Source organism: Pleurodeles waltl, chromosome 2_1 (genome assembly GCF_031143425.1).
Source record: "Pleurodeles waltl isolate 20211129_DDA chromosome 2_1, aPleWal1.hap1.20221129, whole genome shotgun sequence".
Taxonomy (NCBI): domain Eukaryota; kingdom Metazoa; phylum Chordata; class Amphibia; order Caudata; family Salamandridae; genus Pleurodeles; species Pleurodeles waltl.
Window position 1 is genome coordinate 97212850 of NC_090438.1, and position 288358 is coordinate 97501207.

Below are 288358 nucleotides of genomic sequence, written 5' to 3' on the forward strand. Positions count from 1 at the left end.
AGTGATAGTGTAGTGTAAGTGAATACAAGTATATGTTGGAATGTGAAGTGAAAATAAATTAATTACATGCCTTATATATGTACTTACCTGGTATCCTTTCAAAGTACGCAGACCTGGACTTGGGGACCCCTTCCTCCATGGATAAGTGACAATCCTGGACTTTCCCTTGGAAACATTACACAATGTCACATAGCCTTGCTGCAGAGGATGACGGAATCATAGGTGCCATGGTCCCATGTTGGTCAAAGGGTCCTACACCTTGACAGGGACATGTGTGGGCCCACTATTAGTAGAGTGGAAGTAAAGAAACAGACATATTCCAGTGTGTAAAGTGATTTCCGCTGGTCAGATCACTATTGGAAAGCCAATGCGTCATTATTACGCTTAAGTTAAGTAGGTGTAGAAATTTTGATGCATTTTAGACATTTGCCCACAATACGTCACTTTCCTAAAAACTAGTAAATATGGATTTGTCAGTTCTGTGTGGGATTTTAAGAGGGAATGCCTACCTTGCATATGATTAACTTAACCTGACGCAGCCAGTTGTAGTGCAGGTAAAAAATGACGCACAGTTGAGAAAAGTGATGCATTTCACTGAATGCATCACTTTGTAAATATAGAGCAAAAAAGCGCTGCTGCTGCTGCATCATAAAAAGTGACGCTGGGGTGGCGCAAGCTCCTTATAAATGTGTGCCTAAGAGTGCAGGTGCCGGGGGAATATCTGCCACATAGAGATGACTGACATGTGAAGAACAAATTACTTACCTTCTGTAACGCATTATCTGGTAGAGACTTTGGGGGTCATTCCAACATTGGCGGTAAAAGGTGCATACCGCTGTCAGAAGACCGCCAACATACCGCCGCGGTAAACCGCCACGGTCATTCTGACCCACAACACGCAACCCGACAAAATACAGACACCCACAAAAGTCCACCACACCAAAGGCCAGCGAGAAACTGGCGATAACCAAACCGACACCGTCACGCCAACACTATCACGACACACGAATCCACGCGGCGGTCTTTCAAACGCGGTGTTCCATTGGCGGTACACACCGCTGCGCTCAAAATACACACACACATACAAAACACAGCCACATTGGACAATTCCAAATACACACACCTGATACACATACGCACACCACTCCCACACACCCAATTAAATATAAAACACACACCTACATCACCCACAAACCCCCACTCCTAAAAAATCGGGACCACGCACAGAGAAATAGAGAACCGAGCACTCAGACGCGCATATTACCATCACCCAGCAATATTACCACGCACTTCACACAACACACCAATACACATCACCACACTTAGCACCACACAATCCACCCCACACATCACCTACACCACCCCATGGCACCGCAAAGACACCCCAGGTTTTCTGAGGATGAACTCAGGGTCATGGTGGAGGAAATCGTACGGGTAGAGCCACAGCTATTCGGAACACAGGTGCAGCAGACGTCCATTGCCAGGAAGATGGAGCTATGGAGCACAATAGTCGACAGGGTCAACGCTGTGGGACAGCACCCAAGAAATAGGGATGACATCAGGAGCGGTGGAACGACCTACGGGGGAAGGTGCGTTCCCTGGTATCCAGACACCGCCGTGCAGTGCAGAGGACTGGCGGCGGACCCCCATCTCCTCCCCCAGAATTTACAACATGGGAGGAGCAGGTCTTGGCGTTCCTGCATCCTGAGGGCCTCGGCGGAGTATCTGGAGGAATGGACTCTGGTAAGTCTCATCTTCATTACTTCATCCCCCCCACCCCACCAGCATGCCAACTCATACCCCCACCCTCAACCTCACCCCCATCACTCCTACTCCTTGCAAATGTCTCACCATCACAACCCACCCATCCCAACAACAAGCCCTGCATGCGACCACAAAGCATGGACACCCATCACCAAAGCATGGCCACTACACATACCCATCACCCCCCCAAACCACTGTCACAAAAGCCCCCACACAGAAATGCAAGCACTGGGGTACACGGGCACCCACCCATTGCACACCATGGCACACACAGATGCAATAATCATGGTTTTATACCCCTGCAGGACCCGAACGCCACGTCACCGCGCAGGAGGGTCCACAAATGTCCACTCCACCCCCAGAAGAGGCCCACAGTGATGACAGCAGCTCTGTCGACCTGGATCTAGATGACCAGCCCGGCCCATCGGGGACCTCGGGACAGTCGGTTCCCCTCAGACAGCCACAGGCCACAGCAGACCTTCCCCCCTCTGGGAACACCAGCACAGCACCCACCCAGCGGGCCCATACCTCTGTCCCCAGGACACGTCAATCAGCGGTGTGTCCACCACTACAGGGCACCCAAGTTAACCCACCACCCCAACAACAACAGGGACCTGGGGGCAGTGGCAGTGGGCACACGGTCCAGGGGACAGAGGCCCAGGGAAACAGGGGAACTGGGAGGGCTGCTGTGCGACAGGGGGGGGACAGGCCCAGGGAACCAACTCTCCATGAGGCCCTCTCCAACATCATGGGAGCGTACCATCATTCCCAGGAGACGATGGCGACGGTACTGGCCAGGTTTCAGGAGACCCAGCTCCTGCAGGAGGAGCAGTATTTGGGGTTCAGGGAGGAACTACGAACCATCAGTTCCGCCCTGGGCACCATCGTAGGGGTTCTGAATCTGGTAGTCACCACATTGCGGGACACTGTGGCACCACAAAGGGCCCCTGACACTAGCATGGACCAAGAACTGCCTACCACCTCCGCCGGCGCTAGTGGACAGGAGGCCCCGCCACAGGACCAACAGGCCACCAGCACCCCACCCCCTGCAGAAGGAGAACCACCCCGCAAGCGGTCCCCGAGATCCAGGAAGAAGACAGAGTAAGATGCCAAGACCCCCGCCAGGAAAAGATACCTCCCTGATTGTCATCCCACTGTCCCACATTGTCACCCTGTCCATCCTTAAACTGCCCCAGCTCCACTTTCCACAGGCATTTGGACAATGCACCTGTGAGTCTAATAGACTGGACTCTGCCATGGACATTCCTCCACCATCACCCCTCACCAATTTGCAACCACCCACCAATATAGAGCACTGTAATAAACACAGTTATTGCACAAAACAATCAGGAGTCTGGCTGTGATTTTGAACAAATGTATTAGACATTACCGTGCCAAAATGCTTATTTAAATTGTGATGCCAACATACCAATGTCACACAGCTGTAGTCCATGGGGAAACAAAGCAGATGTCACACAGTGGGGCCCACATCTCTGAAATCGGAAGGGAAAGTCACAACTCAGTTACCATACACTGGGTGAAAAGGACAGACAGTAGAGAGGTAGTAGTGTTTAAGTACATGTAGTATGCCGGTGTCTATTCTTACCTGTGTGTCATTGGAAATATTGCTGTATTACTGTGTTCCTGTTGTCTATGTTGTCTTCTTCGGCTTCCTCGTCTTCACTCTCCACAGGCTCCACAGCTGCTACAACACCACCATCTGGACCATCCTCCTGCTGAAAAGGCACCTGTCGTCGCAAAGCCAGGTTGTGAAGCATACAGCAGGCCACAATGATCTGGCACACCTTCTTTGGTGAGTAGAATAGGGATCCACCTGTCATATGGAGGCAGCGGAACCTGGCCTTCAGGAGGCCGAAGGTCCGCTCGATCACCCTCCTAGTTCGCCCATGGGCCTCATTGTAGCGTTCCTCTGCCCTTGTCCTGGGATTCCTCACTGGGGTCAGTAGCCATGACAGGTTGGGGTAACCAGAGTCACCAATTAGCCACACACGGTGCCTCTGGAGTTGCCCCATCACGTAAGGGATGCTGCTATTCCGCATGATGTACGCGTCATGCACTGAGCCAGGGAACTTGGCATTAACATGGGAGATGTACTGGTCTGCCAAACATACCATCTGGACATTCATGGAATGATAACTCTTCCTGTTTCTGTACACCTGTTCACTCCTGTGGTGGGGGACCAAAGCCACATGGGTCCCATCAATGGCACCTATGATGTTGGGGATATGTCCAAGGGCATAGAAATCACCCTTCACTGTAGGCAAATCCCCCACCTCAGGGAAAACGATGTAGCTCCGCATGTGTTTCAGCAGGGCAGACAACACTCTGGACAACACCTTGGTAAACATAGGCTGGGACATCCCTGATGATATGGCCACTGTTGTTTGAAATGACCCACTTGCTAGGAAATGGAGCACTGACAGCACCTGCACTTGAGGGGGAATTCCTGTGGGTTGGCGGATAGCTGACATCAGGTCTGGCTCCAGCTGGGCACACAGTTCCTGAATAGTGGCACGGTCAAGCCTGTATGTCAGTATGACATGTCTCTCCTCCATTGTCGACAGGTCCACCAGCGGTCTGTACACCGGAGGATGCCTCCATCTCCTCGCATGTCCCAGCGGACGGTGCCTATGAGGGACAACAGCGAGCACAGAGTCAATCAACCCACAGGTACGTAACCACAGCTTGCACAGAACACGATTCTTAATCCATAGAATGGCTTGTATGAGTGTTGATGCAAGGCCTAGGTATGTGTGACGCAGTAAAAAGTACGCCATGTGGGCCCCTGAAATGGCGGCTGCCTGACCTGTAAAGTGCGACAATGGGATGTGAGGTAACTGTGCTGGCGTTGCACACCGTGGCGGTAGGCGGTCGAAGACCGCGGCGCAATGCAGCATTGGTTAACATTGAACCCTATGGGTCTCAGGAGCCAATGACGATGTGCGCCGGCGGTCGCGGTACGCACCGCCGCGGCCGTGACCGCCATTTTCTATCTGCTTAATCACTCGATACCTGATCTTCGACAGGAGAGGACCTACACTGCAAGTGCTGCTGTGGCCTCGGTTTGGAAGAGACAATGGCTCATGCGACTGGGGAAAGGGCCCCTGCCTTCACTGTGGAGGATTTGGATAAACTTGGGGATGGGGTCCTCCCCTAGTACGCGCTACTCTACAGTCCTCCAGACAAACAGGTAAATACACTGGGAGCATGCTTTATGGGCTATGCCTGTGGCGAGTGGGGTGGATGAAAGATGGGGGGGAGGGGAGCGATTGAGGCATGCATCAAACGACGGGGAGAGCATGTGCCACATGGCAAGGGTAGGGATGGGGGGCCACTCACATTGAGGGTGCAGAAGGTAATGACTATTCTTCTCCCCCTGTACATTTCATATAGGTCAGCACTCACCAGAAGATCGATATTTGGCGTGCCATCGCCAAGGACGTCCGGACCCTGGGGGTCCACCACAGACGGGGCACCCACTGCCGGAAGAGATGGGAGGACATCCGCCGCTGGAGCAGGAAGACGGCAGAGGCTCAGCTGGGGATGGCCTCCCAACGTGGGAGGGGTGCCAGTCGGACTTTGACCCCCCTGATGTCCCGGATCCTGGCGGTGGCCTACCCCGATTTGGATGGGCGTGTGAGGGCATCACAGCAGACACAAGGGGGTGAGTACACTCTCATTCTGCTGACTTTGCGCGCAGTGGAGGTGTCTGGGTGGGGGAGGAGGGCTGTGGGTATCCCTAGGCCAGGCCGATTTCTGTAGGCTGGGCCCCTCCATAAGGCATGGCCCTGTGCCCCCGCCCCCCACCTCTGTAGGGTGCCAAGTACAGCTATTCATGGCCCTGTGTCATCTATGTGTGCAGATGTCGTCCATAGGCTTGTAGGCCATGTCCCAGGGATTGGGTAGTCGACCCCAAGTGCGCGGCGTAGTGCAGGGGGCTTCTGTGTCTGTCCTGTCTGCCAACGGTGTCGCCAATGCATGCACTCAACATGTCTATATTCTGTTCCCCCCCCCTTTTTAGTGGTCTTCCTGTTCATGTGTGCATTAGCATCATCAGGCGGAGGAGAAGTGGCATCGGAGCACGAGGGAGCTGCATCCCACATGGCCATGGAGGGCCACGCAACGGACTCCGAATTCACCAGTGGGACGGAGGGCGAGAGGAGCTCCACAGCGGGGACTCGGGCAGACATCAGTGACACCGACTCGTCCTCTGAAGGGAGCTCCCTTGTGGTGGTGGCAACATCTGTGCCCCCCGCAACAACAGGTACAGCCGCCACCCACCGCACCAGCACCGCCTTCCCAGCAGCCCCTCAGCGTTTGGCCCGTGCCCGCTCACCCAGGAAGGTGGGCATCTCCTTCACCCCAGGCACCTCAGGCCCTGCCCCAGTCACCCCTGCTGCCCTCAGTGAGGAGGTCATTGACCTCCTGAGGACGCTCACTGTTGGGCAGTCTACCATTTTGAATGCCATCCAGGGTGTAGAAAGGGAGGTGCACCAGAGTAATGCATACCTGAAGGGCATTCATTCTGGTCAGGTGGCCCTTCAGCGATCGTTCCAGACTCTGGCCTCTGCACTGATGGCAGCCATTGTCCCTGTCTCTAGCCTCCCCCCTCCAACTTCCTCCACCCATACCCTATCACCTGTACCTCTGCCTATCCCAGACACACCATCAGACCAGCCTGCACACACCTCAACACCCAAGGGAAGCTCAGCCAGACATAAGCACCACACATCCCACAGGCAGTCAGACAAGCAACATCCACATACAGACATACCAACACCCACTGCCTCCACTGTGTCCCCCTCCTCCACGTCTCCCTCCTCCCTCCCTGTCACCTCTCCCTTCACACCTGCATGCACAACATCTTCAGCCACTACGTCCCTCAGCAGCACACACACCAGAACCCCCCGCACACGTGCAGTCACCACCCCCACTGCCATTTACACGTCCCCTGTGTCCTCTCCCAGTGTGTCTGTGACCCCCTCTTCCAAGATACACAAACGCAGGAAGCCACCCACCCAATAGCCATCCACATCACGACAGCCTCCAGCCCAAGCACCTGCACCCAAAGCCACCAGACTTACAACTCCTACAACCACAACCTCTTCCTCCACTCCCATACCCACTACACCTACCCGTCCCACTGCTCCAAAAAAGTTTTTCCTTTCTAAACTCAACCTCTTTCCACCAACTCCCCCACCCCGTCCATGTCATAGGACTACAGTCAGCACTTCAGCCACGACAAAACCGGCCCGTCATCACAGTCTGCCATGGACAGTGGAGTGCCCCACCCACCAGGGCAGCCAGTTTGGTGCGAAGCCAAGGCACGGGCAGCCCAACCCCGGAGAAACATCCCAAGATAGGCAGTGGCCGGCGGGAGAGGGTGAAAACACCAGGGACTAAAACCCCTACCAGGGCTCCGGCAGGGAGTGTGGAGACAGCTGGCACACCGCCCAAGGTGGGGAAGGGCCACAGGCGATCAGGGAAGGCTGGGAAGGGCAGCACGCCCGACAACACCGCCATCAGCCCAGCTGGCCAGGAGGGCCCCGCCAGCCCCATCCCAGGTGGGCAGGAGGCCACCAACAGGACCGGCACAGCTGCCCAGGAGGGCCCCATCAGCCACAGGACAGATGGGCAGGAGGGCCCCGCCAGCCACAGGACAGATGGGCAGGAGGGCCCCGCCAGCCACAGGACAGATGGCGAATGACCTCCCCGCCATGGCCGGAACCGCTGAACTGGGCACCGCTGTCTCAAGCACCTCTGAACTGGGCCCTTCATCTCAAGCACCGCTACACTGGGCACCGCCGTCTCAAGCACCGCTGAACAGGGCACCGCCGTCTCAAGCACCACTGCACTGGCCACTCCATCGCAGGCACCGCTGGCCCATGAGCGGCAGGGGCTGGGCCGCATCTGTGTCGGGAAGGGCTGCGCGAGGCACTCTGGGCACCAGGCCCCCTCCAGAACCAGAACTCTCAAGCACCGCTGCACTGGGCCCTTTATCTCAAGCACCGCTGAACTGGGCACCGCCATCTCAAGCACCGCTGAACTGGGCCCTTCATCTCAAGCACCGCTACACTGGGCCCTTCATCTCAAGCACCGCTACACTGGGCACCGCCGTCTCAAGCACCGCTGAACTGGGCCCTTCATCTCAAGCACTGCTACACTGGGCACCGCCGTCTCAAACACCGCTAAACTGGGCACCGCCGTCTCAAGCACCACTGAACTGGTCCCTTCATCTCAAGCACCGCTACACTGGGCACCGACGTCTCAAGCACCGCTGAACCGGGCCCTTCATCTCAAGCACCGCTACACTGGGCCCTTCATCTCAAGCACCGCTACACTGGGCCCTTCATCTCAAGCACCGCTACACTGGGCACCGCCGTCTCAAGCACCGCTGAACTGGGCCCTTCATCTCAAGCACCGCTACACTGGGCACCGCCGTCTCAAGCACCGCTGAACTGGGCCCTTCATCTCAAGCACTGCTACACTGGGCACCGCCGTCTCAAGCACCGCTGAACTGGGCACCGCTGTCTCAAGCACCGCTACACTGGGCCCTTCATCTCAAGCACCGCTACACTGGGCACCGCCGTCTCAAGCACCGCTGAACTGGGCCCTTCATCTCAAGCACCGCTACACTGGGCCCTTCATCTCAAGCACCGCTACACTGGGCACCGCCGTCTCAAGCACCGCTGAACTGGGCCCTTCATCTCAAGCACTGCTACACTGGGCACCGCTGTCTCAAGCACCGCTGAACTGGGCACCGCCGTCTCAAGCACCGCTACACTGGGCACCGACGTCTCAAGCACCGCTGAACTGGGCCCTTCATCATAAGCACCTCTACACTGGGCCATTCATCTCAAGCACCGCTACACTGGGCACCGTGGTCTCAAGCACCGCTGAACTGGGCCCTTCATCTCAAGCACCGCTACACTGGGCACCGCCGTCTCAAGCACCGCTGAACTGGGCCCTTCATCTCAAGCACCGCTACACTGGGCACCGCCGTCTCAAGCACCGCTGAACTGGGCACCGCCGTCTCAAGCACCGCTGAACTGGGCCCTTCATCTCATGCACCGCTACACTGGGCACCGCCGTCTCAAGCAGCGCTGAACTGGGCACTTCATCTCAAGCACCGCTACACTGGGCACCGCCGTCTCAAGCACCGCTGAACTGGGCCCTTCATCTCAAGCACCGCTACACTGGGCACCGCAATCTCACGCACCGCTGAACTGGGCCCTTCATCTCAAGCACCGCTGAACTGGGCCCTTCATCTCAAGCACCGCTACACTGGGCACCGCCGTCTCAAGCACCGCTGAACTGGACACCGCTGTCTCAAGCACCGCTGAACTGGGCCCTTCATCTCAAGCACCGCTGAAGTGGGCCCTTCATCTCAAGCACCGCTACACTGTGCACCGCCGTCTCAAGCACCGCTGAACAGGGCACCGCCGTCTCAAGCACCACTGCACTGGCCACTCCATCGCAGGCACCGCTGGCCCATGAGCGGCAGGGGCTGGGCCGCATCTGTGTCGGGAAGGGCTGCGCGAGGCACTCTGGGCACCAGGCCCCCTCCAGAACCAGTGGAGACTGTTATCCACTTGTGAGACTGTGGCTTTGCACTCCCCAGGATTGAGCAGTGGGCAGCCCACCCACTGTATAGACTTGTGAGACTGTGGCTTTGCACTCCCCAGGATTGAGCAGTGGGCAGCCCACCCACTGTCTGGACTTGTGAGACTGTGGTTTTGCACTCCACAGGATTGAACAGTGGGCATGGAGGCCCCTCGTGGATCTGGCGTCGTGCACTCATCTGGCTGAGGTGCCCCCCCTTCCCTTCCCCCTGAGGTGCCTGTAGTTTTGGTATCTGATGCCCCTGCAGTGTTCTCTCCGTTAGAGTCAGGTATCCTGTGTGGGCTTTTCCCATGTGATTTGGGCCCAGTGGTCCACGGACAATGCCTGCTACAATGCTCGGACTTGTACATTTCTGTATATAAGAGTTTTTGATGTGTATATATATTTTTTTGGAAGTATTGCAATATATTTCAATGTTTAGAATCATTTCCTTTTGTCTTTGCATTCTTCCGGGGGGCTTGGGGGGTGTAACTGTGATGTATTGCTATGCACTGATGTGTTTGTTGTAGTGGGTGAGGGTGGGGGTGGGTGTGTCGCGTATGTGTGTCCCCGTAATTTTTTTCCTCCCCCCTCCCCTGTGTCGTAGGTGCAGTACTCACCGTTGTCTTCTGCACCGGCGTTCGTGCTCATGGTAGAGGAGCAGGAAGACTATTGCTGGGAGTATGTGGAGTTCGGGTTCCATGCTGTCCTGATTCCTCGTGGGGTGTATGGAGGTGAGCGTTTTTCCTTCGAAATGGCTGTTTCCGCCGTGTTTTTATCGGCGGGGCTACCGCCCCGGAAAAGGTGGCGGATTGGTAGGTTGTGATACTGTGGGCGGTACATTGACTCCCGCCTGTCTGTTGGCGGGGACCGCCGGGCTGTTTGTTTGTACCGCCGTGGCGGGCGGTGTGTTAATGTGGCGGTCTCTGTTGGCGGTTACCGCATCGGTCGGAATTCAATTTTTTTTACCGCCAGCCTGTTGGTGGTTTTGCCGCCGCTTTAACACCGACCGCCAGGGTTGGAATGACCACCTTTATCTAGCTGCAGATTCCTTACCTTTGAATTTCCCCAGGTGTCATACTGGATCTGGAAACTTTTGCTCGAAAAATACCCCTGCGCGTGCCATCGGGTGGCTTTGTTTGGCTCGACCTGGCGTCGTTGGTGTCAGAAATGATGTTGGAGTCACCTATTTAGGCACCACCCAGGCGCACTGGCCTCAGTTACTTTAATCCCGACATTCCATGCCAAGAGCGCAGGGCCATGACAAGAAATGATGAATATGTGTGTTCAAACTAGAGCCCTGAAAGGGATCACCTTGACCCTAGCAAATAAGTCCTTAGAGTGGGACAGCATGGTTGGGTGTAAGGAATCTGCAGCTAGATAGAGTCTCTACCAGATACTGCATTACCAAAGGTAAGTAACCTGTTCATCTGATAGAGATTTCTAGCTTCAGAATCCTTCCCTTTGACTAGATACCCAAGCCATATCTTCCTGGGGGTGGGCTGTGGATAAATTATTTCAAACTAGTAAGTCCTGCAGGACCTAACAAGTGAAATCCCCGTCCCTGCGGACCTGACTGTCCAGGCAGTAGTGTTTGGCAAACGTGTGCAGCGATGCTCACATTGTTGCCTGACAGATGTCCAGAACTGGGACTCCAAGAGCTAATGCTGTGGTCACAGCTTTTTCCCTGGTGGAATGGGCTCCTAAGACCACAGGAGGCCGTTTTATACTCATAGCGTAGCAGATCTTTATACAGAGAATGACCCAGCGTGAAATGATTTATTTCTGTACTGCCTAACCTTTCTTTGCTCCCACATATCCCACAAAGAGTTGGTAATCCACCCAGAACACTTTTGTGTGGTCAAAGTAGAACAACAATGCTGTTTTTGGATCTAGCCAGTGGAGTCGCTCCTTTTGCTTAGAGGGATGCGGGGGAGCAAAGAAGGTGGGCAGGGTGACAGTCTGTCCCAAATGAAATGGAGTCACCACTTTTGGGAGGAAAGAGGCATGGGTGCGAAGCACCACCTTGTCAGGAAATACCTCAGTATCTGGAGGTATGGACGACAAAGCTTGCAGCTTACTCACCCTCCAGGCAGATGTTATTACCACTAGAAAGGCTGTCTTGATGGTAAGCAGCCGGAGGGGAGAATTGTGTAATGGCTCAAAAGGAGCACATATGAGATATGTGAGAAGCAGGTTCAGATCCCACTGAGGCATAATGAAAGGCGAAGGGGGAAACATATGTACAAGCCTTTTAAGAAACCTATTTACAATGGGGGTCTTAAATAAAGAGGGTTCCTCAGGCAGCCGCAGAAAAGCGGATAGAGCAGACTGATAGACTTTAGGAGTGCCCAAAGCAGGGCTCTGCTGGGCGAGGCAGAGAATGAAAAGAAGAACATCAGAAAGAGAAGCCGAAAGAGGATCTATACATTTCTCTGTACAATATTTTACACCAATGGCAGGTGTATACAGTTTTTGTGGCGGAATGCCTGGCTGCTAAAATAACATTACAGACTTCGGAGGAAAGTTGAAGGCTGTCAACTGTCACCGCTTAATCTCCATACATGAAGGCGTAGAGTTGACAGGTTCAGTGGAGAACCCTCCCCTGCTGCTACGACAGAAGATTCCCCTGAAACTGATCAGAGGATCGATACTGAACTTCAGAAGCTCTGTATACCGGACTCTCCATGCCCAGTCCAGAGCCACAAGGATTACTTGGGCCCAGTCGTTCTTGATCTTCTTGAGAACTCTGGGCAGGAGTGGTATTGGCGGGAAGCGATTGCCAGCTTGGAAACTCCAACGCATGATAGTGCTGACATTGCAAATTCTCTGCAGAGGCAAATCGATCTAACCAAGAGTCTCTCCACTTCTGAAAGAGACCTGGTACCACCTCCAGATGGAGACGCCACTCGAGATCCGCTAGGCATTGACCGTTGAGTTTGTTTCCCTGACGTTCAGCGAATCTGCCAGGTGTTGAACCACCAGGGTCATGTCCTGCTGCTCCAGCCACGTCCAGAAACACAGGGCCTCTTGACAAAGGGTGCACAACCCCACCCCACCTTGCTTGTTGCAGTACCACATGGCAGTGGCGTTGTCCGTGAACACCTGCACTAACTTTCCAACTGAATCAAGAAGAATAGTCACTCGTCAGCAGCCGCCTAGACTACTGCAACGCACTCTACGCCGGAACCACCGCCAAGGTACGGAAAAGACTGCAACGCATCCAGAACGCCTCCGCCCGTCTCATCAAGAAACGCCCCCAGACACAGACACACCTCCGCCCTACTGGAGACCTGCCCTGGCTCCCAATAGATAAGAGAATAACATTCAAGCTTCTCACGCACCCCTACAAAGCCCTTCACGACGTCGGACCAGAATACCTCAGCAGCAGACTCCTCTTCTACACGCCCACCAGACAGCTCTGCTCCACTGACCTCGCCTTCACCGCCATCCCACGCATCCAGAAGACCACAGCCGGAGGAAGATCCTTCTCACACCTCACCGCCAAGACCTGGAACTCCCTCCCCATCTACCTCAGAAGATCTCCCACCCTATCGCAATTCAGAAAAGACCTCAAAACCTGGCTCTTCAACTGATCCCCATCTGATCCTCGACAACTGTTCCCTTGCTGTCCCCCCTTCAGAGCCTTGAGACCCTAGTGGGTGACTAGTCGCACTCTACAAATCTGCTGATTGATTGAGAGAAGAAATGCCTTCAATGCTAGTTGGATCGCCAGGAGCACAAACAGGTTGATGTGAAGTTTGGATTCCGCCAGAGACCAGAGTCCTCTGTTCTCCACCTCTCCCACATGGCCACCCATCCCAGAAGGGATGCATTTGACACTACTGTGTGGTCTGGTTGGGGAAGGGAGAGGAGTCTGCCTCTGACACAATGGCAGATCATAATCCACCACTGCAGATCTTTTGCAGTTCTCGCTGAGATCTGGACCATGTCGGAGAGATTTCTCTGATGCTGCATCCACTGGAACTTCAGGTCCCACTGCTGAGCCTGCATATGCCATCTGGCATGATTCACCAGAAGGATGCAGGAGGCCATGAGGCCCAGCAGCTTCAGAATCAGTTGCACCGCAACCCAGGATAGAGACTGAAATATCAGTCTCATAGCCTGAATATCCTGGACTCGCTGCTCAGGAGGGTAAGCCCAAAACTGCATTGTGTCCAGATCAGCTCCTGTGAAAGAGAGCATCTGAGAGAGAATCCGATGTGACCTCGGCATGTTTATACAGAATCCCAGGGAATGCAGAAGGTTTGCCATAGTCTGGAGATGGGAGACAACTGCCTGTGGCAAACCCATCTTCAACAGCCAGTCGAGGTAGGGGAAGACTGAAACGCTTGACCTGCGCAGATGAGCTGCGACCACTGCCATCACCTTGGTGAACACCCGAGGGGCACTGGCAAGGCCCAATGGCAGCACAGTGAACTGAAAGTGTTTGTTGCCTACCCTGAGCCACAGCTAATGCCTGCAAACCGGCAGAATGAGGATGTGAAAATACGCATCCTGTAAGTCCAACACTACCAACCATTCTTCTGGGTCTAGGGCAGACAAGACCTGAGCCAACATAAGCATCTTGAACTTCTCCTTCTTGAAGAAGAGATTTATGCCCTTTAGGTCTAGAACAGGCCAAAGACCCTTCTTCTTTTAGGGTATCAGAACATACCGGGAATAATAACCACTGCCTACTTCTGATATCGGGACCCTATCTATGACTCCCTTTCTTGAGAGAGACGTAACTTCCTTTCGGAGTAGAGACAAATGATCCTCTGCCAACCGTTAGAATGTTGACAGTATTGGGGGAAGGAAGGATTGGAAAGGCAGGGTATAGCCCTTCCTGATGATCTGCAGTACCCATGCGTCCAGTGTGATGAACTGCCAGTGGAGGAGATGATGGTAAATTATCCCTACAACTGGGCAAGCATGGCCCTGCAGACCCACACTAGGAGGGCTTTGAGGATGCGGCTGCCGGGGTCTGGGTGGTGGACGACTTCTGGCTTCTAGACCCTCTAGGTCTGAAGGCACAACACCCACGTCCTCGCATAGCCAGGGGTGGTTGTGTAGGATGGTGGCTGGCATAGGACTGGTGGGGTGCTATGCCCCTTCGGAATCGACGAAAGGGGCAAAAGGCAGATGGTGAATGAGGGGTGGCCGAGAGGCCCAACAACTTGGCCGTAGCCTGAGAGTCCTTAACGTGCTCCAGCGCCAAATCTGCCTTCTCGTCAAACAAGCTAGTCTCATCGAAGGGCATGTCCATCAGGTTTAACTGGACATCCCCCAGAAAACCAGATGTTCTCAGCCAGGCGTGGTGCCGTAAGGCCACCATTGACGCAACCACTCTGCGAGTCAGTCATATCTAAGCCACACTGACTGGTGAACTTCGCTGCGTCCCTCCCATCTTTTACTGCTTGGAAGAGTATGGCCCGGGCCCCCTCTGGGACCTGAGACACTACTAGTGCAACTGTATCCCAAATGGTGTGTGAGAAATGGCCCAATAAGCATGAGGTGTTCACCAACCTCAGTGCCAGGCTGGTGGAAGAAAACATCTTCTTTTGAAGATGGTCCATTCTCTTGGATTCCCTGTCCGGGGAGCACAAGAGAATGCACCATGGGAAGTTGAGGCTTGGACTACCAAGCTCTCAGAGGTGGGGTGGGGTGTTGGCTGAGGAAACTAGGGTCACCTGGTGCAGGGGTATGGCAGCAGGCAATCATCCTATTTACAGGTGCCCCTCTGCTGGGTTTCGACCAAGTTTCCAGCAGGATGTCCATAAGTGCTTCCTTAAAAGGCAGAAGGAGTTCAGGAGTGGATCTCCAGATTGAAGCACTTCAGTCAAGATGTTCATCTTGACAGCCACTGGGGACAGTTTGAGGTCGATGACCTCTGCTGCCCTATACACCACCATTGCATAGGAAGCTCCCTCCTCTGTAGCCACAGTGGGAGGAGAGAGCAAGCCACTATCTGGATATACAGGCCATGTGTACAGACTACTGGCCTCTCCTAATTTCTCATACCAGTCCAAAGATCTTTCCAAGTGGTGTTCTAAAGGATCCATTGAACCCTCTCAATACTCACCATCGCCTGTGAAAAATAAGGCATAGGCAACAATCTGGCACCCGTGGGTACTGTCGGCACCCAAATCAGTGTAGTGCGAAGCCGCTCTGGATCAATCGAAATCAGAATGGGTCTGGCACTACCAGCAGGCGCCGGCACTGCTGAGAGCATCAGCATTGGGACCAGTGCCAGAGAAGGTCATTTGGTTACAACCGGCGCCAGTCCGGATCCAGAGTCAGATCCATGAGACCCAATTGGAGCTGAGGCAGGTGTGGAATCTGATGGGGCTTCCTCCAACCCTGCAGGGCCTGGAAGCATGCCAGAAGGGTCGGCCCACTCGAATGCGCTGCGTATGGCCTTATAAAATTATTTTATTTGAGCGGGTGTCGATCCAGCTCCCAGAAACAGGGGGAGGCGCGGAGTCAAACTGGGCAACGGCTCCACAGAACTGTGCCCAGATTGCGGATGTTCCCCGCTTGCTTGTTGGCTGACAAACGAGTTGAAATCAAAGTCCTATTGGACTTCTTCTTCTTCTTGTGCCTCTTCTCCGAGGACCTTGAGTGTGACAAAGAGGACTTGGGGCTCCTGAAGCGGTCCCGCAGCATCCTTCTTGACCAGGATCGAGAACTCCGAGAAGTCGCGTGTGCCGGTGTTGTTGACTCCCGGGCCACAGGCAGATTTAGGGACCGCTCCCTGAAAGCCTTCAGCACCATTGCCTGGCAGTCCGAGCATGACTTGGAGTCATGGTCTCACTCAAGGCATCAGAGGCAGATGGGGTGAGGGTCCATAACCGACATGGAGCAGAGACAGACACCACACAGTTTGAACCCTTCATTCCTAGATGACATCCTCGACAGACGAACAAGAAAAAACTTTGAAAAAACATTGAAAAAGGCCTGTCAAAACTCAGCAGAGGGGAAGCTGTCTCCAGATCTGCGTTAACTGGCACAGAAAGAAAAGAACTGACACCCGCACTTCTCAGTGGTGCCTATATAGGTGTCCACGATGTCGCTTCCAGCGCCAATGACGCCGACAACGCCACGTGGAGCTTAACAGAGCCACTCAACGGCGCGCACAGGGGTATTGCTTGAGCAAAAGTTTCCAGATCCAGTCTGATGCCTGGGGAAATTCCAAGGTAAGGAATCTGCAGCTAGAAGTCTCTATCAGATGATTGTTTTTCAGGTCTACATAGTTGCCTACTTTCTTTGTCATTATTGAAACTGCTTACATGGGATCCTCTCCTTTCTGACCTCAAATAACTGAAGCTAGCCCTTTTCCTTCGCTACTTGCTTTGCCAATCGAATGGATTCTTTTGTATAGGTTGCTTTCGTTTGGCATGCCTGAGTCTTTAACACTTTTCATGCTGTTGGCTTTTCTGAGCAGACTGTTTAACTCACTCTTTTCTTGTTTTCAGTTCTTTGTCTACCAAATCATTATTACCAGTTGCAAGGAAGATCCACCGACGCCGAGTGCAAGCAAATGCTTTATTCTTGAGTACACATTGAGATACAGATACAACGACCGACCCAGCAGAAGAGGAAGCTCCACTGCCGTCTCCCATTCCATTCATAACATTCCCTAACACTGAACATTCTAAAATAAGAACAGAGCCCAACACACTTTCATCCTTACAAACCAAAAATATTACAACAAAAACATGAAAACAAAAGAGCTAACAAAATGTAATGATCTCGAAATAACAATAAATCATTCCCTTTTTCATTACTAATAGTTCACATAATCCTGGAATTTTATAGGAGGCCTTCTCACACCAGGCGATCTCAACACGTGTGTTTTCACCGCACACAGCACCATCCTCATCCACAACATTATCCTTATCACAATTTGCATGTCTATTGCTAGTTTGCTGGAGTGAAAACTTCTCTTCATTTCACCATTTGTTTTCCTCCAACTTGACCACATGATCTTCAACTTTCATAACTGTCTGTTGAGAAAACCTAGGCCAACCTTTCACCCCGAAACCAGGACGCCAAACCTTGAATAAATCTCCTGGTTTAATGGGCAAGGTGAAGCTCTTTCCGCTTTTTCTACATCGGCATAATTTTTCTGTGACATTTCATGCTTTAATTTTACAAATCCTAGATCTCGCTCCTTCATGAAATCTCACATCCATGAACCAGCCAACTTAGTTGCAGGTTTCTGACCTTTCTGAATGGTGAAGGGAGATACCACTGTGGCCGCATTCTGGGGAGCACCAATTGCCCACAGCAAATCCCTTACTTCTTTGCCCCAATCCAATCCATTGGCAATAGACAACTGAATTTTGTCTTTGATGACTCTATCGCACCTTTCAATAAGGAAATTCCTGCGGTAAATGTACAAAGATATTTTGGTGTATTTCACACCCCAGTGTAACGAAATTGTTCAAACATGTCTGACATAAATTGAACACCATTGTCTATTACAACCTCACCAGGAGTTCCTTCTTTCATGACTACATATTGCAGAAACTCTACAACCTCAGCAGAATTAGCTGATCTCAAGAATTCCACTTGAGGCCATCATGAAAAAGAATAAGTACCACACCATACCTACAATTTTCCCTCACTACATTGAGGGGTCCAATTATGTCTATGCCTAACTTGGACCGTGCTCTGTCAGGAAAAGGCACTACTCCAACAGGACTAGGAACCGTGACTTGGGACTTGTCGCTAATGGCATATGCTACACATTCTCTCACAATATACCTCTTTGTCTAAACGTGGCCACAAAAATCTGCCTCTAATCCTTCTTTTCATGGCCCTCATATGCCAATTCTAAAACTCTATTACGCATTCCATTGGGTACATGCGACTCATGTGGCATCAAACTTTAAAAATCACAACGCATGTGAAACATCATTATGAAATATTATGAGGCGCGTGTAGGAACAAGTGCATAAGCATGCACATAACATCACATTACCTTCCCCTTTTTAAAAATTAAAAATAGAAACAAACGTAAACACAAACATAAGTTGAACAAAGAAATGAATGTACTAATCGATTAAGGGTATATGCAAAAAAAATACAAACACATGAATAATTAGGTGAGTATAAAGTCATTAAATCTTTTTGACATTCTTCTCACAGAACCTGTACAAGACTACCATGAGCTTCTGTCCTCAATTCTAACAGGAACCAAATACATGAAATTGTAGGATAACTTGAAGTCTGCAACCACTTTGTCCAATCGGCATTATGGTCACCATCTTTCTTATTAGGCATTATGCTTGCCTGTTCTGAAGTATGCATCACTAGTTGCCTTTTGTTCCACCAACCTTTACCTTTGACGAGTGCAGCTCCTTTACTGATTTTGTCCACTTGTACAGGTAAAGAAAACTTGGACTCACCTTTTCTTGTTTCCTTGTTCTGATAGGTTTTTTAATCAAAACAGTCACCTGATTTTAAGGTTGTGTTCTTTTGACCATATTTTTGTCAAAATTTTGCTTCATGTAAGACTGATGATCCAACACCTTAGACATTATCTCATCTCTAGTTTTCCTAACCTTCTTATTACCATGACCTTTTTCATTCAGTCATGTAGGAAACAATGAGATATGCACTTCTCTTCCTCTTAACAATGAAAATGGCGTTACACCAGTTGTGCAATGTGGGGATGTATTGTAACTCGAAAGTGTGGCATACAGTGGATTGGCACAGAGTGCCCTTGCATACAGCAGAGTGGTTCAGAGTAGAGTGCATTTACATAGAGTGCAGTGGCATTGTTGCTGAGTAGAGTGGCATAGAGTGGAATGCCATAGACTGGAGTGGTGTTGAATGGAGTGGCAACGAGTGGAATGGAGCACAGCAGAGTAGAGTGCATTGGCATAGAGTGCAGTGGTGCATAGTAGAGTGTAGTGAGGCAGAGTAGAGTGGCAGGAAATGCAGTGCCCCAGTGTGGAGTGGTGCAGAGTAAAGTGCAGTAACATGGAATAGTGCAGAGTAGAGTGGAATGGGGTAAAGTGGAGCATGCATAGTGTGGTAGCTCACTGCCGTTACAGACAACATATCTTCAATTGAAATGACCATTAGATTTGCACAGACATAAAGTTTTACTGATAAAAGAATACAATGCACAAACTGATAATGTGTGGAAATGTCATCACCTAGTGTTTTGATCATAATAATATATCTGTTTCTACCACACTTCAGAATGACAAAAAAAATTGCTTCATTTGTGCTTTCCTAATTCTGATATATTCTGAACAATCTGCACAGTCTATTTATAGACATTTAAATGTTGTTGTGTGCCAGAAAAAAATAACGTTGTAAAAAGCCTTCCTCTAGTAGCCAGCATGATTGTCAATCAATCAATCAGGGATTTGTATAGCGCGGCTAAACACCCGTGAGGGTCTCAAGGTGCTGGGGGAGATAAAGAGGTGGGATGAAGGATCAGTCGAAGAGCCAGGTCTTGAGGTCATTCGTGAACTGAGTCAGGGTGGGGGATTGACTGAGGTGGATGGGGAGCGTGTTCCAGGTCTTGGCGGCGATGTGGGAGAAGGATCTTCCTCCGGCTGTGGTTTTCCGGATGCAGGGGACCTTGGCGAGGGCCTGGTGGGCGGAGCGTAGATGTCTGGCGGGAGTGTAGAAGGAGAGTCTGTGGTTGAGGTAGACTGGTCCAGCATTGTGTAGGGCCTTGTAGGTTGTCACATAAACCATCACAGTTGAAGTACTAGTACCACTAATGTAAGAGAAAAATTGAAGAAAACACTTGAAGAATTGTATTCCCAAGGTATTGTGCAAGCTACAGACTTTTCTCAATGGGTGGCACCCATAGTTGTAGCACACCAAAATTCTGGTGAGATCAGACTATGCGCTGACTTGCGTGCTCTCAACAATAACATAATAGTGGATTTTCACCCACTCCCAAAGATTCATGATTTATTTTCCAGACTAGGCGGGGCAAAATGGTTGTCCATAATCAACTTAAGATCTACTTACCATCAAATTCCCCTGACAACAGAGTCACAAGACCTCACTACCTTTATAACTCCTTATGGTGCTTACAAATACCTTATATCGCCCTTTGAACTGGCGCCTGCCGCCAGTGTGTTTCAAAAATTCATGAGCAATTTATTTGGAAATATCGCTGGCGTACAGGCATACCAGGATGACATTTTTGTTTTTTGCTAAAGATCTAAAAGAGCATAACAGGATTCTAAGAGAGGTTTTATCTATCCTAATGAAGTGAGGTATGACAATCAGACTTGAGAAATGTAAATTTGCTACAAACGAATTAAAATATCTGGGTGATATCATATCAAACAATGGTATTAAACCAAAAATGTCCCTCATAAAAGCAATCAAGGATGCTGGTTCATCAGCAGATAAAGATGCATTCTTGGGACTGGCCGAGTACTATGCTCACTTCATTCAAGGCTATGTGCAAGCTGTAGAACCTTTGAGGAAATTACTAAGGAATGGGCAAAGGTTTGTCTGGTCAAAAGTTCATGCAAAAGCTTTTGAAATGGTCAAAGAATTAATTGTTACAGCTCCAACTTTAAGTGCTTTTTGTAAAGGCATTCCTCAACAATTACCTTAGCTGTGAATACCAATGGTTTGGGTGCTGTGTTGACCCAAAAAATTGCAGGTATGAAAATACAATTGCTTTTGCCTCCAGAACACCAAAGTCTTATGAATGTATGTACAGTACCATAGAGCGGGAGGCTCTACCATGTGGATGGGCCATCCATTAGTTTATAGGGCACCAGGTTTGAATTAGAAACAGACCACAAACCTTTAGTACATTATTTTGTGAATTATAATCACAATAAAGTCTCTGCCAGGTTAACCAGATTTGTTTCTAGGCTGCAAGAATATAATTTCTTTATCAGACACATTCCAGGAGGGAACATTTTTCAGGCAGACTGTTTGTCCTGTATGGCAATTAAAAATGATGATGATGACATCTTACTTGATGGTGTGGAATTTGTGGCTCTTGTAGATGCTGTGCCTGGGTTCCAGTCAGTCATGAGTGAGCAGGATCCAACCAATTCCTATGCTGAAGATGGTGTTTTGAAAAAGGTTATAGAAAACATTGTGCATGGATAGCTTGACGGAAGGTGTCTAAATTGTGGTTTACATTTTTTTTTCAAGTTGCTGAAGAATTCTATGTAGTTAATTATTTGTAATCAGAGGAGATCGTTTTGTTCTACCCACAAGTTAGGTAATACAGTAATATCTGAGGTACATCAAGGAGATTTGGAGGCTACCAAAACTTGCATGAAAATCAAACAACCTTAATGGTCACCCACCTTAGATAGTCAGGTAAAGGCTATGGTCAACCAGTGTCTGGAGTGTTTGTAATGTGACAAACACTGGAAAAGCATACAAACACCCCTGCACCCAACACTTTTCCTGAAGGCGCGTGGATAAAAGTGGGAGTTGATTTCTCAGGGCCTTATTCCATATTGTCAGATAGTATGAGATATTCCATACTTGTTGACTGCTTTTCAAATTGGATATACCAGTCTTTTGTAGAATCGATTGACACTAAAGAAGTCATTAAGTTCCTTTGTCACATTTTTGTTCTGGAAGGCTCTCCTAAAGTCTTTGTTACAGACAATGGCACACACTTTGGGCCACTGCACTGTACTCCTCTTTACTTTATGCCACTGCACTATACCCTGCAAAACCCCACACTGCTATACACCTCTCTTCTCTACAACACTTCACTCTACTCAAAACCAATCTACTCTATGCCACTGCACTCATGGCCACTCCATTCTGCATCACTCCAGTCTGTGCCAATCCACTCTACTCTACACCACTGCAATCCATGTTACACCATTTCACTCTGCGTCACTCTACACCACTCTACTCTATACTATTGAACTTGACTCTAACCAGTACACTCTACTGCAATACACTCTATACCACTTTACTCAAAACTAATGCACTCTATGCCAATCTACTCTGCACCACCGAAATGTATGACACTATAACGTTCTCTAAGAAACTCTAAACCACTGCACTCTACACTATTGTACTCTACATTACTGCACTCTATGCCACTCTATTCTACTATGCACTACTGTACTCTATGCCAAAGCTCGCTATGCTGTTCTACTCTGCATCACACCACTCTACTCTACGCCACTGCAGTCTATGCCACTCTACTATACACCATTGCCCTCTATGACAGTCTACTCTGTAACACTGCACTCTCTGCCACTGAACTCTAGGCTACTGTACTCTGTGCCACTGCACTCTATGCAACTGCACTCTATGCCACTGCACTCTACTCTGCACCACTCTACCAAATGCCACTCTACGCCAATGCATTCTAAGCCACTACACTCTACATCACTCTACATCACTCCACTCTATGCCACTTCACTCCATTTTGCAACACTGCAATCACTCCCACTCTGCTTTGCATCACTGCACTCTACTCTGCACCATTATACTCTATGCCACTCTACTCTGCATCGCTCCACTCTACACCACTGCCCCCTATGCCAGTCCACTCGGTCACTCTAATATACTCTGCACCACTGCACTTACAACACTCTACTCCATGCTACCGCACTCTATGCCACTTCACTCTACTCTGAAACAATCTACCCTATGCCACTGCATTTTATGCCAATCCACTCTACGCCACTGCATCCTACCCTGCACTACTCCAACCCACTCTTCTCTGCACCATGCTACTCTATGCCACTGCACTCTACACTAAGCTACTCTGCACCACTGCACAGTACACCACTACACTCTACTCTGCAACACTCTACACCACTGCACTTTCTGAAACTCTACACCATTGCACTCTATGTCACTTGCTTCTACACCACCCTATTCTATTTTGTACCACTACACTGTAGGCCACTGCTCTCTAAGCTATTTTACTCTGCACTACTCTATTCTACACCACTACACTCTCTGATAGTCTGCACCAATGCAATCTATGCCACTGCACTTTATTCTGCACCACTCTACTCTACGCCACTCTATGCCAATGCACTCTATGCCCCTACACTCTATGCCAAAACACTCTATGCTGCTCCGCTCTGTGTCACTGCACTCTACATCAATCCATCCTATGACACTGCACTTACACCACTTCACTCTACACCTCTCTACTCTGCAGCACTCAATGCCAATGCATTCTACCGGACTCTATTATGCACAACTCGACTCTTCACCATTCACTCTACTCCACTGCAATCCAGGCCACTCCACTCTATTCTGCACCACTCCACTCTACACCACTCCGCTCTGTGCCGCTCTACACTGCAACACTGCACTCTATGCCGCTGCATTCTATGCCAATGCACTCTACTCTATATCACTCCATCCTATACCAGTGCACCCTATATCACTATTCTATGCAACTGCACTCTACCCTGCACCACTCCACTCTATGTCACTTAATTCTACCCTGAAACGATCAACTTCATGCCACTGCACTATGCACCACTCAACTTCACCTGTGCCACTCCACTCTATGCCACAGCAATCTATGCTGCACCACTTGACATCACTCTGCACCACTCTACTCTATTCCACTGCGCTCTACACCACTCTACTCTAAACCATTGCACTCTATGCTAATGCACTCTACACCACTTGACTCAAACCAATGCATTCTATGCCACTGCACTCTATGCCAACTAATCTGCACCACTGCACTCTGTGCCACTATACTCTACTCTGCAACGCTCTACTCTACGTGACTGCATGCTACACCATTCTACACCATTTCACTGTCAATGCACTCTATGCCATCACCGTACTCTATGCACTGCTCTCTACACCACTCTACTCTGCACCACCCTACACCACTGCACTCTACACCAGTGTACTCTACACCAATGCACACTATGCCACTTCACTCTATGACACTCTCCTCTGCAAGACTGCACTCGCTGCCACTAAACTCTATGCCGCTCTACTCTGCACCACTGCGCTACATGCCACTACACTCTACTCTGCACCACTCAAATCTATGCCACTCTACTGCACTCTACACCAATGCACTCTATGCCAGTACACTTTACGCCACTGTACTCTGCATCTCTTCATACTACACCACTGCACTCTATGCCGCTCTAATCTACACTGCACTCTACGCCACTCTAGTGTACGCCACTGCACTCTATGCTACTCTACTCTAAACATCTGCACTCTACTCTGCACCACTCTGCTCTACCCTTCATCACACCACTCTATGCCACTTCACTCTACTCTGAAACAATCAACTCTACACCATTGCACTCTACGCCACTCTACTCCGCTATGTGCCACTCCACCCTGTGCCACTCCACTCTGTGCCATTACACTCTACACCCCTGCAATGTACTCTGCACCACTCCACTCTATGCCACTCCACTCTATGCCAACCTATACCTCTATAGGACACTCTACTGTACAACACTCTACGCCATTATATGGCACTCTACAACACAATTCTACTCTATGATGCTCTATGCAACTCTCTACACCACTCCATACCACTTTACTCCACTCTATTCTATGACAAACTACTCCACTCTAAGCCACTCCAGGCTACTCTATGCCACTCAACTTTGACACTCTATGCCACTCCACTCTGTGTCACTCCACGCCCCTCCAATCTACAACATGCTACTTCACTCTACTCCACTCTATGCCATTCCACTCTACTACACTAATCCACTCTATGCCACTCCACTCTACTCCATGACACTCCAATTTACAACACTTCAGATCACTCTTCTTTACCCCCCTAACATCTGAACAGCAACCATTCTGGTGTACACCCTGGCTAAAACATATTTGCAAATCCAATATCTCTTGCATAGGAGAGACCTACTGCATTTGCCAGTGCTTGTTTACTTTAGTCCTGATATACAGTACCTAGTTTGTAAAGCACTCTAATGTTCTTCAGCCACATTTGTGCTATATAAAACGGTAAAGAAATATAAAACACACACTTTCTCCTCTCTTCCTCCTCCCAGAGATAACTAACCTACTCCAAAAAGCCTCTGCCTCGTCATGTACCATATTTAAAAGCAAAATCAGATCCCTACATACTACTGTGTCATCTGTGCAGAAAAGATGAACTGCTTTTCCTGCTGCCATGTGCCGAAATTCCGAACACAGGTGAACTCAATCCTTTCCACCTTCAGAAGACTAGCACACCCATTGCCCTCTCTGTAGCTGCAGTGATCAAAACCATGTACTTATATGTATAGACCCCATGGCACACACTCATCACCCTCCCTACATCTGCAAACACCTCTGACGAACTTTATCTCCCCCCCATCTATCTGCAGACATCTGGCTCTCCATATGCCCGGTCTTCATCTGCAAAGGCCAATTGCACATTCTCTGTTTTTCTGATCAGGGAATACTTCCATCTTAAATAGCAAACACCACCGTCTGTTGGTCCAGGAAGTGAATATCTCTCTCCCTGCTAAGACCACCTCATACTTTTGCTATTACCCCTTTGCCCACTGTACTCCACACTCTCCTTAGGGATCTGTGTAAGAGGACAGCGGATCTTCTAATGGCTCTCTTCAGGAAATATAGGACTCTTCTGAGGACTCAGTACAGGACAAAAGCTCTTGTTTGGGGAATTGTGTAATCTCTCCTGCAGGACACCAGCTCTTCTAATGGCTCGCTGCGGGAAGACTGCTGCTATTCTTAGGCATCCAGAAGGGGTGCACTGGCTGGTCTGAGGGATTCACACAAGCAACCAAGGGTTCTTCTCATAGACATTATTTAGGGGTCACCAGGGGTCGCAGTTGCATCCCCTAACTTTCCTCCTGTGACCCCTGGCATTGTCTTTGCAACAGGTAAATAAGACTTTCTGAGCTCCTCAGCTACATGGTGTGCGGACCCCTGTAAAGACGTGCCTGTGTGCTTCCTGCTGACACTGAGCATGTAAAGGGAGCACGAATTATAGGAGTGAGAGACAGAAAGAGAAAGCGAGAGAAGGGGACTAGAAGGGAAAGACTATAAGGGGAAAAGGGATGGAAATAATGAAAAGAAGAGGAGGATGAGGACACCACAAGGAGACAGTTAAAGATAGAGACAAAAAAGGTCTGTGTGTTTGTGTGTGTCAGAGTATCTGTGGGTGTGCGCATGCCCGCGTGTGAGAGTTCAATTAAAGAACCTACCAGATTTAGAATACAAGGTTCTCTTTTGCCTTCGCTTCTAACCTCAAGCAATAGAGAGAAGTGTCAGGTGTAAAAGAGAGTGCAGCAGGTGAGAGCAATAGGTGATAGACACAGACAAGTGACAAAGAGAAAGGCAAGAGTCAGGCAGAGGGGAAGACATTGAGAGGGCTGCCTATTCTCTAATCTATCATCTTTTATTTTTCTGTAACAAAAATCTATTTTGGTAATTTTTTAACCCAGTCCTTTATGTGTCTAATATTTTTTCCATTCAACTCTCTGAAAATATTGTTTTCCCTAATGAGGAGTACACTCTCTAACCGCTAGACTGATCCAGGATTTCGGGAGCAAAATAGTTTGGTAAATATCGGGTTGATAAATTATTGGGGTTTAGATAATTATCGGGGTTCAGCTCCCACATGGTACTCCTCACATACAACCTCTACTGGCAGGGTGATACTTTTCCCAAAACTTTTATACCATAGGATATTGTCTGCATATAACCTCTAGTGACAGGGTCCTGCTCTTTCCCTAGATTGCACCAACACACACACAAGTGTACTACACTTGTATCTCTCGCGATGGGTTACAACTCTTCCCCACATCTGCAATACTTGGCCACACACAACCAGTGTGTATCTACACACAAATACGAAAATGTGTCCCACACACTCTTCCCCAAACTGCTAGCCAGATTCCATATGGAGCTGGAAGTAAATGCTCACAATGTACTCCCAAAACAACCCCCAGGGGGATCATTTAAACTTCCCAACCTGTCTTATTGTGTTATGCACTCAGCACACCACAACCATTAACATAAACTGCAGATCCAAAACAACAGAAGTCAACTTAGATCAAAACTTAGTAACCCCACACATTTATTGCCAACAAAATGTATATGTCACATAAATGCACAAGAATCACAGTTCAAGGTGTTCTCCAACCTAATAACCTCACAGTTAGTGGGAAGCAATATTAACTCTATGAATGTAAAATAATACCACTGACTGGTTAACTGAATGTAATATTATAACATAACAACTGGATAAATGCCAGGAAAGCAATGTCATGACTTCCCATGGCTTCCCAACACCTTCAGGACACAATATATCCATGAATAACACAGTCATGTCTATATCCAATGTCTTGGGACTAGCCCTATTTCTCTTCCTATATTATCCAAGAGGCCATAGTTTCAATCATGAACTTATTTAGCTCTTTAAAATTGCCAAAGTTTACATAGTGAGCTTCAACACTAAGGCTTGAAGCCCAAAACATTGGGAAGGTACTCTCACCAATAGGTTTTGCTGGTTTGCTCCCAAACACCATGCCCTTTTCTTCCAGCACAGACTGATTTGTATTGGAGAGGAAAGTCATCATTCACCTGGTGCTTGGTATTGTCACAAGACCTCTGTCCATCGCCATGATCACAGTGCTCGCAGCAGCGGCTCCATCTCCACTGGTCTCTCTGTGCCTGGCACCTTAAAATATACATAATGCCTTTAACCAGTGCTCTTAGGACCTGGACACTGTCCTCCCCAAACTATCAGGCCTTCTGTGCTCACCAGGGTTCTTGTTTGTAACACAGCGTGATCCCTTTAGTAGTGCAGGCAGAGCCTGTGCCTCTCTACAGAGCAGTGACTGGCTTGTGAGTGAGGTCTGAGTACATGGTAGTTGAATTTAAATGAAGCAATGTATAACAATCGCATTACACTAACGCCACCAGGTCATACAGGACCCACCAATGAGTCATTTCAAAGTAATGTTTACTGCAAAGGAGTTTTCTGGCCTGTTCTCATTGTCTCCACCGCACTGTCCTTATAACACTATCTCCAAAGAATTGTCCTTAATCTTAGGACTATTCAATGGGACAGATCACCTCAGTTTATAATTCCTCCCAGTTGGCTCCCTGTCTTTGTTAGTCCTTGGCCATTCTCCTAATTGGAGGTCCTCCTGCCCAGCAGCGTGAGCTAACATTATTTGCTGATGGATTTGAGGGTGGACAGCTGCATGCTAGCCTTCCACAGGCATAGGGCCTTCTTCCTTCTTACAAGAGGCGTCCTCCTCTGCCAGAAATAGCCCCAGCCTGACACCAGTATTGCTGCATTTCCACACCAGTCCTTAACACATTGTCTCCAAAATACTGTAGTTGGAAGCAGGCTCCTCATACAAAAGTCTAGAGCCATCATTCAGGTAGAATGTCTTTATTTTAGATTAGACCCTTAGGTTACAGCAACAGTAGGTAAGTCCTGTCAGGGCTTCACCCTTACACCAACCATCCCATTCTTCTAGCTTCCACTCTACACAACACACCATCATTCCATTACATCATCCACTCTCAGCATTCCAGACACGAGCTCAGACGTACAGGGAATAGAGGCACACAAGAAACACTTGCCCATGACCATAGCATGGACATCTCCAGAAAATGCAGTAGAAGACATCAAAACATGCTGACTCAGTGTGACTATCGTACCAATATGGCAAGTAATGGTTTTCCTGATGTTGAAGAAAATCCTGGAACCTGCAAATGGTATCAAGACACTGAATAGTCCAGAATATGGAACCCCTTCCTCAAGGAAGAAGACTTCTCCTACATATGATACACTTATTGGGTTTTTTGGTAAGATCTCTTAAGAAAAGGACTATCTTCTTACCTGTAACTCTAGTTCTCTCGTACAGGTATTTCCATGATGGTCATAAGCGTTGAATAGTTCCGCCTGCCTGCAGGGACCCCGGAGCACTTTTTCCAATATAACTTCTTAAGTGTTCATGTTCGCCTTACTTCAGGAAGGCCTGCAAAGTCACTTAAGAATGTCCATATGCTGCCTAAAGGAAAGGCTACAGTGTCCAAAATTCTTCATCCAGTTTGCTTTAAAAAGGACAAAGTTAAGGCACATGCATTCATATGCATGAATGAGTTGAAAATGTAGCAGAAAAAATCCCTCACAAGCCTTTTTATATTGCAAAACAATGATGCAGGGCAGTGTAGCCCATAGGCTGCCATTATCAATGAAGAAAAAGAAGACTGTGACTTTAAGAACAGCCAGTCCTCCAGTATCCCATCATGTCTAGAGAGAGGCATTTACCTCAGTTCTTTTTGTAGGCAGTCCTAGCTGAAAGTAATGATATACCTGTGATATTATTTTTTCTTCTCCACTGGGGAGGAGGGAGGGTTGCTTATGACTATCATGGAAATACCTCTACAAGAGAACTGGAGTTACAGGTAAGAAACTACTCCTTCTCTTGTAGGGTATTTCCATGTATAGCCATAAGCGTTGAATAGAATAGCAAGCCCATCCCAAAAACAGCGAAGGAGTAGACAGAACAAGAATGAAAACGCTGTCAAGCAAAGCGGTTCCTGAGAGAAGCCTGTCCTACTTGAGCATCTGTCCTGGCATCAGAGTCAAGACAGTAATGTTTAGTTAACATGTGGACAGACCTCCAAGTCGCAGCTCTGCAGATGTCTGCTAAGGGAACATTCCTCATCAAGGCAGTTGTGGCAGACTTGCCTCTGGTAGAATGTGCTCTTGGTCTGCTGGCTAGGGTTTTGTTAGCTAGTTGGTAGCAAAATAGAATACAGGAGACAATCCATCTAGAGATTGATTGTTTGGAGGTGGCCAGACCGGTGCGAACCGGACCATAATTAACAAACAATTGTGGAGATTTTCAATTAGATCTGGTTTTACCTAAGTAGAATTTTTAAACCCTCTTTACTTCTAGAGATTGGAGAGTCCTCTCTGCTGGAGTAGATGGGTTTTGAAAGAAAGTTGGCAAGGAAATCGATTGGCTAAAATGAAAGTCAGGGATAATCTTGGGCAGGAATTTAGGATGTGTTCGCATTACTACTTTGGAGGAGTGGAATACTGTGTAAAGCTCGTGAGCACAGAGAGCCTGAATCTCGTTAACCCTGCGTATTGATGTAATTGCCACAAGGAAAGCAGTTTTCCAAGTAAGGTGTTGGAGAGATGCCTTATGTATGGGCCTCAAATGGATTTTGCATGAGGCGCGAAAGGACCACATTAAGCTCCCATGGTGGAGAAGGGCACCTAACTGGAGGAAAGACCTTCCTTAACCCTTCTAGGAAATCTTTGATGACTGGTATCCTAAAGAAAGAGGTTTGCGAAAGACCTTTTCTGTATACAGTCAGAGCTGCCAGATGGACCCAAATTGAAGAGAGTTGCAGACTTGATTTAACCAGGTGTAACATGTATGGAAGAATGACATCTTCCTGGCAAGATGTAGGGTCTATCATTTTGGAGGAACGCCAGACGCAGAATCTGTTCCATTTGAAGGAATATGCCATGCGGGTGGATGGTGGTTTCGCCTCTTTTAGGATTTCTAGATAATCCTGTGGAAGATTTAGGTGTCAATACTGTACTAACTCAGGAGCCATGCTGCCAAACTCAGAGAGGAGAGATTGGAGTGTATCATCTGCCCTCAAAAATTTCGTTATGAGGTCTGGCCTGCATGGCAGCTTCAGATGTGGTGGGAGTGAGCGGTGAAGGAGGTCCGGGAACCACCACTGCCTCGGCCACCCTGGTGCAATGAGGATCATTCTGGCTGAAGTCGTTGAGAGTTTGAGAAGGACTGCTGGGATCAGGGGAATTGGTGGAAAGGCATACAGAAATTTGTTGGACCAGTCTATCCACAGAGCATTCCCAAATGATTCTGGATGGTAAAACCTGGCGGCGAAGTCACAGCATTTTCTGTTTTTCTTTGTGGAGAAGAGGTCGATAGAGGGTGTGCCCCACAAAAGGAAGATATCTTGAACAATATCTTTGTTCAGCACCCACTTGTGGTTCTCTTCGAGAACTCTGCTGAGGGCATCCGCTTGTACATTCTGAGCACCTGGAAGGTGAGTTGATACTATCTTCAACCTCCTGACTAGGAGCCAGTGCCATATTGTCTGGGGCGCTTGAGACAAGACTCTGGATCTGTTTCCCCCCTGCTTGCTCAGGTAAAACATGGTGTTGGTATTGTCTGTCTGGACAAGCAGGGTGTCGGTGTTGAAGGACGGGCAAAATGCCTTGAGAGCTCGGTGCACCGCACAGAGCTCGAGCAGATTGATTTGGTATGATGTCTCCTTAGGAGACCAGAGGCCTTGTGTTTGTAGGTGACCCATATGGGCTCCCCATCCGAGGAGAGAGGCATCTGTCACGATAGTCTGTGCTGGAGGCTGTGGACGGAAAGGCATCCCTTGTAGGAGATTGGTTGGAGAATACCACCAACTGAGGGATTTGATTGCGTGGGTGGACAGAAAGATTCTGTTGTCCCAGTTTTCAGACAGTTGATTCCATTGGTCCTCCAGGCACTCCTGAAGAGGTCCCATGTGGAGGTGAGAGTTGGGTTTCAGAAAGATACAGGAGGCCATGGAGCCTATAGTGAGGAGACTGTACGCACTGTTGGGCGATGCATAGTTTGGAGTGCACAACACTTCTGGAGAATAGATAAGCGTCGTTCCTCCGAAGGGCACACTTTTGCCTATGTGTGTGTGTCTATGGTAGCTCCTAAATAGTGCAACTTCTGGACAGGAACTGTCGTGGACTTGAGAAGGTTGACATGAAGCCATAGCCGAAAAAGGAGATCACATGTCCATTTGAAATGCAGTTGGGCTTCTGCACAGGTGGATGCCTTGATTAGCCTGTCGTAGACGAAGATTTGGTGCCTTTGAATATGTGCTGCCACCACAGCCATGCTCTTGGAGAAAGTTCTGGGTCTGACTTGAGACCAAATGGTAGGACGGTGTATTGGAAGTGATCTTGTTGCACAACAAATATCAGGAACTTCCAATGCTTTTTTATGATGGGGATATGAAAGTAGGCATTGTGTAGGTCTACTGAGCAAAGCCAGTCCCCTTGATGAATCTGGGGGTATTTTTGGTTTAAGGCCAGCATCCTGAACTTTTCCTTTTGGATCCATTTGTTGGCAATTTTCAGGTCTTGAATGGGTCTGAACTCTTTCTTGTCCTTCTTTGGAACAAGGAAGTACCTTAAGTAAATGCCTTTTTCCTGCTGGTTGAGGGGAACAGGTTTTACTGCTTTCTTTTCCAGCAGGATCGAAACTTCCGCCTTTAGAAGACCGAGATGAGACATGGTCGACTTCAGCGGAATGCTTGGTGGCAGGGTGGAAAACCTGTGACAATACCCATTTTGTACACAGTTCAAGGCCCAAGCGTCTGTTGTAATTCATTGCCACTCTGCCAGGCAATTGGTGACGCTTCCCCCCACCGGAGTGGATAACGGACGTGGGGGAAGAAAGCTTTCAGGGTTTTGAGGCTGAAGGTTGTTGCGAACCCTGAATGAGTTGATGTGTCACTCGTCCTCTTTGTTGTTTCCGCTGAGGTTTCTTTGGAATTGCTGCTGAGTTCTTCCAGGCAGCCACTAAGGGGTTTGAACCCTCTGAGTAGAATAGCGATGTTGGAAAGGTCGGAAGGGTATTCGTTGCTCTTTGGGTTTTTCAAGGCATACTGACTTCAGTGTGTCTATCTCAGCCTTCATCCTTGCCATTTCATCGTCGGCTTGAGAGCCGAACAGAGTGGAGCCTGAAAAGGGCAGGTTCTGAATGCGTTGCTGAGCGTCCAGTTTCAGTGATGTTAGATGCAGCGAGGAATGCCTCCTTAGCATTACCCTGTGGCAGTATGTATATGCAGAGAGCAAGGATGAGTCCGCCGCTGCACTAATGATCTGGTTAGAGACCATGGCACCTTCTTGAACGATCTCCCAAAAATCCTCCTTCTAATCTCTTGGGAGGTGTTCAGCAAATTGGAGTTGGGAGTCCCACAGGGCCCTATCATGTCTGCCCAAGAGGGCTGTTGCGCTTGCCGCCTTCATGGAGGTTGCGGCCGAACTACAGACTTTGTGGCCTGTCGGATCCACCTTTTTACTCTCTTTGTCAGGAGGAGAAATAGTAGATGGAGACGTAGTGTGAGATTTGCAGGCAGCCAGTATTACCACCGAATCAGGTGGAGGATCGGAGCGCAGAAACAAAGGGTCTTGTTCCGGAGGATGATACTTTTTTAGTAGTCTGGAGGGGGCAGACTTAGTCGTAGCCGGCATAAGGAATACTTCTATAGTGGGTTCCAAAAGAACAGGCACTAGTTGTAGCAAAGGTCTGCCGGCTACGCGCTGCTGGAGAGTCTCGAATCCAATCGAAGTAGAATGAGTTGGGACAGCCATCGGAAAGTTCAGTTTCGAGGCACCTCGTACTAGAACTTCATGAAAGGTGTTGATATCTACAACTGGTGAGGAGCGAGGTTGAGGTGAATCCGTTAGTGTAGGTGAATAATCTCTGATGGAGGACGAGGAATCTCTATGATGGTAGGCACGTGATCTTGACCTTTGCCTAGATCTGTGGTCGGAATGTCTTGATTTTAAACAGCCAGATGACTGATGGCCATGACGAGAATGGTGGCACGATCTTGAGCGTGGTCCGGGAGCTGGGGCAGTGCTAGGCACTTTAGGCACGGGTGCTGGGAGAACCGAGGCAGACGGCCGCAGCAGAGTCAGACTTCGATGTAAAGGTTGAAGAGGAGGCGTAGCAGCCAGCGGAGGAGAGGTGTGAGGAGAAGGTGATGAAGGAAGAAGCACCAGAGAAGGAGAGACATCTGTGGAATGGTGCGAATCCGATGAAGAATAGATCCTTCTCCGTTTCTGCCTTCTCGACATCGAGAGACTCTTCGACGTCGATCTGTCTCTCCGACGTCTAGATGTCGATGTTGAGTGGGACCTCGACGTCGAACTGCGACATCGGCGTTTCCTTTGCCTCATTGTCGATCCCAACGACACCGATATACTCCTCGACGTCGTGTGCCATGGAGTCCTCGACGTCGTGCTGCATCTTGATGTTGAGCGCCGACGTTTGTGCGACGTCGAGCCAGACTTCGACGGCAAGCATGTCGACGCCGTACCTCCTCTAAATGTCAAAAGGGACCGAAAGCATTTTATGCCAGAAAAACACCTCTCAGACCTTGCACGTCCACTGGAGGCTAAGGGAAGAGCTCTGGTGGAAGACTGACCTTCACCTTGCTCAGAGGTCCCACTAGCTTCTTGGTGTCATCTCTCTGCTTTCCCTTGACGGCAAATCTTCTCCCTGTCATGCAGGGTACACCTGGAAAATGACTTGCAGATGTTACAGGAGGCAGGAAGGTGTGAAGACGGCAGGCAGATGATACAGACATCATGAGAGTCTGTTTTGGCCTTTTTTTTCCCCCATCGTGGGCATTTGTCAAATAGAGAAGGCATTTTTGGGGGAAAATGCCTTAATTCCTGTCAGAAAAAAACACAAATCAAGAAAGAAAGTCAAAAGACGTAGAGTGAAACAGTTGTCACTGAGATTTTCATTTAGTTTTTATAAGAAAAAAACTAAAAAGGTCAAGCTCAATGCTCCAGGGTCCTGTAAGCAGGAGCCGGAAAAAAGAACTGAGGTAACTGCCTCTCTCTAGGCATGATGGGATACTGGAGGACTGGCTGTTCTTAAAGTCACAGTCTCCTTTTTCTTCATTGATAATGGCAGCCTATGGGCTACACTGCCCTGCACTCCTTCATCATTGTATTGCAATATGAAAAGGTTTGTGAAGGATTTTTTCTGCTAAATTTTCAACTCATTCATTCATGTGAATGCATGTGCCTTAACTTTGTCCTTTTTAAAGCAAACTGGATGAAGAATTTTGAACACTGTAGTCTTTCCTTTAGGCTGCATACGGACATTCTTAAGTGACTTTGCAGGCCTTCCTGAAGTAAGGTGAACATGAACACTTAAGAACTTATATTGTAAAAAGTGCTCCGGGGTCCTACGGAGGCTGGCGGAACTATTCAACGCTTATGACTATACATGAAAATCCCCTACAAGAGAACTTACCTTTGAGAGGTATTTTCACACAAGTCTGAAACCTGGAAGAATTCATAAGGTGAGGAATCTGCTGGAAGACGCATCCCTCAGAATCGTCTGGATCATAGTATTTGCGTAGAAGTCATCCACAAAACCGGTGCCCACAATAGGAAACTGGGGGCCAGATCTACAAGAAACTGTCGCATCAGTCCTGATCCGCCACTTTTCTTGCGCGGCCCCTCCTAACAACACTATGGTTGCGCCGTATGTACAATTCAATGCTTCATGGCACTCGTTTCCACAACAGCATCATAATTTATGATGCTAAGGTAGCGCTTTGCTGTATTAGCGCTATAAATGATGGCGCTAGTGCTGCAAAGCACTAGGGAGGCCCATAGGTTACTATGGGCCCGTCACTTTAACACCTGCCCCGAGCAGGTGTTAAAAATGAATGAAAAAATGTTGCAGTGAAATCTTGTAGATTTCACTCTGCCACTTTTTGCAGCCTTCCTGCGTGGAAACGCCCCCCTTGCATACATTATACCTGGCCAGGTATAATGTGACGCAAGGGGTTGCAAAGTGCACAATGCTAGCATTGCGCCACTTTGCAAATATGGCACAGGGAAATGGCCTCCTTAACGCCACATTAGCATAAAAAAAATTACACTAGTGTGGCGCAAGGAGGCGCAAGTGCCTTGTAAATCTGTCCCTAGAAGGGCATGTGGGAGTTTCTTCATCAAAGCATCGCCAGTTTGCCTTTCATAATTATTAGTGAAGTCAGCCCTTGCTGTTTAAACCTTGTGGTGACCTTCATCACCAACCTATCTTTAATATAGGCATTTGCAAAGCCTGATCCATCATCATTCACTACTTTGCCCCTTCATATTAAAATCCTGTCCTATATAGTTTGTTAATAGGTTCTTTGATGCTTTTACTGCTTTTACTGTAGATGGAGTTTCTAAGGAGAACCAACTGTACATCCAGAGGGGGGGTCCTGTTTTTTTCACTTTGAGCATAGCAGGGGGCGCAAGCTCTGCTTTTCTGACATGTTGGTATGTATCTGGGCTTTTAACTGCACCCACCGCAAGCCCATCACTATCGCTCGTTTGTGGGCTTGCCTTTCAAAAATCCTTTCTTTTCGTTGGTAACCGCTTTACTTTTGTCCCACACTAGGGCGGTTTTGTTACTGCCTTGGTCATTGACCCTGTTATATGGATAATTGCACTTTTGCCGATAACTTTGATTGCGAGCTAACTTCTTTTTCCTTTTGTGTATCTCCTTCACGCTCACGGTGGCGCTTTGAAGCGGCTCACTTATGTCAACTGTTTTACTTTGTATTTTCAGTTTGTGTGGCAAGAAAAGTCCAGTTAGTAATTTTCAACGCAAACCGCTCTAAATCGAGCAAACGCGAGACCCATTGCATTGCAAATGCTTTTTTTTAACAAGGAGCCACATGAAAGGTGTTGCAACAGCCTGCTAAAATAGGGACAGACTGGTTTGCATTCATGCCCCTTAGTGCACAGGACCTGATGGCGTGCGCGTGACTCTCAGAAGATGAAGTGACGTCTCCATCGTGCCACCTGATTCCCGTGGCCGCACAAACAAGAGTATGGGCTTGGAAGCATCAGAGGCGCGCCGGGGGACACAGCCTTGCAAGACAGCTGTGACCACCGCCTAAAGAAGGGGCCACAGAGCGGCTGGGGCCACCGGCACCAATCAACTACTGCATCTCCCAAACCAGGTTATCAGTTTATTTTTCGTTTCTCCCTCGGAATTAAACTAAAAATGTAAACTTAAAAGCATATTTCTATTTTCTAACATCAGTTTTCCGTTGTCGATGTTGTGTTTTTCTCTGCTTGGCGAAAAACACGGAGGAAGCATGATAACAGTGCAACGAGGATTGAAAAAGTCGAGGTCATACAGCAATGCCAATGTGCCCTAAATAAAATTAGGAATATCCGTGCAGCTATCTGGATTACAGTCTATATAAAAAGAAAATCTTTGGATTTGTACAGAGACTCGTGTGACGGGAAGAAAGACGAAAGGTTGAGGGCTAATGGGAAAATATTGGCGTGGTCTAACAGAGTTAAGAAAAAATAGATTGAAGGCGCTGAAGAGTCCAGTATGATTCGTTAAAGTCCACTGAACGCAATTTAACTCAATCAAATTTTGCAATACCAACCTCAGCTATTTAAAGTTACCCTGAGAAGGATTGCAGTCTATGATTGAATTACTTGAAAGGTGCAATTTTGCCTGAACCAGATATCCTCTAACTTATTGTGCACTGTAGTATTGCTTTTTCGTACAGGAAATATATAATATGGTTTCACTCGTCACCAACATATTCCCCTTTTTTGTACTTTAAGCTATTTTTTGTGTACTCGTCACCAGAGTAACGAATACGTGGCTATGTGCCTTAAGGGGAAATCAGAGTTCACAGAGCTACCATCTTGAGCATAGAAAAGGAGCAAAACTTATTAAACTTTAATAATAATAAGTTTAAAGAAAGGCAAATTACTATTTTTTTTATCGTAGGAACAGAAAGCACCCCAACATTAACTGAATCTTACATGAAAGGGCTGAGAATTGTGAGAAAGGTAGAGCCTCATGACTCCAGGTAAGTAACATACTTGTTTTATTTCAGAATCGCTTGCAATTATAGCCCTGGAAACACTGTTGCAGCTTCTTGGCTCGAGTTCGCCAGCCGCCCTCCTCAGAACCCAACAGTTCCCACCATTCCAAGAAGATATCCCAATATTTTGTCATCATCTGTATATGCCACCAATCTGCATTGCACAAACCACCACGTTATACCTTCCAGATACTACATATTCCTTTTAAGAGAATGAAAAAATATATGGAACCATAACCCCCAAAACATTCCAAACTCATCAAAAGAAATAAGTTACTTACCTGTAACTGTAGTTCTCCAGTATTGGAAGCTTTCACGTTCTGGGATGTCGCAAAGAGATCCAGATTTGGTTTTCCCCATCTGAGGAATATTGCATCCAGTGTCCGCTGATTCAGTTCCCATTCATGGGAAGATGTGCCGAGCCTGCTTAGCGAGTCTGCTGGGGTGTTGCTTACTCCTGGAAGATGTTCTGCTCTTATGTGCACTGAGGTTGGGTCTATTTTACAAAATTACTGTGATAGGTTGTTGAATTGAGGCCTAAGGCATGTAATGTAGATGTACATTTTAGGCCTATGTTGTATATTCCACCGGGGACTCCCATCTCGAAGACAGGGAAGTATTCAAGCATGTGAATCTATGAAAGTTCCAATACTGGAGTAAGCTGATAAAACTTTACAATAACCAGAGATCAACTTAAAAAAACAACCTACCATCATCCGCACCACAAAACAAAACCATCATATTTCCTAGGGACCCGTTTACACTGTTTACTCCTCGTTTAACAATCTATTCTCCTTTGAAGCACAGCAGGAGCAAGATCCTTCTCCGACCTCGCAGCCAGGACATGGAACATGCTACCTCTCAAGCTCAGGCAGACTGCATCACTGAAGCAGTTCAGGAAGGACCTCAAGACCTAGTTTTTCGACTGAGCAGCACACCCACAAACTTCACTGTGTACATCACCCACCAAACTAGAATCTTCACAATTCTGATTCATACATGGTAACTCCACATTTGATTCAAAAGTAGACTCCGTCTGACAAGCTACTCCACTGCTAAAAACAGATGGCTTTCTTCTATCCCACCCTCTCCTCTGGACCCAGCAAACTGTAGTATCAATGCAGGTAAACACAGAATCCAGTAACTGTAGTTATTTAAGTTGTAGATACATGCCAACACCTCCAAGACCTCTGTCTGCCACCCCGGTCATCTCCAACTGCCTCCCTTCCAACCCTTCACATTCCATTCCAACCCACATTCTTTTAGCTCATAACATTCTACATAAGCTCTACATTCCTAAAAGTAAAACACATTACATAACACATCTTCCCCCCTTAGAAGGATAATCCAAGGAGAAAAATACAAAAAAATGAACAACAAAATTACGAATAAGGAATAACGAATCTACGATATAGTCCTTTAAATGCAATGGTTTCTTAATAATTCTACCCAGTTTGCTTCTATAAGTTTCATTCCTTTCAGGGTGATCCAGATGGTCGTCTGAAACTTCCACTTCCTATGTAGAACTGTCATTGTTAGCCAAGGTATCTTCTGATGCAGAATCTGCTCCCATAATGTTTGCAGCTCCAGAAGGGAAGTCATTATAAACAGTATCTAACCACGAATAATTCTTTATAGCTTCAGTAGAAGAATTCTCATTCATGCCAGTAAAATCTCGTACTAATGTTGCGCAACGACTCATAGGCCACACCCGCCCATCACTTAATTTAGCAGAATTTTTGTATACTTCAAGAACTGTTTTAGGTTGCGAAAACCTTGTATCACCTTTTTTAACTTTACCTGGTAGTTTGACACAAACAACATCCCCTTTTTTCAATCTAATATCCCTAGCACCTTTCTTCAAATCGACATAGGTTTCATAAAGATCTTGTGCCTTTAGAATATTTGCCTTAATTTCAGTAGGTGGCCATTCCTTCACTCTAGATTTACGTAACCAACCCAGATTATCTTTCATAAATGGAATTCTTCCTCTCATGACAGTAAAAGGAGTGTGGCCTGTTACAGTAAAGGTGGTTCTGTACATCCAAATCATTTTCTTAACACTGGTTTTCCAATCAACATTCTTATACTTAGCTAATTGCAAAGAATCTTTAATAACTCGGTTAAACCTCTCCACTTCTCCATTTCTACTCGGGTGGTAAACAGAAACCAACTTGTGTTCAATGCCATTTCTCTCTAAAAATTCCTTAATCTCCTCACTCTTAAATTGAACACCATTATCAGTGATGATTTTCCTAGGTAACCCTTCTCTTTGAAAAAGTTCATCCAAAAATACGAGAACGTTCCTTGAACTAGCTCTCGAAACAATTTTAATCTCTGGCCACTTTGAAAAGTAATCTACCACTACTATAATGTACCATTGCACATTCTCCTCAACAATGGGTCCCATTATATCAAAGCCTATAACTTCCCAAGCCATCTCAGGGCAAGGTACAGGATGTAACATTGGTTTTAAGGTTACCAGAGATTTGTCAGCATTCATGCATAGATCACAACTCCTAACAATTCTCTCGATATTAACATCCATACCAGGCCACCAATAGTTCTCTTTAATTTTCTTCTTAGTCTTGACTATACCTAAATGTCCCTCATGATTTATTTTAATAATGGAGTCTCTTAATTTCTCAGGTGGAACCATTCTATTACCCCTCCAAACCTTACCATGGTCTACCGATAATTCATCACACAACTCAAAGAAAATTCTGAGCTCAGCTGAAATCTTTTTTTTTTTCCGGCCAACCTTCATGAATATATTTCTTTAATGTGGTTAATATAGGGTCATTTGAGTTTGTTTCATCCCAAACCTCCGAACTAATGGCCGTCCAATCATAATTCCCAGACCAAGCAACCATGAGCCCTTCGTCGTCATTCACCACTTCTTGGAGAGGTAGAGGTAATCTGCTTAAACAATCCGCCACCTTATTCTTAACTCCTGGGACATATATCAATTTATACTTGAAGTCTAACAATCTTATGGACATCCTAACTATTCTTGCTGTGGTCTTTATCAATCCTTCAGTAGTTAAAACTTTGATTAGGGGTTTATGATCACACCTAATTTCAATGTCAAAACCTCACAGAAAATTCCTGAAATGCTCTAGACCCCAAACAACTGCAAGGGTCTCTCTCTCGATAACAGAATACCTTTCCTCTGTGGGAGAAAGTGCTCTAGAGGCAAATGCTATAGTCACCTCCGCACCATTAACATCTTTCTGGCTTAACACAGCACCAATACCCTTATGAGATGCGTCCGTGGTGAGAATTGAGGCAAGATTAGGATCCAATCCTGCCAACGTTTTACCCTCACAAATTTCTTGTTTTATACATTCAAAGTCTTGCTGTAAAGCATCTGTCCATAAAAATTTACACCTTTCCTTCAACAATTGTCTTAAACTAAATGTTTTCTCTGAAAAGTTCCTAACAAACCTCACATAGAATTCCGTTAAACCCAGGAAAGATCTTAATTCATCCTGATTACTAGGAGCCGAGGCACCTCTAATGGCAGACAACAACTCCTTTTTGGGCCTAATCCCACTCATAGTGATTTCATGACCCAAATAGTTCAAATGTTGAACTCCAAATGTACACTTTGAAAATTCAGCTGTTAGACCTTTCTCTCTTAGGATACCTAAAACGCAGTTAACTCTCTCATCATGTTGCACCCTGTTCTTTCCCATGATTAAAATGTCATCTTGGAATACAATCACACCTTCTATATCCTTGAATAGTTTATGCATTAATTTCTGAAAAACTGCCGCAGCTGAGGCCAATCCGAAAGGCAAATGAACATAACGGAAACAACCCTGTGGGGTCATGAAAGCAGTCAAATTTTTACTATCCTCATGTAATATGACCTGATGGTAAGCGGACGATAAGTCGATGGAAGTGAACCACTCCATGCCCTTTGTCAAGGCAAGCATTTCGGATATCCTTGGCAAAGGAAATCTTTCCACCACTATGTTGTCATTTAAGTACCTCAAGTCGATGCACAAATGAATCTTCCCATTGGCTTTACGTACTGCCACCAATGGGGAGATCCATTCAGAGGCATCCACTTCCTCAATTATACCTTTTTGCAAGAGAGACTCCAATTCCTTATTGACTTCATCTCTTATCACCCAAGGAATATTCCGAGATTTGTGAACCCTCAGTACCGCATTGTCCTTCAAAACAATTCTATGTGTGAAGTCTTTAAGTGCACCAATTTTTCCAGAAAAGAGTTCTGGAAATTTGTCCCTCAATGTGATACTATAATCTCTGTTGTCACTCACTACCTTAACTTGTTCCACACCATTGGGATCTAACACAATATTCAAAGCTCTTTGATCCAACCAACCTAATACCGATGGGTCCTCTTTAGCAACATATAATTTACCTACAGCCTTCCTCCCCTTAAATTCAAAGACTACCTCTCTAAATCCGATCATAGGAATTGATTCACCCGTGAAACTCTCCAGAGACACATCCGAGGGAATTAATGTAGGTCCAAGAACCCTTTCGAATTTATTCTCCCATAGCCTCTTGTTAATGATTGTGTACAGGGAACCGGAGTCAGCTACAATCAGTACATGCACTCCCCCCAAAATAATCTCACAAGCTGGTTTGTTCCTTGATTGCACACATAAGTGTGAAACACAAGAATTTTCAGTATGGTTTACTTCCTCCTGATCTCCTACAACCGGGTAATCAAACTCACTGTTTATACCTAGGACACATTCATGAGACTTAGAGTCTATGCTAGAATCAGAACTGCATTCTGAATGTTATGTTATGTTATGTTAAGCGTGTTTATATAGCGCCTAACTGCCCGAAGGCCTCGTAGCGCTTAGATATCAGATATACTGACTACTGCTGCAACCTTTCTACTTTTCCTGCATACTTTGGCAAAATGGCCCTTAATGCCACACTTAGCACATAGCTGGTCACTCGCAGGGCATTTCCTGTAGAATGCTAAATGTTCCTTACTACCACAGCGAAAACACTTCCTCTCATTAGACTTTATTTCAGGTTGCTTCCTTTGTATTTCTTCCCTATTCTTTTTAAATTTAACCTTGTTAACTATTTCGTTCTGTACCTATTTTTTCTCAAGAGAAATAGCCCTTGCACATTTATTGGAAATTTCAGCTTTTTTGACTAGGGCCACAACTTCCTCCAATGGTGACTCGCCATGCACCCACAACCTCTCTTGGATATGTGAGTTGTTTACATGCATAATAACCTGATCTCTGATCAGCTCATTGTGTAACCCACCAAACCTACAGGTAAGTGCTAGTTTTTTTAATTCAGAGACATTGGCCCTCATTCGGACCTTGGCGGGCGGCGGAGGCCGCCCGCCAAAGTCCCGCCGTCAAAATACCGTACCGCGGTCGCAAGACCGCGGCGGGTATTTTGACTTTTCCCCTGGGCTGACGGGCGGCCGCCGAAAGGCCGCCCGCCAGCCCAGGGGAAAACGACCTTCCCACCATGAAGCCGGCTCGTAATCGAGCCGGCGGAGTGGGAAGGTGCGACGGGTGCTACTGCACCCGTCGCGTATTTCACTGTCTGCTATGCAGACAGTGAAATACTAGCGGGGCCCTCTTACGGGGGCCCCGCGACCCCCCCTACCGCCATCCGGTTCCCGGCAGGAGAACCGCCGGGAACTGGATGGCGGTAGGGGGGGTCGGAATCCCCTCGGCGGCGCAGCTAGCTGCGCCGCCTTGGAGGATTCCAATGGGCGGCGGTACACTGGCGGGAGACCGCCAGTGTTGCCGGTCCGACCGCGGCTTTACCGCCGCGGTCGGAATGCCCATTGGAGCACCGCCGGCTTGTCGGCGGTGCTCCCGCGGTCCACCAACCCGGCGGTCATTGACCGCCGCGGTTGGAATGAGGGCCATAGTCTTCAATGGATTCTGTTTTCTCTTGTTTCCTACTAAAGAAATTATATCTGTCAATAGCAATGCAAACAGAGGTCGAATAATATCTATCTAGGTCTTCTAAAGCATGAGCGAAAACATTCGAGTCTCCATCTTGTTGAACTTTCTTTTCCAGTGAATTGTACACTTTAAGGCCCATGGGACCCAAGCAATGTAATAAAATCTCCTTCTTTTTGACTGGAGTTAAGTCTTCGTCATCAATGGTGTCTAAGTAATTCAAAAAATATTCCTTCCACTCCAGCCATTTAACGTGTTGATCACCTGTGGAGTTCAGAAAAGGTTGTGGAGGAGTGAGGGTAAAAGTTCGCGCAGCACTCATTTTTACCCTGAAGGAAAACAAAAAGTTAAACTGAAGAAGAAAAAAAACGAGCAAAAAATAAATAAATAGACGCCTGAGTCTTTAATAGTAATGAGATGGTAGTACACCCAAGATGGCCGCCAAGGAAACACCACCAGGAATGCTAGTCTTCCACAAGAAGTAGAACTTGAACTTTGAACTCTTAGTTAGAGAGTGCAGAGTGTGCACTTGGCGTTGAACAGCCAAAAGCGGAGAGTCTCAAAACAATGCATGACGTAAAAGAAGGTAATTTAAATATGTACAGTTAGTGCGGTGAGAAGTCCTTCGCGCACTGAGCAATCCAGGGAGTGGCAGCAGTGATCACTGCCTCGCGCACCTCTACAGTTCCGTGGCGCGAGTGTGGCAGCAGTGGGCGCGAGTATGGCAGTTACCTTGCATCCCTTCCAATTCTGTGGGCACGAGCGGCGGTCGCTGCCTCGCGCCCTTCTCAGATTCCATGGGGGCGAGTGCGACAGTTAATGCCTTGCGCCCCTCGCGCCCCGCTCGAAGCACGAAGGTCCGCAAAACAAAACGCCTTTGGGAAGCGCAAATCAGGGCTAAGGCGGGCTCGCGGGAGGGCACCCCAAAAAGAAAAACGGGGACAAATCTGAAAGTAGGAAGCGGGAGGCACTACTCACTTCGTGTAGCTGAAGCAAGGAGTCGAATCAGCGTGAGAAGAGTCCTTTGCCGATAAAATACAGCTCTCGTTGCCAAAATGCCTGTAGTATCAATGCAGGTAAACGCAGAATCCAGTAACTGTAGTTTATTTAAGTTGCAGATACACGCCAACACCTCCAAGACCTCTGTCTGCCACCCCGGTCATCTCCAACTGCCTCCCTTCCAACCCTTCACATTCCATTCCAACCCACATTCTTTTAGCTCATAACATTCTACATAAGCTCTACATTCCTAAAAGTAAAACACATTACATAACACAAACTCAGTTCTACCTCTTCAAATGTAATCTCTTCCCAAATTCAGAACTTTACCTCCTTCCACTCTCACAGCACTTTTGAATACTTGGGTAACTACCTGAAGAAGAGATCCTTTTCCATTATCAACAGGCCTCTTGAATCTGACCAGCTGTCCAACAGCAATCTTCTGCTTGGAAACACGACCCTTGGCATTGTTCATTTGTTGCTTCACTTTCTCTTTATTTCCTCCATCTGCCTCAACACTTCCCTCGATGTCTAGAACAGATACAACATTATGACGACTCCTTAACCTCCAAGGAAACAGTTTGGAACCAGGAACATGGCCCCAGAGTAACTGCAAAGGTGTATATGTGTGGGATATGAAATCAACATAGCTTGTAGTTGCTTCCTAATACTTATTCAATTACTTTTCGTCAAATTGTATAGTGTCTTTGACAACCTTATTAAACCTCTCCACCTGACCATTTGCTTCAGGATGGAGAACCGAAATCCTTTTATGCATAATCTCTAAATGTTTAGGTTATTCCGACATCCAGGTACTTGAAAACTGAAAATTGAGGGCCATTGTCTGAAACTAAAATCTCTTGTAAACCTTTTCTGGAAAATACATAATCCAGAAATTCAATTATAGCATCGATGTCAGTTTACCCAATCATTCTAACTTCTGGTCATTTTGAAAAATAATCTATCAATACAATTCCAAACACCTCTATTTGAGGAAGAACAGCATACAGCCCAATAATATCTAATCCAGTGTAACTTCACGGTCCTTCCGGCATTTCAACAGGTTTAGACTCTACAAGGTTTTGCCGTTGTTCATGCAAAATACAGAACTTTGAACCAAATTATCAATAAAACCAGCCATCCCTGGCTACCAAAGAACTTCACTGAAAAAAGAAAAGACTAAAGTAACACTAATTAACAGCAGACATGCATAGATAAACTTCATGGCATTGTTCAAAAAGAGTTTTCTTCAAACTTCTGGGAGATACAATCTGACCCCAACGTGTCACCACACTTTTGTCAGAACTCAGTTTGTCCTTTACTTTATAATATGAACATAGCTTGCCTTTTAACTTACGCTTTTCTGGCCATCCAAATTTCATAAACTCAATGGCTTTTATCAATGCTCTGTCCTCTTCCATATTACTCACCCATTTTTCCTCTGTTACACAACTAGTGGGTATATCTAGTCCTCACATCCTCCACAGTAAAAGGTATCTCAGATTCAGGCTCACTCGACCCTGCATTTTTTAAAGATCTTAGAGGCATCTGTGACATAAAATCAGCATGTACATTGTGTGCTCCTGGAATGCACTCTACAACAAACCTGAAAGTTTGCAATTCAGCAACCAATCTGACTAGCTTTGCAGTTAGATTACGCCCCCTTTCACTACCTAAGAGACAGAATGTTAACTAGAGGTTTATGATCAGCTAAAAGTAACCTTCATCCCTCATGCAAACATCCTAAAATGATCAGAAGCACATGAACATGCTAGCATGCATTTCTCCGTAACCAAGTCATTTTTCTCATCTTCCCTGTGTATCCTGGAGCTGCATATAATGACTCATTCACACTTGCCATCTCTCTGCACTAAAAACAGCACTCAGCCCAACAGTGCTAGCATTCACATAGATTAGATACTTCTCCCTATTACAAATGGTTTCAAACAGGGCACTTGTTTTATTTCCAGAATCACTTGCAATTAGAGCCAAAAGAAACACAGTAGCAATTCCTTGGCTCCAAACCTCCAACCACCCTTCTCAGAACCCCAAAGTCCCCAGCATTCCAAGATGGCATCACAATATTCTATCATCCTCTGAACATGCCACCACACAACAAAAATATATCTTCCAGATATGACAGTAATGTAACACAAAGTACTAAACATGAAGTAGTTTATTGCCTAAGATGTATGGTGCCAGGTTAACTCAATAGACTTTATGGTAATTTTGATGCAAATCATTCAGGTATCGTGATGCAATTCATTCAGATGGTAGACCCATAGGGGAGCAGATCGACACATTTTTTTAAATTATTGCAGAAGGATGCAAGGTGTTGGAAAATGGCCCTATCTGGAAGGTCACCCAAACGTTTTGCCTTCCTCCTCCTCTTTTATTGACCTTGTTTTTGTTGATTTTAGGACTCTGGGCACTTTACCACTGCAAACCAGTTCAAAAGTGCATGTGCTCTCTGCCTAAAACATTGTAACATTGGCTCATCCACAATTGGCATATTTAATTTTGTTATGACTCCCTAGTAAAGTGCACTATATGTGCCCAGGCCCTGTAAATTAGAAGCTACTAGTGGACCTGCAGCACTGATTGTGCTACCCACTAAGTAGGCTTTTAAACATGTATCAGGCCTGCCACTGCACGGCTTGTGTGTGTAGTTTGACTGCCATGTTGACTTGGCACGTAAAACCTTTTGCAACACCTTAACTCTTCCTTTATTACACATAAGTAACCCCCTAAGGTAGGCTCTAAATAGCCCACAGGGCAGGGTGCTATCTAAGTACAAGGTAGGCCCTGTATGTTTATGTTTTGCATGTCCCAGTGGTGAAAACACCCAAATTCATTTTTCACTACTGTGAGGACTACTTCTCCCATAGGTTAACATTGGGAATTTCTTATTATAATTTTAAGATGTAATTCCTGATTGAGAAAGAGTAGCTATGCACGTTCCATATCACTTGAATGGCAGTGATAAATCCTCCTTACTGGTAAAGATAGATTTAACATTCCTATTTTGTAAACGCCACTTTTAGAAAGTGGACATTCCTCTGCTCTTACAGCTGTGTGCCTGCAGCCTGTCCCCAATACACGGCTGGGGTGGGTGACAGCTATACTTTGTGCATTCCTTCTAGACAGCCTCAACACAGGAAGGTTAGATGTGCCTGAGCAGTCATCTGCATTCTGATGGCTCTTCCTTGGCAGGAAGTGAGGGAGGGGCTCGCACTTACGCCTGAATAGGCAGTGCCTGTCCCCACACAAAGGGCTGATTATCCCCTACTGATAGTCTAGATCCAGAGCTAGGAAGAAAGAGGCCTCTATGCACTTCAATGACCCTAATTTAAAGTCACCCCCACTTCAAAGGCACAACTGGGTATAAGCATTGGGTCTTTGACCCCACCAGATCAGACACTTCTGGACTAACAACTGGACTCTGTAAGAAGAACTGCTGTGCTGCATTACGGCCTGTTACTCTGCTGGACCGCTGACCTGGAAGGACTGCTTTTCTGCTGTGCTGCCCTACTGCTCTCCGATGCTGCTGAGGGAGAGCTGGACTTTGCCTTGCAAACAAAGTGATCTCCGAGGGCTTGTTGGCTTGCCTCCTGTTGCTTGAGACTCAGGGGTATTAACATTTCTACCCCTGCTCCTGTGCCTAGTTCACTGGAAGTGGACCCAGATACTTGCACCAGGTAAATTAACACATCTCCATCCAGCTTGAAGCAGAACTGGCGCATCAACCCTGTGGTGGAAGTGGAACCGGTGCATCACTCTCAGAACCAATGCATTGCCTTGAGAGCCCGATGCTCGGAACTGCATATCGCCATTACAAGAGCTCGTAAAGATCGATGCATCCTCTTGACTGCGCAAAGAAACTCGGTGCATCGCACTTTGAAACCACCACATCTCGACTTAGCGCTTCGTCTTCAGAACCAACACATTGCCACCATTGCGTGAAGAAAATCAGCTCTTCACCTCAACAGCGAGCCATACACCGATTCAATGCTCGATGCATCACTCGTCTGAACCCCGCATCTTGCTGTTGTGACCAGGACCAAGGTTCTCTGTTCACAGGGCAATCGTGGCTCTTCTTTCTGGCCTGCGCTCCATCGCCTGAACTGTTGACTTTGCCAGGTCCAACACGACCAGATACCCCCATTGGCGCTTATTGCTTCTCAGCGCTAGAATTCTTTTTATTCTTTAAAAATTTATAACAACTTCTACTTATTCGTTTTTGTCATTTTGTTCTTGATTTATTAATAAAATGACTGTCTATTTTTCAAGCCTGGTGTGGAGACTTTTTGTGTTTTCATTGTGTTACTCTGTATTGCACAAATACTTTACACATTGACTCTTTGGAGAAGCCTGGCTGCTCTGTGCCAAGCTACCAGAGGGAGAGCACAGGCTATCTTTTAGTGTGTATCTGACTTACCCTGACTAGAACTGTGGTTCCTGCTTGTACAGAGTGCATACTCTGACAACCAGAAACCCAATTTCTAACACAAAGGCTATTTGCACAGTGCTAAAAAAGGCACTTTTTTAACCAATTCAAGCCTTGGTAAGTGTACAGGGTGTGGAAGGCAGTGGCTGATCTCACCAGCAAATAGTGAATGTTTGCCCATCGTAATTTCTTGTCTTGACTGTGCATTTGCCTTGCTGTTCTATCTCTGGTAATTAGCTGTTTGAGTCAGCATTAAAGTGATGCACTCCATCTTTGTTTGGTTAAAGGTGTCTGAACAAAAATTCCGGATTATTGCAAATGTTTGTTATGAATCTCAGCACTGTGCTTCCTTCATTCTATCTGGGTGGTTCTCTAATGTTTCCCCCATACTTTCATATATGGGAAGGCTGCCTGACAGTGATGCTTTGGACGAAGAACCATCCTACTCTGCCTGTTGCCCAATATGTTTTTCAAGTACCCCAGAATAAGAATGCTATGCAGATAGAAGTATTTTTAGTCCTACGAATGAGGTTGAACAGAGCTCAACCCCAGTCTGACTGATGCCGAAAAGGCTTCCTACCAATTTGTGCTATGTTTTTGTTTCTCTCTCCTACTGCTTGTCTCTTAACGCGAGCTCAAATAGATTTCTTTCCTGAATGGGATCAGCAACATTGCCTGTTCAAAAACATGTGCTCTCCTCAAGAGTGTCTCTGGAGAAATGTATTAGATGTCACTCGAGTCTACTCGAGTTGGCTGGTTTCATTATGGATCTTCTTTGATTTATGTAAAAAAACATATGCTTAAGACCCGTTTAAATAATATTTGATTAGACCACAGCCCACCACAAGCTCTTATACTAGCAATCATTCAACCACCTACTCTATGAATGGCTCAGAGACCATTTCTCATACCGCATTACAGGAGTGCAATACCACGCTGTATCAAGAATAGTTGTGTTTGCCTGTAAGATCAGTTCTGCTACAGAACATTTCTTCCCAGCAGATTGTTGCATGTGGGCTTAATTATGACAAAACTGGGGTATACAATTATGCTCATGTTTTATGGTGCCTTATTAAATCTAATCTTTCCCATTATTCCTTTTCCTGAAAGAATCAGCTCATTGTTCTAAACTTCACACAGAATAAAAATATTTCTAGCTTACGCGTCAAGAATTTTCAATTCTATTAAGGACACGGAGGCGAGGATTATGCTGTCTCTTTCTTTACTGAGTCATCACAGCAGCCAATTAAAATACAGTAAACAAAAAACTACATTTCCCACGATGCCCAAAACCAGGCATCACGTGTACCAATCACCGACAGTGACCTTAGCCCACATAAGCTGTAACCCCAAACGTCACATCCTCTTTCTTTGTCCAAACCAATAACTTTTTAACTTTTTCCAACAAAAACTTCTTCTGTATCAGTAGATTCGAAAAACTCCTCTCATCTGAATCAACATCTATCGATAAACCAACCAGCTTGGTTCTTGAGGCAACTTATAACTTCTTGAGGCAAAAAATGTTCAACCTCTAGACACCAGGATAAATCTGTCAGGAATTCTTCTGATCCGAACTTGGGATAAGTAATAAATAATAAAGGTAATACCTCCAAATGGTAGACAAAACCAACAAATTTCTTTTCAAAGTCAAACTCCAACATAATACAAGGAGGGTATAAATGACGTAAGGTTATATACATCTATACATTAACAGTATTTCTTTATTCATTTAAGGGAGGGATAATCCTCGCCTCCGTGTCCTTAATAGAATTGAAAATTCTTGACGCGTAAGCTAGATTTTTTTAAATTCTATATCAGGATCGGAGGCTCAGATTATACTAGTTCAAAACTAACTAATAATAACAGAGGCTACATCCATCACAGGTTTAAAATAAAATTTACGAAAAGTACTTTCAGAAGACCAGTCTGCTGTCTTCATAATCTCCTCAAGACTAGAGCCTAAAGCATATGATTTTGAAGCCATAGCCCCCCTAACAGAATGAGCTCCAAATTGACTGGTATTAATACCTGCTTCACTCATTAACCATCTTATCCATCTTGCCAAAGTGGCTAAGGAAACCGGTTTAAAAGGCTTCTGCAAAGAAATTAGTACTTGACCATTCATGTTTTGTCTGAACTCTTCGGTAGCCAGTTCATAATCCTTTAAACATTGTACAACACACAACTTTGAACTATCTGGAAACCAGGGGTAAGATACTGACCTGCAATTAATTTTAGTTCTTCTGGAAATGTTGAACGTAACACCCTCAGGGGAGTAAATCCTCCCAGATAAGTCTAAGGCTCTGACATCCGAAACCCTCTTGCAGGAAACTAGACATAACAACATGGCTAATTTAACCGAAAGCTGTTTGCGGGATAAATATTTGTTACTGGGCCAAGCATCTATGAATTTCAACACAATGTTAACATCCCATAAGACCGAATATTTGGCCTGAGGGAGGTTGGAAAAACGAATACTTCTCAATAGTTTGCAAACCAGGGGATGTTCCCCTACCGCCTTACCATCAATGTGTTTATGACCAGAAGATATAGCTGATCTAAAATTATTAACCGTCCTATAAGCTAGACCTGAAGAAGCTAACTCAGCCAAAAAATTTAGTATTAAATCAATACTTGACTCTATGGGATTGACACCCCTTCCATTGCACCAACTAACCCATCTGCGCCATGCAGATGCATATCTCTTGTGAGTGCTAGAGGCCCAGGCTTGCTTGATATAGTTGTCAGCCTGTTGCGAAAGTCCTGGGGTTTTCCATCTTGACCTGAAACCATCCAAGCCATCAGTGTTAGATTCCCTGATGCAATCAATGGATGTTGAAGGCCCTCCGGACTCAATAACAGATTCTGGCGAAGCAGGATGAGCAATGGAGGAGCACAGGCTAACTGGACCGCAATAGGGAACCAGGGCTCAGACCTCCACAATGGTGTCACCAAGACCAGATCTGATTTCTGTCTCCGAACTTGAGACAGGACCTTGGGAATCAATAGAAATGGAGGAAACGCATAACCCTGAAAAGGGTACCAATTCTGTAAAAAGGCATCTGTCGCTAGAGCCAGAGGATCTGGTCTCAGACTGAATAACTTCGGGATCTGAGCATTGAGGCAAGATGCAAAGAGGTCTATCTCGCAAGGGCCCCATTCCTGTACTATCTTTTGGAAAATAATCGGATCCAGTCTCCAATCGCTGGGATCCGTCAGATATCTGGAGTTCCAATCCGCTATGGTGTTATGAACTCCTGGAAGGTACTCTGCCAGGACCACTAACCTGTGACTCAAACAGTAATGCCAAAACTCCTTGGCTATTTCCACTAGGACTCTGGACTTCGTTCCCCCCAGTTTGTTGACATAACGCAGTGCTGAGATGTTGTCCATTCGTAGAAGAATGCAGCAATCTGTCTTGTGAGGAGACAAGCTCTTTATTGCAAATGATCCCGCTAGAAGCTCTAGACAATTGATTTGGAGATCTTGTTCCGTCTGCGACAAACGGCCTCCTGTCACTACCGAGCCGCAGTGGGCTCCCCGCCCCCACTGACTGGTGTCTGACTCTATGACAACCTCCGGGTGAGAACCGAATATGGCTCTGCCATTCCATGCCTCCATGTGATGAAGCCACCACTGAATCTCCTCCTTGACTTCTGATGACAAGGAGATCAAAGCCGAGTAACTCAGGCCCTGTCTCAAGTACTGAATCTTCAGTCTCTGTAGAGCTCGATAATGCAGGGGGTCAGGGAAGATTGCCTGAATGGATGAGGCCAAAAGACTCGCCAATCGGGCAATGTTCCGCAGAGAAATAGTTGGGCTGGATAACGCCGATCTCAACTCCCTCTTGATGTTGTGAATTTTTTATGAGGGGAGAATCAATTCACTGAACCGAATCTATCTTGAAACCCAAAAACTCTATCATCTGAGTTGGTTTCAAGAATGACTTCTGTGCATTGATAAGGAAACCTAAATCCTGTAACAGACCGATTGTCCAGTTCAAATGTGTCAACAAAGTCTGGGGTTCCTGCGCCATCATTAAGATGTCGTCCAAGTAAATTATTAGTCGAACTCCCTTGGTTCTCAGCCATTCCACCACTGGTCTCAACAGTTGCGTGAAGCACCAGCGGGCCAAGGATAGGCCGAACGGTAGAGCTGTGAACTCCAAACAATGACCCTTCCATTGAAATTGGAGAAATCTCCTGGGAGGGGCAAAAATTGGAATGGAGAGGTACGCATCCTTTAGATCTAGTCGTACCATCCAGTCTCCCTCTAAAAGGATATCCCTCAACATGTGAATTCCTTCCATCTTGAAGTGTCTGTACACTATCCAAGAATTTAAGTCTTTTAGATTTAAAACCAGACGTTGTCCTCCGCCTTTCTTGTCTACCACAAAAATGGGATTGCAAAACCCAGAAGGGTGAGGAGTTGAAAAAACTACTGCTCCTTTGTTTAGTAAAGCTTGTACTTCTACGTCGTTAAAACTGATTTTCTCGGGAAAAAGACATTTGTGCAGGGGGGGACAGTTGGACCGGAGTGCTGGTAAACTCAAGATGAAAACCTGTCACCGTCTGAAGAACCCAAGGGTCCCCTGAGATGTCTCTCCATTTGTCCACAAACAAACCCACTCTTCCCACAAGCGTAACTTGAGAATTGTGAATAATGCTTACCAGTAAAGGAGAAGTCTTGTATCGCTCCTTGCTGTGCTCTGCGATGTCCCCTGCGGAATCTGGACCTACCTCCTCTAGAGCAAGAGGGGTAGAAGTTGGCATCTGACTGGTCACCAGACCAGTTACCCCTGCCTCTGGGGTAGTAGTTTTGGGGACTGGTATAAGAACCCCGGCCGGGCATTCGTCCGCCATAACGCCAGCCCTGAGAAAAAGGCCACGTTTAAAAACTTTTTAAAGTGACAACTGTGCTTTGTCCAGGGTGGAAAAGGTGGAACAAAATTTTGCTAACTCGTTAATAAAAGACAAGCCAAAAAGAAGTCCTTCTGCTGCTGGTCCCGCCTTCGAGGAGGCCAGATCTACCAATTTAGGATCCATCCGCATCAGGATGGACTTTCGTCTCTCAGTGGAGATGGCACAGTTAGTGTTACCTAACTGGCATACGGCTCTCTGAGCCCATCCCAGTAGAATATCTGTGTCAACGGGCTTACCTGATTCATTGGAGACAACAGCCATATCTAAAAAAAATTTTTACGGACCTGACAAGTCTAACAATCTGTCCTGACAAAGGCGCCATGAACTGTCTAATCCTTTTTTGGGATCCTTCGCAAACTTTTTCAGAAAAGTTACCATGGTAGGATCAATTTCCGGAGTGTCCGTCACATTATTGTCCAGATCTGGTCTAGGGCATTCCGCCTTGAGTCGAGAGCGAACCTCCTTGTCAAAACCTCTACGTATATTAGCGTGAACATACTGAGCAACTTCCAAGGTTGGGACCCAATTAGAAGACCTAGGATGTAGAATATCAGAAGGGTCGAAGTCTAGCACCTGAAGGGGAGGAGGTTGTTTTTTTGCTTTTTTAGTAGGCACTGAACTATTCAAATCATCAGAATCCTGGTCGTCAGATTCTCCAGAAGAGGAGGAAGTATTTAGCGTACTATAATTATGTTATGCACTTCTTTTCTTATGTAGCTTCTCAAACATGTCAGCATGTAAGTCCTCTGAGGGATCATCCCTTACGAGGTTCTTAGTTTTGGCTTTGGACTTAGATGCAACCTTAGGATTGCTCTCTTCTGAGATAGGAGATGTAATATCAGTCATCCAGCCTTGAGAGTTTGTGTACTCTAACAATTGCCCAGAAAAAGGGCCTAAGGCTCTCACCAAGGCATCATTTACCGACTGTTACACTCTAGAATCATGTGCTTCAACCGGATTAACCTCTAGTTGGTTATCAGTATCCTCAGGGTAATACCCTGCATCTTGGTCACTCCATTGAGCCATGATCCTTAATAGTCTGCCCAAAAAACGAGGTCAGAAAAACAAGGGGGAGTGAAAAAATTCCTTACAGGCACCACAGTAATGAAAAAGATTCTTTAAATATATATGTAGAGGGAGTTGCCTGGTATTCACTCTAGGCACAGCCTTATTTAATTTTTACAACCCAGAGAGGATCACTCTGGGCGTCAGGGAGGCACCTTTTAAGTCTGTGTGCATAAAACATCACTAAATGCCTGGATGCGCTAGCAGAAACGAGCCGATCTCCTCAAAGTATTCAGGGGAAGGAGATTGGCTCGTAAAAGCGCGCGCGCCCGGCAACACTCGTTGCCACAGAAAACAGACTACGCGCGTAGCGCGTACAGCGCTCCTGTTTAAACAAATAATTGCAACAAAGCGTGCGATCGGCAGAGCGCCGAGAAATACAAGTCACAAACTGCAGAGAAAGCAAGCGGAATCGCGTTGCTTGATTTAAAGTAAATAGAATTAGTTTATAACAATCTTGCAATACAAAACGAATGGAGAAAAGGTAAAAGTTACTTATCTGCTGCGAAGCAGCAAAGAAAGAGAATGTGACATTTGGGGTTACAGCTTATGTGGGCTAAGGTCACTGTCGGTGATTGGTATACGTGATGCCTGGTTTTGGGCCTTGTGGGAAATGTAGTTTTTTGTTTACTGTATTTTAATTGGCTGCTGTGATGACTCAGTAAAGAAAGAGACAGCATAATCTGAGCCTCCGGTCCTGATATAGAATTATAATTCCATTTGTCCTGAAGTCTACTGCAGTCAAGTAAGCTTCTTGTGACTTTGGATGAACAAAGATAAGACATGGAAGCACGTAACATAAAGAAAGGGCTACACCGCATCAGCCACCTTTTATTTTTCACCCCAATAAATTTATATCGGTCAGGCAGGGTTCTGCTGTCCCTGTAATTATGTTCCACTGCTTTATATGTTCACTGTGAAAAGTGAGCCACCTGGGCTCATGTCCTATGTCAACAGCGAATACAACATGGAGTAAGGGATGATCGTAACTAGGCCAACAGGAATGGTGCCATTTATTGCTGATATAGGGTCAAAAGCATAGCTCTACTTTTAGTTAACGGTGGGTGGTAAACTCCGCTCTGCTGGTGGAGTTTGCAGAGTTTTGCCCACTCCGCACCCTGCTTGGAGCACGGAGTTCGGCAAAAACCCCACCCTCCGCTGTATGGCCAAGTTTACAGTGCCCATCTCTAATAACATCCTGATCAAGGCAGCAGCAATGTACCTATTTTGTATGAAGATCCTCACAGATGATAAATGTTCTTAAAATAAATTCGAGAAGTCTGCCTGTAGAGTGATGCGCATACTCAAAGTCAATGTTACTTGAAGTTTTAAACCAAACTCCGCTCTTTTCCTATTGGCTTATTTGGCTGTCAGTGGTGGGTGCGTCTTCCTTGACGTCAATGTCCCTGCCTCGAGGGTGGAAGCAGTACTTGTCTTCCCACAGTCAGTGAGCTGGGTGTAACGGGACCTGAATACCGGATGTAGAAGCAGGGCCAGCTTTTGGGGTAGGAGCAGGGCCAGCTTTTGAGCGGAGCGACCGCATCGGGCGCTGACCTGAGTGGGGCGCTGTGTTTAGCAATAACTTCCGACACTTGCGATTTAAAAGCACCTGCTGAAAAGTTCCTTGTGCGTTTAGCCTTCAAGAAGCAATTAAAATGTCAAGATACCTCTTGTGATTAATGTTCCTGCTAGAGAGAGAGATGGGAGTTTTGCCTAGTGGCAGCTTTGATTCAACATAAAGTAGCATAGAAGGATAATATGCCTGCTGCAAAGAACAGAACTATGGGGCATATTTAAGAAAAGTGGCATTGCACACAGTGCAGCGCCACTTTTCTTGCACCCCTTAGCGCCCCCTAACGCCACCATGTGTGCGTCATATTTCAAATACGGCGCACCATGGCGGTAGTTAAGAGACTAGTGTCTGAATTTTTTACGCTAGTCCGGCGCTTTGAAGGATTAGCGAAAAAAATATTGACACTAATCTTGCAAAGCACCCAGAGGCTCATTGTAACCAATAGAAGCCTCCTTTTAATGCCTGCTTTGAGAAGGAGTTAAAAGTGCTGGAAAAAAATGACGCAAAGAAATGTGACAGATTTCTTTGCATCATTGTTTTTGGTCCCCCCTTAGCGGGGATGTCCCCTTTGCATATATTATGCCTGGCGCACGCATAATGCAGCGCAAAGGGTTACAAAGTGGCAAAATGCATGCATTGCGCCTCTTTGTAAATATGGCGCAGCGTTTTTGGTCTTCTAACGCCATATTAGTGTGAAAAATTACACTAATGTGGCGGTAAAATGGCACTAGGGGCTCTTAAATATGCCCCTATGGCAGTGCTTAATTTGTGCTTGTTGTTTCCGGTGCAGAACACCGGCACTTATTTTTGAGGGCCGGTGCTTATTTTTCTGCCTCAAACATTTATTGCGAGGAAAAGACACACATGGGAAAGATGGAGGAAGAGAAAAACGATAAAGTGCCCCAATGGGAAAAAGCAGAAATCGCAAGAGTGAGCTGAAGGGTCAGGGAGTGCGTGTAAATGTATTGAAGAGGCCTGAAATGGCTTTAGGATTATGCTGCCTCTGCCTTCCGTGTTCAAACAGTTAATTGCAGCAGCTGCATGTTTAAGAGGAGGGCTTTGGGCACCGGCACCTTTTTATTTACAAATTAAGCACTGACCTATGGGGCATTTGTGAAAAAAAGTGGCGCTGCACACAGTGCTGCACCACTTTTCTTGCGCCCCCCCACCCCCCAATGCCACCATGTGTGCGCCATATTTAAAATACGGCGCACCATGGCAGTAGTTAGGGGACTAGCGTCAGAATTTTTTATGCTAGGCCGGCACTTTGCAGGATTAGCATCAAAAATGTTGACGCTAATCCTGCAAAGCACCCAGAGGCCCATTGTAACCAATGGAAGCCTCCTTTTAATGCCTGCTCTGAGCAGGCATTAAAAGTGCCTGAAAAAAATGACGCAAAGAAATCTGTCAGATTTCTTTGTGCCACTTTTTTGGCCCCCCCTAACAGGGGGATGCCCCGTTTGCATACAATATGCCTGGCACAGGCATAATGTAGCACAAAGGGTTACAAAGTGGTGCAATGCATGCATGGCGCCCCTTTGTAAATATGGCGCAGCATTTTTGGCCTTCTAACGCCACATTAGCATGAAAAAAATTGATGCTAATGTGGCGTTAGAATAGCGCTAGTGGCTCTTAAATATGATCCTATGGGGCATATTTGAAAAAGTGGCGCTGCACACAGTGCTGCCCCACTTTTCTTGCGCCCCTTAGCGCTCCCCTAAGACCGCCATGTGTGCGCTGTATTTAAATTCCGGCGCAACATGGCAGTAGTTAGGGGACTAGTGTGAGAATTTCTGACGCTGGTCCGGCGCTTTACAGGATTAGCGTAAAAAATGTTGATGCTAATCCTGCAAAGCACACAGAGGCCCATTATAACCAACAGAAGCCTCCTTTTAATGCCTGCTCTGAGCAGGCGTTAAAAGTGCTGGAAAAAAATGACTGTCAGATTTCTTTGCGCCATTTTTTTTGGGATACAAAGTGGCGCAATGCATGCATTGCGCCACTTTGTAAATATAGCAGAGCGTTTTTGCCTTCTAACGCAACATTAGCATAAAAAAATGACGCTAATGTGGCGTTAGAATGGCGCTATGGGCTCTTAAATATGACCCTATATTTTATGTGGCTAGCTGAGTGGATTAGTAAAGCCAGCCTTTACAAGTGCTTTAAAACATATAAACGTATGTGAAAGGGGAACGATGGAGAGATGAGGGGCACACTTCCCGGGTGGTAGTGAGTGAAACCGAGGAGGTCATGGGATGGGGGGGGTGCCACAATAAACTGTCTCACAGGGCGCCACCAGTCCTAAAGCCGTCCCTGAGTAGAAGCGCCAGCTGTTAGGGTCAGACAACAGAGCACCCGGGTACTTGCAGCACGAGCACAGGCGGGCTTTAGGCACAGTGAGTCAGAAGGGCAGTTGGCCCCAGTGCCAGGATAAGTAAGACGGTGAAAGGGCACCCATAACTGAAGGATCTTGAGTCTCATCTGTGCGGCCATGACTGGGAAATGTGTGGGGGATGTGGAATGTTACAAGGCTCTTCTTAGCGCCATGCTATAGGAAGAAGAAAATTGGACATGTGCCAACTGCGGAACTAAAGGTAGGTGTAAGGTCTACAACGACCATGCTTTACAATCCAGAACCCTCATCTCCTCATTCAAATGCTTGCAGTAAACAATTTGCACAATATTGTAGGAGGCTGGCCCGGCTTGTAGTGAGTCCCTTGTGGTACTTACACCTTGTGCCAGGTCCAGTTATCCCTTATTAGTAGAATAGAGGTGTTTCTAGCAGCTTAGGCTGATCGAGGTAGCTATGGCAAAGCAGCTTAGGCTGAACTAGAAGACATGCAAAGCTCCTACTATACCACTTATATCTTATAGCACAATATCATAAGAAAACACAATACTCAGAGTTACTAAAAATAAAGGTACTTTATTTTAGTGACAATATGCCAAAAGTATCTCAGAGGATACCCTCACTTAGGAGGTAAGTAATATACACAAATTATATGTACACAAACTGAAAACAGGTAAGTAACAGTAAGAAAAGTAGTGCAAACAATGTAGAATCACAATAGGATGCAATAGGTAGACGTAGGTCTAGGGGCAACACAAACCATATACTCCAAAAGTGGAATGCGAATCACGAATGAACCCCAGACCTATGGGAAGTTGTAGAGGGTCGCTGGGACTGTGAGAAAACAGTAAGGGTGTCCAAAATACCCTACCCCAAGACCCTGAAAAGTAGGAGTAAAGTTCCCCTACTGCCCCAGAAAGGCACAATAGTCGTGATAGGGGATTCTGCAAGAACCACAAGCACCAGCAAAACACTGAAGACGGAGGGGACCAAGTCCAAGAGTCACGAAAGTGTCCAGGGGGGGCAGGAGCCCACTAAACCCCGGATCAAGGTGGAAAAGGGCCCCCTCGGGTGGAAGAAGCCAAAGATTCTGCAACAACGAAAAGGGCTAGGAACTTTTCCTTTGGATGGAAGATGTTGCATGGTGTGCTGGAGGTTGCAGAGGTGTTTCCAGGCAGAAATACCGCAAACAAGCCTTGCTAGCTGCAAGAGTTGCGGTTGAGGATTTTGGGTGCTGCTGGCGCCCAGAAAGGACCAGGATGTCGCCCCTTGGAGGAGGAGACAGAGGGGGCGCTCAGCAACTCAGAGAGCCCCCACAGAGGCAGGCAGCACCCGAAGAAGTACCGGAACAGGCACTTAGAAAATCTGAGGACAGCGGTCGACTCAGAGTCACAAAGGAGGGTCCCCCGACGTCGGAGTCCAACTCAGCGAGTTGGGCAATGCAGGACCGAGTGCTGGAGACCCAGGCTAGGCTGTGCGCAAAGGAAGTCCTGGAAAAGTGCACAGAAGCCGGAGCAGCTGCAAATCACGCAGTACACAGGTTTGCTATCTGGCGTGGGGAGGCAAGGACTTACCTCCACCAAATTTGGACAGAAGGGCCACTGGACTGTGGGAGACACTTAGACCCAGCTCCTGTGTTTCAGGGACCATGCTCGTCAGGATGAGAGGGGACCCAGAGGACCGGTGATGCAGACGTTTGGTGCCTGCGTTGGCAGGGGGAAGATTCCGTCGACCCATGGGAGATTTCTTCTTGGCTTCCAGTGCAGGGTGAAGGCAGACAGCCCTCAGAGCATGCACCACCAGGAAACAGTCGAGAAAGCCGGCAGGATGAGGCGCTACAATGTTGCTAGTAGTCGTCTTGTTACTTTGCTGCGGTTTTGCAGGCGTCCTGGAGCAGTCAGCGGTCGATCCTTGGCAGAAGTCGAAGAGGGAAGTGCAGAGGAACTCTGGTGCGCTCTTGCATTCGTTATCTGAGGAATAGCCCAGAGGAGAGACCCTAAATAGCCAAAAAAGAAGGTTTGGCTACTAAGAAAGGAGGCTTGGCTACTGAAAGAGGTAAGCACCTATCAGGAGCTTCCCTGCTGGCACTGGCCACTCAGAGCTGTCCACTGTGCCCCAACACCTCTGTTTCCAAGATGGCAGAGGTCTGGGACACACTGGAGGAGCTCTGGGCACCTCCCCTGGGAGGTGCAGGTCAGGGGAGTGGTCACTCCCCTTTCCTTTGTCCAGTTTCGCGCCAGAGCAGGGCTGGGGGGATCCCTGAACCGGTGTAGACTGGCTTATGCAGAGATGGGCACCATCTGTGCCCATCAAAGCATTTCCAGAGGCTGGGGGAGGCTACTCCTCCCCAGCCCTTCACACCTATTTCCAAAGGGAGATGGTGTAACACCCTCTAGCAGAGGAAATCCTTTGTTCAGCCTTCCTGGGACTTCGCTGTCCAGACCCCAGGGGGGCAGAAACCTGTCTGATGGGTTGGCAGCAGCTGCAGTGGAGACCCCGGAAAGGCAGTTTGGCAGTACCCGGGTTCCGTGCTAGGTGACAATTCCATGATCCTAGACATGTTACATGGCCATGTTCGGAGTTACCATTGTGACGCTACACATAGGTAGTGACCTATGTGTAGTGCACGTGTGTAATGGTGTCCCCGTACTCACAAAGTCCGGGGAATTTGCCCTGAACAATGTGAGGGCACCTTGTCTAGTGCCAGGGTGCCCACACACTAAGTAACTTGGCACCTAACATTCACCAAGTGAGGGTTAGACATATATGTGACTTATAAGTTACTTATGTGCAGTGAAAAATGGCTGTGAAATAAAGTGGACGTTATTTCACTCAGCCTGCAGTGGCAGTCCTGTGTAAGAATTGTCTGAGCTCCCTATGGGTGGCAAAAATAAATGCTGCAGCCCATAGGGATCTCCTGGAACCCCAATACCCTGGGTACCTGTGTACCATATACCAAGGAATTATAAGGGTGTTCCAGTGTGCCAATGAGAATTGGTGAAGATGGTCACTAGCCTGCAGTGACAATTGTGAAAGCAGAGAGAGCATAAACACTGAGGTTCTGGTTAGCAGAGCCTCAGTGATACAGTTAGGCACTACACAGGGAACACATACAGGGCATACATTATGAGCACTGGGGTCCTGCCTGGCAGGATCCCAGTGACACATAGGCAAAAACAAACATACATACAGTGAAAATGGGGGTAACATGCCAGGCAAGATGGTACTTTCCTACAAATATGATTTAAACACACAAGAGCCTCTGCTGCAAAGCTGATGTGAATCTCTTATATAGATGGAATTCTTGCCAAATCATTTTTAATGTTCCCAGGGGGACATATTAAAAAGTTGTATGAGTGTGTGAAGTGTATTGCGTGCATCGATGCATGAGTACATCAAGTAGCATGAGAGGGGCTGTGATTAAGCCTTTGAACAGGTCGAAGGATAGGGCACACATGCACCTCAGATGTGATTGCACTCAGAGGCATACTTGTGAAAGTGTGCGTGTGTGGTGGGGTGGGATTCCACACACATGCACCAATGGCAGAAGGTGCATGCAGGGACTTGTCTGCAAGGGGCACTTCAGACCTGCACCCAAGATCGAGCATGCAAGTGTGTGGGGCCAAAGGTGGGGAGGGGATGATGTGAAGAGTTCAAGCATGTAGTATCTCCTTTCCGAGTGTGTTTGTACTTTGTAGCCACCATAGAGTGGGGTTGCGAGGCTGCCCTGAGGGCCCTTTCGAAGGTAACACAATGAACTAAAACTAGGACAAATGCTGCCAAGCTCAGCTGAGAGCTGCTAGGCAGTGAGCATGGTACATCTGGGGCCACACCGTAAACGTCTTTGACGCGCAGTATGCCCAGGTGGTGCCAGGAGGCTTTGCAGCAGATGTCACAGGACAGCAATACTTCTGTGGCTTGGCAAAGCCTAAAATACATACTGAGATCACATTGTATTGCTCCCAGCCACCATCAAAGCACACAATTACAGTGCACCTACACAGGGCGGTACTCTGCAGAATCTCACAGAGTTTTACGTAAGTCAGCGAAATTCCGTGGAGTAAAACTCCGCAATTTCCACCCACCCTTACTTTTATTAAGCAAGTTAGCTACCATTGTACCATGTAGGTACTTGAAGGTAGGCAATGCTACTTCTGGACAGTTACAGCCTTTTGAAGAACATGGGTAATGTGTTGTCACGTTCCGCCCTTTTCATCCTGTCTTTGTGAATGGAACTGGGGTGCGACTTCGGATCTGGCACGTTTCGTTCTGGCCAAGATAGGGGCGACTCTTTCCAGTAGCCAGTGCTGCTGAAAAAGTAGATGCCAATGCAGTCCGTGCCCTCCAGAATGAGTCCCATAGGAAAAACCTCAAAGGGAAAAAAAACTCTTACGCAGATAGCAGGATAGAGAGAGTGTCAGGATACCAGGACTTCAAGGACTGGAATAACAGGAGGCTGCAGGAGAAACAAGCAGGAAAACCTCCACAGGAATGACTAGCAGGAGCAAGGACCACCAGCAACAGGAAGGGTTGCAACGCAAAGAAAAAAAGAACCCAGGCTCCTTATATACAGATGGACAGGAAGTGACAAACAGGAAAAAAGAAAAACGCCATCTTGGATTGGGAACGTGTCATAGAGAAAACTGGACAGGAGGCCATCTTGAAAGAGGAAAAAGAACAAGATACTAGTGCATGCTGGGAGGAGAATAGCATTCTGGGAGGAAGAAATATGGCCCCAATGCCCAGAGGAAAAAGGAAAAAAAGAATAAACCCGACCCTGCCACAGGCAAAGAGTAAAATGCTGCAGCCAGGCACAGGGCCTGCAGTGGATCCGATGGCCCAGGAAGTGGGCCGAGAATGTGACGCCACAGGTTGAAAAACTGCCTGCGGCTTACTATGTGTGTTTTATTGTCTGGATTGCAATTTATGCCTGTGAGGTGATAAAACCTGTCACAGACCCCGCTTAGAGAGGATGAACGTGAATGAAGAAGACATCACCCAATGCAACGTATTCCTCTTTCAATTATTAAAGCACTTTCTTGTAAATTATTAACCTGCTGAATCAGCACTTCGCTCTGGGTTTAACCTCTAACCTCACCTCTGTTTTGTTTCACCTAATGTGTCTGAAAGTGAAAGAAATTGGAAATAAATGGAAATCTATTTCCTGTTTTTTTCCGAACACATACCTTATTTCGTTCAGTGTCTCTATCACTGGGTGATAACAACCTGAATTAGTGGAAAGGTTGTTTTTTGAAAATGGTTATTCCAAGGCAATCTAAGCCAACAAATCAATCATAAGAATGAATAACCCAATAAGAATAGTCTACTTAACTTTAAAAGTGATTGTCCTTTATTAGTATCTGTTAGATCTGACATCATTGGCGTGGTTTTCACCCAAGCATTTAGCTTCACACCTCCAGTTGTGCTGAATTTATTTTTCTTGCCTTTAAGACTCTGTGCATGTTACCACTACTAACCAGTGCTAAAGTGCCTGTGCTCTCTCCTTCAAACATGGTAGAATCAGGAAATACCTAATTTGTACATTTAATTTACTTGTAAGTCCTTAGTAAAATGCCTCTGCATGTACCCACGGCCTGCAAACTAAATGCTACTAGTAACCCTGAAGCACTTATTGTGCCACCCCCTACCTTTAAAACGTGACTCGGGCCTGCTACTGCAAGCCCGCAGTGCAGTTTTTAACTGTCATTTCGACCTGGCAAAATAAATATTTTCCAGGCCTAAACCTTCCTTTTCAATACTTATAAATCTCCCCAAAGGTAGGCCTTAAACACATTAGGGCAGGGTTCATGGTATTTAAAAAGTAGGGCATGTGGATTTAAGTTTTACATGTCCTGGTGGTGAAAAACCCCTAACGTCCTTTTTCATTACTGTAAGGCCTATCTCTTCCATTGACTAAAATTGGGTTATCTTATTACATTTAATAAATGATAACTTTGGACTGGGAGCAGGAAGATATGTCCTGTTTAGGCTCAAATGAATTGTAATTTAAAATCGTCTTTACTAGTAAAGTTGGATTTTTAAGTCACAGTTCTGAAAATGCCACTTTTAGAAAGTTACATATTAAGGGGTTGGGCCTCCTTGAAATTCATAAAGCACAAAATGCCCTGGCTGAAATCTACAAATATCAACTTAACATTAACAGGCAAGTGAATTAATTTTCTTGACCTGTATATTTATTCACTTATTATTTCATAATATTCTAAAATATTTTAAACACATAAGCATATCCTATGAACCACATTCAAATGATTAAAAAAACATTAAACCCAACTCAAACATAACTCCGCACAAAGTGACAAACATCAATACTTATTACTGTGTCCAGTCAACAATTAAATACAGAGGGTATCAGTACATACAGGTGTCAGAGCATTTCCTCTTGCTCTTAATGTCCATTGGGAGTTCTTAACCAGTCCTGTTACAGTAGACTTTAACAGTTCATATGACATTTTTGGTTGTCTACTGTACAACATAAATCTGTAAAAGCAGCTCCCCAAATATATCCATTGACGCATTCCGAACCCCTTATTCCTTTTGGGTTTTCATCAGGACCCTGACTGGTTCAAATTCTGTGGAATAATAAACACAATTATTTTTTATATCTTTCCTTCAGTTGGCTCTATAGATTCAGTAGTAGTTCCCTACTTTGTTTTAAATAAATTACCTCTGTCTTTTTGGGAATTCACATACTGCTAGGAGGAATTGTGCGTTATTATGAGGCTGAGACAGGGTCCCCTAAGTAATGATGGGCTTCAGAACTGTATTGGCTGGATATGAACCTTATCCTAATCCACCAAATCTGTGGACTGGGGATGTAGTTAGATTACTGAATCAAATAGTAGATTTAGGTACAGGCCTAGGACAATATGTAGTGCGGACCACAGCAGGCAGAGCAGCTCCAATGGGACCTGCACCACATGCACCAGTTGCCATCAGGCAATCACGTCCACACACTCTAAACGCTATTATGGGCAAAATGCCTGTAGCGCATTTTGAAATTGCCTGTTGGAAGCGGTTTATCATCACACAACACCCCAAGACAAGCATAGAATTTTGAGTATGTGCCACCTGTAGAAAAGTTCAACACATGGAGAAGTATATTTGCATGTATTCATACTACTACACATAGAAAACCCTCATTGGCAGTACTACCAGACGTATTAAAACAAATATAAAATAAGCACAGAGCTGCACCAACTCTAGATTTGGGGATAAAATTTATTGGAAATTTTTAAACAGCGTCCTCATTCATTCTGAGTAACATTTGCAATATGCCAAGGACTTGCCAAGGTTCCTGTTCAAAACATGAACATGAGCTGCAAAAGATAATTTCTGAAACATGTACATCTGTAGGCCATGACACCTTGAGATCACGAGCCATCAAACCACATCTCAAAATAAAAGGCGCGATTGAGGGTTCTGACACGGAAATAGATATGCCGGAGACTAAAAGAAGCAGAGAGTCAAAAATAAGAAAAGGACTAGATCTCCATCAACTCTGGAGTCCAGCCAGAGAGGTTATATTTGAGGGATTGTTACCAAAATAAAAGGGTGGATCATTATCAGTATAATGATATACCTTCTTCCAGTTCTTTTCAGGATTCCGACAGTACAAGGACTGGTTGGGGCAAGAATTGCAGAAAAGCTGAGTATGCCAAGCAGAAATGTGAATCAGAATGTGAAGCTGAGTGCAGGAAAGCACCCTTTTGGCATGGTTAGCCCCCGCGTTTTGCATGGTATCTGATGTGAATTCGACTGAAAGTGCACTGGGTCCTAGCTAACCAGGTCCCCAGTGCCAGATCTCTTTCCCAAAATTGTACTGTTGTTTTCCTCAATTGGCACAACCTTCAACACCCTCTGTAATTCCCTAGTAAATAGCACCCCTGCTACCTGGGGCACTGAAGAAGGTCCCTAAGGGCTGCAACATAAATTGGGCCACCATAAGGGCCCCCTCACCAACCACACACGGTGCTGTCATTGCAGGGTGCATGTCTTACACAAAATTGAAAACACGACCTGTCACACATCTCTCTGTGCCTGATCTCCTACCACTGCATGGGATATTTGTAAGTCATCCCTACAGAAGGCCTTGCAGCCCCAAGTCAGGGTGCATTATATCACATGAGAACATATCTGCATGAGGAGATATGGCCCTGCTATGTCTTAGTTGATTCTTAGACATAGTAAGTGGATAGGGAAGCCATTTTAAATGCATGTGCTGGACACTGGTCAATACGAGTTACCCCCCTACATGATGGTTTCTCTGAACATGGGGATGTTTGGTATTAAACATCTTATATTAATAAACCCTCACTGATTCCAGTGACAGGTTTATTAATATATGCACCCTGAGGGAACCTTAGAGATACCCCCTGAAAACCTAACTGACTGCTAGTGTGTTGACTGACTGGTCTAAACCAGCACAGCTACCCCAGACACGTTTCTGACCTCCTGAGGTGAGGGCCAGCGCTCTCGGAGACCAGAGACAAAGGCTGCTCTGGCCGGGGATGTTAACACCTCTTCCAAGAACAATGGGCATTCCGGGGCAGGAAGCTTCAAACAACCATTTGTAGGAGGCTGGCCTGGCTTGTAGTGGGTACCCTGTGATACTTACACCCTGTGCCAGGTCCAGTTATCCCATATTAGTAGAATAGAGGTGTTTCTAGCAGCTTAGGCTGATAGAAGGTAGCTATAGCAGAGCAGCTTAGGCTGAACTAGGAGACATGCAAAGCTCTTACTATACCACTTATATCATATGCACAATATCATAAGAAAACACAATACACAGAGTTACTAAAAATAAACTTACTTTATTTTTATGACAATATGCCAAAACTATCTCAGTGAGTACCCTCAGTAAGAAGGTAAGTAATATACACAAGTTATATGCACACAAACCAAAAACAAAAACAGGTAAGTAAGAGTAAGAACAGTAATGCAAACAGTGTAGGATTACAATAGGATGCAATAGGCAAACATAGGTCTAGGGGCAACACAAACCATATACTCCAAAAGTGGAATGCGAATCACAAATGGACCCCAGACCTATGGGAGCTTGTAGAGGGTCGCTGGGACTGTAAGAAAACAGTTAGGGTGTCCAAAATACCCCACCCCAAGACCCTGAAAAGTAGGAGTAAAGTACACCTACTACCCCAAAAGAGCACAATAGTCGTGATAGGGGGATTCTGCAAGAACAACAAACACCAGCAGCGCACTGAAAACGGATTCCTGGACCTGAGGACCTGCAAAGCAAGGGGACCAACTCCAATAATCGCGACAGTGTCCGGGGGGGCAGGAGCCCAGATAACCCTGGTTGAAGGTGCAAGGAAAGTGCCTCCGGATGGAAGAAGCTTGGAATTCTGCAAGAACGAAGAGGACTAGGAACTTCTCCTTTGGATGGAAGATGTCCCACGTCGCGAAGAAGGTTGCAGAAGTGTTCCCACGCAGAAATACCGCAAACAAGCCTTGCTAGCTGCAAGGGTCGCGGTAGAGGTTTTTGGGTGCTGCTGAGGACCAGGAAGGACCAGGATGTCGCCACTTGGAGGAGGAGACGGAGGGGCGCTCAGCAACAGAGAGCCCTCACAGAAGCAGGCAGCACCCGCAGAAGTACCTGAACAGGCACTTGGAAGATTTGTGAACCGGACTCCAAGCAGAGTTACAAAAGAGGGTCCCACGATGTCAGAGGCCAACTCAGCGGGTTGAGCACTGCAGGACGGAGTGCTGGGGACCCAGGCTAGGCTGTGCACGAAGGAAATCTTGGAAGAGTGCACAGAAGCCGGAGCAGCTGCAAATCACGCAGTACACAGGTTTGCAGTCTAGCGTGGGGAGGCAAGGACTTGGGGCCAGATGTAGCAAACCTTTTGCGAGTCGCAAACGGCGAAAATCGCCGTTTGCGAGTCGCAAACGTGTGTTTGCTATGCAGAAATGCATTTTGCGAGTCGGAACCGACTCGCAAAATGCATTTCCGACTCGCAAATAGGAAGGGGTGTTCCCTTCCTATTTGCGACTCGCAGTGGTATGCAAGCGGTCGCAAATGGAGTCGCAGTTACCATCCACTTTGTGAGGGGACCCAAATATATTTTTTCAGAGCAGGCAGTGGTCCAAGGGACCACTACCTGCCCTGAAAAAATACCGAAACTAAAGGTTTCGTTTTTTTTTCTAAGTGCAGCTCGTTTATCTTTAAGGAAAACGGGCTACACTTGGAAAAAAAAACCTGCTTTATTTAAAAGCAGTCACGGACATGGAGGTCTGCTGTTCCCAGCAGGCCTCCATCCCCGTGAGTGCCCATAGTCGCTATGGGGGCGCAAATTGCGACCCACCTCATTAATATTAATGAGGTGGGTCTTTGCAACCCCATAGCGACTCGCAGAAGGTGTCTGAGACACCTTTCTACATTAGGTTTTGCGATTCGGAAATTGCGAGTCGCTCGGAGTCGCAATTTCCGAGTCGCAAAACCTATTGTTGCTACATCTGGCCCTTACCTCCACCAAACTTGGACTGGACTGAAGAGTCACTGCACTGTGGGAGTCACTTGGATAGAGTTCCTGTGTTCCAGGGACCACGCTCGTCAGGATGAGAGGGGACCCAGAGGACCGGTGATGCAGTCTTTTGGTGCCTGCATTAGCAGGGGGAAGATTCCGTCAACCGACGGGAGATTTCTTATGAGCTTCTGGTGCAGGGTGAAGGCAGGCTACCCCCAGACCATGCACCACCAGGAAACAGTCAAGAAAGCCGGCAGGATGAGGCGCTACAATGTTGCTTGTAGTCGTCTTGCTACTTTGTTGCGGTTTTGCAGGCGTCCTGGAGCAGTCAGCGGTCGAGGCTTGGTAGAAATCGAAGAGGGAGATGCAGAGGAACTCTGGTGAGCTCTTGCATTCATTACCTGAAGAGTTCCCCAAAGCAGAGACCCTAAATAGCCAGAAAAGGAGGTTTGGCTACCAAGAAAGGAGGATTGGCTACCAAGAAAGGTAAGAGCCTATCAGAGGGGGCCTCTGATGTCACTTGCTGGCACTGGCCACTCAGAGAAGTCCAGTGTGCCCCCAACACCTCTGTTTCCAAGATGGCAGAGGTCTGGGACACACTGGAGGAGCTCTGGGCACCTCCCCTGGGAGGTACTGGTCAGGGGAGTGGTCACTCCCCTTTCCTTTGTCCAGTTTTGTGCCAGAGCAGGGCTGGGGGATCCCTGAACCGGTGTAGACTGGCTTATGCAGAGATGGGCACCATCTGTGCCCATCAAAGCATTTCCAGAGGCTGGGGGAGGCTACTCCTCCCCAGCTCTTCACCCATATTTCCAAAGGGAGAGGGTGTAACAGCCTCTCTCAGAGGAAATCTTTTGTTCTGCCTTCCTGAGCCAGGGTTGCCTGGAACCCAGGAGGGCAGAAACCTGTCTGAGGGGTTGGCAGCAGCTGCAGTGGAAACCCTGGAAAGGCAGTTTGGCAGTACCCGGGTTTTGTGCTAGAGACCCAGGGGATCATGGAATTGTCACCCCAATACCAGAATGGTATTGGGGTGACAATTCCACGATCTTAGACATGTTACATGGCCATGTTCGGAGTTACCATTGTGACGCTATACATAGGTAGTGACCTATGTATAGTGCACGTGTGTAATGGTGTCCCGGCACTCACAAAGTCCGGGGAATTTGCCCTGAACAATGTGGGGGCACCTTGGCTAGTGCCAGGGTGCCCACACACTAAGGGGGTTATTCTAACTTTGGAGGAGGTGTTAATCCGTCCCAAAAGTGTCGGATAAGTGACGGATTTACCACCAGCCGTATTACGAGTCCATTATATCCTATGGAACTCGTAATACGGCTGGTGGTATATCCGTCACTTTACCCTCACTTTTGGGACGGATTAACACTCCTCCAAAGTTAGAATAACCCCCTAAGTAACTTGGCACCTAACCTTCACCAGGTGAGGGATAGACATATAGGTGACTTATAAGTTACTTATGTGCAGTGAAAAATGGCTGTGAAATAATGTGGACATTATTTCACTCAGGCTGCAGTGGCAGTCCTGTGTAAGAATTGTCTGAGCTCCCTATGGGTGGCAAAAGAAATGCTGCAGCCCATAGGGATCTCCTGGAACCCCGATACCCTGGGTACCTAAGTACCATATACAAGGGAATTATATGGGTGCACCAGTGTGCCAATGAGAATTGGTAAATTTAGTCACTAGCCTGCAGTGACAAATTTGGAAAGCAGAGAGAGCATAAACACTGAGGTTCTGGTTAGCAGAGCCTCAGTGATACAGTTAGGCACCACACAGGGAACACATACAGGGCATATACTATGAGCACTGGGACCCTGTCTGGCAGGGTCCCAGTGACACAAGGACTAAAACAACATACATACATACAGTGAAATATGGGGGTACCATGCCAGGCAAGATGGTACTTTCCTACACAACCCCCCCCCCCACCAAACGAAGGACAATAAGACTAGCCATGACCTGATGAGTCTTTATTGTCTAAGTGGAAATATCTGGAGAGTCCATCTGCATTGGAGTGGGTACTCCCAGGTCTATGTTCCACTGTATAGTCCATTCCGGGTAGAGATATGGACCACCTCAACAATTTGGGGTTTTCACCTTTCATTTGTTTTAGCCAAAGTAGAGGTTTGTGGTCTGTCTGAGCAATAAAGTGAGTGCCAAACAGGTATGGCCTCAACTTTTTCAGTGCCAAAACCACATCAAAGCCCTCCCTCTCTATGGCAGACCAACGCTTTTCTCTAGGGGTCAACCTTCTGCTGATAAAAGTAACTGGTTGATCCTGGCCCTCAGAATTCAGTTGTGATAAGACTGCCCCTACCCCTAATTCAGATGCATCAGTTTGAACAATGAATTTCTTGGAGTAACATGGGCTTTTTAGGACAGGTGCAGAGCACATGGCCTGTTTCAGCTCATCAAAAGCTTTCTGACAGCTAGCTGTCCATAACACCTTCTTAGGCATTTTCTTGCTTGTGAGATCATTAAGAGGGGCTGCTATGGAGCCATAATTCTTGATGAATCTCCTGTAGTACCAGTGAGGCCTAAAAAGGCTCTCACCTGGGTCTGAGTTGTAGGGGGAACCCAATCCATGATTGTCTGGATTTTCCCCTGTAGTGGTGCAATCTGTTTTCCACCTACCAGGTGGCCCAGATAAACCACTTCCCCCTGCCCTATCTGGCACTTTGAGGCCTTGATAGTGAGGCCTGCTTTTTGCAGGGCATCCAAAACTTTCCAAAGGTGGACCAGGTGATCATCCCAGGTTGAGCTAAAGACAGCAATATCATCTAGATATGCTGCATTGAAAGCTTCCAACCCTTGCAGGGCTGTGTTCACCAACCTCTTAACAGTGGCAGGTGCATTTTTCAAACCAAAAGGCATCACTGTAAATTGGTAGTGCCCTCCTATAGTTGAAAATGCAGTCTCTGGTTTAGCATCTTCTGCTAATATGATCTGCCAATACCCTGCAGTCAGATCAAAAGTTCTAAGATACTTGGCAGATGCCAGTGTATCAATGAGCTCATCTGCCCTGGGTATAGGGTGAGCATCATTTTTTGTTACCTGATTGAGCCCTCTGTAATCTACACAAAACCTCATCTCCCTCTTTCCATCTTTGGTGTGAGGTTTTGGTACAAGCACCACTGGGCTAGCCCATGGGCTTTCAGAAGGTTCAGTCACTTCCAGATCCAACATTTTCTGCACCTCTTGTTTAATGCAGTCCCTGACATGGTCAGGCTGCCTATAAATTTTACTTTTGACAGGCAGGCTGTCTCCAGTGTCAATTGTGTGTTCACACCAGGATGTTGTACCTGGTACAATTGAAAAGAGGTCTGAAAATTGTCTTAGGAGATTGATGCAGTTGTCTTTCTGTTCTGCAGTCAGACAATCTGCTAAAACTACTCCTTCCACTAAGGCATCTGCTTCAGTGGTGGAGAAGAGATCAGGGAGAGGGTCACTCTCTTCTTCCTGTCCCTCATCTGTTACCATGAGCAGGGTGAGATCAGCCCTGGCCTAGTAGGGTTTTAGGCGGTTGACATGAATCACCCTAAGGGGTCTCCTGGCAGTGCCCAGGTCTACCAAATAGGTAACCTCACCCTTCTTCTCAACAATGAGATGGGGTCCACTCCATTTGTCTTGGAGTGCTCTTGGGGCCACAGGCTCCAATACCCACACCTTCTGTCCTGGTTGGTACTGGATCAGAACAGCCTTCTGGTCATGCCATTGCTTTTGCAGCTCCTGGCTGGCCTGAAGGTTTTACTGGCTTTTTTCATGTACTCATCCATTCTGGATCATAGGCCAAGTACATAATCCACTATGTCCTGTTTAGGAGCTTTTAAAGGTTGTTCCCAACCCTCCTTCACAAGAGTGAGTGGACCTCTTACAGGGTGCCCAAAGAGGAGTTCAAAGGGTGAAGAACCAGAACCTTTTGGGCCTGGCGGCGCAGGGTACGCCTAAAATCTCCTTGGATTCACCTGCCTCAACTAACAGAGACACGGGACACTCTGTCAGGCGTAAAAGATCGGATTTTATTAGCTGCAGCTAGTACAGTTGTCCAAGAAGTACACAAGGTATGTTCTCAGGAGACTGCCACTTTACTTTGTGGCGCACAATCTTATATACCGTATAAAAACACTTATTAACTACATACACTCCCAGAACACATAGAAAGGAGCCAGTAAGAATGATGTAAAGATAGAACAGAGTCAATAGAAATGTCGGAAAACAAGACAGAACAAAGTATCAAGTGATTTAAGGTTGCCTCCCCTCCAGCTGTGTTTGTCACCCCTCCCTTGAACTAATTCATTAACCGATCCACAACGAAGTTGCATGTGGTGCGATAAGTTTGTGTGCGTTTGGAAGACAGTTGTGAAATGAGAGAATACTAGCAAAGGACAGCGAAGGCCAGACGATAAGATAAGATCGGCGGAGAATAGTGTGAGCCTACAGATAGTTGAAACAAGGATTAGAAAACCAGACAGGGATTAGTGTACTCGGTCAGACCTTAATACCAGTCTTGTAAAGATAGAGGCAGAAGACTGTTTTGAACACCATGTTGCAGAATAAGCAGAAAAGGCAGAATGGACTTCGTTCGCTGTGCTGCCTGAGTGAAGGCAACATAAAATGGTGGCGGGCCACAAAATGGCGGGTCGATACGATCGTATTAAAAATCGAATTTCCTCAGACCCTCCTTTTGCCAGAACTCAGGCAAGATACACAAACTCATGTTAATCTGAGTCGATGTCTATGGCCATGAGGTCATCAAGCTGTTGCTGTACCATCATTTTGATATTCTCTGTTCTTTGTGACTTGGGTTTGGGAATACATGCAGTAGTACATAGGTTGCAGACGGCAGGACCGCAGTGCATACAAAGACAACAAGAGAATATAAAAGCTAAAATTACTCCAAAGAATGTCAATACCTTCCAACCCCATTTGGACAGTAATCCCCAAAACCACTCTGAAAAGGACCAATCTCCTTCGTCCTGATGAATCGACTCGGAGATTATGTGTAACTTAGAGATAGCTTGGTATACTGTCGGAGCGTCATTAGGTATGAAAATACAGCAACTTGATCCGATCAATTTGCATACTCCACCATGGTCCGCAAGAACAAAGTCTAAGGCAACACGGTTCTGCAAGGTCATAAGACGATCAGCCTGTAGTTCAGCTGTAATGTTACTTAAAGCTCCTACAGTGATGTCTATGGTGGTTTCTACGACACGAACCAATTGCCTTATATTTCTGCTGTTGGCCATTGGACCCCAGAAGGGAAGAAATCCTTTGAGGAAATCTCCTCCCTCTTGTCCTGCTGTGTCTTTCGAATCCACAATCCCTCTGCCATATCTATTTTTATGATGGTTCGCAGGAGCGGTGTATGTAGGGGGAAGAAGAAAGGCTATATAACAAGTACCAGAAAAATCAGCTGGCAACCATGTATAAGCCCTATCGTGGCAAACGAAGTATGTACCTTGAGATGGTACTAACGGCGGTGAATTCAGGGCTGAATAAACATATGTATGGGAACATAAACTTTCTCTTTGTCCGGTGTTTGGAGTTCTTCCATTTATTTGCAGACAGAAATTTCCTTGTTGGGGTATGACCCGTATCGGAGGAGATTTTCCTTGCTCAATCTTATCATTGAGGCTGGAAATGTAATTAGTTATGTTCCAATTGGTATATGCTTTTCTTTCATCTATGGAAGCTTCACTTTTTTCCATGATTTTAGCCATAGCTACCATTCCCTTTATCAATAAACTATGACTGAAATCTGAACCAACACTATGTGAACTGACAGGTTGTTTAATTTTACTTTGATATGCATTATTGAAAATGACAAAATAAGCCCAAGCGGAACCTTCATAGGAGAATGGAAGAACTAAATATGGCATTCCATTTTCTACTGTATGTGGTATGAGTCCACACACCCAACAGTCAGTTGTATTGATCACTAACTGATGTTGATGTAACAACTGGACGAAGGAATTGTTAAAGTATTCAGTTCTTCTAATGAGTTCATGCTGGGGAAGAGTGTGGAATAGGTGCGGAGAGATAGTAGAAGGAGATGTAGAGGTAGGAGAAGAGACAACTTTTTGCTGCAGAGTAATAATGATCCAGTTTACAGATGCCAAAAGAATACACGACAATATAATGACGCATAGAGCAATACTACAATGACTACATATTTCTTTACAATTATTCTGTACATTTTTACTTTCTCTTTTATTTAATGTAGCCTCCATCTTTCTAAGTGGATGCTCACGGCAATCTTCCTCAATCACTGTAGTCACGATTATCTACCGTCCTATGACACTGTGAGGTCCTGCAGGCCTATTGCCACTTACTCAGGTCGTGACTAAGACTCCTACCGTGACCCTGCAACCGGGATAGAGTACTACATAGGAGAGAAAGTTACAAGTTCTTTGGTCTTGGTCTCAAATTATAGCGTTCCTGTCCAGAGGCAGTCTGGTTTTGAAACAATGTTCCTGGATTTGTCGTGTTTAAGCGTCGATGCGATGGTATTGCTTCTTGAAGGATGTCGTCGTCCTCTTTCTCAGAAAGTGTTCCAATTAGACGCGCATCACTGAATAGTACAAATTGCGGAACTTTCTCACTTTCAGAGTCACTGATGCCCCCACTGATCGAAAGGCAAAGGCAAAGGCACTTTCTTGCAGTGCACGGCATGCACCCAGTTTTTCTTTCCTTCGACTTTAACTGCTGTTCTTGTGGTCAAAAGAACCAGGCGTGGCTCTCTCCATCTGGGCTCCAAATTTCTCTGTCGTTGGAAATTTTTCGTGCAGACCCAGTCACCTGGTCGGATGGAATGACCTGGGTCTGTGGAAGCCTCTGGTAGAGCACTCTGAACCTGTTGATGAAGAACACGCAATTTAGTTGTAAGGTCATGCAAGTAGTCAATCAACATCGGGTATGGCAAGTCTGAGTATTTCTTAGGGCGAGGAACTCCCCATACATTAGCTGGGCGACCAAATATCACTTCGTAAGGGCTAAGCCCCAAACGAGAGTGTACTGCTGTTCTGATGGACAGAAGAGCCAATGGTAAAGCATCAGGCCAATTAAGTCCTGTGCTAGCTTGCACCTTAGCAATTTTAAGCTTCAAGGTTCCATTGTAGCATTCTACTAAACCAGCCGACTGTGGGTGATTCGCCGCGTGGAACTTCTGTTTTATGCCAAGACCTGCACAAACTTTTTGCATGACTTGACCCACAAATTCGCTCCCATTGTCACTCCAGACAATGCGCGGCAAACCAAACCTAGGGAAGAATTCTTTCAATAGTATTTTGGCAGTTGATAAAGCAGTATTGTCCTTCAGAGGGTAGGCTTCTACCCATCTAGAAAAAGCACATACTACCACCAGAACATATTTGAGATTGTTGCATCGTTCCATGTGAATATAATCGATCTGCAACACCTCAAATGGATATGTTGGAGGAGCAAAATGACCTGCTGGAGTTGGGGTTCCCTTTCCCGGATTGTACATCAAGCAAACAATACAATGTTTTACTACATTATTTGCACACTTTGGGATCCCCTCATTTTGCCACACTGGAGCCAGAAGTCTACATATTCCTTTTGCACTTAGGTGAGCTGGACCATGTGCCATAGTAACTACAGGGAGTACATAAGCATCTGGTAACAGCCAACGTTGATGTTCTGATAATTCAACCCAACATCCCATCTCATCTAACATTCCTGTACTTTCCTTCCACTTTCTCAACTCATTCTCCGTAGCCTCTCCTTGAATTGATTTCACACTCTCTACTGTATCTTCACACATTCCCTTTTCTCTTACGCAGTTTGCGGGACCTGCAACATACATTCGACTTGTGTTGTCTCTGGCTGTCTTTTTCGCTACCTCATCTGCAAATGCATTTCCTCGACCAACATCGTCCACAATCTTTTTGTGTGCACTACACTTCACGATCGCTATCTGAGTAGGCATTGTAAGTGACTCAAGAAGTTCAGTCACTAATTGACCATGTTGTATCTTAGTACCATGGGAAGTAAAGAATCCTCTTTCCTTCCATAAGCGCCCAAAGTTAAACGCTACACCAAAAGCGTATTGGCTATCAGTGTACACGTTTACTCTTTTTCCTTTGGATAACACACACGCTCTAGTTAAGGCTATCAATTCAGCTGCCTGAGCTGAATTATGTCTAATGCGTGCTGTCTCCACAATCGTATGCAAAGTAGTAATAGCGTAGGCTGAAACTGTATCTCCATTCGGGAGCTTGAAACAAGAACCATCTACCCATAGTGTTCCATCTGGATTCACCAATGGCGTGTCTTTTAGGTCAATTCTACCCTTAGTCTCTTCTTCAGTACGGAGAAAACAATCATGCTGTTCAGAAACATCTCTCTCTTCTGGAAGAGGCAACAAAGTAGCTGGATTCAGGGTATTACATCGTTTGATGTGTATGTGACTAGCCAAAAGCGTCAGCTCATATCCGGACAACCGAGCACTCGTAAGATGCTGCGTTTTTGTCCTATTTAGTAAAATATCCACTGCATGTGGCACCATAACAATGAGAGTATTATCTAGCACTACTCCAGCAGACTGTCGGATAGAAATTGCTGCTGCCGCTGTCGCCTTAAGACAACTAGGCAATGCTTTAGCTACTGGATCTAACGTAGCTGAGAAATATGCGCATGGTCGCTGTTGATCTCCAAAACGCTGCGTTAAGACTGACAATGCACAACCCTCTCTTTCATGGACATAGAGCGTAAAGGACTTACTGTAATCAGGAGTACCCAATACAGGAGCAGAACACAAAGCAATACGCAAATCAGTAAAACTCTTCTGACATTCGTCAGTCCACGGAAGAGGCTGAGGCGTATCTTTTAAAGTTAGCGCCAACAGCGGTTTAGCCAATAAAGAGAAACTCGGAATCCACTGTCTACAATAAGAAGTAATGCCCAAAAAGGCACGTACCTCTCTTTGTGTGGATGGCACTGACATTTGTGCAATTGCCTGAATTCGTTCGGGGGTCAATCGTCGTCCCTCCTTTGACAAGAGATGACCCAAATAAGTCACCTCGCGACAGACATATTGTAATTTAGAAGGAGAAACCTTGTGATTTAGATCAAACAAATGACGCAACAGTGCAACGGTCACGTTTTTGCAAATCTCCTCTGAATCAGCGGCAACTAACAAGTCATCCATGTACTGAATGAGAGCGGCACCGGACGGTAAGGAAAAAGCATCAAGATGACATTTTAGAGCTTGACTGTAAACAGAGGGACTTTCACAATAACCTTGAGGTGCGCGTTTAAACCGGAAGCTTCGGCCTCCGAGGGAAAAACCAAAAATATCTCTACTCTCTTCAGCGATGGGAATACTAAAGAAAGCATTCTTTAAATCGATAACTGAAAACCAAGTCGCTGTAGAAGGTATCATCGTCAACAGAGCAGTGATATCTGGGACTACAGGAAACTGTGGTACGACAATCTTGTTTACCTCCCGAAGATCAATTACAAAACGATAAACAGGAGGCTGAGAAGGATCAGTGCGTTTAAGAACCGGAAGAACAGGACTGTTACATATATTTCCTCTCGTTTCCTCAACCACACCCTTCTGAATCAAATCATGGACAATTTCCAGAAGTGCTTTCTCACCTTCAGTAGAGATTCTGTATTGCGGAATACGTGGCATTTCAGCATTGGGCTTGAGAGTAACAACATAAGGTGGGATCTCAAGACAACCAACGTCATTCGGACCCGTAGCCCAAAGCGTTTCGGGAAGAGAAAGCAATTCAGGTGGGAATTGATCTTTTGATAAGTACATTGGACTAGTCATTTTCTGTCCTAGAGTGAGGTATACACCAGAAGGTGAACAATATATCGTAGCATGCATTCTTTTTAATAGATCTAAACCCAACAGATTTTCACCACAACCATTCGTCAGAAGAAGCGGAGCTTCTAAATCATAAGGGCCTATTGAAACAGGCAAAGGGCAAGAAACTGGATTGCGAACAGGGGCGCCAGAAAATCCTACAGATACATTCGTTAAGCCAGACAAAGGTGCGCCAGGGAGTTTAGAATGAATGATAGAGCTTCTCATGGCACCAGTATCTAAAAGAAATGGCTCTGAAACACCCATTGTAGTGACATTAACATAAGGTCCATTCTGATCCACTGGAATTGACGTAACCCCCTTACTTTGTCCATGGCTGTCCTATTCAAAATGAAGACTTTCATTCCCTCCTTCAATATACTGATCCTCACTGTAATACTGTGTAGACCTAACATTTTGCTGGTCAAAGTAATTTCCGGAATTTGGAGGAACAAAAGAACGCTGCCCTTGGGTTAACACACCTCGACCTCTACCTCTATTTGCTGACTGAAGACCACCACGACCTCGTGAAGCAGATGTTGCTCCATTACGCTGCAACAATGCCGGACAGTTGTTCTTAAAATGACCTTCCTCCCTACAATAAGCACATTGATTGGGACCTAGCAAAGGTCTTGGAATGAATGGTTCAGGCTTTTGATACAACCTCTGAAACTGCGGAGGCTGTTGAAACTGAGGCTGAACATAACGAGGAGGATAAGCCTGTTGCAAGAGAACTTTAGTTTTTAATTCTTTCGTCTTTTTCTCTTGTTTTTCCCTTTCTTCTTTGTCTCTATTTTCATAATATTGTGCAGTAGCCAATATCTGGGCGGAAGAAGAAACTGCCCATGAACTCTCGGAGTCTTTTAGCTTGTGTGATAGTTCAGGAAGCAAGTTATATACGAACTTATCCACAAATAATCGCTGTCCCCCTTCTGTAGCCATATCTTGACCACTGTGATCAATGAATGTCTCCTCAAATCGGGTAAAGAAATCGGAAACACTTTCATCTTTCTTTTGTTTACATGCTGCTAGCTTATCCCAATTAACTCTCAAAGCAGGCATCATTGTTTTCATTAATGTAATAATCCTACCAGGGAGTTCTGAGATCAAAGCGTCGGGCTTTGCACCACCTACTTGACCTCTATCTGCGGCAATAATAGCGTTCCAATCGCCGCCTAATTCTTGAGCGTGATCCTCTCTACGAATTTTAGCCCATATTGTCTGTGGAACTACATTTCCCATCAACATGTCAATATCTGCTAGATTCATAGTACATGCATCAACTGTTTGCGACAACTCTTTATAGTAACCAGCAGGATTTTTGCGTGAATCTGGTAGTGACTGTTTAAGTGCTAAAACTTCAGACCTTTTCCAGGGGACATGTATCCATATGCGCTGAAAATGCGCAGGAATAGCTGGATTAGCACCTGCTGCTGCAACTTCTTCCTTCCATATTGGAGAAACCTCTCTCATGGGATAGTTTTTCAGTGCTGTCCTAACTGAAGGATCAGAATCAGGAAAAGTCTGTGAGAACAATAGGGATCTGAAAGAAATAAGTGTTCTGACAGCGTTTTCAACCTTAGGACCCACAATAAGTCCTTTGTCAAAGTCAGCCTGAACATCTAACAGATCCTGTGGGACCGAACCCAAATTCATATCCTCCCATTCTTTAGCGAGAGTATCGCACATAACTTTAAAAACATATCTCTGCGTAGGTGCATTCCATTGCAGAAAGGTGGACATAATATCAGACGTACTATATTGGGGACCCTTCTTGATCCATCTACAAGCAAGTGAGTCCAATTTTTCTCGCTCTTCGGAGTCTGGGAATTGACTACGAGACTGTCTTCGAGAAAAAGCTGGAGACACGTTTAAAGCTTCAAAGAAAGGTGATAAGAGACCAGAGACAGTATCGGTAAATCGCTTACGCGTAGATGGAGAATTTGACATAAGGATAGGGGACAAGGTATTAGGTGAATTAACTAAAGGAGCATTAGGAATTGCCAAAGGAGCAGAAGGCAAAGGAGTTAAAGGCAAAGCTGGCATAGGCAATACTTGAGGAGGCAAATGTGGAAAAGCTGGAGCAGGCGGAAGCACAACTGGCGGCTGAACAGGCTGTAACATCGGGGGTGCATTAGCACCTTGTACATAGGGCGGAGGCAATTTCAATAAGTGGGACATTAAGGAATCTTCCTCAAAATCTTTTCTTTTATCAAGGGAAGAGATAGGCAACGTCGGATAGCATTTATCTATTGCCATTCGATGCTGTCTGTCTGAAATTTCCATTGCATTATCTATTTCATCATCTTTGAATTGCTGAGCAGCCTGTATAATCGTCATTCCCTGTGTTTTCCTATCTCGTTTCGCTTGTTTAATTTCTCTCTGTTTGGCTTCCTTACGCCAAAGGCGAAAAGAGTCAAACATTGCCGGCCGGGCTTTTCTTTGAAATAACGTTGCTTCCAAATTATCTAGCACATCAGTTTCGAAACTACCATTTTCTGGCCATTTTAAAACACCATCTTTCTTTGTATATCGGGTCCATGTCTTATTAAAGGCAATAGGACCAACACCATGTTTAGAATAGAGCTCATATGTGGGAGTTCCAACCGAAGGAATCGGACAGGAGTCCTCAAGCTGGGAGTCCCTATTACAACCAAAGCAACAAAGTTTTCCAAGCTTAGTCAGACCAGACATCTCACGATTTTACTGGCTGTTCACAAACATCAAGGGGGTAAAACTTTCAGTTTACACAGCACAAATGCACTTACCCCTCGGCTTTGGCCACTGCAATGGCCAAATCTAAGAACCTAAGGACAAAACAAAGACCAAAATTTGTGGGCGCGACCCACCAAATACTTAACTAAGGATGTCTTCTTACACCAACAGAGGCCCGTCTATCGTCTCGCTTTACCATACATCATCAAAGAAAGGGCCAAGGCAGGGCGGCAGTCAGGGCAGCAGTCGTCAGTAGCCGTCAGGAAGGAGTAACCGCGCTGAAAAAGACCTTCGGACCACTTCGACATACAGGGGTCGCTTGACGTGGCTCGCGATTCCTCCAGAATTTTCCTGCGGGGTTCCTCACGACCTTCAGGCAGAACCGGTACCACTGAAGCCGCCCCACGTTGGGCACCAGTTGAAGAACCAGAACCTTTTGGGCCTGGCGGCGCAGGGTACGCCTAAAATCTCCTTGGATTCACCTGCCTCAACTAACAGAGACACGGGACACTCTGTCAGGCGTAAAAGATCGGATTTTATTAGCTGCAGCTAGTACAGTTGTCCAAGAAGTACACAAGGTATGTTCTCAGGAGACTGCCACTTTACTTTGTGGCGCACAATCTTATATACCGTATAAAAACACTTATTAACTACATACACTCCCAGAACACATAGAAAGGAGCCAGTAAGAATGATGTAAAGATAGAACAGAGTCAATAGAAATGTCGGAAAACAAGACAGAACAAAGTATCAAGTGATTTAAGGTTGCCTCCCCTCCAGCTGTGTTTGTCACCCCTCCCTTGAACTAATTCATTAACCGATCCACAACGAAGTTGCATGTGGTGCGATAAGTTTGTGTGCGTTTGGAAGACAGTTGTGAAATGAGAGAATACTAGCAAAGGACAGCGAAGGCCAGACGATAAGATAAGATCGGCGGAGAATAGTGTGAGCCTACAGATAGTTGAAACAAGGATTAGAAAACCAGACAGGGATTAGTGTACTCGGTCAGACCTTAATACCAGTCTTGTAAAGATAGAGGCAGAAGACTGTTTTGAACACCATGTTGCAGAATAAGCAGAAAAGGCAGAATGGACTTCGTTCGCTGTGCTGCCTGAGTGAAGGCAACATAAAATGGTGGCGGGCCACAAAATGGCGGGTCGATACGATCGTATTAAAAATCGAATTTCCTCAAGGGGCTGAAGCCCACTCCTTTTTGGGGTACCTCCCTGTAAGCAAAAAGGAGGCAAGGTAATAGGACATCCCATCTCCTCCTGAGTTTTTCAGGGAGTCCCATTATCATACCTTTGAGAGTTTTATTAAACCTCTCTACCAGTCCATTCGTCTGTGGATGGTAAGGGGTGGTGAACTTGTTGGTAACACCACACTCCTTCCACATTGCTTTCAAGTATGCAGACATGAAGTTGCTACCTCTGTCTGATACTACTTCTTTAGGAAACCCCACCCTGGAAAAGATTCCCAGGAGGGCCTTTGCCACTGCAGGAGCTGTAGTGGTCCTTAAAGGTATGGCTTCAGGATATCTTGTGGCATGGTCCACAACCACCAAGATAAATCTATTGCCTGAAGCTGTTGGAGGGTCAGGGGGGCCAACTATGTCAACCCCTACCCTTTCAAAGGGCACCCCAACCACTGGAAGTGGAATTAGAGGGGCCTTTGGAGTGCCACCAGTCTTGCCACTGGCTTGGCAGGTCACACAAGACTTGCAAAAATCTTTGGTGTCCTCTGACATATGTGGCCAGTGAAACAAGGGGACAAGTCTTTCCCAAGTTTTTATCTGGCCCAAATGCCCAGCCAAAGGAATGTCATGTGCTAGAGTTAGAAGAAACTCTCTGTACTGCAGGGGAATGACCAATCTCCTGGCTGCTCCAGGTTTTGGGTCCCTTGACTCTGTGTACAAGAGGTTCTCTTCCCAGTATACTCTATGGCTGTCACTGACATCCCGATTTTGCTGTTTGACAGCTTGCTGTCTGAGATCCTCTAATGTGGGACAGGTTTGCTGTGCCACACTCGGCTCTTCCCTGGCAGGCCCCCCTCCACCCAAAAGCTCAGCAGTGTCTGCTGCCAGCTCCTCTGGTGTAGGTTCTGCACAAGGAGGAAATTCCTCTTCCTCAGAAGGGGAATCATCTGTAGAGGGAGGGATAGTGGGTAGGGTTTTACCCTTGCTACCCCTAGCTTTAGGGAGCACTTGGTCCATTGTTCCAGGATCCAAGTTACCCTGTCCTTTTTGCTTTTTGGCCTGAGCCCTGGTTAAAGCAAAAATATGCCCAGGAAAGCCCAGCATTGCTGCATGGGCCTCCAACTCCACTTCTGCCCAATCTGATGTCTCCAAATCATTCCCTAGTAGACAGTCTACAGGTAAATCTGCGGCTACCACAACTTTCTTTGGACTAGTAAACCCCCCCAGTTGAGATTCACAACAGCCATGGGGTGGCTAAGAGTGTTGTTATGAGCGTCTGTCACTTGGTACTGCTGACCAAGTAGGTGTTGTTCAGGGTGGACCAGTTTTTCTATCACCATAGTTACACTGGCTCCTGTATCCCTGTAGGCCTGAACCTCAACACCATTTATTAGGGGAAGTTGCTTGTACTTATCCATATTAAGGGGAGAAGCAACCAAGGTGGCCAAATAATTGGCACCTTCAGAGACTAAAACAGCCTCTGTGGTCTCCCTAACAAGACCAAGCCCAACTACATTGCCAATAGTGAGCTCAGCTACACCCTTGGATTGGCTATTAGTAGTAGATTTCCCACCACCCCTGCTATTAATAGGGGCACTAAAATTTGCAGCAGGGGTTGTGGTGGTGGGAGGTTTGGTGTTTTTCTTTGGACAACTGGAATCAGTTGACGAATGGCCTTTGACTTTACACAAATAACTCCAAGGCTTTTTAGGTTGATTATTGGAAGAGGATTTGGACCCACCACCCCGAGGATTTTTGTGGGCCTGATGAAGACTCAGAATGTTTACTTTTGTCCCCACCCTTGTCAGAAGACTTACCATCCTTCTTCTTGCCATCCTTGTCACCCCCTGTATGAACTTTTCTGTTCACCCTTGTTCTGACCCACTTGTCTGCCTTCTTTCCCAATTCTTGGGGAGAGGTCAGATCCGAGTCCACTAGGTATTGGTGCAACAAGTCAGAAACACAGTTGTTCAGCATATGCTCTCTCAGAATAAGATTATACACCCTTCCAAGGCCTTCACTGAACAGTGCACAAAATCTGTCCAGTCTTGAGAAGACTCTTTTCTGGTGTCTCTGAACGTAATCCTGTATTGTTCAGTGGTTAAGCCAAACCCAACCAAGAGTGCATCTTTCAATACTGTGTAGTTGTTAGCTTCACTTTCTCTAACAGTAAGGAGCCTATCCCTACCCTTTCCAGTGAAAGATAGCCACAAAAGAGCAGCCCACTGCCGTTGAGGTATCAACTGTACCATACAGGCCCTCTCAAGTGCAGCAAACCACTTATTGATGTCATCCCCCACCTTTTAAGGGGGGACTATCTTGTGCAGATTCCTGGAATCTTGCTCTCTAACAGGATTACTATAAGGAATACTGCTTTTGCCACCATGGGGAACTAAACCCAACCTCTGTCTTTCCTTCTCAATGTCTAGGGATTCCCTATCTAAGGCCAGCTGTTGCTGTTTAAGCTTCAGTCTGGTCTCTTCAACCCTCAACTTTTTGAGTTCCCTTTCTAACAAGTTATCCTCAGGGTGGGTGGGTTGGGAATGCTTTGACACAGATGACAAGTTGGAAACCTCAGAGGGGGGCCTGTCCCTAACTGTCTGGACCCTGGTAACCTGGCCTCTAGGGATAAAGGATGTCCTACTGTGATGAGAACCTTTCTCACTACCAGCATTACTAGGTGCCCTGCTAGAGGGCAGGCCCTCATAAGAACCCTCCCCACCCTTCTCAGGGAACTCTCCTGAGTCAGACTGGGAAGTTTCTACATTTTCTAACCTCTCATTTGATGGGCCAGACTGGTTCTGGTCATCCAAAACAAGCATGTTAAAAAGAAACTCTTTTGTAGGGTTCTTTCCTATAACTAAACCTCTATCTAAGCAGAGACTCCTTAAGCTTTTGTAGTTCAAAATGTCACAAGTAGCATTGACAGTTTTGAGAGTGGAATCTACAATAGACATGATAGTAAAAGGTTTAGAGAAAGTGAGAAGATAGAAAAAGTTTTAGAACTTTTTAAAGCACAGAGAAAAAACTTTTTCTAACTTTTAGGAAACTTTTAGAAGTTTTAAGAAACTTTTCAGAACTTTGTAAAAAGTTTTAGGATAGAAAAGCAAACTTTGGGGGTTAAGTGTACATACACTGAACTATTTGGTATATGATTCTCTTACGAAAAGTACTAATTGAAAAAGTGGTAAAGCAGTTACAAGTATTTATCCCACCACTGCACCACCAATGTAGGAGGCTGGCCTGGCTTATAGTGGGTACCCTGTGGTACTTACACCCTGTGCCAGGTCCAGTTATCCCATATTAGTAGAATAGAGGTGTTTCTAGCAGCTTAGGCTGATAGAAGTTAGCTATAGCAGAGCAGCTTAGGCTGAACTAGGAGACATGCAAAGCTCTTACTATACCCCTTATATCATATGCACAATATCATAAGAAAACACAATACACAGAGGCCCTCATTCTGACCCTGGCGGTCTTTGACCGCCAGGGCGGAGGACCGCGGGAGCACCGCCGACAAGCCGGCGGTGCTCCAATGGGGATTCCGACCGCGGCGGTAAAGCCGCGGTCGGACCGGCACCACTGGCGGGGTCCCGCCAGTGTACCGCGGCCCCATTGAATCCTCCGCGGCGGCGCAGCTTGCTGCACCGCCGCGGGGATTCCGACCCCCCCTACCGCCATCCAGATCCCGGCGGTCGGACCGCCGAGATCCGGATGGCGGTAGGGGGGGTCGCGGGGCCCCTGGGGGCCCCTGCAGTGCCCATGCCACTGGCATGGGCATTGCAGGGGCCCCCGTAAGAGGGCCCCTACATGTATTTCACTGTCTGCTGCGCAGACAGTGAAATACGCGACGGGTGCAACTGCACCCGTCGCACAGCTTCCACTCCGCCGGCTCGATTCCGAGCCGGCTTCATCGTGGAAGCCTCTTTCCCGCTGGGCTGGCTGGCGGTCTGAAGGAGACCGCCCGCCAGCCCAGCGGGAAAGTCAGAATTACCGCCGCGGTCTTTCGACCGCGGAACGGTAACCTGACGGCGGGACTTTGGCGGGCGGCCTCCGCCGCCCGCCAAGGTCAGAATGAGGGCCAGAGTTACTAAAAATAAAGGTACTTTATTTTTATGACAATATGCCAAAACTATCTCAGTGAGTACCCTCAGTAAGAAGGTAAGTAATATACACAAGTTATATGCACACAAACCAAAAACAAAAACAGGTAAGTAAGAGTAAGAACAGTAATGCAAACTGTGTAGGATCACAATAGGATGCAATAGGCAAACATAGGTCTAGGGGCAACACAAACCATATACTCCAAAAGTGGAATGCGAATCACAAATGGACCCCAGACCTATGGGAGCTTGTAGAGGGTCGCTGGGACTGTAAGAAAACAGTTAGGGTGTCCAAAATACCCCACCCCAAGACCCTAAAAAGTAGGAGTAAAGTACACCTACTACCCAAAAAGAGCACATTAGTCGTGATAGGGGGATTCTGCAGGAACAACAAACACCAGCAGCGCACTGAAAACGGATTCCTGGACCTGAGGACCTGCAAAGCAAGGGGACCAAGTCCAATAATCGCGACAGTGTCCGGGGGGGCAGGAGCCCAGATAACCCCGGTTGAAGGTGCAAGGAAAGTGCCTCCGGATGGAAGAAACTTGGAATTCTGCAAGAACGAAGAGGACTAGGAACTTCTCCTTTGGATGGAAGATGTCCCACGTCGCGAAGAAGGTTGCAGAAGTGTTCCCACGCAGAAATACCGCAAACAAGCCTTGCTAGCTGCAAGGGTCGCGGTAGAGGTTTTTGGGTGCTGCTGAGGACCAGGAAGGACCAGGATGTCGCCACTTGGAGGAGGAGACGGAGGGGCGCTCAGCAACAGAGAGCCCTCACAGAAGCAGGCAGCACCCGCAGAAGTACCTGAAGTACCTTGGAAGATTTGTGAACCGGACTCCAAGCAGAGTTACAAAAGAGGGTCCCACGATGTCACAGGCCAACTCAGCGGGTTGAGCACTGCAGGACGGAGTGCTGGGGACCCAGGCTAGGCTGTGCACGAAGGAAATCTTGGAAGAGTGCACAGAAGCCAGAGCAGCTGCAAATCACGCAGTACACAGGTTTGCAGTCTAGCGTGGGGAGGCAAGGACTTAGGGCCAGATGTAGCAAACCATTTGCGAGTCGCAAACGTCGAAAATCGCCGTCTGCGAGTCGCAAACGTGTGTTTGCTATGCAGAAATGCATTTTGCGAGTCGGAACCGACTCGCAAAATGCATTTCCAACTCGCAAATAGGAAGGGGTGTTCCCTTCCTATTTGCGACTCGCAGTGGTATGCAAGCGGTCGCAAATGGAGTCGCAGTTACCATCCACTTTGTGAGGGGACCCAAATATATTTTTTCAGAGCAGGCAGTGGTCCAAGGGACCACTACCTGCCCTGAAAAAATACCGAAACTAAAGGTTTCGTTTTTTTTTCTAAGTGCAGCTCGTTTTCCTTTAAGGAAAACGGGCTACACTTGGAAAAAAAAAAACTGCTTTATTTAAAAGCAGTCACGGACATGGAGGTCTGCTGTTCCCAGCAGGCCTTCATCCCCGTGAGTGCCCATAGTCGCTATGGGGGCGCAAATTGCGACCCACCTCATTAATATTAATGAGGTGGGTCTTTGCGACCCCATAGCGACTCGCAGAAGGTGTCTGAGACACCTTTCTGCATTAGGTTTTGCGATTCGGAAATTGCGAGTCGCTCGGAGTCGCAATTTCCGAGTCGCAAAACCTATTGTTGCTACATCTGGCCCTTACCTCCACCAAACTTGAACTGGACTGAAGAGTCACTGCACTGTGGGAGTCACTTGGATAGAGTTCCTGTGTTCCAGGGACCACGCTCGTCAGGATGAGAGGGGACCCAGAGTACCGGTGATGCAGTCTTTTGGTGCCTGCATTAGCAGGGGGAAGATTCCGTCAACCGACGGGAGATTTCTTATGAGCTTCTGGTGCAGGGTGAAGGCAGGCTACCCCAGACCATGCACCACCAGGAAACAGTCAAGAAAGCCGGCAGGATGAGGCGCTACAATGTTGCTTGTAGTCGTCTTGCTACTTTGTTGCGGTTTTGCAGGCGTCCTGGAGCAGTCAGCGGTCGAGCCTTGGTAGAAATCGAAGAGGGAGATGCAGAGGAACTCTGGTGAGTTCTTGCATTCATTACCTGAAGAATTCCCCAAAGCAGAGACCCTAAATAGCCAGAAAAGGAGGTTTGGCTACCAAGAAAGAAGGATTGGCTACCAAGAAAGGTAAGAGCCTATCAAAGGGGGGCTCTGATGTCACCTGCTGGCACTGGCCACTCAGAAAAGTCCAGTGTGCCCCCAACACCTCTGTTTCCAAGATGGCAGAGGTCTGAGACACACTGGAGGAGCTCTGGGCACCTCCCCTGGGAGGTACTGGTCAGGGGAGTGGTCACTCCCCTTTCCTTTGTCCAGTTTCGCGCCAGAGTAGGGCTGGGGGATCCCTGAACCGGTGTAGACTGGCTTATGCAGAGATGGGCACCATCTGTGCCCATCAAAGCATTTCCAGAGGCTGGGGGAGGCTACTCCTCCCCAGCTCTTCACCCCTATTTCCAAAGGGAGAGGGTGTAACAGCCTCTCTCAGAGGAAATCCTTTGTTCTGCCTTCCTGGGCCAGGGCTGCCTGGACCCCAGGAGGGCAGAAACCTGTCTGAGGGGTTGGCAGCAGCAGCAGCTGCAGTGGAAACCCTGGAAAGGCAGTTTGGCAGTACCCGGGTTTTGTGCTAGAGACCCAGGGGATCATGGAATTGTCACCCCAATACCAGAATGGTATTGGGGTGACAATTCCACGATCTTAGACATGTTACATGGCCATGTTCGGAGTTACCATTCTGACGCTATACATAGGTAGTGACCTATGTATAGTGCACGCGTGTAATGGTGTCCCGGCACTCACAAAGTCCGGGGAATTTGCCCTGAACAATGTGGGGGCACCTTGGCTAGTGCCAGGGTGCCCACACACTAAGTAACTTGGCACCTAACCTTCACCAGGTGAGGGCTAGACATATAGGTGACTTATAAGTTACTTATGTGCAGTGAAAAATGGCTGTGAAATAATGTGGACATTATTTCACTCAGGCTGCAGTGGCAGTCCTGTGTAAGAATTGTCTGAGCTCCCTATGGGTGGCAAAAGAAATGCTGCAGCCCATAGGGATCTCCTGGGACCCCGATACCCTGGGTACCTAAGTACCATATACAAGGGAATTATATGGGTGAACCAGTGTGCCAATGAGAATTGGTAAATTTAGTCACTAGCCTGCAGTGACAAATTTGGAAAGCAGAGAGAGCATAAACACTGAGGTTCTGGTTAGCAGAGCCTCAGTGATACAGTTAGGCACCACACAGGGAACACATACAGGGCATATACTATGAGCACTGGGACCCTGTCTGGCAGGGTCCCAGTGACACAAGGACTAAAACAACATACATACATACAGTGAAATATGTGGGTACCATGCCAGGCAAGATGGTACTTTCCTACACAACCCCCCCCCCCCAAACGAAGGACAATAAGACTAGCCATGACCTGATGAGTCTTTATTGTCTAAGTGGAAATATCTGGAGAGTCCATCCGCATTGGAGTGGGTACTCCCAGGTCTATGTTCCACTGTATAGTCCATTCCCTGTAGAGATATTGACCACCTCAACAATTTGGGGTTTTCACCTTTCATTTGTTTTAGCCAAAGTAGAGGTTTGTGGTCTGTCTGAGCAATAAAGTGAGTGCCAAACAGGTATGGCCTCAACTTTTTCAGTGCCAAAACCACATCAAAGCCCTCCCTCTCTATGGCAGACCAACGCTTTTCTCTAGGGGTCAACCTTCTGCTGATAAAAGCAACTGGTTGATCCTGGCCCTCATAATTCAGTTGTGATAAGACTGCCCCTACCCCTAATTCAGATGCATCAGTTTGAACAATGAATTTCTTGGAGTAACATGGGCTTTTTAGGACAGGTGCAGAGCACATGGCCTGTTTCAGCTCATCAAAAGCTTTCTGACAGCTAGCTGTCCATAACACCTTCTTAGGCATTTTCTTGCTTGTGAGATCATTAAGAGGGGCTGCTATGGAGCCATAATTCTTGATGAATCTCCTGTAGTACCATGTGAGGCCTAAAAAGGCTCTCACCTGGGTCTGAGTTGTAGGGGGAACACAATCCATGATTGTCTGGATTTTCCCCTGTAGTGGTGCAATCTGTTTTCCACCTACCAGGTGGCCCAGATAAACCACTTTCCCCTGCCCTATCTGGCACTTTGAGGCCTTGATAGTGAGGCCTGCTTTTTGCAGTGCATCCAAAACTTTCCAAAGGTGGACCAGGTGATCATCCCAGGTTGAGCTAAATACAGCAATATCATCTAGATATGCTGCATTGAAAGCTTCCAACCCTTGCAGGGCTGTGTTCACCAACCTCTTAACAGTGGCAGGTGCATTTTTCAAACCAAAAGGCTTCACTGTAAATTGGTAGTGCCCTCCTATAGTTGAAAATGCAGTCTCTGGTTTAGCATCTTCTGCTAATCTGATCTGCCAATACCCTGCAGTAAGATCAAAAGTTCTAAGATACTTGGCAGATGCCAGTGTATCAATGAGCTCATCTGCCCTGGGTATAGGGTGAGCATCAGTTTTTGTTACCTGATTGAGCCCTCTGTAATCTACACAAAACCTCATCTCCCTCTTTCCATCTTTGGTGTGAGGTTTTGGTACAAGCACCACTGGGCTAGCCCATGGGCTTTCAGAAGGTTCAATCACTCCCAGATCCAACATTTTCTGCGCCTCTTGTTTAATGCAGTCCCTGACATGGTCAGGCTGCCTATAAATTTTATTTTTGACAGGCAGGCTGTCTCCAGTGTCAATTGTGTGTTCACACCAGGATGTTGTACCTGGTACAATTGAAAAGAGGTCTGAAAATTGTCTTAGGAGATTGATGCAGTTGTCTTTCTGTTCTGCAGTCAGACAATCTGCTAAAACTACTCCTTCCACTAAGGCATATGCTTCAGTGGTGGAGAAGAGATCAGGGAGAGGGTCACTCTCTTCTTCCTGTCCCTCATCTGTTGCCATGAGCAGGGTGAGATCAGCCCTGTCATAGTAGGGTTTTAGGCAGTTGACATGAATCACCCTAAGGGGTCTCCTGGCAGTGCCCAGGTCTACCAAATAGGTAACCTCATCCTTCTTCTCAACAATGAGATGGGGTCCACTCCATTTGTCTTGGAGTGCTCTTGGGGCCACAGGCTCCCATACCCACACCTTCTGTCCTGGTTGGTACTGGATCAGAACAGCCTTCTGGTCATGCCATTGCTTTTGCAGCTCCTGGCTGGCCTGAAGGTTTTTACTGGCTTTTTTCATGTACTCATCCATTCTGGATCTTAGGCCAAGTACATAATCCACTATGTCCTGTTTAGGAGCTTTTAAAGGTTGTTCCCAACCCTCCTTCACAAGAGTGAGTGGACCTCTTACAGGGTGCCCAAAGAGGAGTTCAAAGGGGCTGAAGCCCACTCCTTTTTGGGGTACCTCCCTGTAAGCAAAAAGGAGGCAAGGTAATAGGACATCCCATCTCCTCCTGAGTTTTTCAGGGAGTCCCATTATCATACCTTTGAGAGTTTTATTAAACCTCTCTACCAGTCCATTCGTCTGTGGATGGTAAGGGGTGGTAAACTTGTTGGTAACACCACACTCCTTCTACATTGCTTTCAAGTATGCAGACATGAAGTTGCTACCTCTGTCTGATACTACTTCTTTAGGAAACCCCACCCTGGAAAAGATTCCTAGGAGGGCCTTTGCCACTGCAGGAGCTGTAGTGGTCCTTAAAGGTATGGCTTCAGGATATCTTGTGGCATGGTCCACAACCACCAAGATAAATCTATTGCCTGAAGCTGTTGGAGGGTCAGGGGGGGCAACTATGTCAACCCCTACCCTTTCAAAGGGCACCCCAACCACTGGAAGTGGAATTAGAGGGGCCTTTGGAGTGCCACCAGTCTTGCCACTGGCTTGGCAGGTCACACAAGACTTGTAAAAATCTTTGGTGTCCTCTGACATACGTGGCCAGTGAAACAAGGGGACAAGTCTTTCCCAAGTTTTTATCTGGCCCAAATGCCCAGCCAAAGGAATGTCATGTGCTAGAGTTAGAAGAAACTCTCTGTACTGCAGGGGAATGACCAATCTCCTGGCTGCTCCAGGTTTTGGGTCCCTTGACTCTGTGTACAAGAGGTTCTCTTCCCAGTATACTCTATGGCTGTCACTGACATCCAGATTTTGCTGTTTGACAGCTTGCTGTCTGAGACCTTCTAATGTGGGACAGGTTTGCTGTGCCACACTCGGCTCTTCCCTGGCAGGCCCCCCTCCACCCAAAAGCTCAGAAGTGTCTGCTGCCAGCTCCTCTGGTGTAGGTTCTGCACAAGGAGGAAATTCCTCTTCCTCAGAAGGGGAATCATCTGAAGAGGGAGGGATAGTGGGTAGGGTTTTACCCTTGCTACCCCTAGCTTTAGGGAGCACTTGGTCCATTGTTCCAGGATCCAAGTTGCCCTGTCCTTTTTGCTTTTTGGCCTGAGCCCTGGTTAAAGCAAAAATATGCCCAGGAAAGCCCAGCATTGCTGCATGGGCCTCCAACTCCACTTCTGCCCAAGCTGATGTCTCCAAATCATTCCCTAGTAGACAGTCTACAGGTAAATCTGTGGCTACCACAATTTTCTTTGGACTAGTAACCCCCCCCAGTTGAGATTCGCAACAGCCATGGGGTGGCTAAGAGTGTTGTTATCAGCGTCTGTCACTTGGTACTGCTGACCAAGTAGGTGTTGTTCAGGGTGGAGCAGTTTTTCTATCACCATAGTTACACTGGCTCCTGAATCCCTGTAGGCCTGAACCTCAACACCATTTATTAGGGGAAGTTGCTTGTACTTATCCATATTAAGGGGAGAAGCAACCAAGGTGGCCAAATAATTGGCACCTTCAGAGACTAAAACAGCCTCTGTGGTCTCCCTAACAAGACCAACCCCAACTACATTGCCAATAGTGAGCTCACCTACACCCTTGGATTGGCTATTAGTAGTAGATTTCCCACCACCACTGCTATTACTAGGGACACTAAAATTTGCAGCAGGGGTTGTGGTGGTGGGAGGTTTGGTGTTTTTCTTTGGACAACTGGAATCAGTTAACGAATGGTCTTTGATTTTACACAAATAACACCAAGGCTTTTTAGGTTGATTATTGGAAGAGGATTTGGACCCACCACCCCAGAGGATTTTTGTGGGCCTGATGAAGACTCAGAATGTTTACTTTTGTCCCCACCCTTGTCAGAAGACTTACCATCCTTCTTCTTGCCATCCTTGTCACCCCCTGTATGAACTTTTCTGTTCACCCTTGTTCTGACCCACTTGTCTGCTTTCTTTCCCAATTCTTGGGGAGAGGTCAGATCCGAGTCCACTAGGTATTGGTGCAACAAGTCAGAAACACAGTTGTTCAGAATATGCTCTCTCAGAATAAGATTATACACCCTTCCAAGGCCTTCACTGAACAGTGCACAAAATCTGTCCAGTCTTGAGAAGACTCTTTTCTGGTGTCTCTGAACGTAATCCTGTATTGTTCAGTGGTTAAGCCAAACCCAACCAAGAGTGCATCTTTCAATACTGTGTAGTTGTTAGCTTCACTTTCTCTAACAGTAAGGAGCCTATCCCTACCCTTTCCAGTGAAAGATAGCCACAAAAGAGAAGCCCACTGCCGTTGAGGGATCAACTGTACCATACAGGCCCTCTTAAGTGCAGCAAACCACTTATTGATGTCATCCCCCTCCTTGTAAGGGGGGACTATCTTGTGCAGATTCCTGGAATCTTTCCCAATTCTTGAGGAGAGGTCAGATCCGAGTCCACTAGGTATTGGTGCAACAAGTCAGAAACACAGTTGTTCCGAATATGCTCTCTCAGAATAAGATTATACACCCTTCCAAGGCTTTCACTGAACAGTGCACAAAATCTGTCCAGTCTTGAGAAGACTCTTTTCTGGTGTCTCTGAACGTAATCCTGTATTGTTCAGTGGGTAAGCCAAACCCAACCAATAGTGACTATTCTTTTCTGTAGGTAGCTCTCTCAATTCTCCTATTGCCAGCACTGGTCAGGTTAGGTTTAGCGCTGGGATGCCTTCGGGTCACTACGCGCTTTATAAATCCTTAAAACTAAACTAAACTAGTGCATCTTTCAATACTGTGTAGTTGTTAGCTTCACTTTCTCTAACAGTAAGGAGCCTATCCCTACCCTTTCCAGTGAAAGATAGCCACAAAAGAGCAGCCCACTGCCGTTGAGGGATCAACTGTACCATACAGGCCCTCTCAAGTGCAGCAAACCACTTATTGATGTCATCCCCCTCCTTGTAAGGGGAGACTATCTTGTGCAGATTCCTGGAATCTTGCTCTCTAACAGGATTACTATCAGGAATACTGCTGTTGCCACCATGGGGAAGTAACCCCAACCTCTGTCTTTCCTTCTCAATGTCTAGGGATTCCCTATCTAAGGCCAGCTGTTGCTGTTTAAGCTTCAGTCTGGTCTCTTCAACCCTCAACTGTTTGAGTTCCCTTTCTAACAAGTTATCCTCAGGGTGGGTGGGTTGGGAATGCTTTGACACAGATGACAAGTTGGAAACTTCAGAGGGGGACCTGTCCCTAACTGTCTGGACCCTGGTAACCTGGCCTCTAGGGATAAAGGATGCCCTACTGTGATGAGAACCTTTCTCACTACCAGCATTACTAGGTGCCCTGCTAGAGGGCAGGCCCTCATAAGAACCCTCCCCACCCTTCTCATGGAACTCTACTGAGTCAGACTGGGAGGTTTCTACATTTTCTAACCTCTCATTTGATGGGCCAGACTGGTTCTGGTCATCCACAACAAGCATGTTAAAAAGAATCTCTTTTGTAGGGTTCTTTCCTATAACTAAACCTCTATCTAAGCTGAGACTCCTTAAGCTTTTGTAGTTAAAAATGTCATAAGTAGCATTGACAGTTTTGAGAGTGGAATCTACAACAGACATGATAGTAAAAGGTTTAGAGATAGTGAGAAGATAGAAAAAGTTTTAGAACTTTTTAAAGCACAGAGAAAAAACTTTTTCTAACTTTTAGGAAACTTTTGAGAACTTTGTAAAATGTTTTAGGATAGAAAAGCAAACTTTGGGGTTAAGTGTACATACACTGAACTATTTGGTATATGATTCTCTTATGAAAAGTACAAAATGAAAAAGTGGTAAAGCAGTTACAAGTATTTATCCCACCACTGCACCACCAATGTAGGAGGCTGGCCTGGCTTATAGTGGGTACCCTGTGGTACTTACACCCTGTGCCAGGTCCAGTTATCCCATATTAGTAGAATAGAGGTGTTTCTAGCAGCTTAGGCTGATAGAAGGTAGCTATAGCAGAGCAGCTTAGGCTGAACTAGGAGACATGCAAAGCTCTTACTATACCACTTATATCATATGCACAATATCATAAGAAAACACAATACACAGAGTTACTAAAAATAAAGGTACTTTATTTTTATGACAATATGCCAAAAGCATCTCAGTGAGTACCCTCAGTAAGAAGGTAAGTAATATACACAAGTTATATGTACACAAACCAAAAACAGGTAAGTAAGAGTAAGAAAAGTAATGCAAACAGTGTAGGATTACAATAGGATGCAATAGGCAAACATAGGTCTAGGGGCAACACAAACCATATACTCCAAAAGTGGTATGCAAATCACGAATGGACCCCAGACCTATGGGAGGTTGTAGAAGGTCGCTGGGACTATAAGAAAACAGTTAGGGTGTCCAAAATACCCCACCCCAAGACCCTGAAAAGTAGGAGTAAAGTACACCTACTACCCCAAAAGAGCACAATAGTCGTGATAGGGGGATTCTGCAAGAACAACAAACACCAGCAGTGCACTGAAAACGGATTCCTGGACCTGAGGACCTGCAAAGGAAGTCGACCAAGTCCAATAGTCGCGGGAGTATCCAGGGGGGGCAGGAGCCCAGAAAACCCCGGATGAAGGTGCAAGGAAGCTGCCTCCTGATGGAAGATCTTGGAATTCTGCAAGAACGAAGAGGACTAGGAGCTTCTCCTTTGGATGGAAGATGACCACGTTGCGATGAAGGTTGCAGAAGTGTTCCCACGCAGAAATACCGCAAACAAGCCTTGCTAGCTGCAAGGTTTGCGGTAGAGGTTTTTGGGTGCTGCTGAGGACCAGGAAGGACCAGAATGTCGCCACTTGGAGGAGGAGATGGAGGGGGCACTCAGCAACTCAGAGAGCCCTCAGAGAAGCAGGCAGCATCTGCAGAAGTACCTGAACAGGCACTTGGAAGATTTGTGAACCGGAATCCACGCAGAGTTACAAAAGAGGGTCCCACGACGTCGGAGGCCAACTCAGCGGGTTGAGCACTGCAGGACGGAGTGCTGGGGACCCAGGCTAGGCTGTGCATGAAGGAAATCCTGGAAGAGTGCACAGAAGCCGGAGCAGCTGCAAATCACGCAGTACACAGGTTTGCAGTCTAGCGTGGGGAGGCAGAGACTTACCTCCACCAAACTTGGACTGAAGAGTCACTGGACTGTGGGAGTCACATGGATAGAGTTCCTGTGTTCCAGGGACCACGCTCTTCAGGATGAGAGGGGACCCAGAGGACCGATTATGCAGCCTTTTGGTGCCTGCGTTAGCAGGGGGAAGATTCCGTCGACCCGCGGGAGATTTCTTCTGAGCTTCTGGTGCAGGGTGAAGGCAGGCTACCCCCAGAGCATGCACCACCAGGAAACAGTCGAGAAAGCCGGCAGGATGAGGTGCTACAATGTTGCTGGTAGTCGTCTTGCTACCTGCTACAGTCAGCAGTCGATCCTTGGTAGAAGTGGAAGAGGGAAATGCAGAGGAACTCTGGTGAGCTCTTGCATTCGTTATCTGAAGAATTCCCCAAAGCAGAGACCCTAAATAGCCAGAAAAGGAGGTTTGGCTACCAAGAAAGGAGGATTGGCTACCAAGAAAGGTAAGAGCCTATCAGAGGGGGCCTCTGGCATCACCTGCTGGCACTGGCCACTCAGAGCAGTCCAGTGTGCCCCCAACACCTCTGTTTCCAAGATGGCAGAGGTCTGGGACACACTGGCGGAGCCCTGGGCACCTCCCCTGGGAGGTACTGGTCAGGGGAGTGGTCACTCTCCTTTCCTTTGTCCAGTTTCGCACCAGAGCAGGGCTGGGGGATCCCTGAACCGGTGTAGACTGGCTTATGCAGAGATGGGCACCATCTGTGCCCATCAAAGCATTTCCAGAGGCTGGGGAGGCTACCTAGCCCTTCACCCCTATTTCCAAAGGGAGAGGGTGTAACACCCTCTCTCAGAGGAAATCCTTTGTTCTGCCTTCCTGGGCCAGGGCTGCCTGGACCCCAGGAGGGCAGAAACCTGTCTGAGGGGTTGGCAGCAGCTGCAGTGGAAACCCTGGAAAGGCAGTTTGGCAGTACCCGGGTTCTGTGCTAGAGACCCGGGGGATCATGGAATGGTCCCCACACACTAAGGGCCTGATTCTAACTTTGGAGGACGGTGTTAAACCGTCCCAAAAGTGGCAGATATACCACCTACCGTATTACGAGTTCCACAGGATATAATGGACTCGTAATACGGTAGGTGGTATATCCGCCACTTTTGGGACGGTTTAACACCGTCCTCCAAAGTTAGAATCAGGCCCTAAGTAACTTGGCACCTAACCTTCACCAGGTGAGACATATAGGTGACTTATAAGTTACTTATGTGCAGTGAAAAATGGCTGTGAAATAATGTGGACATTATTTCACTCAGGCTGAAGTGGCAGTCCTGTGTAAGAATTGTCTGAGCTCCCTATGGGTGGCAAAAGAAATGCTGCAGCCCATAGGGATCTCCTGGAACCCCAATACCCTGGGTACCTAAGTACCATATACCAGGGAATTATATGGGTGTACCAGTGTGCCAATGAGAATTTGGAAATTTAGTCACTAGCCTGCAGTGACAAATTTGGAAAGCAGAGAGAGCATAAACACTGAGGTTCTGGTTAGCAGAGCCTCAGTGATACAGTTAGGCACCACACAGTGAACACATACAGGGCACATACTATGAGCACTGGGTCCCTGCCTGGCAGGGTCCCAGTGACACAAGGACTAAAACAACATACATACAGTGAAATATGGGGGTAACATGCCAGGCAAGATGGTACTTTCCTACACCATTCACATTTGTTACGTGATCCAGTCTCTCCAGATGGCAAAGATGACCACCCCCCTGTCCTAACTCCACTTTCTGGCGGCAAGACAGGCAGGAAAATTAGTAAGATTAGGAAATGTGCTCACTCCATGCCAGTCCCACCCCTAAGGTGGATCAGCTGATGTGGACACCACTTTTCAAATTTCTCCATCTTGGTTTGGAAGGAATTAGCATTCTAGGGTCAGGGTTATGCCCCCTTCCCAGTGGAAGTAGTCATATAGATGGTGTAGTCATCCTAAAGGTAGGCAACCCATTGGCTGCCACCTGGCACTCCTTGTAATGCCCCTAAATTGAGTATTTATGTGGCACCCCTGAACCGAAGAACTCAGATTTAAAGGATCAAGAGAAAAAGGACAAAAGAGAGTCACTGCCTGGAGAGAACAGCAGAAGAACTGTGGACTTTTTTGGCGTGAAACCCTGCCTGCTCACAACTCTCTTGACAATTGTGACAGAGTGAATCATCCAGCAAGCTGGAGGAATACCAAAACCTCGAATAGCCTGCCAGTCTCCCTTGGAGTAGAGGAGCTACTTACTTGCAGTCCACAGGCACCAAAAAGCAGAATCCGGTCTACCGCCTCGCAGCTCCCTGGACCGACGGACGCCGCAGACGACCAGGAGAAGCTACTTGGGCTCTGGAGGACCAGGACTGTCTTCCCACCAATAGTTAAGACACCAGGATCAACTGGAGTCCTGCAGCACCAAACCCCGAAGTACCAAACGTCCTGCACCAAACACCACCAATGAGAGTCCAACCCAGATTCTCACTGCACCAGGACCAAGCAGCCCTCGAGGGATGTCAGCACCTCTGAGACCCACTTCGTGAGTGGCCCAACAGTCTTCATTTTGCCTCTGTCAGCTGGTAGTCCCTTACCGGGAGGAGCATCTTTGCGCACCAGCCGAGCTACCCTAAACACTCTACACCCGAGCCACCTAGCCCGGGTACTGAAAAACGGGAGCCCTTTGCAACCTAAGCCCCTATTTGGGAGCTCTCAGACATGTCCCCATGTCCCTCTGTGCAGCCTGTTTCCAGGTGGTCCCCTACACTATAGCACGCCTAGCTACAACCTCACCAGCACCCTGCTCCTGGTGAACATCCGGGAACCTCATGATGACCTGCTGGTCGTACTCTGGACCTTGGGCCCCTACATCTCCAAATTCAGAAGGTGAACCCCTGAAACCGACGGTACTTACCTTTATGCATTGTTGACTTTTCCTCTCATCAGATTGCATTGTGCCTAAAGGCGCGCGCATTTGAATGCTTTGCTTACCTGTAAAAAGTCATAACGAAAACAGTAGTTACTTTTTAACAAAGTTCTTGGTTTCAAAACATATATAAAAAGAAGTGTTATTTTTCTAAATTGGTTTCGGATTTATTCTTTGAGTGTGTGTCTTTTTTATTGCCTCTGTGAGTACAACAAATGCTTAGCACTGCCCTCTGATAAGAGAGCATTATTATTATCTGCTCTTGCCTCTCTCAATCAATTGGGGATCCGATGGACTCTCTGCATGGTGTACTTCTTTTTAGTGCACCACATAGACAGCCAGCTTCCTACATTGAAGTTATGTAAAGAAGGAAGAGTACGGTCCCGACTCTAAGACTAGCTGTAAAAAGAAGGGAGTAGCTGGACTAACTGACAAACTTGCCCTGGAAGCCACAGATATTTCTGCAGAAGGGGACTTGGGCAATAGCACTTTGGACAGGGCAGAAAAGGTGATGATAGTGCACCAGATTCTGCAAGAGTTTCTGCTGGTGAATCTGACTGATGAATTATACAGGTTGAGACTCGAGATGGACATGTAAACCCTCCAGACTATAAGAATTGTCCTGGTTTATTTTCAGCATCCATCATGGGGATCCTACAGAAAAATCCAGAGGCGCCATCATATATTGATGACATTTACATTACAGATGATGACTTAAATCAGCACCTGAATAAGGTGAACAGGATCGTGACAATACTGTCCATACACTGATATAAAATGATTTTAAAAATTGCTTACTTGAACTAGTTTTTTTTTTCTCTGATAAGAGCTATCCAGCGAGGGTTAGGGTCTGGCACAGGACTTCCTCCAGAAGTGTGCAACCTTACAACCTGCAAATACATTAATAAAGTTACAAGCCTTATTGGATTTCTTAAATTTGGAAGGACTTACTTGTCTCATTAAGCCAAAACAGTGGACGGAAAAACACACAGCTTTTTTACATGGACTCTAAGCAGACATGTTAGAGACTAAGGGCCTGATTTAGATCTCAGTGGAGGGGTTACTCCATCGCAACGGTGATGGATATCCCGCCCGTCGAAATCTAAATACCATTGTTTTCTATGGTATTTAGATTTCAGCGGATGGGATATCCATCACCGTTGCGACGGAGTAACTCCAGTGGTGGCTGGTGACTGAAAGCAGTGGTGGGGCACAAATACAAGACGGAATTGCACCTTGTGAGAGAGCCTCACTACCCACGTATTTCCATTCACCTACTCACCCACTGCCTTTGGTAACCTACCCATTTACTCATCCACATTGTCATCCACTGCCATTCACACAACTCTTATACAAAGACACCCACATTTTCTCAGCCACTCTGTCAAGCCCTGCAAAGACATTCAAACAAACACACATTGCCTCACCCATCCAGTATCCAGCAGTTTCAGTGATAAAAGGCGCACGTTTATTTGAGCTGCAGATTACATGTTTAATATGACATATCACGTCATTAGTCTGCAGAAGAAATAAAACAATAACTAGCCATGATAAATTACTGGAACCATTACTGCCTTTGAGAGATGAAATCACCTATAGAGGCAGTGAAAGGAGAGGAGAGCTGAGAGAACAGATTATTTTCTTATTGTCTGTAAAAAAGATAGAGCTCCAACTTACTTGTGTGCAGGGTTGTCTTTGGCATATTTATGACTTGAGGTCTTCAGGTCACACTCCTGTCTCCCAGAGAGCCCTGGATGAAGTTATTTATTGTATTTATTCAATTTCTCTGCCACAGACTGGGGATTTTCTTTGTGCAATGCCACATTCTTTTAATAAAATGTGACCTCTGGTACGTAGACCCTTCTGATCACACCCCACCATTTGAGTAAATAGGAAAGGGTGGAGAATAATATCAGAGTGACATGAAGTTTTCAGAAACCCGGGCTGAACAAAAAACGCTCCAGGCTGTTTACTATCAGGGCTTCTGGTGGAGGAGGAGATAAGCCAGGGATGTCACTGCGTTCTGAGAAAACGTAAGGGCTTTGCGTGGGCAAGCCCTGTCAGCCCTACTGTGCAGCTTTCAGCCACATACTGACGCAGGCGCAGTGGGGCTTTTCAAAGTGCACAACTTTCACTCCGAAAATGTTGTGCAGAAAATGTTTTACTTTCATCATGTAAATAAAGTTATGCTTCACTAGAGAGGCCAGAAAAGGCTAGGTGCGCAGTCCCTTAGCCCTTGAACACCAGCCGCCACTGAGTAACTCCTCCGCTGAGATCTAAATCAGGCCCTAAATATTTACAGACTTGGGATAAAACTACTTACTAGTTATATTCTAAGTTTCTCAGGCTACACATATGCTGTTTACAGTGAGGGGCAGACAGTTCCCACAGCTTACAAATCACATTTGTATTGAACAACTGGAGCACACTTTGCTCCCATAGAGAAAAGTGCTACTCCTGTGCAGTTAGCCATTTTGAAAGAGAGCCTGTTGGTGCAGGGGAAACTAATCATTATAGGCTTGCCTATTCCTACACTAGACGTTGAGACAAAAGCAAGCATACTTAATGCTTGTGCTCTCCACGTGTGTTAGTTGCAGTGATCTGCATCTTTATGTGCAGCTGATGTAAAATTTGAGGTGACTGCATGCAAGAATTTCTACAATACACATAAAACATAGCACAAACGCCCAACATCGAGGACTATAAGAGCATGGTCAACACGGATAGCTCTGCAAAGCCTGTGGATGGTACTAAATAAAAATAGCTTGCGACTTAGATTGCAGGGCAAGGAATTTTTTAAGACAGTGACTTTAAGTAATTCCATACACACACCAGGTGATTACACTGTACAGCTTGCAAAAATACATGCCTTGCTACTTCCACTACAGAAGGTTGATTTTTCACTTTCCAAACTAATAATGTTAAATTAATTCTTCTGCGTGCAAGGATAAAATGTTGATTTAGCAGACTGGTGCCTGAACTGATTCAGAGATTAAAACAGGGGAGCAATAGAAAAATAAACAGCTCCATGGAAAAGTAGACGTCTTGCAAGACAAGCTTCATTTGGTCCATGCTCAGCACACCATGGCCCATAAAAGTGAAAGAATTCACGCCAAAGGAACTGTGCAGCTGACTTAGCCACAAAAGCAGTGGTTCATACTTTCAAAATATCTGTGGTAACCAGATCTTAAGCCAAAATCGACTTGGGAATTTTGGCAGTAATAAGAGAAACAAGGTGGAAAGCCTTCTTTCTCCTTTGTCTGTAAATTCTCCTACATACTCACTCAAGGTAGCACTCCAATGGAGTCTTTATCTGGAGTCTGTGATCGATATATTCCTGATGAGCAGCTTAGATTAGATCTAATTAAGGCAGCTCATTAGAGGTTAGCATTTACCAACGCTGGCATGAGTGCCACAGTAGCGCTATTACATCAAAGATACTGGTGGACATTTTTACCTAAACAAACTAAGAATTATGGGGGTCATTCTGACCCCGGCCGGCGGCGGAAGCCGCCGGCCTGGCGGGGACCGCCAGAATACCGCTGCGCGGTCAAAAGACCGCCGCGGGTATTCTGGGTTTCCTGCTGGGCTGGCAGGCGTCCGCCAGAAGGCCGCCCGCCAGCCCAGCGGGAAACACCCTTCCATGAGGATGCCGGCTCCGAATGGAGCCGGCGGAGTGGAAGGGGTGCGACGGGTGCAGTTGCACCCGTCGCGATTTTCAGTGTCTGCATGGTAGACACTGAAAATCTTTGTGGGGCCCTGTTACGGGGGCCCCTGCAGTGCCCATGCCACTGGCATGGGCACTGCAGGGGCTCCCAGGGGCCCCACGACACCCCATACCGCCATTCTGTTCCCGGCGGCCAAAAACGCCAGGAACAGGATGGCGGTATGGGGGTCAGAATCCCCATGGCGGCGCAGCAAGCTGCGCCGCCATGGAGGATTCCCCAGGGCAGCGGAAAACCGGCGGTACACCGCCGGTTTGCCATTTCTGACCGCGGCTGTACCGCCGCGGTCAGAATGCCCATGGGAGCACCGCCAGGCTGTTGGCGGTGCTCCCGCGGTCGTTGGCCCTGGCAGATTTTACCGCCAGGGTCAGAATGACCCCCTATGTCTGGCAAAGTGACGTTTGCCAACAAATAAACATTCTCCTATTTAAATACCAGCTTAGACTCCCTTTACTATCGCCATAAGCACATCTTTGGTAATTGTGATCGACCATATTGAGATAATATTATCACTCAGCCAATATATATTTATATTACTTGCTGTTGATTCATGCTCCACATTCCTGTGAGTTTGACCACAAAGAAATGCTGATGCCCAAGCGTCATAAAAGACTTGCAGAGTTTAGTCACAATGGGAGCAGTTCATAGCTTTCACTCAGACAATTGCTCTGCATTCACTGCAAAGGTGTTAAGGGATGCTATATCTGCTCTGGGACTATGGGGGTCATTCTGACCCTGGCGGCGCCAACAGGCTGGCGGTGCTCCCATGGCATTCTGACCGCGGCGGTCACCCCACTCCATCCCATACAGTGAACTACCCCCATAACCACCCTCAATTGTGTACCCCTGCATGCCTTACCTCCTGCAAGCACACCCTTCCCAGGTCTGCATGCACACACAACAGTAATGCATGGGCAGCATGTAGTTCTACCAATCCCACAGTCCACCAGCATACACTAACCAAAGGTGGGAGGACAACACCCAACCCATAGGGAAAGCCAGAAATGCTGAATATGTGACAGACAATGACTGTAACAAATATTTCACATGTCTTCAGGTACCCCAGCCAATTTCAGCAGTGAGCATGTGCCACGGCAACCCAGAAGATGCCCTCAGTGATGACAGCAACTCTGGATGTCCTGATATGAATGATCTCCCTGGCCCATCTGGCACCACTGGTCAGTCAGCTTCCACATCCCACACCCAGTCTACCACAGGACCCCCCCATCCAACTCCAATACCACAGCAGCCACCAAACGTCCCCAAATCTCTGTCCCCAGGACACGTCGATCACTTGTGTGCCCACCTGTACATGGACCCGAGTTGACACCACACAGGCAACACGATGAAGGCTCTGGTGTAAGCAGGAGTGGGCACACCATTCAGGGGACATAGACACAGGGGGTCAGGGCCAGTGGGAGGTTAGCTGTGTGCCAGGGGGAGGCCCAGCCCAGGGAACCGACTGCCCAGGAGCCACTCACACATGCCCTGGGGGCCTACCAACAATCCCAGGACAGGATGGGCCAGGTAATTACCATCTTGCAGAAGAACCAGTGGCTGCAAGGGGTACAGCACCAGGAGGTCATGCAGCAGTTGCAGGGCTTAAATGCCAACATGGCCACCATTGCAGGGGTGCTGGGTGACATGGCCAACACGATGCATGAGTACACAGCACACCAGCGGGCCCCTTCCGCTAGCCACTATACACACCAGCCAACAACATCTGCTGCAGCTATTCAACAGGAGGAACTGTCACATCACACACAGGCCACCAGCACCCCTCCCCCTGCTGAAGATGAACCACCCGGCAAATGTTCCCTGTGACCCAGACAGACACTAGAGACTGTTGCCAAGACTCAAACCACCGCCAGGAAATGAGCCCCTCCTGAATGTCTCCCTTGTGTGCCACTGAGACACCTTGTTCAATTTGGACTGCCATTGCTCCTTCTCCTATGGCCCCATGGATACTGGACCTGTGCAACAAACCAACTGGGCCACTACACAGAGGTGTTCGTCCACCATCACCCCATTCTAATGCACTATCCCATCCCTTTTGTCACTTCAATAAACACCCTTGAACACAACTGATGTTTCTGTGCTTTATCATACACCAATATGCAATGTCTTAAACTGTATTATCCTGTGCAAATGTCCTGTAAGGTGTGAATCCATTCAACAAATGTGTGTAAGCAGTCTGTAGTCATCACATCAATACACAGATGTGGCTACACCAACATCTGCAAAAAGGGAAAGCATAAGTGACAGTAAATTGAGGAGCAAAGGTAGTGCTTGGCACAATACAGCAGCCACACAGCACTTACCTGTAATGGAGGTAGCAGTACAGTCATACCTGAGTGTCAGTGGAAGTACTGCTGTATCATATGTCCACATCCTCCTCCTCCTCCTCACTCTCTTCAGTGTCCTCTGCTGCCACAGGTGCATTGTCTTCACCTTCCTCCTGCAGGTAGGGCACATGGCGTCTGAGTGCCAAATTGTGCGGCATGCAGCAAGCCACCACTATCTGGCAGATCTTCTTAGGGGCGTAGTATAGGGATCCACCAGTTACATGGAGGCACCGGAACCTGGCTTTCAGTAGCCCAAATGTACGTTCAATAACCCTCCTGGTAGGCCCATGTGCTTCATTGTACCAAATGTCTGCCCCTGTCCTCGGATTCCTGACTAGTGACAACAGCCAGGACAGATTTGGGTAGCCGGAGTCACCTGGAAGTAGTGAGGGACACACATTGCTCATGTACAGTGGCACAGGGTACAACTTCAGGTGGCATTCATTGGCATATATTGGGTGAAGACTCAAGCTCACCGATTAGCCACACTCTCTGCCTCTGTAGTCATTCCATCACCTGCGGGGTGCTGCTACTCCTCAACACATAGGCATCATGCACAGACCCAGGATACTTGGCAGTGACGTGGGAGAAGTATTGATCAGCAAGGCACACCATCTGGACATTTATAGAGTGGTAACTCTTCCTATTCCTGTAGACCTGCTCATTTGTCGTGGGAGGGACCAAGGCAATATGGGTCTCGTCACTGGCCCCAATCACATGTGGTATGTGTCCCATGGCAAAGAATCCAGCCTTCCCAGTGGGTAAATCTTAACTTTGGGGGAGTGAGATACCCCTGCCCATGTGTTTTAGCAAGGCAGCCAAAACTCTTCCAAGCACATTCAAAAACTTTGGCTGTGATATTTCTGCAGCCAAGCCCACAGTCACCTGGAAGGAACCACTTGTCAGGAAGTGGACCACTGACAGTACTTGTACTGCAGGTGGTATTGCTGTAGTGCTACGGATAGCAGGAATCAGATCTGGCTCCAATTGTTGACACAGCTCAGTAATTGTGGCCTGTCCAGACTATAGGTGATAATGATGTGCCGTTCCTCCAGTGTAGCCAAGTCCTCTAGGGGTCTGTACTGTAAGATGGTAGGTATCTAAGTAAACCAAACATGAGATGTGTGTGACTACAGTTTGGGTGCAAGTATGGACACACAATATAACAGTCCACAGAGTATGTATGTATGTATGTAGCAGACTGGAATTGTCATGGTGTGTACCATCGGTACCAATGATGCACATTGAATTCTCTGTCATGAGTACCAGCATTAGAAATTGACAACCGCCTGTCCTGTATGCAAGGACAGGTGGAAGTGACCTCCCTCAGCCGGCGTTTGTCATCATGGCGGAAGGCGGTCTGCACTGCCGTGCAACTCCTCATTCGTTAACATGGAGGTCTATGGAACACAGGAACCAATGATGATCAGCGCCAGCAGTGACGGTAATCACCACTGTGGACGTGACCGCCATTTTCTCTGTCCCACTTCACTTGATTCCTGGCTCTCTACAGATCAACACCTCAGCTGCATGTGCTGATGTGTCCTGTGTCTGGAACCCGCAATGGCCCGTGCTGCAGGGGAAAGGGCCACAGCCTTCACATCTGAGAAGTTGGAGAAGCTTGTGGATGGGGTCCTACCCTTGTATGGGCAGTTGTATGGGCCTCCAGACCAACAGGTGAGTACCTTATGGGTACGTTGGATTTGACATGGCTGTATGAAGATGTATGTGTGTGCTTGCAGTGTTTCATTTGGGGAATGTATTTATGCTGCATGCAATGTGTATGCAGAGGTAAAGGTCATGTGTGGGCTTTATGTGGGATCTATGCAGTATGTAAGCCATTTCTGTTACAGAATGGAGTGTTGAGTTCATGGTGTCCTTCTGTCTGTGTTTCCTATGCAGGTCAGCGACTATCAGAAGAAAGAGTTGTGGCATGCCATCACCAAGGTTGTGCAGGCCCTGGCGGTCCCTAGCCAGCGGAGCACCCACTGCAGGAAACAGGGGGAGGACCTGAGACGCTGGGCCTGGAAGACCGCAGAGGCCCAGCTGGAGACGGCCTCCCAACGATGGAGGGGTGCCCGTCGGACCCTGACCCCCTTAATGGCCTGCATACTGGCGGTGGCCAATCTTCAGTTGGATGGACGCTTGAGGGCAGCACAGCAGCCACAATGTGTGGTATTCTTTTTTGTTGCCTGCCATGGTGTTTGGGTGCAAGGTTCTAGTCAGTAGATTCCCCAATGTGCTGGTTTAGCTATTCTTGTGGAGTCCTGATTAGCAATGTAGGGTGGTATGTATATTTGGTATTGGCAAGTAGCTGGCATACCATGGCAGACATGGCTTCACAAGTCCCAGTAGGTGTGCAGATGGTAGTGTTTGGGTTCATTTCTGCTGTTGTTCCCAGGTAGTGGTTCGTCATTGTGGTTCATACTGCATAGTGTTAGTCCCAGTGAGTGATTGTGATGTGTATGCCGTATGTGCTGTTGTTGCTGTAATGGACCCTGTGCTCCATTTCTTTCTACCTCACCCTCTCTCCTTTTCTCATCCTGTCCTTGTGTGCATTAGCATCATCTGGTGAAGGAGCTGGGGCACCGGTGAGTGGGGGAGCTGCAGCCCATGGGACCCAGGAACCCGAGTCCACCGATACTGAGGGGACGAGTGTGTTGGAGAGCGAGGGGAGCACCACGAGGAAGACAGGAGTTACGACATCTGACTCAGATTCCTCCTCCGATGGAAGCTCCCTGTTGGTGGCGGACCCCTCTGGGACCACCCCAGCTACAACATCTTCTGCTACCTCCATACCAGCACCACCCTCCCAGTAGCCCCCCACCCAGTTGCCCGTGCCCACTCACCCAGGAAGGTGGGCGTCTCCTTTGCCCCAGCACCTCAGGCTCTGCCCCAATCAGCCATACTGCCCTCAGTGAGGAGGCTATTGACCTCCTGAGATCCATCTCTGAAGGGCAGTCAACCATTGTGAATGCCATCCAGGGGCTGGCATCCCAGATGCAGCAATGCCTACCTGGAGGGCATTCACGGTGGCTTTGCTGCCCTACAGAGATCGTTTTAGGCTCTGGCCTCCTCTTTGACAGCAGCCAGTGTCAATGGTTCTTCCATCGCCCCTCCAACTACCTGTTCCCAGTCCCAAAGCCCTCCCCCCACCCATCCCATGCACACAATCAGACCAGCATGCACCCAAGACAACAGACAGGACTCGCACAGACAAGCACAGGCACCACACTTCACTCCACAAGCAGACACACAGCAACACACAGAAGCACATACAACAGCCACAGCCTCCACTGTCTCCTCCTCCTCCCTCACAGTCACATCAACACTCACACCTACAAGCACTGCATCTTCAGTCCCAGATCCTACCACCTCTATAGCCTTTCCCACAGTCACCACAAAACAAAGCAAAACACAAATGATGGACAGAATGCAAAACAAATCAAACATTCACCCCCAGCCACAGATCTGGGTTTAATCCATCAATTATTTTGCTCACCATGCCAGCCCAGTTTAAACCCAGCCGAATGCAAATCAGTGTTGACCCTATTTCTCATTGGAACAGTCCAGTTCAAACCGCCAGTCCAGGTACTCCCTGGACCAGACAAACACATCCTGGGACCAGTTTCTGGGTTTCACCCTTCATCAACCAGGCTAGCTTGAAGCCAGTGGCATAGTGAGCCCGGGACCCACGTCTGGGCATACCCGGCGCACTTATGGCGGCAAAAGCAAAGCAAAACACAAATGATGGACGGAATGCGGAACCAATCAAACATTCACCCCCAGTCACAGATCTGGGTTTAATCCATCAATTCTTTTCCTCACCATGCCACCCCAGTTTGAACCCAGCCGTATGCAAATCAGTCTTGACCCTATTTCTCATGGGAACAGTCCAGCCCGAACTGCCAGGCCAGGTCCTCCCTGGACCGGAAAAAAACATCCTGGGACCGGTTTCAGGGTTTCACCCTTCATCAGCCAGGCTAGCTTGAATCCAGTGGCATAGTGAGCAAAAAAACTGATGGATTAAACCCAGATCTGTGACTGGAGGTGAATGTTTGATTTGGTCTACAGTCCATCCATAAACTGTTCTTTTTGCATTTGTTGCCCCAAGTGGGAAGGGTATGCTCAGACGTGGGTCCCGTGCTCACTATGCCACCAGATTCAAGCTAGCCTGGCTGAAGAGGGGTGATACCCCGAAACCGGTCCCGGGATGCTTGTTTCTGGTCCAGGGAGAACCTGGCCTGGCAGTTCGGGCTGGACTGTTCCCATGGGGAACAGGGTCAAGACTGATTTGCATATGACGGGGTCCAAACTGGAATGGCATGGTGAGCAACAAAACTGATGGATTAAACCCAGATCTGTGACGGGGGTGAATGTTTGATTTGGTCTACATTCTGTCCATCAACTGTTCTTTTTGCATATGTCACCCCAAGTGGGAAGGGTATGCCCAGACGTGGGTCCCGTGCTCACTTTGCCACCAGATTTAAGCTAGCCTGGCTGAAGAGGGGTGATACCCTGAAACTGGTCCCAGGATGCTTGTTTCTGGTTCAGGGAGGACCTGGCCTGGCAGTTTGGGCGGGACTGTTCCTATGGGGAACAAGGTCAAGACTGATTTGCATATGGCTGGGTCCAAACTGGAATGACATGGTGAACAAAAAAACTGATGTATTAAACTCAGATCTGTGACTGGAGGTGAATGTCTACATTCCGTCCATCAACTGTTCTTTTTGCATTTGTCACCCCAAGTGGGAAGGGTATGTCCAGACGTGGGTCCAGTGCTCACTATGCCTCCAGATTCAAGCTAGCCTGGCTGAAGAGGGGTGATACCCCGAAACCGGTCCCAGGATGCTTGTTTCTGGTCCAGGTAGGACCTGGCTTGGCAGTTCAGGCTGGACTGTTCCCAGGGAGAACAGGGTCAAGACTGATTTGCATATGGCTGGGTCCAAACTGGAATGGCATAGTGAGCAAAAAAACTGATGGATTAAACCCAGATCTGTGACTGGGGGTGAATGTTTGATTTGGTCTACATTCCGTCCATCAACAGTTTTTTTTTGCATCAGTCACCACAAAAGCAGACACTCAGACTAGCACCTTATTCACCTCATGCGCACCATCACCATCACAACTTCATGCAGCACACCCACCTCACTTGCAGACACCAACACAACATACATACACATGTCCTGTTTCTCCTCTCCCACCATATCTGCCCACCCCCCTCCAAAAACACATAAACACTCTCACTCATACACTCAACAGCCATCCACCTCACATGCACACTGTACATGCACCTGCAACCCAGCCCAGCACACCTACTCCTCCTACAACCACTCCCTCTACCTCCACTCCCAAACCTCCTCCCACAACCCACCCCATTGGACCTAAGAAACGTTTTCTATCCCGCTTTGACCTCTTCCCTCCTTCTCCTCCACCCCCCGTACTGCCCCTTAGAGGAAGCTCCCTCTCCCCCAGCCCAGTTGAGATATCCATGGGTTTCAGCGTCTCATGAATAGTGGTGAATTGGAAGAAAGAATAAAATGCAACCATGTGGTGATCCTTCAGCAGTCTTGGTTGAGAGAGGATAAGACCCTAGAAGGTTTTGGGGTGCTGAATAGTAAAGGATCGAGACGATGGAAGGGAAGCGCTTCATCAGTTGTCTTAACTTTAATATCCACCAAGGTGATTAAGAAACCATTGCAAGTTATACATGTGTCTAGTGGTTTACAGCTCTCTGCGGTTGAACTTGGCTTGAGTAACAATGTGTGCAGATGTTTTCTTTTCATAAATGTATATATCCATAAAGAAGAGTAGCGGAGAATGAAGGACTGGCTGGAATCTCTTGAGCAAACTTTTCAGAATATTTTAACAAACTTTCCGGAAGCAATCATAATTTTGGCCAGGGTTTTCAATGTTCGACTGTTTCCTGCCCAGCGGATTTACAGATAGAAAATGCTTTGGATTATTACAACATTTCTCCAGCCTCGTTTCCTGCTGATACTATCAAGCGGGAGGCCAAAACTCTGAGTCAATGGATGGTGAACAATGGTCTGGTCTGCTTGAATGGCTGATTTAATAATGATATGCCAGCAGTCACAACGTTCCGGCAAGCTTGCGCTGTCTGCGAGGCATAGGGCTCATGCTGACCACAAGAGGTAAGATTACATATATCTCTTCCTTTTACACAATAACTAGAGCGCTAATATTATATGTATACACAAACGTGCCGTAATTTAAAATAAACATGCTGATATGTAAGATGAAAATTACACATAAGCATATACAACATGTACCTATAGTCGAAAAACATTATGACTAACACTAAATCTATAATTTTGTGTACAAAAGAAAGGAAATAATAACGATATTCTATATTGTAGAGATAACTTTATGTGTCAAGTCGGTACCTCAATGATAGTCTCATGCATTGATAGTCTCACGCATCTGGAACTTTTGTGAACTTCATGTTCCTTAACAATATTCACACTTGGAGTACTTTTGTTCTGTGTACATGCATTTCATATCCTGAACTTCTGGACAAAAGATTTTGGGATCAACCTTAACTATTTTATTCAAATTTCACCAGTTGTGCCCACTTACTGGGACAGCACTCCCAGAACTTTTATCAATCTTTACAGCATCAGGATATTTTGTGTCTCCTTTTTTTTACAAACAACATTTTTATGCATACAAAATCACCTACTTCAAAATGTTTCTTTACTACATGTTTTTTCATGTCATAACAGTTTTTTCGTTTCTCTTACGCATGTTCAACATTGTCCCTCACTAAGTGGCGCAAGTCCTTTAAAGATGAACTTTGTCTAAGCCATCTTGACATCCAAACTGGCTTAAACTCTGTAGACGGCTTCCTTCCCCTCATTAATTCAAATGGAGATACATGTGTTGTTGAGTGAAATGTTGTCCTGTAAAACCAAAGCATGGTTTTTACAGCTACTGGTATTATACACTGGGCCCAGATTTATACTTTTTGACACAAAACTGCGCTAACGCAGTTTTGCATCAAATAGTATAGCGCCGGCTTGCTCCATTCTACAGCGCCAGCCGGGCGCCATATTTAAGGAATGGCGCAAGCCGGCGCTAAGCTTGGGATAGCGTCACAAAAAAAGACGCTAGCCGGGTGTGGGTGGCGGTGTGGGAAAGAGAGGTTGTGCAATAGTGATTAGCTGCAAAATTAATTCCGGTAACAAGCCTACCGTCCTTTCCTGACGCACACCCACCAAAAAATGACTCCTGTCTTAGTAATGACAGAAGTCATGCCCACCACCCTAATGCCAAGCACAGGGGACCAGTGTCCCCTGGGCATGGCCATTATACCCAGTGCCAGGCAGCGGGCCCCGTGTAGGGGCCCCCAATAGCACTTTAATGACAAATTTAAAAATACTTACCATACTCACCTGGGATGGGGTCCTCCATTCTATGGTGTCCCTCTGGTGTGGGCGGGGGTGTTCCTGGGGTTGGCACCTGTGGGCCCATTCCATGGTGTTTGGCCATGGAAATGGGTCCAGAGGTACCTTAACACCAGGTCTGACCCAGGCGTTAAATAATGACGTTAAGCAAGCTTAGCGTCATTATTTGGGTCTGCCTCCCACCCGTGCCTCATTTTTGCAAGAGGGGATAAATATGGCGCTGAGGGCTTAGCATCATTTTTTGGATGGGAACGCCTACCTTACATCTCATTGAAGCAAGATGGGTTCACGCATCCAAAAAATGGTGCAAACTCCAATATTTTCATGCTAGATGGGTCTAGCGTCAAAATATAAATATGGAGTTAACTTTGCACTGTTTTAGTGTGAAAATAAATTACGCTAAAATGGCGTAAATCAAGTATAAATATGCCCCTTGTGTTTAATAGACCATTGTATACACTCTCCTAGCACCCTGTTGAAGCAATCGATTAAACCATTGCTTTGAGGATGATAGAGCAAACTTTTTAAGTGTGGAATAGCACTTTCCTGTATAAATGTCTTGGAAGATGGGTCATTAGTTGTGTGGCCTATACAAGTACTCGGTCAGCATCCGACCACCACTGGGAACCAAACACCCCATTGTAGCTCTTGACTCTCATAGAGTAGCGTTGCAGAGCAGTCCAAGGATTACTTAAGGGAGGTGTTGTGGACTAGTAATCCTCATTCACAAGCAAACAAGCATGAAACTCAATAAATGATTGTGCAGTCTGTGTGTTTTCTTTTGATAAGGTAAAAGTACATTTATTACACACACACTACCCAATACAATTTACAAATATACACAAATTGATGGAATTACCCTTGGATGACATTGTGTAATCATTTTTGTCTCCCCGAGAGGAAATATAACCCAACCACCTACATGGCAAAACATTTCCTGGTATCCTTATGCAATATTTGACTATAAGTTGGAGTAAGAGCACCTAAATCCAGCAATATAGAACATCTGCTTTGATAAGAGATGACTATCAGTCTCATTACTGAAATCAGCATTAACAAAGAACATGTAGAAACATGTTGGAATAATTTGGAAATGAGAATTATATTTAAACTTCTTTTAAATGACTCACAGATTACGTTTTTTTTACTCTTCATTAACCTGGTGTAATACCATTCTACACCCCACAGAAAGCACAGTCCCACAAGCAAATAACAAAAGTTCCAAAACACTTGTACTCCACATTGCATTGGTTATGATTCCTTTGTCCCACCCTACCTAGGGTGGGAACACAAACATTGCATTGGGGGTATGCTGTGCTGCTCCTGCAGTTCATCCCTTTCAATGGGCACTTCATTGGTGGTGGTCCCATCTTCCTGGGGCCACCACAAGCCAAGAACAGGGCTCAGGAAGTTGTTGGGCCTCGCAAGGCATTGTGGGGCAGGTTGAATATTAGATGAGCATCTCTCCCGCTGTGCTGGGGAGAGTCACTTCCCTTAGTTGGTTAGATGGTTCCTGTAAGTGGCCTCACGCCGCATTCCTCTTGGTGTGGGGGGTGTCTGGCCCCACCCAGACACCCCCACGAGTCTGCCACGTCGGAGAGCAATGCGGGGAGCTCACCCCCAGCTGCCCTTGTGTTGACACCCTAGTCATGCTGCCTCCTTGTCGGAGAGCAGCCAGGGGAGCCCACCCCCGGCTGCCCTCATGTTTGGGGTGTCTGATTCCACTCGGACACCCCCTGAGGTAAGTGACATTTGGGAGCGGCTCAGGGAGCCCACCCCCGGGAGCTCCCACCAGCTCCCCGCATGGCCAGCACCTCCAGATGCTGCAGCAGGAGCCGGCCCTGCACTTAGTATCTGTCCGCTCCTGCAGGCAGATGCGAGCAGCTGCGACGGCAATTCCCCCTACTCTCCTTCCACATCAGGGCCCCAGGATGGGTTCGGGGCCCATCCCCCCTTCCTAGGGAGCGCAATGGCACTCCCCACTCTTCTCCTCTTCACAGGACCCCGAGATGGAGTCGGGCCCCTCTGGGCAACTTTACGGGGGCGCAACGGTGCCCTCGACTTCGGTGAGGTATTTTCACGGGGAGTGCTGCCCGGCTTTGTCTTCGGCTGGTGATCATCTTCCCTGGGGAACACAACAGCATCCCCCGGCTTTTATTCTTGGCGGGCCCTGGGATAGGGTTGGGCTCCTTTTGCACTTTTCAGAGAGCACAACGGCGCTCCCCAACTTATCCTTCTCTGTGGGGCCCCGGGATGGGGTCCAGGGCCCCTGCCAACACCTTCCCAGGGGGTGTGATGGCACCTCCCCCAGGTTTTACTTCGGGTCGCGGCCCAACCCATATTCGAGGAAAGTATTCACGAATCTTACGTTTGGTAAGTCTAGAACCTAGGTGCCCTTCATGTGCCTTTTTTTATAAGTGTGGATCTCATTTCTTCAGGTGGGACTAGCTTGTCTGATCTTATTTTCAGTCCATTTTCTAATGACACTTGTAGGAAAGTCCCACTGTTGGCATGGTTACACCCCCACTTTTTGCCTATTGTTGATACCAACTTTGATTGAAAGTGTGCTGGGACCCTGCTATCCAGGCCCCAGTACCAGTGTTCTTTCCCTAAAACTGTACCTTTGTTTCCACAATTGGCACAGCCCTGGCACACAGTTAAATCCCTTGTAAAAGGCACCCCTGGTACCAAGGGCCCTGTGGCCAGGGAAGGCCTCTAAGGGCTGCAGTATGCATTATGCCACCCTATGGGACCCCTCACTCAGCACATGCACACTGCCTTGCAGCTTATGTGTGCTGGTGGGGAGAAAAAGACAAAGTTGACATGGCACCCCTCTTAGGGTGCCATGCCCACAAACCACTGCCTGTGGCATAGGCAAGTCACCTCTCTAGCAGGCCTTACAGTCCTAAGGCATTGTGCACTATACCACAGGTGAGGGCATATTTGCATGAGCAATATGCCCCTACAGAGTCTAAGTCCATTCTTAGACATTGTAAGTGCAGTGTAGCCATATTGAGTATATGGTCTGGGAGTTTGTCATTCCGAACTCCACAGCACCATAATGGTTTCACTGAATACTGGGAAGCTTGCTATCAAACTTCTCAGCACAATAAACCCACACTGATAACAGTGTGGGATTTATTAAAAAATGAACACAGAGGACATCTTAGAGATGCCCCTGTATGTTAGTCCAACTGCTAGTGTAGGACTGACCGGTCTGTGCCAGCTGCCACTTTCAGACACGTTTCTGACCACATGGGATGAGTGCCTTTGTGCAGAAACAAAGCCTGTCCTGGGTGGAGGTGCTTCACACCTCCTCCTGCAGGAACTTTAGCACCTGGCAGTGAGCCTCAAGGGCTCAAGTCTTGAGTTACAGTGCCCCAGGGCACTCCAGCTAGTGGAGATACCCGCCCCCCCAGACAAAGCCCCACTTTTGGCGGCAAGTCCTGCGGAAAAATTAGGGAAAGCAGGGAGGAGTGACCACCCCAGCCAGGACCACCCCTAAGGTGTCCAGAGCTGAGGCGACCCCCTCCCTGCAGAATCCTCCATTTTGGTTTGGAGAACAGGGACCAATAGGAATAAGAATGTGCCCCACTCCCCAAAGGGAGTGGGCACAAGGAGGGTGTAGCCACCCTCAGGGACAGTAGCCATTGGCTACTGCCCTCTGACCCCTAAAACGCCCCTAAATCTCGGATTTAAGGGCCTCCCTGAACCCAGATCACCATATTCCTGGTGACCTACAATAAGAAGAAGGACTGCTAAGCTGAAACCCCCAGCAGAGAAGAAGGAAGATGGCAACTGCTTTGGCCCCAGCACTACTGGCCTGTCTCCTGCTTTAAAGAACCTGCCTACAACCAAAAGGACCAAGAGCTCCTGAGGACAGCGGCTCTGTCTGAAGAAACCTACAATCAAGGACACACACCTCACTCCAGATGCATGAGTCTTGACCCCTGTGCACCCAACGCCCACGGCCAGTGTCCAGGTGGTCCACCCAGCAAGAGAGGGTCCCCAGGAGATCGCAAGCAAGTGCCCACCCTGGGTTGACCTCTCCACCCCTCCACAACAACACCTACAGAGGGAATCGTGAGGACCCCCGTGACCACGAAGCTCCAGATGAAGATATCCGACGCCTAAAGGCACACTGCACCCGCAGCCCCCAGGCCTTGGAGAAACCGACCCCCGGTGCCTCATCATTCAGCAGGCGGCCCTCCTCCCTGTCCGACCGCTGGTGTACCCAAGACAGGAAAGCATGATAGATAATCTGCTTGTATATTTTTTATTGTTCCCTCCCGAAATGTGTTCAATGTTGAACTGAAATTGGAGCAACTTAGTGGACAGCCTTGCTATGCAGGGGGTGTTGTTTCTATTGTACGTTCCACCTAATATATATATTAGTGATTTATGATCTGTTTGGAGCGTACATTTTCTTCCCCATAAGTAACATCTGAATTTTTACTATGGCCCACCAGCATGCCAAATGTTCCTTTTCAATGACAGAATACTGCAATTCTGCATTTCTAAGGACTCTGGATGCAAATCCAATCTTCATCATCACTTTTTTGGGTCAGTACCGCACTTAAACCATATTTGCTTGCATTGACTGTGAGAATACATGATAACAATGGATCATACGATTTTAATGCTCTGAATTCATCTAGTTTTTTTTTTATCCAGTCAAAAGCCAACTTGCAGTTCTTATCCCAAACAAATTTTACATCTTTCTTCAATAAATTAGAAAATCCATGATGCATAATCTGGGATGAAATGTGAATAAAATTCACTTAATCCTAGAAAAGATTTCATACCTGATTTGGCACTAGGTGGGGGTGCTTGTAGAATTGCATTTACTATTCCTGGCATAGGTTGGACTCCTGCGCTGGAAAATATAAATGTCCCAGATATTCTACAGACTTTTCACAGAATTCACATTTTTAACATTTTAATACTAGCCCTTGCCTCTGAAATATGTTTAATGCTTTCTTTAATGTGTCATCATGGGTTTGTGTATCATTAGCATAAATTATGACATCATCCTGGAAGACTGTAACATTTTTCATGTTTTTGAGAATATGAACCATAAGACGCTGGAACACTGGGCCAAACAGCATGCGACAGTACTGAAAAGTCCCTGATGGGCCTACAAATGCTGTAAAGTGCCTAGATTCAGGATCTAGTTTGACCTGAGGGTGCACAGTAGCAAGGTCGAGTTTTGTGAACAATTTTGTCCCTGCTACAATGGCCAACACCCTTCAATTTGTGTTTAACTGGCCAAGCACCTTCTTTAATTTCGATCTTATGTCTAAAACCCTTACTATTTCCTAATTCACCTGAAAACACTTTTGTGTTCAATATTTCCTCCATGAAATTGTGATCTCTTATAACTAACACTTGTTCTTTTGCACCTGAACAAAGTATCATGTTAAACAACCCTTGGTGGAACCATCCTAGAATGTTTATTCCTTTTACAGTAACATAAACTTTCCCTTTGATACATCTGCCTTTGAATTCCAGTCTGTCCTAAAATACCCACCCAAGTCAAATGTCCATCCTTTATAAGAAACTGGTGCCTGATCTGGTAGTAACAACTGCCTGTTTTTCCAATTAGATGTAAATAATTCTTCTGAAATCATGGTTCTATGTGCACCAGAATCTACAGAAAGCTGTAAATTCTTGCCTCCTACTACTATGTCAACAACTGGATGCACACAATTAGATGGATCACCAATCTTTACGTTACCATCATTCACTACTAGTACCATATCTTGTATGTCAGCGAATAAGTCCTCATTGTCACTTACATTGTTATCTGAAATTATTTTTATCTTCACTTCATTCCTTTTATTGACCCTGACAAACTTTAGCAAAATGACCACGTTTTCTGCATGACCTACATACTACATTTTTTGCTGGACACGGCTTTCCACCTTTGGCATGACTCAGGTTCCCACACCTAAAACATATGTCTATACGCTTAAAAAAAACTTTTCTGGGGAACATCTTTCTTCTTGTTATTATATTGAGTTTGCAAACGTATGGGATTGAGTGATTCTGTAATCTTATCATCCAATTCTTCTATGGATTTCTGTGACGTTTCAGTACTCTTAGCTATCCTGATACTTTCTTCCAAATTGGAATTTTCTAAGGATAACAACTTCTGTTGAATGCTCCTGTCAAAACACTAACTTATAAATTGATCCTGAACTAACTGGTCACTGTAATTCTGGAAGTGACATTGAGCTACTCATTTCCTCAATGCAATAATATGTGTGTCAATGTCTTCTCCTGAGCCTTGAATTCTTTTAAAGAATTTATATCTCAGCACCACTAAACTTGGTTGGACATCAAACCTGAGTGCAAGTATTCTTTTACTGTTTCATGATATTCCTCTAACACTTCTTCTGGCTCTACTACTACTTCTGGTAGATGTTTAAATGTGGATCTGCTCTTAAATCCTAATGAGTGTAGTAAAATATTTGTTTTTCTTTCAGGTCTAAACCTGTGAGCACCTATGCCCCCCAAATTGGTTTCAAAAGCATCGAATCACTGGTGCCATGGGATAGGTGGATCACCAGATGTGTCCAGAAAGGGTGGTGGTGGATTAATAGCTTGCATGTTTTCTAAAACAACTATTAAGTAATATGTGTTTTTGGAGCAGCAACCAGAGTATGCATATTACTATTATGACTAATCTTTTAACTTTTTACTCTAGTGACATGCAACACTTTATATGCTGTTGAACAAAAGTAATGTGGGATGCAAATACTGTATTTACAGTTGAACCAAAAGTCTTGCAGGAGCTGTGTGAATCACTGCGCGGAGTCTGCATACGCTGCTTTAACTTGCAGTGTGCTGTTGTTTAATTGTGCACGTCACAGCGTTGAAAACCATGGATTGGTAAGGGGTTTTAATGTATTAACATATAGTATGTGTTATGGTTCTGGAGTAGATAGAGTTGATCTACAGAGAATTTACATTCAGAGTGCAGCACAACTATAACCTGGTCCCCTTTTCCCAGTAAACAAATCTTGAAAGAGTCTGTGGCAAAAGTGACTGGGACTCTTGACTTGGCTCACTTGGGAGAGAAATCGTCCACTGTCCTTTCAATAAGCACTTCTGGCCTTGGCACGGTCTTCCCCTACTTGGCACAGTTACCCGACCCCAGTCTGCGGAATGAAATTTTAAGGGTGAGAGTGAGATGTAACCCAATCTATTCATCCCACATCCGTTGTGCTATGATCCACGATAACTACGGTCTGTGCCCCTTCCCCCTGGATGTAAAATGTTCCTTGCTACACATACTTACGGATTGTGTTTTTTATATTTCTAACCGGATTACGTTTTTAAGGCCTTTGTTTTTAAAATATAGAACGGTGCAAAAGGTGAAGGCAATAGAGTTACTGTCCAAAATGAGCTATTTACATGTGGCAGTAGGAATTGCTTGTTTCTTACATTCTGTCAAACAGAGCTTTAAAGACGGGCTACAGTACGATGGAAGGTTTATGGGTGGGACAGGTGGATTTTAAGTTTATTTTATATTATAAATGTTTTTATTGTCTTAGAATGTTTTATGGACAACTGTCTTAATAAACGTGTTTTTGATCTATCGTCTATATCACTTTCCTTTTTTATTTTTAAATGTGTGGTACCTCTGGGGACAGATTGTGGCCCCCAGTAGAATGACACATTTCCAAAAAGAGTAGGGGCCCATAGGGGGTCATCCCATGTCCAGAAGGGCCAATCCCCTGACAACATCATCCACATTTTTTTTAGATATGTTTTAAACGTATATTTCCCTAGGGGGCACGATTGCCCCCATGGGAAATATACACTTTTTAAAAATAAATTGTGCTCCCAGGGTGGGGGCCGGCTGATGCCACGAAAGCCGACCCCCCGCTTACCTAACACTGGTGGCCTAGTAGGGTGGGTACCAAAAAAAGATTGTTGCACCGGGTGCCACCAGCACAAAACCCAGTTCTGCTTTCACACATATGTATATATATAAAAGCACACTAATTTTTACAAAAGGACATAACAGTGCATATTTCAGAGCTCTTTGTATGTCAATGATACAAAAAAACTGTCTTTGTTTCAGTTCATCAAAAGGAACTAGGGTGCAATTTACCAGTTTGTTCCTCTTCCGAGGACGCATGTCTGTTGCCTACTGAGGGTTGATGTTCTTCCAGCGGTTAATTCTTCCCTTTTTGTCCAGCGCTTTGTAAGAGATTGTGCCATCAGTCACGTTGTGGGGTCAAAATCACTGCAAAGTAGAAGAGGATCTCCTTGGTTGCTTCCAGGCACTCCTTGGCACAGCTTGCGCTATGATCCTTTCCTGTATCGTAGCCAGTGATGGCTCCTCCGTTTGGGCGGAGGAGCGTCGCCCCCGCGCCAGCAGCAGAAGCTGCAAAACCTTTTAAAGAAAATGATAATAAGAACAAGTTACTTACCTTCGGTAACGCTTTTTCTGGTGGATACAGTAGCTACCTTTGAATTCCTCACCTTATGAATTCTCCCAATGCATCAGCATTCGACGGAAACTTTCTTCCCAGCTTCACACATCGACGAGGATGTCACAATTGCACGGCTCCGCACGTGACTCTGTCTAATGTCATTGTAGCAATAAGAGGTCCTCGTCGGCGTGCTGATGTCAGTTTCACCCTTTTTTACCTATCTTTGAGACGAACAGGTGAAAACTGACCTCACGAAAACAACATATATATTGCAATCCAAATACAATATAACCACAATATTTATTTATATAAAAATACCCAAAAACATATATACAAACTAGTAAAAGAAGTCTTGGTATGACCAGACAGGCAACGGGGAAGCGGGTGGGACTGTGAGGAATCCACAGGTAGCTACTGTATCCACCAGAAAAAGCATTACCGAAGGTAAGTAACTTGTTCTTCTGATGGATACAACTACCTGTGGATTCCTCACCTTATGAATAGAGTCCCAAAGCAGTACCTCACTCGGAGGTGGGTGCCTGAACAGTCACCCCGAGAAATCCTGCAACACAGAACGTGCAAAATGGCCATCCCTCCTAACTTCCGAATCCAAGCAATAATGCTTCGCAGAAGTGTGGAGGGAAGCCCAAGTTGCTGCCTTGCAAATATCCACCACTGGAACACCTCTAGCCAAGGCCGAAGTGGCAGTCTTAGCCCTGGTGGAATGAGCTCTAATACCCACAGGAGGAACCTTCTTTCCCTTTCATCTTGCCCACATATCCAACAAAGAGTTGGTCATCCAAATGAAAGTCTTTTGTTCTTTCAACATAAAAACTCAGAGCTCTTCTCGGGTCTAGGCAATGAAGTCTTTCTTCCTCCTTTGAAGGGTGAGGAGGAGGGTAGAAGGAGGAAACAGTAATAGACTGCCCCAGATGGAAGGGAGTGACAACCTTAGGAAGGAAGCCGCCCTGGTTCTCAACACCACCTTGTCAGCATAAAATGATGTAAAGGGAGGATTGACACTAAGGGCCTGGAGCTCACTCACACGCCTAGCAGACGTGATAGCTATAAGGAAAACTGTTTTTAAGACTAACAGTCTCAATGAAGAAGAATGCATAGGTTCAGTGAACCCATTAAAAAAGTTAAAACCAAATTCAAATCCCACTGAGGTATGAGAAACGGAGTGGGAGGAAACTTATTAGTCAGGCCTCTCAAGAACCTAACACTATAGTTGATTTAAACAAGGAAGGTTGATCAGGAAGGCACAGAAAGGCCAACAGCGCCGATAAATATCCCTTCACAGTCGCAACTGCACAACCCTTCTGTGCTAAAGTAAGGGCAAACAGCAGAACATCAGATAAATGGGTCTATAAGGGATCAATTTGCCTCTTTCCACTCCAAGGCTACATGTACGATGCTTTTTGCACCTCGCAAACTGCGAATCTGGCTGTTTGCGACGTGCAAAAAGCACTTCCCGATGCACAAACCCAGTTTTGCGACTCTGTAACATTGTTACCGAATTGCAAAACGGGTTTGTGACTCCCAATTAGGAAGGGTTGTTCCCTTCCTAATTGTGACTCGCAGTGCGATGTAGGATTGTTTTGTGACCGCGAATGCGGTCGCAAAGCAATCGCAGTTACCACCAGTGTCACACTGGTGGTAACACATTCGCAAACGGGAAGGGGTCCGCCTGGGACCCCTTCCCCTTTGTGAATGTCACAGAAAACATTTTTTCAGAGCAGGCAGTGGTCCTACGGACCACTGCCTGCTGTGAAAAAATAAAAAACAAAAATGTTTAATTTTTTGTTTTTGTAATGCATTAGGAAAACGGGCTGCATTACAAAAAAAACTGCTTTATTGAAAAGCAGTCACAGACATGGTGGTCTGCTGTCTCCAGCAGGCCACCATCACCATCCCTGTGAGGGCCACCATTTCCAAGGGGGTCGCAAATTGCGACCTACCTCATGAATGTTCATGAGGTGGGCATTTGCGACCCCCTTGCGAGTCGCAATTAGTGTCAAGGACACTACCCTACATTCGGATTTGCGACTCGCAAATTGCGACTCGCAAATCAGAACTTTGCTACATGTGGCCCCAAGTAACAAATTTTGCCCATCTGCTGGTATAGAAAGTCTTGGTGGAGTGTCGCCTGGCTGATAAAATAACATCCACCACTTCTGGAGGGAGAGAAAAAGAACTCAGATTGCCCCGTTCAATCTCCAGGCATGTAGGTGCAGGCCCTGGAGGTGGGGGTGTAGAACCTGCCCCTGCGACTGCAAGAGGAGGTCTACCCTGTGAAGGAGACAGGGCGGAGGGCACAGTGAGAGTTGGAGAAGGTCTGAGTACCACACCCTTATTGGCCAATCCGGAGCTATTAAAATAACTTGAGCCCGATTTTGGCGAATCTTCCTCAGAACCCGAGGAATCAAGGGTATGGGGGGAAACGCGTAAAGTAACTGGTCGCACCAAGACATCTGAAACGCGTCCCCCAATGCTCCTTGCACCGGATACTGGAGGCTGCAGAACAACGGGCAGTGCGCATTCTCCTGAGTGGCAAACAGGTTTATCTGAGGAAATCCCCAAATCCGGAAGATGTGAAGGACCAAGTCTGGATGGTGACGCCACTCGTGACCGGCCGAGAAATGCCGACTGAGACTGTCCGCACGAATGTTGAGAACCCTGGCCAGATGTTTTGCTACTAAGCAAATCCGATGGTCCTGAGCCCAGGACCGGAGCTGCAGAGCCTCTCTCTAGAGAAGGTACAACCCTACTCCTCCCTCCTTGTTGATACACCACATTGCGGTAGTGTTGTCCGTCAAGACCTGAACTGACTGACCGCGAAGGGACAGGAGGAAGGCCTTTAGAGCCAGACGTATCACCCGCAATTCTAACAGATTGATGTGAAACATCTGTTCCTCTGGAGACCAAAGACCTTTGATCTCCAGGTCCCCACGTGAGCTCCACACCCTAGAGTGGAAGCATCCGTTATGACCATGGCCACCGTTGGTGGTAGAGGAAACGGCCTTCCTTGGGAAAGGTTGCCGTCCACAGCCCACCATCGTAGATCCGTTGCAGCGTCTCTAGAGATCGTTATCGACTCCTCGAGATCCCCTTTGTGTTGAAACCACTGTTTGCGGAGGCACCACTGGAGAGCCATCATGTGCCAACGTGCATGAGTGACCAACAGAATGCAAGAAGCGAACAGACCGAGCAGACGTAGGACCTTGAGGACTGGAACAACGCTCCATTTTGAAACATTGGAATCAACGCCTGAATGTCCTGGATCCGCTGAAGCGGAGGATAGGCCCGATTCAATGTGGTATCCAGTGCTGCCCCTATGAACAGGAGACGCTGAGAGGGCTCCAGGTGAGACTTGGGCACGTTCACCGTAAAGCCCAGGTTGAACAACAACTGAGTTGTCATTTGCAGGTTATGCAGCACAAGCTCTGGGGACTTGGCTTTTAACAGCCAATCGTCCAGGTAAGGGAATACAGATACTCCCTTCCTTCTGAGATTTGCTGCAACCACCGCCATGACCTTCGTGAAGACTCGAGGTGCGGAAGTAAGACCAAAAGGAAGGACCACAAACTGGTAGTGTTGCGAACCCCACAAACCGGAGATACTTCCTGTGTGGCTTGAGAATGGGGATATGAAAGTAAGCATCCTGCAAGTCGACAGACACCATCCAATCCTCCTTGTTCAACACCTGAAGCACCGGCGCTAGAGTCAGCATTTTGAATTTCTCCTGTATGAGGAACCAATTTAAAATCCTCAGATCCAGGATAGGCCTCAATCGACCATCCTTCTTGGGAATCAGGAAATATCTTGAATAGCAACCCTGACCCCTTTCCTGCTCTGGAACCAACTCCACTGCACCTTTTGATAAAAGGACTTGAACCTCCCGCTGCAGCAACAGGAGATGATCTTCTGAACAAAATGAAGGATGGGGAGGGATGGGATGGGGAACTCCCGGAAAGGAAGGGCATAACCTTTCCCCACAATATTTAGTACCCAAGAGTCTGATGTGACTAACTCCCATTCGTGGAGAAAATTAAATATCCTGCCCCCTTCGGGAGAAGCATGACTTAAAATGGATGGAAAACTAGGGCTGCTTTCCTTGTAGTGCTCCCCCAGAGGAAGAGGATGAGGCAGGGTGCTGTTGGATGGCTCCTCGTGTCCTAACCCTCCCCCGCCCTCTAAAAGATCTATATGGAAGGTTGGCAGGCTGTTGAGTTGTGGACTGAGGTCTTCCACGATAAGCAGCTCCGAAAGGATCTGAAGGGAGTAGATGTAGAAGCCTGCAGCTCCAAAGATCTCGCCGAGTCCCTGCTGTCTTTGAAGCGCTCTAAAGCAGAGTCCACCTTGGCCCCAAACAAGTTTTCGCCTTCAAAAGGGAGGTCCAATAAAGTTGCCTGGACATCAGTCGAAAACCCAGAAGACCTTAGCCACGCATGTCTCCTGGTGGACACCGAAGTGCCCATTGCCCTGGCTACTGAGTCTGCTGTATCCAGACCAGACTGGATGATCTGTTTGGCCGCAGCTTGAGTGCCCAACCGGAGCTCGTCAAACTGCCCTTGCCTATCCTGCAGCAAGTTAGGCACCACAGCTCTAGCCATGTCCACCAGGGCATAAACATATCTACCCAGCACCCAGGTAGCATTGACTGATTTTAGGGCCACACTACAAGAAGAGAAAGTCTTTTTAGCTGCTTGCTATCATGTCTGTTAGTTATATTGCTTTCTGATAATAGCGGCCAACTATCCCTGCTTTGGAAAACATAAAAACGCACCCCCACTGTTTTCAGTAAACCCCCTCTAAAAACTGGGACATGAGCTAAATTTCTCCAAATCTGCCGGGATAGCTGGCGAAAAACTGCGACTGTCCCGGCAAAACTGGGATGCCTGGTCACCCTATGAGACTTAGGGTGACCACCCGTCCATAAATTCATGGACTGCCCGTAATTTCGTCCTGCCGTCCGTTGTCCATGATGAAAAGCTTAACGGACAGCATTTGTCTGTAATTTTAGCCTTTCACCTCAAGGACAAGGGAGGCAGGGCGAAATCACGGGCAGATCAGTTTCCCCAGCTGGATTGAAAGACCGGGAGTCTCCTGTGTTCTGAGGGAGGGAGGGCAGACAGATAAGAAAACTGCCTTTTTGCCAGGGTGTCTCCCTCCCTAAAGAAATGCAAATGTGGGTAAATGGTAAATCTGCAAATGCAAAGGGACTTGAAAACCTGCATTGACTTTAATAAAAGGAGTCACTTGAAGCTTTCTGATGGCAAAGATATTTTCTTTTAGAGAGGTACTGTAATGGTGTTCCAAGGTGAGCTGTGGAGTGTGTGGTTTTAATGGAGTGTTATAAAAAATGTTAGTACTAGGTATAAACTGTATATTATTCAAATCTGTATTTGAGAAGCACTTTTTTTATTTAACTGAACTGTATTTGCGCATTTTGTAGTAGCCTACATTATGATGTAATTGTATTCATATAGCGCTTACTACCTCTGATGAGGGGTTCAATGCATGTTTAAAAAAAGGACTTAAACATTCACAGTTCTTTCAGGGACCTCTGTACCTCATAGTACTAACAAACATTGGCAAAGCCAATAGGTCTCATCTACGTAAGAGTTATTGGCTTTGCCAATGTGTTTTAGCCATGTTATACACCAGAGTGGCTGCTGTTCAGCATGGCTAAAAGTTAGTGGCATAGTGGTGTGGAGTGGAGTAGAGTGGCATAGGAGCAGTGGCGTAGAGCCCAGTGGTGCAGAGTACAGTGCAGTTGTTTAGAGAGCATTGGCGTAGAGTCCAGTGCTTTAGAGTGCAGTGGCATGGAGTGGCGTGCGACAGAGTAGAGTGGCATAGAGTGCAGTGGAGTAGAGTGGCATACAATAGAGTGGCAGAGAGTGCAGTAGTGCAGAGGGGTGCAATGGCATAGAGTGCAGAGTAGACTCACGTGGCAGAGTGCAGTGGTGTAGTGTAGAGTGGTGCAGAGTAGAGTATAGTGCTGTAGAGCGCAGTTGTGTAGAGTGGAGTGATGAAGAGTAGAATGGCATAGAGTGCAGCGGCATAGAATGCAGTAGTACAGAGTAGATTGGTGTACAATACAGTGGCGGAGAGTGCAATGTTTCAGAGTAGAGTGTCAGTGCAGTGATGTAGAGTAGAGTGGCACAGAGAGCAGTGGCATAGAGTACAGTGGTGCAGAGTAAAGGGCAGTGCAAACAGTGCAGTTGTTTAGAGCGCACTGGCATAGAGTGGCACTGGGCAGAGTACAATGGCATAGAGTGCAGTGGAGTAGTGTATTGGTGCAGAATGTAGTAGTACAGAGTAGAGTGGTGTAGAGTATAGTGGCGGCCAGTGCAGTGTTGCAGAGTAGAGTGTCAGAGTGCAGTGGTGTAGAATGCATTGAACTAGAGTGCAGTGGTCAGAGTGGCGTAGAGTGCAGTGGCGTAGAATAGATTGTTTCAGAGTAAAGTGCAGTTATATAGAGAGGAGAGGGGCAGGATAGAGTGCAGTGGCATAGAATGCAGTGGCACAGAGTACAGAGTACAGTGGCCTAAAGTAGATCGTTTCACAGTACAGTGAAGTGGCTTAGAGTGGAGAGGTGCCGGGTAGAATGGAGTTGCATAGAGTGTGATGGCATAGAGTAAAGTGGTGTAGAGTGCCGTGGCTTAGAGGGCAGAGGGACAGAGTAGATTAAAGTAGTGTACAGTGTATTGATGTAGAGTGCAGGGGCATAGAGTTGAGTGTTATGGAATAAAGTGCACTAGCATAGAGTGTATTAGCTTAGAGTGCACTAGCGTACAGTGCAGTGTTGCAGAGTGGCATAGAGTGAAGTTGTGCGGACTAGATTGGTGTTGCTTAGACTGGAGTGGTATAGTGTGCAGAGGAGCAGAGCGCAGTGGTGTAGAGAGGCGTAAAGTGCATTGGCATAGAGTAGAGTGGTACAGAGTAGAGTAGAGAGGCATCGTGTGAAGTAGCATAGAGTGCAGTGGCAAAATGTGGAGTCGTTCAGACTGGAGAAGAGTGCAGTGCAGTGGCATGGAGTGGTGTAAAGTGGAGTGATGCAGAGTAGGGTGCAGTGGCGTGGAGTGGTGCAGAGCAGCGTGGAGTGGAGTATGCATGGTGTGGTTACACACGGCCATTACAGACAACACATTTTTGATTGAAATGACAATTATATTTGCACAGACATACAGTTTTTCAAATTAAACTATACTGTTCACAGACTATGTGGAAATTGCATCACCTCATGCAATGATTTGTTTCAAACAGATAAAGGTATTTGTTTCCAACACAGTTCAGAAATAACAAAAATGTGCTTCATTTGTACTCCTAATTCTGATATATTCTGAAGTTTATTTAAATGTTGTCATGAGATAGAAAAAACTCTTTCCTAACCCCAGTATCTGGCAAGATTGTCGCATAAATCCTCTCACTTTGAAGTCAGAGAAAGAAAAGTAAACACTAAGGGCCAGATGTAAGAAATCCATGAATTGCGGCTCGCAAATTGCGAGTCAGTGAGACTCGCAATTTGCGAGTCGTAATTCAGGATGCAGAACGGTGTCTCAGACACCGTCTGCGACTAGCTATGGGGTCGCAAAGACCCACGTCATCAATATTCATGAGGTGGGTCGCATTTTGCGACCCCATAGCGAGTCCCTGCACTCACAGGGATGGTGGCCTGCTGAAGTCAGCAGACCTCCATGTCTGTGACTGCTTTTTAAATAAAGCAGTTTTTTTTTTTCATTTTGCAGCCCGTTTTCCTTAAAGGAAAACGAGTTGCAAAATGAAAAAAATACCGAAACCATTTGGTTTCGTTTTTTCAGAGTAGGCAGTGGTCCATAGGACCACTGCCTGCTCTGAAAAAATATTTTTGTCGACATTCACAAAGGGGAAGGGGTCCCATCGGGACCCCTTCCCTTTTGCTAATGAGTTAACACCAGTGTGACACTGGTGGTAACTGCGAGTTGCTTTGCGACCGCATTCGCGGTCACAAAGCAAGTCTGAATTGCGATGCGAGTCGCAAATAGGAAGGGAACACCCCTTCCTATTTGCGAGTCGCATTCACAAATTGCGAGTCGGTACCGACTCGCAATTTGTGAATGTGCATCGCGTTCGGCCGTTTGCATGGTGCAAACTGCGATTTTCGCAGTTTGCGTCATGCAAGCGGCTTGCTACATCTGGCCCTACGTTTCCACCGAAGACAGAGCCTGAAATTTTACTTTGTTCTTTGAATGCACAGCAAATGTGATGAGATAAAAACAAGATTTACAGGCCTATTTACAGAAAGGGAGCACTCGGAAGGATACTGTAAATAGGCTTTGGTCAGGGGAAAGAACGAACACAAGCTGCATAGCCTAAAACAAATAAAGCCAGCAAATTGAAAGCAACAAAATGTTAATTACAAACAACAAGGCCAATGGCAAGCAACAGGCGGAATGCATTCCCAAGGAAGCACTATGAATGTACTTAAAGTGACAGCTGTGGGATACTTTATGGGGAAAGACCAGTATTTTAGTCCAATCCAGTATTCTAATCCATCTTGACCAAATCAATCACCCAGGTAGTATGACGAGAAGACCTGGAGTGGTTTCCATGTTGCAGGAAAGGTCTGTACACCCATTCTATCAGTTTGCCACCAGTGCCTATGGTGTAGAGCTTCTGGCACACCTCTTGTAGGGTTAGTGCTGCTAGGTGGCAGACATGAAATAGGGCATTTAATGATTATTTAAGGTGGTTGTAAGTAAGGAGTTGACCTGGGTGAAGATGGTAGTCTGCCACAAGGTTTTGGAAATTTCGTAGCTTGCCGTCCAGAAAAAAATCCTCCAATTTTAAGATACCTGCAGCATGCCACTGATGAAGTTGCTCTGAGCACAGCTGTCCTGTGCGAGTGGGAAGGCTTAGCAAAGGTAGTGCAGGAGCACAGGGTTTCTTTGTGTCAGTGAGTTTACAGGTTCTAGCAAGGCAAGAGAAAGCTGTACATGATAACCCCAGATGGTGATCCGTAGAATGGTCAGTAGGAAACAATGAGCAGTACATTAAGCCTTCCTTAAAAGTCTTTACTGATAAACCCCATCGCATGCAGGGAGGTGGGCAGAAAGCCAGTGAGCCACTCATTGGACCTGTGCAGCTGAATAATATCATTCTAAGTCCAGAAGAACTAATCCACCCACAGCCACAGGTAGCTTTAGAGTGGAAAGAGCTACCCAACGGCGCCGCAGCAACCAAATCAAATGTGTGGCATGTCTGAAGAAGACATAAAGGATGAGCAGGGGAAGGTTTGCAAAATAACACTGTCTTTGGGGTAGCACACCACCCGCACTAGTGCCACGTGGCCCACTACAGAACGCAGAAGAGAAAACCAAAAAACAAACTGGGCTTAGAGGAACCATGACGCTCTGCCGAGATTTCCATCCTGCAAATCAGTGGGAGAATGGTAAATATTAATCACTAGGTATCGAAAGGTAACTGGTTCCCAGTTCAATCTGAGATCTAATTGTATATAAAGGGGAAAACAGTGCCATATGTTAAAGAAACAATGATTACATTTTAAAATGTTTACAGTTTTTTGGGCAAATTACATCCCAAATATTTTAAAGATTGTATGTGTACTTGACACTTAGGGATAACCCAGATCACTAGTTTGGCTTTTGCTAAATTTCAAAACCATTTAAAGACATGGACAAAGAGGGCAATTGTCTTGCACAACCTTGCAAGGGGTCTGGCCCATGCTCACCCTTCACAAGCACGAACAGCGGACCATTTCACCAGAAGAGTTTGCCGAGGTGGATGGATGTTGCTTGTTCAACCACTTGACAGTGCCTCTTCTGTTTCTCTCCTGTGTGCAGAGACAACTCCCCAGGTACCCAATACCTTGTCTGATTTTAGGAATTGTCCCACCTGTTCTTCTCTTTCTTATTTATCCACTTCTGAGCAACAAACCCTTTGAATCACTTGCCGTGGATCTCCCATTTGATCTCAATTTCATCCTCCTCTTTTGTTATCTTTGATTTGTAGTCCAGGCTCCCATTTCTGAGATAAATGTAGACATACACTCTAGTGCTGTGAAACTACAGGCAAGTTGTGGATACCTCACATCTGGATATTAGGTGTGTGCGACTGTTGCCCACGCCATCTGCCCTGCCTCTTTAAAAAAAAATCTGTTGAAAGTCCACAGGCGGTTGGGATGAGCCAGATGTTTAAACTAGCATAAGGTTAATTTCCTTAATGTTTCCCAAACTGTTTGCCAGGGGTTTTAAAATGTTCAGAAACGTAATCAAAATGTTGCTGTTACTTTCTCTTCAAGAAAGATTGGGTAGATTTGAGTAGGGGTGATGGCCTTGGTGATTGGCCTACACTACTGAACAAGGACGTAATGTGACACCTGAATGTAGCATACCAGGAGACAATCACAAAAAGACCACAGTGAATAAATAGTGCTATATTAAAAAAGAGTAAATACATGCACTGACAACACAGTGAGGCATGGCCTCTCTTGCGTGTGTCTGTAAAACTGACGTTTGTTCTTAACTTTTTGTCCTGAATTTTGACCCTTTGTCCTGAATTTTTGTCCTGAATTTTGACCCTTTGTCCTGAATTTTTTACAGTCCTGTCCAGAATTTGCCTCAAAGCCAGGTGGTCACCCTAATGAGACTGCGTTCAAAGGAGTCTGTTGAAGCAAAGTTTAGCTTAACAAACGTCTAAGAGGAAGAGAAAGGCCATAGCCACTGTGAGCAACCCCCTTGTGTCACGCCGCGGCCACCACGGCTCCTACGGCAGCCGCGGGCTCGGGTCGCCGCAGCGCGGCATTCCCTTCATGCCGCGGTCTGTGTGCAAGCCTCGGGAGAAGCCGCGGCTTGCGTACAGACCGCGGGGAAAGCCGCGAGTTCGTTCAGGGGTCGCGGCACTCGCCGCGCCCCCCTTCTTTTGTCTCTATTGGAAAGACAAACGCGGCGGGAGAAAGACCTCGAGTTAGGTCTTGATCCTGTCGCGCACAACGCATTAATGCGCTTTACATTTCTTACAGCATGTACTTTGGGCACTTACCAATGTCTCCAGGCAAAAGCCGAACCCTTGCACATGGTGGTGTTTTTATGCCTGCCTTTTCCTTTCCCAGCATGCTGCCCACTTCCTCTCTTCCCAGCATGCATTTTTTTTCTTTGTTTGGACGCATGTACCTGATTCACTATTATACTCTTTTCCCCAATCCAAGATGGTGGTGTTTCTACTTCCTGTTTCCTACTTCCTGCCTAGAGGTATATAAGGGGAATCCAGCTGCTTGTTCATTGCGTTGCAACACTCCTTGGTGGTAGTCACACTCTGACTGGTTTCTTCCTGCGAATCCAGTATTTTCCTGACCTGTCTTCGTTTCCAGTCTTCCTGCACTCCGGATCTTCATCTCTAACGCCTTGGTGTCCTCCTTTTGTTTCAGGGAGTTCCCGTTGGAGGTTTTTTACCCTACTGGGGTTTTTCCTCTGGGGCTCCTTCTGGAGGGCACGGACTGTAGTGGCTTGCTATTGTCAAACAGCACCGTGGCTACCGGAAGGGGTCGCCCCTACCTCGGCCAGAGCAGAACCTGCCGGAACCGGGGTCGTTCCCCAACTCTTCTCAACTTCGACGGTAAGCCCATTGAAAACCGTGACAGATTGCAACGCCCACAAATCCAGTTGCAGTCCGGAACCATGGATAATCCAGTGGCAAATACGGAACCTACGAGCCAGACCCTGCTTAGGACGATACAACAACAGGCTCAAGAACTCCAACAGCTACGTACTGAAAATGCCGTCTATCGACAAGCCTTTGCATCCAGGACCACAGATGTACCCTCAGTAGCTGCCACTACACCCCGTTTCTCCGGGGATCCTAACAGATTAAAAGAATTCCTGGATGCCTTAACGGTTTATTTTGCCTTTCGCCCTTCGCAATTCGTTCAAGACAAGACCAAGGTGGGGTATTTGATTAGCGCCTTATCGGGGCCAGCATTGGCTTGGGCCACTCCTTTAGTGACAAGAAATGATCCATGCCTATCTAATTATTCCACCTTTATCACTGCTTTTAAACAGATGTTTGAACGCCCTGGACTCGAGGCATCTGCAGAAGAAGCTCTTTGCTAAATCCAACAAGGGAATCAAGATGTATTACAATACATCACCCGTTTCAGACAATTAGCAGTAGAAACATCCTGGGTGGAACGTACTTTGGTGACACTGTTCCGTAGAGGACTCGGAGAGGACATTAAGGACGAATTGGTGCACTCTGCTAGAATAGAGAAAGTTAAAGGATTGATGGATCAGACTCTGACGATAGAATATCGGTTGAACGAACGAAGAATGGAGAAAAAGAAGAGTCGTTTGCCATCTCACTCAGTGACGTCTTGCACCTTCTCTCATCGTACCGAGGAAGTCCGTCCTGAACCTAAGGGGAATACTGAGGAAGAGCCAATGCAAATTGACACGGCTCGAGGACCTTTATCAGCTAGTGAAAGAGAACATAGACGAAGAAAGGGGCTTTGTCTATATTGTGGTATAGCTGGTCACCTCATTCGGACCTGCCCCATTCGTCCAACCAAACCCTTGGGAAACGCCAACTCCCGTCCTCAGTGAGAAGGGTGAGGACGGGATATCGTGAAATACCTTCCATTTGTTCTTCCAGGGAGGAAGGAACTGCTCTTTTTCTTTTACCAGTTATCCTTCATTTAACTGATGGCCGGGAAGAAAGAACCTTGGCCTTATTGGACTGTGGAGCCAGTGGCATCTATTTAGATGAAGCCTGGGCCAAGAAACGACAGATAGCACAAATACCTAAGGAAGTACCAGAACAGGTACACACAGTGGATGGATCACTCTTGGCCTCAGGACCCGTACAATATACCACCCCTACCTTCTGTCTACAGTTTGGGAAACACCAAGAAAATCTTTCGTTTGATTTAATTTCATCACCACACCACGTCATGATCCTGGGAATTCCATGGCTCACACGGCACAACCCTTACATCAACTGGGAAACAAGAACTATTTCCTTATCCTCTCACTTTTGCCAACACCACTGCTATCCCGCAGGGGATTATTGGTCTCCAAAAAGTCTTTTAGCAGCACCCCCTAAGGTGGGATGCTCTATTAACGTCCTACAGGGAGTTCCCAGGCATTATCAGGAATATGCCGATGTATTCCAGAAGCCAGAAAAACCTGAACTGCCACCCCATAGAGAATACGATTGCGCCATCCCTTTAGAACCAGATACAGTGGTTCCTTTCGGGCGAATGTACTCTCTCACAGAACCGGAGAAGCAGATTCTTAAAGAATATCTGGATGAGAACCTCCAAAGCTGGTTGATTACTCCCTCTTCTTCACCTGCGGGGGCTTCTCTCTTCTTTGTGCCTAAGAAAACTAAAGATTTGCGTCCCTGTATTGATTTCAGAGGATTAAACAAGATCACTATTAAAGATCGGTACCCGCTACCCCTCATAAAGGACATCCTAGAAGCAGTCAGAGGGGCAAAGAGATTCACCAAACTGGATCTTTGAGGAGCCTACCATCTTCTAAGAATTAAAGAGGGTGATGAGTGGAAAACCGCTTTTAGAACACCCTTTGGTCACTATGAATATAGAGTAATGCCATTCGGACTCACCAATGCCCCTTCCATTTTTCAAAGGTTCATGGATTCTATCTTTTCTGATCTTTTGCAACAAACAGTAGTGGTGTATCTCGACGACATTTTAATCTTTTCTGTGCATCCAGAGGAACACTCTAAGCATGCTCGCCAAGTTTTAGAGAGACTCCGACAACACCATTTATTCTGTAAACCTGAAAAGTGCGAGTTTGATCAGTCGGAAGTAAAATACTTGGGGTATTGCATAAACCAAACTGGAGTAGCCATGGATTCAGACAAGGTGCAAGCTATATTGAATTGGCCATCTCCTTCTTCCATCAAGGAGACTCAGTGTTTTTTGGGATTAGCCAACTTCTATCGCCAATTCATAGCAGACTTTGCCCAGAGAACCAGCTACATTACTCAAACCCTTAACAAAGAACATCTAAAGAAGGGCTTTTGTTGGACACAAGACGCAGAGTCGGCCTTTCAGGATTTAAAGAAAGCCTTTATTCAAGCCCCTATTCTACGACACCCAGACACCAGCAAACAGTTCATTGTTGTCGCAGACGCCTCAGAAAGAGCCATTGGGGCTGCCTTATTGCAAAGACAAGACGATGATGATTTAGAACACCCTGTATTCTACCTGTCACACATTTTATCCGATTCGGAGCGGAACTATTCCGTATTGGAACGTGAATTACTCGCCTTAAAAACCGCTTGCACAGAATGGAGACACTTTTTGATGGGCTCAAAAGAACCTTTTGAAGCCCGGACAGACCACAGAAATCTACAGTGCTTAAGAAACTTTCAGTGTCAAAATAGCCGACAGGCTCGATGGGCTTTCTTTTTCAGCCAATATGACTTCTATATCACTTACATCCCTGGTTCTCAGAACATCCTGGCGGATGCCTTGTCCCGACGTTACCCTGAGTGTAACGATTCTACTGTACAGAACCTATTTGACGATAATAAGATCATTGGGGTGGTACAGACTTTTTTAGACCAAGTCAAGTCCGAATATGCCAGTCTAGAAGAGACAGAGCTGAATAAGTTGCGTCCGCAACTGCATATAGATCAAGGCTATTATTATCATGATAAGGCCCTATTCTTACCCACTAAAATGGTACAGACTGAAGCCTTACGTATGTGCCATGATTCCCCTATCGCGGGTCATCGAGGAATGAAAGCTACTCAAGAACTTCTGCTTCGCTCCTTCTGGTGGCCAACACTCAAGACAGATATTGAGGAATATGTATCATCTTGTCCTATATGTGCTCAAGCCAAGACACCCCGTACCAAACCAGTAGGATTACTCCGCCCACTACCAGTTCCCCCAGGCCCATGGCACACTATCTCCACAGATTTCATGTGCGCATTACCCTCTTCAATGGGAAATCACGTAATAATGGTAACCGTAGACTCCTTCATCAAAATGGCTCACTTCACGGCCTTAAGAAAGTTACCAACGGCAAAAGAATTGGGTCAAATCTTTACACAAGAGATCTTTCGGCTTCATGGATTACCTCAGGTCATTATATCGGATAGGGGTCCTCAATATATCTCCCGATTCTGGAATCAATTCTGTAAGACATTGGGAATCAAAGTGGCCTTATCATCTGGGTTCCACCCTCAAACCAATGGACAGACGGAACGACTCAATCAAGGTCTCGAACAATACTTACGTAGCTTCTGCAATGCTACGCAGAGTAATTGGGCTACCTATTTACCGCTTGCAGAATTCTCCTATAACAACTCCATACACAGCGCCTCGAAGGTCTCTCCCTTCTATGGCTCCTACGGTTTCCATCCCAAGGCCTTTCCATCTCCCCTGAGAGAGAATTCCAATCTTCCTGCCATCTCCTCCTATGTCCGACAGCTACGAGGTATCCAACGTGTTATCCAGTCCAACCTTGTGGCCACTAAGTCCCGCATGAAAAGGATAGCGGATAGGAGACGCTGTGCGGCTCCTCAATATCAGGTCCAGGATAGCTCTCCTCCAGATTCCTACCTCTCCGACTCACTCAGAACAAATTCAAACCCCGCTTTTATGGTCCCTTCCTAATTCTCAAAAAGATTAACCCAGTGTCTGTGCGTCTTCGCCTGCCTCGGACGTGGAAGATTCACCCTGTATTCCAAGTCTCTCAACTTAAACCTTACCTTCCTGATCCTTTTCACAGACAATTTTCCTGTCCCCCTCCTCTGTTGGTTGATAATGTGCCCGAGTACGAGGTCCAGGAAATCTGTGACTCTCGCCTTTTCCATGGGCGCCTCCAGTATCTTATTCATTGGAAAGGTTACCCTATGAGTGAGTGTTCCTGGGAGGATGCCCCTTCAGTTCATGCCCCTCTTTTGGTCCGTCGCTTTTTTAGACTCTTCCCTCACAAACCTGGGGCCTCGGGGGGGCATACTGTCATGCCGCGGCCGCCGCGGCTCCTACGGCAGCCGCGGGCTCGGGTCGCCACAGCGCGGCATTCCCTTCATGCCGCGGTCTGTGTGCAAGCCTCGGGAGAAGCCGCGGCTTGCGTACAGACCGCGGGAAAGCCGCAAGTTCGTTCAGGGGTCGTGGCACTCGCCGCGCCCCCTTCTTTTGTCTCTACTGGAAAGACAAACGCGGCGGGAGAAAGACCTCGAGTTAGGTCTTGATCCTGTCGCGCACAGCGCATTAATGCGCTTTACATTTCTTACAGCATGTACTTTGGGCACTTACCAATGTCTCCAGGCAAAAGCCGAACCCTTGCACATGGTGGTGTTTTTATGCCTGCCTTTTCCTTTCCCAGCATGCTGCCCACTTCCTCTCTTCCCAGCATGCATTGTTTTTCTTTGTTTGGACGCATGTACCTGATTCACTATTATACTCTTTTCCCCAATCCAAGATGGTGGTGTTTCTACTTCCTGTTTCCTACTTCCTGCCTAGAGGTATACAAGGGGAATCCAGCTGCTTGTTCATTGCGTTGCAACACTCCTTGGTGGTAGTCACGCTCTGACTGGTTTCTTCCTGCGAATCCAGTATTTTCCTGACCTGTCTTCGTTTCCAATCTTCCTGCACTCCGGATCTTCATCTCTAACGCCTTGGTGTCCTCCTTTTGTTTCAGGGAGTTCCCGTTGGAGGTTTTTTACCCTACTGGGGTTTTTCCTCTGGGGCTCCTTCTGGAGGGCACGGACTGTAGTGGCTTGCTATTGTCAAACAGCACCGTGGCTACCGGAAGGGGTCGCCCCTACCTCGGCCAGAGCAGAACCTGCCGGAACCGGGGTCGTTCCCCAACTCTTCTCAACTTCGACGGTAAGCCCATTGAAAACCGTGACACCTTGTGCAGGTGTTTGTTGACCTCCTCGGGTACGGCTAGGAACAGCAGGACACATAAAATATGCGCATCTGCACTAGTGCATGGCATCTGTCTGTAAACTGCAGCCTTCTCTCTCGGATTTGGCGGCTGACTTTCTCCTCAACTGAGTACGTCCCTTTGACTGTTAACGACCTTAGGGGCTGCTTTGCTGTGGTCTCCATCATCTAACCATACATCTATTTTCATTAGAAGTTCATTTCTAAATGCTCCGTTCATACTTTGTCAACCAGAGAACTCAAGGATGAAAACAGACTTTTGCATGAGCTGACTTCCGTCTTCACGGCGATAGCAGGGAAGCCTCTTGGTAACTAAAGTAGCATTTTTGAAAACTTCTTGTGAGGGTGATTTTGGCAAATCAGGCCACACAATTGAGCTCCTGCCTCGGCCCGCACTACTACCTTAGCTCTTATATGTAACGCTGAGCACGTGGTTTAGCTGGAGACCCACATACATACTTCCCAATCATCAGTGCTTGAAATGGAAAAATTAAAGTGCAGGTACTCTGTGCCAGAGTACCTGCTTGTTTCCGAGAAGTGCTGGTACTCTCCAATTAAAAGTATAACGTTTTTCTTGAGATGTGCCGGGACTCTCCCTCTCAAAATAAAAAAGTGCCGGTACTCAGTACCGGACAGTACCGGCCCATTTAAAGCACTGCCAATCATATGTTGTGAGCGGCCAGGGGCACTGTATACAGGCATAGCCATCGATTTCTGTAATAATCGGACATGGAGTCACCTGTTTATACTGAGGGAGAGAGCGTGTGGAATTAACAATGATTCTGACAGCTATTCCCTGAATTATAAGGCTGCAACATAAATTACGTGGGAAAGGCTGCTAGTTATGCGATCACAGGCTCAGGCCTTTCTGTTGCCCGTTTCATAATCACTTTCATTGTCTTCTAGTGCAAGTCTTGCAAGTCACAGGTTCGAATCACAGAATGTTGCACACCACCTTTCATCCTAAAACTGATAAGTAATAATGAAAAACGTGTTCCTTTATAAAACATTCCAAACCGCACTATCACTGTTTCTAAGCACTTTATGTAAGAGGACTGTTCTTATTATCAAACTTAGTATTTATTTTATCGACCTTGGAGAATGAACGGTTGAGTTCGCCACGCTAGCATTTGAACTCATCTCCTGCAAGTCACTCCATGTGGTGTAGTGAATCCTAGTTTGTTTTAATGGGAGAACAGGAGTTAGCTTAGCCGTAGGCTTGTAAACTCGTGCCCCCGTCACCTAGTGACTTTTAACCTACTTAGCTTGCTCTGTCTTAGCTCATTTAATTATTTATTTCCTCTAAGATGGCGACTTGTTTATAGTTAAGCCACTTGTTATGAGTTTTATTATCAGTGTCACTGCACCAAGGCGTCAAGATCAAGCACGAAAGACAAACAAACAGTAGGTGTTCACACTTAGGGATTTTCCCTCTCTATACTTTCGAGGGATTGTTGATATTAATTGCCGTCCCAAGCATGCCTGTTATCTATTGTTTTGGAATACACCTACGTCAGGGGACCTTGTAGATCTGTATAAATACATCACACTTTTAGACAGATAATCAGAGGGATTCCGACCAGAGGGCATTGCCACCATCGCTGATACCGATGCTGCAGTCATCTTGACGCTGACCCAGTCTTCGTGTCCCTGCGGAGTCTGAGATAGAGACCTCATTCCAAGGTAACGAGGGTTGGGGGCTCCTCTCATGGACACGGCTTTGGCAGATTAGGTTTAGCAAACCCAGCTCTCCTTTAGGTAGGAGGTTAGGCCTATTCTCATTAGGGTATTAGGGCATATTCCATCTTATATATACATATATAGAATGGTTTCTTACCTGTAACTCCAGTTCTCTCGTAGGGGTATTTCCATGATAGTCATAAGCACTGAATAGTTCAGCGCGCCTGCGGGGATCCCAGAGCACTGATCTGAAATACATTCTTAAGTGCAGATACCAGCCCTTTTAAAAGGGCCTGTCAAACCACTTAAGAATAACACTGTGCAGCCTATGTGAAGAGCTACACAGACCAAATTGTTGGAAAGAACGACAGCTGTAGTGTAAATACATCTTCAAAAATACATTTATTCTAGAAATGTAATAAAAAATACATTCTCAAACTTTATTTAGACTTCCAAAAGAGAGTAAAACAATGCAGGGCAGAGTAGCCCATAGGCTGCCATTATACAGGATGTAAGTAGAGCTGTGCCTTTAAGAAAGTAAAGTCTTCCTGTATCCCATCATACACAGCAAAAGGCAGTTGCCTCAGTTCTTTTTGAAGGCTTGCAACCTGACATGAAGGAACAAAAACATTTGTTGGAGTACCAACATCGATATTATTATGGCAACTTTTCCTATGTCAACTCCACCGGGGAGGAGGGAGGGTTGCTTATGACTATCATGGAAATACCCCTACGAGAGAACTGGAGTTACAGGTAAGAAACCATTCCTTCTCTCGTAGGGGATTTCCATATATAGTCATAAGCACTGAATAAACTAGCAAGCCCATCCCCATAACCGCGGTGGAGTAGACAGAATAATACTGAAAAACATTAATCATGCAAATAGATTCTTAAGCGAGGCCTGTCCAACCTGCACATCTGCCCTAGCATCTGTATCAAGGCAGTAATGCTGTGTAAAGGTATGGACCGATTTCCAAGTGGCCGCCTTGCATATCTCTGCCAAAGCGATATTTCTCATTAAGGCTGCAGTAGCTGCCTTCCCTCTAGTAGAATGGGCTTTTGGCCTGCCACCAAGAGATTTATTTGCTAACTGATAACACAACACTGTACATGAAACAATCCATCTGGATAAAGATTGTTTAGACGTGCCCAACCCTGTTCTAACTGGGCCATAGTTAACAAAGAGGTGCTGTGATTTACGCAAGCATTTTGTCCTGTCCAAGTAAAACTTCAAAATCCTCTTTACGTCCAGAGAATGCAGGGTTCTCTCAGCAGGGGTAGTTGGATTTTGAAAGAAAGTTGGTAATGAAATGGTTTGATTCACATGAAAGTCTGAAACGACTTTTGGTAAAAATTTTGGATGCGTCCTCATCACTACTTTCGCAGAATGAAAAACCGTGTATGGTTCTTGAGCGCAAAGGGCCTGGATTTCACTGACCCTACGCGCTGATGTGATTGCAACCAGAAAAGCAGTTTTCCACGTAAGATGTTGAAGTGATGCTTTATGTATTGGTTCAAACGGAGGCAGCATCAGACGCGAGAGGACAATATTCAGTTCCCATGGAGGAGATGGTCTCCTAATGGGAGGGAAGACCTTTTTTAAGCCCTCCAGGAAGTCCTTGATAATTGGAATCCTAAAGAAGGAGGGTTGAGAGGGGCTCTTTCTATATGCCGTTAGAGCCGCTAGGTGCACTTTTATTGATGACAATTGTAATCCAGATTTTGCCAAACTTAACAAGTATGGCAGGATAGTTTCCTCTCCGCAGGATATTGGGTCAACGTTGTTGTCCAAGCACCACACACAGAACCTTTTCCACTTGCATGAATGAGCCGACCGTGTGGAAGGGCGCTTTGCTTCCCTTAGGATTTCCATGCAGTCCTGAGGTAGGTTCAAGTGCCCATATTGCACTAACTCAGGAGCCATGCTGCCAAACTCAACGATGAGAGGTTGGGATGAGATATCTGCCCTCGGAACTTCGTGAGAAGGTCCGGGCGATGAGGCAGTCTGATGTGTGGCTTGAGTGACCGGTGAAGGAGGTCTGGAAACCACCATTGGCGTGGCCATTCTGGGGCAATTAGAATCATCTTGGAGTGAGCATTGGATAGCTTCTGGAGGACTGCCGGTATCAGGGGAAGCGGTGGAAAGGCGAAAAGAAATGCTCCTGACCAGCTTATCCACAGGGCATTCCCCAGCGTCCCTGGATGGTAATATCTGGAGGCGAAGTTTTGGCATTTTTTGTTTTCTGGGGTTGCGAATAGGCCTATAGAGGGGGTACCCCACAGTGCGAAAATGGAACGGACGACGTCGTCGTGTAATACCCATTCGCGGTTCTCGTCCATTACGCAGCTGAGAGCATCCGCCTGAACATTCTGCATGCCCGGAAGGTGAATTGCCACTAACCACAGGTTCCTGGCTAGAAGCCAATGCCAGATTGTCTGAGCCTCTCTCGATAATATCCTGGACCTGGTGCCTCCTTGTTTGTTTACGTAATACATGGTGGCCTCGTTGTCCGTCTGGAGAAGAGTTTCTGTCTTCAGAGAGGGTAGGAAGGTCTTGAGCGCAAGATGGACTGCGCGAAGCTCCAACAGGTTGATATGATACAGACTCTCTCTCTGTGACCACTTGCCTTGGACTCGAAGATGACCCATATGCGCTCCCCATCCAAACAGCGATGCGTCTGTTACGATGGTTTGAGTTGGAGGCTGTTGTTGGAAAGGAATCCCCACCAACAGATTGTTGGGTGAACACCACCACTTGAGGGATTGCAAGGCGTGGGGGGAAAGAAGGACTCTGCTCTCCCAATCGTCCATCAGTTGGCACCATTGATCCTCCAGGCACTCCTGTAAGGGTCTCACATGGAGGCGAGCATTGGGAACAAGGTGGGTACAAAAGGCCATCGAGCCCAGTAGAGAGGATATTGCCCTTGCAGTGGCCTGTGGTGTTCTCTTGAACTGCTGGCATTTCTGGAGAATCGATAACCGTCGTTCCTCCGAAGGAAACACCTTTCCTTGATTGGTATTTATAATGGCCCCTAAGTAATGCAGCCTCTGAACAGGCGTTGCTGTGGACATGAGAAGATTGACTTGAAGACCCAGGCTCTGGAGCAGCTGCTGAGCCCAGTTGAAATGTTGTTGAGCCTCTAGATAGGTGGAGGCCTTTATGAGCCAATCGTCTAGATAGGGGTAGACAAATATTCGATGCTTCCTCAAATGGGCGGCCACCACCGCCATGCATTTGGAAAAAGTTCTCGGTGCTGATTTGAGGCCGAAGGGTAGAACCGCAAATTGGTAATGACTTTTGCCGACGGTGAACCTTAGAAATTTTCAATGTTTCTCGCTCACCAGAATGTGAAAATAAGCGTCGCGAAGGTCTATCGCGCAGAGCCAGTCGCCCTGACGAAGTTGAGGGTAAATTTGGTGCAAGGATAGCATCCTGAATTTTTCTCTGCTAATCCACTTGTTTGCTATCCTTAGGTCTAGAATGGGACGAAACTCTTGTTTGTCCTTCTTTGGTACCAGAAAATACCTCGAATAAATCCCCTTTCCGCGTTGGTTGATTGGGACGGGCTCTATTGCTCTTTTTTGTAATAGGGTTGCTACTTCTAACTGAAGAGCTTCGAGGTGGTGGCTGACTGGTTTGGGTGGAACAGATGGAGGAGGACTGATGAATCTGAGAGCGTAACCACTCCGCACAATATTCAATACCCAGGTGTCTGATGTGATGCGTAGCCACTCGTCCAGATGATTTGAGATACTTCCCCCTACCGGAGTGGATAACGGAGGAGGGGGAAGCGAAGATTCAGGGCTTAGACGCGGGAGCCTGGCGAGTTGTCTGGGTTTGCGGCGTGGAACGACCCCTTGTCGACTTTTGCTGTGTCGAGAAGGTCCTTTGATGCTGTTGTTGCTGCTGGGGTCGTGAAGCCATCCACTGTGGTGTCTGATACCTGTGAGTGAACAGCCTTCGTTGGTAGGGACGGAATACTTTTAGTTGTTCCCTTGGGCGTTCGATGCTTACCGCTTTTAAAGTGTCTAGCTCAGATTTCATTCTCGACATCTGATCATCGGCATGAGAGCCAAACAAGGAGGAGCCTGAGAATGGTAAATTTTGAATTCTCTACTGTGCCTCTGGTTTGGGAGATGTCAAGCGCAACCAAGCGTGTCGTCTTAAAGCTACTCCATGAGCGTAGTTATGTGCCGACAGCACCGAAGAGTCAGGAGCAGCACTTATCACCTGGTTGGAGACCATGGCACCTTCACCCACGACCTCCAAGAAATCTTCTCTTTTGTCTTTTGGTAGATGCTCCGCAAACTGTAGCATAGAGTCCTAAAGAGCACGATCATATATACCTAATAAAGCAGTAGCACTGGCTGCTTTCATTGTGATGGCTGTGGTAGAGCATACTTTACGACCTGCGGCATCAATCTTTCTGCTCTCCTTGTCCGGAGGCGAGGAGGAAGACGGAGATGTAGAGTGTAATTTCTTTGCCGCTACTATAACCACCGAGTCCGGCACTGGGTCAGACCTTAGGAATAGAGGGTCTTGCTCCGGTGGGCGATACTTTTTTATAAGCCTGGAAGGTGCAGTCTTTGTTGTGGCCGGTGTCAGAAAAATATCCATTGCTGGTTCAATGGAAGTAAAGGTCTTGAGGATGTTCTCTGGTGTAAAGTCTCGAAAATCACAGAGGTCGATGGGGCGGGTACCGCCAGCTGGATATTTAGTTTGGTAGCCCCGCGTACTAGGACCTCTTGGAAGGTGTTCACGTCATATATGGGGGACACTCTCGGGGACGTGAGTCCGACAGGGTTGGAGAGTAATCCCGTGTGGAAGAAGAAGAATGTCTATGACATGAATGTGAAGATCATTGAAGTGACTCATGTCGATGGTGCAGAGAGGAAGAAGAGCGTCTAGAGGAATTTCTGGAATGTCTTGTGGATTCCGCTGGAGTCACCGGAACAGACTCTGAAGGAGGAGCCGGGAGAGGAGCTGTAGGTACCACAGGTGTCTGCGGCAACGGCGACTGCTGAGGAGACGGTTGAGGAGAAGTTGGAGGAAGAATGAGCGAGGCCGAGGATTCCGAAGTGGTATAAACCCTTCTAGGCCTCTTTGACTGTCTCCTCGACGTCGACACACTCCTCAACGTCGAAGTACGCTGACGGCGGGTGCCTCTATGGCGTTGATTCCCCTCGTCGCTGAGACCCTCTCGACGGTGACCTTCCTCGACGTCGGTGGGATGACGGCGACCGCCTTCGACGGCGAGCACTCTCTCTCGACGCCGATCGTCCTCGTCGCGTCGACGGCGACCCGGACCAAGACCTTCTTGACGGCGAGCGTCCACGCCGTCTCGCCGGCGAAACGGCTGTCGACGTCGAGCAATGCCTCTTTCTCGACGGTGAGCCGGTCCTCGACAGCGAACATGTTGGCGCCGTTCCGGTCTCGACGTCGATGCCCTCGACGTCGTCGGAGACCTATGTCGTTTATGAGCAGGTCTGGCAGATGTTCCAGAGGAAACAGGGAGAGCCCTGGTAGAAGACTGACCTTCTCCTCGCTCTGTGGCAGATTGACCACGTCTTCTCCTGTCCTCTCTTGCCTGAAGTCGAATTTTCTCCCTATCGCGAAGAGTTCTTCTGGAGAAAGTTCTACAGATGTCACAGGAGTCAGGTTTGTGGCTGGATGGAAGGCACATTATACAGACCTGGTGTGGGTCTGTTTTAGCCTTTTTTCTGCCACAAGAAGGACATTTATCAAAAAGTGAAGGCATTCTAAAGCTAGAAAAACCTTAAATTTCTGTCAGAACTTGACAGAAAAGGCTAGCAAATGTTCACTCAATATTAAAGACGTCGAGTGAAATTGAAATTCAAAAGGTTTTAATTGAATTTTCTGTCAAAAAAGCTTTGTGAGGTAGAGCTCAATGCTTCAGGGTCCTGTCAGAAGGAGACGGAAAAAAGAACTGAGGCAACTGCCTTTTGCTGTGCATGATGGGATACAGGAAGACTTTACTTTCTTAAAGGCACAGCTCTATTTACATCCTGTAGAATGGCAGCCTATGGGCTACACTGCCCTGCATTGTTTTACTCTCTTTTGGAAGTGTAAATAAAGTTTGAGAAGGTATTTTTTATTACATTTCTAGAATAAATGTATTTTTGAAGATGTATTTACACTACAGCTGTCGTTCTTTCCAACAATTTGGTCTGTGTAGCTCTTCACATAGGCTGCACAGTGTTATTCTTAAGTGGTTTGACAGGCCCTTTTAAAAGGGCTGGTATCTGCACTTAAGAATGTATTTCAGATCAGTGCTCTGGGGTCCCCGCAGGCGCGCTGAACTATTCAGTGCTTATGACTATACATGGAAATCCCCTACGAGAGAAATATATTTCTTTCATATATTGCAAAATGGTGGGAGTCTTCATATCAATGACTCTCTTCTTCACAATACTGTTGCTTGGTATATTCATTATCCTAATCATTGCAGATCATGCAACTTATCGCAAATTGCAGTTATGTTAAATAAAAACTATTATAACTTCACTGCATCTGTGTTATTGCCTTTGTTTGTATGAGACATAATATATCTGTGAGAAAAGGGTAATTTCCGTTTAACCACGACAACCCTGAGATATCTTACTTTGAGTCCATGCGTAAGCGACTGCCACAAATCACCTTTTACTATTGTGTTTCTGGTGAGGTGCTGCTAGTGAGCCGGTAAGGTTGGGACAACAGTTGCGACTTGTTGTAGGAAAGACTCAGTCGCCTTCAAACAAAAGTACTGTTATCCTTAAACCAGCAGTCTTGCTCAGAGCAAGAGTCCAAACTACGACATGGCGCCACCAACGATGGTGTTGAGGCACTAATTTACGGATACCCTGACTATCACTGTCTCACAGACAACAGGTACCCTAAGTACCGTTATACAGAGACGTCCGTGGTCTTTGGGAGAATCCTCCTCAGCTGAACAGGTAACACCTAATTAAGCTGTAGGTTGTTCGAGCTCGAACTCATAAGAAGGAAAGAAAAATGTCCCCTATTTTTGGTGTTCCGTTTCTCTAAACAAATATGGCTAATACCATAGACATTCCTGCAAATGCTAGACATGCACTTACACAACATTTATTAGCGCATGGCCTTACAGAAGAGGGCGGGATGTTACTCTGATAATAGAGGCGACTGAAGCATACCAAACAGAAACGTTTTACTGTTGGGTCACCTTTCCTGAGGCTGACCAAAGAACGCACACATTTCACGCATATGAAATTGCGAACGTACCTGTACGGTACGAAGCATACCAGTATCATGAAATATCGCTCACATATCAGGAGCATCAGAACTGGTTTGAAGGCGCCCTACCACATGTACTACGTGGAGTGAGGCTAGGTCCTTTAAGTAATGAGGGACCTACATGGCCTAATTAATTAGTGGCATTATATAGACGATTGGTTCAGTTCGTCATGCGAACATTGAACACTACACCAGTGCGTCCAGCACCTCCAGTAGCTGGTGGATATCAATTGGCTACTGGGATTAATCCACAAACAGTGCATACTATTATGGGTAAAGTGCCCACGGAACGGGAAAAAATACCGTTCTGGATTGCCCAGAAAACTAATCAGCTGGAAGCTGTGTTTCCCCATACGGGACCACAGGAAAAACATAGGCTGCTCACTATGTGCTTGCCGTTTGGGATGGTTCCTTCAGTGGATGACTGCGCCACATGGGGTACAGTCTTCGCTGCCGTTTATACTACCACACATGGTACCCCGACACTTGCCAATTTACCGGAGGTGTTAAAACAAATACAAAATGAGCATGGGGCTGCACCGGCCCTGGATCTGGGGATGAAATTAATGCGTAACTTTGACGCCGTCTCCTCGATAATACTGAGTAATATTAAGGGGAAGCGGTGGCACTGGCAATATGCCAGCATCTCTGGGAAACTCCAAATGTGGAACAAGAGAGACAGCTACCGAAACTAATTTCCGATACCTATACTAGTATAGGGCGGGATAGTTTGGGAGCCAAACCTAAAAAATTGGAATTACCAAGTACCGCCCATAAGGAAGGTACAAAGCAGGCACAAGAGGGCTCTAAAAAGCGCTGGGACAAACAAAAAGATTTCAAAGAAAGGAGAAATAAGAGAGCTGATTCTCCACATCCGGAGTACTCCGAAAGGAGGTATAATCTCGGAAATAGGGAGAACATTAGAACTCCAGACAGATATACTGATTCACGTCCCTCTCGTTCCTTTCAGGACGCATCGGATAAACATAGCGAGAGAGGGGGCCGTCAAGATCGATGTCCGGAATACGTGAAAGAAAAGAAAGACTCACCACAGTCTGCCATTAAAAAAGAAAAAACTCCTCAGCAAAACCCGCAGTTTAAAAAGAAGAAGGTGGCAGCACTGACAGTTAAAAATGCCAGTAGTATTGAGAACACTGTTGAGGAACAAGAAGTGGGCTGTGACTCTGTTGGACAGCGCGGCAGAGGTCACGATATGTCACCAGAGTCTGAAAGATCATCTGGATGCGACAGCAACTAGGGATTACATCGCGGTTGAGACAGCGGATGGCCACGTTCTCCCACCCGTTCGGGTTTATGATTTAACACTTCAGATAGAGGGAGACGTGGAACGCATTATTAGTGTAATATTTTGGGATGAACTTACTAGTGATATCCTGTTGGCAGAGAGAGACTGGCCACCTGAACACTTCCGCAAGCTCCCGCATGGGGAAGATGTAATTTTGCCTTCTTTTTCTGATCTTGTTCCAGAAGCAGACAAAAAAGCCTATGCTGCTGAATGGGCTTTAGCGCAGGCACCCGCACTATATTGTAATCATGTAGGTTGGGACAAGGACTCTCCTTGTCATGTTATTCCCGTTAGGTCTACACCCCAACCACAGCCACAATACCCTGTTAAACATGAGGCGAAAGCTCCGGTGAAGGAGATCCTATCACAACTTGAGTACCAGGGAGTGATTGAGCCCTGTACATCGGCGATGAATAATCCACTATTCCCTGTTGCAAAGCCAGATCATACATATAGAATAGTGGTTGATTATAGACACTTAAATAGTCATACGCGCACGTATGCTATACAAAATTCACACAGCACAGCACTGATAAACAATATAGTGCGTAAAAAATATAAAACTACATTGGATATATCTAATGGGTTTTTCTGCCAGAATTTAGCACATGAAAGTAGGGACCTAAGTGCATTTTCCTTTGGCTCTCAGAAACGCTTTTGTCGTTTACCTCAAGGCTATAAAAATAGCCCAAGACTGTTTTCAGCCCGTGTAACATCAATTCTGCACGAGCTTGATTCTGAGGCATTGTCCTATGTGGATGATATCTATCTCACTGATGACGCCCTCGACATTCATCTTACGAGGGTCGATCTGATTATTTTGGGATTTGCAGACCTCGGTTATAAATTTAATTTTAAGAAAAGCAAGATAGCCTTTCTTAGTGTATTGTTCCTGGGATATGAGCTATCAAACGAGGGGAAGAGCCTGGCCTGCACTTCCTAGAAAAGTGTGCTCAGTTACAGCCTCCGAACACACTTAAGAAATTACAGTCATTACTGGGTTTCTTCAATTTTGGCAGAACATACATTCCAGATTATGCAGAACGCATCAAGCCACTTTATGACTTAATTCAGCCCAATTTTTCTAGCAGACGATGGACGATTGAACACACACACATCCTTAGGGACATACAACGGGACATGCTGGAAGCTAAACACTTATACACATGTGACAATAAAACTAATTTGGTCATCAGAATAATTGCTGGCGCCCTTGGGTTTACTTATGTCACCTTTAATGAGGGTGACACAGTGCCGATAGCATATAAATCACACTTATACTCAAATGCTGAAAAACGTTTTGCACCTACAGAAAAGATTCTGACAGCAGTTCAGATGGCCGTCATAAAGGAGAGGCCACTTGCCCAGGGGAAACGCATTATTGTTGTCTCCCCGGTGCCGGCCTTAGAGGCTGTCACTAAAGCGAGCATTCCAAGCGCTAAGGCATTACATCCACGTTGGATTCAATGGGCAACGTCTCTGACCGCCACTGATGTTGATTATGTATTTGACCCAAGACTTCAGACGCAAGAATTTCTCCAGTATGAACAGGAGTACCCCGCTCCTCTAAATATCTTGCCACTAGACAGTTATAATGCTATCATTTATACTGATGGATCGGCACAACCGGCTGTAGGTACTAAACATCAATACTCGGCAGCTTGCGCAGCCGTGTGAGGGGTACTAGAAGACGGAGTTTTCCATCCTCACAATACCTACACGCAGACCTTAGGGGACTGCACAGCCCAGTTGGCCGAGCTTAAGGCTCTTCTTCTAGCGCTCGAACATACTGAGGCAGGAAGCCAGACTTTGATAGTCTGTGATTCATATTACTGCGTACAGTCATACAATGAATATCTCAATCATTGGAAACTGAACGGGTTTAGAGATTCTAAAGGGAACACCATTAAACACAAAATATTGTGGGGAAGGGTGGCTGATCTTAAGGATAGGCTACCATGTGTCCATGTAGTTCATACATTAGGACACCAACGTGTTGGGATACACGTTGCCGGCAATACATTGGCTGATGAAGCGGCCAAGGCATCAGTAGCTACGGCTTCTGTGGCTGCAGTGACTCGTTCTCGGACGAGGTTGGATAATGAAATACTGATTGCCGTTAAAGCTTCGGCTGCAGGCAAGACCCTTCCGAAAGGATACCCTACAAACTATACTTACCATATCAGTGCACAGAATGTTGCTTATACAACAATTCCTGGGGTTGGAGATCGAGTGATCCCCAATGAAGACCAGAGATTAGAGCTGATTACAGCCGCACATGAGGGTGTCGCTTCTGCACATGCTGGTATACAGGCCACGATAACAATTCTACAGCAACGATACTGGTGGCCTAGTCTATGCAGACGGACCAAACAGTATGTCCTTTGTTGTGACATTTGTCAGCAGATTAAGGGCTCTAATATCAAACGCCCTCCGCAGACATCCCTCTTAGTGTCAGACAAGCCACTCCAGTGTGTGTAACTAGACCATTGTGGTCCCTTAAAGCCTGATGGTGCATACAAATACATTTTAGTGGCTGTGGATTCCTGTTCTAGATTCCTGTGGGTATGGCCACAGCGGTCGGCTGACGCTCGGACTGTTATAAAAGATTTGCTGATCTTTATCGGTACATATGCGGTTGCAGCATTCCATTCGGACCAGGGCCCTGCATTTGCCTCTAAAGCATTCAGGGACACCATGGGGACGATGGGTGTTGAACTCCATTACTCCTCACGATACCATCCCGAGGGAAATTCGGTCGTGGAGAGGCGGAATCGTGATCTAAAGCAGTCCTTAACAGCTCGAGTATTAGGTTCAGGCCGCAGTTGGTTACACCACCTATATGGGGTCCAGAGAGCACTAAATAATCTGCCAAGACGGTCCTTGGGGGAAAAGTCTCCATATGAGGTTCTCTTTGGGACACCTATGTATGTCCCCGATCTTGATGGCCCTGGTATGGTGGCAGCAGAAACGCCATTTGACATAAAAGAACGTCTCACTGTTTTACAGGAGCTTCAACAATTTTGTGATGATAACTCATCTGCAAGTGCTGCCAGCTTAGGAATCAGGGAATTGGCGAAAACTTCGACTGGCTGGATTCCTAACGTTGGGGATCTGGTTCGTGAGAAGATCGCTGTGAAAAAAGAGTTCTGTCCATCATACAGAGCACCTGTACCGGTATTGGGAATAAAAGGCACCAGGACTGTCATCCTACCACCATTGTCCGGTTCTAAATCGAATAGATTCATCTCCAATGATGACATCAAATTACACCATGTGGCCGATTCTTCACAGTAGACCAGGAGGTCCCTTGGGTGGTTCCCGATCCCCTCTCACTACCCAACAGGACATCCATCTACATAATAGGATGAACATCACTGCTACTGACTATGCAACTATGTCAACTGCTGTTCCAGACACTTCCTCGACCATGGGGAGGGCGGGAAATGAACTTTTGTTGGTTCCAGTCACATCTTAGGTGACCACCCCGCTTCAAGATTTGGCTGTATTTTATACTAACACTTCCACGACTAATGACGTTGTCTATCAAGAACCTCCACGTGCGGTGGATCAGAATTCAGCGGGTCCTGTGTTTGCAGAGACTTCCTCTGGCTATTTCGTAGACATTGATGATTTTTCTTTGGATTCATCCTCAACTGTGACTAACGATCTTGCAAAGAGTAGTAAGCTGTATCGATGGCTTAAAAATAACTATTTTATCTACCCATGGAACTATCTATGGTTCTGTTTGATATTTATTGCATTATTTTTATGGATTAGTTTTGTGACTATTTTCTTTTTGCTGATTAATGGTCACTATATTCCTGATCGCTCCTCTGTGGAGCCTGTTGATGAAATTTTAACACCACATCATTCTTCCCATAAGGTCCGACGAGATTTGTCCCCTGTAAATATTACAGCTATACCAATTACTGATGGGATAATGTGGGACAAAGTTCCATTCGATATATATGGGCCTACAGAAATTATTCAAATACCATACGTGTTCCAAATTTCAATGTCTGATGTTATTACACCTAATGTTGTCTCTGATGATTGGGATGTCCAAACAGTTGATTCCATGCTAGCTGAAATGAAGGACTATTCCACTTTTGGAAGTGATGATGTATACCATTATACAATGAATTACAGGGAAATGTTCTGCTATGACAATTGGGGACATCACTACCTACACCGTGCAACTAGATATAGGCCTCTCTTGAACTACACACAGTGGGAACACTGTTCAACACCAAAGGACCTTTGATGAGGGTGACACAGTGCCGATAGCATATAAATCACACTTATACTCAAATGCTGAAAAACGTTTTGCACCTACAGAAAAGATTCTGACAGCAGTTCAGATGGCCGTCATAAAGGAGAGGCCACTTGCCCAGGGGAAACGCATTATTGTTGTCTCCCCGGTGCCGGCCTTAGAGGCTGTCACTAAAGCGAGCATTCCAAGCGCTAAGGCATTACATCCACGTTGGATTCAATGGGCAACGTCTCTGACCGCCACTGATGTTGATTATGTATTTGACCCAAGACTTCAGACGCAAGAATTTCTCCAGTATGAACAGGAGTACCCCGCTCCTCTAAATATCTTGCCACTAGACAGTTATAATGCTATCATTTATACTGATGGATCGGCACAACCGGCTGTAGGTACTAAACATCAATACTCGGCAGCTTGTGCAGCCGTGTGAGGGGTACTAGAAGACGGAGTTTTCCATCCTCACAATACCTACACGCAGACCTTAGGGGACTGCACAGCCCAGTTGGCCGAGCTTAAGGCTCTTCTTCTAGCGCTCGAACATACTGAGGCAGGAAGCCAGACTTTGATAGTCTGTGATTCATATTACTGCGTACAGTCATACAATGAATATCTCAATCATTGGAAACTGAACGGGTTTAGAGATTCTAAAGGGAACACCATTAAACACAAAATATTGTGGGGAAGGGTGGCTGATCTTAAGGATAGGCTACCATGTGTCCATGTAGTTCATACATTAGGACACCAACGTGTTGGGATACACGTTGCCGGCAATACATTGGCTGATGAAGCGGCCAAGGCATCAGTAGCTACGGCTTCTGTGGCTGCAGTGACTCGTTCTCGGACGAGGTTGGATAATGAAATACTGATTGCCGTTAAAGCTTCGGCTGCAGGCAAGACCCTTCCGAAAGGATACCCTACAAACTATACTTACCATATCAGTGCACAGAATGTTGCTTATACAACAATTCCTGGGGTTGGAGATCGAGTGATCCCCAATGAAGACCAGAGATTAGAGCTGATTACAGCCGCACATGAGGGTGTCGCTTCTGCACATGCTGGTATACAGGCCACGATAACAATTCTACAGCAACGATACTGGTGGCCTAGTCTATGCAGACGGACCAAACAGTATGTCCTTTGTTGTGACATTTGTCAGCAGATTAAGGGCTCTAATATCAAACGCCCTCCGCAGACATCCCTCTTAGTGTCAGACAAGCCACTCCAGTGTGTGTAACTAGACCATTGTGGTCCCTTAAAGCCTGATGGTGCATACAAATACATTTTAGTGGCTGTGGATTCCTGTTCTAGATTCCTGTGGGTATGGCCACAGTGGTCGGCTGACGCTCGGACTGTTATAAAAGATTTGCTGATCTTTATCGGTACATATGCGGTTGCAGCATTCCATTCGGACCAGGGCCCTGCATTTGCCTCTAAAGCATTCAGGGACACCATGGGGACGATGGGTGTTGAACTCCATTACTCCTCACGATACCATCCCGAGGGAAATTCGGTCGTGGAGAGGCGGAATCGTGATCTAAAGCAGTCCTTAACAGCTCGAGTATTAGGTTCAGGCCGCAGTTGGTTATACCACCTATATGGGGTCCAGAGAGCACTAAATAATCTGCCAAAACGGTCCTTGGGGGAAAAGTCTCCATATGAGGTTCTCTTTGGGACACCTATGTATGTCCCCGATCTTGATGGCCCTGGTATGGTGGCAGCAGAAATGCCATTTGACATAAAAGAACGTCTCACTGTTTTACAGGAGCTTCAACAATTTTGTGATGATAACTCATCTGCAAGTGCTGCCAGCTTAGGAATCAGGGAATTGGCGAAAACTTCGACTGGCTGGATTCCTAACGTTGGGGATCTGGTTCGTGAGAAGATCGCTGTGAAAAAAGAGTTCTGTCCATCATACAGAGCACCTGTACCGGTATTGGGAATAAAAGGCACCAGGACTGTCATCCTACCACCATTGTCCGGTTCTAAATCGAATAGATTAATCTCCAATGATGACATCAAATTACACCATGTGGCCGATTCTTCACAGTAGACCAGGAGGTCCCTTGGGTGGTTCCCGATCCCCTCTCACTACCCAACAGGACATCCATCTACATAATAGGATGAACATCACTGCTACTGACTATGCAACTATGTCAACTGCTGTTCCAGACACTTCCTCGACCATGGGGAGGGCGGGAAATGAACTTTTGTTGGTTCCAGTCACATCTTAGGTGACCACCCCGCTTCAAGATTTGGCTGTATTTTATACTAACACTTCCACGACTAATGACGTTGTCTATCAAGAACCTCCACGTGCGGTGGATCAGAATTCAGCGGGTCCTGTGTTTGCAGAGACTTCCTCTGGCTATTTCGTAGACATTGATGATTTTTCTTTGGATTCATCCTCAACTGTGACTAACGATCTTGCAAAGAGTAGTAAGCTGTATCGATGGCTTAAAAATAACTATTTTATCTACCCATGGAACTATCTATGGTTCTGTTTGACATTTATTGCATTATTTTTATGGATTGGTTTTGTGACTGTTTTCTTTTTGCTGATTAATGGTCACTATATTCCTGATCGCTCCTCTGTGGAGCCTGTTGATGAAATTTTAACACCACATCATTCTTCCCATAAGGTCCGACGAGATTTGTCCCCTGTAAATATTACAGCTATACCAATTACTGATGGGATTATGTGGGACAAAGTTCCATTCGATATATATGGGCCTACAGAAATTATTCAAATACCATACGTGTTCCAAATTTCAATGTCTGATGTTATTACACCTAATGTTGTCTCTGATGATTGGGATGTCCAAACAGTTGATTCCATGCTAGCTGAAATGAAGGACTATTCCACTTTTGGAAGTGATGATGTATACCATTATACAATGAATTACAGGGAAATGTTCTGCTATGACAATTGGGGACATCACTACCTACACCGTGCAACTAGATATAGGCCTCTCTTGAACTACACACAGTGGGAACACTGTTCAACACCAAAGGTGGGGAGTCCAAAGTATTACAGCGATAAATTTACATACTTTTCCGGGCATGATATAAAGAAAGCAGAGTCGTATTATTTTCAAATACCTCCGGCACAAATTAGAAAACTTTTGCTAACAGATACGAAACTGATTTATTCAGATCCCTTTGTTTCCCGGCTCTCGCTTGAGGGTTACGAATATTGGAAAGATACTATTGATTTGAAAAGTGTATGGGGGACACAAGATTGGCAGATACAGGGTAGGGAGGCTTTGTTTCGAGCATGTCTGATTCCTGTGCAAATGATTTTCTTAAATGACACTATTGAGCAGACGTCCTGTCTGGGGTTAGCAAAAATTAAAGACCTGAACACACCCAGTATCCCTACTCCAACAAAATTTACAAATTGGCAACACTTTCTTAATGTCTCAGAAGACAGGCTAGATGCACTGGTTAAGGCTGGTGCCTATAATTCTTCACTTTCCCGTCCCGGCGGGTGGTTGGTATGGCCCACCGACACTGATGAGTGTCAAAAGCGTTTCTTGAACTCTTCAGGGGTTTTTTCCATTCACAGGCCTGACCCTCGCTTTCTATCAGGTCAACATACAGGTATAATTACAACATACAGTGTGGGTAAGATGTGCCAGCAATGGGTGCAGACAAACACGTTGACAGCGGTTAAAAAACACCTAAACACTCTTTCTGACAGTATAGACTTACAGGATTTCCTGTTAAGTCCTAGGAAACAGCCCTCGAAACGTTTTTTATATGCTATGTACAATGAAATTTGGAAACTTTCTCAGATTGAGGCTGCTGCACATTTAAGGCAACTAGATAGGGAAAATTTGGAAAAAACATTAGCTATTGTCGACAATGGCATGAACACGCTGTCCAACAGGATTTATTCACTATCAAATATAGTGCCGTCTGCTATTGATATCACTCAGACAGACTTGTCCCGGTTATATCATGGGCAAACACAGCTGCGTTCCATCATGCAGCTGGGTTGGACATTACAGACACTGAAAAGTGGCCACATTCCATGGAGGTACATTAATGGGAGTGAACTATTCACTGCTTTTAATTTTTCCAGATAACAAGAGACAATGGCTAAAAGGGAGGCTCGTTTCACCCTGCTTCAAGTAGAGAAATTAGATAAGTTGCCCTTCACGGTAGCAGAGAGTCCTTCAACTATCTGGCTCTTGCACGGCATTATAAATTTACCGATTTCGACCTTTCGTTTCTCGAGCTGCCTGAAAAATCTTGCGGGGGGACGATATGAGCAGCTAGGAGATAGCTTTATTAAGGAAGAGTGGGAGTTGCCCTTTGACTATAGATGTCCGAATGGTGAACAGGAGGTCTTTCTTAGCGGAAGTGAATGTGAGACTGCTGTTCATCATTCTATGATATGCAAACAGGTGTCTCTTCACGGTCTTTGCAATGCGGGGGTCGCAAATTTGGCCTGTTTTCTGAAGGGTACTCCCGTCCCCTTGATTCGTCCAGTGTTTCATGTACTTTCCAATGGCAGTTATGTGATACTGAACGATGAAAGCTGTTGCGGCTTGCGACCTGGAATTGCCTACGCAATCTCAGTCACGAAGGTCGTTACGTGTTGTTGACATGTTTTGTTTCCCCCCACACGAGAGATAAAAGTATCTGAAATGTGGCCCCACATAGATACTATTAATGTGAACTATGACAAGTTAAGTAGACTAAAGGCGCTATTGTTTCAGAAACAGGTCGCCTTGACATCCGCAAAAGAGACGTATGCTTTCCAGATTGCGTGATCATCAGCCGAGATACAATCCCTTTTAAATACCGATTTCCCCAAACACTTTGGAGAGCTGGTATCCAGAATATTCAATGCTTCAAGCACCACTGGGATTGTTCATTTCTTTAAGGCTGTCGGGTCTGGTTTCGTGTCCATCTTCCAGACTGTCTTTGGAGTCATCCCATCAGCCATCCATTCTCTCTTTTCAAGTGTGTTTGGTGGTTTTCCAATTATTTTGGCTTTGATTGGCAGACTACTACTGCTATTTCTTCTGATTCGCGGTGGTTGTTTCTTTCCAGCAACGCAGAGCAATGGAGCCGCTCCCGCCAACTCCACTGTGCCGTGAGCGCATGGTTCGGATCTTCTGTACACCTTTGCTGGTGGAACTGGAGCTTGACTGGTGGTTGTCATTCCGGCCACTTCTCTGGTGTGTACAACCGGTCTTCCGCCGCATATGGTGTCTCTTTGAGCATCTGCCTATGGTCTGTCTTGCTGTTGCACCGACATCTCCTGTGGACCACGAACTGCTGATGTCCCTGATGAGGGTTCATACACGGTCATGCCCCTTGAGACTGAGGTTGCTCCGCGAGGCCACCTATGAGCCTCCCGTTATAAGATCTAACATGGATGAGACACTGCAGCAAGTATCGATGCACCAGTGAATATGGCTCACTTCTGCTCTGTGGATCCGTTTGTCCGCCCAACACTAGACTTCACTTTGGACGAAGTTGACTCATTTTTGAGGTCCTTGACTGGTGACTTTGATGACATTATTCAAGATCCTGCGTACAACACATAATTTGATGAATTTGCTTACCATTCCCGATTCCAAATTATGCAATTATAATAGACGATTTACTGTACTTGTCATAGTTGATATTAACATCTCTGTATGTGTTCTTTAGACAGCCTTGTTTTACCGTGTTTTCACACACAGCGATTTTTATTATTAGCTTCTTTTATTAGCTTGGTTTTTTTTTTCCTTTAGCTTTTTTAGTTCAGAAGCAGCTTTTTTAGCGTTTTTGGGTTCCTGTACCTTCATCATACCTGTTACGGCAATGGGGAGAGTGTAGTGAATCCTAGTTTGTTTTAATGGGACAACAGGAGTTAGCTTAGCCGTAGGCTTGTAAACTCGTGCCCCCGTCACCTAGTGACTTTTAACCTACTTAGCTTGCTCTGTCTTAGCTCATTTAATTATTTATTTCCTCTAAGATGGCTGCCTTGTTTATAGTTAAGCCACTTGTTATGAGTTTTATTATCAGTGTCACTGCGTCAAGGCGTCAAGATCAAGCGCGAAAGACAAACAAACAGTAGGTGTTCACACTTAGGGATTTTCCCTCTCTATACTTTCGAGGGATTGTTGATATTAATTGCCGTCCCAAGCATGCCTGTTACCTATTGTTTTGGAATACACCTACGTCAGGGGACCTTGTAGATCTGTATAAATACATCACACTTTTAGACAGATAATCAGAAGGATTCTGACCAGAGGGCATCGCCACCATCGCTGATACCGATGCTGCAGTCATCTTGACGCTGACCCAGTCTTCGTGTCCCTGCGGAGTCTGAGATAGAGACCTCATTCCAAGGTAACAAGGGTTGGGGGCTCCTCTCATGGACACGGCTTTGGCAGATTAGTTTTGGCAAACCCAGCTCTCCTTTAGGTAGGAGGTTAGGCCTATTCTCATTAGGGTATTAGGGCATATTCCATCTTATATATACATATATATATATATTTCTTTCATATATTGCAAAATGGTGGGAGTCTTCGTATCAATGACTCTCTTCTTCACAATACTGTTGCTTGGTATATTCATTATCCTAATCATTGCAGTTCATGCAACTTATCGCAAATTGCAGTTATGTTAAATAAAAACTATTATAACTTCACTGCATCTGTGTTATTGCCTTTGTTTGTATGAGACATAATATATCTGTGAGAAAAGGGTAATTTCTGTTTAACCACGACAACCCTGAGATATCTTACTTTGAGTCCATGCGTAAGCGACTGCCACAAATCACCTTTTGCTATTGTTTTTCTGGTGAGGTGCTGCTAGTGAGCCGGTAAGGTTGGGACAACAGTTGCGACTTGTTGTAGGAAAGACTCAGTCGCCTAAAAACAAAAGTACTGTTATCCTTAAACCAGCAGTCTTGCTCAGAGCAAGAGTCCAAACTACGACAGTGGCAGCAGAGAGGGATTAGCTCAGAGAGCCATTTGACAGTGTACCACTGAGTCGAATAACTGTAGCATCTGATATTTACTGCGTGTCTTTCACAAACTACAATGCTTCAAGACTGCGAAAACACGAGCTTTATAAAAAAAACAAGTTATTTGCATGTATGAGTTAATATGTACAACACGTACGAATAAATGAGGAAAAAACAGTTACTCTAATTAATGCATTAATGTCAAAGGTGGAAAAGGTGGACTGTCGTGATTCAAACCTGTGATATGCAGGCTACACAAACATTTCTACAAGAGCTAATCTTGTGAGGGCTGTGTGCTTCCTTTACAAAAGATGAACGCCATTGACAATAGACCAAAATGTACAATTTCTGTTTCAGAAATGCATGATGTATTCATTTTTGTCACGTTCACCGAAAACACAGATATTGTTAAAAAAAAAAAATTGCTGCAGTTCACTGAAGTACCACACGATGTCCTCGTTGCATAAGTCTGACTTTGCAAACAGTGGTTAGTGCAGGGAGGCGGAAAAATCCAACCAACTCGTAATCACGGCCACCGTGAATTAAAATACATTAGACACGCTAAATTTCCTAAGGCTAATAAGGACCTGAGAAAGACAATAAATATAGGGGCATATTTATACTCCGTTTGCGCCGAATTTGCGTCGTTTTTTTCGACGCAAATTCGACGCAAAACTAACTCCATATTTATACTTTGGCGTTAGACGCGTCTAGCGCCAAAGTTCATGGAGTTAGTATAATTTTTTTGCGTGAACACCTTCCTTGCGTTAATGATATGCAAGGTAGGCGTTCCCGTCTTAAAAAATTACTGTGATGCATATGCGTCGTATTTATACTCCCGGGCAAAAATGACGCCCGGGAGTGGGCGGGACTAAAAAACCCGCATTTGTGCCGGATTTTAGCGCCTGGGTCAGGGCAGGCGTTAAGGGACCTGTGGGCTCAGAATGAGCCCAGAGGTGCCCTCCCAAGCCCCCAGGGACACCCCCTGCTACCCTTGCCCACCCCAGGAGGACACCCAAGGATGGAGGGACCCACCCCAGGGACATTAAGGTAAGTCCAGGTAAGTATTATTTTTTTTCTTTTTGTGGCATAGGGGGGCCTGATTTGTGCCCCCCTACATGCCACTATGCCCAATGGCCATGCCCAGGGGACAGAAGTCCCCTGGGCATGGCCATTGGGCAAGGAGGCATGACTCCTGTCTTTGCTAAGAAAAAGAAGCAGTCAGTACTTGGCTCATGGTCCAAATGAAAGAAGAGGAAGTGAAACAAAGTGAAACCGCCACCCGTGGCCAGGTAGGAGGCAGCAAATAAGACTGACAGGGAAGCCAACAAATGGTAATGAAACAATGGGTGGGTTTCAAGCTCTTTTTACTAGAGAGTATATCTTGCAAGCAACAGCGCATGTGCGCTGCTTCAGTGGAGACCTAAAAAGAAATGGCCTTATCAATATTTGTTCAACCTTATTTTTTTGGTACTGTTTAACTTCAGCTTTCAGCTGTTTGTGAGTGTGCCCTACTTCTGAAGGTCTAACATATAATTCAATATTCTTTGTCATCACAAGGACATCAATGAGCTGAAATGGGTTTTATAATTTCAAAGTTGCTCCGAGCAGGTGGCCTGAAAATATATCTTGCCCAGGGCCCACAAATGAGTAAAATGTCTATAACCTCTTGTTTGCATCTGCAAATCTGGCAAGACAAACCTCCTATCAGTACCTCCTCATATTTCATGTTCATCCTCCTTGCATCCTGTGTTTCCCCATTTCTGTTTTTCCTCACTTGACATTTTATTCTGCATTTTTCTCAACTTATTTATTTGAAATTGACATTGTGAGAAAAGATTTCTGTTTCTGAATTCTGATTTTTTCGTTCTGGCAATTTAGTTTACATGTGCACAATACTTGGCAGTCTGATCTGAAAAGTTATTTCCTAATATAATCCCGTCTTCTGTTTTGTGTGCAGAGTACTTGACAACTGCTATCGAGTTATTTTAATGTATGCAACAAATCAAGAATGTGTGGCTATTTGCAAGTTGGGGTGCCATCAAAGATCATGAAACTGTTCTTGCTACAATTGTAAAAAATCATGCATCACTCCAAAACACTACTCCCTATCAGTATAGATGGTAACACTCAATTAATTGGCTATGCAGCATGCTCTAGTAGCAATCAATTCAGCTACTTGTGCTGAAGTTACATTATTACACAGTACAATGCTTCCACAGTGCATGTTAAGGTGCATATTACATATGCTGCTTGTACGTTTCCATGGACATCCCAGAAACACGAACCATCCACAAAAAAATCAAATCAGCCAACTCGAATGGTACATCTTGAGTATCTGGTCTTGGCTTGGTGTACAATTGAGTTACATGAATGCAGTCATGCTCAAATTGGTTTATTTCATCATCATTTATTTTTTTTAGGAAGGTTAGAAGTGGAAAGGATTAAGCACATCACACCTTTTGATAGAGATGTTTTCAGCAGCCAGAATAAATTTTTCATACTTAGTCAACAGGCTAGAGGGTAAAATGCTTTGTTTTGAATTTTGTTAGCAGTGTTTCCACTGAATGAGGCACTAACATGATAAGCATGTAGCCAGGGCCGGCTTTAGGACTGGTGGCGCCATGTGCGACAGTTTATTGTGGCGCCCCCACCCCAGGACCTCCTCCTCGGTTTCACTCACTACCACCCGGCAAATGTGCCCCTCATCTCTCCATCGCTCCCCTTTCACATACATTCATGTATTTTAAAGCACTTGTAAAGGCTGGCTTTACTAATCCACTCAGATAGCCACATAAAATATAGGGGCATATTTAAGAGCCACTAGTGCCATTCTAACGCCAAATTAGTGTCATTTTTTACGCTAATGTGGCGTTAGAAGGCCAAAAACGCTGTGCCATATTTACAAAGTGGCGGAATGCACACATTGCGCCACTTTGTATCCCTTTGCGGTACATTATGCCTGTGCCAGGCATAATGTATGCAATGGTGGGATTCCCCCATTAGGGAGGGCCAAAAAAATGGTGGAAAGAAATCTGACAGATTTCTTTGCGTCATGTTTTTCCAGCACTTTTAATGCCTGCTCAGAGCAGGCATTAAAAGGAGGCTTTCATTGGTTACAATGGGCCTCAGGGTGCTTTGCAGGATTAGCATCAACATTTTTGATGCTAATCCTGCAAAGCGCCGGACTAAGATAAAAAATTCTGACATTGGTCCCCTAACTACCGCCATGGTGAGCCGTATTTTAAATATGAGGCACACATGGTGGTGTTGGGGGGGGTGCTAAAGGGGACAAGAAAAGTAGCGCAGCACTGTGTGCTGCGCCACTTTTTTCAAATATGCCCCATAGGGAATTGCTTAGTTTGTAAATAAAAAGGTGCCTGTGCCCAAAGCGCTCCTCTTAAACATGCGGCTGCTGCAATTAAATGTGTGAACACAGAATACAGAGGAAGTGTAATCCTGAAGCCATCTCGGGCCTCTTCAATCCATTTACAGGCACTCCCTGCCCCTTCAGCTCACTCTTGCGGATTTCTGCTTTTTCCCATTGTGACGCTTTTTCGTTTTTCTCTTCTTCCATTTTTCCCATATGTGTCCTTTTCTCGCAGTAAATGCTTGAGGCAGAAAAATAAGCGCCGGCCCTTAAAAATAAGTGCCGGTGTTCCACACCGGAAACACCAAGCACAAATTAAGCACTGCCATAGGGGTATATTTAAGAGCCCCTAGTGCCATTCTAACACCACATTAGTGTCATTTTTTAACACTAATGGGGCGTCAGAAAGGCAAAAAACGCTGCACCATATATACACAAAGAGGCACAATGCATGCATTGTGCCACTTTGTAACCCTTTGCGCTACATTATGCCTGCGCAAGGCATAATGTATGCAAAGAAGGCCTCCCCCGTTAGGGGGGCCAAAAAAATGACGCAAAGAAATCTGTTCGATTTTTTTTCAATATGACGCACACATGGTGGCGTTAGGGGGGCACTAAGGGGTGCAAGAAAAGTGGCGCTGTACTTAAATATGCCACATAGTTCTGTTTTTTGCAGCAGGCATAGTAACCCTATATGCTACTTTATGTTGAAATCGCAAGTTTTGGAAGTTATTGATAAACACAGCGCCCCTCTGAGGTCAGCGACCGGTGCGGTCGCACTACTCGCACCGCCCAAAAGCCGGCCCTGCATGTAGCCCATGGCTAATGTTTCAGTCTGCAATATAGCAATGATAGCAGCTGTAGTGTTTTTCATACATCGTGACAAGGCTGCAGCAACTGGATCTAATGCAGCAGAAAAATAAGAAATTTTGCACTGACATGTTGAGTGGAAACAGAAACTAAGCACCCTTCTTTTTCATGACAGAATAAGTAAAATATTTCTCATAGTCAGGCGTAACTAAAGAGGTGCTGTACACAAAGCATGTCTCTGCTGAATTTGTCTTCCCAGGTTACCGGATCAGAGATGTTGTGTGCCAGTCGAAGAAAAGTTTAGAATTCACTGGCAACAGTAGCAAACCATTCCCAGAAACATCTTCTCTTCCCCACGTGTTGGTGGGTTAGTTCTCAGAATTGCAGAGATGCACTCTTCAGCACCTTTCTTAGTCCTTTCTGAATTTAGTGTCTCAATTAAATTACTTCTTTCTGATATTATTGCTTCTTTGTAGGGGAGAGTCTGTGTCCATTTTCAGCCAAATGGCTCAACAGTGCAATATTGTCCAACTGACAGCTCTCTTTTGTTTTTGCTGCAATCATTAATTCATCAATATATTGCACTAACACTGAGTCACAAAGCAATCTTAAATATTCCAAAACTTGTTTCAGTAGTTGAAAGAAAATTGAAGGACTTTATACCTTTGTGGGATCCTAGCCCTAACCAGGTTTCTGTCTTGAAACTTAAATGCAAAAAGATACTGGCTATCCTTATGAAGAGGAAAGTAGAAAACTGCTGAGCACAAATCAATCACTGAACAATTCTGCATCTACTGGAATTTGAAACAAAATTATTGCTGGACTTGGTACCCATTGACAACATGAAACTACTATCTCATTTTTCTTTTTGAAATCTTGGACTGCCTTCCATTTTCCATTCGATGTGCACAAGCCAGTTATGGATGAGTTACATGGTCTCCCCAAAAACGTGTTTTAAAATGCCTTGCTGCACCATCTTTTCAATCACTTGCGTAATCTCTTCAGCCTCAACCAAGAAAGTTTATATTGAGGTATGCACAGATACAGTGCATGTGGTTTACTGTAATTTGTACTGGTTTTGCATTTTATTGAGCACAATCTCTCTTTTTCAGGCTTTGTGCACATCAGATAAGGCAAAATACCCTCATTCACAGTGTAAGTGGATCAGGTTCTATGCTTGGATAGGAAAAAGGTAATTTGTTAATGACACTTGAACAGAGCAATGTATGCAGAGAACTGACAAAAAGCCCCGGTATGTTTGTATATATGCATGTGTTTTTATGATGATTTTCGGGAGAAACAGGCAAGACAGCAAACCTGTCCTTGAACAGACCTAAAAAACGGCAGCCTGGGACAGTGTACAGTGTACATTGCAAGGTTCAGAGGAAGAAACACAAGAATATTGTAGAAAATAATTATTTTTAACACATTAGTTGCCTCTTAATATAGGCTAATCTCAATGTTTGAGGTGAGTTCCCTTCTTTATCATCATATGCAATTTCATTTTCGTCACTCTCCCTGGACAACATTCTGTCCATTCTCACACACTTTACTCAACCTGGACATAATGACACATTTTAAACTTCTTTAGAACAACCACATTCTTTTTCAATGATGCATTCTTCATTGTCTCAGTAAACATGTAATGTTCTTTCTTTATAACTCTTGGGTTCTTGATACACACTTAGGGCCCCATTTAAATGTTTGTGTAGAGGGCACTCAATTGCAACAGCAACAGAGCTTCCTCCTTGCCAATAATATGATAGGGATTCCAGTTTTACAGTATTTATTTTTTTAACATTTCCATGTGTATTTATCCCTATGTATTTTTTGGCCATCTTATTTGTATTTATCCATATTTATTTTGTGTTTTGCAAATAAATGAAGCCAGAACTTGTATAATTCCACATTTAGTTAAACAACAAATATGTGCTCATACTTTGATGCCTTTCGTGTTTTTTAACACAGAAAATAGCCAGGTATAGTAAAACAATGCACCTATATGAAAATGTGAGCATTACACAACAAATAAATTGCGATCTGCATTGATTTAAGGAAATGTCAGCCAGTCAGTTTTTTACTCTGCATCATGTCAATCTGCTCAGCTGTTAGCCTGGAATTCATCAATGACAGCACCGTGAGTCGTTAAAAAAATGTCCAGTTTTCTGTATTTTTCGGCTTTTAAAAATAAATACAGAAAGAAAAAACATTGTTTTCTGTCTGTATTTATCTGTAAAAATCAGTAAAAACGGAAAAGCGGAAGCCTTCATTATGATCTGTCCACTGATTATGATTTGGGCAGGCCATAGGTTGACAACAGCGGAAACTACTCCGGCTCCGCAGTGGTCAAGCTTCATTGATGGCCTGATGGAGTAAGGGCTGTCGGAGATTTGGCTATATATCCACCCATCTAATTTAGATGAGCAGACATATTGTTTTTCAATGCCCGTCACACCATGGAAAGAGGGCATTGTTTTTTTTAATTTTCTGTTTGAAAAAAAAACTGTAACTTTACCATAAAGGCTCCATCATGTTTGAGGGAGATGTACAGCAAACTTACACTGCATTGACTGGATCTGCCTTGACAGTGTTTCAAATATCTGATGGTTGTTTTAAAATTTGTCAGTCAGCACTTCCGTCAGGTCAACGGACTAAATTACTCCATCGCCCTGTAGGAGGACAGACAGAACTCCAAGATCTAAAAGAAACCCTTAATCCTCACATATACATCCACCAACCTTGGAACAATTATTTTCTTCACACCTTCCTCTGTTCTTAGCTTGCTATTTCACCAGAATCTCCACACAGTATCATATGTCTGTCCACTCATCCTTGCCCCAATGCTCATCCATAAAGACAATATTTTATACTTCTGTAAATCCCTATCAGGCATACAAAAAAGCGACAAACCAATCAAAGCATGTGATGCCATAACATGAGCCCTTAGAGTCTCTTGCAAAGACATTCTTTTGACTGTTCTTTAGGTCAGCGTCATCTGCAAGTCTTGATCTGGTTCAAAATGTCCAAGAGGCTATTTGTCTGGGGAGAATACAGGGCCATCCAGCCTGTAGAGTACCACAGTGAAACTCTTCTGCACTTCATTTCATTTTTAGATGAATTGTGCTCCATTATCTGTGGCCAGAGTTAGAAATATAACCTCTAAGGTCACTCTTCCATAAAACACTCAATAACTGATAAGCTGTTCACACCACTCAGATTCTCCACTGTTACACAGAGCTGCAATCCACTAAAACTACCATAATTCAAAAAGCTGCTAGCAGTAACTCAAAAAGGTTCACAATACCCAATCCCAATTTACTCCAGTGCTTCTCAGGCATCAACATTGATGTCAAGGGATATTTCTTTACTACTATCACTATGTCACTTGCAGCACACTGGATACAATAATTAAACTGGCTCTCAACCTGTATTTCCATATTGGGCCACCAGTATATCTCTCTAACTTTGACAATAGAGACGCATCCCCAGATATTCTTTTTGTGCAAGATTGTTTTTTTTTTCTTGGATACATTCTGGGGGCACTAACATGTCTCCTGCTAATAACTTTACTTCCTGCAAGTTCAGTTCATCCTTTGCACCCCAAAACTCACTCCTATTCTCTAACTTGTCCTTCTCTGGCCACTAGTAAATTAACATCTTCACTGCACCCTTTACCATACCATCCACCACCACAGATAGTTCCAGTTTTCCCTTTTCAGGCTACTTTCCTCTTTCCCATATCATCCTCTACTCTTTTTAACTCAGTTTAAACTCATCTTCAGTCTGTAACAGAGACTAAAAATCAGGATTTCACTGAAAAGTAATATTTAGTCTTGCCACCAGCCCTAGCTTTTCTACATGTTACACTTTCTGAAACCTTGTGTGACAAAACGTGTAGATGGGCCTTGTAGATCAAAAATGGCAATAATCAAAATATATATTTAATATGATGTGTTGCCCAAGTATGCCCCGTCTATTCAATTTCTGTTACTGAATAGTTCTGCTGCACTCCTCTCTTGGCCCTCAAGGCAAAGTCTATAACACTCTGGGGGTGATTCTAACTTTGGCGGGCGGCAGAGGCCGCCCGCCAGAGTTCCCCCCTCCAGAATACCGCACCGCGGTCGTAAGACCGCTGCGGTGATTCTGGGTTTTCCACTGGGCTGGCGGGCGACCGCCAAAAGGCCGCCCGCCAGCCCAGTGGAAAACAACCTTCCCACGAGGACGCCGGCTCTGAATGGAGCCGGCGGAGTGGGAAGGTGCGACGGGTGCAGTTGCACCAGTCGCGAATTTCACTGTCTGCAATGCAGACAGTGAAATTCAAAGTGGGGCCCTCTTACGGGGGCCCCTGCAGTGCCCATGCCATTGGCATGGGCACTGCAGGGCCCCCCAAGGGCCCCACGACACCCCATACCGCCATCCTGTTCCTGGCGGCGGTATGGGGTGTCAGAATCTCCATGGCGGCGCAGCGAGCTGCGCCGCCATGGAGGATTCTTTTGGGCAGCGGAAAACCGGCGGGAGACCGCCGGTTTTCCTCTTCTGACCGCGGCCAAACCGCCGCGGTCAGAATGCCCTGCGGGGCACCGCCAGCCTGTTGGCGGTGCTCCACGGGGTCAGAATGACCCCCTCTGTCTCTCCACTTTGACCTGGGAATGCACTGCCCCAAGGCGTTTCAAACTAGCATCCATCATTACTAGAGTTTTTCTTTTAATGTCAAATGCACTACTGCTGCTGCTCCACCAATCTTGTCCTTCATAGTTAAAACGCTTGCTTACAATCTGTCGCCCATACTAATTCTACACTTTCTTCACCTATTCTCTTAATGGATTTAAAATCTTCAAAAAAAATTAATAATACTCAGCAAACACCTCTGGGTCCTGTACTCACTCAACCATCTCCTCCGAATTTATTTTGTGCTAAATCCGATCCACAGAGATGATACGACAGAAATATTTCACTGAACTCTTGTTGATTTGACACTTCTCCAGTGCAAGCCCAAAACTACAAACTGAACCCCGGCATATTCTTCCACACTGCTGCAATAGACAGGTAGATCACCCCAAAAAAGCACACCTTCTCTACCCCAGCTGTCACGTTTATCATGACCCTTTGGAACACATCTAATCACAAGAAATAGCAGGCAGGGACAAATTTATTAATTAATTATATTAACCAAACCACTCACTTTTCAGCGGACGCGTAGTCAGCAGCAGGAGACTGACATGGACCAAGTCGCAGTACGAGGAAAGAAGAGCGATTCGTTGAAAATTGTGATAAGCATTTGATTGCTTGGTGCCATTACCGTCCAGTGAAATCAGAAGTTTCAGAGTAATACTAATAGGCAAATAGGCAATGTGTCTTGAAGGTTGACAAGATTCGACTCCGTTTTGTAGAAAAAGAGGTGCCAGTGCCCTTCGACTGTCCTGAGGAGGCCACGAGTTTTGAGGCCGAAACGCGTCGACACTAGTCTAACGGGATCAAGGGCTTATAATTAAGAAATTGTGAGATTTAATAATGAGAAGCACTACATAATACCTTAAAAAATTGTTAGGTGTTTTCAGCTGGGTGCTAACCCCTTGGTCATCTGTCTAAGGCAGGATCACAATGTGAATTGAGTTATAGTGACCTTTATGAGTTATTCCGTTGGGCATTACCCATTCTGTTTGTGTTTAGTTTTAAGGAATTGTGTTGTGTAATATATGTAATAGTGAGTAAATTGATGTGTAATTGTTGATGTCTTATTATATGTTATCATGATGAGGTACACACTGCTATCTGTAAATAAATTAAATAAACATGGGAAAGTAATTTACCCTTTTAACCAAAAGTGAGTGGTTTGGCTAATATAATTAATGAATAGATTTGTCCCTGCCTGCTATTTCTTGTGATTATGTGTAGATAGTACCCTAAGCAGGTTGGGGTGATAGGGTACTCCCCTCTTTCTTTGTGAATCCTTTGGAACACATCGGCAGCCGAAGCCAATCCAAATGTCATGAGCAAAAATCTGTTAACTCTCTGTGGTACAGTACATGGTATGAGATGTTTTGCTATCTTGTGAAGCTTCACGTGACATATGTCAATAATACATCAATTGTGTTGAACTTTCCAGTTTCAACCAAAATTCGTAATGCTTCTGAAGTTTTTGGGAGGATATGCTGGTCTACTCACACACCCTTATTTAAATCTCTGATGTCCACACAACATGCAGAGGATAGTCCCCACACTGGCCACTAAAACAAAAGGAAGAAAATTGCTTGAGTGTCTTTAGGCCTGATTTATATGTTGGCAACATAATGTACTGCTCGCCAGGTTTAAATGTGGGATGGCCTTTGGTGTAACAATAGTGGCAACTACTCCATCTTCACTATGGTTACAACCCTCCACCGGCCTGGCCGAGCACGGCCATTGGAGGATGACCCAATTTAGACGGGCAAGATACAGGTCAGTTTTCACTGCCACTCACCACCAGGGAAACCCTGGTGGTAAGGGACAATAAAAGCTGCAGAATTACTCCCTCATAGGAGATAACTTCCATGGCGAGGGGGCATTGTTTTAATTTCAAAAACAATATCCTGCTTTGGGGTTTTTGAAAATTAAAAAAACTGAACATTTGATGTACAGGTCTGTCATTTTTTAAAACTTTATCAGTTTTCAACAGCGTACGAGAACATGAATCTACGAAACAATAAAAAGAGGGGGGTGCCCCGTGCCATACACTGGTAGGGAAACTACGAAACAGGAGGAGGAAGAAGCAAATAATGAGGAGAGGTAGATAGCAAGGAGAGAGCCATATTGCGGAAATCAGAGCAATAAGGGTATATAACAACAATAAAGCAATACATCATGAAGGGGTTGCTTAGTATGAGCCCGAGGTCAATCTCTCAAAGGCAATCCGAGTGCACCAGTAATCAGTCCGCTCCCTCTCGCTGTTCGGTATGATCGAGTGTCGACAAATAGTCCTGCAGTGGTTGCCAAATATCCTTAGGTCTGGAGCTAGCTGGTTCCAAATAGGCACATAGTTCAGAGGTGGTGTCACAATATGTTAGGTCTTTTAGCCAAGCTGACACTGAAGGAGGATTACTGCTTCCCCAATGTAATGATATTTGCCGATCGGCCAGGAGCAGGGAATAGCAGCGTATTGCCGTAAATCCCGAGGCAGTGCTTTAACATATCCCAATAGGGTTACCAGGGAGCATAGAGTAGGTGGCTGGTCAAGCATAAGAGACAATGTAACATGGATTTCCTCCCAGTAGGAGGCAATCACCGCACAAGTCCAAGAGAGATGAAGGAAATCAGCCTGTTCAACCTGGCATTTAGGGCAGCAGCGAGACCTAGTGGGGGTCGAGTTTAGCGGGGTCATATATGCCTGGTGGAGATATTCGTAAAACAGCAATTTGTGGCAGTGATTGCCCTAGATAAGTTTGGTTTGTGGACAGCAATAATACCAGGTCTTATCGGGGATGGAGAGGTCAAGAGTGCGCTCCCAGCTGCCTTTAGCTTGCTGTGTGTCAATGGGTCTCATTTGCAAGGAAGTGTGATATAGTCTGGAGCTAATGTGACAAGGATCTGAAGGGGTAATCACCAGTGTAAGAGAGGGGAAGTCCTGGGGATCCTCTGGATAGGTGGGCAGAGTATCACGGAGCATGTAGTGTAGGAGATGAGATATGAAGCCATGGGTGTCGATCCACCCCTCTCCATCAGGATGAAAATTGGTTTAAGTATACCATTAACAAATAAATTGCCAGTGGTCTACAGACCATGGGCCTGAAGAGAGCGCAGTGCCAGTCACTCGTGAGTAAGCGGAAGCCATGGATTATTATTATTTAGGAAAGGAATATGGGGGAAATAGAGAGTGTCCATACCTAAGTAAGGCAGTAGCCTGGTCCAGGCTAAGCTGTAGTAGCAAGAGTTTGTATTTCTAAATGGTTACAGGGCACACCTTGCAGTAGGATGGTGGAAAGGGGGGTGTTGTTTGTACTCTCTCATGCTTGAGGAACGGTAGCCTGGATTCGGGATGGTGCCAGTGATAGGCATAATGGGCTTGGCCCACTAGAAAATATACTTGAAGATCAGGGACTCCAAAGCCTCCACGGTCATATAGGAGTGTGGGTACTTCCGAACGAATGCATGGGAGACAGCCAGCTCACACAAGTCATATAAGTAGCCTCCACAGTGTGGTAAAGAAATTAGCAGTTATTCCCTCGTTCTTGTGGCTCGGGGGGACTTCTTCGAGGAGGGGCAGCTTGTGGCACTCCGGGCCCGGCGCTGGATGGCGGGATGTGCACAGTGTGTGGGTCTGCAGCGTCTCATGCCACGAACAGATGTACACTGGGTAAGTGACATTTTCCATATATGTATGTATGTATATGTTGTATATGTATGTGTATATGTTGTTTCTGTGCTTGGCATGTTCGTGGGTCATTGCATGGCTCCTGGGTGGGTTTTTATGCAAGATATCGATGAATCCCTGCTCTCATCTTATCACACTTATCTACCCATCATCATATGTCATGTCTCTATCAAACTATCCTCCATTCCCACTCTGACTAAGCTCTTCCCTCCGCTTCCACATCTAACTCACCAAACCTCACTCTACTACCATGACCTCCCACACAAACCTACTAAATTCTCACTCATTTATCTCACCCTGCTACTATGCTCTCCCTAACCCTTCCACAGACTCTTCTCTCCTCCATCCCCCTTTACTCATCCCAAGCCTTTGGGTTGAGTAAATGAGGGAAATACTCCCAATTAACACTTCTGGATTTCTTTCCTCCTCCACCCCTCCATTACTCCACGGCTCAAATTAACTCCATAATAATACTAAAACTGTACTCATATTTCCCGATACTAATCCATCACTAAGGGGGTCATTCTGACCCTGGCGGTAAAAAACGCCAGGGCCAACGACCGCGGGAGCACCGCCAACAGGCTGGCGGTGCTCCCATGGGCATTCTGACCGCGGCGGTACAGCCGCGGTCAGAAACGGAAAAACGGCGGTGTACCGCCGGTTTCCCGCCGCCATGGGGATTCCGACCCCCATACCGCCATCCTGTTCCTGGCGGTTTCGGCCGCCGGGAAGAGAATGGCGGTATGGGGTGTCGTGGGGCCCCTGGGGGCCCCTGCAGTGCCCATGCCTCTGCCAGGCTTTCTAACCACCTCTGCGACAGATTTATTGGAGAGAGTTGTCCATGTGAGGAGGCCCTTGAGGACGCTACAGATGACCTACTCGGTATAGTGATGACCGGGTCATGAAGGCAGCAAAGCCGTCTACGCAGGCAAAGTTTGTCCAGTTGCCGTCTTTTGAGGAGAGCTGGGACGGTGAGAAGCTCTTTTTGACGTTACCGGCAAAGGTGAGGAGTGTCTCGACGTCGAACAACGTTGTAATGTCGTCGAGGGAGTTCGTTTGAACCTTGACGCCGAATGTGACCGTCTTGACTTCGGTAGTCTCGACGTCGAACGCTCTGACAGCGAATGATGGCCCAACGGAGGTGTATGTCTCAACGTTGACCGCCTCGACGTCGAGAGATGGCCCAACGGTGGTGAATGTCTTGACGTCGAACGGCGCCTTGTCACCGTCAACGGAGACCTCGACCTTGTTCTTGAGGTCATCTTCGACATTGGTTGTTTTGTCATCGAAGGGTCTTGGCGTGCTCTTGACGGCATATCAGCATGCATGTGCTTACTCAACGTCAATCTGTGGGTGGCCGCGGACGGAGATCTATCTCGCAGAGGAGGTTGTTTCTTCGACGTCATGTCTCTTGACGTCACCTGTGTCGCCGCCGATGGAGGTGTACTCTTTGACGTCGGTTGACAATGTTAGTGTGATGATGGGAGTGATGACGTCGACGGTGAACAAACAGGGATCTTCCAACCTGCTGAGGTTTATCTTGCTCGCCGCAGGAAATAAGGAAAGACATTGAGTAAAGTAAAGAAAATATGTTTTTAGAAGGTTTTTCTGGTAAAAAAAAAACTCAGGAAAATGAGAGCTCAATGCTCCAGGGTCCTAACAGAAGGAGCCGGAAAAAAGAACTGACCTAACTGTGAACCAACTGTCACCTCACTCTTACCTCTGAGGCATGGTGGGATACTGGAGGTGCTCAGGTCCTTAAAGGCACGGTGCCAGTTTTTTGGTTCTGCTGTGTTAACCTGCATGCAGCCTATTGGCTAATAATGCTGCTTTATTTTCAATTTAGTTTTTTCTTTTACAGTGAGTTGTTTATACTTTCTATGCTCTCTTCTTTAGTTACAGAAAGGTTTTACCTTTAATTGAAGACTTTAATTTAAAAAAAACTTCACAAAAAAATAAAGCATTTTTAGCCTGTTTCACAACATAGACTGCATTATTGCTTACACATGTATATAATATATCTGTATTCAAATTCTCTACTAGAATTATTATTTTTTATATACATTTGATACATGTACATGTGTGTTGATATATGCTCCGGGGTCCCCGCACATGGGCGGGAATATTCAGGGTTTATGAATATTGATGAGGATCCCCTGGATGAGAACTCGGATTTACTCAAGTTGATGTGTAGGCTGGAAAAGGGCTGCACCTCATGTATGAGAGGGGAAAGGTTGATGGTGGGGTCGCATATAAACAAGATATCATCCACATAGAGGGATGCCAATAATGTTTCATAGGGAAAACGGAGGCCCCGTTGAAGAAGCCGCTCCTGTAGATGCTAGTCTAAGTGGTCCATAGTGATGATGAATAGGAGGGGGGGAGTGGGCAGCCCTGTCGAGTGCCTCGAGTCAAATGAAATGGTTCAGAGAGTGCAATATTTAACTGCAAGTGAGCCACTGGGTCTTATTATAACAGCATAATGAGGTGGCTAAGACCAATGGGGATACCCAGCTTCGAGAGCATTGCAGGTAGGAAGGACCATTTGAGAGAATCAAAGGCCTTTTCCACATCTAGTAGGGCCATTGCTTCTGGAGTGGTGGGTGACATGTGATTGAGGACAGCAACAAGTGTTCTAAGGTTAAATAAAGTAGAGCAATGGGAAATAAAGCCAGATTGCATGGGGGAAATGATTCGATCCACTGACAAAGAAAGGCGGGTGGTCAATACTTTGGCCAAAATTGCATTGTTGTGATTTAAAAGAGACAGAGGCCTGTAGGAGGGGCATAGTTAGGGAAGCTTGTTAGGCTTGAGTAGCACAGTAATCATGTAATGTGGGAGGAAGTGTGCCAAGTTCAAAGGACTCAGCGTAGACTTCCAGCAAATAAGGGGCCAAAATGATCCTATATGCTTTAGAAAAGTCCCCTGTAAACCCATCAAGTCCGGGAGCCTTAGAGCCACTCAAGGCGTCAATGGCTTGTAATATTTCTTCACAAGTAATGGGCACAGCAAGGAAGTACTGCTGCCTACTCTCAAGCCATACCATTGCTATCTCAGATAAGTAGTCTGCGAGTGCAGCCTCATTGGCACTGGGACAGGACAGGTAAAGTGACTGTAGTATGCTGTGAAGTCTGCAATGATAGTGGCGCCACCACTGGTAACTGTGCCATCTGAATGCCGTAGACTGGTCACATAGTTAGCGTGGTATGAGGGCTGGCAGAAGTGGGCCAGAGTGCGGCCCGGTCTCCTGCCCTTGCCATATTTGCATGCTCTAGCATATTGACCCCAAATAAGAGACTTCCTGCGCAGGTAGGTCCTGAAACTCCTGTAAGAGTGTCGACCTGACGTATAAGGGGTAGTGCCCATGGTTGATGTGTTAGCCCTATCTACTACACGGAGCTTCTCCTCTACCTTAGCAAGGTCGCTGTGGATGCTTCGAAGGACCCAGTATGTTTGGCGATGCATATGCCACGTATGTAGGTCTTAAAGGCCTCCCATAAAGTTGAATGTATCTGTACGGTCTTTTCGTTTATGGCAAAGTATTCAGTAATAGCATCTTGAATTTCTGTTAAAAATACCATATCATGGAGTGCATTCTTTGGGAAATGCCAGTGCCTAAGTAGGGGATTTGGACTAGTTATGTGTACTGTTGCCAAGACAGGGATATGATCATATAGTGTTCGAGGCAGGTGGGAAATGTCAGTTAACCATAGCAGTGCGCCCTGGAAAAGTTACTAATGTTCAATGCGGGTCCAGATATTGTGTGGGATGAAAAAAAAATGTATAGTCCCTCATATGTGGGTGCTTGTGTCACCAGACATCAGTAATGTAGAAAGTGTACAGAAGGTTCATAAGGGCCTATAAGGAGTGTGGTTTGGCAACAACAGCAGAGCCTGTCGAATCAAGAGTAGACTGGCACGTAATATCCAATACAACACTGTAGGAAGTTGGCTCTGTATGTACTATTTCAAAGTAAGAAATAGTATGCACAGAGTCCAAGGGTTCCCCTTAGAGGTAAGATAGTGGCAAAAGAGATAATTCTAATGCTCTATTTTGTGGTAGTGTGATCGAGCAGTAGGCTTATCAGAGGGTAGTGTTAAGCATTTGTTGTACACACACAGGCAATAAATGAGGAACACACACTCAAAGACAACTCCAGGTCAATAGGTTTTTATATAGAAAAATATATTTTCTTAGTTTATTTTAAGAACCACAGGTTCAAGATTTACAAGCAATACTTTAAATGAAAGGTATTTCACTCAGGTATCTTAGGAACTTTGAATCATCATAATAGCATGTACAGTTTTGGCAACAATGGCAATAAGCTATTTTAAAATTGGACACTGCAAAATTCAACAGTTCCTGGGGGAGGTAAGTATTTGTTAGTTTCACAGGTAAGTAAAGCACTTACAGGGTTCAAAGTTGGGTCCAAGGTAGCCCACCGTTGGGGGTACAGGGCAACCCCAAAGTTACCACACCAGCAGCTCAGGGCCGGACAGGTGCAGAGGTCAAAGTGGTGCCCAAAACACATAGGCTTCAAAGGAAATAGGGGTGTCCCGGTTCTAGTCTGCCAGCAGGTAAGTACCCGCGACTTCGGAGGGCAGACCAGGGGGGTTTTGTAGGGCACCGGGGGGACACAAGCCAGCACAGAAAGTACACCCTCAGCGGCACAGGGGCGGCCAGGTGCAGAGTGCAAACAGGCGTCGGGTTCGCAATAGGTTTCAATGGGAGACCCAGGAGTCTCTTCAGCGATGCAGGCAGGCAAGGGGGGGCTCCTCTGGGTAGCCACCACCTGGGCTAGGAAGAGGGCCGCCTGGGGGTTGCTCCTGCACTGGAGGTCGGATCCTTCAGGTCCTGGGGGCTGCGGGTGCAGTGTGTTTACCAGGCGTCGGGTTCTTTGAAGCAGGCAGTCGAGGTCAGGGGGAGCCTCTGAATTTCCTCTGCAGGCGTCGCTGTGGGGGGTCGGGGGGGGTTAACTCTGGCTACTCGCGGGCTCACAGTCGCTGGGGAGTCCTCCCTGTAGAGTAAGTTTTACGCAGGTCGAGCCGGGGGCGTTGGGTGCAGAGTGGAAAGTCTCACGCTTCCGGGGGGAAACTTGGGGTCTTTAAAAGTTGCTTCTTTGTTGCAAAGTTGCAGTTTCTTTGGAACAGGGCCGCTGTCCTCGGGAGTTCTTGGTCCTTTTAGATGCAGGGTAGTCCTCTGAGGCTTCAGAGGTCGCTGGACCCTGGGGGACGCATCGCTGTTGCAGTTTTCCTCGAAGTGGGGAGACAGGCCGGTAGGGCTGAGGCCAAAGCAGTTGGTGTCTCCGTCTTTTCTGCAGGGCTTCAGGTCAGCAGTCCTTCTTCATCTTCAGGTTGCAGGAAACTATCTTCCTAGGTTCTGGGGGCCCCTAAATACTCAATGTAGGGGGGTGTTTAGGTCTGGGAGGTTAATAGCCAATGGCTACTAGCCCTGAGGGTGGCTACACCCTCTTTGTGCCTCCTCCCAGTGGGGAGGGGGGTCACATCCCTAATCCTATTGGGGGAATCCTCCATCTGCAAGATGGAGGCTTTCTCAAAGTCAGACTCACCTCAGCTCAGGACACTTTAGGGGTTGTCCTGACTGGCCAGTGACTCCTCCTTGTTTTTCTCATTATCTCCTCCGGCCTTGCCACCAAAAGTGGGGCAGTGGCCGGAGAGGGCAGGCATCTCCACTAGCTGGGATGCCCTGTGGCGCTGTAACAAAGGGGGTGACCGCCAGGTGTTACAGTTCCTGCTGGGGGAGGTGAGAAGCACCTCCACCCAGTACAAGCTTTGTTCCTGGCCACAGAGTGACAAAGGCACTCTCCCCATGTGGCCAGCAACATGTCTGGTGTGTGGCAGGCTGGTAAAACTAGTCAGCCCACACTGGAAGTCGGGTATGTTTTCAGGGGGCATCTCTAAGAAGTTGCAGTTCCTTTGGAACAGGGCCGCTGTCCTCGGGAGTTCTTGGTCCTTTTAGATGCAGGGTAGTCCTCTGAGGCTTCAGAGGTCGCTGGACCCTGGGGGACGCATCGCTGTTGCAGTTTTTCTCGAAGTGGGGAGACAGGCCGGTAGGGCTAGGGCCAAAGCAGTTGGTGTCTCCGTCTTCTCTGCAGGGCTTCAGGTCAGCAGTCCTTCTTCATCTTCAGGTTGCAGGAATATGTCTTCCTAGGTTCTGGGGGCCCCTAAATACTCAATTTAGGGGGGTGTTTAGGTCTGGGAGGTTAGTAGCCAATGGCTACTAGTCCTGAGGGTGGCTACACCCTCCTTGTGACTCCTCCCGGTGGGGAGGGGGTCACATCCCTAATCCTATTGGGGGAATCCTCCATCTGCAAGATGGAGGCTTTCTCAAAGTCAGACTCACCTCAGCTCAGGACACTTTAGGGGTTGTCCTGACTGGCCAGTGACTCCTCCTTGTTTTTCTCATTATCTCCTCCGGCCTTGCCGCCAAAAGTGGGGCCGTGGCCAGAGGGGGCAGGCATCTCCACTAGCTGGGATGCCCTGTGGCGCTGTAACAAAGGGGGTGAGCCTTTCAGGCCTTTCAGGCTCACCGCCAGGTGTTACGGTTCCTGCAGGGGGAGGTGAGAAGCACCTCCACCCAGTACAGGCTTTGTTCCTGGCCACAGAGTGACAAAGGCACTCTCCCCATGTGGCCAGCAACATGTCTGGTGTGTGGGAGGCTGCTAAAACTAGTCAGCCCACACTGGAAGTCGGGTATGTTTTCAGGGGGCATCTCTAAGAAGTTGCAGTTTCTTTGGAACAGGGCCGCTGTCCTCGGGAGTTCTTGGTCCTTTTAGATGCAGGGTAGTCCTCTGAGGCTTCAGAGGTCGCTGGACCCTGGGGGACACATCGCTGTTGCAGTTTTTCTCGAAGTGGGGAGACAGGCCGGTAGGGCTGGGGCCAAAGCAGTTGGTGTCTCCGTCTTCTCTGCAGGGCTTCAGGTCAGCAGTCCTTATTCATCTTCAGGTTGCAGGAATATATCTTCCTAGGTTCTGGGGGCCCCTAAATACTCAATTTAGGGGGGTGTTTAGGTCTGGGAGGTTAGTAACCAATGGCTACTAGCCCTGAGGGTGCTCTTTTTTGCTTCCTCCCGGTGGCGAGGGGGTCACATCCCTAATCCTATTGGGGGAATCCTCCATCTGCAAGATGGAGGCTTTCTAAAAGTCAGACTCACCTCAGCTCAGGACACTTTAGGGGTTGTCCTGACTGGCCAGTGACTCCTCCTTGTTTTTCTCATTATCTCCTCCGGCCTTGCCGCCAAAAGTGGGGCCGTGGCCGGAGGGGGCAGGCATCTCCACTAGCTGGGATGCCCTGTGGCGCTGTAACAAAGGGGGTGATCCTTTGAGGCTCACCGCCAGGTGTTACAGTTCCTGCAGGGGGAGGTGAGAAGTACCTCCACCCAGTACAGACTTTGTTCCTGGCCACAGAGTGACAAAGGCACTCTCCCCATGTGGCCAGCAACATGTCTGGTGTGTGGCAGGCTGGTAAAACTAGTCAGCCCACACTGGAAGTCGGGTATGTTTTCAGGGGGCATCTCTAAGATGCCCTCTGGGTGTATTTCACAATAAAATGTACACTGGCATCAGTGTGCATTTATTGTGCTGAGAAGTTTGATACCAAACTTCCCAGTTTTCAGTGTAGCCATTATGGTGCTGTGGATTTCGTGCTTGACAGACTCCCAGACCATATGCTCTTATGGCTACCCTGCACTTACAATGTCTAAGGTTTTGCTTAGACACTGTAGGGGCATAGTGCTCATGCACCTATGCCCTCACCTATGGTATAGTGCACCATGTCTTAGGGCTGTAAGGCCTGCTAGAGGGGTGACCTATCTATGCCATAGGCAGTGTGAGGTTGGCATGGCACCCTGAGGGGAGTGCCATATTGACTTAGTCATTTTCTCCCCACCAGCACACACAAGCTGGCAAGCATTGGGTCTGTGCTGAGTGAGGGGTCCCCAGGGTGGCATAAGATATGCTGCAGCCCTTAGAGACCTTCCCTGGCATCAGGGCCCTTGTTATCAGGGGTACCAGTTACAAGGGACTTACCTGGATACCAGGGTGTGCTAATTGTGGAGACAAAGATACAGGTTAGGGAAAGAACACTGGTGCTGGGGCCTGGTTAGCAGGCCTCAGCACACTTTCAAATCATAACTTGGCATCAGCAAAGGCAAAAAGTCAGGGGGTAACTATGCCAAGGAGGCATTTCCTTACAACCACCAGTCCACTTGGTGGTGGTTAACCTGCACAAAGCGGTCAGTATAAAACTCAGGGGATTCAGTGTTCGGAGCATAAACATTTACGAGCAATATAGTCTGGCTTGCTAGTTTACCCGACACCAAAAAATACCTCACCTCTGTGTCTGAGATACTCTTGATGGGCGTGAAGGGTACACTCTTATGAATTAAGATACAGACCCCTCGAGTATAAGAGATGTAATAAGAAAAGTAGCACTAGGGGCCCCATGTGGTTGCATAGTTCCACTCAGTGGGTGGGGACAAGTGATTCTCTTGGAGGAAAGCCATTTTGACCCCATCGCAATTTAGATATGTAAGCACCTATTTTCCTTTCTTTGGATTGCTAAGACCTCCGATGTCCCACGTCATGCAGGAAAGTGCCAATTAAGAGGCCCTATTTAAACATGCAGTCATAACGACAAGGAAAAAGAAAGTGGAGTGTGTACAGAGGGGAAGGACCCCAGTGTGTCATAGAATACAGTGAGATTGTAGCTTCAAGATACAAACTAACAATAAAACAAATATCCCACCCACCACCCACTCTGGCAGTAACAAGGCCAGAGAAACCACAAAAAACTGAAACCAATCAATAACATAACTATAGTGGTGTACACCTCGGGGGAGGGTGACAATGCTCAGGGGAGCACGGCCCTCATGGTCATTAAGTGTAAGTGCAGTATAAAGTAATCGGGCTAAAATTAACCAAGGTGGTAAGATCATATATAACTGAACAGCCAGAGGCCCAGGCCAGCCGGGTGTGTTGAAATGCAATAGGTTCCTCATGTCAACATTAGGTATTGTATCTGTAAATGTAATCTGGACGTCTTAGGCCAATCATTGCTTATGGGAAGATTGAGAGGTGAGCATGATGCATCTGGGAAGTTGGGTGACACAGTGCCGCTTGGTGAGGTTCCACTGATTTTATGCTGTTTGCAGAACTGAACGGCGTCCGCAGGAGTGTTGAAAATATGGTGTTGACCATCCATTTCCACATGCAGTTGCGCAGGGTAGAGCATCCCATACTTGAGACCACATTTTTGCAGAGTGTGCATAACATCTGCAAATTTGCACCAGGCCTCCTGCACCAGTGGAGTGGAGTCTGGGAAAAGGGACACCGCAGTGCCCTGATATTGTAAGGGACCCTTGCCTCGGGCAAGGTGTAAAGCTGTGTCACGGTCTCTAAAGTTCAACAGCCTAGCGATGATTGGGCACGGAGGTATCTCTGGAGTGGGATGTGGACAAGGTCACCTATGCACCCTCTCAACCACAAAGGTGTCAGTGAAGCAGGTTCTACCAAAGAGTTCCACTAATAGATTTTCTACAAAGGTATCCATGCGTCCATTGTTGGTGGTCTTCGTTATCCCAATTATGCAAAAGTTGTTGCGGCACGACCACGCTTCTAGGTCTTCGTTCTTAGTGGCTGTGGTCTTTAGAATGCGCTCAACACGTTCAAGACGTTTCAGCATGTCTGAGCTCCCATCCTTGGCCTCAGATATCCTACATTCAGCATCGTCAAGTCTAACAGCGTGTCAATGAAGGTGATGAGACATACTGTCCACACGCTGGGACAGGGCATCGAATCTGGAGTTGATTGCCTTGAAACCAGTGCTGAGCTCGGTCATAATGGCGGTTGTGCCATTGAGTGGGGGGTCAGCGGTGTTATTTATTGTGTATCGGTTATTATTGTGTATTTGGGTCATTAGATGCCCGATGGTGCCAATATGTGTGCAGTACTTGGCAGAACTTCAACGCTGCATGGCCATATTGGTCGCTGGCTCAGGCCACACCCCGCGTACAGCTTTGTCAAGTTGACGGAGCCATCCATGAAACTCTCAATGCGTTTCCAGGAACTACCGGGACGGCGGCTTCTGGAAATGCTAGATATGTCTATTAGCCCAGTGGACATATTTAAATACAGCGGGCAGAATACCATCTGCATATTGGTCATAAAGTACTCAGCCATGTGAGCGGATGCTACTCTATCTTCATCTAAATTGGGCCCTTAAACTCTTCATGCACGCCTGCGGGGCTGGACTGAAAATCAAATCATCCCTGGCAAAATCTTTCAATCCTGCTCCTTAATGCATGAGCCCACATCTACAATGGAGCAACGGGGCTTTGATTAGTGGGTCTTGACAGCCCTTATAGTTCTGAAATCAGCCTCCTGACCTGTAACACATAGGGAATAAACCACAAGTGGCAAAAACAGCCAGTCAATTCCTGCACAACTGCCTCAACCAATCTGTCTGTCAACATTTGGGAATTCCCTCATTAAATGTGAAACAAGCCTCACAATATGGTGCACAGACGCACCTCCCTTCTAAAGTATTCGACAAATTATTTTCAAATACATATTTTCATCCTGTCGCTTTCCCCATTAAAAGTCATTTGATACAGATCATACCAGTGAAGGGAATGCTTCCTCAAACATACCTTTTTTTGTCTCCCACCGATATGCATGGCTATCACGAATTTGAAATATTGTAATACACTGGCCACAAAATATTACATTACATTTTGACAGTTTTACTGCTATCTCTGCATCCCCACCAATGCACCCTATTGAGGCACTACTTCTCTCACCTATTCACATAGGGCCAGATGTACTAAAGGATTTTGCTATTGCAAACCCTGCTATTCACAAAACGACTGGTTTTACAACAGCAACATTTCTAATTGTTATGGACAACGCCAATTTTACGAGTCAGAAAAGTTTTTTGACTCGTAAAATGAGTTTTGCGCCTGATACTGAACGGAAATTAAGAAGGAGCATTCCTTCCAAATTGCAGTTCAGAAACCTGTGCATCAATGGTTTGCGATCACAATTCCCATTCCTAACCACTAACCAATTGCCGACTCCTTAAAAGACATGGGAACTAATTTGCAAAGAGGAAGGGATCCTCCTTAAGAATGAGGTTACCTGGATCAAGGGGAGTAGGCTATGGTGAAATGGATCACTGCCTGCTCCTTCTGAAGCTTCTTAATACTGGAAACTTTTATTTTAAAAATGCAGCAATGGTTCCTTTAAGGAACATCGGTTGCTTTAAAAAATTGGCTCTTGCTTGGGTAAGCAAACACAATGATGGTACTTTGCTGTTCCTTAACATTTGGGGTCCTGATTTTATGATATTTATGTTTTTAAAGATTTCCGTCTGTATTTATCAATATTTATTTTTTTGGTCATCTTATAGGTATGCATTTATCCATATTTATTTTGTGTTTTCAGAATAAAAGTAGTCATAAAATAGTATATTTCCACATTTATTTAACTGATAAACATGCACTTATACTTTGATGACTGTCACATTTTAGAAAATTAAGCAGCAAAATATAACAAAACACTACACCCACAGGTAAATATTAGCATAATATATCAATACATGTTAACATATACCTTCATTGAAGGAAATCTCATCTTGTTTTTAACTCCCCATGCTGTCTATTTGCGCAAGAAGCACATTTTCTGTATTTGCCCGCTTTTAAAAATAAATATAGACAGGAAACACATGGTTTACTGTCTGTATTTATCTGTAAAAATCAGTAACAATGGAAAACTGGGAGCCTTACTTCCAAGCCATCACCTGTGCATTTGCAGCCAATCACAAGGGGTCGTAAATTGCGACCTGCCTAATGAATTAAGGGCCAGATGTAGCAATTTCTGAATTTGCGATTCAGAAATTGCGAGTCGGTGCGACTCTCAATTTCCGAATCTCAAATTCGGATGCAGAACGGTGTCTCAGACACCGTCTGCGAATCGCTATGGGGTGGCAAAGACCCACCTCATTAATATTAATGAGGTGGGTCACATTTTGCGACCCCATAGTGATTCCCTGCACTCACTGGGATGGTGGCCTGCTGGAGACAGCAGACCTTCATGTCTGCGACTGCTTTTTAAATAAAGCAGTTTTTTTTTTGTATTGCAGCCCGTTTTCCTTAAAGGAAATCGAGTTGCAATACAAAAAAAATAACAAAACCATTTGGTTTCGTTTTTTCAGAGCAGGCAGCGGTCCATTGGACCACTGCCTGCTCTGAAAAAACATTTTTGCCAACATTCACCAAGGGGAAGGGGTCCCATAGGGACCCCTTCCCTTTTGCGAATGGGTTACCACCAGTGTGACACTGGTGGTAACTGCGAATTGCTTTGCGACCGAGTTCGCGGTCACAAAGCAATTAAGCATTGCGGTGCGAGTCGCAAATAGGAAGGGGACACCCCTTCCTATTTGCGATTCGCATTCACATTTTGCGAGTCGGCACCGACTCGCAAAATGTGAATGAGCATCGCGATGCGCATTTTGCATGGCGCAAACTGCGATTTTCGCAGTTTGCACCATGCAAAATGCTACATACATCTGGCCCTAATTGCGGTAAAAAAGCAGGGGATAACCCTGCATTCCTCAGAACCGGGATTATGAAAAACATTATGGAGAACATTGGTTCATACAGACATTTGTTTCTTATCAAAACTAGAATGCTTGAAGCCGGTGTGGGAGTGGAGGAAACCTACTACCACCAAAATCATAAAAAGGAATAAAGAGTGTAATGAATGAAATGAAAGAAATGTCTTTGTAATATATTCCTGGTCACCCAAGCATGTAAATAAGGGTGGGTTTCCATTTTGAGTTTTAATAGTATTCGTAATGCCATTACGTGGATGACGTGGACTTTACTAATTATAAACTACATTGGTTCCTGAATTGTTTTGAGTCGTGAACATTGTTCCATTAGCATATATGTGCATTTTGTGCCACCTACCTACCATATGTTTGGTGTTACACACCACCAAAAACTTCATGACTATGGCCTTCATTACGAGTTTGGCGGTCAGCGGATTGCCACGGGCCCGGCAGTGAAGACCACCATATCACAAGTACTGGGAAGGCACCTGAAGAATACAGTCAAGTTACCGTTTGGACCGCCACTGCGGATGGGCCAGCGCGGCTGGTGGCAGCCATCTCCAGGCCAGCGGTCAGGTAGTATCCCATGACCACATTATGAGGTTGCACACCACCACGATTTCCAATGCCGATCCACCGCCACTAAAAGCCTGGCAGCAACGAACAATATAAAATTGAACACCCACTTTCAGGAACACAGGCACGTCTATAGGCACCATGGCACACAAATTGCAACTCCTCCTAATGCTCTACCTGACCATGCAACTACCAGACCAGCGACAGCGACCAAGATACCAACAGTAAGTGCACCAGCATAGCACACACTGGACGGAACAATGCACACACAACACACACACAACACGGGAAGCCACACCCACACACACACACGCGAACACCTGTACCAACACACACACACATACACACACGCATACACGCTAATACCCACAACCGCCACACATAAATGTGGAAGGAAAACCAGGAGAGGGTAGGTGCCAGCAACACCAACGGTGTTGTGGCGGAGATATATTATAATATGGTAAAATCAGGAAAAAAACTATGTATACACAGGCCCAAGGGCCAGTCCATAAGTCCCACAGTGACCCGAGCACAGTGGGCACAAGGTGACGCCCCAACTTGACTCCTGACTGCAAAGTGCAGGCCTCCACAGGGGATGGGCATCAATGGGGTATGCAGGCACCTCAGGGATGGGGGGTCTTGGGGGTTGCTTTGGGCTTGGATGGGGGTCCTTTGGTTTGGGCTTGGAGGGGGGATCCTTGGAGGTGGATTTGGAGGGGGTCCTTGGGCTTGCCCTTGGAGGTGGGGGGGTCGAGCCAGGGGGTGGGGTTTGGGCTTGGAAGTGGAGGGAGTGGGCTTGGCCTTGGAGGTGGAGAGAGTGGGCTTGACCTTGGAAGTGGAGGGAATGTGCTTGGCCTTTGAAGTGGACGGAGAAGGCACGGGCTTGGATTTGGCAGGAGGAGCAGTGGATGTGACAGAAGCGGAAGTGGTAGGTGATGGAGCGGCATGGTGAGGGGCAGTGGTGGACTGGGAGGTGGAAGGCAGGGGCCTTGGAAGGGTAGCAGTGTGCTTGGGGGGAACAGGGACAGGGGCAGTGGTGGAGAACAGGGAAAACTCTTGGAGGAAACATTTTTAGGGGACACAAGGGAGGTCAAGGTAAGGACGTTTGGGAGTGGAGGGAGACGGATGGTTGTGAGGTGTGTACTTGGAGGTGCCTTGGGTGCAGGTGCGTGGGTGGATGAAATGTGTGTGCTGGGGGACTGTTGGGTGGGTGAGTGCAGGTGTTTAGATGTACTGGGAGGAGGTGGTGAGGAGATGCAGGGAAATGGCAGGGGGGACATTTGAGTGTATGTTGGGGTGGTGTCTGCATGTAGGGTGATGTGCTGCATGTGGGTGTGTTGACAGTCGTGGTGTCTGCACCAGTGGTGTATGGGGTGCATGAATGAGGGTCAGATAATGTGGTGACGGTGGCAGTGAGGGCACATGTTGCAGGATCAGTGACTGATGTGGTGCTGACTGCAGGTGTGAGTGGTGTACTGACTGTGAGGGGGAGGTGGTGGGAGAGTCTGTGTGGATGTTGTCATGTCTGCATGTGGCTGTCGTATGTGTGCATAGCGGTGGTGGTGTTTGTGGTGCTTATGTCTGTCCTTGCATATTGTGTCTGTTGATGTGGATGTATATGGGTCAGTAGGTGTGCCTTGGATGGGTGAGGGGAGAGGGATGTGGGTATGGGAACAGGTAGCTGGAAGGGGGACAGAAGAAGAAGGGACACTGGCTGCCGTGAAGAAGGAGGCCAGCACCTGAAACGATCTCAGTAGGCCAGACAAGGCACCATGAATGCCTTCCAGGAACGTATTAGTCTGTTGCATCTGAGATAACAGTCCCTGGATGGCATTCACAATAGTTGTCTGCCCCAGAGATGGACCTCAGGAGGTCAATAGCCTCCTCATTGAGGGCAGCAGGGCTGACTGGGGCATAGGTAGAGGTGCCTGTGGCAAAGGAGATGCCCACCCTTTCGGGTGAGCGGGCACAGGCAACTGGGTGGGGAGCTACAGGGAACGCGATGCTGGGAAGGGGGGTGTAGGAAAGTACCATCTTGCCTGGCATGTTACCCCCATTTTTCACTGTATGTATGTTGTTTTAGCCCTTGTGTCACTGGGATCCTGCTAGGCAGGACCCCAGTGCTCATAGTATGTGCCCTGTATGTGTTCCCTGTGTGGTGCCTAACTGTATCACTGAGGCTCTGCTAACCAGAACCTCAGTGTTTATGCTCTCTCTGCTTTCTAAATTTGTCACTGCAGGCTATTGACTAAATTGACCAATTCTCATTGGCACACTGGTACACCCATATAATTCCCTTGTATATGGTACTTAGGTACCCATGGTATTGGGGTTCCAGGAGATCCCTATGGGCTGCAGCATTTCTTCTGCCACCCATAGGGAGCTCAGGCAATTCTTACAAAGGCCTGCCACTGCAGCCTGAGTGAAATAACGTCCACGTTATTTCACAGCCATTTTTCACTGCACATAAGTAACTTATAAGTCACCTATATGTCTAACCCCCACTTGGTGAAGGTTGGTTGCCAAGTTACTTAGTGTGTGGGCACCCTGGCACTAGCCAAGGTGCCCTCACATCGTTCAGGGCAATTTCCCCAGACTTTGTGAGTGTGGGGACACCATTACACACGTGCACTATACATAGGTCACTACCTATGTATAGCGTCACAATGGTAACTCCGAACATGGCCATGTAACATGTCTAAGATCATGGAATTGTCACGCCAATACCATTCTGGTATTGGGGGGACAATTCCATGATCCCCCGGGTCTCTAGCACAGAACCCAGGTACTGCCAAACTGCCTTTCCCGGGTTTTCCACTGCAGCTGCTGCTGCTGCCAACCCCTCAGACAGGATTCTGCCCTCCTGGGGTCTGGGCAGCTAAGGCCCAGGAAGGCAGAACAAAGGATTTCCTCTGAGAGAGGGTGTTACACCCTCTCCCTTTGGAAATAGGTGTGAAGGGCTGGGGAGGAGTAGCCTCCCCCAGCCTCTGGAAATGCTTTGATGGGCACAGATGGTGCCCATCTGTGCATAAGCCAGTCTACACTAGTTCAGGGATCCCCCAGCCCTGCTCTGGCGCGAAACTGGACAAAGGAAAGGGGAGTGACCACTCCCCTGACCAGTACCTCCCAGGGGAGGTGCCCAGAGCTCCTCCAGTGTGTCCCAGACCTCTGCCATCTTGGAAACAGAGGTGTTGGGGTCACACTGGACTGCTCTGAGTGGCCAGTGCCAGCAGGTGATGTCAGAGACCCCCTCTGATAGGCTCTTACCTTTCTTGGTAGCCAAACCTCCTTTCTTGGTAGACAAACCTCCTTTTCTGGCTATTTAGGGTCTCTCCTCTGGGGTATTCTTTAGATAACGAATGCAAGGGCTCACCAGAGTTCCTCTGCACTTCCCTCTTCGACTTCAGCCAAGGATCGACCGCTGACTGCTCCAGGACACCTGCAAAATCGCAACAGAGTATCAAGACGACTACCAGCAACCTTGTAGCACCTCATCCTGCCGGCTTTCTCGACTGCTTCCTGGTGGTGCATGCTCTGAGGGCTGTCTGCCTTCACCCTGCACTGGAAATCCCGAAGAAATCTCCTGTGGGTTGACGGAGTCTTCCCCCTGCTAACGCAGGCACCAAACTTCTGCATTACCAGTCCTCTGGTTCCCCTCTCATCTTGACGAACGTGGTCCCTGGAACATAGGAGCTAAATCCAAGTGACCCCCACAGTCCAGTGATCCTTCAGTCCAAGTTTGGTGGAGGTAAGTCCTTGCCTCCCCACGCTAGACTGCAAACCTGTGTACTGCATGATTTGCAGCTGCTCCAGCTCCTGTGCACTTCTCCAAGGATTCCTTTGTGCACAGCCTAGCCTGGGTCCCCAGCACTCCGTCCTGCAGTGCTTAACCCTCTGAGTTGGACTCCGACGTCTTGGGACCCTCCTTTGTGACTCTGAGTTGACTCTGGTTCACAAATCTTCTAAGTGCCTGCTCTGGTATTTCTGCGGGTGCCGCCTGCTTTTGTGGGGGCTTTTTGAGTTGCTGAGCGCCCCCTCTGTCTCCTCCTCCAAGGGGCGACATCCTGGTCCTTCCTGGTCCCCAGCAGCACACAAAAACCTCTACTGTGACCCTTGCAGCTAGCAAGGCTTGTTTGCGGTGTTCCTGCATGGAAACACTTCTGCAACATCCAGCACACGGTGGGACATCTTCCATCCAAAGTAGAAGTTCCTAGCCCTTTTCTTTGTTGCAGAATCCTCGGCTTCTTCCACCCAGAGACAGCCTCTTTGCACCTTCATCCAGGGTTTCCTGGGCTCCTGCCCCCCCCGGACACTATCGCGACTCTTAGACTTGGTCCCCTTGCATTGCAGGTCCTCAGGTCCAGGAATCCCTCTTCAGTGCTTTGCTGGTGTTTGTGGTTCTTGCAGAATCCCCCTATCACGACTATTGTGTCCTATTGGGGTAGTAGGGGAACTTTACTCCTACTTTTCAGGGTCTTGGGGTGGGGTATCTTGGACACCCTGACTGTTTTCTTACACTCCCAGTGACCCTCTACAAGCTCCCATAGGTCTGGGGTCCATTCGTGATTCTCATTCCACTTTTGGAGTATATGGTTTGTGTTGCCTCTAGACCTATGTTCACCTATTGCATCCTATTGTAATTCTACACTGTTTGCATTACTTTTCTTACTATTACTTACCTGTTTTGGGTTTGTGTACATATAACTTGTGTATATTACTTACCTTCTAACTGAGGGTACTCACTGAGATACTTGTGGCATATTGCCATAAAAATAAAGTACCTTTATTTTTAGTAACTCTGAGTATTGTGTTTTCTTATGATATTGTGCTATATGATATAAGTGGTATAGTAGGAACTTTGCATGTCTCCTAGTTCAGCCTAAGCTGCTTTGCCATAGCTACCTTCTATCAGCCTAAGCTGCTAGAAACACCTCTATTTTACTAATAAGGGATAACTGGACCTGGTACAGGGTGTAAGTACCACAAGGTACCCACTATAAGACAGGCCCAGTCTCCTACAGGGGGTGGTGGTGGACAAGGATGGTGCTGGGATGGTCCCAGATGGGTCCGCCACCGCCAAGGAGCCACCATCGGTGGAGGAATCAGAAGATGGCATGGTCGATCCTGTCTCCCCGTGGCACTCCCCTCGCCCTCCGTCCCACTGGTCCCCTCGGCTCCGCTGGTGTGTGTCAGCCTCCTGGTCCCATGGGCCGCAGCTTCCCCACTTGCTGGTGCCCCTTCTCCTTTGCCAGATGATGCTGATACACACAAAGACAGAGGAGGACAGGGAGGGAGGAGGAGAGAGAGAGGCAGGGTGCAATCGGTCAATGCCAGCACAACAGTAACACAGGGTAAAACATCAGCATTTGATGCCATGCCATGAAATGCTATGCACATCCTACAACTAAGAAACATCATGGGGGAAACCCATAACAATGCACATGTCAACCGCTAATAGTCTGACTGATGCAAACATGTACATGAGGAGTGGCATACCCGCCACACCTGTCCAGTACCTGCCCAGTACCCATGGCTGTTGAGACATGTAATGGACTGCACACCCAACAGAATCCTGCATGGCTAGCTGGCAGGCCTACTTGGCTACTGTCAATTGCACTGTGACCACTTGGTGCACCCTACCTCACTAAACATGCAATGCCTGCCAGCTGAATGAGGTCTCGGGATCCACCACTGGCACAGTGGTTTGCAAGGACTAATCACAATGGCCTGACAGCCCAGGACCAATCATCCTGTTGCAAAGAGCTGGCAAGCACATCTAGCTAGTAGGTGGCCACACAGTCACAACATTGGAGGAAGCTGCCCCGCTACCACTGACTGCATGACATTACCCACACCTGTGATGCCAATCCTGCACAGATGGACACTACCCATAGTGGACATCATTATACCAAGCACCCACGCCACAGCTACCCAATGGTGCCCACCCAGAGCCACTATAACAACACATGTAGCAAGTCAAGTGAGAGTGAGTACTTACCCCCATATGGCTGCTGTGCTGCCCTCAAGCACCCATCCACTTCAGGGTAGGCCACCGCCAATATGGGGGCCATTAGGGGATCAGGGTCCGACGGGCACCCCTCCCTCATTGGGAGGACATCCCCAGATGGGCCTCTGCGGTCTACCGGGTCCAGCGTCTCAGGTCCTCCCACCACTTTCTGCAGTGGGTGCTCTGCGGGCATGGTCCCCAAGGGTCTGCACTTGCTTTGCGATGGCATGCCAAATGCCCTTCTTCTGATGGGACTGACCTGCATGGGTGAAACAGACAGAAGGACACAGTCATGTAGAGTGGTATCCCTGGGACAGCAGTGGACAACACACATCACACTTCCACACCCACACGTCGTCACCCAATGTAGCCTTAGGCCCCTCACCCATGTCCATGCTCCAGACACACTGCCACCTACCAAGGCCCCTATCCCCATGCACACCACTCACATACAGGACAATGACATTGGGCCCCATACAACTCTCCATACAGGGGAAGGACCCAGTCCACGAGCTGCTCCAACTCTTCCTGGGTGAAGGCTGGGGCCCTATCTCCTGCAGGACGTAGCATCTTGGCTACAAGAGTCAGAACACAGCAGCACACGCAGTGGAGGTCTTCAGTGCACGAGGTTCAGGAGTCAAGTGAGCAGGAGCACATGAAATGGCAGTCATGCCCACCACGGACATAACCGTCACTGCCAGTGGCGATCACCTTTGGCTCCTGCCTCCCCTAGGCAACAGTGTTAACCAGTGGTGAGTTGCACATTGGTCATGACTGTCTACCACCATGACGTTTTACACCGGTGGGTTGACCTCACTTCCACCTGTCTCATGCATGCAGGACAGGCGGCTGCCATTTTACATGTGCAATGTGTATTGTGGGTGAAATATTAGTGCGTCATGGGTGACATTTGGTGACCTGTGGCCACATCAACTCCGTCGAAACAGTCTATGGTGCACAACATAATACCAACTCTCTCCTGTTCCCAGGTACGATGTAAGGTTGAGGATGAGGACGGGCCCCTAGTCGACCTTGCCACCCTGGAGGAGCATCACATCATCCACACCTATTGCTTGAACCGTGAGACCATAATGGAACTGGTGGCCCAGTTGGAGCCGGATCTGTTGCCTGCCATTCGCCATACCAATGCCATCCCTCTCACAGTGTAGGTGTTGTCAGTCCTCCACTACCTTGCCTCAGGCTCCTTCCAGATCACAGTGGGCCTGGCAGCAGGGATGTCACAGCCCATGTTTAGCAACATCCTCAGGGATGTACTATGTGCCTTGCTCAAACATCTGGGAAGCTACATCCGGTTCTCCCAACGTGCAGAATTGCCCACTGTCAAGGCTGCGTTCTACGGAGTAGCACATGTCCCTCATGGAATTGGGGCCATTGATGGCACCCACATTGCCCTGGTGCCACCCAGCAGGAGTGAGTGAAAAGGTGTACTGTATAGGAACCGCAAAAACTTTCTTTCGGTTAATGTGCAGATGGTGTGTCTCACGGACCAATACATCTCCCAGGTGACAGCCAGGTACCCAGGCTGTGCATAATTCCTTCATCCTGCAGAACAGCAGCATCCCACACGTGATAGCACCACTTACGAGGGACCGGGCCTGGCTCACTGGTACGTACCCCTGCAAATGTGTGCCCCTCAGCTCTCTGCACTCTTGTGTCCCTGCCCTATTGCCCTCCCGGTCTTGACATGCCTCTTACCTCTGTACACACCAGTGACTCTGGCTAGCCCAACCTGCCCTGCCTCCTGACACCCGTGAGGCATCCAACTTCAGATACAGAGGACCGTTACAATGAGGCTCAAGGTCATACTAGACGGGTCATTGAGAGGTGCTTTGGCCTGCTTAAGGCCAGATTCCGGAGTCTGTATATTTCCGGGGGTGCCCTGCCCTACAACCCACAGAAGGTGTGCCAGATCATTGTGGCTTGCTGCATGCTGTACAATCTGGCCCTGAGGCATCACATCCCATTGCTGGATACAGAGGAGGGGGTAGCAGTACCAGTGGCTGATGAAGAGGACATGGGGTGTGATGAAGAGGAGGATGATGAGGATGCAGCAAAGGGCAAAGCTGATTCGGCAGTACTTCGACTGAGATGCTGGTATGTGTCAACTGTCTGGTATGTGTCCTCTACAACTGTCTGCCTTGTCCCTGCTACCACTTGTTGTCTGTGACCACTGACGGTACTGGTTGCAGCTCTTGGTAGGCCCATGTCTTAGGTAGTCACAGTGTACAGGTCAGGCCTATGGTCAGGCAGCTGTTGTGCTGGTGCACTGGTGCCAACAGCATGTATGTACAATGTTCCCTGAGCTGCCAGTTCAAGTGCTATGTGTGTGCCACACAGGGTTGTTGCATCTGTCCATCATCTATCCTGAGAGTCAACATTGGGTGCCTTTGCTACATTGTTGTTGGTGGCAGTGGGTATGGGGTCAGGTCTCCCGCTGAGTGCTGTGAGGGTGGGACCATTGGGTAGGTATGTGTTGTTTTTGTGTGTTGGTACTGGCCATATTATTGTGGATTTTATTACCATCTCTGCCTTGGATATCTGTTCCTACAGTGCATTTGTGTTCAGTTGGCATCTGTGACTCCTATAGTGATTGTTGTCCCTGTCTTGCTATACTTTTAGGATATTTTAGTGGTGTACTCTGGTCCCAGCCTGACCTGTTGCCTCCCTTGCCACATATCTCCAGCCACTGGTTAGTCCACGATCAACCTCCCAGCATTTTGCTCCCCCCTCTGTCACCCTCCCATACATGTGCTGGGCGATGGCTTGCCAGTTGCACATGTATTGGCAGTTCCATTCATACTCATGACAAATACTGTAAAGACATAGGCAGTAACTGTGCTCAGTGGTGTTCATTTGGGAGGGATGAGTGCAAGGGGTGATGAGCGGGGTCATGACGGCTAAGATCATCAGAGTGGCGAGGTCAACTCTGGGTATTCCAGGTCCAGTTTGCTGGCCATGGGAAAACTGAGATATGAGAGTGGACAGTCCACAGGGTGTCTCAGTCACACACAAGGGAGAATGTTCAGGAGAGGGTCACTTCCTGGCTGTGGTCATGGTCTTGGCATCATGTCCAGCTGGATGTCCAGTTGGACATCCTTGCTTGCATGGGGGTTCCTCAGCTATAGGTGTAGGAGTGCTGGTGTCCTGCGGGTCCTGTGGCTGGTCTCCATACCACTGGCTGCCGCTGACATGGAGGGCTCTAATGGGATGTGGCCAGTGGAAGGGGCCTGCTGGTGGGTGGTGGACTCACGCGGGATGGTGGTCAGGTCCTTGCGCTCCCCTGCTATGGAGGCCATGGTGGCATTGTGGACCTGCCATTGTTGCATGGCCTCCTGATGGTATTCCCCCTGCAGCCGGTGGGTCTCCTGCAATATAGCAGGGATCTGTCCCACTGTGTCCTGAGTCTGCCGGTATACATCCAGGACTTGGTTGAGGGCCTCCTGGGAAGCCAGTTGGTGTGGCTGCCCCAAGCCTTGGACCACGGTTCCCCTCCCACTACCCCTGGCCCCTGTGCCCCTGGCAGACTGTGCCCACTCCCAGTAGCAGCAGTGCCTTCATTGTCTTTGGTGTGTGCCTTGACTCTGGCCCCTGTACTATGGGGCACACCTCTGATTGTGAGGTCCCTGGGGCACAGGTTTGGGGTTCAGGGGCTGGCTGTGGTGCTGTTGCCACGGTGTGTCCGCTGTTGGTGGATTGTCCAGTGGCCCAAGATTGTCCAGGCAAGCCGTCCCCATCCAGGCATCCAGTGGGGCCTTCATCCTGGGAGGGCTGTCTGAGCCTGGCATCCTCTGCAGGATGGCAGTGGCAGGAGTAGCTGTGGATGGAAACAGTAAATATTAGTTTTGTAATTGTAGTTGTTATGTCCCTGTTGTGATGCATGCAGTGGCTCGACTTGCTTCCCAGTGATGGCAATGACAGCTGCTGCAATGCAGACATCGATTTGGTGTAGGGGTTTCTGGCATGGTTTCCATGAGGCATGGGGGTTGTAGATGGTGGGTGGCATTGCTGTAATTGCCATGTGTTGGGACGAAGTCATGGCAGTTAGTAGGTGTGGGCTGTGGTATGGTTGTCCATGCAAATGTTCCACTTTGCAGTGGGTCTGTGGTGTGTTGCTGTGTGGGTTGTGCTGGATTCTGGGAGCCGTGCTTCTTCACATTGTGGTTGTCATCTGTGCATTAGGAGTGAGTGAGTAGGGATGGCGGAAGTGGGGTGGTGTGGCATGCAGAGGAGGAGTGTGGGGTGCTTGGGATAGGTGCCGTGGGGTGGGTTGTAGTAGGTTGGAGAGTGGTGGGTGGTGGGGAGGCATGCTGGGCAGGGGTGGTTGGTGCTTGGGGGTATTGTTGACTTATCAGAGTCGAGCCCTCCACTGATGCCAGTCAGGCCTTCAGGTTGCATGATGTCAGGGACCTTCTCCTCCCAGGATGTTAACTCAAGGGGAGGAGGTGGGGGCCCACCGCCAGTCTTGCTGATGGCTATCTGATGCCTGGACGCCACGGAACAGACCTTCCCCCTGAGGTCGGTCCATCTCTTCCTGATGTCCACCCTTGTGTGTGGGTAGGTGCCGACTGCGTTGACCCTGTCAATGATCCTCTGCCATAACTCAGTTTTCATGCATATCGATGTTTGCTGTACCTGGACTCCCATGAGGTGTGGCTCTAATCTGATGATCTCGTCCCCCGTGCCCTTCATCTCATTGTCGGTGAACCGTGGGTGCTTCTGCTGTGACATGTTGTGGGGTGGGTATGTGGTGTGCGTGTCAGCTGCAGTGCGAGTTGTGTGGTGTGTGGTGATGTGGGGGTGTTTGGCTGTGGGTGCTGGTGGACTGTGGTGGTAATCTGTACAATGTGTGCTGTGTGATTGTTTCTGTTGTGTTTGGGGTGTGCCCCGTGTCGAGTGTGTCTATGGCTGCTCATAGTTGAAGCTAGGGGTGTGTGTGTGTGGGGGTGTTATATGGTGTCGTGTGCAGGTGTGCGTGGTGTGTGTATGAGTTTCAGGTGTGGGATATTCGAATTGGCCAATGTGGTGTTGGCTACTTTAAGGGGTGCCTTTTAGTACCACCAACGGTTTACCGCCGTGCATGTACCGCTGTGCTGGAGGTTGCCTCTAAATATGATGGTCGGAATGGCGCTGGTGTGGCAGGGCCGGCAGTGGAACAGTCACTCTTTGGCCGTGGGTTGGCATGGCGGTGTTGGTTTTGTGTCTGTTTTTGGGTGGTGTGTGTTTTGTGACTCGTAATCCGGCAGTCACTATACCGCCTCCACTGGCGGTATGGTGGCGCCATTTCGCGGAACGGTCTTGCCCGAAGACCACCAAAGTCTTAATGAGTGCCTATGTTCTTAAGATGGGCTATATGCAATACATGTCTTAAAAAATTCTGGACAACCTGCCCTATTTTGTACTGAGGGGAGTGATTATTTCCATCCTAAGGATGATCCCCATGAACTTCAACTTTAGGGGTTGAAACTTTGACAGTTATATAGGATTAGACTGCTATTGAACTCACACCACAAAGGGTGGAAATCTGTAACTCATGTCCACCAGTATAGACACAAAGAATTACAAGCAGCCAACATGGTTATCTACTGGATCGAAAGTCATTTTGTTATTCTTTGCTTCACTTACTATCAGCACCACTTACCTCATAATGCCCTCTTCTTCACAAGCACTTCGTTGTATTCTACTTATTATGTACATGTTATATTGATATCAATTTGATTATTTGTTGTATATATTCCAGAGCCATTTCTTTCATCTACAAACATTGGTGTTCTTGATTTATTCTTTTTTATGATTTTGGTGGTAGTAGGTTTCTTCCACTTCTGCACCAGATTTAAGCATTCAAGTTTTCCATAGGAACCATCATTCTCCATAACCTAAGAATTAATTAGGCAGGTCGTTGTGTGACACCCTGTGAACAGGAATTTTATGGACCATCCTACCAGTACATTGCTCGCTTCCCAAACGATCAGACTCCATTCGCAAAAATCCAATGCACAATTTGGGACCATTTTTGCAAATGCAATCTTATTACATCAGACTGTTAGTTCTTAAACTTGTTGCACCTTACCTATTCTGCACACCGTTGTTTAATGACCTTTGTTCCCACAACTTCAGTATGGGGTACTCTTGGCAATCTAGACCATGGTATCAAAGGCTTGTCCAAGGTTAGCAGACTTTCTGCTGCATTTAAATCTGGATTTTTGTCTAACAATTTCACCTGCATTCCTATTGTTCATGAGCTGTACTAGTAAATCATGGATAATGGACTGTAAAAGATCACCAAACACACAGGGGGTTATTCTAACTTTGGAGGAGGTGTTAATCCGTCCCAAAAGTGACGGAAAAGTGACGGATTTACCACCAGCCGTATTACGAGTCCATTATATCCTATGGAACTCGTAATACGGCTGGTGGTATATCCGTCACTTTACCGTCACTTTTGGGACGGATTAACACTCCTCCAAAGTTAGAATAACCCCCACAGTCTTGTCACATTCTTCAATCCTCCCACAAAGCTCTACACAAGTTAATGTTTTGTTTATGTCATATGCAAAGATTGTTTCTCACCACATTTATACACAAGCCAAACAAAGGGCCCGATTCCAACATTGGTCACAAGCCATATTATGAGGCTGTCAGGACCCACCAACCTACCGCTGTCCTAGCCAGGATCGACGAACCTGACGGGCTGACAGCAGGTGCTGGTTGTAATCAGCCAGAGCGGCACTGAACGCAGCACTGCCCTGCTGATTACAGCCTTGTTCTCTGCCAGTCTTTTCATGGCGGTGCCACTGCCATGAAAAGGATGGCGGAGAATGGGTGCAATGGCTTCAGGGGGGCCCCCTGCACTGCCCATGCCTCCTGCCCAGCCCCCTTAAAATGCGCCCTATCTGCTGTGCAGGCAGTGTGCATTTTGAGGGTGCTGGTGCACCCTGCATGCAGCAGCATTGCTCGCGGCTCTGCTGCTGCAACTTTCCTGCTGGGCTGAACCGGTCAGCCCAGCTGGAAAGTCCTAATGGATGCGTGGGGGAGGTCGCCAACATGGCGGCAACCAACCCGTTGGGAGTTCGGCAGGCGGGTGTTCCCGTCTGTCAAACTCGTAATAGGGCCCAAAGTGTACAGCTGCAGTTTCACTGACATCTCATAAATATCTTTTACATCATCTTCTGCATGTTCCACAGTTAAATCTGGGATGCTTCCATAGACATTTCTTACTTCAATCCCCAAATTTGGTACAATGTCACTTGTTTCTTTGCCTATGACAACTTATTTCATCCTATCACTATTAAAAACAAATCAGACTATTTCTTTTTTCCAGAGCAGCACTGGTTCTTCTGCCTTCAAGAGAAATAGGGGAGGTGCGACAACCTTGCTGACACCTTGGTTATACAACAAACTACCAAAAATAGCTGAAATAAAAAAAAGTTAATATACTAGCACAAAAAAATCAAAGTCCCACAATGGTAACAGGCAAAATTTCAATTTTTCGGTAGAGAGCGTAAAATTGTTTACCCAAAGAGTTTAATGGAAATATAGTTTATATTCGGATGTTCTCAGAGTTCCACAGGACCCCCTGCTGGTGTTCTGAGAAAATAGCTTCTGCACAATATACTAATGTTAAAAATACCATGGGTCAGAATATCGCAGGTAAGAATATCTTTTTTTTTAGTTTGTATTTGTTTTTTAAATGCTTGGATTTTTTGTATAATAATTTTAGGAGCAGGTTGATGGGTACATGGGGAATAATTCATAAATTCATAAGTTTGTAATGTTTAAAATTGGTGTGTGTTTTTTAATATTTCATTCTTCCACATAATATATTATCAAATGATCTATTTATTTTTTCATTTTTATTCTTAGCTACTTAAAAATATTTTTATACGTAATATGTTTAAAATTACATCTTTGTTTTAACATTTTTATAGTTTTTAAAATGTGCAATACATATGTTTATGACTATAATTTTGTTAAACATTTTTTGTTTTCTTATTTAAAAGTATTTTGTATTCTGAATTTTTTAATAAAATAAATAAGTGTATTTCATTATCTTCATTTTTTGGGATGTAAAGGCATTTTTAATTTGTTTTTTTAAATGAACAATTTATTTTTATTTTAAAGTAGTTGTACGGATCAGGAATGAAAGGTTTTAACTGGGACACATGAAAAACAGGATGAACTCTCCAAATATGAGGCAGTTTTAGATGAACATCAACAGGATTCAGAACTTGCAGTACCCGAAAGGGTCCATAAAAAACGAGGTTTGACTTTGTTTAGAGAAAACCGTGAGGGCAAAAATCTGGAGGAGAGCCACACCTTGTGTCCTACTTGATATGAGGGTGCCTTCTGACGTTGAAGATCCGCTGTCTGTTTCATTGCTTGTTTAGAGGCCAAAAGAGTGGTATGGATTAGACCTTGGATTTGGCAGATTCGTTGTGCAAAAGAAGTGACTGCAGGAACAAACGAAGTCTGACAAGGAATAGTGGAAATGGTCATAGGATAGAAACCATAAGTGCAATAAAAAGGTGTTGCTCTGGTTGCGCTATGTACTGTATTGTTCTAGGAGAATTCAGCACGGGCAAGAAAATCCGCCCAATTACTTTGAGTGGCATTACATTAGCATCTCAGGTATTGTTGAAGTTCCTGATTTACCCATTCAGTCTGACCATTGGTTTGTGGATAAAACCCAGAGGACAAGGACACATCAATGTTTAATAAGGCACAAAAAGCTCTCCAAAATCGTGACACAGATTGAGGCTCTCTATCAGAAATGACCTCTTGCGGAAGACCATGGAGACGAAAAATGTCTCACATGAATATGCAACTCATTTCAGGGGCTGTTGGTAATTTCTTTAGGGCTGTGAAATGAGCCATCTTGGTGAAGGAATCAACAGTGACCATGATGGCATGGTTACCAGAAGAAGACGGTAGGGAACAAATGAAATCTGTGGAAAGGGTACACCAAGGAGCTGAGGGAACAGGTAAGTGTATCAATAAACCTGCTGGTTTGGTTCTGGGTATCTTGGTTTGGGTGCATACTGGACATGCTCAGACATAGGTTTCCGTGTCGTTCTTAAGGGAAGGCCACCAAAAAGATTGTTGAAGCAGCTCCTGGGTTTTCTTGATTCCTCGATGCCCAGCTACAGGAGAATCATGACACATCTGTAATGCCTCAGTTTGTACCGTTTTAGTAGGTAGGAAAAGAGTGTTTTGATGATAGAAGTAGTCTTGTTCTTTTCTTAAGAAAGGTGTCAATTTATTCTACTCTTCAAATGGAAGGAACTGGTACTTAGATTTAATGTGATCCAGAAAAGATTGAGTAACCCCAATGATTCGACTGGACTTAATGATGTGTGGAGAGGAGGTATTGGCGATGTCAGGTTATCGATGGGATAATGCATCTTCCACTAGATTCTGGGACCCGGGTATGTAAGTTATCACAAAATCATATTGGCTAAAAAAGAAGGCTCATCTTGCTTGACGACTATTACAGCATTGGAAGCTTTTAAGGCATTGTAAATTGCTGTGGTCAGTCCTGGCTTCAAAAAGCTGTCTAGTGTCCATCAAGAAATGTCTCCATTCTTTACATGTTACTTTGAGAGCAAGTAATTCTTGTTCCAGTACTGAGTAATTGCGTTCGGCTTCTGTCAGAATATGAGAGAGATAGAAAATAGGATGTTCCAATCCATCATCGTCTTGTCTTTGAAGTAAAACCGCTCCTATGGCTCTTTCAGACGCACCAGTCACTGTCTTTGAAGTAGAACCGCTCCTATGGCTCTTTCAGACGCATCAGTCACTAATATGCATTTTTTAGTAGTATCAGGATGTCACAAAATGGGTGCTTGAGTGAAGGACTTCTTTAGCGCCTGAAAGGCCCGTTCAGCACTTTCGGTCCAATCAAATCTTCTTTAAATTGTCTTTTTGTATAGTGTGGGTGATGAAACTTTGTTTGTGGGCAAAATCCTCAATAAATTGTCGGTAGGAATTTGAAAGCCAAAGAAATCATTGAGTTTCCTTTACAGAAGATGGAGAAGGCTAGTCTAGGATGGCTCTTACTTTGTCTGGGTTCATGAATATTCCTGTTTGATTGATACAGAACCCCAAGTACATCACTTCAGTCTTGTGAAATTCACACTTCTCTGGTTTGCAATATAATTGGTTCTTCTTAAGTCTTTCCAAAACCTGTAGTACATGTTTAGTATGTTGTTCAAGATTACGGTAGTATATCAAGCTATTGTCCACATGGATTACTACGTTGTGATTTAACAAGTCAGAAAACACCGAATCCATGAATCGTTATAAAACAGAAGGTGCATTGGTTAATCCAAAAGGCATGACTCGATATTCATAGTGTTCAAATGGAGTATGGAAGGCTGTTTTCCATTCATCCTCTTCCTTGATACACAAAAAATGATAGGCACCTCTTAGATCTAATTTAGGTAACATCTTGGCTCCTTGGATAGCGTCCAGTATATCCCTAATTAAAGGTAAAGGATAACGATCTTTGATTGTTATTTTATTGAGTCCACGAAAATCTACACATGGACGCAGATCTTTCGTCTTTTTAGGAACGAAGAAAAGAGGAGCCCCAGCAGGAGATGATGAAGGGGCAATTAATCCATTCTTTAAGTTGTCATATAGGTATTCTTTGAGTACCTTCTTTTCTTGATCTTTCAATTAATACATTCGAACAAATGGAACTACTTCGTCTGGAACCAAAGGAACAACACAGTCATAGATACTATGAGGAGGTAAGATGGGATTACTTGATATCCGAAAGATGTCAGAGTATTCCTGGTAACAATCTGGTACTCCTTGAATCGTATTTATAGTGTTATCGGTATTCTTAGATGGCTGGGAGAACCCTTTGGGAGACCAATATGAGTTGGTAGAATAGCAATTTTTCAGACAAAACTGAGATGTCAAGGATGTTGTTCTCATTTTCCAATTGATATAGGAGTTGTGCTGAGTTAACCAAGGTATTCCTAAAATCATTGTGTGTTTCGGCGAGGATATAAGATCAAAAGCAACATGTTCTTGGTGCCTTCCAAAAGTCAAACAGAGTGTAGGAGTAGAATCAACCACAGGCACTGAAGTTAAAGGGGAGCCATCTACAGTGTGTACTTGCTCTGGGGTGTCTTTAGGAATAAGTAGAATACATTTATCCTTAGCCCAGGTCTCGTCTAAATAAATTCCACTGGCTCAACAGTGTACAAAAGCAAAGAATTGTTCTTCCTAACCTTGTGAACATTGTAATGTGACTGAAAGGATAAACAAGGTGGACATATTCTCTCTGGAGGAACATATTGACGGTGCCCCAGCTCCTCACATCCCCTTCCTCCTTACAGGGGACGGGAGTTGGCATTTCCCGGAGGTCTGGAAGGACGAATAGGACAACTACAAATCAGATGACCAGCCTTGCCACAATAAAGACAAATACCCTTTCGTCTTCTATCCTCTTTTTCGGACTCAGATAACGGACCACGGATGAGATCAATATGCATGGGTTCTTCTGTAGAAGATGGAGAAGCTTCAGAATGGGCAGATTGGACTTCATCAGTTCGCCGACTGATGGTACGATATCCAGGCGGATATGGTACTCGAGTTCTTCTTCTTTCCATCTTGCGCTCTTGTAATCTGTATTCTATGTTCATGGCTTGGTCCATTAATTTCTTTAAGGAACGGGTTGGAGTAGAATGTAATAATTCATCCTTGATTTCCTCACGCAGTCCTCATCGGAACAAGATTACAAAGGTGCGTTCCACCCAAGTGGTTTCGGCTGCGAACTGTTTGAAGCGGGTTATGTATTGCAAAACGTCCTTATTACCGTGCCGTATATCACATAAGGCCTCCTCTGCCACTGCTTTTAACCCAAGCCTTTCAAACATCTGCTTGAAAAGTTTCAAGAAAGCAGGATAATTATTCAAGACAGGATCTTCCGCGGAGACCAATAGAGTCGCCCAAGCTAGTGCAGGGCGAGACAAGGCACTGATCAGATAACCCACCTTAGCCTTATCAGAACAAAATTGTAGCGGACGAAAGGCAAAGAAAACCGTTAGAGTGTCCAGAAACTCTTTTATCTTCTGAGGATCCCCAGAATATCGAGGTGTAGCAGCAGACACGGGTGGGACAACCATTGACCGGGTGGACAGGACTTGTCTTAGTGCAGTATTTTCAGCCCACAATTGCTGTAATTCTTGAGCTTGTTGTTGGACTGTCTGCAACATGGCTTGTGCATTTTCTACTACATCTCCCTCTTTTCCTTCCATTGTAGTCTCACAACGCAGATTCTTTTGGCGTGGCAATCTGAGTGACTTATATACTGGAAGACAGGAAGTGACAACACAGGAAGAGGAAACAACACCATCTTGGATTAGGAATGGCCCATAGAAAAGAATGGGAAAAAATTAGCAGTGTAAAAGAAAAAGGCACGCTGGGAAAAAGGAACAGAAAGAAGACAACATGGAAACCAACAAGAAGACAGCATGGAAACCAGGAGAAAGAAAAGGACGTAGTGCACAGAAAAAAACAGAAGAAAAGAAGGAAAAAGAAAAGAAGAGGAATCCACCACCAACAAGCAAGAAGAAATCTCATAGAGACACGTAAGGACAACGGGACCAGGAGCATGAAATGTTGTGCAAAAACACAGAGGATCTCGCTCCGATAATTGGAGTCACGGTCCAATCGCGGCCGAAAAACAAGATCCCACGGTTAAGTGCGGCATCACAAGGTCACAGTCATAAAAGTCACTATTAAGAGGGTGAGTTTACTCTGTCCGTATTCCTGTCGGCCGGGTAGTTTAACTGCAGATTTCCCCTGGGTAGGGCAGAACATACTAATGGCCTGCATGAGCAGGGTCTTGCTGCCAATGTGCATTTTAATCCCCCAGGAGCTCATAACCTTCACTGCACCACAACAATGCCTTAACCTCACACCACCAACCAGATAGCACAAGCAGCTATGCCAACACCCCCACCCTTGCACTCCAGATCCACGTCACTTTCCTGCAAAACTGAACCTCCTCCACCAGCTCAGCACTTTCACCTAAAAACTGCTCCTCTAGGGCTGCATTATGCAGCAGAAGTACAACACAGGTTGCCCACATACAGCTTCTGCACCACACAGTCTTCCATCCTCTACATAGCACCAAGCATTTCTTTGTGCCCTTCCTCAGCACTGCAAACCTCAATCACAGTACAACACCACCACCAGGTTCCATACTACCACCCGGCACTTCACCAGCTTCCTGTTCTGCAATCCATCCCAGCACTTGGATGACTAGCATAAGATCCTTCATCGAACAGCACAGTCGCCATACCTGCTTGGCAGTGGCAACTGCTGTACACACCACACCATCATCCCTAGCAGTGCATCATTCCTATCACTTAACGTGGAGCCACAACACTTATTGCCAGCCCATGCAGAAAAACCACAGAACTACAGCACGACTGTTTCAAGTATAGTCACTCATCTGCACTACAACACCATCATCATTTCCCACCACCTCCAGCTCTACACCTCCAGTGAGTCACTCAATGCGATGTTGAGGGTGTTATGGAAAGCATGTTATTTTGTACGTATCCCATACTGAAGTCCAAAAAGGGTGTATGTTTGAACAGGACCAACGAATGTGGCACATGTCTCCCCCAGGCTGGTCACATTGCCATCAATTAGAGGAGACTGAAACATCTCTTAAACTCCTTTTCATGTGATTGTAGGAGGTGTGACCAATATTTCATAGAATAGTCTGTCTGCAGGGCCATTTCCCATTTGGCTTTCAAAGCCATTGATTGGCTCAGCATGGCATTTTCAGCGTTGTCCGCACTGGAAGTGACATGCATGATGCCTATATAAGAGCCACCCTGGTGCACTGACGTCAGTTTCTTTTTACAACTTTGCACACCAGAAGCGCTGAGCCACACAGAACACTAACTGGAGTGCTAAGCTTGCACCCTTAAAAGAGAGGACAACCCATTCCTCTACAATCTGTTTGCAGAGGGAGGAGGATGGTCAGGTTGGTAAGGTATCTGTGACTAGATAGGGTCCCTACCAGATAAGGCATTATGGAAGGTAAGTAACTTTCTTTTCTGATAGAGACTTCTACCCACAGATTCTTTATCTTAGAATACATACCCTAGCAATACCTCCTCGCAGGTGGGGCTGCAGTTCGTAATAGAATAAAAAGTCCATTAGGACCGAATGGGAAAAGTGACCCTCACACCGGACCTGACTGTCCAGACAGATGCGGTTTGTAAAACTGTGCAAAAAAGCCCACATTGCTGCCTAACCATGACCGTAACCCCATTGGCTAACACAATGCTTTCAGCCTTGGCTCTGGTAGAATGAGCTCACAAGCCTTAAGGAGGTTGCATTTTGGACACTGTGTAGCAGATCTTAATGCAGAGCCCTATTCATTGTGAGATGGTCTGTTTCTGTACCGCCTTCCTTTTCTTGGCTCCAACGTACTCCACAAGAGTTGGCAATCCACCCGGAACTCTTTTGTGCGTTCAAGGCAGAATGACAACAATCTTTTTGGGACCAGCCAAAAAAGGAGTCTCTCCTCTTCTTTGGATTGGTGAGAGGGAATGTAAGAGGTAGGCAGAGTGATGGACTGGCCTATTTGAAAGGGCGTTACCATCTTCCGTAATAAGGATGCTCGAGTCCATAGATGGCAAGGTATGGAGGATGTATTAACAGTGTCTGTAACTCACTGACCTTCTGGACAGGTGTTCTTGCCACTCGGAAGGCCGCTGTGATGGTGAGTGGACAGTTGTGTAGTGACTCAAAGGGGGCACACATCAGAAATGTGAGAACTAGGTTGAGGTCCCACTGCGGCATAATGAAAGGTACTGGTGGGAACATATGCTGGAGACCTTTTCAGGAACGTATGTGTAATAGGGGAATGAAAAAGGATGGCTGATCTGGCAACCACAGAAATGTTAAAATGGCAGAAAGATACCCTTTTAACTTGCCCAAAGCAGAGCCCTTCTGGCCTAGGGCTAGAATGAACAAAAGAACCTGGGAAAGGGGTGCAGCTAGAGGGTTAACATGTTTATCTGTACACCATGCCACAAACGTGCTCCAACAGTAAGCATATGCCGTCTTGGGGTTTGGGATGCCTGGCTGCCAGTAAAACATTGAAGACTTTGGGCAGAAGGTTAAAGCTCTCAACTGTTGCCTCTCAATCACCATCCATAAAGGCAAAGCATTTTCATTTGCGGTGCATAACCCTGCTCTGCTGCTGCAATAGAAGATCCTTCCAACAATTGTTCAACAACTCAGGGTGCCAGACTCTCAGTGCTCAATCTGGAGTCACAAAAATGACTTGGGCCCAGTCAATCCTGATCTTCTTGAGAACTCTGGGCAGGAGTGGTATTGGCGGAAAGGCATACAGGAGGCCAGAGCTCCACTTGAGACAAAAAGTGTCTTCAAGCGACAGCAGACTTTGAAACTAAAGCACGCAAAACTGATGACCTTGTGCATTCTCGGCAGAGGCGAACAGATCTAGCCAAGGATAGTCTCACTCTAGGAAGAGACCTTGCACCACCTCTGGATGGAGATGCCATTCATGACCCGCTGGGCATTGACAGCTGAGTTTGTCTGCGCTGGCTTTCAGAGAGCCCACCAGGTGTTGAACCACTAGGGATATGCCCTGGTGTTCCAACCATGCCCAAAGGCGCAAAGGATCCACAGCCCCCAGGACCCCACCCCTTCCTGTCTCTTGTAATATCACATGGCGGTAGTGTTGTTCGCAAACACCTGTACCAGCCTCCCTGATTGAAGGAAGAAAGTCTTTCAATGCCAAGCGGGTCCCCTGAAGCTCCAAGAGGTTGCTGTGGAGCCCAGATTCAGCCAAAGACCATAGTCTGATCTCCACCTCTCCCATACAGCCGCACCAGCACAGAAGTGATGCATCTGTACTACAGTCAGCTCTGGCTGGGAAAGGGATAGAAGTTTGCCACTGACCTAATCATGCTTCATTGGCCCCACTGCAGGTCTTTTGCAGTTCCCTCCAAGATCTGGATCATGTCGGAGAGAAGCTCATGACACTGCCCCCACTGGAACTTCAGGTCAATGGGCATGTGTCACTAGCAGGATGCAGGAAGCTTTGAGGCCTAACAGCCTCAGAGTCAGTCTCACCAAAATCCAGGCCAGAAGCTGAAACATCGGTATCATAGCCTGAATATCCTGGACTCGCCTCTCGGGAGGATAGCCTGAAACTGCACCTTGTCCAGAATAGCTCTGATGAACAGGAGCATCTGAGAGGAAATCAGGTACGTTGATAGTGAACCCAGAGAATGCAGAAGGTTCGCCATAGTCTGGCGGTAGTAGACGACTGCCTGGGGCAAACCCATCTTCAACAGCCAATCGTTGTGGTAGGGGAAGACTGGAACTACTAACCTCTGCAGTTGAGCTGCGACCACCGCCATCACTTTGGTGAACACCCGAGGGCGCTAGTAATGCCAAAAGTGGAGCACAGCAAACTGAAAGTGCTCTTGGCTGATCGTGAACGGTTGGCAACATCTGTGGCAGGCAGGAGGGGGCTATTAAAATATGCGTCCTGCAAGCCCAACTATACTATCCAGTCTCTCAGGTCCAGGGCAGACAGGACTTGCATGAGCATCTTGAATTACTCCTTTTTTAAGAAGAAATTGAGAAGTGTAGGTCTAGAATAGGACAAAGGCCTATGTTCTTCTTGGGCACCAGAAAGTAGAATGAATAGCAATAATACCCTACTTCTGATGCTGGCATCCTCTATATAGCTTACTTGGCCAAGAGAGCACTTCCTGACGGAGCAAGGAGAGGTGGTCCTCTGTCAGCTTGTCGTAAGCAGGAGGGATGTTTGAGGGGTGGTCACAAAGGGAAGGGAGTAGACCCTTTGGACGAGCTGCAAAACCCAAGGTTCCGATGTTACTGACTTTCAGTGGTGCAGGTAATGGCATATCCTGTGATGGCATATCCTGCCCCCCACTGGATGCCGTGTATTGTTGGAGGGCAAACTAAAGGGGTTTGGAGGCTGCCAGGTGGATCCTGGATACCTGTCCCATGTGATCTGTGGGAATTGCATCCTTGGCCACGAAAAGAATGTGAAATTTGCTGGCAGGGGTGGCAGGATGTGTAGAGACAGGGCTGAAAGCAACTTCTGTGGCCACGAAAGGAGTCGAAGATTGACTAGGGTTAGCAAGAGGCCATGGAAAGACCCAAGGACCTGGCTGTAGCCCTGCTGTCCTTAAAGAACTTCAGTGTTGAGTCCACCTTCTCTGCAAACAAATGGGAGCCAGCATAGGGCATGCCCATGAGCGAAGCCTGGACCTTGTCCGAAAAGCCAGTGGTTTGCATCCAGGCATAGCGCCTACGGGCCAACGACAATGAAATTGTTATGTCCAATAAGTCTGTTGTATCCAGCCCACATGTTAAAGTGAACTTGGCTGCATCCCACCCATCAGTAATTGATTGAGAGAGTATGGTTCAGGCCTCCTCTGAGATCATGGGCAACCCAGATCATATGGGAGTATCAGCCCAAGAACCATGTAGTGTTCACCAACCGCAATGCCAGTCTGGCAGAAGAGAAAATCCTCTTCTCAAAGGTATCAAATCTTTTGGAATTCCCTATTTGGTAGCATGGTAAGGAATGCTCCAGGTTGATTTTGAAAGTGGAAGTCTAAACCACCAAGTTCTCCAGGGTGGGGTGCTGGGGGAGGAACCCGGGGTCCACTGGGGTGGGGCGATGGAGGTGGGCAATTGTCCTATGGGCCTGGACCAGGCCCTGAGTAGGATGTTGGTAAGGGCTTCACTGAATAGGAGTAATGCCCAGATGGGGGTAACTCCTGGCTGAAGCACCTCCATCAACATGTTTGTCTTGACTGCCACTGAGGGTAGTGTAAGGTAGAGGACCTCAGCTGCCCTTCACACCACCACTGCGAATGAAACACTCTTCTCCATAGCCACGGTAGGGGGAGAGACCATCTCATTGTCTGGAGAGGTGTCCAGTGCATTGGTATCTGCTATATCCTCATACCCGTTGTCCTCTGGATCTTCTAATGCCGGATAACCATAAGGGTCCGCAGACTCCAATGCCTATTCAACCCACAAGGTGAAATAGGTAGTCCCACTCTACCCTTTCAAAGATCTCATCAGTGTCCAGGAAAAATGCCACCTTTTCTTCTGGACTGGTCTTCAACAGCCAAAGTGGCTGTAATAAGGTTCTAGGGAGGATTCTTGATGACTTTCCTGGCACGAAATTCACTTGTTTTTACTTTTAAAACAAATTTTATTGAATTTGCGATTCTACATCCTAGTGCAGATATGCAACATATCAACAGCATACAAGGAGGTTTGTACACAATGGCCCTCATTATGACATTGGCGGTAAGTCTTGCTTACCGCCATGCTGACTGCCGCCAACATACCGCTACCGCGGCGGTATACCGCTACCCATATTATGACCCACACATAGCAATCCGTCACTATACAGACACACACACACAAGTCTGCCAGCCCAAAGGTCAGTGATAAACTGGTGGTACCAAAACCCACACTGTTACGCCAACAGAACTACTCCCACAACATTATGACCCACGAATCACTGCGGCGGACATTCAACCGTGGGAAACCGTTGGCGGTACATACCGCCGCGCTCAAAATACACACACACTAACAAAACAACACCACATTGGACAATTCAAACTAGACACACCTGACACACATACACATACCACACCACTATAAAACACACACCCACATTACCCACATCACTTTACGACTAACAAAAATTGCCACTAGAGAGAGATACAGCTAGAGCACCCACACAACCCGAGCCACAGAACATCATCACCCACACAATCCATGCACCTCACAGCACACACCCCAACACCTCACCCCACACACCCTCACACACACCACTCACACTACACCCATGGCATCACAAAGACACCCCAGGTTCACAGAGGAGGAGCTAAGGGTCACGGTGGAGGAAATCATCAGGGTAGAGCCACAGCTATTCGGATCACTTGTGAAGCAAACATCCATCGCTGGGAAGATGGAGCTATGGCGGAGAATCATGGACAGGGTCAACGCCGTTGGACAGCACCAAAGAACAAGGGATGGCATCAGGAAGAGGTGGAACGAGCTACGGGGGTAGGTGCGTTCTGTGGTAGAAAGACACCAGATAGCAGTACAGAGGACTGGCGGTGGACCCCCACTTCCTCCCCCACAACTAACAACATGGGAGGAGCAAGTCTTGGCAACTCTGCATCCTGAGGTCCTGACAGGAGTACCAGGAGGACTGGACTCTGGTAAGGCAACTCTCTATTACTTTCACCCCCTACCTGCATGCCATCACATACCCCCACCCCTGCCCTCACCACCATCACCCCACCACCTCACATACACCCCAGCATCACAACCCACCCATCCCAGTACCCAGCACTCCATGCACCACCAATGCATGGACACCACTCACAGCCCCGCATGGACACCCATCACCACAGCATGCACACTAGAGAGAATCACCTAGCCCACAAAATAACTGCTCACACAAGGTAAAGATGACAGGGCACTCACAACCATAGAGGCCAACACACCCATACACAAGATGTCACACGCAGAAACAATAACACTGCATTTACATCCCCACAGGTCCCCCACACAACGTCACCGGAGAGGAGGTGCCAGCAACATCCAGTCCCCCCCCCAGAAGAGGCCCACAGTGATGACAGCAGCTCTGCTCGCCTGGATCAGGATGACCTACCTGGCCCATCAGGGACCTCCGGACAGTCGGTTACCTGGGCACAGTCCCATACCACCAAAGAGCCTCCCCCCTCGGGAAACACCAGCACAGCACCCACCCAGCGGGCCCATACCTCTGTCCCGAGGACACGTCAATCAGTAGTGTGTCCACCACTACAGGGACTCCAGGCAACCCCACTATCACAGGATGAACAGGGACCTGGGGTCAGTGGCAGTAGGCACACGGTTCAGGGGACAGAGGCACAGGACAACAGGGAAACTGGGAGGACTGCTGCGCGACAGGGGGAGGACAAACCCAGGGAACCGACTCTCCAACAGGCACTCAGCAATATCCTGGGAGCATACCACCATTCCCAGAAGACGATGGGCCAGATACTGGCCAAGTTGCAAGAGACTCAGCGGCTGCAGGAGGGACAATCCCTGGGGATCAGGGAGGACCTGAGGGACATCCACACCACCCTGGTCACCATTGCACGGGTGCTGGCAGACATGGCCAACACCATGAGGGAGGCAGTGGCACACTTACGGGGGCCTGACACTAGCCAAACCGATGAACAGCCCTCCACCTCCGCTGATGCTAGTGGACAGGAGGCCTGCCACAGGAACAACAGGCCACCAGCACTCCACCCCTTGCAGAAGGAGAACCACCCCGCAAATGGTCCCTGCGATCCAGGAAGAAGCCAGAGAACATTGCCAAGACCCCCGCCAGGAAATAAGACTCTCCTGACTGTCACCCTTGTGTCCCACTCTGTCACCCTGTCCAACTTGAACTGCCATTGCTCCACTTCCTATGTCCCCTTGGACAATGCACCTGTGATACAAATAGACTGGACTCTATCCTGGACTCTCCTCCACCACCCCCACCAGCCTATAGCAATACCCCATCCACTTATCAGCACATGAATAAACATAATTGTAACAAATACAAGTATTGAGTCTGTCAAGTGATTGTACTATGTATTTGTTTCACAATCTGTAGACATTGCAATTCAACTGTACAGTAATGTATACTTAGGTATGACCCGTAGTTTGCTGCAGTCAATACACGAGGAGCCAGAGTGGGGCACACATATCTGTAAATAGACATGTCAAAGGGTACAGTAAGTGGCCATAGTAGTGGGAATATCAGCCTGACAGTTAAAATTTACAACACAAAACTTCAATGATAGGTGAAGTTACAGTGTCTTACCTGTGTGTCACTGGAAGTACTGTTAAATGATTGCTGTTCTGTTGTCCACATCCTCATCCTCTGCCTTATCTTCGTCACTGTCCACAGGCTTCACCGCTGCCACACGCCCATCTCCAGCCTCATCCTCCTGCAGAAAAGGCATCTGGCAACTTAAGGCAAGCTTGTGCAACATGCAACATGCCACGATGATCTGGCACACCTTCTTGGGTGAGTAGCACAGGGAACCACCTGTTGAATGGAGGCACCGAAACCTGGCCTTCAGGAAGCCAAAGGTTCGCTCCATAATTCTTCTTGTTCACCCATGTGCCTTATTGTAACGTTCCTCTGCTCTTGTTCTGGCATTCCTCACTGAGGTCAGTAGCCATGAGAGGTTGGGGTAACCAGAGTCACCTGCAAATACTGAGGGATACCTGTTAGCCAGACACTAACCCTTAGGGCCAACCCCATTCCTATACACCAACATCCACTGGGTGGGGACCATGTGCTCACTTATTAGCCACACCTGATGTCTCTGGATTGATCCATCACATATGGGATGCTACTATTCCTCAGGATAAAGGCATCATGCACAGATCCAGGATACTTTGCATTCACATGGGAGATGTACTGGTCCACCAGGCACACTATCTGCACATTCATAGAGTGAAAGCTCTTTTGATTTCTGAACACCTGTTCATTTCTCCGGAGGGGGACAAAGGCAATATGTGTACCATCTATTGCCCCAATAATGTTGGGGATATGTCCCATTGCATAGAAGTCAGCTTTCACTGTGGCCAAATCATCCACCTGGGGGAAAACGATGTAGCTGCACATGTGTTTAATCAGGGCAGACAACACTCTGGTCAGCACTATTGAGAACATTGGCTGTGACATTCCTGCTGCTAAGCCCACTGTCACTTGGAAGGAGCCAGTTGCCAGGAAATGGAGCACAGACAGGACTTGTACAAGAAGGGGGATCCTGTGGGGTGACAGATAGCAGATATCAGGTCAGGTTCCAATTGGGCACACAGCTCTGTGATTGTGGCCCTGTCCAGTCTATAGGTCAGGATAATGGGCCTGTCTTCCATTGTTGCCAAGTCCACCATCTCCATCTCCTATTCATCCACAGCGGTTGCAATCTAGGGGGCAAACAGTGAGCAGCTGCTCAGTATTCCATATTCCCAATTACTACACTGCATTGCATGTTGTTACTGTAACAGTATATTGTTGTATATGTCCAAATGGTGCGTATGTGTACTGTGCCGCATTTAGGTGCCATGGCCTGCCCCCCCTTAAATGACGATAGCCTGTCCTGTATGGAGCGGCGTGTGGAAATGAGGTAATTCCACTGACGTGCGCCGTTGTGGAAGTCAGTCGAGAACTGCCGTACAACTCCTCATTGGATACCATTGGGCCCTACGGGTTACAGTGGCCAATGGTGATGTACGCCGGCGGTGACGGTACGCACTGCCGCGGATGTAACCACCATTTTCTATCTGTTCACTCACTTGCTACCTGACCTTCAACAGGAGAGGACCTACACTGCAAGTGCTGCTGTGACCTGTGTCTGGAACCCACCATGGCTCGTGTCACTGGGGAAAGGCCACTGCCTTAACCGCGGCGGAGTTGGAAAGACTGGTGGATGGGGTCCTACACTAGTACTGAATGCTGTCTGGGCCTCCAGACCAACAGGTGAGTACACTGTGAGCACGATGCATGGGGCATGAATGCATTGAGTGCTATGTGTGAGGGCATTGTGTGGGGGGGGATTGAGGAAGGGCCCTGGGCTGCGTGCTGCATGTATGGTGGGCAATGTCTGTGCGTAAGGGGATGTGAGGGCTATGGTGGGCCATGAATGTAACAGGCAGGACGGTCTGACTGATACCTTTTCCTATGTGTATTTCCCTGGAGGTCAACGCCCATCATAAAAAGGGTATATGGCATGCCATCGCCAAGGACATGCGGAACCTGGGGGTCTACGACAGGCGGAACACCCACTGTCGCAAACGGTGGGAGGACCTGAGATGCTGGGCACGGAAGACGGCGGAGGCCCAGCTGGTGATGGCCTCCCAACGAGGAAGGGGTGCCTGTCGAACCCTGACTCCCCCTGATGTTCCGCATACTGGCGGTGGCCTATCAGGAGCTGGATGGGCGCTTGAGGGTATCACAGTAGCCACAAGGGGGTGAGTACAGTTCCCAATATATTACTTGCGTGTGGTGGAGTGATCTCTGTGTAGGTGATGTGTGCCTTTTGGTGCCCCTAGGCCAGGCCGGACATTGCAGGGTAGGTTCCATGTTTGGCAGGGGCTGATGAACTCCACCTCCGAACAATCTAGTGGGCATCCACTACTGGGCAGGGCTCTGTGGGTCTCAGGTATGCTGCAACTAGCGTTAGGTATTACTGTCCATAGCCTGGTGACTAGCATTGTGACTGGTAGTGCATTGCCTAGTGCCTAGAGCTGTTCCCTGTGTGTTGTGTACACCAATGGTGGTGTTGTTGCTGCTATTGACCAACTGTATCCTCTGTCTCTTCCACCCCCCTTTTTGTTTTGTCATCCTGTCCTTCTGTGCATTAGCATCATCTGGCGGAGGAGCAGAGGCACTGACGATGGAGGGAGCTGCATCCCACAGGGCCCTTGAGGCCGAATCCACCAACGGTGAGGGCACCAGCGGGAAGTTGGCGAGGGGAGCACCATGGCGGAGACAGGAGGGGACAGTTCTGAAAGTGATACCTCCTCTGATGGAAGCTCCCTAGTGGTGACAGACACCTCTGTGGCCACCCCAACTACAGGTACAGCCACCACCCCCGTACCAGCACCGCCCTCCCAGCAGCCCCTCAGAGAGTTTCCCGTGCCCGCTCACCCAGGAGGGTGGGCATCTCCTTCGCCCCAGACACCTCAGGCCCTGCCCCAGTTAGCACTGCTGACCTGAGTGAGGAGGCTATTGACCTCCTGCAATCCATCTCTGTTGGGCAGTCAACCATAGTGAATGCCATCCAGGGCAATCATTCTCTGAAGGTAAGGAGTAACTCGTCCCACAGCGAAGCAATGGGGCTTCTACGTAGGCCTCTCAATTCCTCATGTTGCAATGCAACCCAGTGCCTGACCCAGCGTATCACCATGGCGTGCCACTGAGCCAGACCTGGCATTGATGGCAGTGATGTTACCTTCCATCACATAGGGATGGATCTTCTAGCAATGAGCAGGACCACATCTAGGAATTCGTTTGTTACTCATCCAGTCTTTGGGTGCCGATATAGCACAGGCATGCAGCGCTCTAGCATGCACAGTTCGTGCCAACCAATGACAGCTCACACGGCAGTGCAGACAGCGTCACAGAAGAGCTGAATGGCCGGCAGTCCCAAAACATGCCTTACAGTCACATGTGGGGCTTCGCAACGAGGGCAATTGCGAGAGGCTAACGGGACGATTGTGTATATGTGGTGTTTGGTATGCTTGGTGCATTATCTGACACTGGATGCACTGGAATCTGGCATTCCATGAGATTTTGTGTGATAGGGAGATAGTTAGCTCTCATTCCTTTGCTGCGAGGGGATGTACGATGTCTTCCTCTCACTTGGAACAGAATTTAGCGAAGGGGGTTCGCTGTGAGGTCTCTGTGAATCAAAACTTGACCAGCTGAGAGCCTAAATTGTTCCAACAGTGAATCGAAGAACAGTCACGGAACAGGACTCCCATGCAGGAGATCCCCGTGTTCTCCCATGCTATTGCTGCGTCTCTGTCTATAGCCTGTCGAAAACTGCGTATGCCTGCCAGAGTTGTGGAATCCCGCAGCACCAGGCCGTAGATGTAAGATTTACCGGCTGCCCACAGTAGTTTTGGGGAGGTTAGCAAGTGTTCATTGAAACGAAGGAAGCTTTGAGATTGTTCCATCTGTTTTTTTTTCTTTGTGAAATTTATAGTTGGAAGAATTAATTCTTCAGTTCTTGGTTTTGGAGAAGACAATCATGTGCAGCAGCAAAAACACGGGGGCGTAATCGGCGTAATTGGAAAGTGGTCCCACTTTGGTGGATTCTCGGCATCATTACATTAGTTAACAGAAAGTAGTCTATTCTTGTTTCTGTCTCATGCACACAAGAAAGACACGCTGCTTGTTGGGTGGAGCAAGCACCATGACTGCAACAGGATATGATCTGTCAACAGATCTCTCAGGAAGCCCCTATCAGCGGAGCTCCTCATGTCCGGGTGGCCTGGTCAATGTGTAACATGGTCAATTGTTATATTCTAGTCCCCTCAAATCATAAGGCTGGAGAGTTTAAATTCAGTAAACAATGTGTTAAGCTTCGAAAATAATCCGTGTTGTGAGTACTGGGGCCTATATTGACTCTACTATAAATGTGTGGTCTTCTACTTTCAATTTAGCAAAACTGGACCTTCCATTTGAATGTGTGCGTGATTTGAGAATCCAGCCGGAGAGATGCTTGTTGACAAGGATGGCCACACTGCATTTCTTATATGACATGGCATTCGACTGCTGATGGTCAAGCAGGTTGCAGTGTCTAGTGAATGCGTGAGACAGAAACTGGAATCTGGGTCTTTGTGGGCCGGTATATTGGATTAATAGCCCCACTAGATGCCCATTGTAGATATAAGGGTATGTTTCGAGAACGTTTAATATTTGGCATGCATACTGGTTTCTCAGAAGACAGGTGATAAAACAGGGCGGGGAGTGTTACGTTGGAACTGGTGTCTTCTATGCAGTCTGAGTCCTCTGAAATTCCAGGGGTGGTCAAAAGTCCAGTGACAACAACTTCAGTGATCATGTCCGTTCCTTCTACGGCTTCTGGTCTGCCAGAAATGTGCATATTTCCCCATCATCTGTCTTCCAGTTTGGAGACTTTCTTTTTGAGGTGCCGGAGCTCGTCTCCCCAGTCTGTGGTCTCACAGAGTTTAGTTTCAGTGTTTTCAAGCCGCCGCTCTGTATGATGAAGTTGGGTTCGAAGGTCACTAGTTCTACATGTAGTGTCTTAACTTCTTTACTGGTGCCAGCGGTAATTTGTTCCACAGTGTCACACGAGGATCGAATTCTTTTAAGTTCGGCCATTAACGAATCCATTGTAACTGAAGACATACCTGTGACTGGGGGAGGGGGTCCTTTATTTTACGACCTCCTTTTTTAAGGGCTTCTGAAAATAACAGATCCCTTATTGCTTTCAGCCTGGACATAGATTAGAGTCTGATGGTGGAGGTTTATAGTCATGAGATAGTGGATTAATTGTTTATATGAAGCTGGAAAATCACACTGCCTGCAGTAATCTGTTATTTCTACTAGAGGGAGCTAGGGCTCTAGCATTGGGCTGAATCAATGGTACAGGTGGGTGAGAAACTTGAGAATGGCTGCGTTTCAATCTGGTGTACTACGACATCAGGCGCGGCCCGTCCTTTAGGGCGGATGGGCCACGCCCCCCCACCTTTTGTCCCTCATGAAGAGTGTCTGTCAGGCTGAACAAAGGTCAGCCTGACAGACACTCTTCATTTTCAGCTCAGACAGCCAGGAGTGAGACATGCACGATTTGCGCAGTCTCCTGGCTGCCTGAGCTGAACTTTGCTGGGCTGAGGAGGTCACAGCTCCTATGGGCGTGACCTCCTCGGCTCAGCAAAGGTGCCTCGAGGCCCTCCCCTGGGTGACGAGGAAAGCGTCACCCATTGACTTCGACCTGGGCGCTTTAGGTTTAAGCCCTGAAGCACCCAGGGCGAGTGTCAATCAGTGACACTTTGTCACAGAGTGGGGTGGGGTCAGCAGTGTCACTGACCCCATCCCACTCTGTGACGAGGCTGGGACTGCTGCCTTCCCTCATTGGCTGACCTAGGGTTAGCCAATGAGGGAAGGCAGCAGTCCCAACCCTCCTGGGACATCGAGGCTGAAGGTAAGTGTGTGTGTGTGTGTGATTTAAAATGAATGTTTGGTGCGTGCGTGCATGTTTGAATGTTATGAGTGTTGTTAATGGATGTGAATGCGTGTGTGCATGTCTGTGTGAAAGAATGAGTGTGTGTGTGTGTGTTTGTGCTTCCCGCCTGCCCCCCCTCCCTCCTAAAGCTGCCGGCCACCACTTGTATGCCATAGGATAAATGGAGCCCAGAACAATCCAAGCTCTCCGGAGACAAGGAGGAGAGCGAGGGCTGTTCGTCATACTACACCAACCCCTTTACATTCCGCTGGCTGGGCCGAAAAGCGATGATCACGATCTAGCAGGTCAGTGAACCCTAAAGTCGGAGTCTACGTCAGGACCAGAGGCTCAGATTATGCTTCTCTTTCTTTTACTGGAAGAAACAGCAGCCAGTAACATTCAATAAAAACTTTAAACTACATATCCCAATATAACCTCTCAGGATACTCAGTTCAGTCACGTAGACTCTGCTAGAGCAGGTGTTTTAACTAAGAAATTATGAATGAGTATTTATATAATTTGAATAATGAATTTTTGTAGAAAATGAATAACGTAGAAAAATAATGCACACGTTTGAAAATGTGACCTCGGAGAATGGACCAGTGTTCACAACATTTACTAATTAATGATTAATACTTAAGAAATATTGAAAATGTACTAGACTAATGTAGTAGTATGTCATATTAAGGGTTATGAAGTATGCTCTAGTTTTATTAATTGTAGGCTTAACTTAGCGAGAGTCTTGACCTATTTTGCCAGGCCTCATGCAGAAGCTGTATTTCTTAGCGGCTTAATAAAATTGCTGACAGAGTGAACTAAACTGTGAAATGTCCATTGTCTTGTTAAAAGTGCTTAACAGAAGCCTTTTGTGAGAACAGACTAACAGGAGATGATGTTCCCGCTAGAGAAACAGCTTGTGTGTAATGTGTGTGAGATATACTTTCCCAGGACGAGAACAATGAAGACACTGACTGGAGCTGAAGATGCAACATTATTGTTACCTGATGAGCCGGATGATGAGGACATTGTAAAGTGAACCAATCAACTTCATGTGAAGAGTGAAATATTAGAATTCATAGATTTGGAGTCAAAATATTATTGGGTAGAATATAAACGTATGATTAACTGGCCAATAGGGAATTAAGGGATAGTTTAGATGACTTTGATATAACAACGCAACAGAGGAGAGTCATTCAGATTTTAGATCTCAGTATTACTGTGATTTTGAGAGAGAAGAGACTTTAGAAGAGATTCGAGATTCATCTGTCATTGGGCTCATACTCTCTGACTGAGAGCCTGATGCTTTGCTGATCGATTGATGACCTGAGGACGAAGACTGATTCTGCTTGCTAGGTAGATATGACGAAATTTGACTGTTATGCATTTTATTCCAACTGTGCTGGTTTGATAGATCCATAGGTAGATTTTTTTCTAAATTTGTTTTCTAAATTTGTTTGGCATGAAGCCCAACATGCTGATGCTAATCTGACGTTAGTTGAGGGCACTCAAATGAACTGACGAATTACAGGGACTAATGTTTGACGAGTTATCTTGCTGAATTCTATGTATGTTATATCTTTACCGATTCTGCTATTGATTTGCATTGTAGCACTAGAATGTGTTGTGACTCAAGCTTTGACTAGATTGCGTTTCTTTCGCCGCTTCGGACAACCAGTATTGTTCATATGTGTGTCATTTGTTTTTTAGATTAATCTACATGACTTTAGTATTATTAATATGAGGGAAATAAACTTATAAAACTTTTAATAAAGGTGTGGTTATTCATGGCTGAAAGGTCATGGTGCGTGACATTTACTGACTCCATTGATTATTGATTTTGTTGATTACTATGTTTATCGATTATTATGAACTGATTATTGTAAGGAAATGCCTCCTTGGCATGGTTACCACCTGACTTTTTGCTTTTTGCTGATGCCTGTTATGATTGAAAGTGTGCTGGGACCCTGCTAACCAGGCCCCAGCACCAGTGTTCTTTCCCTAAACTGTACCTTTGCTTCCATAATTGGCACAGCCCTGGCACTCAGATAAGTCCCTTGTAAATGGTACCCCTTGTACCAAGGGCCCTGATGCCAGGGAAGGTCTCACAGGGCTGCAGCATGTCTTATGCCACACTGAGGAACCCTCACTCAGCACATGCACACTGCCTCACAGCTTGTGTGTGCTGGTGGGGAGAAAATGACTACGTTGGCAAGGCACTCCCCTCAGAGTGCCATGCCAACCTCACACTGCCTGTGGCATAGGTAAGTCACTCCTCTAGCAGGCCTTACAGCCCTAAGGCAGGGTGCACTATACCACAGGTGAGGGCTTATGTGCATGACCACTATGCCCCTACAGTGTCTAAGAAAAACCTTAGACATTGTAAGTGCAGGGTAGCCATAAGAGTATATGGTCTGGGAGTTTGTCAAACACGAACTCCACAGTTCCATAATGGCTACACTGAAATCTGGGAAGTTTGGTATCAAACTTCTCAGCACAATAAATGCACACTGATGCCAGTGTGCAATTTATTGTAACATACACCCAGAGGGCATCTTAGAGATGCCCCCTGAATACCAATCTGACTTTTAGTGTAGGCTGACCAGTTTCTGCCAGCCGGCCACACATCAGACATGTTGCTGGCCACATGGGGAGAGTGCCTTTGTCACTCTGTGCCAGGAACAAAGCGTGTACTAGGTGGAGGTGCTTCTAACCTCCCCCTGCAGGAACTGTAACACCTGCCGGTGAGCCTCAAAGGCTCACCCCTTTTGTTACAGCACCCCAGGGAATCCCAGCTAGTAGAGATGCCTGCCCCTCCGGCTACTGCCCCCACTTTTGGTGGCAAGGCTGGAGGAGATAATGAGAAAAACAAGGAGGAGTCACCCACCAGTCAAGACAGCCCCTGAGGTGTCCTGAGCTGAGGTGACCACTGCCTTTAGAAATCCTCCATCTTGAGTTTGGAGGATTCCCCCAATAGGATTAGGGATGTGCCCCCCTCCCCACAGTGAGGAGGCACAAAGAGGGTGTAGCCACCCTCCAGGACAGTAGCCTTTGGCTACTGCCCCCAGACCTAAATACACCCCTAAATTTAGTATTTAGGGGCACCCCAGAACCCAGGAAATCAGATTCCTGCAACCTGAAACAAGAAGAAGGACTGCTGACCTGAAAGCCCTGCAGAGACGACGGAGACAACAACTGCTTTGGCCCCAGCCCTACCGGCCTGTCTCCTGACTCAAAGAAAACTGCAACAGTGATGCATTCGACAGGGACCAGCGACCTCTGAAGCCTCAGAGGACTGCCCTGAACCAAAGGATGAAGAAACTCCAGCGAGCAGCGGCTCTGCTCAACAACAGCAACAACATAGCAACTTTCTTGCAACTTTTAAACACTTCACTCTTCCTGCCAGAAGCGTGAGACTTCACACTCTGCACCCGACGCCCCCGGCTCGAGCTCCAGAGAACCAACACTACAGGGAGGACTCCCAGGCGACTGTGACCTCGTGAGTAACCCCATACAACCCGTGGGCCCTTACAGCGACGCATGTAGAGCGAATCCAGAGGATCCCCCTGACCACGACTGCCTGTAACAAGGAATCCGACGCCTGGACCAAGCACTGCACCCACAGCCCCCAGGACCAGAGGGAACCGAACCTCAGTGCAGGAGTGACCCCCAGGCGACCCTCTGCCTAGCCCAGACAGTGGCTGGCCCGAGAAGCCCCCCTGTGCCCTTCCTGCACCGCTAGAGTGCCCCCGCGTCCCTCTATTGAATCCAATACAAAACCCGACGCCTGCTTTGCACACTGCACCCGGCCGCCCCTGAGCTGCTGAGGGTGTGTTTTGTGTGCCTTCTTGTGTCCCCCCCAGTGCTCTACAAAACCAGTGCGAGGACGTGGGTACTTACCTGCTGGCAGACTGGAACCAGAGCACCCCTGTTCTTCATAGGTGCCTATGTGTTTTGGGCACCTCTTTGACCTCTGCACCTGACCGGCCCTGAGCTGCTGGTGTGGTAACTTTGGGGTTACCTTCAACCCCCAAAGGTGGGCTGCCTATGCCCAGGAACTTAGACTTGTAAGTGCTTTACTTACCTGACAAACTAACCATTACTTACCTCCTCCAGGAACTGTTGAATTTTGCAGTGTCCACTTTTAAAACAGCTTATTACCATTTTAACTAAAAATGTGTCTGTTACTGCTCTAATTCAAAGTTCCTAACTTACCTATGTGGGGTACCTTGCATTTTATGTATTTACTTCAAATCTTGAACTTGTGGTTCTAAAAATAAATTAAGAAAATATATTTTTCTATATAAAAACTATTGGCCTGGAGTTAAGTCTTTGAGTGTGTGTTCCTCATTTATTGCCTGTGTGTGTACAACAATTGCTTAACACTACCCTCTGATAAGCCTACTGCTCGACCACACTACCACGAAATAGAGCATTAGAATGATCTAATTTTGCCACTATCTTACCTTTAAGGGGAACCTTTGGACTCTGTGCACACTATTTCTTACTTTGAGATAGTATATACAGAGCCAACTTCCTATATTTATTGATTATGTACTGGAGTTATGGTAAGAACTTCTTAAACGAGTCAAAAGGTTCATCGACCTAATCTCGTCTCCTTGTAAGTTTACTTATTAAGGTCTGACGCGCTAACAGTTATGGTAGCAGACTGATGGTTATATCTCTTTAAGAGCTTGCCATAGGGGTCCGGTATAAGGTGTTAGCTGTGGTAAAGAGATCGATGATTCGTCTCCCTAGGAGCCTATCATATACGTGCAGTATACAGTGACAGGTGTTACCAGGGATGGTAGCGGTTTAAAGTAGGTCCTTTTGAGAGTTCACTATTATTGAGATTTGGATTTTGTTTTTCAATAATGATAACTGGAGAGAAAATGATGTCCCCTTAAGCCTAGAAAGGACTTTCCCAGATCCTGGATCCTGCTAATGGGTTGTTGAGTATGTTCTTGGTGTTCTAGTGTGGAAGAAATAGATTGCGCTTGCACAGCTTATGCAAATTGTAGGTGAATTTTAAGGTTTGCGAGGTTTTAGGGAGTTGCGTACTCCAAATTAAGTTTTAGTAGGAGTGTGTGTACTCCGCAGTGTGAGAGTAAGGAAGTCGTCGAACTTCACATCTGTGTGGTGCTTCGTGCTAAAAAATTGTCCACGTGGTTGTTGATGTACAGACCCTGCGTGGTCTAAGACTCCAGAGTATATTGAAAAGTGTATGAGACAATTGGTTATATGTTGTAATTTGTCTGGTTTAGGAGGTTGATTCAGGCGTGGTCAACAAGTCAGTGTGTGAGTTAAAGTGGGTGAGAGAAAATTTAGACTGAGATTTGGCGAGTCCTATGTGCACCAGGACATACCCGCTGATCAGTTGAGAGTAAAATTTGCAGGTTGAATTTTGCTTGCGAATCTGGGAGACCGAGAAAGAGGAATAGCTGCATGTGCGAAAGAGCCATCAGTGAAAATCCATAAGGTTTCTGAAGCAATTGTGTTACCTTCCCTGTAGTAAACCAGCAGATTTGTTTTGGGTTTTGGTTTATGATTAGTGCTCACAATATTTTGCATTAGTTTTGTGTGGATTAAAGTTTAGGAGGACGAGCCGCAAGACTTTGTCAGCTGCAGTACGTGTGAGTGTGACATAATTGGAGCCGCGCTGGGATAGGTTTTTTTAGTGAGAAGGGTCGTGCACGGATTGGCAGCCGTCCGTGAGAGGCAATTGGTTGAAAATGTGGGTGAAAGGAATCTTGGGATTAAAAGTCATTTCCTGATGTGAGCAAAAAATAGTAGAAAAGATGACGTTTTTCAAGGCGTTGAGAAGTGCCCTAAGGGAAGATACGTACATTAAAGCGAGTGTAGGAGAGCCTACGCCGCCCGAGAATAGACCGGCTTACATTGTAATAGAAGAGAGAGGTGTCGCGCCATGTCTTTGGATAAAGCAATGGTGCAAGTTGACAGAAAAATAGGAACTTAGCGTTTCCTGAAAATGGGATGTTCAATTTGAGGATTTTGGAGCAATTGTAGATGGTGCTGTATGAATCAAAGCCCCTTCCGAGACCAGCACAGTTTGAGGCATTAGCAGATTAGGAGCTGGTAGCCAGACAGCAACAGCAGTTGAAGTTCGAGAAAAGAATGAGGAGAGTAGAAAAGTCTTTAGCGGAAGCAAGATGGGATTGGGAGCAGAAGAAATGGAGATCAGTGACTTTGCAGGAAGTTAAGTTGTTTCCAGCTATTACGCAGGAGGATGAGACGGGAAGAAAGAAGGCAACTAGGAAGACTAATAAAAGTCTGTCTGAGAGCAAGGAAGCTAGAAGGTCTTCAGTAGTAGAGGAGGAATCAGATGCTGAAGATCTTTTTACACAGATATTGAGAGATCGACCACCACCATATACAGTATTTTGGGATCACCAAACACGAGACTGAAAAGATGTACAGTGCTGAACTCGGCAACTTTACTTCCAAGTGAAACTACTAAAATTGAGAAAGAGAAGGATGTTGAATATGATTGTCGCGAAGTAACTGAGTTGTGCACAAAACCGAGACCTGACATTAGAGATACCAGATTGGAAGAAATTACCAAATTATTTTTGTTGATGGTTCATGTCTGAGAGACAACACGGGGACATTGAGAGCAGGATATGCTGTGTGCACAATTACAGGTACCTTAGAAGCTTCCTGGCTTCAACGAGTGTATTCTGCCCAGGTAGCAGAGTTGGTCGCTCTTACTAGAGCGTGTCATGTACTGCTCAATTGAGAGTTACTATCTATACGGATAGCCAATATGGATTCAGAATAGTTCATGATTTTGGTCAATTGTGGTCACGGAGAGGTTTCCTGACCTCTTCTGGTTCACCAGTGAGAAATGGTGAGAGAATCAAAGAACAGTTATATGCAATTCAATTGCCTGAAAAGATTGCCGTGGTGAAATTCAGTGCACATCTAAAGTCGCAGGACTACGTGTCATTGGGAAATGGATATGCGGATCAAGTCGCAAGGTTTTGTGCATTGAACTGTATATCGTTCAAGGACAAGTGGGAACTGTTACCTGAAGAAGACCCAACATGTACGAGTTATGCATTGAGAGTAATTGACAATTTGGAAGAATTAAAATCTTTAGAGAGTAATGTCGACAAAGAGGAGAAACGTTCATGGAGCAAATTAAAATGTGTTCAAAGACAAGATGAATTGTGGGTTTCTGAGGAGGGGCAATTGGTTTTGCCAAATAGCCTGTTGTCTCAAATGGAAAGGTACTATTATGGTCAGGCACACATTGTGCAAAATTCATCGGTTCAACCCAAAGTTTAGACAAGTTGCTGAAACAGTTTGCCATCGTTGTGTCATTTGTCAGCAGTTAAATGCGGGAAAGGGACAGTGGTTAACTTGAGCAACACTGGAAGAGCAGGAGGCCCATTCAGGAGAATGCAGATGGGTTTTATTGAGATGCCTGTGTGTGGAGGTTTGATATATATGAAGGTGATTGCATCTTTGGTCACTGGATTGAAGCGTACCTTAGACAAAGAAAACCTTACTACCTCACAGTAGCAAAATTGTTGCTTAGGGAACTGATACCGCGTTTCAGGTTTCCTATCTCTTTAGAATCAGATAGGGGAAGTCACTTCAACAAAGAGATGATTAAATTATTGTGTGCAGCATTGAACATTGAGCAGAAGTTGTATTGCAGGTACCGCCCTGAAGCATCAGCACTGGTGGAGCAGATGAACGGTACCTTGAAGTCAAGAATTGCAAAAGTGTATGCAGCTATGAATTTGAAATGGCCCAATGCATTGCCTTTAGTGTTGATGTCAATGAGAAACACACCTGACAGGAAGACAGGACTGTCACCTCATGAGATTCTCATGCGCAGAGAAGGATAAGTTACTTACCTGTAAATCCTAGTTCTCTTCCAGGGGTATCCTCATCAAAGTCATAAACATTGAATATTCCCGCCCTTGTGCGGGGACCCCGGAGCATATATAAAATATACACATATTATACATGTGTAACAAACAGTCATGCAGGCTATCATGTTAAAAACAGGCTAAAATGCTTTATTTCTATTATTATTATTATTATTTTTTTTTTTTTTTTAATATTAAATACTACAATAGAGCATAAATATGTACCCAAGCTCCTAAAACTAGGCTTAGGGAAGTAAGCAGTAGCAAACTCTAGAGAAAAAATAGAAAAAACTGCATTGAAAAACAATGAAGCATTCTTAGCCAATAGGCTGCATGCAGGTTAACACAGGAGAACCATAAAAACTTTGGCACCGTGCCTTTAAGACCCTGAGCACCTCCAGTATCCCACCATGCCTCAGGGGTGAAGGAAAGGTGACAGTTGGTTCACAGTTAGGTCAGTTCTTTTTACGGTGACAATTTGTATAACTGATTCCAGACACAGTCTGTCCTGCACTTCTAGGAGACGTGCGTCCGGGGAGGAGGGTGGGTTGTTTATGACTTTGATGAGGATACCCATGGAAGAGAACTAGGATTTACAGGTAAGTAACTTATCCTTCTCTTCCAGGGGATCCTCATCAATAGTCATAAACAGTGAATAGATTAGCAAGCCCATCCCTAAACCCAGCGGACTGTCCGATAGAAGTGCAGGAATAGATATGTCTTACGCAAATAGATTTCTTAGAGAGGCCTGCCCCACTTGGGCATCCGCTCTTGCATCTGAGTCTAAACAATAATGTCTTGTAAACGTATGGACAGACTTCCATGTAGCAGCCTTACAAATCTCAGATATCGGAACATTGTTAAGGAGAGCAGCAGTAGCCGCTTTACCCCTTGTGGAATGCGCTCTAGGCCGCGCTAGTAATTGTTTATTAGCTAGCTGGTAAGTATTAACAATACAAGAAACTATCCATCTTGATATTGTTCGCTTAGATGCTGCCTCTCCTGTCCTTAAATGACCATAGTTTACAAACAAGCGGTTAGAGTGTCTAATCGATTTTGTCTTGTCCAGATAAAATTTCAGCACTCTTTTCAAGTCTAATGAGTGCAATGCTTTCTCTGCCGGAGTCTCCGGATTGGGAAAGAACGTCGGTAAAGATATGGTCTGATTAATATGGAATTCTGACACCACCTTCGGAAGGAAAGATGGGTGAGTTCGAAGAACCACTCTATTGTCATGAAAAACCGTGTACGGTTCTTTTGAAGACAAGGCCTGGATTTCACTGACCCTCCTCGCTGAAGTAATGGCCACTAGAAAAGCCGTCTTCCACGTAAGGTGTTGTAAAGAGGCCTTATGTATAGGCTCGAAAGGAGGGCCCATAAGTTTTTCTAGGACTATGTTCAGTTCCCATGGAGGAGAAGGCCTCCGAATTGATGGAAAAACTTTCTTCAAACCCTCTAAGAAATCCTTGACTACAGGTTTTGTAAAGAAGGATTCCTGAGAAGGTGACTTGCGATAGGCTGTAATAGCAGACAAATGTACCTTAATAGATGATACCTGCAGACCGGACTTCGCTAGATGAAGCAAATAGGAGAGTATGACATCCTCCTGCGCCCGTATGGGATTATGACCTTTCTGACAGCACCATATGTAGAATCTCTTCCACTTAAAAGCGTAAGAACGCCGCGTGGAAGGCCGTTTGGACTCTTTCAAGATGTTCATGCACTCCTGCGAGAGCCCTAGGTGCCCATACTGCAGGAATTCAGGAGCCATGCTGTTAAGCTCAGAGAGGGTAGGTTGGGATGTAGAATCCTGCCCTCCATTCTGCTCAGAAGATCCGGTCTGCACGGCAGCCTCCTGTGAGGTTTTTCCGACAGGTTGCGGAGATCCGTGTACTAGAACTGTCGGGGCCATTGTGGCGCTATAAGAATCATTCTGGTCCTGGATCTGTAAAGTTTGCTGATCACTGCCGGAATGAGGGGAATCGGCGGAAAAGCGTAAAGAAATATCCCTGACCAGTCGATCAACAGGGCATTCCCTCGAGATCCCGGACGGTAGAACCTGGATTCGAAGTCTGGGCATTTCTTGTTTACTTCGTCTGCGAAGAGATCCAGTTGAGGCCGACCCCATTGCGCGAAGATGTATTCTGCGACTTCGCCGTGTAGGACCCAATCGTGAACGTCCTCCAGGTGTCTGCTTAGAAAGTCTGCTTCCACGTTCTGCTGACCTGGCAGGTGAACTGCTGTAATTGACATTCCTCTGGCCAGGAGCCAATGCCATATCGCTTGGGACTCTCGCGATAGGGGTAGGGACCTCGTTCCCCCTTGTTTGTTCAAGTAATACATCGTGGTTGTATTGTCCGTCTGTATCAAGAGAGTTTTCCCCTGAATTAGCGGTATGAAAGACTTGAGAGCCAGATGGACCGCTCTGAGTTCTAGCAGATTGATGTGGTACTGCTTTTCCTTGTCTGACCACAGACCCTGCGCTTGAAAAGGACCCAAATGAGCCCCCCATCCCTGAAGAGATGCATCCGTTACTAGGGTGTCGGATGGAAGCACCTGGTGAAAAGGAGCACCCACTGACAGGTGAGGTCTGTGCATCCACCATCTCAATGACTGAAGTGCTACCGCTGGTAGCCGCACCGTGTCCTCCCAGCGACCTGTTCTTTGGCTCCAGTTGGTCTCCAATGCCTCTTGGAGGGGTCTCATGTGGAATCTGGCATTTGGGACAATAAAAATGCACGATGCCATGGAGCCCAGCAGTGATGTCACCTGACGTGCCGTAGGTGCGCTGGCTCTCAACAGGTCCTGGCACTTCCTGTCTATTGAGGATAGTCGTTCCTCCGAAGGATACACTTTTTGGAGTTCTGTGTTTATCATAGCTCCTAGGTAGTGAAGATTCTGCGTTGGAATCAAGGTTGACTTCTGGTAATTGACCTGAAGACCTAGAGCTTCGCAAACTCCTAGTACAATGTCCCGATGGCTTCTCGCCTGCTCCGGAGAAGAAGCCTTTAGTAGCCAGTCGTCTAGGTATGGATATATGTATATCCTTTGTCTTCGGAGATGTGCCGCCACCACTGCCATACATTTCGAGAAAACTCTTGGGGCAGATTTCAGGCCAAAGGGTAGAACTCTGAACTGGTAATGCTGTAACGCTACTCGGAAGCGCAGGAATTTTCGATGTTTGGGAGCTATTGGGATATGAAAGTACGCATCCTGTAGGTCGATGGAGCACATCCAGTCTCCCTGATGCAGTTGAGGGAAAATCTGGTGAAGCGCTAGCATTCTGAACTTCTGCTTCCTTATGTATTTGTTCAGCAGCCGTAGGTCCAGAATTGGCCTGAAAACGCCCTCTCGACCCTTCTTTGCCACTAGAAAGTAACGGGAGTAGACCCCCTGTCCTCTGTGTGCAGGTGGAACCTTTTCTATGGCATTCTTTTTTAGGAGGGCGAGAGCCTCCTTGCGTAGCAAGCTGAGATGAGATGGATTGTCTTTGGTTGGTGGCAAGCGTGGTGGAGGCTGTTTGAAAAGAAGAGAATAGCCATGTTCGACAATATTGAGCACCCATTTGTCTCTTGTGATAGAGTGCCACTCGTGAAGATAAGCCGTAATACTTCCCCCTACCGGAGTGGTGTACAATGTCGAGGGAAGCGAGATTTCATTGCTTGGTGGGTGCTTTCGGAGTGGACTGTTGAGGTCTACTTGACCCTCGCTCCCTTGTGTTTCTCCTTTGAAAAAGAGGGCGTCCCTGTCGTTGCTGTGACCTTTGCGACAAATGAGGGGTTTGAACCCTCTGCTGGAAAAGGCGCCTGTCATACGGCCTGTACCTCCGCCTGAAATCTTTCTTTCTTTCGAGGCCCACCGCCTTCATGGTATCCACCTCGGTCTTCATGCGGGCCATCTCTTCGTCTGCATGGGCACCGAATAGAGAGTTCCCGGCAAATGGGAGATTCAGGATGCGTTGTTGTGCTTCCTGTTTCAAGCCAGTGAGCCTCAGCCAGGAAGATCTCCTCACACAGATACCATGTGCGTATCCATGAGCAGCCAAATCCGCCCCATCTGCTGCCGTGCTGATAACCTGGTTGGATACCAGGCATCCTTCTTGTAGTATCTCCTGGAAATCTTGTCTGTCTTCTCTGGGCAATTTTTCTGTAAATCTACTGAGGGAGTCCCACAGAGAACGATCATACCTGCCCAGGAGCGCAGACGCACTGGAGACCTTCATTGCTGAAGCCGCTGTCCCGCATATCTTTCTCCCCAGAGAGTCTAGATGCCTGCTCTCTTTATCCGGGGGTACCGTGGATGAAGATGCCACCGAGTGGGTCTTTCGGGCGGCAGCTACGATAACCGAGTCCGGTGGCGGATCCTTTCTAAGGAATAAAGGGTCCTGTTCTGGAGCCTTGTATTTTTTGAGAATTCTAGCCGGGGCAGACTTAAGCGAGGCTGGGGCCAGAAAAGTGTCCATGGTTGGCTGCAACAAGCCAGGCACTAGAGGCGGCAACTTTTTTGACGCTGATCTCTGTTGTAGAGTCTCAAAGATGACCGATGAGGAGGTAGATGGTTCTGGAACCTCTATGTTGAGTTTCTGCGCTCCTCTTAGCAACACCTCGTTGAATGTGGTAATGTCATCCACCGGTGAGACTCTAGCAGGTGGTGAATCTGTTAGGGTGGGTGAGTAACGCCCGACAGATGAACCTGATGAAGACCAAGAGGGTGATCTTCTTCTTGATCGCGACCTGGATCTTCGTTGAGAGCGAGACCTGCTGCGAGATGCTGTAGCCGAGCGTCTAGGCCTCGCGGTCGGTTGGCGAGGAGCTGAACGAGCCCGTTCTGCCCTGGCTGTCGGTGATGGCGTTCTTGGCAGGGAGGCAGTAGGTGAATACATTCGCGAATATTGCGAATCTGGGGAGGCCGCTGGTCTGTTGAGGCTCTCCAGCCATCTCGGAGATAGGTTGATGGGCGAGACATGCCCAGAAGATGCCGCTCTTGACCGAGAAGAGTCGCTCGGTATGGAGACCACTGGAGATGGCGCCTTGTCTGGCGTGGGGCGATGTTCTGCTCCCTGTGGGACAGGTAAAACCTGTGTCGACGTCGATGGCTGTTTCGACGTCGAAGGACGCCCAGCCGGTTGCTCATGCCTCGACGTTGAGTGCCTCGACGTTGAGTGCCTTGACGTCGAACGGCGATCCTTGGACCTCGACCTGCTCGCCGTCGTGTGCCTCGACGTGGAGCGATGGGAGGTCGACAGCGGATGTCTCTCGTGCCGTCGTGGTGTTTTCGGCGTCGTGTGTCCTGACGTCGGGGGGCGCACAGCCTTTGGCGGCGACCGGGCACGCCGGCGATGGCTCGACGTCGATCGGCGGGTTGCCGTCGACGGAGACCTGCCCCTGCTCTGATGTTCCCTCGACGCCGTTTCCTTCGACGTCGGGTGTGTCGCCGTCGACGGCGATCTATGCCGGTGAGACGGTGGTAGCGACGACGACGACGGTGAACAAACAGGTACTTTCCTACCTGTCGACGTCGACCGGGCCATTCTCTCCTGAGAATGGCCTTCTGCCTGTCTGGGAAGTGAGGAGGACGATGTTCTTTTCCTCTCCTGAAGCCCATGTAGCCGGATCTTCTCTCTGTCTGTCTTTCAGAGTCCTCCTAGACATGTTCTTGTAGTACTTACAAGTGTTAGGGCAGTGACTCTGAGGCAGGCACACTATGCACAGAGAGTGGGGATCTCACTGGGCCTTCTTCTTCCCACAAGCAGGGCATTTGACAAAAACTGAAGGCATTTTTCTGTCAGAAAAAACCTGCCTAGCTCAGACAAAGGTGTTATTTGTCGAGTGAAAAGTGAAAAAACGCTTTTTTAAATTGAGAGCTCAATGCTCCAGGATCCTCTCAGAAGAAGCCGGAAAAAAGAACTGACCTAACTGTGAACCAACTGTCACCTTTCCTTCACCCCTGAGGCATGGTGGGATACTGGAGGTGCTCAGGGTCTTAAAGGCACGGTGCCAAAGTTTTTATGGTTCTCCTGTGTTAACCTGCATGCAGCCTATTGGCTAAGAATGCTTCATTGTTTTTCAATGCAGTTTTTTCTATTTTTTCTCTAGAGTTTGCTACTGCTTACTTCCCTAAGCCTAGTTTTAGGAGCTTGGGTACATATTTAAGCTCTATTGTAGTATTTAATATTTAAAAAAAAAAAAAAAAAAAAAATTCATAGAAATAAAGCATTTTAGCCTGTTTTTAACATGATAGCCTGCATGACTGTTTGTTACACATGTATAATATGTGTATATTTTATATATGCTCCGGGGTCCCCGCACAAGGGCGGGAATATTCAATGTTTATGACTATTGATGAGGATCCCCTGGAAGAGAAATGAGATTACCAGCGGTGCCAGCAAATGCACTTGTAAACATTACAGATGATATGGTGTTGGATTACTGCAAGGGTCTGGCTGATGTAGTCCGCTCTTTTTCTCAGCAGGTGGAGGCCAACACACTGCCACCACACTGCCACTGATCCATGACCCAGGGCACAATCTGGGAGCTGGAGACTGGGTTGTCGTCCGAAAGCATGTGAGAAAGACGTGTTTGGAGCCTCGTTGGAAGGGACCGTACCAAGTGGTCCTGACAACTACGACAGCTGTGAAGTGTGCTGGGGTCCCGAACTAGATTCACGCAAGTCACATGAAGAAAGTGGCATGTACACTGGATCATGAAGAAGCGTTGTTGAGAGTACCAACAACAGTGAGACAAGTCTTAGAGCCGGAAGGAGAACAAAGAGGAACTGAGACCGGAACTGCGCTCGTTGAGGATGGTTCAGTTATTCCTGTGAAAGACGAGGGTGGAGACCTCCAGGAGAGTATTGGAGAGCCTATCTCAACTGAAACAGCAGGAAAGCCCAATCAGAGGAGGGCTTTCCCAGAAGAAGATGATTCTGAGAGACCAGCGGAGCAATTGCCAGATCTAGAAGGGGATGGATTTGAGGTGGATCAAAGTCAAAGTGAGATGACTCCTCCAGAACCGGGTGCAGGTCCGTCAAGAGAAAACACCACAGAGAAAGAAAAGTGTTCAAGTTCAGTCTTGAAGAGAATAGTGACAGAAGGTTCATTGAAAGGAGATGAGTGGCCGAAATTGCAAGTGAAGAAAAGGAAAGAGGTGATTGTCAAACCAACTATAGAGGAAGAAGTAGATACAACGAGAAAAGAAGAATTAAGTTGAATGGTGATCGAAAGTTGAAGAGAAAGAGAATAGTAAGTCGAAGATACGCAGGTCCTGAATGGGCATATGGCAGCAAGAGTTTATGGGCCTGATTACAACTTTGGAGGACAGTGTTAATCCGTCCCAAATGTGACGGATATACCACCTACCGTATTACGAGTCCATTATATCCTATGGAACTAGTAATAAAGTAGGTGGTATATCCGTCACATTTGGGACGGATTAACACCGTCCTCCAAAGTTGTAATCAGGCCCTGTGTCTTTTTGTTTTGATAGGGAAGTTCCAAGTCAGTATTTTGAGGTTAACGTGAAGAAGATTGATGAACTGAACTGTTGAAACAATCTGAGAGAAATATTTTTGAGAAAGAGACTATTGAAAATACATTTGGTAACTTGATTTGATGTTGTGAATATGTCCCAGGGCATAGAAGTCACCTTTCACTGTAGGCAAATTCTCCACCTGAGGGAAAACGATGTAGCTGCGCATGTGTTTCAGCAGGGCAGACAACACTCTGGACAACACGTTGGAGAACCTAGGCTGGGACATCCCTGATGCAATGGCCACTGTTGTTTGAAAGGAACCACTTGCCAGGAAATGGAGTACTGACAGGACCTGCACTAGAGGGGGATTCCTGTGGGATGGCAGATAGCTGACATCAGAGGAGTTTGACAAACTAGTCGATGGGGTCCTCCCCCAGTACACGCTACTCTACAGTCCTCCAGACAAACAGGTGAGTACACTGTGAGCATGCTGTATGGGCAATGCCTGTTTGGAGTGGTGTGGATGGGAGATGGGGGGGGGAATGAGGCGTGCATGAAACGACGGTGAGTGGATGTGCGTCAGGGCAAGGGTGGGAACGTAGGCCAATGACTGTGACGGTCCGGACGGTTATATTTGTTCCATTTCGCCTGTACTATTCCTGTAGGTCGGCGCCCACCAGAAGAAGGATATTTGGCGTGCCATCGCCAAGGAAGTCCAGACCCTGAGGGTCCACCACAGATGGAGCACCCACTGCCGGAAAAGGTGGGAGGACATTTGCAGCTGAAGCAAGAAGACGGCAGAGGCCCAGCTGGGGATGGTCTTGCAACGTGGGAGGGGTGCCTGTCGCACCATGACCTCCCTGATGTTCCAGATCCTAGCAGTGGCGTATCAGGAGTTGGATGGGCGCTTGAGGGGATCACAGCAGCCACAAGGGGGTGAGTACAGTCACATTCATCTGATTCAGCGCGCATGAGAGGTGTCTGGGTGGGGGAGGTGGGCAGTGTGTTTCCCTAGGCCAGGGTGAGTTTTGTAGGCAAGGTCCCTTCGTGAGGCAGGCTATGTGGCACCCCACCCCACCAGTGTTAAGAGCCATCTACCCCTAGTCAGGCTCCTGTGACTTCCATGTGTGCAGCAATCGGGCATAGGCCTTGTACCCCATGGCCCTGTGATTCATTAGGGACCTCTAAGTGCATGGCGTAGTGCAGAGGGCTGCTGTGTCTGTAGTGTCCGCCAACGGTAGCGGTATTGCATGCACTGAACATGTCTTTCTACTTTCTTTCCCCCACTTTGTGTGGTCTCCCTGTTCATGTGTGCATTAGCATCATCAGGCGGAGGAGCATTGCCACCGGAGCAGGAGGGAGCTGCGTCCCACATGGCCCTGGAGGGCGAGACTACGGACTCCGAATTCACCAGTGGGACGGAGGGCGAGGGGAGCTCCACGGTGGGGACAGGAGCTGAGACCAGCGACACCGACTCCTTCTCTGATGGGAGCTCCCTTGCGGTGGCGGGCCCCTCTGTGCCCACCACATCTACAGGTACAGCCGCCACCCCCCCACCAGCACCGCCCTCCCAGCAGCCCCTCAGCGTGTGCCCCGTGGCCGCTCACCCAGGAGGGTGGGCATCTCCTTCGCCCCAGGCGCCTCAGCCCCTGCCCCTGTCAGCCCTGCTGCCCTCAGTGAGGAGGCCATTGACCTCCTCAGATCCCTCACTGTGGAGGCCATTGACCTCCTCAGATCCCTCACTGTTGGGCAGTCTACCATTCTGAATGCCATCCAGGGTGTAGAGAGGCAGTTGCAAAAGCCAAATGCATACCGGGAGGGCATTCATTCTGGTCAGGCAGCCCAACAGCGAGCTTTTCAGACTCTTGCCACAGCACTGATGGCAGCCATTGTCCCTGTGTCCAGCCTCCCCCCTCCAACTTCCTCCACCCAGACCCAATCCCCAGTACCTCAGCCTATCCCAAGCACACTATCACACCAGCATGCACACACCTCAACACACAAGGGTAGCTCTGGCAAACATAAGCACCACACATCCCACAGGCACTCACACAAGCATCATACCCATGCAGACATATCAACAGCCACTGCCTCCACTGTGTCTCCCTCCTCCCTCCCTGTCACGTCTCCACTCACACCTGCATGCACTACATCTTCAGCCACTACGTCCATCACCAGCACGCCCATCACCACACACCGCTCACGTGCACTCACCACCCCTACTAACATTCACACATCCCCTGTGCCCTCTCCCAGTGTGTCTGTGAGCCCACCTCCCAAACTACACAAACGCAGTCACACACCCACCCAACAGCCATCCACCTCACGACAGCCTCCAGCCCATGCACCTCCACCCAAAGTCAGCAAACAAACACCTCCTACAACCACTACCTCTTCCTCCACTCCCAAACACCCTCCATCTACCCGTCCCAGTGTGTCTAAAAAACTTTTCCTGTCAAACCTTGACCTCTTCCCTACACCTCCCCCACCCCTTCCGTCCCCTAGGGCCTGCCTTTCCAGGTCCCAATCCAACCCAGCACCTCAGCCACCACATCACCGGGAACAGTGGTGCCAGCAGTAACCGGCTTCTGGAGTGCGCCAAGCAGCAGGGCAGCCAGTGTCCCAAGGAGCCAGGCCAAGGACATTCCCCCACCTCAAAAACAAAAGAAGTTGGCCATAGCCCGGAGGGAGAAGGCCAAAACACCTGCCACCAAGAGCTCTGCCAGGACTACAGTTGGGAGTGGCAAGACAGCTGCGCCACCATCCAAGGTGCGGAAGGGCCAGAGAAAGAAAAGGAAGTCGCCGTCAACGTGCACAGCGAACAAGACCACCACCGGCACTGCCACATGCACGCCCGCCACGGGCACCGCCGCTCAGGACACCGCCGCCAGCAGCACGCTCAGTGAGCCCCCCACCAGTACCGCTGCCCAGGACACCGGCGCCAGCAGCACGCTCAGAGAGCCCCCCACAAGCACCACCGCCCAGGACACCGCCGCCAGCAGCACGCTCCGTGAGCCCCCCACCAGCACCGCCATCCAGGACACCGCTGCCGGCAACACGCTCAGTGAGCCCCCCGCCAGCACCGCCGCTCAGGACACTGCCACCAGCAACACGCTCAGTGAGCCCCCCACCAGCACCGCGGCCCAGGACACCGCCGCCAGCAGCACGCTCAGTGTGCCCCCCACCAGCACTGCCGCCCAGGACACCGCTGCCAGCAGCATGCTCAGTGAGCCCCCCACCATCACCGCCGCCCAATGAGCGCCGCAAGCACCGCCGCTACTGAGGCCGCCGCCAGCACCGGCAGCGGCCACGCCACATCCTGTGCCAGTGGCACCACCGCAGACATGGCTGCCATTCCCAGTGGTCAGTCGTATGAGGCTGGTGGTCAGTTACAGGGGCCTGGACAGCTTCCATGTTGGCCCACCGTCAGTGGACTGTCAGATCCACTACCTCAAGCCTTGTCAGGATGACGCACTCTCGGCACAAAGCCCCCTCCAGAACCAGTGGAGAAAGGCATCCACTACCTCAATCCTTGTAAGGATGAAGCACTCTGGGCACAAAGCCCCCTCTAGAACCAGTGGAGAATCACATCCACTACCTCTGTCCTTGGCAGGATGAAGCACTCTGGGCACAAAGCCCTCTCCAGAACCAGTGGAGAATCACATCCACTACCTCAGTCCTTGGCAGGATGAAGCACTCTGGGCACAAAGCCCCCTCCGGAACCAGTGAAGACTGTTATCCACTTGAGAGACTGTGGCTTTGCGCTCCCCAGGATAAACCAGTGGGCAAACCACCCACTTGAGAGACTTGAGAGACTGTGGCTTTGCACTCCCCAGGATAAAGCAGTGGGCAAACCACCCACTTGAGAAACTTGAAAGACTGTGGCTTTGCACTCCCCAGGATGAAGCAGTGGGCAACCCACCCACTGAAAAGACTTGAAAGACTGTGGATTTGCACTCCCCAGGATAAAGCAGTGGGCAAACCACCCACTTGAGAGACTTGAGAGACTGTGGCTTTGTACTCCCAGGATAAAGCAGTGGGCAAACCACCCACTTGAGAGACTTGAGAGACTGTGGCTTTGCACTCCCCAGGATAAAGCAGTGGGCAAACCACCCACTGAAAAGACTTGAGAGACTGTGGCTTTGCACTCCCCAGGATAAAGCAGTGGGCAACCCCCCCACTGGAGAGACTTGAGAGACTGTGGCTTTGCACTCCCCAGGATACATCAATGGGCATGGAGCCCCCTCGTGGAGCTGGTGTTGTGCACTCATCCGGCTGAGGTGCCCCCCTTTCCTTCCCCCTGAGGTGCCTGTTTTATTTCGATCTGATGCCCCTGCAGTGTTCTGTCCGTTTGGATCGGGTATTGAGTGTGGGCCTCGCCCATGCATTTTGGGCCCAGTGGTCCACGGACTATGTAGGTGCAGTACATGGACTTGAAATCTTGGTGTACATATTTGTTAATAGTGTATATATATTTTTGAGTAATGGATTTTTCCAGATTACAATCGTTCAAATCATTTGCTTTTGTCATTGTGTTCTTCCAGGGGGGATTTGGGGGTTGTAAATGTAATGTTTCAGCGTATACTGGTGTGTGTGTGTTGTAGTGGGTGAGGGTGGGGGTGGGGGTGTTGCGTGTGTGTGCCACTCTCATTTCCCTCCCCCATCCCCTGTGTCGTAGGTGCAGTACTCACCGTGGTCGTCGCCACCGTCGGTTGTGCTCCAGGTAGAGGAGCAGGAAGACAATGGCAGGTAGAATTTGGAGTTACGGCTCCATGGCGTCCTGATTCCTCGTGGGGTGTGTAGAGGTGAGAGTTTTCCCTTCCAAGTCCAGTTTCCGCCGTGTTTTTGTACGCGTTGAATCCGCCCCGGAAAAGGTGGCGGATTGGCCTCTCATAATGGTGTGGAAGGTACATTGTCTTCCGTCTGTCTGTTGGCGTTGACCGCCATGCTGTTTTTTTGTACCGCCGTGGCGGTCGGAGTGTTAAAGTGGCTGTCTATGTTGGTGGTTTCCGCCATGGTCGTGATTCCATTTTTTTTACCGCCGGCCTGTTGGCGGTCTTACCGCCGCTTTACCACCGACCGCCAGGGTTGTAATGAGGGCCATAGTCTTGTAAATGTGTGTGTGTGTGTATATGCATACACACGTATAGGCACACATTCACAAAGCTATGCAAAAAAACGGGACAGGCCAGATATAAAAGTGAGAGTAATGTCTTTAGTCCTTCTTTTATGTCTGACCTGTCCCGGTTTTTGTGCCTCAAAATCTGGTCACCCTAGATTGTTACTAACCCAGAAAACACAAACACCCTCCTCACAGGAATGCTCAGTGGGCTGTGTGGGGCTGCAGTTAAACTGGACTTTCTTTTTCTTTGATGGAACTATGTTTTTGTACCAGTGGGTTAGGAGCACAACTCTTAGAGAACTGAGATTTAGAACCGAGGAATCGCAACAACAAAGCACGCAAGTCCATGGACCGTCCAGTCATGGAGTCGGAAATGTGGGGTGCCTTACTGATTTCGGAACTTGTAGATCTCTTGACCTGGATGGCCTTCCAATCAAATTCTACAGCACTTACATGGCTCTTCTGGTCCCGATATTGGCAAATTTATATATCTCTGCACTACATGAAGCACGCCAAACCCCTCTATGTCGGAAGCCCCTCTGGTCTCGCAAGGTGGAGCAAAACCCCATGGATGTCTCCTTCTAGCGGCCCTTAGCCATCCTTAATAATGAGATACTGCGTAAAATCCTAGTTTCTGCATTACAGGGTATAATGCTTGATTTGGTCCATCCTGCCCAGAATGGTTTACCTCCTGACAGGTTGACATCCTTAGTAGGGAGCTGGGTTCTGGTTGCAGAACCCCCCACACTTTTTGTCTGGTTTTTAGATGAAACTTTGACTGAAGTGCACTGGGTTCCTGCTAACCAGGTCCCCAGTGCCAGTGTTCCTTCCCTACAACAAGACAAATAAGTTACTTACCTTCGGTAACGCTTTTTCTGGTGGATACAGTTACTACCTGTGGATTCCTCACCAAAAGAATTCTCCCCTCGCGCCAGCCTCAACGGAAATTTCTTCTAGCTCTGCACGTCGACGATGACGTCACAAACGCCCGACTCCACGCGACGCCACATGACGTCATCCAGGCAATAAGAAGCCCTCGTCGACGTGCAGACGTCAGTTATCACCATTTTTTACGTGCCATAGAGGCGAACAGGTTAAACCTAAAGAGTACACATTCATCCAGAAAAGATGAAAATAAAAACATTTAATATAAAACTCAATAAAAATCACAGTTTCGAATGCTCAATCCGAGACAGAAATAAATATATATCTATATGTACAATTCCAGTCCAAAATGTCCTTCTCACTATTTCAAATTGCAAAGGAAAAGTATATACAACGAAAACAGCCATAGGCATGTGAAAGCTACATACATATATATACAAGTCCAAGGATGCGCACCCAAAGAGATCTTGGCTTGACCAGTCAGGCAACGGGGAGGTGGGTGGGACCGTGAGGAATCCACAGGTAGTAACTGTATCCACCAGAAAAAGCGTTACCGAAGGTAAGTAACTTATTCTTCTGATGGATACAACTACCTGTGGATTCCTCACCAAAAGAATTGAGTCCCCAAGCAGTATAACCTCCGGTGGTGGGTGCCCGAATGGTCAAACCAAGAAATCCTGCAGCACCGAGCAAGCAAAATGGCCATCCCTCCTGACCTCAGAGTCCAAACAGTAATGCTTGGCAAAAGTATGGAGGGATGCCCAAGTCGCTGCCCTGCAGATGTCAGCCACAGGAACACCTCTAGCCAAAGCTGATGAAGTTGCCTTGGCCCTGGTGGAATGGGCACGAAGCTCCACAGGTGGATCTCTCTTCACCAAAGAATAGCAGACCTTAATACATAGAATGACCCACCTGGATAGCGTTCTCTTGTGGACCGCTCTACCTTTCATCTTCCCCACGTATCCAACAAAGAGCTGTTCATCCTGTCTGAACTCTTTCGTCCTGGCGACGTAGAAGCTCAGTGCTCTTCATGGATCCAGCCGGTGGAGCCTCTCTTCCTCCTTGGATTGGTGAGGTGGAGGGTAAAAAGAAGAGAGAGTAATTGACTGCCCCAGGTGAAAGGGTGTAACAACCTTCGGTAGGAAAGCCGCCTTGGTCCTCAACACCACTTTGTCCTTGAAGAAGGAAAGGAATGGGGTTTGTACAGTTAGAGCCTGAAGCTCACTAACCCTTCTGGAAGATGTTATTGCCACCAGGAAAACAGTTTTAAATACTAGGAACCGTAAAGAACAAGCGTGCATGGGTTCAAACGGGGCCCCCATAAGAAAAGTTAAAACCAAGTTAAGGTCCGACTGAGGCATAACAAATGGCATGTGCGGATACTTGTTAGTGAGTCCCTTTAGAAACTTTAAAACAATTGGTGATTTAAAGAAGGATGGTTGATCAGGAAGGCACAGAAAAGCAGATAGTGCAGATAGATAACCCTTAACAGTGGCAACTGAAAAAGATTCTGTGCCAAATAGAGCGCAAATGACAAAATGTGAGATAAACCAGCTCTTAAAGGATCTAAACTATTCTCTCCACACCAGCTTGTAAACTTAGCCCAACGATTTGCATAGATTGACTTGGTGGAGTGTCGCCTGGCCGATAGAATAACTTCCACCACATCTGGATGGAGAGAAAAGGAACTCAGATTGCCCTGTTCAATCTCCAGGCATGAAGATGCAGGCTCTGGAGGTGGGGGTGTAGAATCTGCCCCTGCGACTGCGAGAGGAGGTCCACCCTGCAAGGGAGACGGAGCGGAGGGCACTGAGAGAGTTGGAGTAGATCCGAATACCACACCCTTCTCGGCCAATCCGAAGCTATTAAGATGACTTGAGCTCGGTCTTGGCGGATTTTCCTGAGAACTCGAGGAATCAAGGGTATGGGGGGAAACGCGTAAAGCAACTGACCCTTCCAGGACATTTGAAACGCGTCCCCCAGAGCTCCTTGCACCAGATACTGGAGGCTGCAAAACAGTGGGCACTGCGCATTCTCTTGAGTTGCAAACAGATCTATTTGTGGATATCCCCACATCTGGAAGATATACATAAGCAGATCTGGATGAAGACGCCACTCGTGATCGACCGAGCTGCGTCGACTGAGAATGTCTGCACGCACATTCAGGACTCCGGCCAAATGATGTGCAATCAAGCAGATCTTGTGGTCCTGAAGTCAGGACCAGAGCCGAAGAGCTTCTCTGCAGAGAAGATACGACCCCACTCCTCCCTGTTTGTTTATATACCACATCGCGGTCGTGTTGTCCGTTAGAACCTGGACTGACTTACCGCAAATGGAAGGGAGGAAGGCCTTGAGTGCCAGCCGTACTGCCCGCAATTCTAACAGATTGATGTGTAATTTCTGTTCTACTGGAGACCAAAGGCCTTTGATCTCCAGGTCCCCCAGATGAGCTCCCCACCCTAGAGTGGAAGCATCCGTTACCACTGAGGCCACTGGTGGGGGTAGCGAGAACGGCCTTCCTTGAGACAGGTTGTCGACCGCTGCCCACCATTGAAGATCCACTACAGTGTCTCTGGATATCTTTATTGAGTCCTCGAGATCCCATTTGTGCTGAAACCACTGCCTGCGGACCCACCACTGGAGAGCCCTCATGTGCCGGCGTGCATGAGTGACCAACAGTATGCAAGAAGCAAACAGACCGAGAAGACGAAGGACTTTGAGGATTGGAACTACCGCTCCATTTCGAAACATTGGAATCAAAGCCTGTATGTCCTGAACCCGCTGTGGCGGAGGAAAGGCCCGATTCAATGTCGTGTCCAATACTGCCCCTATGAACAGGAGGCGTTGAGAGGGCTCCAGGTGAGACTTGGGTACATTGACTGAAAACCCCAGGTCATACAACAATTGAGTCGTCGACTGGAGATGGCACCGCACGAGCTCTGGAGTATTGGCTTTGATCAACCAATCGTCCAGATAGGGAAACACAGCGATCCCCTTTCTTCTGAGCTCTGCCGCTACCACCGCTATCTCCTTCGTGAAGACTCAAGGTGTTGAAGTAAGACCAAACGGGAGGACCGCAAACTGATAATGTTGCGATCCCACCACAAAACGGAGATACTTCCTGTGAGATCTGAGGATCGGAATATGAAAATACGCGTCCTGCAAATCGACCGACACCATCCAGTCCCCTTCGTTCAATGCCAAAAGAACCTGTGAGAGGGTCAGAATTTTGAACTTTTCCTGTTTGAGGAACCAATTCAAAATCCTCAAGTCTAAAATCGGTCTTAGCCGACCATCCTTTTTGGGAATCAGAAAGTATCTTGAATAGCACCCCTGACCCCTCTCTTGCTCGGGAACCAAATCTATTGCACCTTTTTGTAATAGGGATAATACCTCCTGCTGTAACAGGAGAAGATGATCTTCCGAACAGAAGGATGGGCGGGAGGGAGGGTGGGAGGAAATTCTCGAAAGGGAAGAGTGTACCCCTTCTTCACAATGTCGATGACGCAGGAGTCTGATGTTATGACCTCCCACATTGGAAGAAAAAGGGAAAGTCTCCCCCCTACTGGAGACGAATGGACAGGGAATGGTGGGGGACTACGGCTGCTTTCCTTGCTGCACCCCTCCCGAGGAAGAGGAAGAGGCAGAGTGCTGCAAGGTGGCTCCTCTCTTACGGACTCTGCCCCTGCCCCTGAAGGATCTGTAAGGCAGGGTAGAAGCAGTTTGTTGTGGTCCTTGCAGTCTTCCTCGAAAGGAACCACGACCAAAACCTTTAAATCTGCGAAAGCCTCTAAAGGTGGATGAGGCCGACGTCTGGAGTCCCAAGGATCTAGCTGTTGCTCTGCTCTCTTTAAAGCGTTCTAAGGCAGAGTCAGCCTTCGAACCGAAGAGCCTTTCCCCATCAAACGGGAGATCCAGGAGCGTAGCCTGCACGTCCGTTGAGAAGCCAGATGATCTGAGACAAGACTGCCTTCTAGAGACTATGGTCGTGCCCATAGCCCTAGCCACCGAGTCCGAAGTGTCCAAACCAGACTGGATGACTTGCGTCGCAGCCGCTTGAGCCTCCGAAAAGAGTTGCAGCATCTCCTGTGATACATTAGGATGGCCCTTTGCCTCTTCCATAAGGGCATGTATGTAACGTTCCAGTATACATGTGGCATTAAAAGATTTCAGGGCCATACTGCACGATGAAAAAGTATTTTTAGCCGTATGGTCCATCTTTTTCGACTCTCTATCAGCAGGAACCCCAGGAAACGAGCCAGGAGAGGATCTGGAGGAACATGATGCTTGGACTACAAGGCTCTCCGGAGTTGGTTGCCTGGAGAGAAACACCGGATCCCCAGGCGCCGTCCTGTAACGCCGAGCCACCGCCCTGTTGACTGCAGCGGTAGATACAGGCTTCATCCAAATATCCTTTATAGGTTCCAGCAGAGCCTCATTGAATGGAAGAAGAGGCTCAGCAGAAGCAGATGTTGGATGGAGGACCTCAGTCAGCAAATTTCTCTTAACCTCCGCGGTGGGAAGAGTAATATCCAAAAAGTCTGCAGCTTTACGAATGACCTTATGGAACGTAGCTGCCTCCTCTGTGATCTCTCCAGGAGAAGCTAGATCCCACTCCGGGGTAGTGTCCAGGCCGCTAGCTAAGTCTAGACGCTGGAAGTCACCTGAGGGCTCAACAACTTCTCCTTCTTCCAGGTGTTGCCTTGCGTACTCTTCTTCTTCCAAGAGACGGAGGGCCAGACGCCTTGATCTAAGTCTGGACTCCAAGCCTGGAGTCGACAAGGCGTCAGCCGACGCCGAAGACCTCCGTCGGCGCCGAGCCTCGGATCCGTCCGAAGCCGGAGGCTCCGGCTCCACAGCGATCCTAGACGTCGATGGGATCCGAGACGAATCCACTTCAGATGCAGTAGGCATAAACGGGGTGAACGGCGCCGACTTGAAAGACGCCGGAACACCCAAATCGTACGCCAAAGGACCAGACGGACCTGCGTGACTTCCACCTGGCGCCATGGAAGCAAAGATGTTAAACATAGCGTTCAAAAACGCTGCAGGATCTGATCCCGGAGTCGGGAAAGCCGGGTACTGTTGTTGCTGCATCGGCGCCGGCAAAGCCTCCGAAGAGGGTCCGGGTAACTCCTGGCCAGGAGAACCTTCAGGCCTCTGGAGAGGTTCGAACTCAAAGACCGACCCGGGTGACGTCGGGGTCGTCGGAGGAGGAGGGGTGACGGTCGGGCTTATCTCCCACGTCGGCTGACGCCGAGCCGACGGAGAAGCCGATCTAGACCTGGACCGACCCTTGCTCGATCGCGCCGAGATCTATGACGGCGCCGAGAGCCACTATGATGGTGGCGAGACCTCGAGGATCTCGACGAAGACTCCCTCCTATGACGCCTCTCTTTCTTCTTCTTGGACCGAGCGAAGAATAACTTCGCCTCTCTTTCTTTGAGCGCCTTAGGGTTCATGCGCTGGCACGAACCGCACGCCTCGACCTCATGATCTGAACTAAGGCACCAGAGGCAGTTATCGTGGGGGTCGGTAACCGACATCCGACCCCCGCATTGGTTACAAGGTTTAAAGCCGGATTTTCTGAGCTGCGACATCGTAACCGTCAGTTGGTAACAGTAGCTCCCTGTGAGCCTCGAAGAAACAACCGTTATTCGGGCAGGGAAAAAAGGGAACTGACGTCTGCACGTCGACGATGGCTTCTTATTGCCTGGATGACATCATGTGGCGTCGCGTGGAGTCGGGCGTTTGTGACGTCATCGTCGACGTGCAGAGCTAGAAGAAATTTCCGTCGAGGCTGGCGCGAGGGGAGAATTATTTTGGTGAGGAATCCACAGTTAGGTGTATCCATCAGAAACCTGGTTACTTAATCCCCAAGTGCCAAGGTCTTTCAGCCCCCTTTAAGTCCTCGTAAATGGCAGCCCTGGTACATAGGGAATGGGTACTGAGGAGGGCCCCTCAGAACTGCAGCACAACTTGTGCCACTCTGAGGGACCCAGCACCAACCTTATGCAGACTGACTTTGCAGGCAGCGTGACAAGGTTCTTCCAGAATTGAAAACACAACATGGCATGAAGCCTGCGTGCCATGTCCCCTAAACACTGCATGCAATATATGAGTCACCCCTCTAGCAGGCTTTACAGCCCTATGGCAGGGTGCATTATATTACATGTGAGGGTATATCTGCATGAGCAGATATGCCCCTGCTATGTCTTTGTCGATTCTCAGACATAGTAAGTGTCTGTACAATGGAAGTCATCTAAAATGCATATGCTGGGCACTGGTCACTACGAGTTCCCCAGCTACATGATGGGTTCTCTGAATCCTGGGATATTTGGTGTCAAACATCTCAGAATAATAAACCCACATTAATTCCAGTGATGGATTTATTAATAAATTCACACAGAGGGCACCTTAGAGGTGCCCCCTGAAAACCTTCCAGCTACTAGTGTGTTGACTGAATGGACATACCAGTTTTGCCACCACAGATGCGTTTCTGGACCGCCATGGTGAGAGCCAGTGTTTTCAATGCCCAGAGACAAACGTCTGCACTGGCAGAGGTATTACCTCCTCTGCCAGGAAGGATGGACATTCCAGGGTGGGAAGCTTCAAAGGCTTTGCCTCATTTGTAATGCCATCAAGGTCTCTCCAGAGGGTGGAGATGACCAACCCCCCTGTTCTGACCACACATTTGGCAGCAGCACAGACAGTAAAATTAGTTAAGTTAGGAGGAGTGCTCAATTCATGCCATGTGGATAAGCTGAAGTGAACACTACCTTTTAAATTACTCCTTCTTGTTTGGAAGGAATGTAGGACACTAGGGTTAGGGCTATGCCACTTCCAAACAGAAGTAATTATAAAAAGGGTGTTGTCGCCCTAAAGGTGAGTAGCAAATTGGCTGCCACCTGGCACTCCCTGTAGTGCCCCTAAATTCAGTATTTCGGTAGCACCCCTGAACCCTAGAACTCAGGTTCCTGACAATGTAAGTAGAGCCGGACACTACAGAGTTGTATCAGAGAAGACTGAGAAGACAGAGAAGACTGCAGACATCAACTGACTTGGCCCCAGCCCTACCAGCCTGTCTGCAGCCCTCGATGATCCTGCTCCAGAAGACGACCCCTCCTGCAGCCCAGTGACCTCCAAAGCTTTGGGAGGACTGCCTGCCTTCGACAAAGATCAAGATCTCCAGAGAACAGCGGTTCTGATCAAGAAGAAACCAACTTTAAAAGAAAAATAACTCTGCCCTGAGGAACTGCGAAACCACCTCTGGACCCACCTCTGCACCTGACACCCCCGGCCCGTGTCCAAGTGGCCCACTGGTCCTGCAAAGGTTTCCCAGTGTTCTGAGTCTACAATGGGCTGACCACTGCCGGACTCTGCCTCAAAGCTTGCAGCTTCAAACTGAAGATTCCCCCCAACCGCAACCTGCCTGTAAGATGTTCCTAACACCAAAGGACACCCCTGCACCTGGAGCCCCTGGGTCTTGGGGAGCTGGACCATTGGTGTCCCTATGTCTCCTAGCATCAGAACTTACCTGGACAGCTGTGGGTTTCCTTTTTCAGCCTCCTGGCCTGAGCCTGCAGCCTTTTTCCAAAACTGATATCCCCATTGACTTGCATTAAGCGCCCGACGCTACGCTGGCACTCTGCACCCAGTCACCCCAGCGCTTCAGAGGGCCACTGTGGCCCCCATGTGCTTCCCTCAACCCCTGGAGATCGACCCCTAACACTGCTTTACTCACCTGTGAGCAGTGCATCGTCGGTTACCCTCAGTCTCTATTGGTTAACACTGGGCGGCTGTGGCTGTGTTGGCACTCTGCAAACGCCCGCCCCGTGCTGCTGAGGGTGTAAGTTTAGTGCTGCCTTGTGGTCCCCCTTGTGCCTACCTCAATCCCAGGAGATGGACCCCTGACATCGCTTTACTCACCTGGGAGCAGCACATCTTTGGTTACCCCCAGTCTCCATTGGTTAGCATTGGGAGTCTGTCGCTGTGTTGGCACTCTACACCCGGCTGCCCTCATGCTGCTGAGGGTGTAAGTTTAGTGCTGCTTTGTGGCCCCCCCTGTGCTTACCTCAACCCTGGTAGATTGACCCCAGACACCGCTTTACTCACCAGTGAGCAGCGCATCTTCATTCACCTTCAGTCTCCATTGGTTAACATTGGGCACCCAACTCCAAATTTTACCTCTGCATCCGGCCACCCCTGCGTCGTTGTGGGTGTACTCTTGGTACTGATTTGAACCTTCCCTGGTGTTAAACTAAAACCCGGCAAGTGGATTTGTAAGTTGTGCACTTACCTGCAAAACTGCACTTTTGTTTTCTCCCATGGACAAACATTGCTGAGGTAAAAAATTGCACTGTGTTGATTTTTTAAACTGCAAAGTTTTAAGGCTTGTAGATCTACTTTCCTGATGACGAAGTTGTTAGGTTTGAAACATATATAAAAGCAAATGTTATTTTTCTAAATTGGTCTTGGATTTATTCATTGAGTGTGTGTCACAAATATTGCCTTTGTGAGTACAACAAATGCTTAACACAACTTCTTTCTAAGCCTAACTGCTCACCCACACTACTACAAATAGAGCATTAGTCCTCTCTTCTTTTGCCTCTGCAATACCAATTGGGGATCCACTCGACTCTCTGCACAGTGTACTTTATTTTAGTGCACTATAGAGAGAACCAGCTTCCTATATCCCTCAACTCACGCCACCTTCACAGACTGTTAGAGGTGGTAATGTCAAAGTGGGCTTTTTCTGCTAGCCTTATTTTAGATTTAGAAAAGCCATTTGACATGCTAGATGGTCATAGTGTTACAGAGGGAGGGGTTGGGCTGCAGGATGATGAGCCTAGTCAGACTGGTGTATACACAGCCCTCATCTAAGGTTCAAATTGGATAACTCAGCTCTGGCTCCTTTCTCATAATGAACGAGGCACACAGAAGGGGTGTCCAGCCCTCACCCTGCTATTTACACTGGCGATAGAGCCTCTAGTCCTTCAGCTTCACTGGATGGGTTGTGTCTGGGATATTCCCTTAGGTGGTGAGATCCATATGATGCCTTTGTATGTCAATGATGTCCTTGTATATTTTAGGTACATTAGCAAGGGAGTGTTAGACGTGGCACAGGACCTCAGCACTTTTAAGATGGCTTTGGGACTTTGGGTCAATCGGTCTAAATCTTCCCTGTTCCCATTAAATCCTAGTTGCCCCATACAGGCCACTGAGGTGTGCAAATACCATGCCTTCTGCAACAGCTTGACATTCTGTTATCTAGGTATATCACAATAACAAAAATCTCCTTGATGGCAACTTCATGCAGGCAATCTCTTCACTTAGAAACCAGTTCATGTTCTGGGGGTCCATGGCCCTGACTGTCCTGTGCAGAGTTGGCCCAACCTAGATGGTTATGCTGCTGAAGCAATTGTACTACATTTTCAACCTGCCATCCTCTGTGCCCAGAAGCCTCTTCCGAACATTAGTGGCATGACTGGGGACCTGATTTGGAATAATGGAAGATGCAGGTTCGCACTGGCGAACCTCAAACTCCCCACAGATCATGGTGGCCTGGGTGCTCCAGACCAAGCACTTTTAAATGGCAGCGCAGGTTCTGCTTGGAGGTTGGCTGGTCAACACTTGCTTGAGGTCAGTGACTTTAGCAAGCAGTTTGCATTAAATATCAACCATAGAACTTTTATCCCCAAGGCCACTTTGCCTGAACCATCCAATAGGTTATTACACCATTTGATAGTTATTGTGGAGCCATGGTCAATGCCCCCCCCGCTGTGACATACGCACCGGGTATCTCCCTGAGAAGCACCAACTGTTTTAGGGGGCTTTCACAACCACGCTGCCGAAACTCAGAGCTCACAATAGGGCCCATATTCTATTTGGTACATTGACTGAAAAATGTGGCCTATGAGTTGGCCAATATTTAATATACAGGCAACCCACTGTAGTACTTGGCTCCATATGGGCTTTACCGACATTGAGCCTCCTGCACACCCGCTGATCCAAACACTATGTAACACTGGATCCAGCCGGAGGCTAATCTTCTGGCTAGTTAGAGCAATCCCAGTCCAGTCTGTGGCTCCCCTACCAGAGCTCCACACTAAATGGGAAATTGACTGGCTTTCCTCTCACTCAGAGAGAATGGGAGAAGACATTCTCCCACCTACATAACATTTTTTAGAAATGGCAGGTTCCAATACAGATAGCACAATATTCTTCACAGTGCCTACTTTACTGGCATGAATGCAGAACAATTATGCTACTGCAAGCCCACTTGCCCTCATTGCCTTGATCCCAATACAGACATTAAACATATGTTTTGGGATTGCCCCATTGTGAATGCCTACTTGAGTGAGATCAGCACCATATTAGTATGCATACCTGGCCCCCAGGGCCTGCTTTGTCTGGAGAACTATGTCCAGGGGTTGTATAAGCGTGCTAAGTCAGGTAAGGTTTTTAGATATGACCCTCCTGCTGGCAGGTGCTCAGTTTCAATTAAATGGAAGTCTTCCTCCACAGGCAGTATAACTCACTGGTGGGTAATGGTTATTTATTGGGCAGAAGCTGAGTCACTCTCCCTATGCAGAGAAGAGGCCCAAGGACTCCACAAGTACTCTATTACAGCCCTATAGTTTGAGCTGGTGTTCTCCTTCTAGGGTTGTACCAAGGATGACACCAGATGGATCTTGCATGTTAACAACTCATTGCTTCACTAAGTGACCAGGTGGCCCCTTGTCACCTGGCCCACCTATGACCTCATGGCATGATTCTCAGTAGCGCGCGGGTCGAGCAGTCCAAGGCTTCCCCTGGTAGCCTGGGGTTGGGTGTATGCATATACCAACACAAAGTAAACTTCAGCCTACAAAACAACACATACAGTCCCCTGAGGTCAGTGCTCTATGTTTGATAGGCAGATCCCTCAGCCCCACTCTCCTCTCTCTAATGATACAGTTTGTTCCCCCATTTACGAAAGTCAACATTCCGGTTAAGCCTACTAGTAGTCCAAGTCTCAGGAGTCCCACTCTGACTCAAAAGTATTCCAGCGCCTGAAGCGCTATGTGGCCAAACAAGTTCTCCCGAGCCTTTCGGCCCTGCAATCAATCTTATCTGCTCTTTCATGAGTTGCTGTAACAGAGTCTACAGGAGGGTTTCACTCTTGGATATTGCAAAGGGCAGGAATAGCCACAGACATTGATTAGCACTCGCAGCTATACAGGGCAGCGGCTAGGTGTCCACAGTGCTTCCTCTAATGAGACGGTAAGTTCCTCTGATCCTTCTCACAGGTAGGGGGACGATCAATCGGGTTCCGTACCTTAGTCAGGCTTCAGATATGCACCGTTCATCACGCTGTGTTCTCTCGACGATGGCATAATCAGGTAAGTTCCTTCACTGTGGCCCACACTCAATCAATCAATCAATCAATTTGTAAAGCGCGCTACGTACCTGTGAGGGTTTCAAGGCATGGGGGGAGGGTGCTGCTACTGCTCGAAGAGCCAAGTCTTGAGGAGTTTTCTGAAGGAAAGAAGGTCCTGGGTCTGTCGTAGATCCGACGGGAGGGGGGTTCCAGGTCTTGGCGGCGAGGTACGAGAATGATCTGCCGCCGGAAGATTTGCGCCGGATGCGGGGGATGGAGGCGAGGGTGAGGTTTGGCGGAGCGGAGTTGCCGGGTGGGGGTGTAGAAGCTGAGTCTGTTGTTCAGGTATGTTGGTCCAGTGTTGTGGAGTGCCTTGTGTGCGTGGGTGAGGAGCTTGAAGGTGATCCTCTTGTTGACGGGGAGCCAGTGAGGGTCTCTTAGGTGGGGGGTGATGTGGCTGTGGCGAGGGATGTTGAGGATGAGTCGGGCGGAGGCGTTTTGGATGCGTTGGAGGCGTTGTAGGAGTTTGGATGAGATACCGGTTTAGAGGGCGTTGCTGTAGTCGAGTCTGCTGCTGACGAGGGCATGGGTTACTGTTTTTCTTGTTTATGTTGGGATCCATTTGTAAACTCTACGAAGCATGCGGAGGGTGTTGCAGCAGGAGGAGGAGATGGCGCTGACCTGCTTTGACATGGAGAGTGAGGAGCCGAGGGTGAAGCCGAGGTTTCATGCGCTGTTGGTGGGTGTCGGTGGGGGACCCAGCGTGGTCGGCCACCATGAGTTGTCCCAGGCGGAGGGGGTGCGCCCAAGGATGAGGACCTCTGTTTTGTCCGAGTTCAGTTTTAGCCGGCTGTCTCTCATCCAGTCGGCGATGGCTTTTAGTCCCTTGTGGAGGTTGGTTTTCGGCGGTGTGCGGGTCCTTGGTGAGGGAGAGGATGAGTTGGGTGTCGTCGGCGTAGGAGATGATGTTGAGGTTGTGCTGACAGGCCACTTGTGCGAGGGGGGCCATGTAGATGTTGAACAGTGTCGGGCTGAGGGATGAGCCCTGTGGTACGCCGCAGATGATGTTGAAGGCTTTGGATTGGTATGGGGGAGGCGGACTCTTTGGGTTCTGCCGGCGAGGAAGGATGCGGTCCATTCAAGGGCCTGGTCCTGGATTCCTGCTGCGTGGATGCAGGATTTTAGGGTGTGGTGACAGACGGTGTCAAAGGCGGCTGATAGGTCTAGGAGGATGAGGACTGATGTTTCTCCATTGTTGAGGTGGCTTCTGATGTCGTCTGTGGCAGCGAGGAGGGCGGTTTCGGTGCTGTGGTTGCATCTGAAGCCGGACTGGGAGGGGTTGAGGTACCGGGTGAGCAGAGTGTTGACGATTTTCTCGATGACCTTTGCCGTGAAAGGGAGCAGAGAGATGGGCTGGGTGTTTTTCAGGTCCTTGGGGTCCGCCTTTGGTTTCTTTTGGTGTGTTTCCAGCTTTCCGGGAATCTTGCAGTTTCGAAGGAGATGTTGATGGCTTTCCGTAGGTGTGGTGCGATGGCTGTGTCTGCTTTGTTCAAGATGTGGTGTGGGCAGGGGTCTGATGGTGATCCGGAGTGGAAGGAGTTCATGGTCTTGCGGATTTCGTCATCGCTGATGATGGTCCAGGAGGCCAGTCGGCTGGAGCGGGTGAAGTTCGTGGTGGGTGGGGTAGGAGCGTCTGGAGTGTGAGGGGAGTTGAAGCTGTCGTAGATGTCCGTGATTTTTCAGTGGAAGGCGGTTGCTAGGGCGTTGCATAGTTCTTGGGAGGGGGTGATGTCGTTGACGGTGGTGTTTGGGTTGGAGAGTTCTTTTACGATGCTGAAAAGTTCTTTGCAGTTATGGGCGTTGTTTTCTAGGCGGGTCTTGAAGGATGATCTTTTTGCTAGCCTGATGAGTTGGTGGTGTTTGCGTGTGGCATCCTTGAGTGCCGTGTGTTTGTCTGGAGTGCGTTCGAGTAGCCACATTTGCTTGGGTTTTCAGCAGTGGCGTTTGGAGGCTTGGAGGTCGTTGGTGAACCAGGTGGCTTTTTTGTTGATATGGTTGCTGGAGGGTTTTCTGAGTGGAGCAAGGCGGACGGCGCAGTCGTTGATCCATAGTTTGAGGTTGTGTGCGGCGATGTCAGGGTCGGTGGGGTTTCTAGGCGGTTTCTGGGCTAGGGCATTGGTGAGTTGAAGTTCAGTAACTTTGCCCCATCGTCAGCGGGGTGGTTGTTCGGTGGTATGGTTGAAGGTGACGACGTGGTTGCTTGTGGAGAAGATGGGGTCAAGGGTGTGACCGGCTGTGTGGGTGGGTGTGTTGAGGAGCTGTGTGAAGCCGAGGTTGGCGAGGTTTTCGGTGAGGGTGGTGGAGTTGATGTCATTGTTGTTTTCGAGGTGGAAGTTCAGGTCCCCGAGGAGGATGTAGTCCGTGGAGGCGAGTGCGTGGTTGCTGGCCAGGTCAGCGATGGCGTTGCTGAAAGGTGCCCTGGGTCCTGGGGGTCTATAGATGAGTGTTCCTCTGAGAGTGGTGTTGAGGTCCGTGCGGACTTGGAAGTGAAGGAGTTCGGCAGTGCTGGAGGAGTCGTCCAGGGTGGTTTTGACTTCGAGGGTGGCTTTGTGGACGATGGCTATGCCTCCTCCGGTTCTGTTGGTGCGGTCTCGACGAGCGACTTTGTATCCGTTCGCGATGGCTATGGCGATGTCGGGTGCTGAGGAGTCGTTCCACCAAGTTTCAGTTAGAATGGCCACGTCCGGGGAGGTGGAGTCAAGCAGGTCCCAGACTTCGATGGCGTGATGAGTGGGTGTTGAGGAGTATGCAACGGAGGAGGTTGGTCTTGATCCTAGGAGGTATGTGGGCTCTGTTGCAGGTGAAGCTGCAGTTGTGGCAGGAGAAGGGTCTGTGCGTGCTCTTTGGAGAGGCCTCTTTGGAGTAAGCCTGGCACACGGTTTTACTGACCTTACTCAGCACACCAGTGACAGCCTGATCGGCATGGTAGTAATTTTCTCTGCACGGTTCCTCCCTCTGGCATATGTGACCACCAACTTCACTATGCACTGGGGCGACAGCCAGATCAGAATGGCAGTAATGCAGTCTTCATAGCGTTCCCTCTACCTCACAGGCACACTGGTCTTCGGAAGCAGGCAGGTACTGGTGCTCCAGGGCAGATGATCTTGATTTCCCTCTGTGATGTCCTTTCACCCGCTGGGAAACTGCCAGACCTTAGCCCCTATACCTGTTCATGGGCAGACGTCTTGAAGAGCTTCTCCTCCTCAACATTCAGCTAGACTGGCTGCTTGAAAATTGACAATTTTGAGTACCTCAAGCTCCCCTTCTGTAAGACAAGCCTATGTCATAACGCACAGGTATGTGCAATGTCTGCCGATGACAACAAAAATCAGCACGACGGACCCAGATATAATGACTGCTGGAGCACTCAGGGCAGTGGTTCTTATCTGTCAGCCTGCAAGAGGCTTTTCTGTCCCAAAACTAGTCCTGTTTTTCATTTCATCTATTTAATTTAACCAAGTTTGTCGGTGTTAAGTTTTTTTTTTTATGTATGTGCTTTTGTTTACACTGCAACATATTCCATGCCATGCTGACTATCTCCAACATGTTTGTTTCACTTGCTGTTACGTTCCTGAAAATATCTGTAGACTTAGTTATATCAGTCACAGAATGATACTTAAATATTGTGTTTAGTAGATTACTCCTGTGACTCTGTCCTTTGAATGTGATGTAATTGGTATTTTCCCTTTGTTTTAAAAAAAAAGCATTAAAATTATTTGAAACAAAATGTGAGTATATATGTATGCATATATATGAGTGTGTGTATATATATATATATATATATATATATATATATATATATATATATAAAACCTAGGGGGTTATTCTAACTTTGGAGGAGGTGTTAATCCGTCCCAAAAGTGACGGAAAAGTGACGGATTTACCACCAGCCGTATTACGAGTCCATTATATCCTATGGAACTCGTAATACGGCTGGTGGTATATCCGTCACTTTACCGTCACTTTTGGGACGGATTAACACTCCTCCAAAGTTAGAATAACCCCCCTAGTTTCCAGAGGAAACCGTTTGACAAATCTTCACGAAATTTTCAAAATTAGTATGCCACTCACTTCAGGTGCTGTCTTGAAAGTTTCGTCGTGATTCGTCAAATGGGGGCCGAGAATAAGGGGTGGGGACTCCCAAAACGTGTTTCCTAATGCATTTTCCCATAGGATTTTTAGACACATCTATAGCCTTAATCTCTGAACTGAATTTTACCAAATTTGTCAGCAAGTTAGCTCTTGGTGTGTGGCTCAGGCATTTTGTTATTTGGTGTAAATCTGTTCAGTAATTTTGGAGTTATTAAAGGAAAAATAAATTTTTATACCTAGGGACACGAAGGCTCAACAGATCCCAAAGATCTCTTGCTGAGATCTGATTTGCTGCCAACACTTCACCCAGGAACTGTTGGCAGCCATTTTGGGACTTGGACTCAGCCGAGTCCCAAACCAAAAAAAAAAAGTACAAAAAAAAGAAAAGGGGGAAAAGGGGTAGGATAGGAATACCCTGACCTCGAAGCCCTGGTGCTAGGTTACCCTGGGACCCTGCTAGGGCAAAAAAGCTTTTTTGTTTTTTAAAATGTTGCCGAAAATTGCAGGGGATCTGTGAATCCGACAAAAAAAACCAAGTGTGGGTTTCTGCACTTTTTATTTAAAGAGGCCCCAGGTGGGTCAGGTCCCGGGAGAATGAGGGATACTAAAAAAAAGGGGGAGGAGAGTGGCGCACAGGGCCCCTTTTCTCAGCCTTCATTGAGTCCCGAGGACCACCACCCCTGGGGCTTTATTTGTGTATTTAGAGAGGGACCATGTGAACCCCCCTCCATAGGCATGAGGGAGCCCCGGGGACCAGCAGCTTCCCATGGCTTCGAGTAAGTAATGGAGGGGGGTCGCACGGACCCCCCTTCTATTTCGGGGGTAGCCCCAGGGGCCATCACCTCCCCGGGGAGTACTTTATTGTTTTGGAGGGAGGCCGCATGCCGCCCACCCCCAGCCATATAGAGTCCCAGGGACCACCACCTCCCTTGGGCATGGACAAATTGTACAAAGGGAGGGGGGCCACACGGCCCTACTCCCGGGCCGTTTTTAGCCCCTGGGACAATCACCTCCATGGTGCTGTCCCTTAGGAACAAAGGAGGGTGCCACACTGCCACTAATGGCCCTGGAGACCGCCATCCTCCAGGGCTCGATCCTGTTATCTTCCAAGGTGCCCACCCTTGATAGATAGCAGTTTGCTTTTGCTTGGTGGGATCTTTGACAGTTCCTGCCAAGCGAGAGCAACCAGTAGCTCCACTCTCAGCAAGCATGAGCAGGAAAACTGCTCCCAGTCACTGGGAGCTGAGTTTTCATCTGGTTTCCTGCTCGCTGTTAAGCAGACAGGGAAATAGATGAAAGGATTGCTCTTGCACACATGGAACTGCATATTTAGCAGTTCCCTGCCTGTGGGAGCAAAGGAGGCAGGGAGCCGCCAGGGACCACGGATCCCAAAAAGTGATTCAACTGTTTGTAGTCTTGTCGAATTCTCTACAAGAGGATTTATTGTATCAGCATGAAGACACTCCAGAAACAATCACAGTAGCCAGATTAAGTACCCTTGTTTGGTGGGATTTAATTTATTGTAGTCTCATCATCTTCTCCACACCAGGAGTCATGTTATCAGTATGAAGACACTTGAGGAACAATCACATTAGCCAGAAGTACCCATGTTTGGTGAGATTCAAAACATTGTGGTCTTGTCATCTTCTCCACCCCAGAATTCATGTTAACAGTAAGAAAACGCTTGAGGAACAATCACATTGCCTAAATTAAGGACACACAAGGTCACTGGAGATATTACCTTGGGATCCTTTATGTAGCTGTAGTGTGGAATATGCACTATATATTTATCCAAAGAGGTAGCACTTACTAATTAGCCAGTAAAAAGTACTCCAGTTGGGTAGACATTTTGCACAAAACTGTGGCCCCTTCTTGGATAAATAAGCAGGTCGGGGTGGATTTTTACACTGATGCTCATTTCACAAAAATTATACCTGAAGAGCCCACTCCAGGGTGCCTTGGAAATGTTGACCAGACAGCCTGGCCAAAGGCTGTGCACAGTGCAGGGTTGGATGCCTACGGGGTTTTGGCCACAGGCCAGGCCCTGCAGCCAACCCCCTCTGCGTAGCCAACCCCCACCATGCATGGCCTTTGGCCTTGCATGCCGCGGGGTTGGATGCCTAAGGGGGATTGCCCACAGGGCCTTGCAGCAGACCCACCGCCTTGCATTAAAAGAAACATAGAAAGTCACTGACAAAAACAAATGTTACAGGGCCCTTATAGTTAGGAATTAGCTTTTAAAAAACCTTGGAAACCCACTGAAAAAAGACTTGTAACAGGGACGTTATAGTTAGGTTCTAAAGTTACACACACAAAACCATAGAAATTCAGTTATTATAGTTAGAATTATTTGAAGTAACCATAACTAGCGCCTTCACCATGCACAGCTAATTACCCCACATATTACATCATTGATGACATCTTCTATGGCATCACTGATATTATCACTGCAACATTTGCAATAAAATTATTGATGAAAAAACTGTGCATGGCGTAGGCACGAGTTATAGTTACCTTTATTTTCACTTTTCACTTTAATATGTTTTAATTGTTTATGAAACATATAAAACATGTGCACAACTAAGATGGCGACATCAGTGTAAAACACTCACCTAGCGAGTCGAAAAGCGTTGTACCTGCTTCTTTTCTAAATAAATTATATTGCACTATATATACATTTTTCAAATATACAAGCTGCAGAACGCTATCTATCTATCTATATTTTACCTACTGTCGGTCAGAAGTAGGTAGTTATAATTATGCCTGCTTTCCCATAGAAGGAGCGTTTTCTGGTTTGCTAATAACTTTGGCCCTTTTTGACAAATAAGGTTGCATACCTTAGTAGGTTTCCAGGCGACAAATGAAAGTGATGGATTCTTTAAAATGAATCAACTACTGAATGAGCTTATTTTTATTGCCCTTGATGGCAGTGATGTAACTTCAATGTGCTCAGAGAATCTGATCAAAGCAGTATATCTTGAGGTGTATGCAACCCATCGCTGTAACGTATTCAGAGATTTTCTACTTTGGAATTGTCTGACACGGCAAATAGGTTATAGCATGCAGTCCCTTGGTTTTATCTTTTTTGTACGGATATGATATGTGTAAAAGAAGACTGTTATACCTTTAAGGGTGAATTGTATCTAAAATATGTTTTCAAATGCTTGTGAAATGTGTTAGATGCTTATAGCAGGACACATTACAGGACAAGACAGAATAGGATTGTTTGTCTGTGATGTCATCATGAATTTAGGAGGTATAAATAAGCAGCTGTTCCACAGCACTGCTTCTAAGAAAGAATGCCCTGAGTGAGCATGAAAGAAAGCTCTTCCAGACATCTAATGCAACAGCTTCTTCCCCCTACTTCTAACTAGCATAAACACCAATTTTCAATCAAACTCGCCTACCTTTCCATGGTCACATCAAAAGCATACTTCTAGCATTAGATGTATTTTTTTTATTTAAGTACTAAACAGAACACATTCACCACAAAGAATATAAAATCTCCTTGCATAAATCAAAACAGACATGACATGATACCTGCTCTGACAGGAAAGTTCCCTACATGGTAAACGGGTGTGTACCCCTGGCCTGAATCCACAGCAGCATCTGAAACTGAAATATTTTCTTTTTGTTTAGCCTGGAGTCATGATAATCTAGCCTGTGTGCCGAGGCTTAGGCCTGCTCCAGGCAATGTGAGGTCCAGCACTTGTCCTGTGACCAGAATGTGCTCCCCTGTATTAGGTAATGGAGACTGCCTGGTCCTGGTGCCTCCAGGAGAAGAAAACCAGCTTGTTTCCTGGATTAGGGGCACACAGAAGTAGCCTACTACCGAGAGTAACTGAAGTCGGTCATGACCCAAAACTTGCATGGCTCCTTCTCTCTAGTCACAGCGCCCATGTGCTGCATAAAGAAGTAATCACCAACATGCTCCGATTTCTGCAACTGCCGAAGATGAGCAGCTGCCTGCGTTGGCTCCAGGGTTACAATACCTGAAAATGCATGCTACCTATGTTCGCCAGAAGGCCGCAACCACTCACAGGCTCATCAAGTGCCTTATTTGGTGCCAGTGAACCTGTAGGGGGCTAGCCTGCAGTTATAGGACGCACCACCATCACTGAGCAGAGAATGTAGCTCTGTGTCTTCATGAATGGTGAGACTGTGCCTGAAGGTGATCAGGGGGGAAATTGTTGTTGCTAACACTAACCTCTTGCAATATAGACTTGTTGCTGTTGAAATAATTTACAGGCCAATCTTTGGGATAATCACCACTGAGCTGCATCTGTGCCTTGCCTTTGCTTGTACCCATATATTTGCCGAACGTATACTAGAAAGAGCTGGTGAGAGAAACCACCTTTGGAATGTGCAGCATTTAGTAACACTGTATGTTTAAGCTCTTTTCTTTTAATTCATCACTGGGCTGGATAATACTTCATTGTGTCAGTTTGTTGGCTGTTGAGTTCTGAGCTTTTGCCACACACACTACCGCAATGTGAACCATGTTTCTGCACATACTCACTACCCTTACAGTAAAGTGTGGTAAAGAAGTGTACTTGGCCCAGTTTACAGAGCTGTAGTAGGAGGGACCCAAGAACAATAGTGACAAACAACCTCAACTACCACGGTTGGGGCCCACTGGATCCTGTAGATCCGGAATGGCTTTTGACTATATCCCTGAGCAAAACATTAGCGGTAACAAAGGGCAAGCTATCAGTTACTTATGTCTACTGACTAAGGGGGTAAATTTACATACATAGTTTACTCACATGTAAATTTAATATAACACCTAGGAGTAGCTTTACTACTTTTCGCCATTCACCATTTTCGAGTGGACAGCTACTATAGACAGATAGATTTATATTCCTCCACCTAATTAGTTTAGTAAGTGGAGTCTGCATAAATGTAATATACAGCCATAAAGTTATTACTAGAAACTTTATAACCATATTTTACCTTCCACCTGCTTGGCAGAGTCTTCTGCAACCAGATTTGAGAAATCTGCTTGCAGGAGGTAGAACTCCACATGGAAAGGTATAGGAGAATTACGTACATCTAAATCATATCACACACACCTGGCACACATTTCCTTCCAACAACCTACCCACACCGTAGGCTCTGTGTTTTTATCCTCTTCATCTTTCAAATCCTCAAGCCACCATATTTTGTGTAAACATGTAGATCACAACTTTATGTAAATTGTGTTGAGTTTTTAACAATGGTACAGCTCTTGAAAAGTTCCAAATACAAAGTAGTGGTACAGCTCATGAAACATTCCAAAAAGAAACCGATCCCAAACCTTCCCCACCCCTAAATACCAAGTCTGGGCAAAGAGTGTTAGGGGTCTTAACTTAACATGTGTTGTTTTTACATGATGTGCATCATCCAACATTCAAATGTGTGTCTTGGCTCACAATATGATGTTGATTTGCCACTCAAGTTAGGAAATCACACAAATGTTGTGTATTACCCACAATGGAGCAGCCATTCAGAGGGCAGTTTTCTGTTTGTGTATCTACTCGAAATTTGCGGTGTGACTGTTCCAATAAGTGTGCGAGCTACTGCATGGACAAAACATGCCTCAACCTACCAAACCAAAGGGAAATAGAGGGTGGAACTCTCATTTTCAAAAAATAAAGCTATTAATTGTTTAGCTACCACTGTCATGAACTGTATGTGGCCCCATTCGTTCTTTGTCATGTCTGCTACGTTGGGTGGCCTAAGCCCTAAGAGTATGCATACTTGGTCAACAGGTATTGTGTACCTTGTAACATATTCTTATGTGTCCCAGAACCTCCTTCCAAAAAGTATTAATGATCACGGAAGACCACAAGGTATGTGCTTGTGTCCTCCTTTCTACCACATACCCATCAATTAACAGACTCCCGTGGGGAGATCCCATTGAGATGCAGTGTTGTGAGATACTGATAGTTGATTTGTTTGCATGCCGCCTCTCTCTAAATGGAATACTTCTAAATAATTAGGTGAGTTTATCCACAGTCTCCTCCATCTAGATTGCAGGATCTCTCCCTGTGTGCCTGTTTTCCCATCTACGTTTGAAAGGATATTTGTACTGGAGCACATTGTGGAGTATTACCTAGTATGGGTCTGAGATCAGGTTTTCGAGCCTGAGAAGCTTTGTACACCCGTTCTGAAAACGGGGTCAAGGGCGTAGTGTTAGCCAATTTGTTTTGGGAATGTAATGCCCATTGTTTGAGTTAATAGTATTGTGGGTGGCTTGATTCTGGAACCTGGAAATCTTTTTTTACAGTCTTTGAAGGATGTTATAGTGATGTTTTTCTCAAATAGGGCACTCAAGGTCCTACATATCCCTTTTGTTCAGTCAGTGAAGTATTGTTCTTTTATGGCTGGTGTAATGGCTGGTTTGTTTGCTACTGTATGCTACTGGGTGAGGTCAGTTTTAGTTGCTAGTTAGTCCCATATCTCGTTGGGGTGGCAATGGAGACATTTCTAGGGTGACAGGGCCTATCTAGCCATGCTCAGCCATTACTTATTTCACAGAAACACACAGCCAGTCCACTTCCAGACGAACTCTATTACATTCTTTTGTAATGTCTTTATTTCATCTGAGGGGATGGGGACTGGAAGGGTTTGGAACATGTATATCATATTTGGTAGAATATTCATTTTTATTACATTTATCATCCATGAAATGTGTTCTGGGCGCCACTTTCTAGGATCTTCTGCGGTGGTGTGTCTAAGACTGGTCCAGCTGGCCTCTCTCCATGTACCTAAGCTGTTGGTCAGGTTTAAACCCAAGCATTTAATCACGTGTTCCACCCAAGTAAAGGCGCTGACCTTAGATGGGCAACTTCTGCCCATTGAACTCAGATGCATAAAATAACATATTATTGTTCATTTACTTTGAAATAAATAAGCAAAGCTTGTACAGACATTGTGCTTGATACCTCCAAAGGGAATGTGCTTTCTCTTTTAACACTATCTGATGTTCATATCTGCAGGGTCACCCAACAAGGCATATAAAAAAGGGGAAAGAGGGCACTCCTGCCTTGTGCCGCTATGCAGTGTAAATGACCACCATTAACACAGACTGAGGCCACAAGGAAGATATATCTTTCAATTATCTAACACTTCATTTTAACTCCCAGGCCTAGTTTGTGCATGTCAGTGTCAGGAAACCCCAAATAACCAGCTCAAAGGTCTTCTCGGCCTCGAGAGAAAGCAAGAGAGCCAGGATCTTCTTCTTTTGGGTCATCTCTTTTAATGCTGTCATCAACTTGTCTTTGTTTAATAAACCCTACGTGGACTCGGTCAATCAGCTGGGGCATCAGCAAATGTAAACAGTCCACTAAGACCTCAGCAAAGAGTTTCACACTGGTATTCAGTAGGATGATTTCTGCTTTGCACACAGAGGTGGGGAGCCTTGTAGAATCTGCAAATGTGTTAAAAGGTTTCGCAGATGCATGCCTATATGCTAGAGTAAGAAGTTGTAGAAAGTGACACAGAATCCGTCTGCCCACGTGTCCTTCCCACCAGCAAGCCCTTGAGGTCACTTGCAATTTAGAGCCCAATCTATTAACCAAGTTCTTCCCCCTAAGGTCTCGTAGGATCAGACAGGGCGCAGGACTGAACATAGTCAATTACTTCTTAGTCTCTTTCATCCCCTCTGGAATAGAGTTGTATTAAGTATTCAGTATATGCTGTTTGTTTCGCTCGCCTTAGTGGCTCATGTGTTTGGCAGTGTTTGCACATGCTTGCTGCTTTTGCAATTTTAGAATTCCCACCTTGTCCCCCTTATCGTGTTTTGCTCTGAGCAAGCCTTTTCTACTAAGTTGACCTCTAAGGTTGATAACCGAGGTCGTGTTACTTGAGTGAAATTTAACCTGTCACTACAGTGTTGTAATGTCTTTTACCAACTGCTCTTCAACTATTCGCCTTTCACGGGCTCTTTCTATTTCAGTTCCCATGATTTTTCATCTTTTTGATGCCTTCTAAGTGTCACAGACTAAGGGCTTGATTTAGATCATGGTGGAGGGGTTACTTTGTCACAATAGTGACGGTTATTCCGTCCGCCGTATTACAATTTCCATAGGATATAAAGGAATCGTAAGAGGACGAATGGGATATCTATCACATTTCTGCCAAGATCAAAATCAGGCCCTAAGTCTGGCATAACCTAACTTTCTGGATTAAGGACAAAATATTCCTGGGTCACATGGATTTTTAGAACCCTGTTGATCAGGTATCAGACGCCACCTGGGTTCTTCATGCAGTCTAGCGTTCGCATCCCATTCAATCTCTATGTGAGTGTGATCCCAAGATCAACATGTCTGAAGTGCTCTAGACCTCTCAAAAATAAAAGCATTATGAGGATATAGTCTATTTGTGAGTAAGCGGCATAAGCATGTGAGCAGAAGGGGAATTTCTTTTGATCAAGGTAAAGGTGTCTCCAGCTGTCCAAAAGCCAAATATGAAAACATTATTTAAAAGAGACTGACATGGGTAATACCTGTGCTTCATACAGATTTGATCCTGTGGGAAGAGGTGGATCTCCTAAAGGAAGACCACATTGTGATCCAGCCTGAGGATGTTTCTCCACACCTGTCAATGCTTACTGGGGGAGGAGGCCGTAAAGATATTAATTTTAATCTTACTAGTATGTAGCACAGATTGTATGTCTGAGACAGACACTTTGCTGTCTATCCCCAGCTGTGCTTCCAATCCCTTGCCCATCCCCTACCCTCCCCTCAGACCTCAAAGATGAGAAAAAACAAAACCAGGCCAATGTGGCCTAAACCAGAGTCTAGCTAGCCCAAGTGTATGTTGGTCTGAGGGGGGAGTAAGTCCCCTATCAGCAGGGATATAAGAAGCAGTGGTGCATGATGTCGACAGAGTTCTCTTGTCATTAATCTGGTGGGAGATGTGTTCTGCTTGCCTCTCTCCACTCCTGCCAATAACCTCACAATATTGCGTAATCATTTTTGTCATTTTTATCATTGCTGGGTTGCAGCACCGTGTTGGTGCGTAGGTACGTGCTCTCCTCCCATGGCTCTCACATGCTGGATCGCTTCTGTCTTAGCTTTCTCATTGCTGGACGACAAGGCTCTTCTAGTTCCACACTTGTAGCAGCCAGTCTGCCATTCCAGTCGTTGTTCTTGTCTAGGCTCTACGACAACAGCACTAGACTCCCCGTTCACACTCAAGAGGCCTTTGGCTTCAGTCAGGGAATGTTCCACCCTTAATCCACTGTCCAATAAAGCGGAAAAGATGGCCCCAGTGATGTGGCACACCTTGTTCTCTTAGGAAAGATAAGGGCTGGACTAAAGGCTCTCCATTTTTGTAGTGATGGTAGAAAGTTCTTGGTATATGTAAAGTTTGTGACCCCTGAATTTGAGGTCAATTTCTCTTTCTTTTTTCCTCAAATCAGTGAATCCAGAGGAGACTATTCAGGGTTGTGTCTTTGTGGTCCTGCTGTGAGAAGACCCTATGTTAGATTCATATGTTATGCACATAATTCTGAATAGTGTCTTCCTCTGCCCCGCTGGGGGCTCCTCTAATGTGAACAATGTTTTGACAACTCCAGTTTTTCAAGTCATTATGCTTTTGCCTGTAGTTCGATGTTTTAATCCTCCAGGGGACAAATTCAGTCCCATAGGTAGTTGTGTTCTTTCGTCCATAAGGCGCTCCAGGTCATCCATGTGGTTCCCCAGTTGTGACACTTCTCTCTTTAGCTTCTGGATGCACAATGTTTTCATGTCCAGTTTAACTGAATCTACCTCCGAGCATATTTCAGACAGAAAGTGGGCTAGGTGGTCTTATTTGGGATAGTAGCTGATCGCTACCTTTGCTAGTGCCTTAGTGGTCGCTTTCATTGGGGTGGCTTGTAGCCTTGCCTAAAGCCATTAAGGGAGTTGTCTAGGGCAATATATCTGGAATTGAATGCTCCCTGTGGGTTTGACCCCTCACCATCCTGAGACCCCACTGGACCCTAGCACAGGGAAGAAAAGGGAAGAAACCCTCACAAAATCCCTCCTGTTGTGTGTAGAGTTTATTGGGGGCAGGGAGTGGGCCCCCATATGCCCGTCTGTAGGCAAACTTGTATGTCTAGGATAGCAAATAATCCTCCACAGTTTTTTAAAAACAGAAAGGCACCCCAGGGAGTCCATATACCAGCTGCTCAACTGAGAAATTAGGGGCCATTATCCTTTATAGGGTGCCAACTACTGTACCATCATGTAAGTTCGAACAGAGAATGCACTGTCTCTTCTCTTCACTGTCATGTGGACCACTGTTTACCACATGTGTTGGGGCCACCATAGTGGTCTGTCCATCTTCTGGCAGCCCTCCCCCACCCCGGGAGATCAGCATTCCTCAGGAAGACCAGGCCCGCACTGATAATGGATGCTCACGGTTGAGGTGCGGTTCGTCTACATGGTGGGACTGCCATCTTCCGCTGAACCTGCTTAGCAAGATCTGGGACGTCGTTCTCCACTGATCATCCTCATGGGAGCCCTGGCCAGCACCACCCAAAACCCCTTGGCACAGTTCCTCTATCCAGATGGGTAGGCCAACTGGGAGAGCTGGTTCACTTCAGGCCTCTGCCAATATGGAGAGCATGGAGAACAAGCGGGATCTCCTGCTACAGCCTCCAGGACCGCCACTAACAGGGAGCATGCTTCTCTCGCACATTTCTTGTGATATTAAGATGGTTGGCAGGGCCAGTGGACACTCTAGACCATTGAAGCAGGTGAGCTTTGGCTCCTAGCATCCTACTCCATGCCCAGATACCAAATTTGAAGAGGAAGAGAAACTTCCCAGAAGAGAAGAGAGCCTTGTAGTAAAATTTATGGTAAAGCCCAACAAATAACTACATGGATTGCAGAAGAGAGCTTTCTGGAAGAAGGTGACAGATTCTGCCAATACATTGGAGAAGGAGGCACCCATCTTGGGGGACGAGTTAAAAGAAGTGGCAAGTTGAGACAAGTCAGGAGAACAAGAAGTTCTTCAGGATTCAAATGGCACAAACTCTTCCTGGAAGGGTACCTGGATTCATTCTCTGACTCATTCCCCCCAAGAAGGCTTTCCTGTTCACAATACACCGCCAACTGCTATGCGGACTGCCTTTTCCGGCAACACTAAAGTTGTGCCATATAATATGGTAAACACCTCTCTCGCACTAAAAACAACACTACCATAACTCACCTCTAGCTATCCTCCCCCTTAACAACATTATTAGGCACACTTCACATGCATACCACTCAGAAACACTCTCTAACAGATACCCTATAAATACCTAGATGTTTTGATTAAATTTCTTTTCTTTGTACTCTTTTATTATTGCCACTTTTCCGAGTACAATGGTTACATCAGCTGGGTTAGGAATAAGTGCAGCATGGCAACACACAAGGCAGGTCTCTGAATGCAACCATCTAAACATACAGTTATGCCCTTTTCTACCAATGTCACTATCACATGATAGGGGAGTTCTATCACATGGTTTGTTAAACACTAACATTATTTGCAATGTGTTTTAATGGGGAAACAGCCATTACAAAGTGGCTGTTACCACTCATAGCCTTTACCACGCATGCGTTACAACGCAAACACCATTACTATGCATAGCCTTTACCACGCATTTTTTTACACCGCATATACCTTTACCACGCATGCCTTTAGAATGAATTAACTTGTAAAGGCATGAATGGTAAGGGCATATACGTGTTACTGGTGTTAAGGGCATATGCAAGGAAATACTTTTTTAAGGCTATAGGCGTTGGTAGAGGAAACAGAGAGACCCTTCCGTTTCCTCTTTATGACCTGTGCCGCGCCTCAGAAGAGCTGGCTCGTCATCATGGAGTGTGAGGTAGGGTGGGGGTACTGTTTTAGGGCTTTGGGTGGATATAGTTTTAGAGCTTGGGGCGGGGGAGTATGGGTTTAGGGCTTGGGGTGGGGGTGGGAAGGTACAGTTTTAGGGCTTAGGGCTGGGGTACAGTTTTAGGGCTTGGGGTGGGGAGTACGGCTTTAGGGCTTGAGGTGGGGGGTCCAAATTTAGGGCTTATGGTAGGGGTTTGGTATATTTTTTACAAGGGCTGGTGGCGAGGGGGAGGTCGCGCTGGGGTCCAGTTTTAGGGCTCAGGGCAGGGGACAGATATTTTTTAGAAGGACTGAGGGTCAAGGGGTCACACATGGGGGTCTGGTTTTAGGGCTCAGGGCAGGGGGCAATTATTTTTTACAAGGTTGAGAGCCGGGGAGATGCGCAAAGGGCCACTTTTAGAATGCAGGGCAGGGGTCAGGGAAAACCTTTATCATGCATATAACTTTAATATTCATGCTTTTACAGCAAAATTCATTGTAAAGGCATGCTTGGTAAAGGCATTTTCATTCTAAAAAGTGTGTGGTAAATGTACTGCTTGGTCATGGCATTCACATTGTAACTCGCAAGTGGTAATGACATATGTTGCAACAAAATGCGTCAACTGTTTTAATTAGTTATAATTGTAGTCAAATGTGATCTTAATAATTATATTGTTAAACCATAAAACACTCATACACTCTCCTTTTCACTTTTAAGACCCTATGTTGTTGTCCCATCCACCACTTGCCACAACATCTACTTTTGCTGCTAGCACTTCACCAAAACCCAAACTGGCACCACAGGGCAAAGAGGTCTTAGAGACTGGTAAGTTAAATATGTGCTCTTTTAGGACTGCCTTTAACCTAGCTTCTTAATTGTTACTGACAGAATAGCTGCTTAGTTATATTGCCACACATCCCAATTAGCACCATGGTCAATATGAAATACAACTGTTTATTAAACTACTGTATGCTATGTGTTGAAAAATTATCCTATGAACAATATAAGATATCTGTTAGGCTTTGCCTTAACTTGCAGAAGAGGAATCATTTTGGATCTCAAACATTGTATTTAACCCATCAAAATATCTTCATGTATGACTTAGTATTACTTGCTCCTCTCTCTCCTGTCAACTCCTGTCATACAACAGCCTCTAGTGTCCATCTTGCAAACAACAACACAAATGAGATCAGAGCTCTTCCTGGCAGTAGCGATTAGGCCCTCAACCATCTTATGGACAGGTAAGTCTGGGATACTTGGATCTTTTCTCCTAGATCATTATTTCTTAAACTAACTTATTTTTTATATTTTGTATTTTTGTTGATTGCCTCCTTCTATGTATTTTTCTGCAATGTCTCAGCATTTTTGGTCAAGATCCCTTTTATAGTTTGGCAAAATCCCTGAACATAATTCTTCCTCCATAGCTCGCGAACCAGGAGATATCTTGGCAACACAAACTACGAGGACACTCGTTGAACAATGATATCACAGAGGACATCCAGAAATGAAACATCTGTGGGTAGACATTGACAAGATATAATAATTCCCTGCATGGATATGTTTATTCATGTTCACATGGTACTACATTTATTATATTTTGTTCATAACACTGACAATTAAATGAAGGTGTTAAACTTTAGACAGAAAGCTGTAATTGAAGTATTTGAACTGTTACAGCTTCATGTTGTGGACATTGTGCCAGATAATGATACTGAACCATCTACAAACTGAGGACTGCAGGCAATTCAAGGTGAAAATTCAATCCTCCTCCATGTAGCTGTGTCAGCGGCCAATATTATCTGAGAACAAGAGGAGGAAGACTTGAACGAGGAGGAGGCCATTGTTGCCCCCACACAGAACATCTCCAAGAAGAGTCCTTCATGGATGGGCAGCGGTCTTCCTCCAAGTTCACTTATGAGGATTGCTAGTCTCCGGCCATTAGGTAAGGACCTACTGAAGTATATTCTCACCTCCACACAGCCTTCACCTGAAAGGTGTGCCCGTAGAATAATCTATACACTCCTCCCATGAAGGTGCATTACCGGTCTTCTCTCATTCATGCAAGGGGGAAAACGTTTCTGAAACAGGCATCCCCATTCACCATTCTTCCCCCTACAACCACCCAGATAGTACCCGTCTCCCTGACTGTCAACCTGCTGGCCGTGTCAGAAAGCCAAAATGTGGGTGGTTGTCATGGTATAATCCTGCTCTCTAGGAAAATAATTTTTTCCAAGAACAGCCCTCTGTGGGACACCATGTTCATGCAATGGGGGTTGCTCTCTATGAGCACTTAAAGGATGATTTATAGGCAGACACATGCCTTCGATAAAGTTGTTGAATGCTACTGAGATTGCACTGAGAATATATTTGCGGTTTAAGGGAAGACAGTGCAAGACAAAATGCCTTGGCCATAATGATGATAGAGGAAATAAACAAAACATGGCAGTGTCCTTCTTCATGTTCAATGCATTCACATGATTCTGCAGAGACTCCTTAACCTAAGAGGGACAGACCACCTCCAACTAAGTCCTGTATACATCCTGAGAGATCGATCTCTTAACCTCTTTAATTGACCTGAGGACCTCCTTGAGAGCAGACAAAGTGACATACACTGTAGGATGGGAATGGCCAACATGTGAGGGCTATGTGTCCCTGACTGCTGCTGTTCTGACAGGCAGTTGGAGGAGAAGGTGAAAGCTGTGCAGGTCATGCAGCTAGAGGGCCAGATGTTAAGGGGGCCTTTCCCTAAGGAGAGGATGGGTGAATATCCATATGACAAACGGCCTGCTCTTCAGACATCACAGGCTGGTCTTCCTCGAGATCAGGAAAAGCACTACTATCTGCCTCCTCCTCCTTCTTAGTGGTGTCTACATCTTCCACCACCACTGCTGGCTCTTCAGCTTCTGTCTTTGGTAACAGATCATGTTGCTTCCTCCTCCTCTTATTTGAATATTTTTGCCAACATCCTTAACACATTTCCCATCTTGGAAATTAGTGCAGTTTTAAAAGGGAAAAAAGTTGTTGAAATTATTATTTTGTCTTTCCTATTTTTTAATAACATTTTGTAAACATAAATAATAGTGAGATTTTTTTTTGTCTTTTGATCTAGAAAAATATGGTGGTTTGAAAGTATGGCAAAGATACACTAAGGGTCTGATTTAGATGTTGGCAGTCACACCGCCAACCTCGTCAGGCCCGGACCAGAAAATATTGTCACGTCGACAGTCTTCTGCCTGCCATATTTAGATGTTACAGTTCTGCTGGCTGTGAAACTGGCGGCGGTTTGCTGGCGGCGGGAGATGGCAACGGACTCTGTGGACTTCATACAATGGCAGGGACTATGGAAGAGAGGTAAATGACACACACACTCTCTACCTTAGCAATAGGTATTACCCTGCACTACACACTACAAAACACATACACACAATTATCCATTGCCATTCCAACACAACACAACCCGCGCACGCTGAAAACACACATTGGCATACATCCGTGACACAATATACACATAGTATAGACATTGCACCCACACACCACACAACCACAACAAACAACACAACTACACACTCAGCTACACAAACACACACACATGCTCCCCCCACCTCATCCAGCCAATCACATTGCATACACACACACATATACTGACGCATACACTCAACTTGCAGCACAACATGACAGGTACAGGTCCCCTGGCAATGTGCACACATGGAGAGAGTTGACAGGTGTGAATGTACCTTTTTCATTTGCCAATGAACATTGGCACCATAATGACAGTTGTGTATGTGAGCGATATGTGTTGTGTACCAGTGTGTCCCCATCTGTGTGTGACCTACTTGTGTCCCCGACATATGCATGTGATACTGATTAAAAAAAAATTACTGTGACATGTTTTGGTCTCCAGTGGCCTCGACCTCCCATGCAGTGCCCACCCAACGTTCCCTGGCAATGCAGCATCCCTACCTTCTAGTCCATTTACGGGGTGGAGGGTCGTATTTTGTCCTTGGGTCAGTGGCAGCAGCGATGGCAGCTGTTGTCCAGTTGTATCCAGTCGAAGAAGGGGGGGAGTGGAAAAAAAGGTGAGATTTCACCCCTTTTTCTCCCCAGTCCACCAACTAAGTAGTGGAGAGCGAACCCCCACTTTTTACTTGTCAGAAAGGCATATCTAAATCTGCACAACGGGAAGGCTGGCTACAATACGGTCCCACCAGTATCCCCTTTTCCCTCTCTCGCCGTCGACGTGGGCTCTATTTATTGGCAGAGACAGCAATTTGAATGCGGGCTTTCGTCTATGGGACCGCTAACATCTAAATATGGTGGATGGACTGTTGCAGTGGCGGGCGGGTTTCCAGTCAAAAAGTTGATGGCGGAACTGTTACTGCCAACATCTAAATCAGGCCCTAAGTCAGTCTTAGAGAAACAAACTTGGACAAACCAGAAATGTTAGAAATCCCATAGGTTACAGTTGCGTTTAGAATGTTATGTTGTTACAAAATGTAAAATTTGAAAAGCATTTCCATTACATCTTGATAAGATGATCAGTAAACTGAAACAAAAATACATTATATGCATGTTATGATCGTAAACTTTCGTTCTATTCATAACCCAAAGATAACAAAGTTTAAATACAAGATGGAATGCTAGAACAAACCTCAGACTGGACACTATCAAAACTCATGTTCTGTTGAGTTGTACAACAAAATACACTTACCACTTTTCTGGTGTTCAGATTCATCCAGATGCTTGTGGAGGGTCGGCCAGGCTGTTCCCAGGACTCTCCGGCAGTGGTGTCATGCGGGGTTACTGAGAAGACATATCTAGAATGTCCTGGGCCTTATTTCTGGCCTAGCTGCAAAGATCCTCCCATTGGTTGTGGGATACTTTGCCCCGCCAGGTGTGAACACACACTGCACTGTACCGCATGCTGATGTCCCCCGAAATATGGGCCTGCACTGCATTGCTCAGCTGGGAATATGGACTCCAATAAAACTGAGGGTACCTTTGAAGGCATCATCAAAAATGATCTCTAGTTCTTCGTCAGTGAAAGGGAACTCTGATCTTGTTCCTCAGCCGCGTCGGGGATTTGGATGCAGAAAGCAGCATCAGGAAGTAGGCGGATTATTTTAAGGTGAAAGGAAAGCTCACAATTGACCACAACATAGCTGATGTATGGTTTCTACATCTAATTCACTGTTTGCTATAGTAGACGGAGATCTCTGGTCCAGGTGGAAATCTTTACCTTGGATGGAGGCTTCACATGCAGAAGAGAATCCTTTGCAGGTGGATAAGAGATCTCAGCATGCAGGAGGGAGACTCCTGCATGTAAAGCATCCCAAAAAATATTGGGGAATATTTTGTTACAAGGAGTGATTAAGTGTGTAAATTTTGTGGTCAAATCAATATCTGTAGTATGTGTGTTCCAAAACATGACTGCACTATGGGACAGATTGTACTTTAGTGTGGTAACTGAAAATTATTTTAATGTTATTGAAATTGTAGTGTCATTTTATTATTAACTTAAGCATAGCATGTTCGTTGATGGCATTATGTGTCACGGTTGCAGCCACCCATCCCTGCTTATGGTACACTGCACAACTGAAATCCAGAAGCGAGTAAAGGGGCTGAGGAAGGGGATGCGGTCTAGTTGTTACGCGTGCCCCCCTGCGTTCGTTGGCCCACAGGAAGCCATGTTAGCTCCCATTTGGGGTTTCTGAGTGTGGCAGTATAAAAGCCCTACTCGGGGACCCTCTTGTGCCTGTATTGCTTACCTGATGCTATACTTACCTTATTTCTTTGTTGATCTTGTTGCTGCTGACTTTTTTGCTGCTCCAGAGATGCTGTTGCCTGCCCCTCGAACTTTAGAGGGGTTTTATCAGTGCCTTTGCTACCTGTGCTGCTATGTTGTGTTGGTATCTCTGCTGTTTTATGGAAGTTTTTTCGTTCTTCCTTGACATGTGGAAACAAGGGTACAGTTGTTCGATCTTCTACTTTGATAAGATGCATGTTTACAAATAACTTTGGATATTTACTCACCATCCTGCTTTTGAATCCTTGCCTTTCATGGATGTAGACAAGTGGATTCTACAAACAAAAAGAAAAGACTTTTGAAGGATATTGAAGTTTAATCAGCCAAAGAAGGAAAAGTCTGTTAACTGACATTTTTCTGCTGAATACTATGATTTAGGGTGAAAATTACTTTTTTGTTCTTTAGGGAACTTCTGGGAACATTCTCAATTTCTGGAGTTTTTAAGGATTATTTTTTGACAGACTCTAATAAATGAAGTAATTCCAGATTGCAACACTCCATTTAAGGTCCCATCTGTTAAGCATCTGGGTATTACCTGGCCATTACACGAGTTCAAAAGAATAGAAATAAATGGCATTTGTATTAATTTACTATCTTGTATTACTTCCTTCTGTTAGGATTACACTACATATACCCCCATGTTAATGCTATATATATGTTTTAAAAGTCCGTCCTGGGTATTAAGTATTCTGAATACAGAATTGCGTCTTGAGCACCTGTTCTTTCTGCGCTTTAACTTTCTTGTTCTTTTGTGCAGCACTTTCCCATTGGATCCCTTTTCTCCTCTGACTTCCTGTGTGATCTTGTGCAGCTCTGTAACCAATAATCTGCTTACTTTGTCTAGCCTGCCACCAGTCCTAGCCAGGTTCCTTCACAGGTTGTAGTAGGAATATTGAATGATGGGTATACTGTATCCTGACTTGAGTTGCCTGTCAGTACACATTATTTTGCAACTACGAGGGACAGGGGAGTCTAGGATGGCTTAGGAATGTAAAATGAACCAGGATTCTCTGATGCTTAACATCACAACTGCTGAAAGCTATGCAAGAAATGTGATGTAAAATGGTCTAGCTATCGCAAGTAAGAATTCTATTAAGAACATTGAGGTGAGGATTTCATTTTAATTCTTCATTACTCTTAACAGCCTAGAAATACAGTTCCAGCAAAAAAGTTCGAAATCCATGAGCCTTAGATGTAAATGCCAAATGTCATGCGTGTAAATCAGGGAATAAAGTAACATCAAGCTTATAGCCTGCACAAATGTAAATCCTAAAGCTTACTCCTTTGCAAAAAGCAGCAAGCTGGACATTCCAACATGCTACAGCACTCTTCTTGTGACCTCTGACCCTGCATCCTTACAGGCAGGTCGCTTCCTCCTCACCACTGCTCTGGTAAGTGCTGCCACTGTTTTGGGCTTGTTTGGGCTTGTTTGGGCTTCTTGGCTTCTCCTCTCCCGGAAGGTTTGCGCCACTGCTTCCCCGTGGCCCCACCCCCTCCCTCCTCCTCAGAGCTCTTCCCGTTCCTGACTCATGCTGCCCCCACCCCCGCACTCCCATTGGAGGTTCCCCCCTCCTCCCAGCTGCCACTCCCTCCCACCTCCCCTCTTATGCCGGCTGCAGCGCGAGGTTAGAAGCGACCTCTGTCCCTGCATCCTTGCAGGCAGGTCGCTTCCTCCTCACCACTGCTCCGGTAAGTGATGCCATTGTTTTCGGCTTATTTGGGCTTGTCTGGGCTTGTTTGGGCTGGTTTGGGCTTCTTGGCTTCTCCTCTCCCGGAAGGTTCGCGCCGCTGCTTCCCCGCGGCCCTGCCCCCTCCCTCCTCCTCGGAGCTCTTCCCGCTCCTGACTACTGCTGCCCCCGCCCCTCCGCACTCCCATTGGAGGTTTCCCTCCCTCCTCCCAGGTGCCACTCCCTCCCACCTCCCCTCTTATGCCAGCCGCAGCGCGGACGCGCCGCTGGCGCACCAAAGGCAATCCCGTCTGCCCCTGTCCGCGCCAAGACCGTGCCCAACGCCAGACCCCCTGGCCAACACGCCTCCCGCACCACCGAACACCTTTACACTGCCAATGAACTCCACGCCCTTAATTCAGGACGCTCCTCCATCTGCTTCCAGTCCACACCGACGCGCACCAAAGGACCCTTCTCCTGCAAAGCCTGCAATTTCACCTGCAACCTAACCTCCAAACTCCAAATCAAAACAGACAACCGCCTAAGATGCATCCTACTTAACACCCGCTCCGTCCACAAACACGCAATTGAACTCTGGGACCTCCTGACCACATACTCGCCCGACATCACATTCCTCACCGAAACCTGGATGAATTCGGCCTCGGAACCAGACGTAGCCATAGCCATACCAGAAAACTACAAGATCACCAGAAGAGACCGAATCAACAAACGAGGAGGATGAATCGCCATAGTCCACAAAAACACCATAAGAATCTCCAACAACTTCCACGACACCATCAACCCCACCGAGCACCTCCACTTCAAAATCCACACCAACGCCAACAACACACTCAGAGGAACACTGGTCTACAGACCCCCTGGAACCAGACCGCAGTTCTGCGACGACATCGCCGACGCCTTCAGCTGCCAAGACCTCGCCTCAACAGACTACATCCTCCTCGGTGACCTAAACTTCCACCTAGAAAATAACAACGATATCAACACCACCAACCTAATCGACAACCTTGCCAACTTCGTCCACAAGCAACTCGTCACTTCACCCACCCACTCCGCAGGCCACACACTCGACCCCATCTTCTCAGCCAGCAACCACGTCTCTTTCAGCCACACCACCGAACTCAGCTGGACAGACCACCGCTGCATCCACTTCTCCTACCAGAAACCAGTCACTCACCACCACCGCACACAAACCCCGATGCAACTGGAGCAAAATATCAACGGATCAACTGATCTCCACTCTCACCCAGGCCCCACCCCCTGGGACTCCGGACCCCAACACAGCCACCACCAACCTGCATTGCTGGATAGAAGATTGCACCAACACCCTCGCACCGCTCAAAAAACTCCAAACACCTCCCACAGAATCAAGGCCAGCTGGTTCACCCCAGAACTACAGGAATCCAAACGGCTATGTCACAGAATGGAAAAAAGTTGGCACCTTGACCCTACCAACTCCAACCACATCGCTTTCAAGGATGCCCTACGCAAACATCACCAAATGATCCGCACCACCAAAAGGACCCACTTCAAAAACCACATCGACGCCAACGCTCACAACAATAAAGAGCTCTTTGGCATCATCAATGAGCTCTCCACCCCCAGGACCTGCTCTTACGAACCCCCGCCATCACAGGAGTTCTGCAACTCACTGGCAACCCACTTATGTCGAAAGATAGAAGAAATCCACAATAGCTTCAAACCCCAGACCCACCAGCTGACTACAAACACCCAAGAACCCAACGCTCCAAGCAACACCCACCTCCTCCACACTTGGACCCCGTCAACACAGAGGACACCGCCACCACCATGACCTCCATCCACTCCGGATCACCATCGGACCCCTGCCCACACCATATCTTCAATAAGGCAAACATCATCATCGCCACCCACCTCTGCAAAACCATCAACATCTCCTTCTAGTCAGCCACCTTCCCAGAAAGATGGAAGCGCACAGAAATCAATGCCCTGCTGAAGAAACCAAAGGCAGACCCAGACGACCCCAAGAACTACCGGCCAATCTCCCTCCTCCCCTTCCCAGCCAAGGTCATCGAAAAAATCGTAAACAGCCAACTATCCCGGTTCCTGGAAGACAGCAAGGTACTCGACACCTCCCAATCCGGATTCTGCAGAAACCACAGCACCGAGACTGTACTCATTGCTGCCACAGACGACATTAGGATCATGCTCGACGAAGGAGAAACAGCAGCACTCATCCTCCTGGACCTCTCCGCAGCTTTCGACACGGTATGTCATCACACTCTCCGCACACGCCTCCATAACACTGGAATCCGCGACAAGGCACTCAACTGGATCTCGTCATTTCTCTTAGGCAGAACCCAGAGAATCCGCCTCCCACCTTTCCTGTTCTTCAACGTTTACATGGCCCCCCTCACCAACATCGCACGAACCCACCACATCAACATAGTTTCCTACGCCGACGACACTCAGCTCATCCTCTCCCTCACGAAAGACCCTACAACTGCAAAGAACAACCTCCACAACGGACTTCACGCCATCGCCAGCTGGATGGAATCAAGCCACCTCAAGTTAAACACAGACAAGACAGAAATCCTCATCTTTGGCACCAACCCCTCAACTTGGAATAACTCCTGGTGGCCCACCTCCCTAGGAACCGCGCCCTCACCCACCACCCACGCACGCAACCTAGGCTTCATCTTGGACTACACACTCAGCATGACTCAATAGGTCAATGCCATCTCCTCTTCCTGCTACAACACTCTCCGCATGCTCTGCAAAATCTTCAAGTGGATTCCCGTCGAAACCAGGAAGACTGTTACCCACGCCCTGGTCAGCAGCCAATTGGACTACGAAATGCCCTATATGCAGGAATAACAACCAAACTCCTAACAAAGCTGCAAAGAATCCAGAACGCATCCACCCGCCTCATTCTGGACATCCCACGCCGCGACCACATTTCCCCCCACCTCAGAGACCTTCACTGGCTACCAGTATCAAAGAGGATCACCTTCAAACTCCTCATCCACGCACACAAGGCCCTCAACGACAGACTCACCTTCCACACCTCCACCCGCAATCTTCACTCCGCCAGCCTCGCCCTCGCCTCCATCCCCACATCCGCTGCACCACCGCCAGAGGAAGATCCTTCTCTCACCTAGCCGCCAAGACCTGGAACTCCTTACCGCTCCACCTTCGCCAGACTCAAGACCTCTTGACATTCAGGAAACATCTCAAGACATGGCTCTACGACCAGTAGGTCACACCCCCCCCAGCACCTTAAGACCCTAACGGGTGATTAGTGCGCTCTATAAATCCTTGATTGATTGATTGATTCTTTCGTCCTTCTAAATTTGTTTCTGTGCATTGCCTAAAAGGAAAAAATATGTTTTCATACTCACTCACACACAATGTTCTATCATCTAGTAACTAATGAAACCAGCAGGGGCACAAGGAAGAAGCACAAACAATGCATGCACTTCCGAACATATTTCATCATCACAACACCAAAAACAGCTGTTATGGAACATATAAACGTGCCACTAACTGTACAGTTTGTATCTTTTTTAGGGTCAGGTAATCCTCAACTCCACATCCTTAACAGAGCCAACAATTCCTAACCACAACAGCTGCACATTTGTAAATTCTATGTCAGTTGCGGAGTTAAGGATTATGTTAGTTTAAAGCTTGTACAGTACGATAAATTGACCCTCCACCTCTGTTTAAAAATAGAAATGCTTGAAACGTTGACTCATAGGGCCATTTGGATGCCATCAAAATATCTTCCAGTCTGGTACCAAGATACCATGTCTGTGATGCAATAGAATCTCTCAATTAATGTCACCAAACACACTAACATGTACTCCCACTTCAGCCATCATCTTATTGATCGACCTAGCCAGAGCTCTAATAGGTGAAGGGATTACTACAAGAAATCAAAAGTTGATCTGCTGTATTAGGGCTTACCTCTAGTAATCTGCTTATACACAAACTAGGGTTCACCAGAAAACTACATTAGTAGCGAGATTTTGTACTGTTCTCGATATGCCTCACAACAGCACAAGTGACATCTTTGGTGTAAGTATCCTATTTCTTAAATTCAGCACTCTTGCGCCTGATGTTTTATGCAGGGAACATGACTACAAAGAGTAGTATGACCAATTTTGTTTCTGTGATAGATCATCATTCACTAGCCAACACTTCAGGACATTTGTATGGGTTCATTTCATTCACTGTGGCACCCAGACCCCCCTGCGCTAGGCCAATGAAATGGGTAGCACTATGCTACTCATCGTGCTATTAGGCCATGCAAGGCGGGTGAAGAACACTGCATACTTGGAAAAGTCCCTGAAAATGCTATCACCCATGAAATTGTCGTGGCCAACCAGTGGAGGAGACTCTATGGATTCATAAGAATTGAAGGCGATAAAGGTATACAGGTTGGAGAGGCCCAACAAATTTCCAGTAAAAACTGGAAACCAGCCTAATTACTAGCAACAAGGTCCTCTCACTGACTCCTTACCCGAGCTGTGATCCTTGAAACATTAGGAACAGTAGAGAGCCATAACTTTGAATTCTTCTCCAATTTTGAAGGTAGGCATCCATTGCTAATGCATCTGAGCCTGGCCTCCGGCCAAAGCAAAGAGGAAGATGAACACAGAGGTGTAGTACAAGAGTTCTACCTAGGAACCCAGGCTCCTGTGATCTGAAGGAAAATTAAAACATCCAGTTCGCAATTCCCAGAGTCCTTCTGATACTGGGAATTTCATTTTGCTATACCATTCCCTTCTTCTAGAAGGTACTCCACTATAACTGACAAACCATATTCAATAAAGAAGCACCAGAAATCCTTAGCTATCTCCAGTAAGAGTTTGCACTTCATTCTGCCTAAATTACTAATATATTATACAGCTAAAATATTAGCCATGTTCAACAGAACACTGTAGTGCAACCATTACCTAGGAAGACACTTCATAGTGAAGGAACCTATCAGCAGTTCTGGACAGCGGATTTACAGCCTCAGTTCTTATTCACCTCACTTGACACCTGTGAATTGGTGGACACACTTAGCTTCCCACCCTAAGCGGCTGGTGTCAGGCTCTATGACAAGGTCTAATGAGGAACTGAAAATGGCCATCCTGTTCGAAGCTGTCTTGTGGTCCAGCCACACAGAGATCTCTTGCCTTGCTTTTTACATCAGAGCTACTGAACCCGAATAAGTAAGGGAAGGTGGAGCATTTGTAGACTTTGCAGGGCTGTTTGGTAGAGAGGACTGGAAAAAGTGATTGGATTAATAAAGCCGAAAGGCCCAGATTCTTTGGCAACAGTCTCAACGATATATATCCGCAGTTCTTTCTTTATCAACTTCATCTTGGATGCTGAAAGCTAGATAGTAGGTAGCATCTTGTCCATTCTAAAAAAACAAACAATTTGGTTGGTCTGTACAGTCATCTCTGACTTCCTCGAATTGAAAATAAAGTTAATTTTCTATATGATGCAGATGCACCTCCGGATGTTTTGGGTCATGACCCCCCCCCCACCGACCCCCCTGCATTCTTATTTCTTATCATTTGAGGGGCCCTAGATACCATATTAAGGTGATGAATATTCAAATATTAAAGGAAGAAACCAATCAGGCTCCGAGCCTAGTTGAGTTAGTAATAATGCGCCCGCACTGCTGTCATAATGCATTTATCCATGTAATCACTGAGAGCCCCGGAGGCTGGAGAGCAGTAAGCACAGCACTGGGCGAAATTGCATCTAAAAAGAGGGATGGAATGTCAGTCACACTTATTTGACAGAGCAATATTATTATTTCAACTCCAAGCAGATCAGGAAGCCACAGGGTGCAGAACAAGGAGGAGCAGAGATTGTCAGTGGATGCTGCAATCTCTTTGCACCCCTTCGTCCTAAAATGGAAGGTCTGCAGTGCTGTACAGAAAGGACTCACGATTCTGGGCGAACCCTCAGCCTGAGGTTGATTAGAAGTTGGTGAGTGAGATCATGATGTCTGTTCACAAAGCCATTGTGAGGTAATCACAGACCATAATCCATAACATGAAAAATACCATTTAATAGGACAGGATTGTAAACATATAAAACACTTCAACTTTTATCATAACATCAAAACATCTTCAACGTGATCCCTCTCTCCATCCCACCATTCTCCTGCCACATCTGACTCTCCACCCCCACAACTACCGCCAATTAGGGAAACCCCAGAGGGCGTTTTACTGCCCCACCACAACCTACAGCAACTCAGTAGTCACCCCTTCTGCACCAGATACTCTCATTTCACAGCTCACCAAGCAAATCCCTCAACTCCAACATATAATAGGCATTGTCCAAGTTAAAAAGATGAATCCCATCTGAACGAAAAAGCTCTGTTTCTTCTTCCTTGATACTCACATGTGGAACCACCATTATGTCATTTGCGAAACAGAACACCCTCATCCTCCTTGCCTTGTTGATGGCCGCGTGCTTAATTGCCCCCCTCCATTTCCTATGACGCACAAATTCAGTCCATTCCAGTCAAGTCCCTGCCAACTTCTGTTTCAGTAAAACCAAGTCCTGTTGCATGTACTTCAGCAGAATCAGCCCTGATAGCTGAACCAAATCATTTTCATCTTGATATATAACCAGCATGTCCGGACAGCCCATTTTGGTACCATCGTCGCTAAAAAACGTCAACAGTTTGCCCAATCTCATCCCACTCTTCTCCAACCAGGGCACCTCATGCCTGTTGCTTGTCAATCCCAGGTTTCGTCCATTTATCTGCTGTTCTACATATTTAGGGGGCCAGTGAATAAAGGAATATCCAACCATTGAAGTCACTGTCTTATGTCTCCCACGGCTGCGTACATACCCTAAGAGAAAAAGAATAGATTAGCAAGCATCATGAGCCCCCGGTTTACCTCCAAGCCTATGCCCTCACCCTTTATTTCTGCGCATATCTCTCATAACATCTAGACATCCACCTACCAATCCTGCAAATCCGGGATCAACTCCATCCCAACCGTGCAGCCGCTGTTGCTCCCTCATCCTGAAAAGAGTGAGTCCCAAAATTGTCAGGATTGCAACACAATTTCTTCAAAGCTCTGTGCAGCACTGCCAGCAGCTGAAACGCCATGAGCCTTGCCCTCTCCTTCATGAGAGAATATTGCCTCCTGGTTGGGAGATGGCCACTGTTGAAACGTGCATCATTCACTCACTGGACATGCCACTCCTCAACCATCATCTTGCAACTGATATAGGAAGAATAGGAACACATCATATACATCACATACATACAAACATAAGTTCCCATCCCCAATACAAGCATTGTAGGCTAGAGATAGTTGTAAACCAATGTAAGTAGTGAAAGGCTTAATACATGACATGTTAAAAAAGACAGACTGTGGGTTTAATAGAAAAGGCAGGTCATATTTAGGACAAACAAACACTTATTACTTAGGAAACTTATACACATGCTGCATTGTTAAGTTAGCTGTGCTAAAACACACAAGGGGCCAAACCACATTAGAATGAGAGTTTTTCTTTGGAGCTGCACCAACTGTTGCTTTCAAAACCTTCACTTGGCACGAACAGGGTGGAACAAAAGGGTGTATTCTGCCTTAGTGCAAGGGTCCTAAAAACCACAAGTAATTCATATCTTGGTGAGGGGAACTGTGTAAGGGTCAGATAAGCATTTGCATAAGGCAGGGCTACCATGAGCATCGTGTAACATATAATCACTTGTTGTGCAGAAAGATAGAGATGCTGAATGACGTCAATGTTACTTACCCACCCATGAGGCGACCAATAATCATGCATGTGCTCTTTTCAAGAGGTACCTCTCCCCTATTATCTTATCTGTACTGCTTGTTCTTGCTTACGTCAATGATGAACTTGTGACCATAGTTTTTGTGGTTTTTACGGTATAAATACCACTGCTTGTGAACTAGAACTTTGAACTTCAGTCATGGCCTCTATGTTGAGACTGCCTGCCGTTCCCAGCTGAAAATCGATTAAACCTATATTACTTTGTCAAATTGATCTGTCTTATTTTATTAACAGATTTCCTTCCAACACAACCATATCCACTTTCCTCTCCCAGCCTGATCAGGCTTGGATTTTTTCAGCCAGATTCCCAATTGGCCCTTTTCCAAGCGTGCGTGTGCATGCAACACCCCCGGCTCACATCCTGACCCTAACAGCTTGGACACCCTGAATGCTCCAAAAACATCCACACCATACATAACCTTGTAGGAGCTAAATCAGCCCAGCCCAATCTGCTCGGACACCAAAGACCAGCCTGCTCCTTAGATAGGTAAAGTAGTTTATTACATGCACACGGAGACTGAACAGCTAAGTGATCAAGCTCGAACAGTCTGAATAAGGAAGTAATACATGATCTTATATATCATTAAACCACAAGCAAATTAGTACATGTCATTGGTTCTTGACATTGACGTATAATTATTTCTGCAAGATTGCTAATGTTGTTTATCATTAGTTCTTCATATAAACAGAAATAGTAACAATAAGTGCACAGGATGGTACTTTCGAGAAGGAAGATTGCTTCAGCCAGCATGCAATTATATTTCATGATGGCTGTAGAAATAGCAAGCCTTGCAATATAATGCGTTCCAAGCTACATCAAAAATTATCAAAAGCACAGTTCATGCTAGGTTATAAGTTGGTCAACAGAAACAGGCCTAGTTGTCATTGGCTATCACAGTTATCATAACAACACTCTGATAAACACTGTAAAATGTCAAACATCAATTTAAATGTGATGGCTTCTCACAACTCCCTGACCTTGGTACTTCTCTCCTTACTCCATTCTTTTACATTTTTCCCCAAAATCTCATCCCTCGCTGGGTCAAATCCCCAATACAACTTGCCATAAAATAGACAAACCTGCCAACTTACCTGCTGTTCTCACACATGTGATTAACCCTTATCAATTAAAGACAAAATGAAACATATAACCTGTCCTTCCTTGTCACTGTGATCCTGAGTCAAAGGCCTCCCCGAGCACCCATCAAGGCTCTCCAATTCCCTCCAAGCAGGCCAATAGTTCCTCCTGGTGCATTCCACTAAAGACCTTTCCACAAGCCTATCCTCAAGCCCCCCCACTCCCAAATCTCTGCAGGAACGGGTGTCTTGGTCTCCTATGCTCCTGGTGCCAGACTGTGGAATTGGTGCCACTGTGAATAAGACAATGAATCAGCTATAGTGTTCTTCTCACTAAGCATGTGAGTAGCCTTGAACACAATATGTAACTGTAAACATAACAGTATGAAATGTCACAACAGTCTCAAAACCCTCAAATCCTGTGCCTTTTGCCTGTTCATTAACTCCACCACTGTCATGTTTTCCACGTGAAACATCACTGTCCTGTTCGCCAACTCACCACCCCACACCCACAAAGCCACTGTAGGAATCTGGCTCTCTATATAGAGCACTAAAATGAAGTACACTGTGGAGAGAGTCCAGGTGATCCCCAATTGGTTTTGCAGAGGCAAATTTAGATAGGACTAATGCTCTAATTTGTGATAGTGTGGGCGAGCAGTTAGGCTTATCAGAGGGTGGCACTAAGCATTTGTTGTACTCACACTGGCAGTAAATGAGACACACACACAAATAATAAATCTGAGACCAAATTGGAGAAATAACAACTCTTGTTTGTTTTTTTAATCTTTTTATTCAGATTTATGTCAATTTACATCCCATAAATGCCTTTACAGTGATAAGCATATATAATCAATACCGTAAAATATGGGGTTATTACATAATTTCAATCACAATTTGTATAACACATCTATTCCAAAGGATACATCAAAATGGAGTTGACACAGGAGAAACCTTTGATACAGGTGATGGACAAATGAATGGTAGAAATATTTGAGTCAAGTCTACTATGTTGCAATATCAGTCCTGGTACAGATAATAGGTACATAAATCTTGAACTAAAACCATAACAACAAATCGGCTGACTGATTAGCAGGAGACTCCTACCCACGGTCTACAATTGGTCTTAAGAGGCCTCCATATAAATTCCACATATAATTCACCAGTGGGGCATCTAAAGGGGGAAACATGTATCCTCAGTATTAGTTGTCCTTCTTGTGATTGCTGTAAAAATAATGGTGATGGTGAGAGGCACCCAGATACCCCTCCCTGTGGTGGAGTGAAGGGGCAAATATGCTGACGTGGTGTGAGATAAAAAAGGGATCAATTAGAGAGGTCCCCCTCTTCTCTCTGGACATTGCTGGAATCTGGCGGGAGTGGGTGTAATTTGGCATGTACTTTGAGGATATGTGTCCCACATAGCGGTGGTAACAGTGCCTCCCAAGAGCTTGCAGTCCCTAGCCATTGCGTCTGCCTCTTCATGGTCCATTTATTGCTGGAGGTTGACAGGCCTTCCAGGCTATATCTATAAGAATTTTAGGCAAAGACAGAGCTGAGTCTACAAATCTTAGATAGTATTTGGTGCATTTAGAACATTGTGTAATGTCCAGTAAGCATTGTATTGGCTCGCAGGTCAAGGGGACAGCTATGATGGCCGAGATATGCTCTTGTACCTGTTCCCAGGCAAGTTGTATTAGCAGGCACTCCCATACCTTGTGCAGAAAAGTAGCATCCTCCTAACCACAGCGGGGGCATCTTGGTGAGGATGTCGGAAACATCTTATGTAGACGATGTGGTGTAAGATAAGTTTGATGTAAGAAGTTGAAGTGGGTGAATTTTAAGCAAGCATTTTGCGAGATCATTTTCACCCGTTCCAATGCCACGGACCATTGTTTGATGGATAATTCACTATTAAGCCCTACCTCACATCTCTTTCTAGTGCGGTCTGTATAACGGCTGCCGTTGCCCGCAATGCTGCATATAAAGCACACCAGTCTGACCAACAATTCTTTTTATATGTTTCAAACCCAAGAACTTCGAAATCAGGTAAGTAGACTTTTAAGCATAAATACCTGGTAGTTTCAGAAATCAGCAATTTTCAGAGTTCTCTCAATGTTATCCAATGGAGGAAAAACAATGTTCAGCAAACACAGGGTTAACAACGACTTACGAGGGGGAGCTCAGGGAACAAAGGTAAGTACTGGGCACTGATCAGAACCACACCAACAGGTCACACCAGGCAGCACTGGGGTGTCCAGGTGCAGAAGGGCGTTGGGCTCCCAATGGTTCTTTATGTGAGTTGGACCTCATAACAAACAGGCTGCAGGCTCTGGCTAGGAAGCCAGTCAGGGACATCAAGCAGGTAGAACGTAGACTTGGGGTGCTCAGGGGCGTAGGAGCTCCTTTGGCTCTCTTCTCCTATGCCCAGGTGCGACGGATGCAGGGGTGTCTTTATATGTCAGTGCAGGAAGTTGGCTCTGTATATACTATTTCAAAGTAAGAAATAGTGTGCACAGAGTCCAAGGGTTCCCCTTAGAGGTAAGATAGTGGCAAAAGTAGATCATTCTAATGCTCTATTTTTGTGGTAGTGTGGCCGAGCAGTAGGCTTATCAGAGGGTAGTGTTAAGCATTTGTTGTACACACACAGGCAATAAACGAGGAACACACACTCAAAGAATTACTCCAGGCCAATAAGTTTTTATATTGAAAAATATATTTTCTTAGTTTATTTTACGAACCACAGGTTCAAGATTTACAGTTAATACTTTAAATGTAAGGTACTTCACTTTGATACTTTAGGAACTTTGAATTAAAACAATATCATGTACAGTCTTTGTAAAAATGGCAATAAGCTATTTTCAAAGTGGACACAGTGCAAAAAAAAAATTAACAGTTCCTGGGGGAGGTAAGTAAAGGTTAGATTAGGAGGTAAGTAAAACACTTACAAGTCTCAGTCCTGGGGCATAGGCAGCCCACCGTTGGGGGTTCAAGGCAACCCCAAAGTTACCACACCCGCAGCTCAGGGCCGGTCAGGTGCAGAGGTCAAAGAGGTGCCCAAAACACATAGGCGCCTATGGAGAACAGGGGTGCTCCGGTTCCAGTCTGTCAGCAGGTAAGTACCTGCGTCCTCGGGGGGCAGACCAGGGGGTTTTTGTAGAGCACTGGGGGGACACAAGTAGGCACCCAAAACACACCCTCAGTGGCACAGGTGCGGCCGGGTGCTGTGTGCAAAGCAGGCATCGGGTTTCAGGTAGGAATCAATGGAGGGACCCGGGGGTCACTCTAGCGGTGCAGGCAGG